The sequence below is a fragment of the Rhopalosiphum maidis genome, chromosome 1 (assembly GCF_003676215.2).
Source record: "Rhopalosiphum maidis isolate BTI-1 chromosome 1, ASM367621v3, whole genome shotgun sequence".
NCBI lineage: Eukaryota > Metazoa > Arthropoda > Insecta > Hemiptera > Aphididae > Rhopalosiphum > Rhopalosiphum maidis.
In genome coordinates this window covers 26,679,522-26,960,210 of record NC_040877.1, presented here as the reverse complement: position 1 = coordinate 26,960,210, position 280,689 = coordinate 26,679,522, and the positions used below count along the sequence as shown (strand labels likewise).

Here is a 280,689-nt window from a genome sequence, read left to right as displayed (position 1 = left end):
ATCTTAATCATTAAATCAACTCATTCTTGCACGTATGAAGTTAATGATGTAGTGATATATATATATAAGACATAGGTATATTATTATTTATCAATAAACATAGAGGTTAGACAATCGTATATAATTTAAAATATACGACATTGGCATTATTACTTCTTACCAATATTAATATACAAAATTGTTTAAAATATTACACCTGGTTCTATTATTTATTAAAATATGTTCTGAATATTTTAAATGGATATACGAAAATGGCATGAATAAGTTAGACGTGCCTATTTACTTTTCATTATTATTTATTGTAGTTTATAATATACCATAAAGCGTAAGAAGTATCCACTAACAAGTCATGTGTCAATCTCAATTTATCAATTTTTCGACATGAAATATACAATTAAATACCTCACTAAATATCAATTTAAATAATATGCATGGTATACGCTAATACTTCATTAATATATATTTAAGTTAATTTAATTTAATTTAATTTATAATAGCTGGTAGATATTTATGACTTGTACAGCATATAATACATTTTTTTTTTAATACCAAATGTTTTTATATTTTTATTTATTTACGGAATTAATTCCATTTACAATAATGTATAATGTTGCAGTATAACATACATATGTTTAACGATAGTTGAGTAGGTAATTAATATATTATTTAGATCATGGATAAAATATAAGAAAAGTTAACAGAATATAATCTAAAATATAATTATAAAATTTAATTGTTTTTTAATAACCTTTATGAATAAATATAATTACAATTTAATTGAATGAACAGTGAACATTAAAATGTTTATAGAAATAAAATAAAATATTATAATTTATTAATACACTTTAAGTAAAGTACCTTTATAAAATAGAAAAGAAAAAAATATTTTATTTTTTTTATAAAATATCAAGTGCATTATTAAACTATTATATATTAAATGCTAATTTAATATCACTTACGAGTTTATATAGAAAAAAATCTAATTTTAATGTATTTACAATGGAGGAAAAATAATAGTGTTTATTATTTAAAATAAATAAATCATTATTTCTTATTAAGTTAATTTTTGCTTTGAAATAAAGATTTCTTAATATTTTTTGGCAATAAATTTTATTATTTTATAATTTAAAGAGAAAAAAAGATATAGATATTTTCTATGGTTCTTTTATGTAACTAAATTTAAAAAATTGGATAGCGTGGATACACCTTCATAACCAAAATGAAGAAGTCGTTTAACATTGCATATAAAAGTTTAAAGGATAAAAAATGTAAAAAAAAAGTTTTGAATCAAATCACAAGTTCAATTTTTAAATTAAGGAACTAAGAGATCATATCAGAGCAGTATATATTAACTAAACATAGTATATACAATAAAAGAATAGACGTTTTTTACAGCGAAATAATTTTTAAAATTTGAACAACTACGTTTTAAGAAAATTTTTTTTATTTTGGTGTCTATGTATAAATACTTTTTGGGTTAAAAAATTGTTTCAATTTTCGAAAATGGAAATGGATTCTATTCATAATTTCAACAAACTTTATAAAATCGCAAAAGGAGCAAATTACTATAGTTAGAAATTCATTAAAAAAAATTGTATACTTAAAACTTGAAATTTAATATAAGGATCTTTATTAGATTTCAAAATATATATGAAAAATGAAATTAATTTTTTATTATCATTTCTTTATTTCTCGTCAAATAATTTTGGATATTTTATTATATTTCAAAAAAATAACAATGAATACTTGAAAATTACACTAAGTTTTTATACTATCATTTTTGTTAAAAATATAGTTAATATTTTAAACTCTTTTTAAATTGTTTAGTATATTTTTTTTTGTGTGTCCTTTTTATATATACCAATAAAATATTATTTTCTGAGTCAAAATTCTTGAAAATCTAATACAAGATCCCACAAAAGTTATTCTTTTATCTGTTTAAAAATATTTTTTTATTTACTTTTGAGGTTAAAAATTGCAAACTATTTTGTAGTTAGAAATTCATAAAAAATTTATTTTTGTATCTTACTTTTGAATATTTAATACGAGATTCTTTATATCCAGTTTATATTAGAACCATAAAATCTAAAAAAATATATTAAACCAATTACATTTTATAGATATTTTTAAATTCAAACTTGGACAACATTACTTATTTAAACAATAAATAACGATGTTAATTATTTTTTTTATAATTTAAAAACATTATTCATGGGAAAAGTAATTGGAATATGATTTTACAAATTTTAAATTAAAATGAAATTTTTTTCTTTTGATTTTATTTGTTTCTATTTATTAATTCTATTCATAAAACCTAAAAATCTTATACTAATTTGCGCGATAGTTTGCTTAGGTATCTTCAAATATTATATTTAGTAGAAGAATAATTTTTAATATCATCGTTAATCAAAATACGAGTATAATTGTCACTTGTTATTTTATATATTTATTCGATAAATGATTTAGTTGGTAATAATAAGTTGATAAATAATAGACAACATGGTGGGTACCTAACGCCATAGATGGTGTATAAAATTTCATCGAGACTTCGTATAATAACCCTCTCGGAATAGCATAATATGTTTATTTTTATAAACTAATAGTGAGATATATACCAAAGAATAAATGAAATTTAATTTATTTTATGTATGCCAGTAAGGCAGTAACATAGTATAATTTTTGAAATTTCCGTTATTATAGATTTAAAAATGTAACATTTCTTCAATTTCGAACTCCTTGCTGACGGCTGACGTATAAAAAAATACTCTCGAGAAAATAAAGAAATGAAAAATGTGCTCGTCACTCTCAAAATACTTCTTCTGTAAACCCTCGTATTTAGATAGTCCTTATCATGGTAAACAATCGCTCGTCCTTGAACATAAAACTTATAAGTATATAACAATAATAATAATAATAAATATATATTTTATACGCGTCGTTTGATCTATATGTATATAAAAATATGTATCTATTGTTTCGAGTTTGTGGCGGGTTAAAAGGAATTGTGACAATGTGATGGTTTATAATTTTTTTTTTTTTCTACTGGAATTTGACGCCGTCAGTTCCGATGGCTCTTCTGTATTTTATGGACGAATATCGCATAAACGTTAGTTGATTAAATATATCTGTTCCCCGGTTGTATAAAATGATAATTAAACCACGTTTTAAGCCAAATTTGGGTGCTATAAGATGGCCGCGATATATGGCCGATATATTAATGAATACGTTGAACAGTATAACTAAATAATTACATAGCTTATTGTGAAATCATTATATATATGTCACCATATAGGTGAACAACAATAACTCATAATATACCTAAACAAAGTTAAATATATGTCATATAGGCATTGCAAATACTAAAATTATACTGGTACGTTTATATATATATATATACTAAGTATTCACTATTTATGTATACATTGTTGTTCACGCTATTATACAGTGCCACATATGTCATTTTTCGAACGGCATAATTACAATATTGCATATTTTTTAATATAAAAAATATTTATTTTCAATCATCAAACCAAAATATTATATATTTAAGCTGAAAATTTTAAAAAACAAGACATATGTACTTATCTATATATATATATATATATATATTATCAAAGATAGACTTCAATTATAAATATTATAAATAATAATCGGGCAATAATCCATTGTAACAGTTTAGCTTTTTCCAATTAATTTGAAAAATAATACATTAAATTAATGTTTAAGTCATATTTATTTGCCATATCTATAACTTACTTTATAGTAATTAAAACTAATTAATTATTATTATTATTTATTTTATTTTTTAGGTACAGATAACCAAATATTCGTAAATATTCCTTGATAATAATTTAGTTGACCCAAACGTGTAATTATTCCTAAACAACTATAACTAGAGCTTATTATAAGAAAGTATATTATACCCACTAAAAGGATGCATTTTTAAAAAAATAATTAATTATTGATAAAAAAAAAATTAGTTTCACATGAAATATACATATGTGTCATGTGTGATATAGGTAGTATAATTTAAAAAACTATAACTGAGTTAAGTTAATATTTTTGCATTATTCAAAGTTATAACTTAATAATGTTTAGAGTTAAATATATTGTTTATTAATTATTAACTTATAAGTTATAGATAATGCTCTCAACATTGACTCAAGTTGATTTTTTTCATATAGTTGATTATACTTATCGTGCTAACAATCACACTGTACGACAAATGTATTAGAATGTACTTAAATAATATATAGTAATTAGTTATATAAAAGTATATAAAATATTTAAATTATATATTTTGATAGTACGATTATAACTGCGGCTGTTGTAACAACAATAATAATAATGTATAGATAAATAATTAATACTGTTTGAAGTTTTTGATAAATAAAACAATTCCAGACATTCAATTAATGTGCGTTATTAATTATTATTCTGTACAGTATAAAAATGTGGTTGTAATTCAGTAATTACATCATGATGATAAATTACTAATTTATACAGACATGATGCGATATAATCTCATCTTATGCATCGTTTCAATATAATTTTATAATAAATAAATAATCTTATAAGCATATTACATATAAAGATAATATTTGAATCTGAATAATCTATACCTATAGTATTCACAAAATTATGTCATACGTATAAGGTATAATATTATACAATGTTTATATTTATATTGAAATTACTTAGATATTGAAAAATGAGAAGAAAGATTGATTGACTAAATTATTATAGTTGTTATATAACTTGATTATAAATTGTTTATAACAAATGTAGGTAGTTTTATGCATAGTTTTTTTTTTTTTTTAATTTCTGGTAAAAATAAACTTATGAGAAATCTTGTACTGCATTTTTAAACCTTAAGTAGTTAACACCTAGGTAGATTAAGATTAAACATTTTTTGAATTTTTAACTAAAATAATTTATATACTTATACAAAATTTTAAAAAATTCTATAAAACAATTAAACTTTAAATGCTTTAAAAAAAAATTGTGACTAATTTTTAATTGGAAAAACCACTTTTGTGAAGAATTTATTGTATAGAATATCAAGATTGTTTACGTTTTTTGTTGATCCAATAATTTTATTTTAACCTCTTAAGGCCAATCCACCCTCAAAGATAAATTATATCTAGTTTTAACTATGTGCAGAAGAATTTGTCGCTAAAACTCAGAAATGACAATAAATAGCACCTATATAATAAACACACTTATTTTATTGGGCCTGGTTCCCCTAAATCAGACACTTTGGCGTCTTTAGTTAGATTAGATATTACTTCCAGACATGTATAATGTACAACTTATTAGTTATTAGTATTATTATTACGCGAACGAAAGTTTCTATAACAGAAAAATTATTCAATAATATAACATATATTTATATATTATATTCGATTAATAATACTATGTAAGTCTGTAAAGTGTAAACCTAATAACTATGTATACAGCTTTGCTGCATTATATCTTATACTTCTTCGTTTACATAATAATTATTTATAGGCTTACAGCGTATTACACATTATTATCTATACTCAGTGGTGCCAAAGTCCAAAATTGTACCTATGAAATTAGACACATTTACATACAATTTTGACACCCACCTAGGTTATTAGATTAATGTAAATTTGTACACTCAATAACGATCGGAGATAAATATATATTTTGGCTCCACTGTCTATACTAAATAATACTTCAATTTTGTTGATACTTCCTATCATTGTGGTATGATAAATATAGATTGGTATTCTAATGAAACGAAAAAATATGAAGTAACTTTCAAAGAAGTAAAACATTGCAATAACAAATTTGTTTTATTGAAAACAGAAACTACATTATAAGCCATAAGAAACCAAAGATAAAAAAATGTGAGTCTTAAAATTAATAAGGGAGGTTGGTAATTGGGCCATATATTATCTATACCTGTTTTGAATATAATACTATTTGCTTATATTTTATTACCAGGGTACTGGGCCACGATTGTATAGCATAAAAATGTAAGAATAAATAACATTTATTATTAATTTTTATACCTTTGTAAAAAAGTCTTTCTTTATAAATATACAATATAAAACTAATAACATAAAATTAGTAAAATAATTATTAATTTATTTTTAAATGAAATACAGATTTCACAAATTCAAATCTGGTTTTTCGCTTTCTTCATATTTTTCAATTTAATTGATAATATAATTATTTTTAATTAAAGTTCGTTTCATGGTTTTTAACGATCTTACACTTCTTTAAAATAGTGTCCTGATTTCCGGGTCTATTTGATATATTAGTTTACATTATATATTTGTTACATTTTAGTTACCCAATTACTTAAATCTGTTTAAAAAACAGTTAATTGTGGCCCGATTCCCGGACGCTCAAAATTAATGTCTGGAAAATGATGTCTAATGTCCATTCGTACTATGTATACATTCCTAAAATTAAACGTTGACAATATATACATCATAGCTCTTTCTATCATTTGTCTGAGATTATTTTTGAATATTGAATATGAATTTTTAACCCATCAATTTTTGTACGATGGGTAGTGTGCGCTCTGTTTTTAAGATAAAAAAAAATCCCACACGAGATGATCTCAGAAACAAAATACTTTTAAAATAACTTTTGGCTAAATTAATTAAATTATTTTCTGCTATATGCAGTTATTAATCAGTTGGTTAATTTATTTTCCTAATAATGTAAGAGCCCTGTAAATTTAAAATACAATTTATTTTATATGAATTATATTTTTTTTTCTTTAGTGTATTCATCACTACGCTCAATATCTAAAATAATAGTAATCGGAAATAGCTTTATTTATATTATTTATATTAATTAAGTATTAATATTATATAATATTCTGTAAATACTACTAAATTTTAGGCTATCGAATTGTTGAATTTATTTAAGAAAAAGTACCAACAAAATAAAAATAACTTAGGCAGGTATATACAAATATCCATATAAAAATACAATCTTACCAAAACATGTTAATTTCAAATCCCCCAACAATCACAGTATCACACTGCTAACTAGGCCAAATTGCGAAGTTTGTATACTTAGTATGTTCTTCAGTTTGTGTTTGCTAGTATATACTTTAATTATTTTTAGGTCTTAACGTTTTGTTTTAAATTAATCGTGTATTTTTTCCGTGTGAGTTTTTCATTGAAAGCAAGTCCTGATAATTTTTTTAGTTACCCAGATATCTGACAAAGATAAATTATCATTATTTGTCTCATTGTATAGTACGAGGCATGTCCAAAATGTAAGAGTACTAGATTTTTCTAATTTCTTATAAGAATAATAAATAAAAAGTACCTGTATTATATACCTTATATACTTTTAACTATAATTTGAATTAAACAATATTTAAATAGTCTACTTAACAATTTTACTTGTTAAATAATTATTTAAAAATATATATTCTTAGATACAATAGGTACCTAACTATTGTATCTCGTATCTAAAGGTGAAAAAATAAGTACCTAGTATATCTTTTTGAAAATTTCGAATATATTTTGTTATCTTGTGTTTTGTATTTAGAGATAAGAACAATGTATTTAATTTCTAAATTATTTTTTCAAGTATCCTGTAGATATGAACAACCAAAGTTCATTGTGCTTATAGTTTTCTCTAATTTTTAATATAGTTATATTATACATTTATACAAGAAAAGTCATTTTAAATTAATCAATTTTTTTGTATATACATATACCGAATTAATTACTTATTCTGCTTGTCGTTCTTATAAGTATTCTAATATTTTATATATAATACAAAGAACGACATTCTAGAGTATTTAAGTACAATATAAATATCGATTTGTGATTGCACCTTAACAAAAAAATAAGTTGTCAGGTATCTACTTCAACTACAGTTAAGAGGATGCCATACCCGCATGTGTTGTCTCTGTCTTACTAACGTACATCATCACAAATTTTCGTTCAGCAGAATACATTTTATGATGTAAGCTTTAATAGTAGAGTAAATTTACCTATTATTAAATTTAAAGGTAAGAATATTACCTAGACAATGACATATGCTTTTATTGATATTATTATTTTAAAATGAGTTATAGCTAAGTAAAATATTACAACTTTAAAATGATAGGTAAATTTACTCTAATATTAAAGCTAACATCACAAAATGTATTCTGCTGAACGAAAATTTGTGATGATGTACGTTAGTAAGACAGAGACAACACATGTGGATATGGCAGCGTCCTCTTAATAATTAATATTATCATAATCGTTTTCACTACTGTTGGATTTTGAAAAATTTTCTGGAAGATTCCCAATAACTATCTACCAATATCTCGCCTTTCTCTCTTCGTATTAATTGAATACACGTATATTCGCAATCATGCACATAAAAATATATAATTCAATGTATCATATTTGTAAAAGTGAATTTATCATGTTTACGTAAGTGAACAACATTTACCCAGCTCTATGTGATGTACTATTATAGCTTATAGATAAATTAACACATAATTTTTAATTTTGCGCAAATTCGCATTTAAAATATTGGCAAATTATTTGCTCAGGCTCTCCTAAATATTCGAAAAACACTTTAAAATAGATATTTTTTTAAGTAATAGTCGTGTACTCACGTAGTCATGTGCCATTAACCTAACACTTAAAATATATTGGTAGTTATAGCTGGTCAGTCCGGTCAGTTTATTGGTATATTACTTTCAATCATGTACTTTTATTAACTATTAAGCTTATATATTATTATGTATTCATCCTGCCATCATGATGTATAGGTACTTAGTACTTATACCTAATACTACATAATGTGTACACATATTATAACCTTGGCACCCCGCTGAGTGCAGATTGGTTGTGATTATATTGTATATTACATTGTGTATTTCATATTTAAACTATTATTGTGGATTGTAATTTTTGATAGGCATGTATAAATTTTACATACCAAACTATGTATTTGAAATTATTAATGCAATATCTAGTTTACTCAGTTGGGGTTATTCAAATACGAAAAATTATTCATTTATCATCCTAAAAGTTAGTTTAAGCTAATTGACTAGACGTATGATGTATATTATATATATAAATATAAGACTATAATCTATAAGAATTATATCTATAAACAATATCTAATAAGTCTCTAAAAATTATCATTAAATGCATTTAAAAAGGACTTAGTATTTACTATTTACTATTTAGTAACTATTATTATGCGCATAAAACTGGGTGGATAAACTCTTAACAGTAAACCCTTGTCTACACGTACAATGTACATACAATAACTTTCTAATTGAAACATTACACCCTACCCCACAAATCGAAAGTATAATTATTATTGTACAATTCATTGGCTATAAGTACAGTTATAGAAAGGTGCTTGGCCCCTTATAAGGGTACACTCGCCATAGCCATAGACTTATTAGATATATAAATAGGAACGATCCTTTTGACTTTTATCGTGCATGAAAATTACAAAAACTTACTAAAGGTCCGCTATGATAAAAGATACATTTTAGCGATTAATCAAATAAATTTAAAGGCGATGATATGTTAAACAATGACTTCTATCAAATATTATCTTGTAAATATAGGTACATCATCAATACTAAATATCAAATTAAAAGTATTCAGTTTAAATCCAGCTGTACACTTTATTAAATTATGTCATTTTCAAGTAGTGTTGAATATATTTAATTTATCAATGATAGGTAATGATATGTTACCTACTACTACTTTTTAGTTTTTACGTATTGTGATTATTTAATTGATTATTTTGATAAATAGTGAGAATTTTTATTTTTAACCTCTAAAGTACAAACTTACAAACTAGATTCAATTTTGTAACAGAAACCACCCTAAAGTTGAAGATCAGAGCATTTTTTCAATTAATTATCTAATCATTTATCGTGTATTTGTATTTGAGTGCCAAAAAAACACACATTGTAAAATCAATACATCCTTCGCTCCGCTCAGAACCCAAAATAAAAGGTTTCTTATACTAAGTAGAAATTAGGAGAACTGTATGAATACAACAAATGATCAATTGATCATTTTTTTTAAACGAGTTCATGTAAAACCGTAAAAATTCTCAAAGAATTAATAAATTTAAATCAATATTTATTATGGAATTACCTTTGTTATATGGTAATATAGGCCATATTGCCATAACACAGGTCGCTAGACCTGCAGATCCGTTCCTCCAGCATTGCCATAAACGAATTTGAATACCATAATGATTCTTATTATTTAATATGTATTTTATTTTGTAAAACTAAAAAAAAAATTTGTCTATGTAGCAGTAACATTGCATTTATCTTTTTATTAAATTAACTATTGAAAGATTGTAATAATCATTACTTTTTCTTATATATTTCAAATAATAAGATATATTATAGACTATAGTAATTTTTTAATAACAAATAAATGTTTTTGTTTATGGTTAAAATAGGTTTATCGGTTGTAAATCGAGGCTCGGGAGATACCGCTACTGATCATGCTCATTGGAAAATTGTATTTTCACGGGTTTACATGAGGGTGTATTCAAATTTTAGCAGCACAAAACAAAGTATATAATACTGAATGACTTGAATTCAAATTAGTTTACATGACAGCTCTGTTTATAATCTGGACATCATGCAGGCATATAAATAAGTGCTTATTATTTTTATTTTTTTGTGGAGGAGAACCATTATCAGAATAATTGAGGCTTAAAAAATTTTTTTTTATTGATTAGGTAATAGTTGCTAAAATACGATCTTTAGGGGGGGTCGCTCCTTCCTAAATTACGTCCCTGTTGGACATGTAGAACTATTGGGCGGTATTAAGTCCGTATTATAATTTAAAAGCAATACAATACCAAATACCACAGTAAACGGTTTGTCCACAACGCACAGATTAACTAGAACTTTTGTTTGTTCTGAGATTTCAGATTTATCTTTAGTATTATCACTAGGTACTGACAGGAGCGGATCCAGATCAAGATAACAGGGGGGGCCATATATTTAAAGGGCACACATTAATTTTGATAAAGTATTTATTTAGGTACATATATATGTTACTTTCCACAGTCTCGTACAATCGTACAGAACAAAAAAAAATATTTTTTTATAGTAGATAATAGTAATAAAAAAATATATCACTATAATTTTGTTACCCTTAAAGTATAATTACGTCAAAAACTAAAATCGGGGACTTTAATTTTTTTTTTTTTTGAGAAAACAGGGAGGGGGGATCGCACCAATCGCCCCCTCTGGATCCGCCACTGAGTACTGATTAAATAAAGAAATCTATCATTATTAGTTAAATTTTATTGCCGATGAATTGCAACGACCATTTTTGAATTAAAACACTAACTATAATATCTATAGGTAATACAATAACAATATTAGATAGTTAACTATCTTAATTCTTAATAAGTCTTAATAGCATCGTTATTGTCATAGTGTAAACTGCAGGGACAGCATGGCAAATTCCAAATGTGATAACTACAGTTAGTTTCGACGCGTTATTACTTTTTTCTGCAATATGATGGTCGTAGTAAGTGTAACCGATAACGGCGACAACCGTACAGATAATAATATTTGTATAATATTTATTTACTCGTGAGTTGTTAAATCTAATATACACAGCAGCAGTAGTACAATTATACACAATCACGAGCGCGCCCTCATACTACGCCCAAGCACTCACCAACAATAATTATTGCAGAACAATGAAAAAAGTAATACGATTCGTGATGATAAAACGTCATTGTTAATTTTTACGATAATGAATGTACAATATTATATTTTATATGGTACATTTTAACGTATTATTACGTATAATTATTTTTATTTGGTTTTTGATTCATGGTCCCTCTCGCTAACCATCAGTCCGTCCAGCGAGTCATTTTTAAGTATGGTTGAGACTGGAGTTATCAATAATTAAGTAGATTGATAATGTCGCGTTAATAACACTTTCAAGGTTATGTTTAAATTGCATGTAAATACTTGGGAAAATGTCAAAATGATAATGATAAAACATGTAAAGTCGGACGGTTTTTTTGAATTATACTTACGCTGGCCTCGGGAACGCTGAACATTTTATACATTATTATTATTATCTTTTTCTGCAAAAACGAACCATGACTGTAAAAAAAAACATGAATTTCAGCTGTCGGATAGTTCTGAACCCGATGAAATGATGACTGATCAGAACTCGGCGGTACTTGAAGTGTCTGTCGAAGAAAAAGGCGTTACTCCAATGCCTCAGACTCTTCTAAATGATACTTCTACGGTAAATGTATTTTATAAGATTTTCAATTAAAATGTATTTTATATTATAAAGGGTTATATTAATTTGAAACTATGGTTTCTAGTTAGTGTCATTTCCAACAAACACTAATGACTTTCAACTCAAATTAGACTTTCGACGTGATATTCAAGTACGGGTTGACAATCCACAAAAAATTGTTGAACCGCTGGAGACTTACATCACATATAGAGTATCTACTAAGGTAAAATTTGCTACTGTCATATTAGATTGAAGTATTTGACCTAGTTTGTTTTAGGCGGATAGAACAGATTATCCACACAAAGAGTATGTTATTCGCCGACGTTATAATGATTTTGTTTGGCTGAGACAAAACATTGCTGTTGAATATCCTGATCGTATAGTGCCTGTATGTTTTTTTTCTCGCAAATGTTGTTTTTTTCGTTTTAATTTTTTTTTTTTCAGCCTTTACCAGCAAAACACACAATTCTTGGTCAGTTGGACAGGTATTCAAAAGAATTTGTCACATGCCGTATGGTATTGTTGGAACGTTTTTTGACACGTTTAGTTTGTCATCCTATTCTCACAGAAGATAAACACCTAAGAGTTTTTTTAACCGCAAACGCTACCGTATGTATACTATATGTTATATGAAAAAATTATCTAAAAATCCATTTTGATGCATTGCTATGAATTTAAATTTAAACTATTAACAAGATTATAGTAAATTTAAAAATAAATATTTTGTAAAAAAACTAATTATTTAATCTTAATTTAGGAGTTCACTACATACAAAAAACGAGGAACAGGACTACTCAGACGTATGTCAAACAGTCTGAATACAATTTCTGTGTCATATAATTCAAGACAGGTAGATTTTGAGTTTGATCCCATAAGAAATCATCTGCATGGCCTATCTGAGAAATTGACCATGTTAGAAAAAGTAGCTCAGAGAATCCACAAAGAAAGAAAAGGTTTGTGATGTTTTATAATTAAAAATTAAAAATATTTTTAAATGATTTTCTTACTTTTAGAATTGTGTGTGGAATCTCACCAACTAGGAGCAGCATTCATTGAATGGTCTTCTAATGAACAATCTATCTCTGTAGCACTATCCCGTATTGGCCATACTATCACAGCCAATAGTTCTGCTTTACGTCATAATTTAATATCAAATTTTATAAGTGACTGGGCACAGGTAATTGAATAAAATGAAAATAATAGTATAAAATATTTTTAATAACTTATTTTGACAGCCGCTGAAGGATTATGTTAGCTATATAGAATGTGTCCGAGAAACGTTAAGTAAAAGAGATGCACTACAAATACAGTATGAACAGTCTCTTATGGATTTAGAGAAGAAGAAGGCTGACAAAGATAGGGTAAACTTTGTCTTATATATTTTAATAAATGATTATAATTCTTGACTATATATTAGGTAACTAACGATGAAAAACCGTTAATGTCATTCTGGTCAAAATCAGAAATAGATAAAGAAGAAAAAATAGAAAAGATGAGTCAAGTTATCCCTAAATTAGTATCAGCTGTCGAAGCTAATCAGGAACGATTGGATGTTTGTAGCGATGTATTTAGGCAAGAGTATGGATTATGGAAGTGCCAAAAAAAAGCTGATTTCAAAAGCATGCTGACTGCCTTAGCCGAAAGTCATATACAGTATTATCAACATGTGAGTATTGACATAACCTAGACATTGTTCTTTTATCATTACTAATTAATTGTGTTACAGTGTGCTGCATCTTGGGATTTAGTCTTCAAACGCATGACATCGGAATAAAATACTGAGCTTAATCTTTTAGTAAACCACAAAAAAAACATAGACAAGGTATTTTTTCTTATTTTGTGATAAAATTGATTAAATATTAACCCCAGAAAAAAAATTATATTATTGGTCCAATGTAAAAATTTCAATGTAACTAGGAAGTAAAATACAATATATTGTTTTGTTGTTTTATTATTACTCATTATATTTTGGAAACATAATCATTCCATGTCTTTTAAGTTATTCACTATACCAAATTATATAATATAAATATATTTTTATTGTTTAATGTCATTTTAAACAGTTTTATGAATTAAAAACGTTTTTCTTAAAATAAAAAAAAAAAGTTGTTTTAATATATAAATTACATTGATTGCATTACAAATAACTAGTGAAAAATATGTTTGGTTCTAACAAGTGATAACATTTCATAGTTATAGTATCACATGAAGAAAAAATACAATTAACAGTAAAAAAATAACAAGTATTTAATTTATGTTTAATACATGACAAATATTTTTTTGTCTTCTATAAAACATAGTAAATCAATTGCCTATAATAGAGCGTTTTTTGTAAACTTGTTTAAAATATAAAAAAAGGACAACAATTTTGTTTTCATTAAATGGATAGTAAAATCATCACAGTTATGTATATCAGTAGAGATAAGATATATTTAGTCATACTAATGATTAATTTAAGTTTGTCCTTCTAATTACAAAAATATAATGTACCAACAGTTAATGTTAAAAAGGGATAAAAAAAAAAATGTATACCATTATTCAGAATCGTCGTTCTGTAGGTGTAGATGCAGTAAACATTATATTTTTGGAACTATGTCCAAATGGTGCCATACTAGACATTTCCTTAATGCTCATAGTCATGGTTTGGTAACCAGTATCTGAGCTACTTTCCATCATCAAACTGCTTTTTTCAGTGCGTCGTCGTTTTGGCATTGACATAGTGGATACCGGAGTCAAAAAAATAAAATCTTTGTCTAAAAAAAAAAAACAAATAAAACTAATTATTATTTAATTTAAAAGAATACACAATGGTTTTATAATATGTAAAATTATTAAAAATGGTCAAACTTTTTAAATCTTAACCAAAACTACACCTCAATGTTACAAAATATAAGCCAGACTAGCTAGTAACAGGTATTGCTAAAAAATTCTAACTTGAAGATATTTATCAAGCAAGACTAAAATAGACCATTATAGTTAGAAGCTTGAATATTTAAATTGAATAGAACCATTATTCATTGGGAAGTTATTTATAAAAATTAAAAATATTAATTTGTTACAAATATTGAGAATTAAAGTATATTTGTTTTTATCAATATTTTTATAGTGGCAAATAAATAAAAAATCTTTTTGAGGTGAACATATAATTTGCAGCTACTGCAGCTGTCCTATTAATAAAAAAATGATCACATTAAATGGGAATTTTTAAAATGTAGTCATATTAGTTTATTAGTCAATAATACATAGATTTAGAAGTAGAAGAAGAAGTCAAAAACATTGCCATTATGGTTTGTTTTTACTGTGTGTTCAATTTTACAGGTAGGTAACGGGAAATATTTCAAACACACGACTTAGAATTGAATTTGGAGTTTTTTTTATTGCATACAAGACATATAAATACATCTGTTTTTGATAAATTCTAAATTTTTAACTATTTTTATCTGCGGATGCAAGATAAAAAAAAATTTCTTAATTATAGATATTATTATAATAATTTATTTTGATTAAAACTACAAGGTATAATTATTATCACATTAAATTTATAAAAAACATATCATTGGAATTTATCAATAATTATTATACCTAAAAATGCGTGATGCATGATTAAGATAGAGCATTAAAAAATGCGATAATTACAAATTCCCTAATTTAAAACTTTCGACTGTCCTAAAAATGACAATTTTGAAGATATCAAAAAAATAGTAAAGATCAAAATTGCTTAGAAAAAATAAAGCAATCCAAATCCAGTACAAAAAATAAAAATTTCTAAAATAAGAAATTTTTATTTTACCGCACATGCGCAGATAAAAATAGTTGAAAATTATAACTAATCAAAAACATATATTTATATATTCTGTAAAAAATCTGAATCAAACTCAGTCATGCGTTCAAAATATTTCCTATTACCTTTAAATTGAACAGACTGTATTTTGTATAAAAAAAGTTGAGTGACTGAAAATGCTTCTAGCTTGGTTCACAAATAAAATTAAAGCTCAATTTAATATTAAAAACTGTATAATATTTTAAGATCGTCAACAAAATATGAAAAAAAGTAAAGAATGATAACTTGTTATGAATTACTTACTTTTATTATTAGGTGGAGTATTTTCTCTATTATTTTTATTTATTATTGGAGATACATCAATAGGAATGTGACAGTCTATAGGTAGTTCTTGTACACCTAAATGATTTCCAAGAACTGGACCTTTTGAATTAATTGTTTTAATAAACGACTTCGTTAATGGGCTAACTGACAGATTTCTGCGTCTGTAAAAATCAATTGAAAATATTAAGCATGAAAATTATTGGCTTTTGTTGAACACATTTTACTCACATTTCTACTGGAGAAATAGGGTCATCATTATCATTCATAAAAAACAATTTGCGGCGTAAATTGGAGTTATCTTTAGTAGGACTTATTTCTTCTTCACAATTTTGAGTCTATTGAAGTTTAGAAAAAATATATTATAAATATTATGTATTAAGAATGTAAACAATGTATAAGTATTTTACTGAATTCAAGAAGTATGGTTTTAGTATTTCTTCAACATGATCAGGTAATATAGAAGGAAAACTTAAATCTGTTTGTGTTGAAACTGAAAATGTTTAAAATGAGATGTTAAATGTTTTGTTTAATTTTAATCAAATAAAATGAAAGTACCTTCACGGCTATATGATACAGATTTCAGACTTTGCTTATTTGATATAGGTGTAGAAGATGAATTTTTATGAGCTTCCCAATCAATAACTTGATTATTCCAAGGGCTAGGAACTTTATGTGTTGAGCAAAAATACCTATAAATTAATGAATAACGAGAGGCATAAATACGCTAAGCTAATAGTAAATGAGTTTTTGATTACTTATCAATAGTCTCTTGTAACTTAGATTCTGTTTCATCATCAACTTGATCCTCGTCGACAATACATTCATCTTCTATGTGCACTGGGTTTAGTTTGGAGACATCATCTATATTCCATCCAAATTCAACTTCTTGCCCTGGGCTTTTTACATTGGCAAAAACTGTAGGACTGATTGTCGTCTCCCCAAGTCGTTGCATTAAGTTGTCATTAAATGGATTATAAACTTTTTTTTTGCGTACATTGTTAGTTTTGTACTGTGAACGCAAAAGTTCTGTAGACATGCACCAGTGACGTGACGGTTTTAGAGGAGTTGGAGTGCGATTAAGATGAAACTTTTTTCCAAAGGATGTTGTTTCATTTTTTTCGGAATTTAACGACACGTCCATGTATTCTACTTCTTCGCAATATGCCATACTTAAACTAGAGACGGGTCATCGACATTTACTATCAACATAAAAACATATACTTCAACACAACACGAAATAGGACATAACTGTGATAAATTGACAGTAACAATAACAACAAAGAAGTGCACAAAAAACAAATCAATAAAAATAAAAATACAATTTTAAATAATATTATGAAAAAAAAAATAAATTATCAAATATCGTTATTCATTAGACATTTGTAAATTTTATTCATTTTAACGGTTGTTCCGATTGTTCGATATCCATACTCCAAGGATCTTGAATCACTTGAAGTAGCATTTCCAAGGTGCTCGTATATTCGGTACATTTTCCGTCTAACGTCCGGTCGCACTGTACAACTCGCCAATATAATCTGGGACCTCCCACCAAAATCCCTTTTTAGGTTAACTTGTCCATTTGCCCGACCAGTTGCAGTGGCTGGTTGTTGTTGTCATTTTTGGATCACGTCCTCGGAAAAATGGTAAGTTGATATTCGTTTTTTCGTTTTCATCCGATTTTATTTTAACGATCCTTTGGTTTGGTCTATCGCCCGTCTCTTTGTCATTCGGTCGTTAGTTCGTCAATTATGATCGTCAGAATTCGAAATCGAGTTAGCAGATTAGTAGCTGATATTGTTGTGTTTTCAGACGAAAGGTACTTCAAGTTTTGGTAAACGTCACAATAAGACGCACACTCTGTGTCGTCGTTGTGGACGATCATCGTATCACATTCAAAAGTCGAAATGCGCCCAGTGTGGATACCCGAGCAAGAAGCTCCGTCATTGTAAGTACAGTAAACCGGCAGAGATCTCGTCACACCGAACTCCACTTATGTTGATTCGTCATTTTTCATCATTATTGTATTAATTTATTTCCAGACAATTGGAGCGTCAAAGCTCAACGTAGGAAGACCACCGGAACTGGCCGTCTCAGACATTTGAAGATTGTTCGCAGGAAATTTAGGTAAGTCTTTTCAAACCACTATTTACTATATACTATTTTTGTACTTCTATTAATATCGGTCTAAGGATTGGAACCTCTTAAGAGGACGCCATACTCGCATGTGTTGTCTCTGTCTTACTAACGTACATAATAACAAATTTTCGTTCAGCAGAGTACATTTTGTGATATTTAATATTAGAGTAAATTTACCTATTATTAAAGATTATAATAATATCTAGACAATGACATACGTTTATTAATATTATAATTTTAAAGTGAGTTATGACCATTTTAAAGTTGTAATATTTTACATAGCTATAACTCACTTTTAAAGCATATGGGTAAATGTAGGTAAAGCCAACTTAACAAAATGGATTCTGGTGAACGAAAATCTATTATGATGTACGTCAGTAAGACGGAGACAACATGCAAGCATGACGTCCTCTTAACAGAAAATCATTACATGCATATGATGAAGAAAAATCAATAATATACGCTATTACGAATATTTTAATATGGGTATTTCTTGCCCTCACTGAGTATTGTAATGAGTGTTGATCTAGGTGTATAATCTGGAAACCATTTAATAAATTATAAAAGTTTTGCAATAAATGTTAATCTTAATTAATATATGCTAATACGACTTGATTTAAAATGGGTAGTACTTGCTCTCTCTGAGTATTACTTTTTATTTACATTATTCCTTTATAATAGTTTATAGTGAGTATATATATACTTTTATAATTAATTGATTCTACTTTTGTATTTTTAAAATTATTTAGCTATTCAGTTATTATAAGTTTTTTCAATGTCTGTTCATTCTTCGATTAAGTATATATTATTATTTTTTTTAAATAAATTCCAAATCTAGAAGATAAGTATTTCATTCAAAATATTTTTCTTCTAAAATTTTTAAATTATTCTTTTTTCTAATTAATTTTTTAATTTGCTATTTTATTAAAATTAAATAATATATCTAAAATTTCTATTTATTTTCGTATTCAATGCTCTTAACTTTTAAATATCTTTATAATAGAACAAACTTTAAAATTAATGAAATAGATTGATGTTTAAGATATTCATACAATATTGCAGATAGTATTTTTTATTAAATCTAAGAATACATCAATTGATTCTAGTTGCTTTTATTTTATACCCTAATTTCTCTATATTTAATTTAAAAAAAAAATCATACCTGGCTATTAGTTACTTTGAATGTGCCTTAAAATTCATTAAGTATATAAAATTCATAACAATGTTATATAAGTTTGTGCTATGATGTTAAATTTTATTAATATACGCTAATACGACTGAATTAAAAATGGGTAGTACTTGCCCTCTCTGAGCACATGCCTTATATTTTTTATGGTAGTTTTAAAACCAATATTTCAATAATTGTTTTTATTTCTCTAAATTGTATAATATATTTTTTAGTTAAATCATACATGCTATTGAAATAATTTAAAAAGTACAATTTTATTATTGTCTTAACATTTAAAATTGGATTGTAGCTGATTTATATTTGATGTATTGATATGTTATATACTGTTGTCAGGCACATACACAGGGGGATTGTTTTGAGTGTTCAAACACCCCCCCCCTACCAAAATACTCTGGTTTTTGTAAGGTTATTTACTTATTAAATTTTAATGTTAATTTTGTTATATCAATGTTTGTATTTCAAAAAAGTATTTTAAGTATACCTTATTTTCATAAAAAAATGTGTATATTTGTTGAAAAAAGTTCCTCTTTACAATAACTGATTTTCAAGAAAAAACCAAAACTTTTTTTATAGTATGTCCCTGACTGTTGAACATCAATTCTCTAGTTTCAGTATTCAACACTAATTATAATGTAACATTCATAATAATGTTGTATAGATCTGTGTGCGATGATGTTAAATTTTATTAATATACGCTAATACGACTGTATTTAAAATGGGTAGTACTTGCCCTCTCTGAGCACCAATTAAATATGAACTATAAATACAATTCAAATTACTTAAGATTGTTTTTAACTTTTTTTTACTTTTTCAGGAATGGTTTCCGTGAAGGAACCCAAGCTAAGCCCAGAACCAGACAGAGTTAATCATGTTTTCTGTTAAATTGAAAGACCATTAAAAAAATATACAAATAACTTTGTAAATATTGTTTTTGTTTTTATTTATTTATCAATTACTTTATTTAACCTAATAATACCATAATCAAGTTGAGATTGATCTTAAATAACTGCTGTACATTTATAATTTTATTTTAAAAATTTATAATTAATGTAAATAAATTATATTCTGTTGTATTAGTGTTATGTATCCAATTAGGTAATAAATTTATGTAACATTTATTAGTTGAAATCAACCTACACTATATTCCGGATTTAAGAATCGTAAATGTGAACGCTAACAAGTTTTAATATATCTAATGTTTATAGTTTTGTACCAAATTTATTATTATTATAAAAAAAAAAAAATAGGACCTAACATTCATAACTAGCACTGATACTTAATGGCAGTGTCCAATGACTCCTGTATGTTTCACTTGCTGTGTTCTGTCTAGTGGTCATATAAATTATGTGTTTATAGTTTAATACAGATGTAATTTAAAGATAATAAACCAAGCATTTCTATTACATGTAAGGAGATACTTATCTACACAATTTTAAAAAAGATTCGAATGCTAACTAATTATTGATAATTTATTTTCATGAGGCTGTTGATATATTTTTATATTTTAAATATATTTTACTTCTAAATTTTAGGAACGCACCATTTTACAAAATATAAGATGTTTTATTGTGTATCCTATACATACATTATATAATATGTTAGGTATGTATATTAAATTAATAATGATTTTTTAATATATTGAAATAATTGGTGCATTACAGAGTACATAATGTTTAAATTATTTATTATGATCACAAATGTATTGGCTATTGGGTTCGTTCATTGACAATTTTTAATATTTTTTAGTAAATGCAATCAAAAACAATATTCAAAAAAGATCATCATCAATCAGTGAGGAAATTCACTAAGTACTTTTGGAACAAATCTAGTTAAGCACCCGCTCGAATTTTTGGTTTTTTTTTTTGGAAACATATATTAAAGATTATGGTGCTAAAAGTTTTTTCCGGAAATTATTAGTTTTGGAGTAATCTAAAAAAATTATGCTTATTTTGTGTTTTTGAAAAAAATCAATAATATTTTCTTTTGAAAACATATACAGTGTACTCTCGATCATTCTCGGAATATAGGGTAGCAGAGTATCAACCATAGACGTAATATATATTATATGTCTATGGTATCAATAATTATCAAAAAGCAATGACTGGACAAGTTAACGATTTTTTTAACTCGTTAATTTAAATAGTTTTATAATATTCATAATTTTTTTCGTTAACTTTGAAAAAAAAAGTAACTTAACTTAGTTTAAAGTTAAAATTTTCTTATTTGCATAATATAAAATTCCAAACACATAGTAATGTTTATTGGTTAGTTTTTTTTTACACCCAAGAATCTTACTGGGGAAATTTAAAATGATACATCAAAGTATTAACTAGCTATCTAAAAGCCTCATTCAAAAATTTGCATTATTCTTTGGACAAAAATTAATTTGATTAAATATGTTTGAATAAAATTAACTTGAAGTTAACACGTTAATCTTAAAAAAAGTAACGAGTTAATTTAACTTAATTTTAACTTTTAATTTGTTAATACCCAGCCTCGCCAAAAAGTATTAAGAGGACGTTATACCCACATGTGTTGTCTCTGTCTTACTAATACATTAGTAATGATCTACAGATCATAGAAAATTTGCGTTCAGGTGGGTCGGATCAACCGGAGTGGCCGACAAGAGGGGTTCTACTGTAGGTAGTTAATATCAATAGATTAGAATATAAGTTTTAAAAAAAAGGAAACAATGGGAAAATGATATAATACTATAGATAATATTGCATCCTTGCTACAATATACATTCAATTAAATAATTATCTCTGATACATATCCAACTTCATTTAAAGAGCGGCTTGTAGAATCCATTTTTAAAATGGGTAATAAGTAATCATTTGAAAATTACAGACCCATTACTTTATGTCTAGCATTATCTAAAACATTTAAAAAAATTACTAAACTTTAGAACCTTAGATTTTTTTAAATAAATATTTATTTTGACAACGTTCGCAGTGCCGTCTAAATGTCAAATAGAAAACAATCCACAAACGTTTATGATAGTTTTCATTACATATCAAATGCAGCACCTAAAATAACGCATAATGTATTACGTAATTTATAATATTTAAAAACAAGACAATTAATATGGTGTTGCTTACTTTCAAAAAAATATCTAATTTTATTAAGCCATCATGATCATAGTCAATTTTAGATAAAACTTGAATAATTTGTTGTATTTTGCGTTCATCAGGTACACCTTGTAATTTTCGTGCGATTGCGATTAGTTCGTCAATCTTGATTGATTTACTAAGAGAAAGATAAATTCAATTAGGTTATGAAAATGACAAATAAAATGATTAAAATGAAATATTTAAGTATTTACCAATCGATAGTAATCGTTGTGTTAACTAATTCTGTTTTCTCCAATTCTTTGAATACCTGATCTATGTCATTTATTTTGTTATTCAGTACTTTAAATAATTGTTTAGCTGCTTTCGATTCCTTAACTTGTTCCGTATCCATACTTTTTGTTACTTCTTGAAGATCGATCATTAATATGCTAAAACAAATCACAACATTTAATGTAGCTGATCAAAGGTAGTATATTTCTTTAGATATTATCTACAACTTGACTGTTACGCTTACTTTTTGATAACAATTAAGTTCAGTCTTCAATTTAGTGATTACGGACTTTTTAACAATAAGTTTATTTTGTTCTGAACACATATTCTCTATAGCACATTTTAACGTTTTTAAATCATTTAATGTTAATTTCTATAAATAATACTTAAGGTGAATATAATAATTCAAACATTAAACGACATGTCTAGACTACTCCAAATCCAATTGTATCTGTTAAAACAGGAGCCTTATCAACTATATTGCAGGTATTATATGAAGCTTTTTTATCGGCATTATCTAGCTGTATTTTGTTCTCTCTCATGCATTCTTCTATTTCTTCTTTTGCTTTACGTTCCTCTTCTTCGATTGCTTTCAATTTCGCCTTGTTATTTATAACTCCACAACGTTCACACAAATCCGTCTCAGTTGATTCGCCAACACAATATGGCAAAGCAGAAATTGCTTTTTTTAATAAATCATTAATTGGAATATTAGGCGTAAGGCTAAATGCTCTAGAGAGAAGAAGTAAAAAGGGGGAACTCTTTCATTGAGTGATAGGCTTAGCCACTCGGTTAGCTGTTGTTTCAAGCGACAGCTTGATTCAGGCATATTATTAATTATTTATAAGAGATATCCATAATAAAGTACGATTAGGTATATTATGGTACTATTGGTACTTATATATAATCTAGTTTTTATAAACTAAATTAAAACATAATAATTTAAAAAATTAAATTCTGTTTTAGAAATTACGTTTAATCTGCTTTAGTATATCTACCTAATTTGTTTGATCTTTGATGGGTTCAATTTATAAAAATTATACATATATTTAAAAGACCGTTAGGTAATATAAAAATAAAAATAAAAAAAAACTCGATTAAACATAAATTAATTATTTTTAGTTAACACCTAAGGTACATTTAATAATTACAAAACATTAAAAATATTTAAATGATAAGTATATTACTACTAACGAAGTGCTATTTAAATTACATTCTTTAGTATTCCTTCTATTGAATAAAAAAAAATTATTTGTTTATTAATATTTAAAATCACTGTATAGGTATACAGCTAGATTATAATATATTATATATCATTAAAGAGGACGCCATACCCGCATGTGTTGTCTCTTTCTTACTAACGTACATCATAAAAAATTTTCGTTCAACAGAATACATTTTGTGATGTTAGCTTTAATATTAGAGTAAATTTACCAATTATCAAGTTTAAAGGTAAGAATATTATCTAGACAATGACGTATGCTTTTATTGATATTAGTGAGTTATAGCTACGTAAAATATTACAACTTTAAAATGTTCATAATTCACTTCAAAATGATAATATCAATAAAAGCATATGTCATTGTTTAGATAATATTCTTACCTTTAAATTTGATAATAGGTAAATTTATTGAGAAATATACGAAATATAGTGAGGATCTAAAAATTTGAAAATTTCGAAAAAAATGTGTTTTTAGATATTACCTATCTCCTCCCAAAAACTCCATACAAATCTGAAGTCACTGGACTTTTAAAAAGAAACACACAGTGTACAATTTTTTAGAATAATAATAAATGTCATATTGTAATTCACATTGACTTATTTCACTGGCTTATAGTAATTTTTTTTTTAGAGTAATAAATATCACATATGAAAATTTAGTTATGTACAAACTATAAATTCTTCGAAAACCAAATACAATATACAAATTAAACTTCATAGAAAATATAAACAAATTAATTTGACATATTTAACTGTGTAATCAAAATAAATTGATTAAATTAAAATTGAATTAATTTTTACAAAATATTAATAATCATACAATTATAAAAAAATACTTACACACAATTTTTTTTTAATATGTATTTACTATAGGTAACTTTAAAATTGGGATAATAAAAACTAATTGATAATAAATTATAAATATTCACACTTAAATGATAATTTATTTCTTAAAAATTTAATTTCCTTCATTAAATAATACATTTTTCTCGTAAATGTCATAAAATAATTTTCTATAAACCAATTAATTGATTAAAAAGATAGAAAATATAATTTAATTCTTTTGTGTATTTAAGAGGCCGTTATGGTAGAGAAAAATCGACCGTAAAAACATGCTTTCGTACTTCCCATATTCCTCAGCTGAGAAGCTCCTCAAGACGACCTCGTGCCATTTTTTCGAATTTTTTTTTCAAATCGGAGATATTTGCATTTAAAATTTTTAAAATTTTTAAAAAGTCATATAAAATATAAAATAAAAAATATCAAAAAAATCGCTCGAAGTTGTCTAGAGGAACTTTTCAAGTTTATTTTGGTGTATAAATCATATTTATACGACTAGCGAGAGCTGAGGAAAATGGGAAGTACGAAAGCATGTTTTTGTAAGAAAAATCATAATTTTACAGTCGTAATGTGCTGCTCTGCTGAGTATAGCGACAGCGTTCGAGAACAATGTTCATACCACCACCCCGCGCGCGACTGCACCAAAGGTCTAAACTGGTTTTCATATCGCAGTTTATAAATAATTATTGTCAACACGATAACAATAATGTTGGTGACCGAATAATATTTTTCTATAAAACCGATATCGAATTTTATATTTCATGTTATTATTCTGCTCGACATATCTCACGTCATCATAAAATTATCATAATTTGTTTAACAAAAGTACGATTTGAATAATTATTTTTTTAAAGTCTAAAGTCTAAAGATGGTACTTTGGAAGGGTCAAAAGTAAAAAATGTTCAGTAGTTTTCAAAAGCGTCAGGAAAAATCTTGAAAAAATAACGGAAAAACGGAAATTTTTACGCATAACCACTTTTCGAATTTTTTGCATATTTTTCAATAATTTTATCGTTTAGTGTACATAATAGGTAATCTATTTTTCAGCAATTACAAAGAATTTTTCTTTAAATTTTTTTTTAAATAGGATTTGATATATTTTAAATACGCATCAATTTCGACTATTGGCGTCTAATAATTGAGATAAATTTATGAATACATAGTACATACATTTATATTATTTTATACATTTTTATTCAACTATAATATGTTTAATTTTTTTTTTTAAATGTACTAGGTAAAAAGTATAAAATTGTCAAATGTTTATACTATTATATTTTATTTTTAATAAACATGAATCGAAAGTAAAATCGTATTATTTATAAAAGGTATTCTTTTTTTTAATTCGATTCGATATCTATATTTATTAAAGACATATTATCTACATGTTTTGGTGATTTTAATGGAATAAATAATAATAATTATTGCATTATAAAATTAAATAGGCAGAGAATGAGAGAACATAAAGTATATATAATTATAATAAAATGTATGTATTATAATTTATTACTTATAATCAAAAGCAATGACTTTATAACAAGTAACAACTCTAATATCTAATAATTTGTTTTCCGAAAGTCGGCAAAACAAAGTCAATGGAGGGGATATAACCCCTAACCTCCCCCCCTGGGTACGCCACTGGTTATTTTCCCTTCTTGTCAGTCCAATGCCTCTCATTTTAATAGCCAATTTAAATGAAATTTTCGTATAAAGTCCCAGAAGTTTAAAACCATAATAATAATGATTCAGTTCATGAATAATTTTCTGTTTGATTGAATTTTTAGGTTTTTTTACATCACAATCACCGCTATTCTTATTTTGACAGTTAAGTTTGGTGATGTTTACAGTTTCTTCGATTTTGGAACATAATTTGTCCGATAATAGTAACGATGTATATGATATTTTACGAATTTGTGAATCTTGTAGCATAGGATATTGGGAGAAATTGCACACAGATGTGAATTCGAACAAATAATTTTAGATTTGTTACTGTTATACATAAACGATTCTGAAATTAAAAAAAAAAAAATAATATGGACAATTTATCTATAAAACATAGAATATAGGTAATTAAAAATTGTAATAATTACAGATTTATTAATTTGATTTGTTTGCACCATTATAACATACAGTTAGTTAGATAATTACTAAGTAGATATCAATTAATATCATAATAATTGTCAGTGGCGTAAATTGGGTCCAATTTCTGGTGGTGCAGTGGCATATACCAATAATCCAACTTTCTAAGTAAAATCCTTTCCTATAAACTATAATATTTTTTCCCATAATATATTTCTTTAAATTATAAATAAATGTTGAATTATTTTAGCAGTAAAACCATTATTATTATTACTATTATAACTTAAAATTATTTTAAGTTGAGACGGCGTCGTCTTTCCACATATCTCGAATCGAATTCATCAATTACTTGGTCCAAAAATTAATATTATTCTTTTTTTTCGAGCTACAAAATAACTAAAAGGTAAACTACTAAGCCTTCCATTTTGTCCAATAGTCGTTTAAAGGTAAGTTTTTAACCTCTTTAGACACTAAAAAGATCTTTCGCAACCTGCTGTATTAGTAGGTATTGTTCGGAATATTTTTAACGTCTCTATAATTAATAGAAACCTTTTTGAATGTCATTTTGTTTTATGTGTTCTATTTTGATTCTAATTTTTCAGGTACTGAATTATTGCCATATCTTTGATTTTACTATTTTAGAATATAAATAGAATAATAATTTAATTGATAATGCCTAATACATACACGAAAAATTACAATTTTGTACCCATTTAAAATATTATTATATATTTCAATGATTTTCTGGTGGTGCAAAAACATACCTTTACACCACCCAATTAACACCACTGATAATTGTAATTAAGATAATATTTAATTATGGCTTAATAACCATTTAGGTTAATTTTAAAAATGTTTATTTTCTTATTACAGTGGTCAAAAAGAATAAAGGTCAATACAATAATAAAATAAATAATTTTAGGTTTGAACTTGTACATATTTAATCCATTACCTATTATAATTTGGAAATATGTACCAGCAACTTCCCTATGAAAGAGTGATCTACAGGACGTTTTTTAAATAAACAGTACGTACCTACTCATTTTTTTTTTTTTTTTTACTGAAAATTGAAATTTAATACTCAAAGTTGTTTGTAATTACATGCGACTTGAAACTTTGACTATTACGAAAGATTACGTCGAGTGAATGGTGTGTATCCTTCTACATGTATTTAAAAACTGAAAACGTCAGATTCCCGCCGGTCACTTATCTATACAATTATATTATATTTGAAGATAAAAACTCATACTACCTACTACTTACTAACTTAACTACTGGTGTTCAAATAAATGTAAGTAAAATAATCTACTTCAACTTTAAGCCGGTATTTTAAATTAATAACTTATTCTGGATATTATACATGTATATATGTAGTATATTGTATATTGTAAAAAATGTACTATATTTGAATATTTGATTGTAATCAAATCTATATTAAAATAAATATTATTAGATGTTAACATTAAAAAAAAATAAATAAATAGTAGCTGTAAGTACAATATTACAGCTTTAATAACTTAAAATTTTCCAAACCTAGTACGTTTCGTGAATATTTTCAAAAACTTTTTAAAAACATTGATTAAATACAAAATATTTTATACACGTTTAATCAATACATTTAGTAATCATAAGTAGGTACATGTTAAATTTTTGCTACTCAAAACCAAAATGGATAATATGTTTGTGAATCATCCAACATATTATTATTCAGTTGGTGTTAAAATAATATTTTTATAATTATATAATTTGTATAATGAACGTTCTTTATAAATGGCACATAAAAGAAATAACAAAATGCATTTTATCGACATAATATAATTCTGTTTAAAAACTACTATTAAATCATTTAAAACATTTAATATTTTTCAAAGTATTTAACATATCCAAAACATTGAACACTAGTTATTTAAACATAAGTAGTTAATTAAGCATTCTGTAATATAGATAATTTACCATTAATTTTTTTTGTTTTCATATTTTTAGACAGAATGTTTAACAAAAAGACCCACTTCTAAAAGTTTTTCAACAGTACTAATTATTAATTTATTTAAAACTGTATGGCTCATAGTAGGAGCACTAAAAAAATAAGCAACAGGCAGCTTCCAGTTAGAGTACAAACCTCTTGCCATGAATACCAATGCTTGAGAAGCTGGTTTATTTATCCTACCTAAATGCCCTAGATCTTCAAACCCTTCAACTAGATCTAACGATTTTGAATATTCTAAACAAGTTTTTATTTTCATTTCATCAAATGCTACTATACAATATTTTTCTCTTTCTGTTAATGTTTCGGTTTTTATTTTAATTTGTTTAAAAAGATTAGAATTATATCCAGGTAAAGATTTTGAATAACCAATCCATCTTTTAATAGTAGAAACTCTTGGGAGAACAACTTGTAATTTGTTTTTTAAGAATGTGTATGTAGTTGGTGATTTATAAAATAAAAATAAAGAGCAAATTTTTTTTCATTTAAAGTCCATTGTTGTCGAGATTTTACCAAGTGTAGAGTTTGCATAGTTACCAAAACACAGGCTGATTGAGACTGGTATTTTAAAAAATTGATCATATTAGCAGTATTTAATTTGTATGATACGGTTTTTAAATTTGAACGTAACTTACATAAAGACAAATGTTTATTTTTTAAAAGCCCTTGTTGTCGTTTTATAATAGATTTTAATTTAATCTTACGTGGTGTATCTTAATTATCTTGATTGTCTTTCTTAGTTGAAAACAATTTTTTTGGGGAAACTGGTGTTAGAATATCCATCAACATATTATGAATCCCTAGAAAAAATAAAATTAATATATAAATAAGTAAAAATATAAAAATCATAAAATTATATTAATTTATTATTATTGACAAATTAATAACTAATAATTAAAACATATTAAATAATATAGAATATTATTTAATAATTTCAAAATCAGTCAATCCAGGTATTTTTATTATTTTTTACAACATTAAAATTTACTTACCGGGTGATACTAGTGGTGTAGGAGGATACAAAGGTTTTGACTTGGAAGGTGTACAAAAAGACAAATTCATTTGTGTTGCATAAACTTTAGTTGGTGTTTGGACATATAATTCTTCATCTCATGAGTCTTCTTTAAATAATTTAGGGACTGCTGTCTTTTTTAATCTTATTTTTCTTTCATCAGTGAAATCAGAATCATCAAAATGATCTTCACAAACCACCTTATTTTTTAAATTTGTCTCAGAAAGCAAATCTATGTTTCCTAAAATACCAATAATCACTTATTTTATTTAATAAACTACAATTAATGTTTTTACTTTTATTGTGAATTTAATTGGAATTTTAAAATAATATATATAAATTAAATAATATAATAAATCACTTAACTGAATTATTCAACCACAATCTTGCACGTCCTGGGTCTGTGGGAAATTTGAACAAATGTAATGAACTATTGGTTCTCTTGTTTTACCACAATTAAAAAAAACACACTTATTTCCTTTTTGCATTTTAAAGAATTTAAAAAATATGATTTAATTTTCAGTAAATGTTATACAAAAAAACAGGTAGGTATTCAAAAAATGTTTACATTTGAAATAAATATAAGTTTTGAACGCATACTACTAACTTTACATCATACAGAAGAGTAAGAGCTAACTACCAATCAAGGAGTACGACTTAAAATCGTTTTATTTTTATTTCAAAATTATAATATAATATACGTATATATATTTATATATATATTTATTTTTAGTCTTTTTCACAACAGTATTTTTTTTATATATCCTTTGTTAAGGGCTATAAATAGCACTGTAATTGTATTGCATATAATATGAAAAACGATTCTGAGCGAAGAAAGTTTTTCAGCTAGGAATGTATAAATCGTTATTTTACTCGTGATTTCGTGATAATCTATTTTTGACAACATTTATTTTTCATACGCTCAAAAAATCGTTTATTGACACTAGAATTTTTTAACAGTTATTTGAAGAAAAAATTATTGAGAACCTTGTATGGGATAAATTAACCTTAGGTTCAAATCACAAAAATGTTATAAATTTTCAACTTCAAAATTCCTTGCAAATTTTCGCGATTTTGACATATTTTGTAAACTTGAATTTTAAATGCTTATGAACAAAAATTGTGACTAACGATTTTTTATTTTTTTTTTATTACGATAAGTACAACTTACAATAAACCTTGTATTAAATTTTAAAGATTTTTTGGTTAGCCAATTTTTTTTTATAGTCATATCAAAAAAAAAAAAAAAAAAACTTAAAAAACTTAAAAATTTCAATTGTCTATAAGTAGCTTAAAAAAAGGTATAAATATTTAACGTAAATAGATAATGCTAATATAAACATTTGGTGAAAATTTCAAGTATTCACAATGATTCGTTTTTGAGTAACAGTAAAATCAAAAAATCGATTTTGTCGAAAAATGTTTATGCGTAATAGTTCTCGTTTTCCGTTACTTTTTTAGGGTTTTTTCTGACGCTTTTGTAAGCTACTGAAAATTTTTTACTTTTGAAGTTTTGACCCTCCCCCCCTCTAAAATACCAATTATATTAATTTTTCTTTTCATAGAGGGCTGAAGTCAAAAATCAAAGCACTATTAATACTCCAAAACGTAATGATAGACACAAAAATAAAAATAAAACGCTTGTCAAGTCAGAGATCGGCATGTAAAGTTTCTTGATTTTCAATTTTTAGAAATGTATTAGTTGTATGCAATATGTATGTATAAAGTAATTTATTTTTATATGCATTTAATGAGATAGATCTCTGGAACCGGATAGCGGATTTTGTTGTTTGGGGTCTTGTTAGATTCACATTGGCTAGGAAAAGTGCAGTGAAGATTTTCAGAACTATATCTTTTATAGTTAATTCACTACAGAGCTTCAAAAAAAAAATTAAAACTCATTTTATTGGGCGTTTTTTATGTTTTTCAGATTTAGAGGTTATAGTTTTGTAGTAAGTTAAGTTAATGATTGTAGTTAAAGTTCTGAAAATCTTCACAGCATTTTTCCTAACCAATGTGAATCTAACAAGACCCATAAAACAAAATCCGTTCTTCAGTTTCGATAATCTATCACGCTAAATAAAAATCTAGCAAAAAATAACTATTTTTTTAACTGAAAAATGTTTAATCTCATATTTTATATCTACTTGATATTCTATTTTTAATGAGCTATCAACCAGATTTTTAATTTAGGAAAAAAGTTAAAAAAAATACAAATTTTGGGACTATTTACGCCGATGTTTTTATGGATTCAAATCTTTGTACTGCTTGGGTGTGATATCGGATCTCTCTCAATAATATTTTATGTTAAAGCTAGCTTAATTATCCACCTACTCATTACAACTTAGTTACATTTTTATCATTTTCCTATTTAACAAAAATTCTTGAAATTTTAAAAATCCAGACTTTTTTTCATTTCAATACCATATTTACTTGATTAACAATCAAGAAAGTAATAAATAAAAACACACATCATTGTAAAATCAATAGATTCTTTACTCCGTTTAGAATCTAAAATACAAGTTTTACTCCCAAAATATGAGAATAATCAAATTTTATCTAATTGAAATTGTATATATTTTTTGGATTTTGAAAAAATGGAAATTACAGTTTGACTATGTAATCAAGTTTTACTTATAAGTGGTTTAAAAAAATTTCAAATAAATTATTCTATAAAAGTATGAGACATTTAGTTGTTGAGAATTTTGATCAAAAACCACACCAGCACGGCGGCACCAGCCGTTAAAAAATACAAAATAATTATTTGGTTAATATAAAGAGCATATTATTGTACAAGTTTATTTTTATAATATTATATTATAATTTACATAATCAATGTTATGTAAAAATATAAATCAGTCGGTCTGCGTTCCGACAGTCATCGATAGTTGACTAAATCATATTTATTACATAACCGGTTTATTATTGTTCATCGACTGTTATTATTATACATCAAAACTGTAAACGCGATCTATGAAATCATAATAACACTAAAACGATGGTTTCCAAAACGTACATTAAAGTGGGCTATCTATTTGTATATAATCAATGGCTACACCAAAATTTCTATAACTATTGACTGTAAACTTGTAAGTGTAACTGCTTTGGCATATAATTTCTTAAATTTCTTTTGAGGTTGAGCGTGATCTTCGGGAACTTCGTCAGACGGAACATTTTGGGAAAGTTTTAGTTTTTTTTTCTGTTGAATATGTTCCTTGTTAATAACAGACGATTTGAGCTGTTTGAGCAACGGACAGTACATAAAATTAGCAGTATGAGTACCGGAATATAAAGCGCATTTAGGCGGTTGTTTGCGTGGCTTAATGCACTAAAGGTGAGATCATCCTGGCCACATTTGTCGCAGCGAACAGTATGTTTTTAATATTATATATATATAGACGTGTGCTCATATAATTGCAGTGCTTACATTGTGTCCTGTGGGTGAAATCGGTTTTGTCAAATTAAAAATGTTCCTATTAAATTTGTCGTTTTCAAGCTTAATTACTGAAATACTGCTTAATAGTGAAAAGATACATCGATAAATTGTTGGCCTTATTAATAATATTTTCAACACTATCAATAGAGAAACGCAGTTCATCAAGGAACTATTCAATCTCTTCCAAGGTGGTGGAATGATGAAGGTAGCGAATGAAAGAACAAACGCTAAAATTAAACGCAAATGACGGAGTGCAAATGTGTGAAAAGGTAATTCAGTATCAGATAATTAAAAATTTGCAAATGATATTTAGAACGTATTTGTAGGAAGATAAGGACGATGAGGTGTACCCATTTGCTCCTATAATACGAATAATTGATAAGGTTACTATTTGGGTATTTTGTATAAAAATAGGTGACTTACGATTATCCACATTTAATGACGGTTTCGTCGACGATATAGAGACATAGAGTCAACCGTGACTTTATCTTGGATAGAAAGCGATTGTGATACCGTAGGTGAGCTGAAAACTTCAGTTAGGCGACATCCCTCCGAGAGCAAAGCATATCCGTTTGGAAAAACGATTTTGATTTTTTTTTCGGCAACTTTGGGAGACGACGGTGAATTTGGGTTTCTTTTTAATAATGTATAGTGTTCTTTCCGAGGTATATTCGGTTTATATATTGATATAGACACACTAGTTTTAATGAGCTATTATCCGAAAGATAAGCATGGCTGTTGCAGTGTTGCGATAACGCTAACGAGCACGATGCATGCATGTGTACGCTGCGACAGTCAACAAAGCACTGAAATCTTGTTTTAAAATTTTAAAAATATTGACCCAGTAAATAGTTTTTACTTTTTATCAACATTCATAAAAATAATTATTAATTTTTTATGCCTAACTCAAAATGAGTTAAAAATTTTATCATGAAATGAAAATGATAATACAAGCAGCATGTAGTGAAAAAGTCAAGTATCTAGTTATTCTTATTTGAAATACAATAAAATATCAAAAATTGTTGAGAAATAATAACTTTAGGTGTAAAAATATTAATTTTAATATTTATATTATCGAATACCGTAAAAATTCTTCGCATCTTCAAATTCTCATAGAAAATTAATTTGTCTTTCAGTGAAATTTTTTTTCATATATCGGTTAAAAAACCTAACCTGGTATTTAAATTTCAAACCTTGGTATAAAAAACAAAATTTTTATGAATTTTTAACAACAAAATAATTTGTTAGTTTTCGCAATTTTTATGGATAGTAATTTGTCAAAATTCTAACTTTAAAAAAAAATATATTAAAGACTTATGAGGGGCAGCTTTGAACTACAATTTTAGTCATTTCTACCAAACGAATAATTTTTAATCATTTGTAACAAAAAAAAAAAAAAACAAAATTTTGTAGAAAATTCCCGTTTTACATAATTTTTTTTTTTTTGTTTTCCTCGATCTCAAACAAAAATACTACGAAATATTAATTTTAACCTTTTAGATATAAACTAGAAACAATTTTCTAAAATATTTTAAATTTAATACATTCATTGCTCCATATGCTCAAATAAATTATGTGTAAATTAAAATTGACATATTATGTAATTCTTTATTTTTTTTTCAATTCATATTTCACATTTAATCGCACATAATAGTCATCTTACAATAGTTGTCTATCTAAATATACATTAAAAAACATTTTTAAGCAACACAATTCAATTTTTACAAATGATAGGTTTACAATACAAATTCACATTTACTTACATATTTTAGATATATCTTATATTGCGTATAGAATAACAGTACCAAGGTGTTTTATCATTAAAATCACTACATTATAAAGTGTAATACATCAATAAAATGGGCGCTAGTGTAGCGTACGATCTACGGCTTACGTGTGCTTTACCTGTGATCTACCCATTACCTATTGGTTGTAGGTCCGATAATTCCGGCCCGATAATATTTTAGGTATAGGTTAGTTGCGGCCCGAGCAATTATCATTACCTTTGTCCTTACCTGTATAATATATACCTATTACCAAGGCTGGACAAGCTAACGATGTTTTCTAACTCAATAAGTTAAATTATTTTAAAATAATAAAGTTAAGTTAAAAGTTAATCATATTTTTTCTTTAACTCGTTAAGTTAAACGTAAACTTTGAAAAAAAAAATAACGAGTTAACTAACTTAATGTTAGGTGGAGATAAGCCACCAGCAAATACGGATGAGGGGGCACAGGTCCAAGACAACTGCAACTATGGTGCCAGGGTTGATGGACCGTGGATTTTCGGTCTCAAGCATGGAAATGACAGTAGGTACTTTTACGTAGAACGCCGTAACAAGGATACTCTTTTACCTATTATTAAAAGGGAATGTGAAGGTGGTTCCGTCATCACTGAGATGAATGGCCCTCATACCGATGTTTAACATCCGAAGGGTTCATTCATGAAACTGTTAATCATCAAGAAAATTATGTTGACCCCTTAACAGGTGCGCACACACAGGGTGTTGAAAGATCATGGTTGGATGCAAAAATATCCATACTGAAGAAAAAGAGAGGCGTACCTATCCATATGCTTCAGCCACATTTGGATCAGTATTGCTGGAAGTTGTGGCGGAAAAGTCAACCAGATTTATTCATTGCATTTTTAGAAGATATGCGGGCGACATACATAATTAACGACGACTAAATTATCTAAAACAACATTTATTTTATGTAGATGATTTTTATATTTTATATTTTTAATTTTATATTTCCAAAAACAAGCTGGTAGATCGCACGCTACACTAGCACCATAAAATATGATGAATATATTTATGTATGTATATGTTACGGTCAAAGTGTATAATTCGGGCATTGTAATACAGTGCCCGGGCATTGTGCACAATGCTCGTCATATTTGGGCAAAGTTGAATCTGCTTTTAATTTGGGTCCATTGCCTAATCATTGTTATACAATAGCCGGGAATTGTGTACAGTGCTTAATTGTTTGTGGAAAATGTAAGGTTATTGCGATTCCGCGTCTGCATGTATAGTGTATACCAATAACATCTTCGATATCATTAAGAGAAGCGGCTAGAAAATTTTCAAATCTTGGCGGTCAAGGATATAACTATAAGTGCATTTTGAGGGGGGCTCAAATTCGTAAGCCCCCCAAAATCAAAGCCCCTCCTCTCAAAAATGGTTTGTATATTCCTATCCACCTTTATATATCTCAGGGAGCATACACACAGTACATACATGCAAATTATAATAGCTTCTCTAAATTTAAAACTCAAATTGTACCTATGGGTGTAACTGTAATTAGCAATGCAAGACAAATAAATGTAAGTGTAAGGCTGTGAGTAAACTATGTACTTCTAAATGTCATTATAGCTTAAGTTGCAAAAATAAATAAAAAAATTTGTTAATATTCATAAAATAAATTATGGTAAATTGTTAGTATAACAAATATTGTTTTATACATTTTTAATTAATTAATTGTAATTGCCCATTATGCTCTGGTCATTCTGTACAATGCCCAGACAAAGTGTATAATTGTCCACATTGTTCAATGAAATTGGGCATTGTATACATTTATACACTTTGACCGTAACATATATATTATATTATAAGTATTATATAGATATACATATAAGTATTTTGAGATTAAGTGAAATTATCGTTTAAGTAATAATGTATACGCATAGTTTTTTCATAAATTTAACTTGACATTCCATATACAAGAAAAATCAAAATTTTTACTATTCAGGGGTCAAAACAAAATATTTACTTCGTTAATGACCTATTTTGACTGTAGATATCTTAAATCTTATATATAGCTAAATTACCCGACTTCGCCTGTGTGTAGTTTTTGCTTTCTAAAAATTAAATTCTTAAATTAACACACATTGTTTTGTTTTAAAGACGAAAAAAATTTATTTTATAATTTATATAATTGAGCATTGAGCTAGTCCGTGACAGGTGTTTTACACCTCTGAACAATTCATATCTACATGCTGATAAGATACAAACACAAAAAAAAGGGTCAGGTTACAGGTAGCTGGAAACCCTCGGGAGGCCTACATTAGTCTACATTTATTTAAATTATTATTTATCAATTAATTATAATGTAAATTGTTACGCAATAATTTTGTAAATTTAAGAAAAAAAAACATACACTTAAATCAATTACTGAATAATTAAAGAGTTGAAAACATGAAAAACTTGCGCAGTTAAGGATATTGGTAATTTAATAATTTCAAGCAATTTCTAGTCATGATACATGACAGTCATTCCAAAAGCATATAACCAACTTTAAAAGAAAATAATCATGCTTTATATAATAATTGGATTTTAATCATTTTTATTTTATATGAGAGAAAACATTTTTAATTTAACTCATATGTTTTTCTAATAAAAACTTGATAATTAAAAATTTATAAAAAATGAAAAACAATAGATCCTTCCAATAAAATAATATAACTTGAGTAAATATACAACTGGAATATCAATGATATTCCAGTGAGTGGCGGTTTTGGGGGTGAGGCAAGTGAGGCGGCGCCTCATCTAAAATTTTGTGGTAAATATAAAATAATTCTCAAAATGTAAACTTCTTGGTTCACTAATAGAACATATTTCGTTAATAATTTTTAACGTATTTATGACTTTGTTTGAGAAAAAACGCTTCTTCGTTTCACTTTAATTTGAATTATTATTTATTATTTTATTGTACCTATCATTTCGTGTATATTATCAAAAATATCGATAAGCCGATAAGAAATGCACGAAACAATTAGTACGTAAACGTCGTAAATGAACGACGGTATTTCAGCGTATTTCAAATGATGTCAGAGAGGCACCGTTTTACGCCGCCTCTGATTTTGTACTTGTGTACACAAATTACACACACAACGCGTATGTACGCGAATGCACGCGACTGGTTAATTTAAGTAGAACTACGCATGCGCAATAATCATAGTGAGGCACGTTTTGTCATCGCCTCTGCGTACTGAAAATAGATTTACTATTATAGTCAGTGTCAACCCGCAGCCACGGCTAATGGTACTGCGGCAGTGCGGCACGTTCAACAAAAAAATAAACAATCAATTGTTATTGTTGTAATACATATGTGTATGTCACTATATATAATTAAAATTATATTATATTATAGCTATTTTTATATTTTTGAATTCCATTCTTACTGTTTAATTTTTGTTATGATAGTGGGGGAGGGGGGGTTATATATAATTCGCCTCACTAAAAAAATACAACCAAAACCGCCATATATCATAGAAATAATAACTAAAATATATAACTTATTTCTGTGCATTATTTTTATAGTATATAGCAGGGATGGGCAACTGAAAGTTAATGCCAGGGTATAGAGAGCAAAAAAAAAAAGGTCATGCAAAATATGCATTTTAATTTAGCATACACGTAGCATAGAGTATAGACGATTGACTTTGAAATTATATGATGTAATTTGAAAATGTAGCACGGACCAGATAAAAAAGGTTCCGCCAGTTGCCCACCCCTGATATATAGTACAATTTAATAACATCAAAGAATCAAAACCTAAATATTGTATCATTTTAGTGGAAATATAACAATACTACACTCAATGATCTACCAGTTATGGATTCAGTTCAGTTATTAAATATGAACAATTAAGAACAATATAATGAATATTTACCATCTCCACTAAAACTCAAATGCGTTCTTGACTTCATACTATCCTTAAAATTATTACCGTTTGATTTACTAATACCATTAGTTTGAAAGTCGTTTGTAAACTTTGGCTTAAAAGTAATAATTATTAATTATTATTACACGCAAAAAACCAAAAATTACTCAAATCATTAAGATTAATAATATAACTTGCCATTTTTCTGTTTTGTTTGAATGTTTATAGTTATTACCATTTAATAACTTACTCCTAAAATGAAAAAATACAATTTAATGAGATAAATTAACTAAAATCAATGGTTAGAATATGAGACTCTGTAAGTAACTTAGCATATCATACCACTAGACTAATAGAGGCTCAGAAATGAGGAGGAAAACATCCAATAGAGTTCAACCACCCTAATTTAAATTTCAACATTAAAAACTATTATGTTATGTATATGTTTTTAAATATACCAAGATTTATCATCGAGAGAATCATTTCTATTTAAACATTTTCCATTTGTTTTGATATCAATTGGTGACTTAGTTCTGTATAAATTATATTATATTATTTACTATTTATTAAAATATGTATGTGGTATATAATTAATCAAAACCACAATATTAAACGAAGTAATAGAAAAACTCTAAAACTATTTAGTTATACAACTAACCCATTATAATTGCTGTTAAATAACTTTTTAAATCACACACAATTAAGTAAAAAAAAAGAACAACGTATATTACTAAATATAACTGACAGTCTCAATGCTACGAGGGCAACGGCAACACACTTGCAATTAATATAACATTACACACCGGACTCACATATAACTGGACGTCACGGCACAAACTGAACTGACTTCAGACTTGACCATTCCCACTTGCCCTGTCCCTTCTATAGTGTGCAGTGCCGCCATCCTCTGCCTTACATATGACTAAAATTAATATTATAACACCCGACCACTCCTGACCCATATTCGTCCTAGAACTCGCCAGTAGTGATCAAGCAACATCACATTAACTAAACTTAATATAACATGACATAATATAACAATTTTTTTTTTTAACTTAGCTAACTAACATAATATCACATGAATTAGTTAAACATAATACTGGCTTAGTGTTAAATTAAATGGTATAGCATAATTGACAACATTTTATAAAATACATAATAAATTTAACAGTCTTACATGAGAATGCACAGCATAGTTAACAAAATTACATAATAAATTTTAACATAATTTTTAACAAAATCTTTCATGAAAATATATAACATAATTCAACAAAATCTTTCATGAATGTGTTATATAATACATTTTTAACATAGTATCACATGAGTTGATATAATATAGTAACATAATTGTTATTAATACATTTGATAGCCCTAGAACCGTTTTGGCATCCTAACCTCCCTTTGGGGCCTTCCCTTGACCTCCATGTCTGCCTTGTTGTCTTCCACTACGTCCTCTCTTCCTTCAGGTGCTATTTTCCAAGACTTCAGCTGGCTTACATGTGTCTTCGCCCTATAGGCATTGGGTGCAACAACCTAGGACGTCTTCTCGTGGTGTCTTCATCATTAGGAATTCAAAGCATATGTGGATGTATTGTCTCACGTGCTGTCGAAATCCTAGGCACCAATAGTCATGCAACACATGGCTCACAGTATTATCCTCAGACTGGTGACCGTTCAAGTCATGTGCATTTACCAATATACTTTTCCTCATGCTCCGTGGCATTCAGAATAACAATTTGTCTTTATAACACCTGTACAGTAAACCATTTCTTATTTCATAGTACTTTGTCTTCTCACTTTTGTACTTGGTTCTTTCCTCTATATGCATGTTCATCATATTCACTATTTCATTAACTTCACTGTCTGGTCGTTGTGCCATCATAACCTTGTCTTCAAATGTCAATAAATTGCACACGTCTAGATCACTACACAGCAGTTCCTCTACTGTGTATTCCGTGTTGAGGTCTGTTTGTGAAGCTCTGGATAGGGCATCGACATGCTGCATCTTGGTTCCTGCACGGTATTTAACCTCGAACACATACTCTAGCAACAAATCATACCAACGCGCTATTTGTGGATTACTTATCTTGTATAAATTTAAATAGGTTAGCGCTTGACAATCAGTATAGATAGTATAAATTGAACTCCTAGCAAATAGGACCTGAAGCGTTTTACCGATCATTGCTATGAGCTCCTACTTGCTAGAATGATAGTGTTGCTTTGCTTCGGTTAACCTTTTGCTGACACAGTGCACTAATCGTAGCTTGTCTTCTGATGCATCCCTCTGAAACAACATACCTGCCAGACCGTATGCGCATGCATCTGTATGTAGTTCAGTCGTTGTGGCATTCGGGTTGAATATCTTCAAGACTGGCTCTTGAGACAGCACTTTCTTCAGTTGCACAAAAGCGTTCTCCTGTCCTTCTCCCCACGTATACGATGCATCCTTCTTCGTTAGTCATGTTAATGGTTCAGCGAGGACAGCATATCCTTTCACAAACCTCCTGAAAAAGCTTGTCAAGCCAAGTAATCGTCGCATTTCGTGAATATTAGTAGGTCTTGGAAATTCAGAAATCGACCTAGCCTTCTCTCTTCCAGGTTTGATTTCACCCTTGGTGATGATAAAGTCCAAAAATTCGATCTCCTTAGTGCCAAGATATACTTACCAGATCTCAACGTTAGTTTGGCCTTTCTAAGGCACAGCAATACCATCTCCAATTTGGTCAGCATGTCCTCCAGTCTTTTGCCTCCAACACCCAGTCATCCAAATAGCTTTTGACCAATGTGCCTCGCAGCTCTCCCAATACCACGTTTATCAACCGTTGAAACTTGCCAGGTGCTCCAGCTAGACCAAACGGTGTTCTTGTGAACTCACCTGTGTCGTCTGGTGTAATAAAGGCGGTCTTTTCTCTGGACTTCTTTGCTATTGACACTTGAAAATAACTATTTGCGAGATCCAATTATACAAACAACTGCCCAGCACCGAGTAATTCAATCTGCTCATCCATGCTTGGTAGCGGAAAGTTCTGCCTCCAAGTTTGTCTGTTTAGGCACCTGTAGTCTACAACCAACCTCGACTTGCCACCCTTTTGTGACACCAACAGTACGGGACTCGTATACGGTGATCGCGTCTCTGTAACAATTCCGCAGGATTTCCACTCAGCAATTATTTCAGCCATAGCCTTACGTTCTGCCAACGACACTTTATAAGGCCTACATGTTACCAGTTTGCTGCCTTCCTCTTCATCTATGCGAAGCTCCGCCATGTCAGTACACCCAAGTTCGTTTAGATTTTTCGCAAATGTGTTTCTGTAACTGTTAAGTAATACCAGCAACTCATCCTTTTCAGCTCTTGTTGCCTCAATGCTTACGTATTTGAAGTCCACCTCAATTAGTGGCTCCATGACCCGCAACTCATCTATTTCCACAGCGTGCACTATTGCATCATTATTATTTGTCGTGTCCACATTACCTTCGGGTGAAATGAGACAATGTCTGTCGATTCTCTTGATGACCAGATCGTTGCTAGTTTTGTAATACGTCACGTAAGGTAAATCCAACCAACCTCTACCTATTATTAGTTCCGTGCTTTGTGCGTCGTCGGGTACCACCAGTAACGTCACCAGTCCAGCTTCAACACCATCAACTTCTATGCTCTTCCAAGCCTTTCCAATAGTTGTTGTGGTCGGCACAGTCACACTACCTATTCCGTACAACGGTTGCTCAGCATACTCTATTGTTAGCGCCACTCGTTTAGCTATGCTGTGTTTGATGAGTGAATAATGTGAACCATTATCTACTAGTAAACTCACCGTCGCACCTAGCACGACACCGTCCTTCAAGTACCGATGTGGTGCATCGACTGCAGTTCTCGTTGTAGTCGCGTTTGTTTCCGCCTTGGTTCCCGGACAGTCCTTCTTCATGTGACCCTTACCGTTGCAGCCGTAGCACATCAGCTTTTTCGTCGTTGGAAGCAGTCGCGCGAGAAAAGACCACTTTTACGGCAAAACCAGCACTCTGCCTGTTCACCACCTGGTGGCATTTGTCGCACCAGCTTTATTCTCCCGTCGATGTGGTGCTATGTATAACGCCGCTTTATCTGTGGAAGTTGTTACAGGTTTATCGATCCTTTTTGGATTGTAGATCTTCTTTACGCTCCTTTTATCGATTGACTCGTCCTTTCGACCCATTCCACTACAAAAATTATTTAATCGTTCCCACTCTAGTAAGTCACCGAGCCGCTCATTCTCGTCTGTATGTTTTATTTCTCAACACGAAAGAGCCAATTTACTCGAGTATACACCTTGAAGTATGTGGTCCTTAATTTCGTCGAATGTCAATTTCAGTTCTCGACACAGTCTTACTTTTTCATGAAAGAAATCCACTATATGTTCACCTTTAAGTTGGACACATTTCTGTATTAGATTCCATCTGTTGGTGGTACGCAATCCTTATCCTCGTACGAATGTGGATTTAAACCTTGTCAAAAAGTCGCTCCAACTGTCAAACTCTCGCCCGAGAAACCAGTTGCGTGCCACTCCAACCAAACACGATCGTACGAACTGCAACCTATAGTTGATCGGCCAATTATTCAATCGCGCCAACGTTTCTACCGACTCGTATTAGTCGTCCGCTTTATATGCAGTTTCGTGACCGCAAAACTCTTTAACTGTTTTATTTAAGTCCGGGACGATTTGAAACTCACCTACAGCACTCGCATCGCTGCTCGAATTAGAGTTGATCGAGGAATCCTCTGTCCGTTGAGCTACGGACAGGGCCTTCACCTGATCGGTTAATTGCTGCAACAACTGTACAACTCGTTATAAGTGGGTGCTACAGGCACCTGCACCATACCGTCTTGACCAGTATTTGACATTTTCTCGTTTTTCGTAAACGTTAACATTATCATTAAATGTAAACAAATAACATAATCACGGCCATAGATAATAAAGAATGGATAGGCCATTCGCCCTTATCATACGTTCTCAAAAAATTTATGAATGTAGGTGCATTTTTTTAATCCATGATATTTTATATTTCTTTCTAACAAAAATTGAGATAATAGGCACCTTTGTGAGACAGAAGATATCTACTCTCTAGGAAAGAGGCACCTAATGTTATAAGCATATAGGCGTAGCCTATCCATTCTTTATTTTCTATGATCAAGGCGCGCGTATTATCACATTATCAGTCAACGATTACGCGTAAATGAATCATAGAAAATCAAATCGCCGTTGAGCACTTGCGGGTATGCTCCGTATATTCGGATATTAGGAAAAAAAGGCTCCAAATAAATATTTGATTTAAATTTTAAAAATTCATTTATTTAAATATATACCCCTCGTAAAATAATGACCGATACATGAAATTAGTTTCAAATTCAGTTTATCTTTTATTTAATTTTCATAGCTCCTATTGCACCTTTATTAGCACTATGACAGTGTTCTTCAAATCGTATGATTTTTGTAATTTCAAAATCAGTAATTAATATTGCTGGAAATTTCATGGACGATTTTTTGGAACATTTCCATCGGATTATACTTTGGCATGTATTTTTTATAGTATAAGTATACCCGTCTAGTGCAATTTTATCATTTCCCTTGTTTGATTTAAGAAGTTCCATGGTTAAACACTTAAACTACACTCGCGTACAACTCGTGTACAAATTATTACGTATGATAGGTATACCTGTAACTTTCAAACTATAGATTTTTTCAATTAATTGTCATGTACTATCTACAGATAAGATTTGTCAACCCAATTTATTGTATAAATAAAATAACAAATATAATGAAAATATCGTTTTATTTATACTGCAACGGGAGACTTTTTTCCGGGGACTTTTTATCCATTTACCGTGTATTCAAATATTAGAATCCCACTTCTGATGTTGTTAAATAACTTTTTAAATCAAAGTAAAAAAAAAGAACAACGTATATTACAAAATATAATTGTTTGACAGTCTCAATGCTTGTGACGAGGGCAACGGCGACACACTTACAATTAATATAACATTACACACCGGAATCACATATAACAACCGGACGTCACGGCACAAACTGAACTATATTCTAATATAACTATAATGTATATTCTATGAACTGAACTGACTTCAGACTTGACCATTCCCACTTACCCTGTCCCTTCTACAAGTGTGTAGTGCCGCCACCCTCTGCTCTACATATAACTAAAATTAATATTATAACAGTGATCAAGACGAGCTTTTTTATTACTGTCCAATTCCAAAATTCCATTTTCACGCTTACGGTTTTTCTTTTCTGAATCTTTAACTCCAGTTGAATGAGATACCTTAATGGTATTTGTTTCAGTATCATCTTTTAGAATTCGAACTAAACATTTTTTGATAGGTTCGGGTTCAGGTTTAACATCTAATGGTTCTTCATCTTTAGGCTTCAATACTAAATATTTTTTTGCCGGCATAATTTCTTTCTCTCGTTCGATAGGAGAATCATCATTAGGTGGTTTTAATATCAAAAATTTTTTAGGTGGTGTGTCTGTATCAACTTCATTAGGATCTTCTTTTGGTCTCATGACTAAAGGATTTTTATCGTGAACTCTTTGGACTACCGAGTGTTTGATTTTTCCTAATATCACGGGAGAAGAAACATTATCTACCCTAGATAATGAACTATTCTCATCATCACTACCATACTCATCGGAATCTAGATAAGGTACTAAACTATTATAATTTAATGATAATTTGATTCCATTAGTTGAAGGTTTTATTGTTTTATTATACACGTTACACGTGTTCTCAGTTAGTGATTTCTCTTTTGTTTGCCCTTGTTTTAACCTAAAATTTAATTGATTATTAGAAAATAAAATTTAGTATCATTATTATTATTATTATTATATTTATTCTATAAAATAAATTAAAATAAATAATTTAGTTACATTTTTATTTTTGAATCCCATTTATCATATATTTGACTTTTTTTGTCTTTGATAATTTTTTTTTTAATATTGTTTAAATCATTCAATGGTTTTGTAATACCATTCAACGGCTTTGTAACTCCATTACTCTTGTCTAAATAGAAAAATATATTATATTATAAAAAAAAAATGATAAACGACTACTAACTTGAAAAATAGCCATTTATAGATGGTTTACAAGATGAAGTAGATGTTACAGTTGATGTTTTACTTTCTATATTTGTATTTGTATTTCCTGATGGTTCCAATTCATAAAATATTATATAGGAATCATTACTTGTTGAATAATTTTTGAAATTTGTTTGATAAACCTGTAAAATAAAATCTAATAATCCTATATCTAGAAATACCTAACAAAATCAATAATCTAAAAATAAATAAATACGCTGAAAATATAATAGTTTATAATACATACATTTGAATCATTAAAATAGTAATATGATCCAGAGGGTGTTAGACCAAGAGCTGTGTAATGTCCACTATTTAAACTTGAACCATAATGAATTACCATCGATACCAGATGATACCTTAATGGCCGAGCATCAGTTTTTAAATTATGATGATCAAATTGATAACTAGATAAATCTAATCGTTCATTTATGTGAATAGCTTTACTGTTTTTATTTCCACTAAATCCTCCCATACCAACACTGTACCTGTAATATAATAGTACATATTTATTATTTTTCTTTTAGTTGCTTCCCCGACAGCACAATAATAAGCTTATATTAAAATACATATAATTAATTTTTATTCAATCAATAATTTACCTTTTCAACTGAATGCATAATACATTTGGTGCTCTTTCAATGGAGAACTTTTTATCGGCAGCAAATTGTCGTCGACATCTTTCACAAACATACGATTCATCTAATGGTTCTTTTTCAAAATAATTGTCTAAAGCGTCATTAACGTTATCAGATTGCTTGATATCAAGTATGAGATCTTGGAAATGTTGAAATGTAGTTGATATGTGTCCACATTTACCACACGTTACTAAATATTTAAAATAAATTTTAAATTAGTATTAAATTCACTAAATGGTTTATTTAAATAAATATACCTTCAGTGCGGATATAACCACCAAAAATTTGGTTAATAGGTGTAGTTTCTTTAGAATAATTGTCTAGACTAAATATAACAATAAAACAACAATATTATATTAATTCTTTTACTAATATGTATATTTAATACATACGATTTAGCAGCATGTCCTAAAGCGGACAAATAGCACCGTTCCATACTTTCAATAAGGTAACGAAGGAACTCATGGGCATCCTCTTGACGATATGTTGACAAATGTTTACATATTACTAACAATTAAATATAAATAATTTTTTTGTTTCAATTTAAATTTAATTTTTGTATTATACATACAAGATAGGCGATTAGTAATGATTGATGCTTTGAAGCTAGAACCAGTGTGTTTTTGAGATAGTGTAAATGTATTACAGACCATACATATGATACAATCTTTTTGAAATCCTAAAAACGTAAAAAAAATGTTCAAACATGTCCATTTTAAACATTACCAGTTTAATATATTATAAAAATAATCAAATAAATAATATAATATTAATAAAAATGTATAATATATAACTATAAATTATAGACGATATATTTTTGTTTTCAAACTTGTCGCTTTTTCGTGACAGGTCCACACATATTTTTATTACAACACCTCCAAAAACATTTTGTAAAATTAAAATTAAATTTGTCAAATACTCAAATATATACAATATTGTGAATTGCACAAAAATTTCACAACCACGATTTGAAAGTAAATAGGAAATTTTATTCGGACGAACAAAACACTTTAAATATTAGTGACAATCTGCTAGATTATAAATCGACCAACAGTTTTATCTCTTATTGACTTGGTAAAAACAGCAAGTTTGAGTATTTTAAACTCTATGCTGAAATAATCTCGAGCAGAAACTGTGTTGATTAGCCTTAGACCTGTTTTTTGAGTATTTACTTTGATTGTATAGATAATATTTTATTTACAGCTTACTTTTTTGTTGACATGTTTTTTGATGTTCATTATTCATTAGCCAATTTGTAAATGCAGGAATATGAAATAGCGCCTAAACATAATTATAAAAATAATAATAAAATAAAATGTATCTACCAGGGACGGAATGGAATTTTAGACCGGCCTGAGAAAATAACTTTTTAGCGGCCCACTTGCAATCATGTTTTTGTAGGGCGCAGTGCACCTATTAAAGGTGGTAATTTTAGACTTTTAAAGGAACAGTAAATATTTATTTACATTTTTTGGTGTATTCATTGTTCTTACAAAAATGATTATATTATAAAGATATAGTGAGGTTTGAATAGACAGATATATGATAGATACCTAGTTGTTATTGGTTGTAATTTTTAGTTAAAACTTAAAAACTATTTGGCTTACTTTAAATATATATGTACTGTTTTAAAAATACTATAATATTACTAATTATATTACTTACATACTAAAACACATATCTTACCAGTATAAACAAACAATATTAATTATACTTATACATATCATTTAGAATTATTTAGTTGGTAAAATAATATATCAATTCGACAGTACTTATTACAATATTATAAATAATTTAAAATAAAAATATTCCTATTATTCAAACTACAGACCTATGCCGACTTGCATTGTTAAAATTCGCCGTCACCCACCGACTACTACCGAAAGCCGACAGGCGACAACCCAAATACGAAATAAAAAATTATTTATAGGCTTTACTGTTCACGGGGGTTGATTTTTTGATTATAATTATTGTTATTAGTTATAATAATATTTATTATTCATGTTAAATATTGACCTATTGCTTCCTAGTTTGTTATTTAAAAAATAGTAATTCTCGCTATGAAAAAAAAATTACAAGTTAAAAAATAAGAAAAAAACATTTATATCTAATTGACGTTACTTATTAGTATGCGATAGGCTACATCTGTAGAATTTGGCGCAGGTACGTAGCAGCCCCATCAACTAATTAGCACGTGGCCCATCGGGAATTTCCGGATTTCCCGATGGCCAATCCGTCCCTGGTATACCTACCTATATACATTAATAACATAATAAAGCTGTTACACATACTTGTAATGTAGAATTGATGTAACATATTACACCAGGATTATCTAATCCAGAACCAACTGACATTTTTTTATCTTGCCAACCTAGTTGTACACGTTCAGGAGGATATAACACTACTTTAGGTTTAGGTAAACGGGATATTTTGTTAGTATCGCCATTCATCCTTTCATTATTTTTAATCATATCTTTTTTACTACAACCATTTTGCAGTAACATAATAGAATTGTTTTTCATCTGAGACAACATTGAAAGTTTATGGTTTAACATTTAAAATTCTATATTTTTATCTAAAATTCTACTTGATGCTATGTATAAATAACTAGAACGGTCGTCTGCCACAGAAGAATAGTGAATCCGTCAATCAGTAATTTTGTTAGAAAGAGACTGAAACAAAACAGAACCTATTTAATTGCTTGCGGTCGGCATTTATTAATTCTAACTCATCATACGGTAAATTGAATTATCTGTAAGACAAAATAAACATACAAATAATTATTTTAGATATCAAATTTTGAAACTTCTTATAGATAATAAGGTAAAGTACTGTTATTATACACTTACATAATAAATTATTAATGAAGAAAATTGTTTATGTATTGAAAAATATGCACAAATTTTATTTTATTCAAGATTAAGGAGTTTTTAATAATAAGACAATCAACAAATAAATATAATTGATCATAACAATCTGTTACAGTAAAATGTCAATAAAATTAACCATGGCAATGGCCAATAATTGAATTATTAAATATACATATCTGTACCAACTGATACAAAATATTATTATTAGGTATATAAATGTTAATTATATACATGTATTTGTCAATGTATTACGAAAATAAAATACTTATGTTAAGTAGGTACCAAAGAATATGTTTTTGTAAATTAAATGACATTAGACAAATAAAGGTACCTACTTAATTTCAAAGAACAGGTATTCAAACTATTTTGTTAAAAATGAACAAATAGGTATAAAAAAATTTGAAATAATCACTTATGACAGCATAGAAAATAAAAAAATAATTTACTATAGGCAACTTTAAAACTGGGATAATAAAAACTAATTGATAATAAATTATAAATATTCACACTTAAATGATAATTGATTTCTTAAAAATTTAATTTCCTTCATTAAATAATACATTTTTTTCGTAAATTTCATAAAACAATTTTCTATAAACCAATTAATTTATTAAAAAGATAGAAAATATAATTTAATTTTTTTGTGTATTTAAGAGGCCGTTATGGTAAAGAAAAATCGACCGTAAAAACATGCTTTCGTACTTCCCATTTTCTTCAGCTCTTGATAATCGTAGAAACATGATTTATACACCAAAATAAACCTGAGAAGTTCCTCTAGACAACCTCGTGTCATTTTTTCGAATTTTTAAAAAGTCATATAAAATAGAAAATAAAAAATATCAAAAAAATCGCTCGAAGTTGTCTAGAGGAACTTTTTAAGTTTATTTTGGTGTATAAATCATATTTATACGACTAGCGAGAGCTGAGGAAAATGGGAAGTACGAAAGCATGTTTTTGTAAGAAAAATCATAATTTTACAGTCGTAATGTGCTGCTCTGCTGAGTATAGCGACAGCGTTCGAGAACAATGTTCATACCACCACCCCGCGCGCGACTGCACCAAAGGTCTAAACTGGTTTTCATATCGCAGTTTATAAATAATTATTGTCAATACGATAACAATAATGTTGGTGACCGAATAATATTTTTCCATAAAAACGATATCGAATTTTATATTTCGTGTGTTATATTCTGCACGACATATCTCACGTCATCATAAAATTATTATTATTTGTTTAATAAAAGTACGATTTGAATAATTATTTTTTTAAACTTGAAAAGAATTTGATGATTTAGTTAATTTTATTAACGCTGAACCACATGAAATTTAAATCGATATAACAAAAAAATACCTTAGGTACCTTCCAATCTGCATGGTTACATATGAATTAATAATAGCCTGTTGAATATAGTGACAAACGTAATCAATATACTTACGATATAACTCGATAACTTATAATAGTCTAAATAATAAGTGATTTAAGTCCCTAATTATATTAATTATTTACATAAATCAGTAAAATACTGTAATTATTTTTAATTAATTAGTACGTCCATTACAGATTTTTTATTTATTAAATTTAATAATAACAAATAAACAAATTGAAGCCAATTCAAAATATGACAAAACTAGTTGACACCAATATACATTTTTCATTTTTTAATTTTTGCTTTTTTTTGGTTTTATATTTTCCAAAATATATTGAGGATCTAAAATTTTGAATATTACCAAAAAATATGTTTTTAGATATTACCTATCTCCTCCCAAAAACTCCATACAAATCTGAAGTCACTGGACTTTTAAAAAGAAACACACTGTGTACAATTTTTTAGAATAATAATAAATGTCGTATTGTAATTCACATTGAATTATTTTATTAGCTTATGGTAATTTATTTTTAGAGTAATAAATAACAATAAGTATGACGTATGAAAATTTAGTTAGGTACAAACTATAAATTCTTCGAAAACCAAATACAATATACAAATTAAACTTCATAGAAAATATAAACAAATTAATTTGACATATTTAACTATGTAATCAATATAAATTGATTAAATTAACATTGAATTAATTTTTACAAAATATTAATAATCATACAATTATAAAAAAATACTTACACACAATTTTTTTTTTAATATGTATTTGAAGTTAAGTTCTATACAGGGCCGTCTTCAGTCTTTTTGAGGCCCTGGTCAGTGATATAATAATTAATAGGGCTCCTAATTTATAAGTAAATATAAATGAGTAAAAATGCTTAAACAATTTAAAACAATGCTCTTTATAAGTTATTTATTTCTCAATTACGAAATAACAAAAAATGTATTTTGATAAAATTCATTAAAATCTCAAAAATGTACAAACTATTTCATTATAAATTCATAAAAATTTGTATTTTTAAACCTAAGATTTGAAAATGTAATATACAAGGACACTAGGTTCTTTTTTAATTTTTTCAGCAATCGAAATAAAAAAATTCTTTCAGAAAACCAAATTAATTTTTTTTATGATTATTTGAAGTTAACAATTTTATAACATTAGATATACATCCATAAAAATAATTATTTCTTCGCAAAAAATGTTGATATTTTGTAATACTCATTTTAGATTCTGAACGGAATGATGAATGCATTGATTCTACAATGATGTGTTTTTTTTATTTTTGTGTCTGTCATCACGATTTGGAGTATTAATAATGCTTTGATTTTTGATTTCAGCCCCTCTTTGAAAAGGAAAATTCATCTAGTTGATACTTTGAAAGGGTCAAAAGTAAAAAATTTCCAGTAGTTTTCAAAAGCGTCAGGAAAAATCTTGAAAAAATAACGGAAAAACGGAAATTTTTACGCGTAACCACTTTTTGAATTTTTTGCATATTTTTCAATAATTTTATCGTTTAGTGTACATAATAGGTAATCTATTTTTCAGCAATTACAAAGAATTTTTCTTTAAATTTTTTTTTAAATAGGATTTGATATATTTTAAATACGCATCAATTTCGACTATTGGCGTCTAATAATTGAGATAAATTTATGAATACATAGTACATACATTTATATTATTTTATACATTTTTATTCAACTATAATATGTTTAATTTTTTTTTTTAAATGTACTAGGTAAAAAGTATAAAATTGTCAAATGTTTATACTATTATATTTTATTTTTAATAAACATGAATCGAAAGTAAAATCGTATTATTTATAAAAGGTATTCTTTTTTTTAATTCGATTCGATATCTATATTTATTAAAGACATATTATCTACATGTTTTGGTGATTTTAATGGAATAAATAATAATAATTATTGCATTATAAAATTAAATAGGCAGAGAATGAGAGAACATTAAGTATATATAATTATAATAAAATGTATGTATTGATAATGCCTAATACATACACGAAAAATTACAATTTTGTACCCGTTTATATATTATTATATATTTCAATGATTTTCTGGTGGTGCAAAAACATACCTTTGCACCACCACATTTTAGATCACACGTTTTGTGCTAGTGTCACAACTACATGTGAGTTCCTACGTGACCATACTATGTAAATCGTTTCCCTCATCAGTGATTAAGGGCGATTATTGGTTTGTATTGACGATTATCTGCGTGCGACAACTTTTCTGTTATTTATTTAATAAAATAATAAAATATACAATTATGATATGTGAGCATATCATTACAATAATATAAGTACCTACAATTCCTGTAATTAAAAAAACATATAAAAATCAGTCATAATATAACTATAAATAAATTGATAAAAGAATAAAATTACTTAAAATAATATTTTTACAAATTAACTTATTGTATTTTTAATTATTAATTAATTAGTTCATTTTAATAGTTATACATTTCTAGAAAATTATTAAAAGTAATTAAAAAAAAGTATAAATTTCAGCGATATTATAATTATAAATAAATGTATATAAGTACACTTAAAGTCAAACAATTGAAGTTAAATGTGGCGCAGATTACATATTCTATTTCGTTTTCTGTCGTGGCGCAAAATGCATGTTATATTTTTATATTTTGGCGCAAATTACATGCGTACTTAAATTTACCTATTGGTGGCGCAAATTACAGATAATAAAATTGGCTCAAAATAACATGTCCCATGTAGTCAGATAATCTAACTACGTTAGATACCTAGGTAGGTTAGGTTCTATTCACTACAGGTTTACTTTTACAGGATATCCCCATGAAAATAAAGCGTTTTGCTAAATTTAATAGGTGATAATAGCCAATAGGTATTATATTTCAATTTAATGTTTAAATAGGTTTATTTCATTATTTGCATGAAAATGTATTATAATGGAAATAGATTAAGGTGTTTAGGTAACTGTAGCTTATATTGAAATAAGAATAACCTATACTTTTATAATATACCCATCGTGTACCCGGCTTCCCGTTTGACAACCACTGATAGTTACTTTTACTCGAGTACTTGAAAATATTGGTAGTAACTAACAAGTACCTTGTACTAAATAATACTATATATTTTTTGTTCGTATCTTATAAAAAATATAACTTATGAATAATATGGTGTACCTAAATAAAGATCTATTTTCTATACTTGTAAATTATAATCATACTTAATTACCAAGGTATTTTTGATTAGATTTTTAAAACTAAATTTTTATTACACATATTATTTAAAAAGTATATCTACATGTCTATATAAATACCTGCCTCTATAACATCATACCTAAATCAAATGTCATCAATTTATCATATAACTATTTAATGTTATATAGGCAGATACTTGTATTACCATACACACCCATTTATAATTGTATGCATAAAAAATATGTTAGTTACTTATAACTTGACATTCATTGGGTACATGGTCATTTGTATAAAACTGGTTTTGATTAGTACCTACTTATAAAAACAACATTTGAACATTAGACCTTAGCAAGACCTATAAGACCTCCCGTAGGTGATAGGTCCATCACACTATTAGTTTAACCGTTCTGCAATACAGTTCACACTAATACAATTAAAATGATTAAAACTCAGACATTATTTTTAAAACTTAGTTTTTTAATATTTTTAAACATTAACTATATAAATGGTAAAAATAGTTTACTTGTCTTATAATATGTATTAATTATTATTAATGTAGTAATATATGTGTATCTATAAAAATAGACAAAATATTAAAATAGTTCAATACCTACTTATAAAGTGTTTAACATATATAATTTAATAAATATTTTTGTTTAAGGTTGTGTCAGTAATAAAAAACTGTATACTGAAATTGGATGTAAACCTATTTACAGCAATGATTCAAATTCTTGTCCAGTGGCATATGATTGTGGTAAATTTCTGTGCAAGATCATAAAGAAGAATATACAATAATAATTATTGTAATACTGAAATCTAACTTTTGTGTAGAAAATGTGTTTACGAGACCAAGTAACAAGTGTTATCTGAATGGAAATGTTTATGAACCAGTTGAAAGTCTTTCTAAAACTGACTCAGCACTAAATCCATGTTTTGCTGCCTGCTTTTGTGATCAGAGGACATATGATAAGTATGATGATGCCATTTATATTATATTATTATGTAGGTACCTAACTATGTTGTTTATTTAATTTTTTTTAAAATGTATAATTTTATCTGCCTTAGATCAAACATATCTACTTTACCATTTTTAAGTAAAAGTTTTCAAATTTTACAATAGGTAGAATAATTTAAACTTTAAATACTATTATTTTTATGTATACTAATTAGTAATAGATACATCTAACACCCATAGAAACTACTATTACTATATTGTCTGTATTAAATCAAAGTTAAAAAAATTAAGGTAAATGAGTATGTAGTAAAGTTTACTGTTTAGTGTATTCTATTATTATATTTATGCTAACATTTTATAAAGTTTTCCTAAATAATATAGGTACCTGAAGTACTTATTCAGTTAATATTGTAAAAAAAAAATATCTTTTTATTTTTGTTATTATATTATACTTATAAAAATATAATTAAATTATAAAATTTATTTTTTACTTTTAAAACATTGATGTATGAATATTAAATCAATTTTTTTCAGTAAGACCACAACTAAATTTACATGTGCCAAGGTTGAATGTCCATCATATTTCACAAGAATAAGAGACCCATGTTATTATCAATATGACAGAGATTCATGTTGTGAGGTTAAAAAATTCTGTCGTAAGTTTACCAAATATTCAGATTCCTAACAAGTAATAATAAATAAGATTGTCACTTAACAGTTGTATAATTCATTCATTTTTCTATTAAAATAATGAATTAAATTAACTATAAATATTATAAAAATGTAAGTATAATAACATTGAAAATTTTTAATTTAATTTTTAGCTGAAGAAAAGGCAGTTGGTCATGAATGTATGTATGACAATCAGGTTTACAAAAATGGTCAACGATTTTATGTTGGTGATTATTTACAATGTGTGTGTTCCCCAGAATTTAATGGTAAATATATATTTTTATAGAGTGCAATACAATTTTAATGAATTAAATATTTTGATATATGTATGAGCGTATACCTACCTATATTTAAATTCAAGTTTGACTTATCAATTGATTTGAATTGAAACATGTATATTTTTTAATTTAAATGATCAAAAACATCAAAATAAATGGCAAGACACTAAAAGAATAATTAATGTTTAATTTACGATATTCTTTATTATTAAATTATTGATCTTAAAAAAAAACATTTACTGCATCACAGCTAGATAGCTTCTCTATTTTAATTTCATTAAGTTCTTTCGTCTACTGTAAGAAGGGTGAAAAGTTCATAAAATATTCCAGGAATGTAGAAACTCAGATCAATTAAGGAACTATTTAGCCCTTGGTAGAATTAAAATACAACTGGCTAAAACAATCGTCATAACTTGAAGACTAAATCACTACCTATAACCTAGTTAAAAAAAATAATATTTTGTCGAGACTTCTTTATTTATAATAGATTAGGTATTTTGGATAAAATGAGTCTTAAAATCAAATTAATTTAAAACACGGACTATTATATCTTAGTCCATGATTTAAAATAAGTTGTTATTGTACTATAAGAAAAATAATAATTTATCTAATCATATTATATAAATAAACTATTAATTAAATAGTAAACGTGTAATATACTAATGTAGATAATTAATGAATATCCTGTATTAATTCCCTTAATAGGTACAATTAATGATCAATCATGTAGAGAAGTTGGCTGCAGTTATGAGATTTTATATATGGAAAATATTGTAACACGAAGTGCTCCTGTTTATTTCGAAAAAGTAGATGGATGTCCCATTGAATGGTTCAATCGTAAGTTACAATATTCTGAATTCTCTATATAATTCATGATTTGTTTATATTTTAAAATATTATGTTTTATTCTATGCTTATATTTTCTAGCTGAATATAATGCTGCAACTGCTGATGAAACCACTTCTACCAGCAACTCTAATAGCTACAAATGCAAGTATGGAGATTTAAGTTTCTCAGTAGGTCAAAATATAACTATTGGCCCACAGTCAGACTCAGATACGTACAAAACATCATGCTCTTGTAATACTCCTCCGTTAGTTACTTGCATTAAAATGAGGAAATAGAACATTTAATAATACAAATATTATAGTACATAACTATGTACAAAGATCGTAAATATAAATAAATATAATAAAGTATACAAACAATTTGTGTAGTTTGATATAATCGTGTGATTAAAAATTCAATAAAACTATTTTTTACAAACATTTGTCTTTTTCTTGCTTCTAACTATATATGGGGTTGCCCATTTTGGTTCTAAACTATCATAGGACTCTGTCACCCAGCTATATACTAAGTTGTTCTGTCAATCAATTTTTCTTCTCCTTTTCTTTCCTTCAAAATTTACTTCCACAACCACATTCACTTTTCTTTGTAACATGACCAAACAATCTCAACCTATTTTCCCATACTTAGTCTACAATTTGTGCCATTTCCACACTGCCTACAATAAATTACTTTATTACCTTATCATCCACTATGAAAGTGTTAGCCACTACGCATTCTCATCTTTGCTATACTCGTCTTTGCTGTTCTATTTTATTATACACAGCCCAACATTATACAATCCGTCAATCCATACAACATTGGTCTTACAACTGCTTTATTAAATATATACCTTTTTGTAACAAATATTTGTTAGTATGTTAAAAATATTAGATAATATATATATAATTAGTAAACATGATCCCAATACAAGGAATATTTATTTGAATTTCTGAGTTATCTAATTATCTTTAATGCCAATAATAAGATTTGTAATTTATTTTATTATTAGTTAATTAAAAAATTTTTTAATCTGTAATAATGTATAAAATAATTATATAACACAAAAATCATGGTATTTAATGTCGACAATTGATAATGGGTGTTTTCTTATGCGAGAAAACCAACCATAAATAATAATATGGTAGATGATAGTTATAATAATTGATTATCCTTTTGTTTATTTATTTTAACTTGGTTAAACCAACATCCAACTTATGTTTTAAATATGTTCTAAGATATTGTACTTGAAATTCACTAATGTATCATTTATAAGACAAATATGCATCTTGATCATGGAATATACAAATATTTTACGTTTATGTATAAGTAATATATCAATGAAATAAAAAAATTAGCTTAACTGAAAAACATTCTGATTGCATCTTGATCTTAAATCATTAGAATAAGTACAATCTCAACAATATTTTAGTAGTATTTGGTATTTTTAACCTAACCCTATGCTAGATGATGGTGTAATCAACAACTCAGATACTAGAAATTTAACCTTTAATTCTATTTCATTTATAAAATTGTATAATTTATTCAGTGCACAGTATCATATTCAGGTAGATGGTGATACACATTGTCTCTAGTGTCCAATTATGATTGTTCTACCAATATTATTATTCAAAAACATTTTCTAGTTTTTATTAATACAACAAATTCACCAATATATATGAGTATAAAATTTTTATCCATGATATTTGTTACTATAAAAATACTTGATTTTATTAAATGATAAAATATTATGTATTAATATGTTAGTAATTGTTCATATTTATGAGGATTTGGGAAACTACAATTTTTTTATAACATTTATCCATAAAATCTTGGATACACCATTAAACTTTCTACTTTATTAAAAAATAATACTTAAATTACCACAGATAAATCTTTATATATGCTTATGTTTGCAAATACACATTATTTAGAGGTCAAATTAAAAAAAAATAACAAGTTACACACTCTTAATTAATTCTTTATTTTATATTTTTATCATAATTAATTAAGTAATGCCGAAATACATATGAACACATATAATAAGATATGAGAAATATATTATGTTTATTGTTGAAGAATGCAATAGCGAATGTTCAGTAAAGCAGTTAAGTGATGCAGTTGTAACTAAATTGATAAGTGTATATTAAAAACTAATAAGGAACCCTACTTGTGAAATATTGCACTAAATAATAAAAATACAAACAAATTTTTACAGAGTGTTGACACATTACAATACTTAAACACACTTGTAAAAAAAGTGCATAAATAAATTGCACATTGTTTCAATAATTTTACTTGAGCCTTTGAGTAACACTGGCTAGTGCAACTGCAAACGCTTGGACGGCTGAAAACGGGTGTTGAAAGTCTAGAGCAAAATTATTGCGGTCAATGCGTCCAAACTGCATAACTTGTATTCCATCATATTCAACTTGAAAATTTTTTGCTGATTCTTGAGTAACACGACCTCCAAAGTCTAATTGATACACTTGAGTTAAATCGTTCCAGATAGGTGCTTTGTTTTGCATTACAAATTGCTGTCTTTTGGTGCACATTTCAATCTAAAATTTAAATAAAAAGAAGTATTATAGATATTTAAATTCTATTTATATTATTTTAATTACTTTATTTTTTATTTGAGATTTTTGAAAAGTTTCTAAATTTTGAAAATCTGGTTCAATTTGAGTTCTAAGAACTTTACGGAAAAATAACGGAGAGTTCATTAATCGTTTTCTAAAAACAAATAAGATCATATACAATTAATTTTAAAATACAATAATCAATAATTACCACACAATTATTTTACCTTATAGGAGATGATAAACCACTTTTCTTTTTAGCTGCAACTGGACTAGATGGTAAACTGTGAGCAAATGTCTCTGAAACCTTAGAGTCTTCGACCACTCTGGATACAGCAATTTTTGGATTTGATGATCCAACACTACAGCTACGTCGCCTTTGAAGTTGTTTTGGTGTTGGAGAATCATCTTCTATGGATTGCCCATCACCAACAATAGAGAGTGTCATTTGACGAGGTTGCAAATGTAAAATAGATGTGCGGTATGATACTCTCCCTAATTTTTGAGTCAAATCATCACACAACCCACGTATATGGAATTCTGTACCCCAAACATTTGCTGTAACTTCTGCCAAACGATAGTCCTGTATAATAATAAAATTAAAATGATTATAACTTTAGAAGATAATGTAACACTTTTAATATTAATGGTTGTATTTAAATACTTCTGGTAACACATCGGTGTAACAATTTAATTGCAATTTTCGATTACAACAGGCTGGTCTTGATCTATGTCTATTTTTCCGATGAAGCTTGGGGCTAGAGCAAGTTTCAGGTTCAGAGTCATCCCAACCAAAATTATTATAAGTTATCTGTGCATTGGCATATGTTGTATCTATATAAACAATAAATATACAACGTTAATATAATATAAATCAATGCTGCTAGTATACTGTTTATAGTATGTCATTTATAATAATAAAGCATATTATTGATTGAATTATTATAAAATATAATTGATTAATTAATTAATAATAAATTTAAATAAATTTAAACAATGTATTTATTTATTTACCATCTACTTGTGGATCAAAGATAACAAATTCAGGTCTTAGCATACTAATTCTTTTGCCTTTAAGTAATGGTACTAGACCGCCAAGGTATTCCATGTATAATACATAACAAACTGGTGGTGTAGTTTCTGGTCCATTGACATGCTGTACGACTGTACAATATAGACGATTTTTTGGTGAACTACTAACAAACTGACGCAATTCTGACAACTTGGGCACTTCGCACTAAACAATATTTTTTTTTTATTTTGATATATATTATAATATTATACAAAGTAAAAGTTATATTAATTTATTGATTAATTAGTTTAACTATAGTAATTATTTTAATATTGATAGATAATTTGCTCACATAAATAGTAGATGATGAAATAGCAGTTAAAATGTCTTGAATACTAATAGGAAGTATGTCATCTGAAGGAAACAAAGATTCATCACACATGCGTAATGCACAAAGTACATACAAAGGAACAACTGAAGCAGATACACAAGCAACATGTATTTCTGGTCCTGTTGCTACAAAAATCCTTCGGTCATTGTGTGCCCATGTTACAGCTGTTACTACAGCCTAGAATTGTAAGACTTATATTATATTAAACTATTTAATACATAAATTATAAAAATAGTATTAAAAATGGGAGCTTGCCGAAGATTGAGGCATGTTAATGGAATAAACTAATTGACCAGTAGCAGAATAAATTTGCACTACATTAGTACTTAGTCTTCCAGGTCTTGAACCAGCAACACAAAGCAACTCTTTCGCATTAGACCATTCCATATGAATAGGACATAAACCTGTACGTATTAATACTGGAGCAGGATCATCAAATCGTCGCATTAATTGAATAGTACCATTTTTACAACAAAGAGCTAAAACGTGTTTAAATAAATCTGAAAATATTACATCCAAACATTAAAAACATAATTACTTTTACTATTTTTCATAATTAATTACACTCACGATCTGATTTTATTTTATTTTCATTCATGCAAAATTTTTCACAAGACCAAGACATAGAAGATATTCCAGAATCATCTGATAAGTTGACTTGAGATACAGGAGCTCCATGAATATCTAAAACTTTCATCTGCCCTCTGCTAGTTCCAAAATATACCTTTTAGTGCAAAATTATATTGTTATTAATATTTAACAAATTTATATTTATTCAGGATTAAAAAAAATTACTTGTTGATCATCCGGGGACCAAGCACCACAAGTAACTGTTCCTTCTGGATGTAACATAGAAGACCAGTATCTGTGACCAGTAACAGAGCCAACCAAAACAAACCCATCCTAAACAACAAATAGTTATACATTGTTATATAACTGAATATAATAAATTATAATCTTAATTAAACTATTATTATTAAATATTAATATAATACTAACTTGATAGCATATTAATGCCAATCGACCATCATGAGACCAACTAAAATAAGTAACTCTAGTATTCCGATCATTGATAAGTTCAACATTCCAACGACAATCAAACTTAGCCCAAACATTTATAACACCAGAACTATCACATGATGCCAATTTTTGGTATGGTTCATTCCATTTCACAAGAACAACCTTTTAATAAAAATATTCATAAAAATTAGTTATCAAAAAGAAACATTAATTTCAAAAATAATAAAAACTTTCATCTTTCTTGATCGATAAAAAAATAAATATTAATAACTTAAGAGGTTAATTCCATATACTAGAAAAAATGAATTTTAAAATTTGGATTAAATAGTACTAAAAAGAAATACTATGTGTTAATATTATTAAGTGACAATAGTTAATTCAAGCTATCAAAAAAAAAAATATATATATAAATACTTCATTGATGTGACCCATAAAACAATATACACACAACTGCTCTTTTTAGATTAGAAGACCTATATGAAATAATATATTTATTTTTAGTTTTTTTAGAGAAATTGAATCTGTAAAACCTGATTCTGTAGGTCCCTTGGTTAAAATTATGAAAGATGTATTGAAATATTTTTTTAACTTTACAAATAATAGGTATATATTATTTTATTCTCGGTGAATATTAATTTTTGAAAATTAGTAAATACTAAAAAATCAAGAAAGTGATAAATTTAAAAGATATATTAAAACTATTTATACTCACCAATAATCAAATGAGAAAACCCAAATCAATAATAATAAAAAAAAGTGCAGTATTCAAACGTAACATAAAATTGCTGTAATACTAAAAATAAAAAAATAAATAAAATAAAAGGTAAAATCAACTAAATTATATATTAAGTGTAAAATAATAAATAAATAATTTAAACAAAATAATAAAAATATTTCATTGCATTTGTAAAAAAAATACATATATGTATAAATGCAAGTAAGGAAAAAGATAAATGTTGTTATACCTTGGCATGATGATTTCTCAAATTATAATTAGTGCGAAGAGGTAATCTTTCACTGTTTGGTCCACTGTTTATTGGTATAGAAGTAAATGTAACACCGACAACCCCTTGAGAATTGCCTGTAGCCAACCATCCTTGTTTATAGTAATTATGTCCATCCAAGTTCCATCCTTCTTCCTAAAATTATAAATAGTCAAAATATTAAATTAAATTAATAATTTTAAAAATAATAATATGATAACATTTTGAAAAATCAATGAACATTTAAATATTACTTCATTCCAAGGAATGAAATTCCAATTTTCAATTTCATAGGAATTTGCTATTGGTTGCTTTGGAAAACATACCAATTGTATGCCAATATTTAATATAGTATTAAGAAAAGTTAATCTGCATACAATTTTTTAAGTTGATATATAATATACCTCTTGTATTTCATCTATATGCACTAATAATTATTTATTTAATGAACTACTTAAACATCTTTAAAGTAATTCACTAATGCCAATATTAAGAGGATGTCATACCCACATATGTTGGCTCTGTCTTACAAGTACATAACATAGCAAATTTACACTCAGCAGATCAAATTTAGCTCTGTTAGTTTAAAAATTAGAGTGAATCGACCCGTTATGAAAAATAAAGGTAAGAACATTATCTGTGTTCATATATTGATTTTTAAGATTCAATTTTTTAGCAAGTTATGTGTATATAATAAAGCATAAATTAAAAATTCTTATACTCACTTAAAAACCAACATATGAACACAGATAATGTTCTTACCATTCAGTTTCATAATAGATCAATTAACTCTAATTTTATGATCTGTTGGTCGTAAATTTGCTATGTTAAGTACTTGTAAGACAGAAAAAACACATGTGGGTATGGCATCCTCGTAACACTTTTATTAAAAGTGTTATAAAATATTTTTGTTTCAATGTTAAATTTGTGTATTGTTTATTACATAACTTTCTTCTTCTCATAAAACATAACTTAATTAAAATTATTTTAATATTTTTGCAACATACTGTAAATTATTCAAGGGTCTTAACTCTTACAAAGATAAATATCCAAATGTATCCGTTTTTCTGAAAATTAGTGCATTACACTTTACTTTCTAATAAAATATACTGCACACAAATTAGTCAAATAGTTAAATATTATGAAATGAAATATACTGTATGTATACTCAATACTAAATATATAAAAAAAATTATTTTACATTTTATTTTATATTATTTGACTATTTAACTAATGTGTGTACAATATATTTTGTGATATTATTACCCTTATTATTACTATTAACATAATTTATGTATTACAATACAATATATTTATATTTTATTAGAAAGTAAAGTGTAATGCACTTATTTTCAGAAAAACGGATATTTTGACCGATCACCTATTTTTGTATATGGATAGAACTAACTTAATATTAACTAATGTTCATATTGTGTAGTATGTACAATTTTTTAATTTAAGAATTTATATCAAGTCCACATATTCGTACACTTCTAAGTTCTAATAGGTACGAGCGGTAAAATAATCGTGTAGTAGGCACAAAACATTTAAACGAAAAATTTCACAAATTTTATATGCAAAAAATAAAGTTTTTAATTTTAAATAAATATACTACTACAAATTTTTAGTCAGTATTAGGTCAGGCCATGACCTGACTCGCCTAACCTGTAGTTTCGCCTATGATGGTACCTAATAAACTTGTGATTGCAATGTATTGGCTGCTATGATATTAATCAATTTTAGATGAATATTAATAATAGATCAAAGCATTGAAAAGGAAGTTATTAAGTAACCATTATATTTATTTACACTAGATTAGTCACTATAATAACAGTTAACTAATAATAAATCGCTCTTACAGATAAGTTCTTTAGATTTTTATTGGTTTTTCTGAATAAAAATTCAAAATTAAAAACAAATATTCATTTTTGCATATAAAATATTTTATTATTATTTAATAAATGAAATGGTGTATTTCAAGATTTTTTTCTAAAGTAACACACATTAACGTCTAAAGTTATCAGGAAATACCACTGCATATATAAATGTATTCAAATGGTAAATTATTAAAAGAATAGAAAAATCATCTCATTTTACATGCACAATAGGTAAAAAATAAATTATATTTTGTTTTAGAAAAATGTACTTCATAAAACATCAATAACTTTTCATGTGTAAATTTTATTTTAGGTTGAAATATATAGTGATTCTTTTACATTAAGCACTCATTATTTTGTCGAATATTGACATTTTTTTCAAAATATTTTGTTTCATGCTTTTCTCAAACTGTATGAAATTTTTATTTTTTTTACCTTTTTATTTAATAGTGAAACCATTATCAACTTTTGATTTTCAAATTTAAAATAGGTGATGAGCTTTGCACCTTAACTACTAATGCCTCACTACTGTAATAATTTGTAAGACAAACACTTAAAAACCTCAAACCACCCAACTTTGAGCAGCAATAACTTACTAATGGTTAAATGAAAAATAATAATTGTAAGGCTACAATTATAAAAAAAATATCCCTCCTATTTTATGACATTTTAAATATAGGTTGCCATTTGAAAATCAAAAGTTAATAGTGAAATCACTATTAAATTTAAGGGTGAAAAAAAAAATGTTATTTAGTTTTAAAAAAGCATAAAACTAAAACTTTTAAAAAAAAGTCAACACTTTTTAAAATAATGAGTGTTTAATGAAAAAATCACTCTGTATACCATTATGTTCATATTTATCTCTATTGTTAAATGTTATTACATTTATTATTTAATAATTACCAAAATTTTAATTTTTTGTTACCCACTGTATACCATTAAATTATTTTTCTATTATGTTGGTACCTATTAATTTACAATTTTAGGCACTGCAATTTTTTATTTATCCTGGATTATGCAAACTTTGAATGCCCTTAATCTATTAATATATTATAAAATAATATAGAAATAATACTAGTAGTACCTAATAGAAATATTTAAATAAACACAATAGAAAAATGTATTTATACTATGTTTTAAATTTGCATAATTTAATAAATTAAAATAAAAAAAAATCAGGAATTATTAGTTAAATTTGGAAGCTTAAGCATCTAAATTTTTAAAATTAGTTTTCTAAATATAAATATAAATATTGCAATGCCGACAAGCAGAAATTAGTAGCAGTATTCACTATACAGCATTAGCATTATTATAAAATAGGTAAACTAAGCATTAAGTAAGAAATGAGGTGGACGAATGAAATATGACAGTATCATAGTAATTTTAAAGTAAATTTCTTCTTTCTCAGTATGTTCCTTTAGGCATAGTCCTTAAAAATCTAAAGATATTTTCTATGCCTTCAGGTTAACTATTTTATCTTATGAGGGCTAAAAAACTGAGCTTTTATTCTAAATTAAACAATAATATACAATTACTTTAAAGATGTGATGTACTAACTTAGCAAATAATAGTTAGATCTACAAATTTTAATCAGCCATAACTTCTAAACAGTCCTACTGATTGCAATTATGAAATACACAACATACATTACACTAATAGTACAAAAAAACTATATTTATTCCATCAATTTGAATCAGATCTTATTTATTTTTTAAACAATTACAATATTAATAATAACATCAGTATTTTGGAAACCAAATTATACTTTTACCAATACCGAAAAAAAAGTAATTGTAAATGTTGATTTAATAATCAATATACAGTATCAAGAACAAAACGTCATAAAAATTAATAATTTAAAACATACTTCTGCATTATCTGGAACTCTTCCCATCCAGGACAATGACAATATGTCACTGTCACATTTTGTGTTGGCTTTCTTTTCAAACCTAATGTGCATTGTAAAGTATAAATTCAGATACTCATTTTAATGAAAGTAGTGTTGACGGTGCTTAAAACAGTCAATTCGTTTAAATAATAACTAAAACGTATGAACTCTATAGATCACACGGTTACTATTAAGTATTTACTACAATAACACCAATTTACCACTGCTCAGAAGTTACTAGAAAGGTAATTCATAAAGTTATTGATTATAGATAACACCATAGTATGTAGTTTGTAAGGTAGGTTTGTGATAATATTATTACTCTATAGCCGTGCTCTGTGGTCTCTTGTTGAGACGTGCAATCTGCGCAGGCTTGTGTATACTCGTCATATATTTATTTCACAGAGTAATAAACATAGAACCATATGTTTTCTGTATAGTATTATTTATTCAAATAACTGCATTCTCCCTGGGAATTCGTGGGTGATAAACTTATGAATCAAATAAATATGTGACGAGTAGAGTAATGAATATAGACCATAGAAAATACAGACCCTACAAGAGATAGGCAAAATTGGGCGACTCTGGCCTTGAACACGGTCTCGGGGCGTAGCATACGTTATCACTTAAATAAATCATATCAATATTATCACAGAATAATAACATATTATACATTTATAAGCGAATCGCTTTACAACCATAACGAGCACAGAATTGTCATTAATAAATCTACAAAATTTGTTACTATTAAAATTTTCTCATCTATAGCCTATGGTTGACTCTAGAAGGGCAGCTTGCTACAGTGGCTATAGGTGGTCAATGGATTGTTTCCGTTTTTATAATATCGTAACAAGTAAGGACACACGTGATGCTAGTAGTAGGTTCCCCCTTCTCCGTAATTTAGAAGCCGGCAACACTGATTACACTGTTTTTTAGGTTACTGACGTTACTGTGTTAATTCAAAGATCATAATATTATTTAATTCTAATTTTTATTACAGTACATTAAACTTGTGTGACACTATAAAGTTGTGCGTTTATGCCCTAAGCCCTATTCTCCTCAGGACTTTAACTCATCAATCTTCATTAATTATTAGCCGAGTAGCCGACACAAATTTAAAACTTCTAAGTGATACTTAATCACAGCATAATACATTTTTTTAATTTTAATTTTAATATTTTCATCTTACACTGAAAAAAAATAATATGTATTATTTACCTATTTCAGAATTTTAATCTCATCAACTGACGAATATCAGATATTTATTTAATACTGTGATAATTATTAGTGTGTAATTCAATTAATTACATTTTTGTAAAATGTTGCGCTGCATTTGTCAAACTGGTTTGAAAAGGTATCCTGTAGTTGATCGTCGATTTGTCCGATATGCTAGTGCGATAATTTCGAACAATGATAGATCAGCATTAGTTCAGAAAAACCATTCGTCTAATCGTCTATGTGTTGTTTCTACTATAAACGTTCCGGTACGTTTTAGAAGGTTTGACAATAAAAAAGATGATGATAATCCAGAAGAAGTAGAAGAATCTCAAACTGTAAGAGCTGTTTATGACGTCAAGTCTAATACAGATACTTCAATTGCAACTATTCAAGTACCAGATGAATTGCCTTTCCTACCGTTAGTCACCATAACAAAACCTCCCTTATATCCTAGATTGTTTAGAATTGTTGAGGTTAGTATTAATATCTGTAGAAAATATTTTAGAGTATGATAAATATTTTGTTTCACAGATAAGTGATCCTAAATTGATTGCATTGATCAAGAGAAAAAAAGCTTTAAATCAACCTTTTATTGGTCTTTTCATGAGAAAAAACATTGATACGTAAGTATTATTGTTGCATATTTTTAATCTATATATACATTATACATATATTAATATATATTTTTTAGAGTTTCCGATAATATTGTTACAAATATTGATGAAGTGTATAGTGTGGGATCACTTGGTAGAATAAATGAAATGCGAGACTTTGGAAATAAATTACATATGCTCATACAATGTTTTAGACGTATTAAGTTAACCAAACCACTTTTTGAAGACCAAGATATTGATAAAAGTAATGTTTATTAATTTAATATTGGTAGAGGTCAACTTGTTGTAAATATTAAAATTACCACTTAATTTAATAATGTTGTATTATAATTATGATAACAGTAAGCCAGGAAAATGTTATTATATTATATGTAATTTGATTTAGTCACTAGATTGGTTTACTGCTAAAACAGAAAACTTTGAATCACTATTTTTTTTTAGTAAATTATCATTAACTATCATTTATTCATTATTATTAAATAATTATTTAATATTGTATTAAATGTTAATAGTCACAAACGATTTGACTAAACGTAATAAAAAACAACTTCGTAATAAGAGTTCTTCAAGCACAACTGAAATAGAGCCAATTCCTGAAACAGAAAAAACTCAAGATCAAGTGCTTATGATTGAAGTAGAAAATCTAAAAGATGAGCCTTATGATAAAACAATGGAAATTAAAGTATGAGTGTAGTATATAATATTTGTATTACGTTTTTATATTGAAACATTTATTAATTTATTTGTTTTAGGCATTATCTCAAGAAATAATTAAAACTATTCAATCAGTTATTAGCATAAATCCCATTTATAAAGAAATATTACATCCAATGTTACAACATGGCAATGTATCAGATGATCCTTCATATTTATCTGACATTGCAGCTGCAATAGCTGATTGTGAGACTCACGAATATCAAGAAATTTTAGAAGAAACTAATGTATGTATATTAATACTTTATATTTGAATATAGCTTATGAAAAATTAATTAAGGGATATTTGCATTAATCTACCAAAAATATTTAACTGAAATGTTGTTATTTATGTTTATCATATAATGTTTAGGTTTATATGTATTTTCATATTTTTATTGAAAGAATTAGTTCATTAGAAGTATAAAATGTTAATAATTTATATACCTGAGAATGCATAGAAAAATGTTTATAGTGTATAATAATGCATATTTTTTTAATGATTGGATATTTGAAGAAATTTACATTTTTTATAAATAACATCCAGTACCTATTATTACTGCCATTTATAGTATCTATTAGACATCTTTTATTTGCATTGCCAATAAAAATTTTTACCATTTTTCTAGTAAAATAGTAGTTCTTATAACTTCTAATTTATAAATTTTGTTTTCATTTTTTGATCATGAAAGCCTTTTGTTGCTTTTACCAAATCTCTCCAAAGTTTCTAAATATCTGCATCTTCAACTTTCGTTGTTTTTAGTACTTCTGATTCTCAGAAATGTTTATGTGTTTGGTTTATTGAAAATATTTTTGATTTCTTGATTTCTTTTTTCTTTCATAGCTTCTTAACTCCAAGTTTAGGAATCATACGTTCCTTAACATTTTTTTTTTAATATTATAAATTACAGTTCATTGCCTTTTGTTGTTGACCCAGTCTTACAGGCAAATATCATTACAGGGAGTAAATTGTAGATAATAGAGTTTATATATATAGAGTTTTTTTTTAATTTCTCTTGACAGCATGCCTCTCATTGTGTAATATCACGCTCTATTTTCCAAACAAATTCTCGGTTTAACTTCACTTTGTACGTAATTTTATTAATTTATATTAACCCCCAAATATTTCAAATCTTAAACTTTTCAAATAAATATTATTCAACTCTGGGACTTAACATAATTGTTGGTTTTCTTGTTTTATTCTTCATTAATTAAAAATTATTTTCTAATAGTTTAAAAGTACTTGTTATTAATTTTGCTTTATAATTTCTTTGATTCTTGGCTTAGTTTTTTTTTACTTTGTTAGATTCCATGTGTTCAAAGTGGTATGGATTCTGTGATTCCTTACTACTCAATAATTGGTTGAAGTAGACTGCCCTATTTACTTACTAGATCTTCTCACTTTGTTATTAAGGTTTCATCTTCATTTCTTAGAAATTTTTCAGTTGGTTTAAAATTATTGCTTAGGGCTCATATCTTCCATCATAAATCTTTTGATTTATGATTTATCTTGTTCAACATTCTTTAGTCTTTACTATACTCAGTTTTTTACTCATTTATTAGTTGACGTTGTAAAACATGACACACTGAGTTAACCAGCTGTAAGCATGTAAAAACTGCGGTTAACAAATTACTTTACAATATCTCGGTTAAGTATTAAAATAGCATACATTTAAAGTAAGACTATTTTTTTTCCATATCTTAAAATTGTAAGAATATATTATTTGGTATATTTTTTAAGTTTTTTGATAAATAAAATGCATATTATATATTACATATTTTTTTAGTGCATACAAATCTGGACTTTAATTTCATTAACTAACTTTTAAATCTAGATTAAATACATTTTTATTTTAATAAGCTAGGTGTAGTAATTTAAAAAACTGGATTGTTAGTAGTAAACATTTTATTGATAATTTATTTATATTTTATTCCTAATAAGTATGATCACTTTCGTGCATGCATACAGAGCCGCCAGGATGTTCGATCATTTAGTGCTCCCCAATGATGATGTTCGGGGGAGGGGATGCGCAGCGGCCACCAGTTTTTTATTGATTGAGTGGTGATACTTATTTGGAATAGACTATAGATAAATAGATATTTGTCTTCAATATACTCTTTTTGTTGAACCCTACAACACTCCAAACAAATTTTTCACTGCTCAAAACAGTGAAATTCACTTCTGTTAACTTGTTGAGAATCATTGTTGTTTTCATAGCTTTCCTACTGTCAAGTCTTGTCCCCTTAAACTCTAATTTGACCTTACAGAATAAAAAAAAAGTGCTATGAGATTAGTATGATTAGTATAGTGGGTGGTCCCACGTGGTAATACCATATTTTACAAAGAACACCTTCAAAGACAAGGTAGAATGGACTGAAGCATTGTCTTGGTGAAGCATCCTGGATTTGTTTTTTATTATTTGGGTCTTTGACTCTAACTCGTACACAAAGAACAATCAGAACCTCAATGTAATAATGTTGATTTACTTGACCTTTGAAGACTCAATTAAGGAAGTTGTATCTGTTTTTGATGTTGAAGGTGATCACAGATTGTATTTGGTCATTTCATGTTCTCCTAAAACCTTTTGAACCACTCAAATACTTGTGTGTGTGATATAAATTCATTATGAGTTTCTGCGACAATTTTTCCCAGTTTTACAAGAAACTTGAAGTTAGCTTGTTGCTCTCTTTTTTTTGATTATACGATAGTATAGAAATTTTATAGACAAATACTATAAAGAATAGCAAGACTGATTGATGTAAAATCGTGCTCATTAAGTTCAGGGTGGAGGTAATATAAGCAGGCACAAGGCACAAATGTGTTGAAACCTACTTTGGTGCACTTGCTTTTTATCATTAGCAGCTCCAATCTGATTATTTAATTATTTTAATTGCTACAACTTGGTTATTATTATTTTATAGTATAATTGTAGTATTGAATATTATTGTAATTGTATTATTGATTGCATTTTTTAAATTAATTTCAGGTTCCTAAACGTCTTTTACTTGCACTTGGTTGTGTGAAAAAACTTTTAGAACTTAGTGAAATTCAAATAAAAATTAGTAAAGAAGTCGACGAAAAAGTTAAACAACAGCATCGTAAATTCATTCTTCAAGAGCAACTGAAAGTAATAAAAAAAGAGCTTGGTCTTGAAAAAGACGATAAAGATTCAATTGTGGAAAAGTTCAGAGACAGAATAAAAGTATGTTCATACTTATTATATTTATTGTGATGTGTTAGTGTATTACTTAGTATAGTATTCAATAATTGTACCAAAATATTTAAAAATATAAAATTAATGTAATTCAATTATACTCAAAATATATATTAAAAATTAACTTAAAATCCTTTAAATTAAAGGACAAACAAGTACCACTTAAAGTTATGGAAGTTATTGAAGAAGAATTGACTAAGCTATCATTTTTGGAACAGCATTCGTCAGAATTTAAGTAAATTATTTTATTTTAAACTAAATTTTTGTAATAAGAATTAAAGACATAATTTTTTTATAGTTTACTAGACATTTAGAAGTTCTATGTTAATAATAATTTTAAAATTATATTTTTTAGTGTTACAAGAAATTATCTGGATTGGTTAACACAATTACCATGGGGCACAACAAGTGATGAAAATTTTGATTTAAAAAGAGCTTCAACCATTTTAGATGAAGATCATTATGGAATGGAAGAAGTAAAAAAACGAATTCTAGAATTTATTGCAGTAAGCAAATTAAAAGGTTCAACTCATGGTAAAATTCTTTGTTTCCATGGACCACCCGGTGTTGGAAAAACAAGTATAGCAAAATCGATTGCAAGAGCATTAAATCGAGAAGTAATTAAATTATCATTATAATTGTTATTAATTTATAATCCAAAATTAAATAATATATATTTTATTATATAGTACTTCAGATTTAGTGTTGGTGGCATGACTGATGTGGCTGAAATAAAAGGTCATCGTAGAACATATGTCGGTGCCATGCCAGGTAAAATGATTCAATGTCTGAAAAAAACTTTAACTGAAAATCCATTAGTATTAATTGACGAAGTTGATAAAATTGGAAGGTAATAAAGCTACAAACCCATTATAATAGTTATAAAATTTAATTTTAATTATTTTATTAGAGGACATCAAGGTGATCCCTCAGTCTGCGCTTTTAGAAATGCTTGATCCTGAACAAAATGCTAATTTCTTGGATCATTATTTGGATGTGTCAGTAGATTTATCAAAAGTACTTTTTATTTGTACTGCTAATGTAATCAACACAATTCCAGAACCTCTCCGTGATCGTATGGAACTTATAGATGTGTCTGGATATGTAGCAGAAGAAAAAATGGCCATTGCAAAACAATACTTAATTCCTCAAGGACTTAAATCCACTGGCCTGAAAAAAGAACAAGTAAACTATATTTATAAAAAAAAATATTAATTAATGTATTCTAATATGTAATTAATAATATTTTTTTATAGATAGAAATCGCAGACGAAAGTCTTACTACTCTTATTAAATCATATTGTCGTGAAAGTGGTGTACGTAACCTTCAAAAACATGTTGAAAAGGTACTTATAATATAAGTTTCAAATAAATGTTATTTCTTTTAAAGAAAATAGATCTTCCAAATGTTTTAATATCTTTATATATTTAATAGATGTTACGAAAAGTTGCATTAAAAGTAGTTGAAGGTGAATCAGAAAAAATAATTATTAGCAGTGATAAATTATATGATTTTGTTGGAAACCCAGTATTTAACAAAAATCGAATGTATGAAGATCCAATACCTGGAGTCGTTATGGGATTGGCTTGGACTGCCATGGGTTAGTTAGATAGATTTGTTGCTTAGTTTTTTAGTACAATAATTTATTTTTTTCAGGTGGCGCTTTAATGTATATTGAAACTGAGTGGACTAAAGACCCAGGAACAATTACAGATAAGGATAAAGCTGTTGGCAATATTATGTTAACTGGTCGCTTAGGGGAAACTATGCAAGAATCTGCAAAAATTGCATATACTGTGGCAAAACAAATTTTACATGAACTTGATCCAAAAAATCAATCACTGTTGACTGGAAATGTACATCTACATGTTCCTGAAGTAAATATAAAATGTGCCTACTATATACTATTAGAACTACACTAATTGTTAGTTGTTCTACAATATATTTTTAATGTAACTTTTAAAAAATCTACTCACTACTATTGGGTTACCATTCTATATTAATTTAATTTCTGTGAATTGTATTTATCCATCTCTTATTAACTTTTATAATTATCTTAAATAGTTATTTTTTTTAACTTTTTTCATGATTTATATTAATGTAGGGTGCTACACCTAAAGATGGACCCAGTGCTGGATGTACAATAGTTACTGCCTTGTTATCATTGGCTTTAAATATTCCTATACGTAACAATGTTGCTATGACTGGAGAAATATCTCTCAAAGGAAAAGTTATGCCAGTAGGAGGAATTAAAGAAAAAACTATTGCTGTAAGTTATTAATTATTCGATACTCCATAAATAAAATGTGAAATAATTTTTTTTTTTTAGGCTAAAAGAGAAAATGTTAACTGTTTGATACTGCCTGACGAAAATAAAAAAGACTTTAATGAACTTCCAAAGTTTATAACCGACGGGATTGAAGTACATTTTGTTTCATATTATAAAGATATATTTAAAATAGTCTTTGAAAACAAATAATATTATTCCTTTTCTTTAAGTTTGTTTATTTCAAATTAATTGTTTAATAATTGTTATTTCATATTTGTACAAAGAATATACTTAGATGTTAGTATTTTTTTAAATAAAATGTTGTAAGACTGTTATTTTATCATTTGACTTTTAAGTCATAATTTAATTAAAATAACTACTTATCAGAAAGTATTGACTATTGACTTAACTATTGACTTTTATTGTATAGCCTAGAACTGAGTAGTTATGTATATTATTTCATATTCTTGGATGTAACCATTAAACAGAAAATATGGCTATTGCCTTTCTTCCTATATGTGATCTACCAATGAGCCACTATAATGATAATATTAACATTATTGTTTGAGGTCTAGTACACAAAATATTATATTAAATTCAGTGATTTAATAGGAAATAAATTAAAATAGTGAATAATAAAATAAATACATTTTATATAATAAGTAATTGTTACTAAATAACTGGATTCTTCAGTAAAAAATGAACTATTATAACCATTAATGAGAATTTTAAAATGTTGATTATTAGTCAATTGAATCAACATTCAAGAGAGGTTTTAGTGGATCCAAACCACCTGACTAAAATTTCAGGAAAATTATTATTATTTTTTATAAAATAAAAGTTATTTCAGTAAATTAATTTCACTTTATAAATATAAAATTAATATACAACCTTAACTCCACAAATATTTTTTCTATACTCAACTGAATCCAATGTTATAGTTTTGAGTAATTTGGTATAATTTTTTTACTATTTACCAGCTAAAATAGCTAAATTATTGTTACTTGTATCGGTTATAACAACACTGGGATATACAATATAGGATAAAATTACTTAAAATAATATTCCACAATAATTACAATGTTTGAGTTATAATAGACTACATATTGGGATATTTTATTTTATTTTTTATTTATGCTAACGGCAATTACAAGATAAATGTTATGTACATAAATTGGGTGAGTGATAACAGAACAATTAAATTAATAATTATAACAGCTTAGACTAAATAATTACAAAGAAAACGCATGAAAGGGTGATTAGGTATTGGTTAATGGTTATTAGTGTTATGAGTTTATGATCATAGGAGGTAGAGTGTGTGGGGATAAGAAAGGGTGCATAATGTCTTGAAGGGTAAATTGGAACACGGAAATTAATAGAGGAAAAAGGATCTGTGGCATCAATTGATCCATCGAGTAGATCTTGAATAAAACGGAAATCAGAATCAATACGACGAGAAGAAAGCGTACGGATGTTTAGTTTTAAAAGCACGGATGAGTAGAGTCATGCTGCGGATGCTCGAGCTTAACTCGCTTAAGTAAAAAAGAGATATATGATATATAAACCTATTCTGGGCTCTTTCCATATTGTAAAAAATGTAAAGATTTAAGTAGATAACATATATTAATAAATATATAAACTTAGGTAAACGTTTATTATAGGTACTAATAATGTACATATATTAACAATGTATATGCATATAATAAAATTACCCTTATTTTAAACGTAAATATACGTATTATGTTTACTGGGATATATGATATAATTATCTATAAAAAATATTTTTTTTTCGCTATTTACACCCTACTCAAAAACTATGAATAATTCCTTTAAAAAAACAGGTCCCATACTCCATGACTTATTATGATAAAATATAAACATTCCTCGCTTATCATTTAATTATTAATTAAATAACAAATTATGAGGGTGTGCTACTTCACCTATCCTTCATTCATGTTACTTATGTCAATTATATTCATATTATTTATCATATTCACTTATTTATGTATTGTATAAGTATAGATTATAAATTTCCTTTTAATAACAAAAAACTAATAAATAAGGACTAGAAGTATTTAAACAATTATATTATACTTTCAAATATCTATATAAATAAATGAAAAAGTTAAAATATTTTGAAAATGATTACAAAAACTGTTTGTGTAAACTTTAAGTATCCAAAGGTTATTTTTTAACTTTCACACCAAAAAATACAGTCATTGTTGTTGGAAAACTAAATTTGCGTGAACATTTTTTTTTAATTTAAATTCTTTTTTTTTGGGGGGGGGGGGAATGAGAGGTTTTAAAAAATGTTGAATAATTATAAATTTAACCTGTCAAAAGTTCTAACCAGATCCAATGTATTCTTTGAAAACATCATCAGGAGCATTTTTTCGACTACCAATAGTATAAAAACACAAAAAATCAAAGTTGGCACGAAAAGTCCGGGTTATTTTTTTGGGTTAAACCCACTTGATATTTTAAAAGACTCATAATATAACTCGGGCTGCTCATTATAGCTGCTTAAGCCAACTCATTATTTTTAAAAAAAAACCCATAAAAGCCCGGGCTACTTTTCTGGATAAAATAGAAATTCACTAACTTTTTTTTATCTTATTTTTCAGAAAAATTTTAATAATTTTTTTTTAATTAGGTAAGTATAATTAAAAGTATAAAATAGAAAAAATTACACATTAACGATCAATAAAAATGTTAACAATCTTTTATTTTTAATAAGGTATTAGCAATTTATATTTACTTTTCTTGTAAATATTTCATGAATAATCTAAACGGCAAACAAACATTAACAATTATCTAACTATCTAAATTTAAAAAAAATCTGTTTTTTTCGGATGAGTTTTTTACTTGTACAATAAAATCCACCGGGTTTTTGGGTTTTTTGGGACTTTATTCGAAAAAAATCTGAAAAACCCCAATCGGATTTCCATAAAACCCGGGTTTTTGCCAACTTTGAAAAAAACACTTCCATACATAATGTGTAGGTATTAAATAAAAATAGCTTCCCGCTCAAAATTCAAAATGACGTGTACAATTTATCAAGAACAGCTGGGTTACGGTAATTATCACTTGATTAAAATATATCTTATTGTGTTGATAAAATATTGCCGCCAAAATATCAAGGTCATTATGGATTAGAGATGTCTGTTCTCTAATCTCTTGGTTTTAATGTAATGCTTTACAAGTTACCTTTGTAAAAATTGGTACCAAATAATAAATAGTGAACTTTTTGTTAAAATAGATTTAGTTGTGTCGTTTGTATTTGTGACTAAAAGATTTCTTAATTTTATGATTTAATTTATTTTCATTAATTTAACTCCACATCAACGATTATGAAATTGGTGATCCCAGAGATTTCTTGGCACAATCGTGACCCGGTGCTTAGCGTTCATTTTCAACCCGTTGCCGATGATGGATTCTATCGACTGGCTACTGGTGGATCGGATTCTCATGTTTTTGTAAATAATAATATTGTTTTTAATTGCAGGTTAATTTTTACTGATTACCATTTGTATGTGTATAATATTTCAGATATGGAGAATCAAAGTAGATGGTTCTAATGTGACTGTTGAATTCGCTGCTGATCTGACAAAGCATCAAAAAGCTGTAAATACTGTACGTTTTTCACCCAATGGACAATGGTTAGCTACTGGTGATGATGGTAAATTAGTTGTTAATTATTTTTTTTTATTTGTAAAACAACTTTTAAACTTGTAAGTTTGTATTTTTCTTCAGAATCTGTTATTGTCTTATGGAAATTCAAATCAGAAAATGGTCCTGATCAGAGACCTGATTTGTTGGAAGACGATGAATCCAAAAATCTTGAAAAATGGGCTTGTCATAGCGTATTAAGAGGCCATCTAGAAGACGTTTATGATTTATCTTGGTCTCCAGATTCTAAACGACTTATATCTGGTGGTGTTGATAATAAAGCAATTATTTGGGATGTTGACAATGGTAATTACATTTAAATTTTAAAATTAGTTGAACTTAAATCAATGTTTTTAGATTTTTATCTAATTAATAGGACGCTATAAAGCAATACTTGATGATCATAAAGGTTTTGTACAAGGAGTGGCTTGGGATCCTTTGAATGAGTATGCGGCTACACTTAGTAGTGACAGGTAAATAAATAATATAAATTATTACAATATTCTATTCTAATTTGTTGTTTATTATAATTTATAGGACTCTAAGAGTATTTAATACAAAAAATTGTAAATTATTCAGTAAATGTGATAAGTGTGTTCCTTTGGGGAAAAAAGGAAATGGCGAAGAAATAAAAACTAGACTTTTCCACTGATGATACACTAAAGTCTTTTTTTCGACGTATTTCATTTTCCCCTGATGGTCAAATTTTAGTTACCTCATCCGGTATCATGGAGACAATTAATGAAGAAAACAAAAATAAATGTTCCACTAATGTCAGCTATGTATTTGCCAGAAAATCATTTACTAAGCCTGTGCTATATGTACCATCTCTTGACCAATATTCAGTTGCTGTCCAGTTTTCACCAGTTTTGTATGAACTTAAAGAAGAAACAAAATCAGTGTTTGATTTACCATACCGTATGATATATGCCATAGCAACAAATACAAGTATTTTATTGATGGATACCCAACATGCCGCTCCATTTGCTTATATTGGCGATATACATTATACTCGTTTGACAGACCTATCATGGTAAGAATTTAAGTTTAAAAAGTACCCAAATATTTAGAACATAAATTTAATAACTTTATAATTAATATTTTACATTATACAATTTTATGTGTATCAGGTCTCCTGATGGACAGTTACTTATGGTGTCTTCATCAGATGGATTTTGTTCAATTATAAGCTTTACAAAAGAAGAATTAGGAGTAATATACAAGGATAATACATATATAGAGCCAATGGAAATAGTTGAATCAGTCATTCAAGAAGATACTGAAGTTAAAGAACTTCCAAGTATAATCATTCCATTACAAATAGAACAAAAAGAAGAAAAACAAATAACTGATCGTTCTGAAGTGCCTACAAAGAAAAGAGTGCAATTGGTCACACTTTCTAGTCCTAAAAACAATAAATATATAAACAAGTAACAGTGTGGTTATTTATTTTGTATTTTGTATTTATTTTTTATTATTTATGTGAGATTAAACATTTTTTTTTTACAAACATTAGTCTTCATCATCAAATGTTATTTTCTTTCCTTCAAATTTGGCTAATGATTTTTGTTTACGTTTTGCTTCCCATGATGGATGTAATGCTGTATCAATAGATTCCTCAACTTGTTGCTGCCTTCTTTCCCTTCGATTGCCCATGTTGTTTTGTTTGCCAATGACCACCCTTTTACCTTTACTAAAAATTTCTTTAATTGGTTTTTGATATTCTACTTTTGTACATTCTTCGTCATTTTTTTTAGTTAGAGGTGGTGGTTTGTAAACAGACATGTAATCTTTATTGTCAGCAGTCATAAAAAATGAATCAACAGTTTCACAAACTGGTTTAATTTCATTTATTGTGTTTCTTTGCTTTTTAAAGTTAGTTTTACTTGAAAGATTGTTTTCAGCTTTTCTTTTTGATAAATTTTTATCAATATTTACATCAGTGTTATCAAGAGTTTCGTTAGTAGACAAATGTAAGTTTTTCTTTGGTAATTGAGTGTTTAATACATTTATTTTGACTTGTGAATGATGTACATTTTTGTCTGATATTCTTAAGCATTCTTCTGTATCTCTGATAGTTTTTTTATTCTTAGAGATTAAAACCTTTGAACCTATAGACATATTTTTTTTATCTTCAACAATATTTGTATTATTTTCATCAGGCAAAATTTTTTGCACTAGTGAATTTTTACTTTCTGTAGCATTTTCAGACTCAGACTGAGAATCTTCCGATTCAGATTGAGTATCTTTTAACACTGACACATCATTTTCAGACTCAGACTGAGCACCTTCTGATTCGGACTGAGTATCTTCTAACACTGATGCAGCATCTTCAGGCTCAGACTGAGTGTATTCAAGATTTTCTATGTTTTTAATTATTTTATTTTTTTTATCAAGAATTTTAGTTTTTATCTCTGTTTTAACATTATTAAGTTGAACTGTTTTCTTTTTATTGGGTTTGTTTTTTGCTTTATATTTAGCACCTAACTCATTTAATAAATCTGTTATACACAATTTCCAATCTGGATATTTATTTCTAAAATCTTGAATTTTATCAATTATAAATTTATGTCCAGCTAACCTCGCTAATGCCCTGGTTTCCAATGTTATGTCTATATTATTTAATATTGTAGCAGAAGGTACTTCATTTTGTAAGGCATATTTTGTAACATCGTCATCATTTAATTTCTATGAACAAAATTATACATTAGATATTTAGTTAAAAATGTACAGCATTAATAATTAATATTATAATACAACTTTTTATACCTTTATCACCATCAATTCATTGATAAAACGTTCAGCTTTTTTTTTATTTTTTGCAATTTGTTCTTCACTTCCTTTTTTTTCTTTTAATTTTTTTGCTTCCCGTGTTAATTTGTGGATTGTATGCACTTTTGATTTACGCACAATATGACGCATGGAAACAATCTAAAATAATATTAAGGATTAATGTATGTCGAATATATTTTTCATGGAAATAATGATGATACAAAAAATTTAAAATTGGGTTTCTTTGCACTAAACACGTCATTTAGATGAAAAATAAATATAAGTGAATTACAAAATGGTTTAATTAAACTAAATATAAAATCTAAATTAATAATTTAAAGTTTGTACAAATCACCTGATTATTAAGAGAAATTTTCGATAAAGGCTCCATTGTAAATATATTTGATATTATAATATGATTTTGCAAAAATAAATATTGAAATAATTAACTAAAGAATAAGGATTATTTAAAAAACTTAAGATAATATTAACACGTTTTCTACTATCTGTTTACTAACATTGAATTATAGAATAAACCGTGAAGATAAGAGATATCTCTAATCTTCATGGAATAGACTATTCAATTGTGATTCTATAATCATTGTTGGTAACCACAGCTCACGGATAATAGATATATCATATATATTATCTGTGACCACAGCTATATTATTCATAGACGTATTATACGTCTATGATCTTACTATATTTATCTGTAAGTTAACGTAAGTTGCCTAATTTTTAAATATGGTTTTGGTCATGACTTAAATGTATATGTATTTAAGATTCAAGCCATGGTTTTAGTAGTCACGAACTAAATATTTTGTTCAGTAGCTAATATATTATATTAATCTTTTTACATATCTTAATACTTAGATTGAAATTCAAATAACAGAACCTCAAGTATTATGATCTTAGACACAGTGACACGGTCTTAGACCGTCTTTTGTGTTATGGGAACTGGGAACCTAAATGTTGCCATTAGCGCATATAGTGATTATTTTTTTAGTTGATAATGTGGTATGTAATTCAGGGATGGGCAACTGGCGGCCTGCGAACCTTTTTTATCTGGCCCGCGCTACATTTTCTAATTACATCATACAATTTCAAAGTCAATCGTCTATACTCTATGCTAAATTAAAATGCATATTATTTTGAATGACCTTTTTTTTGGCTCTCTATACTCTGGCCCGCTAAATTTTAATTTTCTAAAAATTGGCCCTCTTTAAACTTTCAATTGCCCATCCCTAGAATATATAAATAGTTTATATGGTCGAAGTATCACAGAATAGTTAAAATATGGCAGTATATTGTAGGTATATTTGAATTTTAAAATTTTTCAACTATTTGTTAGGTAAACTAGGGACTAGTTGAATCAAAATTATTGATATTTTATTATTTTATTCAAATTTTTACATACAAAGCACGATTAAAGAGATATCTTTAATTGTGATACAGTCATAAATTGAAATATTTTTTTACAATTTTTCTTACACATATACCTAGTGAACAAATCAAAAAATTTCCTTTTCAATTAATTTCACTAAAATAAATATTAATATTAAGTTCATTGATTAACCACAAAATATTTATTTTAAAAAGTTTTCAACCCAGAAATCAGACTGCAACTGTTATTTATTTTTGTTGCTAGATTGAACTGTTATACTTACACAATATTTTTTAAAAATACTTTAATATTCTAATTTATATATCTAGACTAGTTATTGTTATAATCTGAACACAATTATTAATTTCAAAGGACGTAGTTTTATTGGATAAAACACTTAGGTTTATGGTAAAAATCACAATAATTTTTATATGATAGAATAGTAGAATACAATAAATCTAACATTTTATATTTTAATAATGTTTTATTTAAAAAAAAAAAAAATGATATAACATACATTTTAATTTATGTCATTATAGGACCATCAAGAATAGGTTTGTCAATAAATTTTATGGATAAATCTTGAGGTGCACCTTCAAGTTCTAACATCACAAGGGTATTGACATAGGGTGATGGTTTTAGAAAAGGAGCTGGTACATAAAGTGTAACTTGAGGTCCGCCGAGTGGCCAATATCGACCAAGGTTTACATTATTTAAAAATGCTACACCCTATAAAATATATGAAATATTATTTATAAATAATGTTTATAAATTGCAAAAATATGGTTAAAAATTGACCTAACAGATTTAATTTGTTAAAACACACCTTAGTCCAGCCTGAAGTATCCAAATAAGTATCTAAACATTTTGTATAGTTTTTTGGTAATGTAAACTGCGTTTTATAAAATGCTGGCAATTGAATACTAATGGCATTGTTAACTGTTTTAATTGAAGAAATCCATGATGTTTCGTTCAAAGGATATGCAGTCATTTTCCACGGGCTCAATGTTTTGTTTCCGAGAAACACTCGGTCAAAAATACCCTACAAAGTTAATATTGTTTTACATTTAATATTTTAATTAAATAATTATACTAGTTGATAGTTTAAATAAGTATATAATCTGATTTATTAATCTAAATACTACACTTTTTAATGCTAAAAATACTTACTAGCTGAACTTTATATAATTTATCATAATGTCATATATTAAATTTTATAACAAGCATTATACTGTAATATATATTATACTATTTCAGTCTCAAGATAACAATTAAAATAATTATTACCTTTCTGTCTTCAATAAAGTCACCATAATTGATCCTTCCTTGGTTTTCAATTAAAATGCTTAAGTTCTGAATAGAACGGTCAATATTCAAACTTAGTGTAGTATTACCTTTTAACCGATTCATAGTGCCCACCTGTACCTGAAAAAATATAATTAACACTTATGTTTCTATAATATTAATTGCAATGTAACTCTACTTTATCCAGGTAAATAATTGCGCGATCTCTAACGATGTTCACAGTTAAGTTTACTGGATTATAGACATTTTTCTGATCATCTGTTAATGTTGTTTCATACATTACAAAACCTGTACTAATATCTAAGTCCTCAAATGGTAATGGAACATTACTAATCACCGGTTTAATACGTTGAGCAACCTTTTCAAATATGCTAACCAAAGGTTTTAAATAGAATTTACCATAGGCACCTTTAGGTGCAGGATTTGGTGATATCTCATTTGTGACAGCATATTTCTTAAAAACAAAAAATTAATTTACTGTATAATAGATAGTTAACTATTATACAAACTCACGGCTTCTTCAAGTGTTTGTTTAATTTGGAAATACTTTTCGGTAGGATCTCCAGCTTCATCCAATGGAGCATTATAGTCATATGAAGTTAACTGCGGCAAGTATCCAATACTTTCTTTAGTGTCATTTGTATTTGCTCCAGATGTAAATCCGAAATTTGTACCTCCGTGAAACATATAGAAACTGAATGATGCATTCATTGCCAACATTACTTTCATTTGTTTTACAACGTCAATAGATTTTACTGTAGATTCTGATTCTTGCCAATGAGTTAACCAACCAGGATAGAACTCTGAGTTTACTAGTGGACCTCCTTTTTGAACCTTTCTCATGAAGTCGAAACATTGAGAAGCTAGAACAAAAATATAGGATAGAACTAAAATGAAAATCTGAAATAAAATTTGTTTTAATAGTAATATGCAAGACTGATTTTTTCTCAGTCTTAATAACATTCTTCATACATCAAATCATTTACTTAAATTTTATGTCAATATTAACCATTTGCTGAAACTCCAAAATCTACAGTTGCGTATACTTCTGGAATAACACCACAGTCAAAGTATGATTGACCACATCCATCAATTGTAAAAAGAACAGCTTTGTTTTCCACATAACTTCTAAATAAATCTCGTATCCATAGTTTATACTCAGAATCGCAGGCATAATAACTTCCATACTCGTTTTCTACCTAATGAAATACATTATAAATTAAATTAGTAATAAATATCTCAAAATTGAACATATAGAATGCTTAAAAAAAATTTTGCTTTTCACCTGGACCAAAATTATATTTCCTCCATTTCCATACAAATAAGGTTTAATTATTGGCATAAGCACATCAAACCATTTTGAAACATATTTTTTATAACCTGAAATTTAAATACTCACTTGTTAGGTACCTATGACAAAATATAAAGAAAACAATTTGATGTTTGTAAATGGTTATAAGTAACAAGTAGATAAGTTAATATTGATCAAAATATAAATTATTGTTGTATTATTTCTGGTCATAAATTAACCACAAATAATGAAAAATCCGTTATAGTCAATTAAGAAATGAGACCATATTTTTTGTTACATAAAAAGTACTAATTTCGATTTATTCCCTTTTACATGTAAACCATCAAATTATTCCTTTTTATTTTTTGGGCTGTATTGGTTAACTTGATTAATAGATAATAAATAATAATACATATTTCATTGATATTTTAAATACGTACTTATGATTTTTTTATGAATTTAATATAATTAAAAATTTTTTTAACCCACCAGAAGGATTTTACAACAATAAATTTATCTTTTTGACTTAAAAAAAGTATAAAAATGATTTTATTATTATTACTGTTACTTGAAAATATTAACAAAAAATAAAAATGTTTTTAAATAAAGTATTATTATAAGAATAAGATAATCTATCCAAATCTTTAATTAAATACTTAAATTATATGAATATTGAACAAATAAAACAAGAACTGACTAAAAAAAATAAGTTTGTCTCATTAAATGGAATACATGCACAGATCGAAGCCATGACCCCTCTCGTAGACTCTCCCGTACATTTAAATTTTAGGATGTCTGTTTTTGACAGCCGATAAAATACGATATACACATAGTATTGGCCCCCTTCATAAATTTAGTCTGGATCCGCACCAGATGAAATATGTTATATAGATCAGTAATACCAGATGGTTCTAACATTTCTTAAATTGTAGTTAATATGATTTTTTTAATATTATAATATGCTTTCTTCGTACTTGAATTGTTAGTTCTTAAACTTTTTTTAGGTGTCACGTTCAATAACCAATAGGGAAATCCACCCTAAAAATAATAAAAATCAATTTGCCTTTATAAATCTTATCTTAAACATCAAATATTAAAAAAATGAAAAAAAAATATTTTTTCAAATATACATATAGGTACTTACAAAATCTCGTTCAGCACAAATATATGGTCCTGGTCTCAAAATTAAATACATGTTTTCATTTTTGATTAATTTAATAAAATACTCCAAATCAGCGATCCCTTCAAAATCATATACCCCGGGAAATGGTTCATGTAAACTCCATTCTACATAACTACATAATATCAATATTAAACAAATATTAAAAGTACAATTTGAAATAGTTATTGCATATACATTATATACCAGTATAACACATAGCATATTTTGTCCATTTGTACATGAAAATAATTTAACATGTCTTGTAAAATGTGAAGATAAAAAATAGAATTTGAAGAACAAACAGAAAAAAATATATATATTTTTTTTATTTATTAAATCATCATAAATTACATAGAATACAAATAATTTCAGATATTTTACATGATTATTTATCTATTTTAAGCTATTAGCTTGTGTTGGAGATAAAGAGTAATATTAATAATTGAAAACATAATTTATATTATATAATTAGCAAACTAAAGTAATGAATACATTAGAAATTAAAATAATATTAACAATAGAAAATTTTTAAAAATGAGATAATTTTACATATTAAATATAACGAAACATATTATGAAGGTCTTAGATTAATTGAGAAAATAACCAATGATATACAATTTTTTTGAATATTAAATTTGGAACAGTGAATATTTTTTTTATATTGGCATGGTATACAGTTAAAATATACAAACCCTAGATAATTTACAAAAGATTTATAAGAATATCTAACAGGTATATTGTACTTTATATTTTCTCTTTTACAATTCAACAATTTGTAATCTTTATCTTGACTGAACCTTTTAAAAGTGAACAAAATAGCAATTTTTTTATAAAGATATCTAGTCGGTAAAACTCCCAACTCCTTGAAATTTTGATTTGTAGAACCTTGCAAGGAGTACTTCTTTAAGCAAATTCTTAATATGTTATTCTGATTTATTTGCAATTTGTTTAAAACAGTATTGCCCAATCCCCCCTCCATACTAACATTCCATATATTAACATAATTAACCTTTAAATTCTGGGTTAACATTTTTAGTTTTTTTTTTTTTTATTAGCCATTAGCATAAAACTATTATGGCTCGACCATTTTTAGTTTGTAAGTTTTTTTAATATAATTTTTTTTTTTTTTTATTAAACGTAGTCAACTATGTTAACTATATTTGTAACTATATAAGCATAATTTATTCATTTTGTCAGTTTCATTTAAACTAAAAAAAAAGTAAATATTTAACACTAGAAAAATGTATGACATTAATTTAAAAAAATATATAAACGATCTAAGTGATTTAATTGATGTTTAATAAATAATAATTCTAATTTCTAGTAGGACAATAGAGTAATGATTTCTATAATGAATGAATGAAAAATAAATTAGTTGCTTGTATACTTAATTACACATCGACATTGTCGAGTTTCAATTATATATTTATCAAATAGTAATAAGTAGTAAGTAATAGTAATAATTTATGGAATAGATATGGGATAGGTACTTACGTTGTTATAGTATTCAATCCGGCAGCCTTCATTTTTTTAATTCTATCTTCCCAATAAACTTGAGGAATTCGGAAATAGTGCAACGAACCAGAAACATATCGGAATACTTTGCCATCTTTGAGAAATTCATTATTCTCATAGTCAATAGTAAAAGTCTAAAAAATAAAATAAATTACAATAGATACTACCTAAAATTGCTTATATTTTAAATAAAAAATATAAATAGATAAACTCATCAAAACATATATATTAATAATAATTGTATTATATATTATTATAATAGTAATAAAATAATTTTCACAGTTTTTGCAAAAATTCTAAATTAAATTTATTGTACAATCATAATATGGATAAAAAAAAAATTATACTAAAAAAGATTAAAATTTTAAATATTAATTATTATTAGAAGTGAACTAAGTCAAAATTTAGAAAAAATGTCAACTCTTTTTTAAGATTTAAATATTTAGGTATAACTTTTTTGTTGTTTTACCTTTCTTGGACAAAATTTTCATAAGTTATGTTTAAATCAAGGGTATTAGATATATACAAAATTTAAGTATCTACTAATACGATATTTTATATAATCTTAAAACTTACTGGTTCTAAAGTTTCCAAAAAAACAGGGTTGATTAATGAGCAAATAAAACACACAATTATCCAGCTCATGTTTTACAGTTGAATGAAAAAATTAGTTTTATTATTTGACATTTGATGAGAAAGTTTCTATGTGAAATATAAATATATAAGTTATAGCAAATTTTTTTTCTTATAAATAAATTAGGTACCAAAGAATATCGTTTCTTTAAACAATATGAATAAGTTTAGTTATTATTTAATAGTATTATTTGGATGTTGGACTGTTTTTATCTCTTTTCGACGTCGGTATACCGGCGGACTAAAAATATACCTATCTACTTAATAGTAAATAGTAGGAATTAATTGTTATCGGTTTTTTATAGTCATTATTTGATATAGAAAACGTTATTATTTATTAATTACATATTTAAAAAATGAAAAGTATAATATATTAGGTACATACGTAACATTATTCAATGATATTATGATTGCGATTATAATAATAATAAACAATACTGATAAAAAGTCAGTTAAAACTTGTAAATTTGTAATCTGTGAACCTTTTTTTATTTCATACAACTCAGATGAATAGTATATACAATCGTAGGCGTGTTTCATTTATTCATTATTTATTAATATTTCGGACTTGAGAAGTAGGGCGAGTAGACATATACTTGTACACACACATATATGTATTATGTATTGTTAGGAACAGCACATAACAAGACAAGTACGAGCTGATCAAATGTAATATACCTAATACAATACAAGTATTTAGATGAATAGTGAGTTGATACCTTTATAATATATCAAAAGTTATATAGCTATATAGAAAAAAAATAAGACTGCAAGAGGTGGTATCCAATTGTGAGTTATTATGATACATTTTAACGAACTCTAATAGGTATATTATGTCTTTACCAGGCATCTTATAATACCTGCTTCCTGCTTCAGATAAAATATGGGGGTATCTATTTTTGAGTTAAATAGATTTATAATTTTAGGCGTTATTTATGTTTAAAATGTATAGGTCTTGGGCCTTGGAACAACATAAAAATATTAAATTATTTTATTTTACTGTATTCATTATCTTTATATTTATCTTTGTACTGTAATTTTGGTTTTATAGGTATATATAGTTCACGGTACATAGGGTCATAACTCATGCGTTCATATGTACAAAAATACCTATAATGTAAATAATTTAATTTACAATATACACATTATTATTATTGTTTAGTAAAAGTAGGTATTCCGTGTATTTACTTATTGTTAAGATTAATTACTTACAAAAATAATTTTAATTTACCTACTCCATTGTTTATTATAAATTTAATAAAATTAACTTAATAAACTATACACCGTATGTTATTGAAATCACGAATTAAGATATACCTTAATTCGTGCTACAGATACATATACCTATTGTATATATGCGTGGTCTACACGAATCGCCCTATTTTAAAAATACTAAACAATTTTGAAATTTCAAATTTGTTAGTGTGCGTGGTAAGTTACATTATAATTTATATTTTGTGCCAAACTTACGTAAGTACATTTTTTTTTTTTTATCACAATTTTTCAAAAAATATGCAATTCTTAAAATTTTTAAATCCATCATATAATATACATTGACCGTAATGTGCCAAGTTTGCAATTGTCTATTGGATAGTGGATTTATTTATAATTAAATTATGTGTCATATATTCATATGACATATACGATATACATGATAAACTGTAGTTAGTTAATCATGACTATGATAATTTATAAGCAAAATTTATTTTCTATTGTTAGAGCGATAAATGAAAAAATCACAACTATAACCATACAAAAATAGCTTAAAATAAAAGGTGGGTCAAGAGGGTTAGATTATCCGCAGCGGCGCATAAGCCTACCGGGACAGCGGGATTTTCCCGGTGGGCCGCCATAAACGGAACCTGGAAAGTTGGAAGATTTGTAGAAACTCATGTGGGTGGCAAACATTTATGATAGTTCATAAACCCATGGGGGGTGTTTTCCCCCACCACCTAATATTTAATTGCTGCTAATACAAAAGTAATAAAATAAATCTTTATGTATAACTATATTCTGTATTTCAATTAGTATAATATAAAACTGTAAATATATCTAGTGACGAATTAGCTTACTTTATTATTTAATTATTATTGTAAAATAAATAATTTTCATAATTTAATTTTATGAAATTTATTTTTAAGTATGAGTAGGTTGTATGACAATTAATTGAGTAATCAATTCATGTTAAAAAAAAAAGGTAGGGGCAAGTGGGTATCGCTCTGCAGCTCTGCTGTATAGTAGAGACTAGAGATGAAGAGTAGGTTACTATTATAGTGACCTACTCTTCATCCATTATGGATGTGTTAAATTCGAATGCAATGACAGGTATCATTGTATACGAAAAACGATTCTGAACGGAGTTGATTTGACGGATAATTAGTAGGATTTATTATATTATTACCTATATTTAAATTGTAATATATCGTTATTTTACTCGATTTTGTAAAAAAATAAATTTCATACGCTCATACAATTTTTTCTGTATTGACACTGAAGTTTTTTTTTACAGTTATTCGAAGAAAAAGTTATGGAGAACCTTGTGTTGGGTTTTTTAACCTTAGGAGTTAGGATGTATAAATTACAAAAATTTTACGAATTTTCAACTTCAAAATGGCTTGCAAATTTTCCCGATTTTGACATATTTAGTAAACATTTGAACTTTTAATGCTTATATATAAAAATTGTGACTAACGATTTTTGATTTTTTGGAAAGCCAAATTTTTGTTATAGGTATTTCAAGTAAAAAAATTTAAACAAAATCAAATAGTTTAAAAAAATTCTAAATATTTTGAAAATTTAATCGTAAATAGGTAATGTTAATATAAACATTTTGTGAACATTTCAAGTATTCCCTTTTTTCCGTTACTTTTTAGGGTTTTTCCTGAACTACTGGGAATTTTTTACTTCAGACCCCCAAAGTACCAACTAGATAAATTTTCCTTTTCGGGGGCTTAAGTCAAAAATCAAAGCATTATTTTTACTCTAAAATGTGATGCCAGACACAAAAAATAAATAAATAAAAATTAAACATATAGCATTGTAAAATCAATATATTCCTCATTTCGTTCAAGATCTAAAATAAAATACCGAAATATTTAAATAGGTACCAAGGAATAGTTATTTTATTTATATTTTATTATAATTGTTATAAACTTGCGTATAACTACATCAGATTATTTTATGACTACAGCATTTGAGTTTTTATTTAGTTCTCTTTTCTATGAGTTAGTTGGATATGTTTGTTTTTAAATTTACTTATTATAACTTTCTTAATTTAAAATACTAAGCACAAGTGCATATTTTAAATTTTGTTGTTGCATATTTTGGAATTTTTTATCATTTTTTATTGCATATAAAATTCTAGTCCTACTAATGAGTAATAACCAGTAACTTACCTTACAATTGTTAGCAAACAATAACTAATTTGCTAAAGTTATTTTTAGTTTAAGACGTTTAAGTGGGTAATTGAAAACAAATTTTCTATTTTAATTAATCGCTTCTCAAGAGATTTATTCTGGATAGTAAAATGCTTTTTTTATACATCAGAATTCAAGATCATTTCAAATTAGTATTGATAAATGATAATCTTATTATATACATTAATTAATAAATTATATATTTTAGTTAATACAGCTATCATAAGTTACATAAAAACTAGATAATATGATATTGATATTGAATTAATGTACATTTACAAATATATTAAATGTTATGTATCTGTGTACAGTGTACCCTCTAAGTAACACATTTAAAACAATTTAATGAATCTATCTTTCCACCCACTTATTTCTTTTAGTATAGTAAGCAAAACACTTAATGCAACTATTATGTTTTATACTCATGATTGATAATACTTAATATAATAATAATACATACTTAAGTATCATACAATTCTTAATAAGATTTTGATTATAAAAAATAAAAATACATGCAAATTTATATTTTAATTAATGCTTGTAATTTGTTTTAGATTCATTGAGTGTTTTAATACCTTTTTTTTTTATCTTAGTCTAAAATTTGAACATTATTTGTATAACCAATAGAAACTGACATACATTTTAATGATTAGAATACATTTATTATCCATGTATCCACATTTAAGGAAAAATACATATTACAGTTTCCAAGGTAAATTAATGCAGTAGAATAAAAAAATGAAATACTTGAATAATATGGTAAAATAAATTTTATTTAATTAAAAGAAAAATTCAAGTCCATAACAACATTTTAACCAAGAATTCCATTAATTTTCATGTAGTTAATATCATAAACTTTTAAGTAATGTAAACAGACAATTGCAGAACCCTGCTCTGCCCATCTTTTATTTTTTTCCCTGAAAAATACAAATCAGAAAATAAATATTATAAAATTTATCTTTATTCATAAATTAATAATTACCAAAAAGATGATGAATATTTTTGATTATCAAATGTTACTGTACTCTTGAAAAGTTTTTCAAATTGTTCTGTATGATATTTTGGTAATGGTTTATTGTGTAATTTTGCCCAATTTAAAAGTTTGGTTTTTGGCAAGTCTTCAGGTCTAGGGTATAATGATCGTATATACATACACTTTAAACTATTAACATCATTTTTTGTTTCTTCTTCGTCAACAGAATTCGGTTTGATTCGTTTTTGGTCATTACACGCTACATCTCTTTCTTCAAAACGAAGATAGTTCATTTTCTTTTGTTTTTGACGACAGTAATCACCTAATTCCCAAAGGTCACTAAAAAGTCAAAATTATAAAATATTAGGCAAATTAAAAGTATAAATTAATTTTAATTTCTAAGGATCGGTTCACATTAGTACAGGATTGTGTAGGCAACTAAGTCAAAATAAAGCAAAATCTAAAAACTGAAGATTAAGAATACAATAAAACAATATACTTAATAAACAAGTGAAACAGGTAATAAGTTGGATCAGTAGCGCAACTAAGGGGTGCAAAAGTCTTTAGCACCCCTTGCTTTTTTTACCTAACTATTATTATTTTAGTGAAATACCATCAATTGGTAAATTGTCAACAGTTTTAGCACCCAATGTTTTAGACATCTAGTTGTGTCTTTAAGTAGCATATAATTATGTAATAGTCATATAGATTAAGTGCAAATCTAAAATACATTATAACAGTATATTTGCAATAAATTTAAACACAACTGACTATAGACTACAAACTGTACTAATGGGAACCTGCCTTTAAACAAACCAAATTTGTTGTAAGGATGTAGACTCCAAAAAATGTCTTCCTTGCTCTGTTTCTTGAATATTTTGTAGCATATTTTGAATACAGTATTTTGTATTAGGAGCAACATTATCATAATCAACAGCATGACGTAGGTAATCTCTTATTACAGTACATAATTCTAATTTCCCATCTCTTTTAAATATAGAACAATTTTTTTCAGCTGTACGTGCTATCATAACACTTGAACAACCAGTTATGTTTTTGAATTTTATAATATCCTCAAATACTTTAATTTCTTTTGATCCACCACTACAAAATATATCAAAATACATCAAAAATATAATTTTTTAAAGTTATAAATGTATAATAATATATAGGTGTCTAGGTGTCTCATGTTTTAATCTTATGAAGTGTTTACAACCCCTTTCGATCATTATATACAGAGGTGTCCCGTAAGGATTTACTATTGTGATATCTCCTGAAATAATGGAGATATCATAATATTATGGATTTTTAATAAGATTTACAGGGACAAGATCTACAAATATTTCATGGTTTAATTTATTTTAATGTTTTGGTAAAATAATTAAAAAATTAATTTTTTTATTTTAATTTTCAAAAAAAAATGAAGATGGCTATTTTGTAGTTCATTTTTCTGAAAATATTGATATTTCAACATTTTAATTTTATTAATCTCTTGATTTTTTATTTATCAAACATGTGGTCTGTGTGCTCATATGACTGTCGAATTTGGTAATTCACAGTTTTTCTCAAAACTAGAAAAAATGGTACAAAATTTTTTTTGAAAATAATTAAATAAAAAAATATGTTAAAACATGAAATATTTTTAGTTATTGTCCCCATGCATCTTATTAAAAAACCAGAATTATGATATCTTCATTATTTCAGGAAATATTGCATTGCGTAAATCCTTACAGAACACTGTATACTTCTATATCCATTATCTTAAAATAACTATTTATCCGATTAAACAATACATTATTTGAGCTAATAACACTTATGATTAAAGCAAAGACTTGTATAGTTATATCATTTAATGATTTATTACATTTGACCAATATCATTTTTATTGCCAAAATGCATACATCTTAACATTTAATATTTAACTAACGGCATTTTTATTTTAAGTTCACAATTCAGTATATTATTTTTTTAATATTTAGTTCATTTTTAGATACTTTGTTGTACTTTGCTAAATATTATCCATGAGTTAAGTCAAAATAGTCAAATATTATTTTTATTAATTAAAGTGAGATCAAATCTTTATGATCAATAAATAAACTACCATGTATTATATATCTAATTAAAGTAATTTTATGTAATAAGTGACCACTATAGATTGTTATATACTATAATTGTAATAAATGCTAAAATAATTTAATTTTTGTATTCTATATTTGAGAATTTGAATTATATTAAATTATATTACATCTTCATTATGTTAATCGCACAGATTATTTAATCAATTATTTAAATAATAGATCATTTTTAACGAATGATACATAATCAGTTAATCGATTGAAAAAATGCAACTCTAGGTGGGACAGTTATGTAAAATTGATATGTCAGAGATATCATCTATACACCAAATCAGAAAACTAAAAATAGTTTTTATCCTTACGCTAAATGTTAGCATTGTTAGCATTATAGGCAACCAAACTTAACATAGGTGCATTTTGTATGGGCAACAAAGTGCAGTAGTAAGGACTGCTAGTATTACATATTACATATATTGTTAATATTTTATGTATTTATATTACTAACTTAGCAATAACTGGGATATTTAATGCTTCAGATATAGTTTTAATGAAATGGTCTCTATTTGGATGCATTGGCCTCTCTTTAATGGTACGACCGTGTATACCAATTGCAGCGATTCCAGTAGCAGCTAATTTCTTACACAACGCTACTGTATCATCAATATTTTGTAACACGCGAATCTTGCATGTCACTGGTATTTTAACAGCTGAAACCACTGCAGAAAGAATTGCACAAGCCTTATTAGGATTAAATAAAAGAGCAGCTCCCATTCCTCCTTTGAGTGAGAAGTCTTTCGGGCAACCCATGTTTATGTCAATTCCTGCTACATCTTGTTCTCTAATGGTAATAATCACAAAAGTAATAACATTTAGCATTTATGGTTATTAAAATTGTACCCACACTACTTGTGCAGCTTTAGCTGCTCGTTCAGGATCACTAGTTCCAATTTGTAGAACAACATATGGCTTTTCACGTGAGCAAGTGCGGAATACTACAGTAGCATCGCTTTTATCAATATAATCAACACTTTGTAATGTCTCTAAAACAATTATATTGGTTGTCTATCATGTAAATAAGAATTTTTTTTTTCAAATTACCATTTACTTTTCGATAACATCTAATCAGCCTATGATCAATCAATTCTTCGGTGTATACTATATCCGCTCCATAATCCAATGCTAATAAACGCATTGGTAGAGTATTTATCCTGACCATGGGTGCCAGTATAATTTTGTTTTCGTAACATAGTTGTTTAATGTTTTCCATACAGACCATAAATACACCACTTAATAAAAATAACAATATTTTGTAATGAAAATAATTATTTCTCTTGGTTAATTAAAAAACTTAAATTAATAATACGATTAACTTTGGTTGAATAATTTATATTTTATCACAAAAAATATCTTATTTGTATTTTAGATTTATTTTATAGTATCATACTATCAAATTACTATGAAAAAAAATACCAAAAATCAAAATAATAACTTTTCACTTTTTCTGTTTTCATCATTCAATAGGTAATAAATTTAAAATTTAAAAGTGTGTGATTGTGCAATCATAATATTTATAATCGTATCATAAATTCTGTATATCCACCTTGCCGTGGCTTGTGGTTAATATATAATACTGATAATAGTTAACTACCGTGATAGTACTTTAAATTTCAGATAGCTGATGTGATTTGTTTGCAACGGTAATTCAAAATATTAGATTAATCAATACATTATTTTCATTTGAAGAACTTAATTAGGTAATTGCAGCTTCTTGTAAACAAATAAAAATTATAATGAACAGTTGTTACCAACAGTCACTTTAAACGAGTTGAATTAAGTTATAAATTTGACGTTTGTTTTCTAGAATTAAAAAAAAAGTCTCCAAGTCTAACAATCATGATTAACTAACTTAGTTAATCATGCTAACAATAATACACACATTATACTTATTATAAACATTACTTATAGTTTTACATTATGATAGTTGGCTTATAGGTTTGATGCTATAATAAAACTAGTAGTAATTTATAAACTGTGTCTACATTATTTATAAGATATTTAAAATAATTTGTTTGTGATATTTAGATTAGAGTTAAAGATAGGGTTTAGGTTTTATAATATTCATTACAATGTGGTAAATTTTAATTTTACGTAGTTTAACCTCACTTTTTGAAACGTTAATTGACATTGACACAACACACAATAGTGATAAAAGTGGGCAACAGCCTCTTAAATCAATATGGATATCATTTACTTTTTTGATGCAGTTTAAAAGTTACAATGTTCAGATAAAATGTATGTTTTATAACAACATGGAAAACTCAACAAGAATTCACCAAGTAGTAATAAATAATATTGTATTATGTTTTTGTACTTTCGCAATTCTTCATTTATTTGCTCTAATAAAAAGTTTGATATTTTTTTCGGAAATCACTTTTTTAATACTTTGAGGATATATTTTTTTAATTGCTCTTTAAAAAAGCATGATTTAATCATAAGACATGGACAGTCCAAATTTTTAATATTTTTCTAACATGAAGGGTAAAATACTGTTCAAGTCTTGATAACCTTTAATTTTTAATAACTGGAAATACACATTTTAGGCATATCAATAAAAAGTGCTGTGAAAGTATTGTAATTTACACATCAAATAGGAAGATGATCATGTTAGATCAAGTATAAGTTATATTAGGGTGGTAAGCTCCAGTTGGTCCAAGAAAAAAGGGAAACGAAAACCGTCCAAAAGTGAACTATAAGGAAGGCAAGATGGGGAATGTCCGATTTAACATTTAAGTTTTTTTATTATGTTTTCTTAATTATTTTATATTATGTCTTCTTGATTATTAAAGATATTATTATAAAAAAAGACTTATTGAAAACTCTTTTGGTAATTGTATATTTAACCTCACTCTTAACCGTATAGAACAATACCATGGTTTAATAGACATATATACTGATATAGTTGATTTTGTGAGGATTTATTTAAATTATCATTGCTTCACACTAAGGTCTTAACTTGGAAAAATTGGGGGAGGGGTTTGGAGTCCAGGCCTCCTTAGCTAAGGTATTACCTCTCCTGCCAAGAAGACTTGCGTACGTTTATGATAATAAATCATAATCAAAATAATTTTAATAATTAAACTATTTAAGGGAAAATATCAATAGCAATTTACAAATGTAATGCAGAAGATTTGTATGAAATAAAATAAATTTTTATATTTTTCTAAGACAATCATTCTACACAATGATATAAAGCTATTTAAAAGATCATTCAAATTATTGTACAAATTCGTGGAAAAAACCCTTTTTAAATTATACAAAATCTTGAATGACTTGTAGTACACCAAGACTATGATAGCATTCGACACTGTACCTGTTAAATATTGGCACATGAATCACAATTACCAAAGTATGACCATATACAGTGGCGCTAAACTCATATGCCATGTGAAGCGATCGCTTCATATCTTGAATAGTTGGGTAGGTGTGTACTACAGGTGAGTTCTTGGGGTTAATGAGTTAATAAAGTTAAATAAGGTGTTATATATATATAATTGATACCTGATAGCGTATAACATAGATATTAAAAGTCAAATAGACAATTATTTTAGATTTCACTTCACAAAAAAAGTCTGAGTTCGGCGCTACTGACCATATAAGTACTAGAACCACCACTAAGTTACTTCACTACAAATCTGTATAGTATACTACTATTCAGAGCAATGTTAAATTGTTAAATGAATAAATAACATAATTAAACAGTTGTATGTAAGCAGACATCACTTTGTAATGTTTAACATTTAATCAATCAAGATAAAAAAAAAATAAAATATTTATACATATTTACATATGGACATAATAACTACAAATATTAGATTATTAATAATTATGTATATTAAATGTTAGATTTTTTATAATACTTTTGGTTCTTTTGTATTTATTTTGTTGGAATTACTATTTTCTTGTTGAGGTTTACCAGCTTGTCGAAATCTCTCAAGTATCATTGCTTCATAATCCAAAAATGCCTAGGAAAATTATAATTTTTTTTTGTAAATATTAGATTAATTAAAATGGATAAAAAAAATTACTTGTGCAGATGATGTAGTTTTTGAAGTATTCTCAGTATGATTGACATTTTGATTTTGATAAGCTGAAAAGATATTACTAGGATTTTGAGCAGAAGTATGAGTAGAGCTCTTTTTATTCTCTTGTCCATAATCTCCGAGAAAACTCACAATTAGGGGACAATTTGGATAACCAACTTCCAAATTTTTGGCATTTATCTAGCAAAATGAGGTATTTGTATGAACATAGAAAAGTATTTGTACAACGTTTAATTTAATTTAAAATTACTTACAGCAGAAGTCTTAGATTTGTACTCAACAAGAGCAACACATTTCTTGTTTTCTAGAACCACAACAGTCATTACATCGCCATGCTATAATATGTAGTATATTAGAAATTAATATTCAAAATACAGTTTTTATAAATAAAAACCTACTTTAGAAAACAATGATGTTAAATTGTCTTTGTTATATACTCCATTTTCCTTCCATTTTACTTTTAGCTTGAACGAACCAATCTTTTCTTTTTCAGATTCTTGTTGCTTAAGGAGCTCATTAACTCGAGCTCTTTCTTTTGCAAGTAGAGATGAACTTTCTTTTCTTAAACGCTCCAGTTCTTTCTATAATATATAAATATAAATATATGTATATATGAAAAGAAAAAAATGAATAAAATAAAAAGTTACCTCAAAGTTACGTTCCACTGTATCTTTTTGTTTTCCTAATGCTGCATTTTCTCTTTTAACAAGATCATCTATAAGTTTCTTTCTTTTTGAATCATATTCTTTTTCCCGCAATTTTGCAGCAATTTTAGCATTTATTAATTTGTCATAAGCTAACTAAGATTAAAAAAGATACATAAAAAAACAAAACCATTTACATTATAAATGCAACAAATCTTACTCGTGCTGCAGTGTCTGTAAGAATAGTTAATATTTTAGATAACTGCAAGAACAATTGAGCTGCTTTAGGATTATCGGGATTTTTATCTGGATGGCATTGTAGAGCTTTTTTCCGATATGCTGTTTTAATCTAATTGAAATAACCAATATTAATAAGTAGTACATGAATAATTAAAAATTTACATACCTCTTTTTCAGTAGCGGACTGTTGAATCTCAAGTATTCCATAAAGATCTAAATCTTTTAAATCTGAATCCATCTTAAAAAAGATACTTGATAATAATAATTCTATAACAACAGTCACTATACACACTATAAAAACCGTCTTACAAGTTACAACTTAATCAAAGTAGTTACATGTTTATAAATACCTTTGATATTATGAAAAGTTTTAAAATGGGTAAAATATAGTTTGTTATCAGTTGATACCTTAACCGGGCTCACGATTATATCTTTAATCGTGACCGGGCTTAACGGATAGCACAACCACTGATTAATAAATAATATTGTTCTGTGGTACGTCATACCTTGTCTGTTTATAGTTATAGATATAGTTATGTTTATCAATTCAACTGTTTCTGTTATTATTATTCGTAGATGGTAAATTAGTATTTTGTAATCACTATTTATTTTTTGTAATCTTGTCTCTTCGACGGCCGACAACAATTTAAATTTTTTATGAGATGTTTTTCTTTTAAATATTTATGTTTATTAAATTTAATTTTTCCATTATAATACATCATAATGAATCCTGGTATCCCAATTTTTCCAACTATGATCCCAAATATCGTCAATCCGTTATGGTTTAGTGTTGATGAGCCTAAAAACGAAGATACAGAGCTTATACGAATAGAGAGTATCCACCAAAATTGGGTAAAATGAAGAGTATTTACTAAAATATTTTATAAACGGATTTAATAATAATAATCTATTCATTTTTTAGTTACTTACATTAACAAATAAAATCAATGATAAAGACTTTCCAGTACCAATTGGCAAAACGGCGACTGAAGTAATACACTTTTTAAAATATTTTTATCATGATTTATAATTTTCTTGACTTATTTATACTGCACAGTTTGTCTTTACTAGTGGTAGTTTAACTGTATGTTATAATATTATTTTTAGTAATATTTGAAGTAGTTGTATTGAAGTATATTTTTTAAATTCTAAAAAAAGGTACAAAGGTATTTATAAAGTATTTATTATAAAATTGTAAAATTGTAAAACAAATATAACAGTCACAATAATTTTAAAACAAATATTTATCTAAAATATTCATGTTTAGATACAACATAATATAATTATTCTATTCTAGACAGTGTTTAGCAGTAATGGTTATGCTATCATTATAATATTATTTTTAGAGATAGAATATTGATGACCTAAAAATGTATTAAAAATGCATTAATGTCCTAAAAAATATAAAAAATGACCAAAAAATTATTAAAAATGTTCGTACACAAAATTTAATGTACATTTATATTTTATGTTTAATTTACAATTAAAAAAAATATATGAAATCATTAAAAAGTAAAATATGAATAAAAAAAAACTTAGTTTTCATTTGATTAATAAGTAATAAGTTAATAACTAATTACACTTGTTTCAATAAAAACCCACCAACAATAAAAAAAAATTGTTTTTGAGCAAATTGTTTTTAAAATCTAAAATTTGAGAAAAATGCCTCATATTGTACAATCAACTACTAAAAATGCAAAAAATTGCAAAATAAAATTAGTATATTTTGAATTGAGGGAGCATGAAACAAATTTTTTGCAAATGTAGCAATTTATAGGATCAAAGAAAAAAAATGCAAGTCTTCAACATCTTATCTCTAGTTTATTATTATAAATACCAATGTATATTGTATGCTTCATTAATTTTTTATTAATTTATTTAATTAATTTTCTTCTTTATTTAGGTGCAAGATGAAGAGGATGAAGAGGATGAGGAGGAAGAAGTTAATGCTTCAGATGATAGTGAAACCCATGATGAGGAAGATGATGATGTTGAAATGGATGTTACCAATACATATGATCGAGATTCGCCCATTTCTGTTTCTACTAGATAAAAATAAATAATAATAATTATGGTTTTAAATCATTGATAATGATGGGAAAAATTGTATACTCATTTAAATATTTCATCATGTAATACATCTAAATAAGTGTTAAATACATCTTTAAATTATTTTCATTCATCATATATTTTACAATTTTAGAATAATTTATTTATTGAACAAAATAAAAAAAATTAACAAGTGTTCAAAATATACATAATCATGGGCAGATGGCCATTTTTGTCCAACCGGTAAATTTTAAAAAGGGACCCCCACATAAAAAAGAAAGTCTAAAAAGTGCCCCATCACTGAAATACGAAGTGGGGCCCACTGGGAAATGTCCAGTTTCCCAGTAAGCCTATCCGCCCAAGTATATAATTTATTATTATTATTATTATTTTCTTTTTAATAAATCAGTGTTAATATAGGGCAGTTCTTAGTAATTAATCATTACCTCAAAAGATATTTATAAGTTGTACATGATCAAATTTGTTATTTAAATAGTGAAATGAATTTATTTTTTATAAAAAAAATGTAATTTTTTCAAAAATTTATTTTCTGGTCTTTTAAAATGCACAATTTAACATGCGGCCATAAACGTGTTAAATTGTTGAAAATATTTTTTTCCATCAATGTGAAATGTGAAATGTTTTTTTGAATAACCACAAATTTTAATTTAATATTTTTTACTACAATTTTTTTTTGAAAATTTTTAATTTTTATATTATAATTTCAAAATAAAATAAAATGTATTACTGTTCAGTGCTTTGCAAAATGTATCTCCACTTATTTAATAGTTTTAAATTAACTATTTAAATTTTTTCAATTTAATTATACATCTGTACTTAATATTTATTATTTATATTTTATTATTTATGTAATTGTAATAGGCAATAGCGTGTAATACACCAATATACAGTGTAGTGTAGTACTGTAAGGCATTATTTAATACAAATTACGAGATAGTGGTTATATAGTTAGTATAAAATAATAACATTGATTATATACAGCATTTATAATCAATTATGATAATAATATTTAGGGATGTGTAGCTCGCGAGCTACTCGACTCGATGAGTCGATTAATATTAATGTAATCAGTAATCACCATCTGTTGAATATAATTATTAATAAATTATGAGTGATAAAAATTCGTTCAAAGTATGTTATCACTAAGTGTTCAAGGTCATAAATTATGCACACTTCGAGTGAATTTAAATTGATCCAAATTTTTTATTAATGATTTATATTTTCTATTATCTAGAAAACGTTTCGGTTAATAGTTATTCCTTCAATTTCTATGATATTATTCATTACAAATTTTGGCTGATTAGTCAATAGTTATGCAATACAATATTGTTGGCTTAAGTTTAAAATGCTAATAGAAAAGTAAAATTAAGCTCAGTGTATGGTGAGGTATGTTAGTTAAAATGTTGAGTAGAACAATTGGATTAGGTATTCTGAGTGGTACAGTAGCAACTGCTTACTCTTATTATGAAAATGATTTTAATATCGATTCAGTCGGTATTGTTCGATTTAGTCGAGCTGCCACTACTGTAAGTTTTAGTTTTATTCTCAGAGTAAATGTAATGTATTAATCATATTTTATTGCCAAAAATATTTTGGTTAGGGAATACATGTGATGTATCATTACAAGACTACTCTGTATGCACCATCAGTTAACAAATCTTTACCAAATTATCAAGAAATAAGATCAAAAGTATGTTAAGTTTTGTATATTATTTTTTATTTTTTAAAATTTCATATCAGTCTTTATAAATATTTACTAATTTTGTTTAGTCTCACGAGAAAGCTGCTGAATTGTTGCTAGAACTGTGTCGCACTAATAAAGGTGTTTATATTAAGATTGGACAACACATTGGAGCATTAGAAAATCTTTTTCCAAAAGAATATACAGACACATTGAAGGTTTTGCACAGTCAAGCTCCCATTACACCATTAAAAGAAATTTACAAAGTAATCAAAGAGGACCTTAAACAAGATGTAAGTATAATATTCTTAAGCATATTAAATAATATATGTGTATTCACACATTTTATAATACAATATAATATATACAATACAATATAGCACTGTTTCTTTACCTTTAATTACATAATAATTTTTTTTTTCTTTAAAATAACCAATTATTATAGAAATTAACACATTTTAACAATAAAAATATGTGTATATATGGTTGATCAACCTCTTATAAGCAATAAGGCTTGTGTTGGAGGTTAAGAGTTATAATAGTGAATAGTATATGTGGATAAATTTATATTGTATAATATAATTCCTATTACAGCAATTAAATACTAATTAAATGAAAAACTTATAAATACATAAAACATTTTTGGTAATTAATACAACATAAGAAAGATACATGAACATAAGATAATTTAGTTATTATATAAAGTGAACAAGAATACTAAAATGCATAAATATACATATAAAATACAAAATATAAATATAAATAGGTAGATCATTTCTCACATAATAGTATTTTATTAAAATATATATTTACATTTTTTGTATAATTAGTTCTCAGATATTTTTTGTCCTTAAAATTTAGTGAATTGAATGCTTTAGGTCCTAAATGATCCATAAATTTATGGCCTGTAATTTTTTGTTGAATAATTTGTATTAATATTGTAGGCAATAGTTTCTCGTTTATTAGTAATATTTTCATTGGTGCAAGTTTTTTTAAGATAAAAGAAATAATTAGTTTCTTGTATAGCTGACATACAGATTGAACACCAAGTTCTAGGTAGTTTTTGATTGTAGATCCAATTTTATTTAGGTAGATACGAATGGCTTTATTCTGCTGTGTGATTAATGATCTTAGTATATTCTCAGTAGCTTCCCCATATTATTATTTCACATTGGCAAATCGATTGATATAGAGACTTGTATATTATTCTTATGGTATCATTAGAGAAGAAATTTTGTATATCATAAAGTTTTAATGTGATTGTTCTTAACCTCATTGTAATCTTTAGTATATGTATATGCCATCTCATATTATAATCGAAAGTCAGACCTAAATATCTTTAGTGCAGGGATGTCTAATCTATGGCACGCGAAAAATTAAAATATTTTTATTATATATATTATTTAATAAGTGAAAATATTTTGAGCAAACGGCTTTTATTGGTCAATAACGATTATTCAATTTTATCTGCTGATTAACTTGATCTAACGCTCAAAAAAAAAGTTAAATTTTGACACGTAGTGTTCAAAAGGTTTGCCTTGCCACCCCTGCATTAATGTCTCTATTTATTTTGGAGTATGTTGAGTTATCTGTGTTATTATCGTTATTACACATTATTAATTCTTGAAAAGTGAAGTTTTAGCAATTGTATATAGAGAAGGTACACTACAAACTGTTTTTTGATGGTTTATCGTTATTTTTATAGACTTAAGTTTCTTGATTAAATGGTTTGTTTCCTTAATGATTTATTATGGACTATATAGATTCCATGAATTATCAAAATAAACTAAATATGTATCGTCCGCACACGTAGTTATAGACCCATCAATTTGCGTGTTGTATATACTATTTATGTGCATTAATGCATTATACATTTATACATAATAATGATATATATTATATTATAATATGATAGAAGTAATTAATTGTATCCACATATTTTTACACAAATTAAGGGATTATAATGTGAGGAGTTGGTCTTATGTCAATATACGTTTGACTAAATTCTATTAAAAATAATTTTCAAATTTTGTATTTATATTACACATTTTTATAAAAACTGTAATTTTAGTTATTTGAAATTTGAATACATGTTTATTATTTTATCATAGATAACATGGTTAAAACATTTTTCACTTTTTTTAAAACTAGTTATTAAAAAATATTAAAACTTGATACTATTACTTTAAGATTTGGTTTATGAAAAATAAAAATAATATAAATAATATAAATATTGATACTAAAAATAATTTTCTTAGGAATAATAATTTTTTTCTCTATTCATAAATCTTCAGAACAAAATTGTTCTAAAATGAAAAATTGGAATTGGAATTATTCAACGACCTATCCAAAATTATTTTCAACCTTGAATGGATCCCCAAGGTTGAAACATTGCAATATAGTATGTAGTATATATTTATTGCTTGAATAAAATATATTATGTTAATAAGTTGATATTATTTATAATTAAAGGCCGATCAATTATTTAGCGAAATAGATCCAAAACCACTGGGTGCAGCTTCTTTAGCTCAAGTACACAAGGCAAAATTACGATCAACAGGAGAAAATGTTGCTATTAAAGTGCAGCATTCATATGTTCGGGGAGATGCCAAAATAGATATTGCTATAATTGAGGTAACCTAACATACAATACAAATCAGTGCAAACTTTTTTGGGCATGCTTTAGAATAAATACATAATTACAAAAATTCTATTATCATCAATTATTAGTTATTAATTATTTTATGACAATAATAATATATGACAGAAATTTGGTTAAATTTATATTTATTCAATTTAATTTAATTAATAATCTTTTACTGAAAAAATATCTGATAACGAGTATTAGCTATATGACACTTGTTATTGCAGGGAAATACTAGACTGTGCCAAGAATCTTTCTGCTAGCAGCTTCAATTCTAACTATCCAGAGTATGCTCATTTAGTTATACTTTGGGCTGGCGCAGATTATTTGTTTTATTAATATTAAATTTTACCAAATAAGTTGTAACCAAAAAATGAGCATTTCTATGTTTTGTAGCCTTGATTTGTCACTGATAAGAATATTATATTAATATCATCATATACTACATATTTGTAATAATAATGCTTATTATATTGTTTTAGACTTTAGTGAACATTGGTTCCTATATTTTTCCTGATTTTAAATTTCAATGGCTTGTGAAACAAACAAAACAGAATATACCAAAAGAATTAGATTTTACAATTGAAGCACAAAATACTGAAACTCTTAGATCAATGTTCAAACATTTTAAGTGGTTAAAGGTATTTTTATTTTAAGATAGTATAATCAAATACATTTTTTATGTAACTTATATTACAGTAATTTAACTTGTATAAAATATGTTTAAAATAACCCACTCAAAATTAATTAAAGTATATTTTTTTATTATTAATTTCTAGGTACCAAAGATATATGATGAGTTTAGTTCTTCTAGAGTCTTAACATTAGAATTCTTTGAAGGTGGACAAATCAATGATCTTGATTACATCAATCGAAATAAGTAAGCATAAATATAAATGCAATTTGTAATAATTAACAACCACATATACCTTGTATTTAATAACCGTGTTAAGAACTGATGATAATAATATATCAGTGTCTTAATATTTAATACATATTTATTGTATATAATGTTCCATTACATATTATGTTGTTCATTTATATTAAATTGTGGTGTGAATAAAAATAATCAAAGTACATATATTTAGGTTGAAAGTGGATGAAATATCTGACAAATTGGGAAGTTTATACAGTGAAATGATATTCAAAAATGGATTTGTACACAGTGATCCTCATCCTGGTAATTTGTTGGTGAACAAAGACAAGAATGGTCAATTAAATTTAATACTTTTGGATCATGGACTTTATGCTGTAAGCTTTGAATTTAAATGTTTATCTGTTTTATTTTTCAATTAACTATTTGTTTCAGACATTAACTGATAGCTTTCGACGTACATATGCTAAATTATGGATGAGTATATTGGATAATAATCATGATAGAATGAAAAAATACTGCACCAAACTGGGAGTAGCTGAAATGTATGGTCTACTTGTGTGTATGGTAGCTGGACGCACTTGGGATTCAGTTCAAGATGGCATTGCTACTAAGAAATTAACTGATGCCGAAGTAATCAAAAATATTAAAAGTATAAAAAAAAATTAATTATTTTTAGTTATTATTTCATTTTATTTTATAGAAAGAAAAATTTCAAAGTGGAATTCCATTAGTGTTGACGGAAACTTTGTATATTCTGCAAACTGTAAATCCTCAAATTTTGTTATTACTTAAAACTAATGACTTAATACGTGGTATTGATACAACTTTGGGAACATTGTCAAAGTAAAGTATTTTATTTATTTATTAATAAATTTAAAATATAATATGTTGTTATATATTTATATAGGTTAACATCTTTACGTCCAATGACTGTAAGCTGCATAAACACTATATATGATAAACCGTTAATCAAAAGTACATTTTGGACCAGCCTAAGTATTCAATTCAGAAAACAATGGTCACTTTTAAAAGCTAAACTATTTTTTTTCTGGCTCAGCATTATTGATACTGCTTAATTTTAAAAATTATCTGTAATCACAAGTTAATTAATTAAAGTATTTTTTCATGAATATTGTAAGTTATATTTTTATTATTTAATTTCTCAAAAATTGATTTTACATCATATTATGAATGGATTTGATTTTATTGGCTATTGTGTAATACATTAACGCTGGTTGGGTGCCAACCTAATGACTACTGTTTCATAGATATATTTATAAGACTAAATCACTCCATCATTGTATTTAATAATAATTTATATATTTTTGATAGATTTATGACATATCTAATGGTATCACCAGTCATGTCCATGATTAAATATGGTATCACAAATTTAATCCATGATATTATATTTTCAGTATTAAAAGTTTATAGTTTTTTACTGTTTATACACAATTTAAGATTTCTGAAATATTGGTTTATAGTATTTATATAATATAAATTAAATCTTTATGATCTAAAGATTAGGAAGTCTGCATGTCCTTTTTTTCTCCCATTTTTCATTAGTGATACCAGTATTTTGTATTCATTTAAACTGTACTGTTATTGTAATTTAATTTTGAACCTTAGTGAAGCATCAAGCCTGCATGTACATAAAAAAATTATACAATAAAAAAAATATGCAGTATCAAGTTTCTCAAGAGATGAGTACCATGTATAGTATACAGGGCACTGGGCCTCACGCATTTTGCTTAAATTTAAGGCCTCATAATTGAAAAAAGCAGTAACATTAGTTTTAAAAATTGTTTAATTTTTGTAGCATTTAAATTGTATGTTTTATATAATTAGTAAATATCAAAATAACGATGTTGGTTCAATAAAAAGGTGTACAAGTATTTTTTGCCCTGGGTCTTGCAAATTCTAGGGACGGCCCTGATAGTCTACATTGTTTTTAATTTCTCAATAAATGATAGTTCATGGATGGAAGTAATTTTAACGCAGTCCTCCTTTCACCATGTTAGTGGTTCACAATAAAATAAAAAAAAGGATCCATATGATTTGAAGATTTTATTTCAACTCATCTAACATTTTATATTAGATATCAACATTTTTAAAAATATGTTTATATAATATATCACCATAGATTAAATTATTAATTTTTATTTTGTATAATCTGTGATATAATTAACTATATAACTCAATGACTCCACCGCAGTACTGCATACCTTGCAAACCTCCTGGCACTACCTATGATTTATAATATTTACTTATTTAATTATTAAACACTAAACTGCAATATTTTGCTTTACAAAACAATTAAGGTAATTAAGTAAACATAAGTAATCTAGTCAATCTAGGTAAAATAAATAGCTACACAAACATTTTCGTAAGATAAGATTATTAAAATATCAACAATAATTCAAAATTATACATAATATTTAGCTAACAAATAAATTAGTTAAAAGTAGTAGAGTGGCCAAGGATTAAATATTGTTTACAGCTCGTAGCATATGATGCAGAGGATGGTTGTGCCCATAAGATGTTTAGTGTGTAGATAGTTGAGATTGGTTTCTAGAAGAATGAGAGGGCACTTTAAATGGAATAAAAGGTATAGTGGAAAGAGTTCAGGAATGTCTAGACGTTCTCTATAGAACCATTTAGAAATTTATAATTGAGTATAGGAAATATAAATTTGCTATACCAAGATGAGAAGCAAGTATATGAAATACGAATATTTAGAGTGTGTCTTGAATAATATAATAATAATATAATATTATGTTTGAATAATCATGAGGTTCGTGATATCGTGATAAATATTCATTCTTAGAAGCAATGAAGTTTTAACATTTATTTTGGTAACTTACTGGTCTTTAACTAAATACCGGTTACTATACTACTAATCCATATTCAAGAAGAGGGCGAACAAGTGTATAATTTAAAGTTCAAAGGCATTTACAGATTTAAATAATTTAGTGTTATGTATTAAGATGAATTCAAAGACTGAAAGACTATGAGTGTTATATTTACTATCGTTCTACGTGAGAACTAAAACAAAGATTGGTTAAGTCGGTAGTAAAAAATAAGATTTTTAATGTAAGAAACGCGTTTTAAACCTTTACTATTAAATGATTATGAGGTTAAGATGGAAGATGATTTGGAGGAGTGGCGTATAAATAAATTAATTTCGGGGGAGGATAGGTCCAAATGAGATACTGTAAAAATGTCTAATTCACTCTGAAGTAGAACATAATCAGTTAATGATCTAATTGTATGAAATATTTTTAAATAATTTGTACATAATATAAATTTTATATCTTATATGAGTAAATCTCGAGTAAATAATGGAGTTCACTAAGAGAGAAAAAAGTAATGTGTTAAGATGGCCATCATGTGGAACGCCAGAGGTTGTTTCAAACATTTCAGAAGAGGAACTCTAGATAGATACAAATTGTTTCCCTTTAGTTACATACAATTTAAGCTATTATAATAGTGGATTAGGTACCCACGACCACGCGCTCCAGTTTGCTTATTAAAATGTGACTAACACTGCTGACAGTACCAAAAGCTTTTCTAAAATCTGTACATTGTAATGATGGTATCGATCTGATTATCTGCTTCGAGACTTTTGGCAATGCATGTTGTAAAAATAACACACCAGTGACTGGATTTTTTAGAGCAGAATCTGTGTTGTTGATCAATTAATATGAATGATTTAAAAATAATTTTTAATCACCATTCATCAATTTCAATATTCAATTCAACTATTTAAGGTAGGACAGGTAGGTCGTAGGTAGTTATAACTATTGTCTATTAAAGTATTAACTACTTTCAGTACCTTGATTAAAAACATGTTTAAAATTAATAAAGATCACGCGAATTAGGATATAACTTAATTCGTGATTAAAATCAAAAAATTAAATAACCTGTTTTTTGAATATTAATGAATAATGGCACTCCATGTTTCTGATACAATAAAATAAATGTTATGTATATAATTTCATGTGGTTTGATTGGTAACAATGTAATGCTATAGTTTTATGGTTGACCACGACTAAGTAAATTTACGTCATGGTTAAAACCATGGTCCGATACGTAGATTAATTGATAGGTATTGCGATCATATTATCAAAACAATTTGTTTATTTCTAATTTTGAGTCTGGACTGTGAATATACCGAATATTCATGTTTATGGTTTGAGTTTTTAACACGTTTGTAGATAGCTGTGGTTTTGTATTATAATTATTAATGTATACTATTATTCTACTAATTCGTAACATTTAACAGTACTAACTTTTTTCAATTATTTAAGTCATTACTAAGTCTGAAAACATGTCTCTTACAATAGCTCAAATCCGCCAACATCTCAGTCATTTGGCTAATGCACAGACATCTCATAAAGATCAAGTCGATAAGTGAGATAAATTTGTTGGATATTTTGAAAACCAATGTTGTTAATTATTAATATTAAATTGTTACAGATATAGAAGCTTATTGAACAATGTTTTATCAAACACTGGCGACAATATCATCGAGGCTTTAAAAGTATTTGTTGAAGCCAGTAAGTATCTGTTGTTTGTTATATTTTTATGCGTTGTTCTATTAGTTTATTATAACATGTCAAATTATAATAAATCATTAATCTACATCATATTTTATTATTAGTTGTTAATGAAAATGTCAGTTTAGTAATATCTCGCCAAATATTATCTGATGTCAGTACACAACTCTTACCTGATTTACCCGATGCGCAGTCTAAATTATTGGCTCATTTTACACTGGAAAAAGTAAGAATCTATACAGCATGTAGTTTTAATCAATAATTAATTTGATTTTTAATAGATTCAACCAAGAGTAATTTCTTTCGAAGAGCAGGTTGCTAATGTTCGTCAACATTTAGCATCTATTTATGAAAGAGAAAACAATTGGAAAGAAGCAGCATCAGTACTAGTTGGTATACCGCTTGAAACAGGACAAAAGTATTTATTGAATGCAATTCTTTTTTCAATTCTTTTGATATTAAAACTTAATTTATAGGAAATATACTGTCGATTATAAATTAGAAACTTATATGAAAATTGCACGTCTATATTTAGAAGACGACGATCCAATGTTAGCTGAGTCTTACATTAATAGGGCTTCATTATTACAAGTAATATTTATAAAGTTATCTAAAGGTACTGTTATATTAAATAATATTTTTCATTTTTTTTTAGACTGAATCTAAAAATGAGAAACTACAAATATGTTATAAAGTGTGTTACGCAAGAGTATTGGATTATCGTCGTAAGTTTATTGAAGCAGCTCAAAGGTACAATGAATTGTCATATAGGTCAATTATATCAGAAGAAGAGCGTATGGCTGCTTTAAAAAATGCTCTCATCTGCACTGTATTAGCATCTGCTGGTAAGTCTATGTAAATTGCATATCGTAAAGTTTGGCCATTCCATCCAGTCTCTTAACAAAGCATAAATGAGTTTAAGATAAGGAAGTTTATTTAGTAATTATTAATTTTAGGGGTAAATTAAGATTTAGAGTAGTAAAAATATGCGTTTTAATTTTTCATAATTTATAGAAAATTGTTGTGAACTTATCTTTGTTATGCTCGTCATAAAAGATTTTTTTAATTAGTTAAATGTAATTATTTTTTTTTATAGGTCAACAACGCAGTCGAATGCTAGCAACATTGTTTAAAGATGAAAGATGTCAAAGTCTACCAGAATTTTCGATTCTTGAAAAAATGTATTTAGATCGTATAATTCGACCTAATGAAATTGCCCAGTTAGATGCTATGTTACAACCACACCAAAAGGCTAAAACAGTAGATGGTAATTATGTTCAACAACCCTTTAAAATCAATTTTCAATTTTTTATATCATAGGTTCAACCATATTGAATCGAGCCATCATTGAACACAACTTGTTATCAGCAAGTAAACTTTATAAAAACATGAAGATTGTGGAACTTGGCCGATTGTTGGGCATTGAACCAATCAAGGCAGAGAAAATTGCAGGACAAATGATATCTGAAGGACGTATGGAAGGTTCAATTGATCAAGTTGACTCTTATGTTCACTTTAAAAGTGAGTGAATTATTTATACAGATCCATGTTCTTTAGTTCATATTATATGTACATGAATTCTTTTTACAGCTCAAAAATTATTGCCGACCTGGGATAAGAAAATTGAAGCTCTGTGTTATCACGTCAATCATATTATTGAACTTATGTCTGTAGATACAAAAGTACGTGAATGGATGAATAAACATTTAGATGATCAAATGACATTATAACGAGAGCAACTGATATAAATTATATTTTTCCTAATTAATTTTAAACAAATACACTGAATTTTAATATAGTAAAAATACTCTTATGATTATGTTTAATAATCCTACGTTTACTGACAATACATTTTGTCTACATAACGTACAATAAGTTTGGCATGTATATGTCGCTTACAAAGCAAGTTCCAAGCCAATACCAAATTTATGACCGCCCTGGTTGAATTGACGACATTCGAATAAGCTGGCCAATGTCAACGTAACACCTAAAATAAAATTTTATTGTTATATATAATTTTATTATTGATGTAATAACAAATTAGGGTAACATACCATCTTTGACTTTAATGCCAGAACCTATGCACAATTGACTCTTGTTATTGATCTTGGCACGAAGCTTGACATCTTGGTTCAGTTGATATTGAGAACCAACAGCAAGTGAAGAATCATTGCTTTCAGATGACCAAGAAACTTGCAATCCCAAATCTAATTTATCAGATAATTTTTGGAAAACTGAGCCGCCAAATAGCTTATTATCATTTCTGTAAAACAAGAAACAATTAATAAAAAAAAAAATAGTTTAATTTATGGTTATTTTACTTACACAGTGGTGGTAAACACAAATTGTTTAGCTACATAGCTGAGAGCAAGATTGTTAGACTGCAATTCATAATCGCCAGTATTATATTTAACATTGAAACCTCCCAACCATCCTATAGAAATAATAATCATTTAATATTTGTAAATACACAAAATTAAATTTATGTACCATTGTAAGCAACTACAGCAGAGGCATTAATGACAGGTTTCATTGCTTTGAATTCAGTGTCCAAGTTGAGTGAGACATAATCATTTTTGTATTCAGACTTCACTCTCACAGCCTTAGATCTTAGGAAATTTAAAATGATATATAGTATTATATATTAAATTTGATTATTTTAACTTACTGTTTCTTGCGGTCAAATGTACCATCGGTTGTAAGCTTGACACCAGGTAACAAGCCACTTATAGAAGCTTCGGTGGTCATAACATCATTAGTGTTCCATTTTTCAACCAATGTAAATACTTAAAAAATAAAAATGTATTAAAAATTGAATACAAATTTAGCAAGTAAGAAAATTAGTAACTAGAATGAATGAGCAAATAATTTTTTAATTGTGTAGATCAATAAAACTGGCATATTAATCTAAACCAATTTAAATTGTTTGACTAACAAGATAAGGGGAAGTATGAAAATGCTTAATGACCTTTCATTGGGAATGACTTACAGTATTTAGATTTGTTAATCACGTATTTGGTTTCCAAATTAGCGTTAACAGCGCCCGACGCCAAATGCTGAGTACCACCAGCCTTGATTTCCACGTTTTGGTTGGTTTTTAGGTCTAACTTGAGTACGTCAAACACATAACCGGAATTGAATACGTCGCGTGCGGCTTTGCCGAGATCACTGTATGAAGGAGGAGCCATCTTTATTGATAACTTTAGCGGAGTTCTGAAGAAAACGGAATGAAAAATAAAATGTATATTATTTGTACGATGAAAAAAGTTAATTAGGTTTCCCAAGCCCCATTAACGCGGTTGTCAAACGAACAGTGGCGGGAGTGTGCGGGGGAATGTCATTTCGTTGACACCAATCGCACAAACCATAGAGCCCATAGAAGGACCATAGAGGGTAAGATATCAGTTGCGATTCGAAATTTTGTTTTCGAGGCGGGCCGTGGGTACAACTTACCTTTAAATATTCAAAAGAGTCCAAAATTGGTTCGAACACCAAAAACCGTAAGTCTAGAGTTCAGGTGGTGTGCACGAGCAGTGGGAAAATGAAGGGAGTCGGAGATGAAGTTTCGGTGATGGTGATACGAGCTACAGCAGTGCAGGCGTCACCGGGTCACGTGATAAGAATGGCGAAAAGAAAAAAAAATGTATATCTAAAACGGATAAAATATTTCTACTCACGTTCAGAACCGAAAGTGTTGAAAATGTTTGCAGAAATAAATATGAAACGACAGTATTTCTTGACAATTTGAGTTTGTCAAACAAATTTTGATTAAAATTAAAATTGTGATGGAATATTGACATTTTTTGATTCATGGAAGAAAAAGATTCGGTATTGGCCTGGCGTGGGGACTGGACAATAGTGGACATGGACCTATAAACTTTAATGTGTTCATAGTACCGGACGGCGGACATAGACAAGTATACTAACCGGTTACATCTAAAACCATGTTGACAACTTTACTACATACGCTCTACACCATAAAATGGGCAATCGCAATGGGTTAAATTTATTAAATGCTACAGTAATTATTGATTGAATTCAAGATTTAATGATTCATAAAAATTTCGGGTCTCAAATTGGCTTCACTGATAAATCGCGTTAACATGATTTTGTATCAAGCTATCAAAGCGAAAATTGTTATTACTTATTTAAAAGACAAAAGTTTTGAAGTTCTTTTCCAAATATTAAATAACTTTAATTCAACAATACCTTTCCAAAAGTAAATATTGTTCAACAATGTGGGTTTTGTGAAATTCAAGTGGGGCGTATACATTTTTTTCCGTTTAAACATTGTATTTTTAAGAGCGGGAAAAATATTTTATAATGGGACAATAACATACCACTAGATAGCGGTATATATTTCAGTTAGTTGATAAAATAATAATATTGAGTATAATAATATTATGATTATATTATATTATATTATTATATATATATACATAAATTATTTATTATTTTGATTATGTTACTGTACTATTGCAGCATCGGCATAGGTATAATATTTTGTGCTGTTGTGTCTTATATTATATTACTTGTACGATCTCAATTGCAATTATAACTTACAATTACGGCATCTTCACACTGCATCGTCGTGGGGTATGCGATGGACATTTAAATACGTATTATACTTAAATAGCAGATAACGAGTTACAAAGGTTTTGCAGACTTGGGTAAGATACATTTAAAAATTCCTATTTGCTATTTGCAATAAGTACTCGAATGTTCATGGAAAAAAGTATTCCGAACAAAATATTTAAAATACCATAAGTAGGTATATTTTAAAAATATTTTTTGTTTTAGATACATACACACACTTGTTTTCAGAATTAAAATTGCGATGGAATATTGACATTTTTTGATTCATGGAAGAAAAATATTCGGTATTGGCCTGGCGTGGGGACTGGACAATAGTGGACATGGACCTATAAACTTTAATGTGTTCATATTGTTTTCAGGATAATTTGAAATTATAATTTATAATCACCGTTCAAATAAAGTGAACTTATATGTATACAGACATTCAGTAGGTATACATAATACATAACTGTATTCGTAACTGTTGTAATTTATGATTTATAAAACAGCGATAAATATTAAATTATGTTAAGTATTAAAATAAAAAATGTATTATTATGAAACTACCTAATACAGAATACAACATTAAATACTGCTTTTAAAGTATTTATTCCAAATGTTGCCAGTCTGATATTTTGTTACCAACGTACCGGGTAGGTATTTTATAAGTGGTATACAAGGTGATTTACCGAATATGTTCACCTTTTTTTTCAATAATGCAGTTATTGAATATCTGATTTTTGGAATATTTAAATAAACTTAAAGACTATATTTTTAAATTCTTGAAATTGTTTGTGCTACGTAAGAAATTCCTTCGAAGAAAGAAGCCTTTTTATTCAAATGAGAATCCGAATTTTTTACTGCAAATTACTTAGCGAATATTTTTTTTTTGATTTTAACGTATATAATTATATAAATTAAATTCGAACGAGTAATAATGAGTTATTTGAGTTATTTAAATTTGCGTATTATATATAATAGGTCCTTCAAAATGGGTCTGGAAGATATTGGAGGTATGGTAATTTGATATTTTACTATTTAACATTAATGTATTGATATTTATAATTTGGAAAAATGGTCAATGTATAATAGGTTAATACTAGAATTAATATCAGATGTATTCAACATTTTTCTAAAACCATTATTAAGGATAATTATTTTTAGTATAAATATTTTACAATTGACACGACATTAACCAAGCACGTATTCAGAATCAATTTTTTTTTGTGGGGGGGGGAGTATAAATATTTTTAATACATGAACTAAAAAGTGTGTAGTTAGTTTTTGTTATATTATAAATATATACCTACTTTAAAAATGTCGGGGTGGTTTGAACCATTCATCCTCCATGAAAAATGGTACAAGGAATGGAGTATTGGAGTGTTAAAATACACTAGTCCAAATTCATCGATATTTTCAATATTCGTTAGGAAAAATATCCATTTCAAACTAGTTGTATCATCAATTATTCAATGTGTCCGTATTTAGGTATTAGCTAGTAGCTACTATTCATTATAATCAATGGTTTTACTATTAGGAACAGTATTACCTATATTGTAAATACTTAGACCAACGTCTAACCTGGTCTTCCTTCTGTCTTTAAGTGGCATAAATGATTGCTTCCACCTCCACTCATCACTAATTTCCAATCCAACCACATACAATTAACAACTAAACTAATAATCTATAAACTTTCATCAAATCGATTTTGACATACGATATCCAATTACGGGATTGTAAAAATCTCAAACTTCAATTGTACCTATTTAATGTTTTAAATTGGTCGATCCATAACTCTTCGATCAGTTCAAGCTTCTAACTACAGCGGTAGTAATGTCCCTCCATATACATTGATTATTCCACCTTTTCAGTCATTTGGGTATTCATTGTTATATTTTTATAATACATTAAATAAAATATACTAACGTTAGGCTTAATAACGTTTAGCAAGTGATGGGGGGCATTCTTTTTTAAAAGTAAACAGAGTCCCCCTACTTTAATTTTGCCAAGTCGAGCACTGAATATGAATGTTGTGGATTGGTGCTGAATTTGTTACTAACACTTTATTCACAAGCCCAAGTTTTTTCCTCGATAGGTAACTCCCTAGTGGGTAGCGTTGGTTCATACAATACTTATATAAAAAGTTCAGCTCAAAAAAATATTACAATGTAGATTATTATTAAATAACTAAATACTAAATCATATTCTTTTCTTAAAAAGTTATTTCAGATTTTTTAAACATTGAAAATGATGACATAGTCATTTTTACTTAAACATTTTAACATTTCGAATTTCTTAGAATAACAAATGTATTTTATTTTTATAAATTATTTTGTGATATATATCATGAAATATTTGGATACGTTTTAATATAATTTAAGAAAGTTTTTACTAAAATGTATACACTTTTTAAAGTATAGATTTGTAGGATATTAATTACTATGTATTATACTATAATACAATATTAAATACATATACGTTTTTAAATATTATAAATTAATAACAGTATTGGTACTTTTATTGACTATATGTTGATGGATATATTTCGAATCTAATATGCATTCATTCATGACAATAATGTATTAATGTTTTTTATATAAATAAAATAGGTATGGATTTTGGCTCATAAGATTTAACTAGGAAATCAATAATTTAAAATGAATAATGTTTTATTTTATTCTATTATATATACTCGTAAATTATGTAGAGAAAATTTAAATTTATTTGCTGCTCGTGTATTTACATAAATCATATTTAAGATTTGAGCTAATTATTTCTTCAACGATAATATTGATAATTTTATTTATGTACAATAAAGACTATAATATACACTTTATATAAATATAGGTTAGAGAAATTACATCACGTTTCCCGTAGATTGGATTGGCAAAATATCGCCTTTATCCTGTCGTTCTCTATAAGCTGTTTGTGAGTAATGTTGAAACAGGCAACGTTCTTATAATGTTCACCAAAACTTAGCTAACACTTTCCCATTTATAATAGAAATATTCAATTGTATCAGTTGTAAGCAGAAAATGGTAATTGATAAATGTAAAAATATTTTTTTTTTTTTGTGAAATATAATGTTTAATATATATTGATTCTAAATTTCTGAGTATATTAATTAATATACGAAGATTTAAATAATAATATTGAGTATGAATAAAAAAAATAATCACTAAGATAATTATTTATGTCTGGTATGAAATATTTAAAAACAAAAATGTAAAAACCAAGTTAAATTACAGCCAAACAAAAACAAAAATAAGTATACTGTTATTTTTGAAACGGACTGTTAAAATTAAACGTATAAATGCTGGAAACTGAATTTTAGTTGAAATATTTTAATTAAGTTATAACAATTAGTTAAGAATATAATATGTATTAATTTGTCTACAACAGTAAATAGTTTGGTTAACATTTTGGAAAAGATTTCAGCATTAATAGGTATCAAGACATGGATAATTATTTACTTATTAAATATAATAGAATTTCATGCATATTTCTAGAAATTAATTATGATGTAATTATTAGTGAAAATAAAATACATTTTAGTTTTCAAAACTTAATGAAATTAATATAAAATATAATTATGAATTAATACACGATTTAACTATTTGAATTATTATGTTAAGAAATGTGGTAATTGATATGGTAATGCTATATATTAGGTTCATGGATAAACATGAGGATTGAAAATTATGTATTTTGCTTTTATAATTAAAATATAATTTCTTTGAACAGGCAATACAAGTATAATATGTCTGTAGTTTTTATAGTTGTAGTTGCGCAATGTTTGCTCAGGGAAGAAACCATGGAAAGTCTGGAGGTTGTTATATTTCTTTTATCCATTAATAAGTATTACTGGTTTTAGCTCTTAGAGTGGTATAAACGTCCGAAATAGGCTGTAGTTATATGCGAACGTGCTGCGGATGGGTTCAAAGCCAAGCGCGCACCTCACTCACCCTTTTCTCCATTGCACGTTGGGGCTTGAGGCGCCCATAATTCAATTTTGGATCCAAACGAACAAATTTAATTTAGGATGTTTTGGGAACAATTCGGCAGTAAACTAATATGGAAGCCCTGAAGGCCGAATAAGCTAACCTTTAAAAACCGAACAATTCCCAGACATATCTGATTAATGTTTTCTCTCGCTCTTTCCTCATCCTGACACTATTTTCTTGAGAATCGTAAATACGTTCACTTCGTATTAACTGAATTATACTGTGCCTTTATTTACCACTATGTTTATGATTCGAAACGTGTATTATGTCATACAATTAGAGGGTCTTTACTTATGGTAAAAACGTGATCAGAAATTAGTTGTATCACTGTTTAAGGTATTATTAAATGATAAGATAAGTATCAGTAGAATAAACCATAGTATACTATACATATAAAAGTATTGGTAAATATTTTCTCATGAGATAATTGTTGACAAAAACACATCATATTAAATTATTTTCGACATTTGGGGTTTGTTTTGGAAGAAAAAAGGTCCATGATTTTGAAAAAGATTAAAAAAAAGAAAAGAAAACTAAAATAAATAAAAAACGGTTATAGACCTCTTGGGATTTAAGAGGCTCGTCCAAAGGAGAATATATACTTTGGGAACTTTAAGGCTGTTTATTAAAGGTAAATGAACAGCCGTTTATTTTATGGTTTCTGGGTGACATTAGCATAATGATTCCCGCGATAGTGCGAAACAAAATAAAAAAAAAAACAGGCAACGTAGAAAGTAACAAAAAAGTGTTTAAATCCCAGGAATATGCTAAGAAATTCTGCAGGAAAAAACAGTACTTAGAAAATGCGCTAGGGAGTACTTCAGAACAATGAGGATAATTCTTGAATTAAAAAAAAATGTATAATTTATTTTGACAAATATAAAGTTTTCTCATTAAATTCTAAAAGATAGATGTCATAGGCAAATATTTAAAAATTAAAATCACTAATGGGTTATTATAATATCTGGTTCATTATATTCCTAATAAGCCAGTAGTTAATAAATATTTGTAGCTGCAGTGATATTTAAAAATATAACAGTATAGGTATACATTGAATATATACATTTACAACATGTATTTTAAGTTTATTCTAAAATTCTAATCATTATTATAATATTATGATTTATGATACTTTTTAAATACAATATAGCTAATACTTTTATGTATATTTTTAATTTAGGAAAGCATTTAATTAAACATTTTATTTTTATATTTTCTTAAGTATTGTTAAATTTTGTTTTTTTTTTTGGTTTTTCTTACTTTCACTACAAAATAGCTTATATTATATTAATTTATGAATTGCGTTTTTGTATTTTGTTACATTATTATTATAGTTAGTAGTTATATAGTATTATTTATTATATACACTACGAAATTACACAATTTTTATTAATATGGCTTATTCATTTTAAACTATTATTCTTAAATTCTTAATTAATAATTATTTCGTTAAAAATGTTATTTTTAAAAACCACCGATTAAATATGATACCAAAACCTAATTCGCGAGTTATTAAATCTAAAAAGACAAATAAATACCTACTTATAAATAATAGATTTTCTTATTAACATCATTCGTTTAACAAAAGTCCCACCAGGGAAAACGGGAGATGTGGAAATCGATTAATCTATAACGAAATGTATTTAATAAACAGTGATTTGGAAAATTTGGTTATTTTTTAATTCAATGAGCGGATGTATTTATATCTATCAGATGGAGCAGTCGGCAAAGTGAAATAAATTTTCCAATGAATCAAAACAGTAGCTAAAGAAGCGCCTAAAACTCGAAACCAGATGAAATATTATGACAAGGTTTAGAAAATGTTTATAACAAAGAAGTTCTTGTTAAATTATTAAATATAAATGCAATCAAACGAATGACAAACTTACAGCAAAATAAAACAAGATCTACTACTATATCACTGAATTTATTTGATGTCAAAATTCATCTTTACGATGTTACGACATATACTCGTATTATGAATATGTGATGAGCTATTTCTCATGTATGATAATGAGAATATTGACTTCGACAGATTAATAACATTTTTAACAGTAGAAAAAAATTGATTATTGGTTTGCAAGTAACATTTTTTTCTCCGGCGGAACTTTTTAAACTGTACAAAACAGTTCATGCAGTTATATACTATTAACAGAATTTACATGAATAATGTATTTTCTCCAATTTTATATTGACTGCTGATAAAAACGAACAAACTTATAGTATAATTTGTCAAGAACTTGAAAATTCTGCCGAATGGTATTATTTGACATTAAATTCCAATTTGTATTAGGTATGCGCTTTTGAGATAGCAAACATACATTTGTTTAGAACAATATAATGAGCCCTTTATACAGGTTGCCTTTTTCATTATAATAGATAATTTATATGATGTTAATTGGTGAGCTGTTGTTAAGAGAGGAGTATTTAAACTATAATCAATCAACTGAGCTAACGTATTTACCATTCATACCATTAGAGGATTTGCAAGGAATTTTTGATAACGTAATTGATACTATTGATACCAAAAATACTATTATACAGATAAAGGGTGATCATACATGTGTTAAATCACTATAGTCCTAAAATGTATTACTAATTAGGAACGAGTTGAAAATATTATGCTCATTATAAAGAACAAAACGAAATCACTGTACATATTAAAGCATTGGTTTACCACTTAAAACTATACAGAGACCCAAATGCTGATTTAATTAACTAAATTTACAATAAAGATGATGTGGTTTTTATTAATTTGGTTTTTCCAAATATATAAGTACATTGGATAAAATGTATTCTGGACATAACTGATAGTTGGACTAAACAAAAATTGTACGTTAAGTATAGGACCAATATTTTTGTAACCAAATAAATGCATAATTTTATGACTAAATTTAAAACTATTGACGAGAAAAGAAAACGTGATGATTTAATTAGATATTCGTATCTTATAGCTTAATATATGACTATTAAGTGTTGGATTTTTCATCCTCTATTCTCGTTAAAGTTCTCATGGTAGCAGCTTTGTAGCATATCATCCGCGTGCGTGTTTAATATCGCAACTCTTATCTCGTAAATTCCATCACCGTCACCGCTGTCTCCCCAACAAGTTTGCGAACACACTTAATTAAAATTATCTACACACAAACACTGCATTCCGCTGATTAATATCATTATTTCCATAAACAACCGCATTATATTACTATATAATGTACAAGCGCAGATCGCAGTTGTATAATACGTAAATACGAGAATAATATACATTTATACGTAATAATATTGTAGCCAATAAGTATTATATTTTTTTTCGTCTGTTTTGGAGGAAACCGGTGAAATTTTTCTTAACTTCCGGATAACGCAACGGGTATTATAATTATTATTGTTATTATTATATGCTCGCTAATTATTATTGTGCACACGGTTTTGTGGTAAGCGGGAAGAGAAGGGATTTTTACCGGGATAATTCATTGTCGTTTGATTAAACATCGCGGCCGCCACAAAGGATATTCACCAGGTCTTTATCGGGTCCCCCTTCTTTCACGTCCCGGCATGCGTTGGCTGGTCCCGAGTCTCAATTTTAACGACCCTGGTGGCAAAGGTGTGGAAAGGCTGGTTAGCGGTGATGTCCGGGTGTGATTAAATAAACCGGTAATTGGTCGGAAAAACGTGAGGGACGCGCGTCGTATTTGGCCCCACCCCTCGCCACTACCCTTGGACGAGACCCAGCTGGGGTGAGAGTAACTTTATATACGTTTTTCCCATTTTTCGCGCGAGACCGGAAAATACGGTTTTTTCGTACCATCACCGTGTGCGGCGCCGCGTCGGCAAAGAGGCGCGTGCCGAACATCATCGCCCAGTACCGAAATCTCCGCGCCGGCTGCTAGTGTGCTAACGGACACCCTACGGGAAACATCGTCACCGTCGCCAATCTCGTACGCGTGTGGCATTACCGACGTGCATATTTACGCGATCGACGACGAAAATTCATCCTGTAATATCAATGTACTCCACGGTGCTGCAATGATGACACATTATATTTGTGTTTTTTTCTTCGAATGTTTTTGTCTGGTTGACTTTCCTTAAAACACGACTTTATTTTTACAGGTAGGTACCGATGTATTATAATACAATATCTCACCACTATCTCTTATTTACCAGGTGCTTTTAATTATAGTTCGGAAAAATATGTATAAGTGTGTGTGTGTGAGTTCTAGAACATTTAAATAGAATAAAACTTATTCTTTACAACGTCTTTCGAATTCAATTCTCCATTTTAATACTTATTATTATATACATGTACGTAATACATTATGTATTTTGTGCATTTGCATTATTATATAATATATTTCACACGGATCAAAAATTAAATAATTTTCAATTATTATTATAATTTAATGTATATCTTTGTATATATTTTCTCGTAGAAATAGATATGTTTTTATATTAAATATAAATTTTATTAATTTCTTATAATGACTATTGATTTGAATTTTGAATAAATTAAACTTTCGTAAAGTTTACACTATGTTATAATTCAGACATTATAAAGGGTTGATAAATATTAAAAAAAATTATCCATTATTGAGAATTAGGTCCGTAATATCACGTGTTTTACGCTAAAACAACATGTTTTCAGTAGATTTCTCACACATTTTTAGAAAATTATTGAAATATCTGACCAATTCAGACTAATGAATATTTTTAATTAATCACGGTGGTTTAAGGATTTTATAGATATATTTTTATATTTATGTTAGTACTCAGTAAAGAGGGATTATTTTATATTATGTTCATTCTGTAGTCATCTAAAATTCTGAGTTATCATTAACCTAATAGTGTATAATATACATTTAAATTTACATTAGATTTATTAAATATTCTACTATAGGTATATTGTATAGTAGCTACCTACCAACTTCCATTAATCATGTATAAATTTATAACTTATAATTATTTACCATTTTAGTAATGTCAGTTTAGACATAATTTATTAATTAATTATTGTTTTAGACATCTTGAAAGAAAATTATGTGTATAATTATGATTACAGTAGAAAAAACTGATATTATGAATAAAAATTAAATGTTTCTTGATAATTTTAAGCTTCTTTTATAATACAATTTATTTAGAGGGTGCAAAAAATGGTTTTGAAGGATGAATCCTATTAGATTTTTTTGACAAAATAGAATTTGAACTATTAAAAATGATTTCCTAAATTATTACCGATAAAAGATGATAGTATTATTTTTATACTTATGTATTCACTGAAGTTTGACTAAAATCATTATTTTGTATACATAATAGTAGTTATATGATGGATTCCTTTTTTTTAGCATAGAATTTTGTTATTTTGTTCTATTTCTAAAATTATATATTCATTAGATATTATATTTATATTTTTCAGTAGTATCAGTTTTTTCTCAATGCAATCGTTGATAATTTACTGGAAATGGAAACGCTGCAGGTCAATATTACAGTCTGGAACCTGATGGTTTGTTTTTGTCTCCTTATCACAAGTAAGTGTATCAAATTAAAATTGTTAATAATATAAATTTAGTTATGCATATTATGTATTTTCCAAAAACATAATATTACATTGTGTATACTTTTAGTTGTTAGTTGGAATACTAACTGAATACTCGTATAATCCTATTTAAAATACAAGAAAAATATTAAAATATAACTGACAGACAATATGTTGCTTTATTTAAAAGTTTGATTTGATTTGGTTCATAAGTGGAAATTGAATTGCTACAAATTTAAGCTATTTCAGAATTACTCGTTAAAGCTTTGCAAAAATGATAAATAGTTAAATTCTCAGTGTGCTTTTATAATATCAGAGCTGATTTTAGTGTTGTACCACGTTTACCTGACAAGCATAGGTGTGTCCAGACCTCCATGGCTGGGGAGGCAAATTGTAAAATTTTAGTTTTTACATACTATATAGGTTAGGTATTGGTTAGGTACTTTATACTGGTAAAAGTAAAACCCTCCAATAAGTCGCTGGGGAGGCAGCTGCCTCCCTCGTATAATGCCTGTGCTGACAAGTAGAATGTTCTAGGAATTTTACTTTTATCCTAATAATTAATAAATAATATTTATTTATATATTAAAAATAAATAAAATAAATGTATTAATTATATGATGATAGTTACTTACCTAAAATATGTGTACATTTTTTTAAAGTGAATTTCCTTATAATTCTCTGTATTATATTATATGCGTTTACATTTTTATACACTGTACCTTAAACAAGTTATACATTACCTTATACATTATGTGGCTTATAGATTGCTGTGTTTTTTTGACACGTTATTACAAGAATCAAACTTTAAAGTATTTAAATTTTAGTCCAGTGTTTTCTAACCTTTTTCTAATGGTGACCTATAAATTTGCTGTTTGTTGGATACGCAACTCGTAGGCTGAGAAATACTGTTTTAGTCACGTGGTTGTCGATCTTTTTTAATGAATGTACATACATGGCAACTATAATACCTTGATAACATCTGATTGTAATGAAACACTATGGTTATACAATTAGTACAAGAAGTTTAATTTAAGTGTCTACACATATTATTTTAAAAATTTCATATTTAAATTAATGAACTAGACCTTAAATTTTTTGATTGATAAAAAAAAAGTTATTAACACTTTTTAATGCATTAAAATGCAAAATTATTAATACCAACAATTAAAATAGTTTAACAGAAATATATTTTTATCATACAAAACTTTTGATGCATAGCATTCACTTCTTAATCGATGATGGTAACGGAAAAACAAGAATATATTATTAATTCATTATGTAAAATCTTAAATTTAATGATAGATATAGATGTTGAATTCGGCACATATTACATATAATTTTAAAAATTAAAGATTTGTTTGAGCTTGTGAATATTCTGTTTTTTGATTCACTATTCACATGACCAGATTAATATTAATAAAATATTTATGAAATATAGACTTTATTTATTCCACTTCATATATTTGATGCACGATAATGATATTTTTTCCAAATTAACATAAATTATCAGATTTATAGAACGTGAAAAAGAAAAGAAAAAAACAATGGTAATAAAAATAAAAGGCCACTTAATTTTCTTTTTTTTCAAACAACTTTTATAAGACCAAAGTACACTGGAAAGAACCGTTAGTATAAAATGGTTTCTATATTATATAGGTACTAAAGCTTTATATAATATTTAGTTATGTGTTTTTGTAATGGCTATTTATTTGTGTACCACTTGTCGTATTTATAAAATACACAAAATGAATAAAATTTTGAACAATTATGACGACAATAGTGTATAATATATTGTAATATGTAATTGTTATTCTATAATACATTGTACACTAATGAAAAAACAATTACAATTAATTGCGATATAATACTTTTATAGAGTTTGATGAGTACCTACTACCTACATTCATTTTACGGTAGCCAGTTGGTTTATACTATCGAGTTTTTTTATATGTATAATATTAATGTGTTATAAAAGTTTTTACTTGTCCTACCATTTAATATACTTAAGAAACCATATCATATTCTTTCATATTTGTTTGTACTATGAATTAATATGTTATTATATTATTATATTTTGAAATAGTAGTATTTATAAAATATAAGTTCATAATTGTATGCTATATTTTTAGTATAAAATAATTATATTTAATGTTATTAAACAAAAGTTTATTTTAGTTAAATTTCCTGCAAATTGTTTGGTACCTATAATAAATTAACATAAAACTATATTTATATATTATATATATGAGTTTATGTAAGTTAAAAGATATAACCTAGTTAGACTATTGTATGAAGTATAAACATTATTTTAATTCATTTGAACGGATGATAATGTTTTGTATAAAATATTGGATTTTTTTTTAAATCTAAAATCTAAATAATACATATTATCTACGAAATAATGTATATGAAATTCTTATATTAGATAATTTATTGTTAATATTAAGAAATAAATATAAAATAAATCTAAATAAAAATTTACATATTATTATGTATACATAATATAATATATAATATACATATTAAAATAAATTTTAAACTATTATATATTTATATTTATAAAGATTTTTGGTTTTAGTATTATTTATAAAATGTTTACTTTTGTGCTTAATTTGTTATATAATGTATGTATATTAAAATTTTAAATGATATATTGTCATGAGTTAGATTAATTTTAGATCACACTAGAAAATGTATTATTTTGATTAGTAAAAAATGTATGTCTTACTTGAAAAGTTATCAAATAGCCACTGGTTTTTCCTTTTATATTTTAAGACCACACAATATTTTTGTACTATACAGTGTTTTTTATAGTGGTTGTCGTTTTTCCAATACTATATCAAAATATTTAAGTGGATGTGGTACCACATTGTTTCCATAGAAAGGGTTAAAGTTGTATTAACATTGTGTACTGACAGGTGAAAACCACTAGTTGCATCTTTAAAGTTTAAATGATATTATAACATGCAAAGAAAATTTATGAAGTGTAAAACAAGTACTTTGTTTTATTAATAAGAGCAAAATGTTAATATCATTGATACTATTTTAGATTGAATTTAAAATGAATAAATATATTGATGAGATTTTGGAATAATGTAAAAATTTAAAAATCATTTTTAAATTAATCTTTAAGAAAAATATTTTTTGATTTTATTTTGATTATAATTACTTGGCGACCTTATCACAAAATATATACTTTTTTTTAAATACATTAACAAAATTATCAACGATTTTTCTTTTATAAAAGTTATTACCCTAAAGTCACTATGAAATTTTTGTCAAAAACTTAGTCGTCTGCCCTTAAATTAATCGTTATCAATTTTCTAGCATAATTTAAAATTGGTTGCGATTGTTTTTTTTTTAAAAAATAATTATTGTAAAGTATTGTTTAAATCTATCACATTTTACAATTAAAAAAAATTATTTTAAATGCAATTTGGGAACTGTAATTTTTTTTGTTGGTTTAATTCGTTTGAGAATAATATTTTTGAAGGGTAATTTGTGCATAAAACACTGTATACATAGTATCGTTTTAAATGCAGTAAGTTGGCAAACAAACGAGGGAAAGGAGAAATCGTTTTGAAATCCTATGTTTGCATGACCTCACTTGGATTCTCGTGATGGCAACCAATCATATTAAACCTTGTCACTATTAATTCACTTATGTTCAGATATGGTGTGCCTACTTTTGATGGAAAAGGGAGAAATAATAAAATGAATAAGGTTAAAAAATCATACACGTCTATTACAATAAAACGTACACACACATACATAATATTGTATGACCTTTCTGCGATATCGCCAAAATACCTCGTCTATTTGTTTAAATTGTTACCGTGACATAACACATATATGCATTTTTTTTGGCAGGATTTTCATATTTGAATAATACATAAACAAATAAAAACGCCAGAAGACAGTTTTAAAAAGGGAGAATAAATGTACAATAAATAAGGCAATAAAATGAATGATTTAGAAATTTCACAGTTATATTTTTTCTTTTTATTTTATAATATTTCTTTGTAATTTGTACTTATTTCATCCTAGGAAACACAATACAATTGATTGTATTTTGTATCTATTATACAAATAATAACAAATGCATTGTTTAAAAAGACTTGTTTATATATATATATAAAAATTAATAACATTTTCATTGTCAATTTAAATTTTAAAATATCAAATATTAATATAATATCGTGTTATAATGTTTATAATTGATGTAGAATGTTATTTTCAATTGTTTAAAGAAACTTTTTTTTAAAAGCGCACTAATCTAGGTATTTGCATAACTGATAAACAAAATGAACATTAAAAACAATGTATACCTATATTAATAAATGATATTTATTTGTTTAAATATTGAAAACTTTAAAATATAATAAAAACACACGTATTATTATCGTTATATCGATTTCACAATTTTTTGTCATATTATGAACTGTTTTTAAGTCTTAGTAACGCAAATTTAATAAATAACATTTCAAATAAATATCATAAAAATGAATGCCAAGAATAATAAGTTAAATTTCATCCGTTTAGGCAGGATTTTAGAGTTATCATTATATCCGTCTTTGGTTCGCGTGCTTAGCGAGGCACACAAGGCAGACGCTATAAGTTATAATCATAAGTTTCGCAAAATTTTCATGAATAGACTAGCTGAAGATCTATGGTATAATAATCCATTATATCCAGAACGCGAAAGGACATTGGTTTGTAGCATGCCATTTACTGCGGTTAGTAATGAGTTGTTACGAACACCATCTATATTTTCTTGGGGTGTATCACGAGATCAAGCAGCTACTATTATACAAGTAAACCTATATTCAGTATTCAGATTATAAGTTTTAAATTAAAATATCTGTTATTACTTAAGTAAATAACAATAATAAAATGAAAATTAAATACAAATTAATATACAATTAGTATTATTATATTAATACCTACATATTAATATAATCTATAAGAAATTCGAAGTTTGTATAAAACTAATACAGAAATATCTAAATTTAGATTTATTTATGTGTATAAATTATCGATGCATTTTTTTTTGAGTAAAAGAATATAAATAAATAATAATTAGGTTAATATTTCATTAATTTTAACTTAAAATATTGTTAGAAAATACTAATAAAATAAAATTTTTAGACATATATTTAATATAGTATATATTATAATAATAATATAATATAAAACGCTAAATACAAAAATGTTTGTATAATAGCCAATAGGAGCCAGAAGGTATAATAAATTATAGTAACTAAACAAAACTATGCAGTAGTTATATCAGAGAAAATTTCGTTTGTTTCGAACTAAATAATATTGTTTTGGAATATTTATACTTGTACGTTTGCCAGATGAGAATCATTACAAAAGGAAAAATAATAAACAAATTTATAAACAATACGCCAATAGCGCTTAATAATTGTATTTTATTTTTGTTTGGCGTACAATGATCAATAGTCGAATTCATTTTTCACTTCTCCTCTAAAGTCAAATTTATCAAAAGAATGATAAACTGTTTTTTCAGTCAGCGTATCGTGCTCACATAGTCCGGATACAGCCTGACGTGGCGGAAATGAGGGCTTTTTGGCGAGCATTGACGACCAAAGGCCGCAAGTAGACGTGTTGAAGTGTTGAAGTAGTTGCTTTTGTCAACTACTCCAATCAAAAGAATGAATTTAACTGTAAATTTATTTTTTTTTTAGCTATTATAATGTTTTGTACACATAACGCATCAATGTTCTCGAATTTTCGAATCATTACTGTCGACATGCAAATAAAATATCTCCCCTTGCTATACTACGAAAAATATTATTATTTTTTTTTGTCTAAAGTTCTTGCTGATTTCCCCTTTCGACTAAAGATATAGTTTTCTATTCCCCTTTAGATATTATGTTGACCTTTTAGTTTCATTCACTAAACTACCAATAAGTCTTACAATAATAAAGGCCGCTCGGGACCCCTAAGGTGTATTATTGCACAAGGACATTGTGAATGATTCGTTATATTATGTTCATTGTCCATAGAGTGTAATAATAAAGCATAATATTATATAACATAACATAAAAATATAATTTTATATTAAAAACGTTAAATAATAATACGTATAATAACAATAGTAAAACCATAAATAAAAATTGTAAAATAACATTATTTATAACAAAATAAGATTCGTAGTATTATAATTTAGTAATTTAATAATGATTTATTGATTATTTATTATTTTGCATCAAGTATTTAAATATAGCTAAATTACAGGAAAACTTTAATTTTATCATCCTACTGGCTACTTACACTTACATATAATTTTATTATTGTATAAATTATAATTTTTAATTTTACTTTGTAAGCGTTCGCCCAAAAAATAAAAACTATACTATTACTTTAACTATTGTAATATTTATTTTTAATTTACTTAAAATTTAAAACTTTTAACTGAAACCATAAGTCGAATGAATTTTATTTTGTTTACAAGCTGAATTTTAGTATACTTTTAAGTTACTGTGAGAAAATCACCTAAAAAAATAATTGGACAATTGCTCAGTTAAAACATGACTGACGTTTATAAGTAATCAAATTATATTATCTATTATAGCTGCGTGTTTTAATTTTAGAAACCTTTTATATAAAATATTATGGAGTATGAATATATTTCTAAAAAATTATACTAACTGTAAATAAACATACAAAAGCACAATGATGATACATTTTTATTATTATTTTCAATTACACATCACTCTACAAAATTAATATGAATTTATTTTAAATACTTCGTTCACAAATCAATCAATGTTATGGTATCATCCAGTTTTGAAAATTTAATCAAAAGTGTATTTAATAAGTAATAACTATAAATTTTAATGTTATGTTCGAATTCAAATATAGTTTGTTGAGAAACCTATATATAATATTACATTTTTACTTAGTTCTGAATATTTAATAGCAACACATTGAAATCATTCCTTTTATTATTTTAATTTGTTTTAGGTTTATGAATTATATAATTATATTTCACGATTATACGATATTAAGTTATTGAAATAAATAATAAATAGAATAAAGTGATATTGAATTACAGTTAATCAGTGAGTCATGTTCAATGTTACTTAACAAAAAATATAATTTTTTAACCACTATAATATGCCGATAATATTGATTATATAACCAAATATATGTTCATACAAAACTAAAAACACTTTTTATGTAGTTTAATTCATATTATATACACTAAACAGTTATTAATTATAACATAAAATTACTATAAGTTGAACGCGTTAAATTAGTAGCGCGTATATATAAGTATATTTATAGAAGTTGTATATATCGTATACTTATACATTTTTCACGTTCACGTTAACTACAACTACTGCAATGGATGGTGGTAAATGTTATATTAATAGCGAGTCACGTGTATGTATGTATCGGCATATCGCATACGATAGATAGGTATTAAGTTATGTGTATTAACTCACGTTATGGATTAACATTAAAATAATATAATAATGAACATTTTAAATCAATATATAAATCCACGGTTTCTATAATATTATAATTTATAAAAAAAAATTGCGGAAATGTTTGTACTTTCAATTGTTGGTAAATGCAAGAATGTAATGATATCGACGGATATTACGGGAACTTATACAAATATATTATAATGTTAGACGATTATATATGCGAGCCGCGAGTATCGCGGATTTCGGGCAAACAACAAAACGTCAAACGGCGTGCGTGAGAGTGTAATCAGCGGTCGTCGTCGGGGGGGAGGGGAGGGGTGAGAGGGCATAACGCCGTCACGCGACATCGGTGTAATAATTTGGCGGAAGGGGCGGCTTAGCCTTTTGTGGCAATTAACCCTAAATCGCATTATACACCCACCCGCCCAACCTCGTTGCCACGTCCGACATAGTATATATATCTATATTGTATTTACATGTCAGCTCGAATGCTACTGTAACAAATCATCGCGTACACCGTACCAATTCCTTCTATTACTTGGCTGTAAACGAGTTGTGTCCCAAATACGAATTGTGTTTCTCTAGGTTTTTTCAGATTGCATGAGTTGTGTCCGGTGGATTTTTCGGAATTACACAAGTTTTGTTTGGTGGATTTTCCGGAGTTATACGAGTTGTATCCAGTAAATGTTTTTTGGATACACGAGTTGCGTTCCGATGAAAAAATGTACATGTACAAATCTAGAAATTTGTCCATTCTCCATTAAAATATTATAACTATACATTTAACTAAAAATAATAATTTAAATAAAACATTTTGTTTCGTCATAAATTCATAATATTAATAATATAATATTATTAATAACACTAATAATAATAAAGTATGTATTTGTAATTTTGCAAATAATAATATTCAATAATAATACATGTTATGGATATATACAAAAATAAATATAAAATAAAAAATTGAAATGTAACATCATATTGTAGTCATATACTCATATTAAAAGTTAATAATACCTAGTTAAAAGTATAAATAATAATGTATTGAGTAAAAATTTAAACAAAACAATTTTTAAAAATTCAATTCTAGAAAATTTTCCAGTTACATTTAAATTTTGATTTAGAAATAAATGTTATTCATGCGTCTTCTTCGATAATTTATCAGTATTTCTAATTTTAATGTAAATATCACATTGCAAATTCTCTATGATTTTAAAATAGATTGATAAATATTGGAATGGCTTGAATACAGAAAAGGGCATTGAATTAAATTTGAAGTGATATGCTTTTTGTGATGTATAATATTGAACTGGATAATTCTGCTCATATATATCTTAATTATCAAGAAAGATGGGTACAATCGTTGTAGTTCTGCTACGTGCACCTTAATATCTCCTTATGATAATAAAATATTATAGAGATAGCAAAATCTATATCTATGTACATTGCCTACATTGCATTATAAGTTTTAAGGGCATAGAACTTGTGTACCTGAAAATTTTTTTCTGTCGTTACTCAACTTGTTTATTCCTCTTTTTTCGTTAAGACACAATTCGTGTACTAGTAATTTTGTGTTGGACACATCTCGTTAACTGCGCTTAACTCGACACGCTCGAGTCAATTCTTTTATGCGTCTATTTTGTCGTCTGACCTGTGAAACACGAATATGTTTAAATATAATGTCAGACATATGATGTAAGAACTGTTTTTAAAAAAGATCTTATTTTAAATTAATTCGTGTTACACGTGAATTGACGAAAGCTTGTAATTATAAATGATGGTAATGATGGTGTCCATGAAATACAAATACCAGAATATAAATATGGTTTTCAAATTAAAATTTATTATACCTACCATAATTTTGGAGAATTATTATGTACCGCGTGGGTATAGGATTTATTGCGTAAATATGTTAATTTTTTAATCACCGAGAATTTGTGGAAATAATTGTGTTCCGACGTAATTAAACGACTGTTAACTTTAAAATTGTTTAACAAAAAAACCATTTACATTTAATTTAACTAATTGTCGGTGATATTATCACAACTTTTTTGATGAATGCGTAATAAGTTACAACATATAATATTTTATTGTTAGCAATATTAAATTCAGATTTTAATCTTGCTTCACATTTATTGTTATATTTACATCATTTTTTCTATTTTCCTAAATTTTATTAATAGTATTATGTGATTTTTGAACATTAAAAATATCTATAGTAATAATAAATTATAGGTAATCCAATGAGATTTTTGCTCTGAATGTCTGGATAGAGTAAGACGGCGAGTTCATATTTTGGCACGATTTTTATTACATCTTTGTTTATATCGATTAGACGTAGGTGACGCAATGCCAACAATTTAAAACTGCAATTTTGAAATTTTTATTTCTAGGGTAAGAATTTATGAAAAAGTTATTATTGTTAAAAATATTTATGTTATCATTTTAATTAAATTTTTTATTAATCATTTTTATTTTAAATACTTTAAAATATATATGATTGTATTGATTTTCTTTATGAAATTGTTAATTTTATCTTGTGGTAATTCAGAAAGTAGTATTCACATGTGTAGTGGATAATTTTAGTAAAACCGTTCACTACACCGTTACCTTTATTAAACTTAATTATCCATTCTATGCAGACTCATTTACATTTTTCGAAAAATAATTACATTTTAAGTTGAAATGAATCAGATAATTCTCGACAAATTCGTATGAAGTTATAAAAATTCTGTTACATAATTTTCATATTATTTCATATATTCATATTTATCTTAATATATTAATTTTATTGATTCGAAATTTTAACAAAAAAAGCCATATATTTATTTAAAATTATTCACGTTTAGCGTTTCCTGCTTGCAAGTAATAATATGTTTATTATGTGTACTTATTGAATATTAGATCGTAACATCTACCATATTTATCGAATCATTGAAATGAAAAAAAACTTCCTGTTACCGACTGCCAATCAACGAACCATATGATTTATAATGGATTTTTTTTAATTCTTCAGTAATGTTATAAATCCGTCCAATACGTCAATACGCATAATTCGTTATATCAAACAAAATATTTTCGTCAAACGTATATAGACTTTAAAAAAGGTGTAGGTAATTAAATGATAATTATTATGCATTGATCGATGCGGAGACCAGCCAGTTTATGGACGTAGCACAAATTAGTGTCCAGGACGGGGTTTAGAGACAAATAAAAGCAAAACGTCCTGGAGGTACGTTACCGGTGCTCGGAAATTCGTTTTCACGGTTGGCTGACATTTTTTAATCGAATTATGCTCGTTGCCTTTTTTCAGCGGGTCGCGTATATAATAGTCGCTGGCGGCGGCGTTGTGTACGGCGAGAGTGGTTGGTCTTCTTCCACTTTGGAGTTGTGTGAAATTTCTCGCCCGACAACACTCCGACAGTGTTTTCAGTGGCGGCGGTGGTAGTGGTTTTTGGCAAATAATATTTTTGTTCCGGCGGCGTGACAGGGACGTGGCGGCGGCGACGGCGGTGCCAAAGCGGTTCGGTAGGGGTCGTATAAAGTTATATAGGGTGGAAAACTACACAGACAGACGCCAAGACGAACATTAAAAACGACATCCCCTCGCCGGCTCCACCAACAAGAATGATTCGCCAACGCGCGTACATCGCCGCCACCACTATATGTATACCGATGCTACGTTTCGCCGTGCAGGGATGAATCACGACTGAAAAATATAAAAATATTCGTGGATATTTCGTAAGAGACAAATTCGTATATATTGTTATTACAATTTATTATTGTCACGCCCTCGTAAAGTATATTATATTATTATTATAATAATAATCATGAGTCAACCAAACAATTTTAATTTTATATTGAACATAACTGTTAAAACATTGAAAAATTATGTTAATTTCTATTATTCATATTTATTAATAAATAGAATTAATACCTGTAACATTCTACCTACACATTCAAACCAAAATATTAGACAATTGGTTTGGTTTGAATATTTATGATTGTAAGTTTCCAAACCAAAGTAAACATTCCATGCCGGGTTGGTTTTATAAGCGAACAGTGTTCGTAATATCACGGTATAGTGTATAATATAGTATAATATAATATTATGTCTTATTTGGTTGAATTGATATTGATCCTATATTTTTGTTACATAATGTTTTTAGTGTTCATGGGAATAAACTATTATGATTCATTCGCACGTTATCCAATATAATATTATATAGTATGACTTCATGTGCTGTGTATTGTATTTGACGGGTTTAAAACGGTCGACGATAACGTGTTCACCGCTGACAGTTCTTTGATCACAGAGTCGTGTGTATATATATATTTGTGTGTATTTGTTTTTGGTACGTGCCATGTTTTGGGCAATGTTCGATTATGTGTTTTATACTGCAGCGATGCGTTATTGCTGTTACTCGTTTTGTGTAACTTCGTACACACGAACACACGAGTCTTTGTTTATTTGAAACAATTGTTGGAGGAAGACGCGTGTGCACTGTGTGTCGTTTCTATATATAATATTTGTTGTGCATTTAGTTTGCTGGTAACATTAAGAAGAGATTACTGTTTCCCGATCGAAATTTTTCAGCTATGCGTTGTTGTATATTTTTAAGGAAACATCAAAATTATTGAAAAAATATAGTGTATCAAAAATGATTTTAATTTTTAGTTTTAATAGGTTTAACAGTGGTGTGCCTTTATTTATGTCTAAAGACGTTTTATTAAATAAAAAAAAAATGCTTTGATTTTAAATTTTGAGTTGATAGAAAATTAGATATAGTTTTTATTGTAAAATTTTTAGTATTTTTCGAAATAACATACGAATATATTCGTTAACATTTTATGTTATTTTTAAATTATTAACTGTTTGATAACCTTGGTTACCAAAAAGTCACATCATCTTCGTTTTAAAACAATTTATTATCCTAACAACAATTTTAATTTAATACATTCACTATACTATAGTGACTTACTAAATTATGTGGATATACTAGATACCTATATTATACTTTAGAGTGGTTATCTACTTGACGTCTTTTTTAAGTACAATATTATTAGTTATTTATACTTACCACTTTTTTTTTTAATTTTGAAAAATTGATTTTTTTGTGCTAAAATTATTTTTACTCGGGTTTAAATACTTGTTGGCCTTAACCTGTTGAAATTTGGCACACATTCGGGATAAGTTATATGTAATGTTTATTTATTACGGTTTGTAGTTAAATAACTTATTTATTATACATTTCATGTATATGCTCGTAATTATTGTATAACTTTACAAAACTATACAAATATGATTCTGTGTTAACTGTATTTAATAACCAATTTATTTTTTACATTTTATACTATTGAAATTTAACATTTCATTTTCAATGACTTTTGATAATGGAATTAAAATGAAAGGAATTATTGAGTATTCTAAATATTTTAATCATCTATCAATTGTATTAACATTTAATTTATACTTATAATAACGGTATTTGGGCTTAAATAATTTTAGTATTTACTTAAACAACTATTATCATATTGTTATGGTTTGAATGTAAAACATTACGAAATTTAATTAAGCTCTAAAGTCTAGAAAATCCCGTAAATTGAACTTTTACTTGCTCGAGAAATGTAACGACGTATTACCTGTAGGGTACCAAAATTATCCGAGATACGGTTCATTGGATAATTATCTAATGATCCACAAAATCGTTGCTTTTTACAAATAGGGCGATTCATCGAAAGATACTTTTTTCTTTAGGAAAATGAACAACTTTTTTTTGACATCACATGAATACTTCTACTTTAATGGATACATGGTGTTTGTTTTTATATTGATTACTATAAGGTTGGGCTTAATAATTTTTTTTTTAACTTTTGAAATTAATTTTAGATAAAAATAAATAATATTATTTATAATACATAACAATTGTTTCTCACAAAGCCTAATTTGAATTGTTAATTATCATTTATGTTTAATGCATTTATAATTTAAAAAAAATATACTATATTTTAATTTAAGGTAGATTAAGTAAATTAAGTTTAAACGATGTTGGAAAATAAATTGATATAACTATAGGGAAGAAGTACGAATATAAGGTATGCTATAATAGTTTTTATGTGTACAATTTTATTGTACGAGTTAGAATTTATAAAAAAAATTACAAAACTCTAGTAGATATGTGTAATATTTTATATAAAATGGATTTTACGAGTAATTGTACTTGTGTATAGGATATTAGGGATTATTATTGTCGGGTACTCGGGTTAATCTAATAGATAATAAATATAGCAAAATGGTTAAACTTATTGAGCATTTGATTTACGGCGTGAAATAAAGTACCTGCAGATATGTAAGAATTGTAAAACTATTTTTCTTACTGTTACCTAGCATAGTTTTTATAAGTTGATTATTTTATTTGCTTGTACATGCTATATATGGATAGAACTCTTTTTTGAAGAATTCATAGGTTTGTTGTATTTACAATCTTGTACTATTTTTTTTCTCTTACTATCAATTGTATAGTTATTTATATATATTAATCAATGACCATAGACCATTTAACAAAATATTACATATTTATTTACACATAGAAACTAATATTAGATATAGTGATGATAATACAAACAATATTATGTAATATGTCTCATATAAATTTAAAATATTTGGGCCAATTATTATTTAATATTATAGGTATGTTAATTAATATCATCGTTAACATTATGCTTCTTTTTTTATATTATGTACGTATATCGTATAGTTATATGTTTTTGTAGGAATAAATTAATTGCCGTCATTTGTGTCTGTAATATACTTGAAGACGGACTAGGTTAGAAACCTACTTATAAAGACGATTTTATCACCACAATGAATATTAATTTCGTAGACAAGACAGTTTTTATAGTGATGGAATTAATTGTGTGTAAACTGTAGCAATCTTTGTATAGGTAGCGCCTTACGACGATACTAGACTCATGTGTATGGTTAACAACAAGGTCGTGTCTCAAATACACTGCACAACGCATGCATAGAATATTATGTACATGCGGAATACACACGCAGTATTCATAAGCAGGGAGGGTATGTATGACGTATATATGGTTTAATCAAAATTAAAAATAAAACCTTCAACCCCCTTGTATATTGTATACAGCGCTATGACGGGTTTTCGAGAATACTGTAAACACGCGGGGAAAATATATAAGACAGTGTTTGTATATACTCCGAAGCGACGTCTAAAATAACTAGGGGAAGCGAAAACGGTTATATAGCGCGCGTGCACCACGATGACAGCTATGGCCGTAGTCCGTCGATGCACATTAGTTTTACACGAGGAACCGATCATTCCTCCTGCACTTAACCCTCCGCTTCATCTTTTTCAAACACACGCACACACACGCGCCCGCGCCCGCATGCATGTATGTTTATATATATATATATATATATTATACACACGTATATGTTTTCATGCAAGTCAGATTAAATGACTATAGTGAAACGACCGGCGGCGGCAACGACTATGGACAATAAAGCTGCGCTTGTTTAGTTTAACTCATTAGTTTCGTTCGAATGTACATGGATAGGGAGACGTAGTATAACTTTTATATATATATTTATACGATATAGATGTATAGTATTGATTTTGGCTATGACGGCGGCGGGTACGGAGACTGTGAGGATCTGGTCTACGTATCGAACTGTAGTTATAGCGGACGACGATGAGCGATCGTCGATTGTCGTCACATTGTCGTACAGTTGTTTTTCAAACGATTTCTTTCTCCCCCTCGTATCGAAGGATAAAAGTTAATTGTGTACCACTAGAAATTTGTCTACCGAGGGGTCGCTGTTCCTGAGATCGACGCACATAAATCACTGTCGATATACAGTGTGCTTAACGAAGTAAGGAAAAAGAAAAAACGTGTCACTCACTTTAAAGTGCGGGGTTATATTATTATCATAATATGATTATGCGTAGTGATTTGTTATGGCGCCTTTAGCCAAATGCCCAAATGTCATAACTTAGTAATAAATATATATTATTATTTATTCATGTTCTTCAAAAAAATGGAATATGAATTGATCGAAAAAACTTAAGTCGTGGTAATACTCTCAAAAAGTATAAATTATTTGAATAAACGTTCTCGAGAAGATTGCAGATTCACAATGACAATAACACATCTCATCCGTTAAAACTACAAATAAATAATAACGTTGCAATAATTAATAGTCCATGCTAATATTAATTTACATACAACCTATTATTATGGTTGATTTAAATCTAACCATCATAATATGCACTCGAAACATTTTAAACATTAAATTATTATTTATTTTAAGTTTTGATGAATGCGTAAATAAAATGGCGTATCAATTTTGATAGAAGTATTATGGAATTTCGTTACAAAAACAGTTTTGTATTTCGACTATAAACAGTGCAACGAAGTGTTATTAAGTTGTCTGAAAAATAATATTATTTACGGGCTGCGCCTGCTCCTCTTATTTATTTGTTTGCCTTTTGAAAATGTTTGTAACTATTTACCAACATTTTTAAACAAAGACATAACATTTTATTTTAAGATTATTAAAATTAAATTTTGTTATTATTATTGATATATTATCTAACTTACACTTAGTTTAACAAGTTTTAACTTATTTTTGTAATGTAATAAAATAAATTTCTTGGAATATTGCTAGGATTCTGAGTGGAGGTTTTCATTATGATGTGTTTTATTTTTGTGTCAAAATCGATTGTAAGACCGTGTAGACTCTTGACATTTTTACTAAATATTATAATATTTTGACTCTTGTTAACTGTTGAGTTATTTTTAAATATTTAATTTTTTTTCTCTATAAATACTTTTAAAAATAATGTACAAACTTAGTTATTAACATTTATTCCCTATTGGCTATTAATAATAATATAATAATAATAATAGTTATTATATATAATAATATATGCATTGTTTTTGGCAGTTTAACCCGTACTGTAATATAGATATAAATAAGTTATAAAATATCCTTAGAAATGGAAACTGATAATTTGTGTCCGTTTAAAATCGTTTTTTTTTACATTGATCAATCATTGTTTAATATTTAACATATCCGTTAAAGTAATCTACATACACATAAAATGTATTATACAAAGAGCTATAATCAATTTAAATTATATAAAAAAAAAACAATAGTAATAAGTTTAGTAGAATAACTTTTGATTCTAGTCGAATATGTGTATAAAATATTAACATAATTTTATTAAAATGAAATATTTTATGTTTTATTTTTTATTTGAAAGTATAATTTTTTAGTTTTCAACAATGTTTTATTTTTCAAAACTGTTATGTTAAATGGGAGAGAGGTGTTCATTTCCATATTTTATCCATTGATTCAGAATCAATAAAAATAAATAAATGTTCCTGAGAACATACATGCATCATATTACCATATACTGGAAATTGGGCGAATCACCTAGTATGCTTATCCTATTTTTTATTAATTATATGTATCTATGCATTTATTTAAATTCATAATTTAGGATTTTTATACCTAAAAATCTTATTTTCAATTAATTCAAAATATTTTATCATTTAAATTTTAAAGTACCTAGTGTCTTATGGCAATAATGCAATACAAACTTATTTTTTCAAATGAAAAATATAAATTATTAAGTATATAATATTATATATTTTTTTTAAATTTATTTATAAATCCAGTACTTACAAATGTGTCTTTAAAGTTTTAAATTTACTTTATAATAATTCGAATTTGAATTAATATATTATTACAATCATTACAGGACAAGTTAATGTTGAGCATGCATGGTGAATCAATTAGTATATTAAAATATAAAATATATGACCACTAATATAATGAATTTTTTAGACTTGGTTAATTTTTTTATGTAAATGTAAGAATACATATGATATACAGAGTGAAACTCGTCTATTTGACAAATGCAATAATATCAAATAGACGAGTTACACCCTGTATATTAATAAAGTTTATTAATATCACAATATATTTTATTGAAATAAATTGAAAATACACTATTCAAAAGCTTTAATGGCTCTTAAGAGATCGATATTTAGAAATATTGATTTATTATAATTACAATTAAAAAAAAAAATGGTAATTAATAATAATAATAATAATAATAATAATGAATAAATTTATAATATTTTTTAATTAATGTATTATTCATATATATATATATAATATACATATTTATTTTTATAAATTAGATGTATTAATAATTTTATGAGAAAGAAATATTTACAATTATCCAAAGAAACGTGTATAATGTTAATGTATATATTAATAAAACCAATTTTTGTGTTATATAAATAAAATAAAATTTGATTAAGCTAGCAAGTTATAATTATTTGTAAGCAGTGTTCTAATGACAGTTAATTTGTAGTTCCTGCTTAAATTTTTTTTATTTAAATAGAAATGTATTTTGTATAAACAATTTCAAAAATGTTGACTAAAATTTTTTATTTGTTATGGTTAAAAATATATATAGAACGATAATTAACATTTCAAAATATGAAATAAAAGGAATATATATTTATTTATATACATAATGTTTATTTGGATACATTAGTGTGAATGTCAATATCGTAGATATAAGTTAGAAACCACTTAACTTAGTACTTATTTAGGGATAGGTAACAATAATAAAGTTTCAATGAATAAAAAATTTTAAAACTTGATGAATAATAATTTATTTTATACTATAGCTTTTTTTAGAATAATTTTAGCAGCTTTGGATTACCTTATAAAATATACCATAATAGCAAGGAAATAAGACAACAATACATTTATTAATAATAACTAGTCTTCAATAATATCTAATAAATATATTAATTGTTTAACTAACATTCATTATTATTATATAAAAGTTTAATTTCAAATATAGTAACAAAATTATTTTTTGGTATTTTAAGCAAGTAAAATAATTTTACAGCAAGAATAATTTATTATTTTCATTGGATATTAAATAAAATCGAATAAAAAACATTTTAGGTAGGTAGGAACGTAATTTAGTTGTTTGAATTTAAAATGTTATACTTTAATTGCTTAGTGCGGTATTTCTTATAATTTATTTGTGCCACAACACATGGCCATGATTTGTGGTTGTGAATGAAAAAAAAAAACAATTATTACCCTTGTTGTTTGGCACAGTTAAATACCAAGAAAAGCGAAATTGAATTTTAAATATTGAGGTTCTTTTTATAGAGTGTGACAACATAAAGCTCTTGAAGCCAAACACTCCATAGTTCGCCGAATAAAACATCTAGAAAATAAAAAATAAACACCGTCGAATTGTGTGCATATCCATCAAATCGGTCACCCATATTTTCATTTGAATCTTTTGAAAAGTTTAACTAAAAAGAAAAAAAATACGAAACCTTTGTAATGTATATAATATGTATATATATATTTTTTTCCTTCGAATTACACGTCATACATGCACACTTGAATACTCTTACAGGATCCAATTTAGGCGTCGCATTTAAAGAAATGGAAATGATTGCATTTAAAAAAAAAAAAACCGTAGTGTTTTCTTTACAGTGTAATTTGTCCGCCAGCGAAAAACGAATATACGTGTATTGCTAGTGAGTGTGTATGGTGCGGCTGCAACAATTTGTTTACGTTTGCCGCGCGGGTCTATCGTTAGCCGCCGCCACCGCGTATATAAGAACAGGGTAGTTGTCGACGGCGTGGTGGAGGAGAGTCATGTAATCTTTTCCAAGAGGTTTCCTTATTACATATCTCTCCATTCCCCCCTGTTACATCTCATCCGACCCTTCGCACACCCACCACCAGTGAACTATTTTTTTCCACGACATCCCTCGACAAAGCCATTGTTTTTATTATGACGATAAAACATCGCTACAATATCCAATGCGGGAAGTGGTGGCGGTGGTCGGGCTATAGCTAGGCCAAGCGAAAAGAACCCAGTCATTCGGATTATGCATTATACAGGATAAACTATCGTAATTTTTTTCTTTCCAAACATCCCTCACCCCTCGCTCACACAAGCGCGTAGGTACCTCGTTTTCATCGTCGTCGAGTAGTAAGTCGTGTGTCATCGTTTTCGTTTTTCGCCTTTTTACCACATATACGCGCGCACATATGTATATATTACTATGCATGTTATAACGGCGTTTTTGTCAGACATTGTCTATACAATATTTTTTTACAGGACGCAATATTACATCATTTCTCGCTAACGTGCGCCAAGCAAAAACTAATATGTTTGCAAAACGTTTGGCTTCAATATACATATACATACATGTACATATAAAATATATTAAGAAATAATGTTTTCCGGTTCGATCGTCGTAATAAAACAATCACAACAATCATACATGCGATATTATGCATATTGCATTTGATTTGATGCTGAATGTAGGACAACTTATAAATTATATTGGTTAGATTGTACGTCTCGTCGTCTTGTATAATACGATTCATAAATAATGAAATGTTCATGCGTAGCATAAAAATAATTGTGTATGATGTCTCGATACTTTGATAATATTAACATTATGTTAGTAATTGTACAACGTTCATATTCCCTGAGTATTGTTATAAATATTTCTTAAACTTTTGGATTAAATTTATAGATGTTTCTAATATCTAATAAATTTTTTATAAACTAGTTGTAATGTTTTTTAAGCCAGTATATTGTCAATGTCTTAAATTGAGTTGTTGCGTTTATTAATGTATTGTAAGACAATCAGTTTCTTGAAGTATAAATATAAATTGCTTGTTTGCACAATGTATGATATAATTATTTTAAATATTATTAAGTTATGAAGTATGTATGTATGTATGTAGGCTTAAATTTCAGATGGCTAAAATAAAATAATTTTATATAATTTTAAAATGAAAAATTTACATAATAAAATATTATGTAAATATACGATTTTAAATATAACTCATTTTATAGTTATTAGGATATTGAGTATGGAAATTAGTGATTAGTGTACTTATCCATTAGTATATTTACGTAACAAACACATACCAAATATAATGTTTAAGCAATATACATACTATTGTACTGTTTATATATTATATATATATATCCTTATAGGCAGGTATTCTTAAAAAAATATTGAAGTTTTTCAAATAATAATATAATCTAAATTATAGTATCGCGAAGTAGATATATAGTGTCTAAAAAGTATGCGCGTCTCTCAAGTTGTTTTTTGACTCTTAATTAAAAAGAATCTTGTATACTATAAAAGTACTTCAATATAGCCAACATCCACATAATTTGAATTCATATTTATTTACATTCGTCTGCTGTGCAAATAAGTGTACATCATAACTAAATTAAAATTTAAAATTTGATTTTTATTTTTACGTAAATCTAGACGTGATTTATGCTTTCAGTTTTAAAATTGTATTGAAATTCTTTAAAATATGAAATAATATTTTCTAAAAAAAAAAATAGATCCACTTAGTCTAATGTGGTTCAATGTTAAGTATTTTAGTATTGGTGATTAAGTGGAACAGACAAGTTACTCCTGCGTAACATAAATTTGAACCAATGATAAAAACCCATTTATTTCTATAAACACATTATAAATATACATTCACTTTTTCTTAAGTCGCAAACAATATGTTAAACAAATTGCATTTGTAATCCAAAAAAATTAATAATACATTTTTAAATTATTATTATTCAATTTATAATATTTCAAGTAAATGCCAAGGGTTTGCACTAGTATTTTTAAACGTGCATAATATCTTATTATTGTTAAAATAAGAAGAACTATATATATTTTTAAGCAAAAAGTTTAGGTATAAGTTAAGCGATTTTTGAAGATATGTTTACATAAATCATCAATTGGAAACAAATTAATTTCTGTGGAATTTGTTATATATATATCGTTTAAATTATGAATTAAACAATTATTGGATGTGTAATATCAAGTATAAAGAATATTGAACACGATTTATACTTATGGTAACCATATTTTCGCATACGCATAATATTTTCTCCAAATTTCCAATAGAGATGTTACATTAGTGAAAAGTAATCAAAACTTATCGGACGAAATAGTTAAACTCAATTGCATTTTTCTTTCAAGTTGTGTGATATTTTCTATAAACTATGTACATATTGATGAAATTGTAGGAAGTTTTTGTGTACGATAAACATATTACGGTGAATAATACACATTGCCCACGAGACTGCAGCAATATAAATTATGGGCTACGGTTGTCGACCTTTCGAGTGTTCTGAGTGTTAAGATTCGTAGGTAATCGTATTATCATTAATTACAAACGAATTCCTATGTGTAGTACAAATGTATAGTAGAATAGTAAAATTATCACCCGATCCGATTAAAAAGTATCAATCGATTTTAGCGAAACAAAAGAAAATAACGTTGTAAAGCGCATTTTATAACAAAATATTATCATATAGCTATATTATAATATTTACGGGTCATACAATATAGTTAACATATAGCAGTTACCGTATACATCATTATTATAAATTGTTATAACAATATAAAGGATTGGAAATTTTCGATGTGAGGTTCGACCTCGCGACCTATTTTCAGTCGCGTCGAGATAAAAGACTTCTAGACAATAGTAATAATACAATCTCGGCATTTTATCCGGTCCGCGGTAGTCTATCGTGTTTCATTTTGTACGTGTTTGACGTATTGCTATAGAAATGTGCACCGGTATTCGCGATGGAGGTAAAAATTAAACACGCCGCCGTTTCTCTACAAGCTTATTATCATATTTTATCATACACAAGTACTACATATTATTATTATTATTATATACGTAAATATACACTACTACGGAGCGCTATAGTATTTATTCACTTCGACGAAGTGCACTCTAGTTAAGTACGTTACTGAAAAGAAGAGAACAGATTTTTTCCTTCCCCTCTCGTCGTGGTCTACATATATATTGTATAAATATATTACATATTTTTTAGAACACCACATATTTCCGGTCACGTTGACGTCCGTTTGCTTTTACTCCTCTTTCCCCCTCGCCCCTACACACATACATAACCATTAACACCTCAACACCCCCACATCGCGGCCGAGCCGTTTGACGAATGATGTTTCGCGGCGGATACGCGGTTTTTTCGTTATTCCTTCATCATCCCTTTTCTCAACTCTATCAGGGCCACTTTGGGCGATATGTTCCATTAGGCGACTATCGTGTATACATAATGTATGTATTATGCAGTACGCACAGCTAGTCTAGGCGCGTGTGTGTATTATACTCTGCTGGATATGCACCACTTTAACGCATCAATCCGGGCGGCGAACGACGAGCGATTTCACCCCCATCCACCACTCTCACCAAAAATATTATATTCTTTCAATTTGCCTCCGTAGATGTTCGTGTGGTACGTTAAAATACCCGAGTGTACAGCATACCTACATGGTTAGGTACTGTATAATATATACATGTATATATCGGTAATATAATATATGCGGAGTACGTATATAGCGATCACTTTGTACATAAACATATTATACGCCATACGCGTGAGGTGTGTAGGATTACTATGGTCTATGGTATAGTGTTTTTTTCCGAACAAGACTAGTGTACGGAAATATTTTTATCTCAAAAACTTGGCAACAAAAACATTTTGGGCTCGGCGGGCGCGATACGAAAACGCTTTTTTCCCTCTCTTACGAGACTATCTCTATATTATATTATGTTAAACGTTTTAGTTCGGTTGCGTATCCCGACGACGGTTGTACAGTACGAAATAATAATAATAATATGACGGACTTGATATGATAATTTGTCGTTTAACAGCCACGTTTGCCAATGTGAATCCAATATCCTTCCCAGATTACCCGTTAAAGTATTTATTATTTTTTTAAAAATATTTTCAATAAATTATTTTAATATTTCTTAGAATTTTCAAATTTTATTCTTATGGTATAATAACTTAAAAATTATGATTATTTTTTCTTATATTATTGTTATTTAATGATATAATTGTTATAAAAAAGGACTCCTGTATTCATCCTAACCGTTTATAGATCAATTTATAATATTATTTAATTTAATGATGCCTATGATTTCGTGTGTGTAAAGATCGTTTAAAAGAACGCTGTCTTACATCAAAGCCGTAGTTGAAAAACAATTTCGGGAGCGAGAGGGGGTCCAGACTCGCGAAACCCCTAGTACGGTCTCGACTGTCCTGGTAAGAGGACTTACGAATGTTTATGTAGTTATGTATATAAATATAATGTTACCGAAAACCAAATCATTTTATCCATAGCATCAAGGTCGTTTAAATTGATGGTCACAAAATCGTTACAAGGCCGCAGGGATCTCATACGACTATACAATATGCACAAAGTTTTGATAACATTTTTTCTTCCATTTTTGAATCACAACATGAAAATAGACCGCGTGAGCATTAGGTACTTCCTTTGAAGTTTAGATAATTTGTAGAGTGTAGACAGTATAGTCTAGACGTATCAAACCGAACAAAATGTGGTGTCAGTCATTTATAGTTTTCAATTTCTTTAAATATTTACATTGCCCGACAAATTTCAATTGCCTGCGTATTTGTATTACGAGATCGGCGTGTGCTTATATTATTTGCCCACTGTCTAGCTGTCGTAATTAATGTAATGCATTTTATGTCATAAGGGCACACTACATACGCGTTAATGATCTACAATAATTATTTACGATCAAATCGACAGGTGCGCCCGACCGCATCAAACGATCTTATATAGCTGGCTGTATTCTCTGACTTCGCTAGGATTAAAATTGATCTATCTTTATTCTTTAAATCGTTTTCCATTTCGCTAGAAATGTTTAATACAAACAAAATAAAAATGATTAATATTATGGTTTACGACTTTTAATTTTAAATATATTTTTATGTAAGCACAAAAAATTAGAGCTAGATTTAACTAATGTTTAAAAGTTAACGTAAATTCATTATCGTTAAGATTGGTATTAGTATGATTATATCAAAATGTTTGCTTTTAAATGTATTTGACAATCATTTTGTATTTCATATTTGTACTAAAGTATAATGATAGTAATATAATCTGTAACCAAGGGCAGTCATTTAAATAAAAATAAATAATATTAAATTTACGTTAACTGAAACTAATTCATGTATGAAGTGTGAGTAACCGTAAGACAACCTATAAAGGTTGAAAAAATACTACAAACACTCTCCTAGTCTCAAGGAATCTATTGATATAAATTTTATTAAAAATAGTTCAGTAGTTTTTTGAGTCTGCAAAGGAAAAATAAAGAAACATTTATTTATATATATAAAAGAAGATATCTCGGTTAAAATTAGGCTTGCAGCTTGTATAGATTTTGGATAAAAAACACGAATGGATTTGTATACTTATCAACAGCAAAAATAATATGTTAATATATTTTCAGTAGGTAAGTCATGTTATAACTATAATATATGTAAATTGTGTATAGATATAAATTATAATAGTACTGAAATAATAAATCTGATCGTTGCTTTTAGTCTTAAGATTCCCCGCGGAGCGTAGAATTGGTTTTATATCGATGTATATTTTAAAATTTTTTTTTATTTTTTTATTTTTTGTGTCTGCCATAGTTCTTTGTTTAAATCTTCAAATTCGATGATGATTTCTGACAACCTATTGGTTGTTTAGTTGGTACTCGGAGAAGGGCTCGAACTAAATTTCCCCTTCCTTTCTTAATAATTGTAAAAACCTAAAAAATAAATATAGAAAAACGAGAATATATACGCAATACTAATCTAAAAAAAGGTTTCATATTTTTTTTTCTAATCCAAAAATCCGTAAAAACCAAAAAGGTACTAATTTTTATAAAATATTTATATACAATTTGAGTGTACAATTCTTGATTGATTTTTCACTTATAGCATTTATAATATTTTTAAAATTTATAAATAAAAGTTTTTTTTTATAGAGAATTGAGAAGTTATAATTTTTACAAAATTGAATATTTAAATAAAAAATAATTTTTTTTATTAAAATTATATTTAGTTTGAATTATTTAATATTAAACTATAGTATAAACTCCGTCAAAAGCCATAATAATCATGAAAATTAATGTCAAAACTAGGATTTGGTCAAAGTTTAAATAAATAAGTTTGTATTTAGTGATTAATAATACACATTGAAATCGAATATATATATATATATATATCACAAATGTGCTATTAAAAAATAAATTATTAAAAACTTTTAGAGCTTGGTTGATATCAGATACTAATAAAATCATTTCTTTGGTCTTAAAATTAAGTTTATTGTTTTTAATTAAACGTAGACAATTTGACAAGTATTATTTGATTATATTTGGTTTACTGTTCACTATAGGTGTATTAAATTGTTATTGATTACCATTGTATGTTAAAGAAATGAAAAGTTTTGTAATCTCATTTATTATTACAGTTTGATATTCATATTTAATTCTTATTTTTGTTAAATACTTATATTATCCGTATTAATATTCAATTAGTTAATGACGTCTAGCAGTATTTATTAATTCTATTAATTTATTTATGTAAATTATAATTTATAAATCATTCGAAATTGGTTTTCAAATTACATAGTATAAAAGTATTTATTTTTATTTTTAAATATTCTATATTATAAAAATAAAAATAATATTACTTAGTTTTAATCGACACGAGTATTGGATATAAAATAGAACAAATAATTCTTACTTAAAGATTATGACAATAGAGTTAAGTTAATTAATTAAAGTATATTCTGGAGCAATATTAATCAATAAGTATATTAAAAGTACCTATATCAAGTAATAATACTAGATTTCAAGGAACAAGTAAATACAAATTTCAAAAGCGCGTACAACTTTTGTATATTGAGTTGTATTTCCGTGAAATTATAATAACACTACACTTGTGATAAATAACGTGCATAATTGAACATAAAATCGTATACCACAGACTACAAGTATATTCAGTTTTTCTTAATTAAAAATGGCTTTAGGAATTTTAGCGACATATAAGTGACAATAATAAAAAGGATAATTTTCTTTCTTTTTACTTAGTAAATACACATCCTGAAACATTTTTAAAAGTATTTGTTTTTTCATAATTTGAAGTCATTATAAAACAATAACTTTTACTTTTTTAAATTTTATATTTTTGAAAGTCAACATAAAATTTTAATTTTATATTCTTAAGCTGTATATTTTGTTGAGAATTTAAATGTATAAAAATCAAGTAGGGTTCAGAATTGTTGAGATAATATAAAATATGTTGAATGTTAAAAAAGGACCTCAAAATATTCGAAAAACAACAAAAAAGCATTTTAAATGTAAAAAAAAACAATTGAAATGTATCAAGTTTCCAATTAAAATTCAAGTAGGTGAAACAACTATGTCTGAAAATGTTTATCAATTCATTGTGTTTCTACTCATAAGTTTTTGTGTTAAAAAAAAAAAAACCTGTTATAATATAATATTTTGATTAACAACAAAGGTCTTTTAACAAGTATTTTATCGTCTATCGTTGATGATAATGTACATGTGTGGATACGTACTTCTTAGCTTTTAGATATTATTTGTTATTTTAAATTTAAATTCACCAATACTACGTAGTTTTTTCAAACTTATATTGATTTATACCGTGAATAATGACTACGTACATAATTATTGTTATGAATTGATAAAATAACTAAGAATTTAAATTAAAAGAAGAAAAAATAAGAACAGCCTTTGTTTAGGCTATTTTATCTTTAGTATACGATGTTTGATATACGCTAGATAGACATTTGAAGACTGACGAGTAATCTTCTCTGCTCTTGAAGCAGCGGAAAGCGTGATTAAAGTAATTTGAGGTGTGCTTATAAACTTGGTAGTTATGATGCTGCGGTGGACCACTTTTGGTTTTATAAAGTATTTTATTTTTAATCATGGTGTATATTAGTAATGATAAATTGCGAATATCCTTATTATTGTTATCAGATTCGAGGTTATTGAAAAACAGAAGAAGCAGATGTCCGTTTCTTTTAACGTTCGTAACACGTTGCTCCCATCGTTTAACTCATCTGCACCAAAATAAAAAAAGTATTTTTTTCGACCGTCTATTCGCGCTAAATTTACTTATGTACGTAGTAAAATTATTTTACATGATAATAATAATCAATTAATTATATTTTTATTTTTAATATTTTAATAGTTATAATACAAATTTAATCAATATCCCTAATAAATATGAATCCTTTCGCACTTTCTTCAAAAAACAATTTTATAAATAGCATCATAATAATTTTACATACTTAGAGATTTTAACCAAATTACTTCATATCATATTAAAATCATTAGAAGTTAGAATTAACAATATCCATATAATATCAGTATACCTATCCGTTTGCAAAATTTACAAGTTGAAATAAGGTTAAAAAAAATTTTAATGTAATAGATAATTATGAAATCAAAAATTAACACATTATGATTATATAAAAATAGTTGTATTTAACCATAATAAAGATTAGATTGTTTTGAAAAAAAGTAAAAAGCGTGATTGATTATTATTTGAAATTAAATGTGTTCTTATTATTGAAAATTATTTTTATAAATTTATATTATTGGCTATTATTTAAAAATAATATACATATATTATTGACAATAATTGAATTATTTTTTAAAAAATGTGTTCTATATCAACTATTATTATAGTCTATTATTTGAAAAAAAAATGTAATTGATTATTATCATAAATGAAAAATTATTTATATTTATAATAAAAACCTCGGAACTTTGATTACGTTATTGCTTTGATTAGGTTCCTTGACGGAGATTCCGAGTATTTATCGATACGCGGTATAGCCGGCCATTATTAGTTTTTGTTTTTTACTCCGATTATTTAAATAATTAAAAAAATTTCTTTGTAATAACAGTTTGTTCTTCTCCAGTAATTTGTTTACGTCATCTCAGGTAAGTACCTCATCCAATTTGGGAGTTACTATGTCAATCTCAGAAATATCAGACATGAGGGGTTGGATACTTAAACGATGCAAGTTCTTAATAATTATTTTTTGAGGCTGTAACGATAATTGATGGAGTAGAGATCAAAAATCAAGAATAGAATTATAATTTAGACATTCATGTGAATGTATAATCAGAAATGATGACGTGTATCAGTAGTACTGGTGAGTTGTGTTTTTGAATATAGAGTGGTTATTACTTATTAATGTTTTATTTTGTTAATATAGATGTATGGATCCAGAAGGGTTGGTAATTTGCTTATTTGTAATAGTTAAATAGTTTGAGTAAGATTGTTGGATTCTATACATGATTGGTAAGGTATCGACCTCGACCGCATTGTCACGCACATGTTCACGTGAGCTACCAAAGAGGTGAATCGGTTTGTTAAGCAGAAGGATTTTGTTTTTTTCATTTTGCGAATTTGGTGGTGACGGAAGTTTTTGTTTAGATTATTTGATTTTATGAGAATGAGGAGGCCATCTATTTGTGTAAAAATTAGAGAACGCACTTTATGATATACAATTCATAAAAAGAATTGCGTAAACGACAAACAGCGATAATGAACAAACATATCGTATATGACTGTGAAGCGGGTAAACACCGTACTGCATTAAATACTTACAACTTATTTACTACTTGTTCTAAATTCTACACATTAAAATTCTGGGGAAAATGTTGTGCTCCAGAATATAAAATGTAAAATGTATATTGTCTTCCAAAACTTTAAAAATTGAGAAAATATAATTTTTTCTAAAATAATGTTTTATAATGACTTAAAATTAGGTAAAAAAAAAATAATTATAATAAGTGGTGTACCTATAAGAAACGCTCATATCACATATTATTTTCTTTGGACATACTAATGTCAGATTTAAGGAACTATAATAACCGGTACACTACATTTTATAACGCATGGCTCTAAATAAAATTGTATTTTTGCTTTTTAAGTAATTTCTTTTTCATATTTTATATTGTTATATATGATGTACGTGGATATTTATGACTTATTACATGTGCAGATAAAGTTTTTTTACATGTTTTTAATTTAAACGTATAATAGTATAATAAATAATAATTCTTCTGTAACATTACACCTTTTTTAAATTTTTAATTGTTGTAACTATACAAAAGTCGTGTTAAAAAAGTTTTCGAATACGTATACACTCAAAACGAAATGGACAATTCTACAATAAATTTAATTTTGATTTTTTCTCGTCTTTTACGTTGAATGATTCACGTTTTAATCTGGTAAACGATAACCAGACTGCAGTGATATGGAGTATAAAAGTCAATATTTAATCATACAAAAAAAGTAGATGTATTTTCATCGCTATGATATATCGTTATTATATTCTATATGTTAGTTAATTTTCGATCCGTATATTATACAATATTATTATAACAATATGTCGGACATATTATTTTTGACTAGAGATAAATGGTTTGAATTTTTAATATTTACATGCCTGAAAATTTTTGTTTAATCAATATGTCAAAGATGTTAAATTTTATAATTCGTTTATTAGACATATGTACATAATATTATGTACCTATATATTATTTGGTAATGATCAAAATTATCCCGCTGATGTCTATTATTATTGTTATTATTTTGAATTGTTCCTTAGGATATATTATAGTATAGCTATACGGTTTTAAATGATGACATTATGCGTATAGATTATAGGCAGGATACATAAGCGAATCGTCCCCTAAACGATAATAATTTCGGACTTTGTGGATACCCTCCCCCCAGGGCCTTAGTCTGTGGTTGCTGCAGCACAGGCGGTATTGTTGTGTAAGCGCGCGCAGTCGTCGATAAGAAGCTTTGTCCTAGTCTACGTGGGAGACGAGGCGGATAAAATATATATAAAGAAGGGCTAGGCAGGAACCGTATCGATACACACATACACGCACGCTAGTGTTATCATCTGAAGATTTACGACGTTATATTATTCCATATGTATTTCCATAAAACGACCGTTTTCACAGCGTTCTCGCTGGACTACGAGTGACTGCTGCTGATGTTTACGCGCTCACAAATACACGTGCGATTGGTGGAAACCGTTTACCACGCTTGTGGTAGACGAAGAGAGAGAGTGAGTCATATATACAGAGAGAGAGAGAGAGAGAGAGAGATCGCGACTATAATATTATTGTATATATATCATAAGAATTTTGTATTTTTTTTTCCTTTTAGTTTCTTTTTTATTTTCAATAATTTCCCATCGCGAATTTCATTCTTCCCGATCACACATGAGCTGCAACTTTTGTCCCTGCCACTGCCACCACGTGTTTGGCTATTCGGATTTATCCTCCATAATAATATAATAACGTTCGGCAATATAAAGTCCCTGCGGGGTCGGTCGCGCCGCCGTGCATCATCATCAGCCAACAGATGTGACGTCGGCCGTATATAGTAGACGTTGTTCTCTATATATTTCTATTATATCATCTGCGGGTCATATAATAATATAATAGTTGCCGCACGCACATTATTTGAGAGTTCGCATTCGGATTTATTGATTTGTCCTATTGGTCGAGAACGCGTCTCGAAAAGAAATTCGACTTTTGGTATTATTTTGTATTGTATTTTATTGTTTTTTTTTTTTATCAGGAAGTCGATTTCATTTTTTATTTCCACGAAAACGTTATCGGCTTTTTAATATCATATATATTATAAATTGTTGGTAAACTACACACAGTGATTCCTATCTGATATACACTTTAATATAATATATACTGCTGCAATAGTCGGTCGTAAATTATAAACGTATTATAATATATTATTTTCAAAAATATTTTTACAACGCAAACCCCTTTTTTTCATACAAGTGGTGTTGTGATAATTGACAATAGTATACCTATTCTTTTTTTGTGTGTTTTTCGACGACGATGAAAGCGAAATAACTATAATTATATCCACGTAAAAATAAATTACAATTACAAAAATGCATTCTAACTGCGTATGTGTATAATATTAAACATAATCATAATATTATGTATGTATACTGAATATCCTGCCAACAACCATGCTATAGTAATTGCGTTTGTCGTATATTAAGCTTCGTCGATGCGTGTGATCTTTGTTTATCGATTTTATTGAACCATAAATAAAACATGCACACGCGTTTGGAACATATTTTAATTAAAAGCCTTGTACAAGCTAATAATTTTAGATATATTATTTTTTCATGTTTGTTATCGATTGATTGACGTTATTTATAACTGTTGTAAAATGCTTGACAGATTATGATTGTGTATACTATTTATGTATCTATAAATCATATATTTTTATACTAATATTTTATACCAAAAAGATCGATTAAAATCATCGCTTACAAAAGATGTAGGTGCCCGACCCCGTATACTCCAAACCTGGATTTGCGTATTGTACGTGTTTTAACTTGTGCCGTAGCATATAGGATTTGTAGCCCAACTGAAACCGACGACAGTCAAATAAATTCTCGGAATATATTAATAATTATGTATACCATAAATGCTTTAGACTTATATATTATAATATAAACAAAAATAATATACGCAGTGGCAAAAACGTTTAATTGTTTTGGGGAAGGATAGGCGAGGATATTTTAGCTATTGTTATTGTTTGTAATCATCCGCTAGTATTAATATAGTATAACTTAGAAAAAGTCAGTAAAAATATATTAAGTATAAAATATTTCTGTTTAAAATTTTTATATCGTAAGGTTGATTAGAGTTTCAGTATTATTTGCTTATAACTTTACGTACTAACGTGTTATCATTAAATTTAGAAATGTATTAGTATGTGTGCAAATGAGAATTCATTATAAAAATGTTATTGTTTAAATAAATGCATAAATCGTTATTTTCAACCGATGAACGAAAGTGTTATACCTTGTATATATTATAGTATAATAAATTCTTAACTTATAAATCACTTTAATTTAATGTAAAAACTATAAAAAAAGAAGCTTACCTAACAGTTTCTATTATGTATAATATGTTTGTTTATTGTATTGCATTATTATGTATGAAGTTGTTCATAAGAGAAAATCAAAATCTTAACAAGAATTTGTAGATACTTGTAAAATGTTTCCTTATGAAGTATAATAATATTTTGTTCTCAAATAAAAATCGTATAAAGTGCGATTCGTTCAGATATCACACACAACAATACATAAAAAAAAAATAATAAACGACTTAAAGAAAAAGAAAAATAACTTCGGTAGATGAAAAAAAAAACAATTTTTCAAACAGCAGCAGCTTATTGAAACAGCACCGTATGACCCTTATTGAATAGTTAAAGGTTTACGGTCTTTTAAACTCGTCCACCTTTCATTGAGTTTTTTTTATTAACTTATGAATTTTTAAAAACGATATTTTGTTATAAAAATGATATTCTTATTTACAAGAAAATAATATCTTCATCATATGTATTGGTATAATATTGATAGTACATATAATATCTTTTTATGTTATAAGTAAATTAAGTTAAACATGTATTAACAATTTATTTTTAAGTTTAATTTAGTGTTTAATGTTTTTAGTCAAAAAAATATGCTTATATGTACAATTATAATATATATATATATATAAGCAGTAAAATTAAGTTAATTATAATCGCCGTTATCGTAATTGGTTCTAATAATGACGATACATTGAGAATATCCACAAGTTGGTAATAAATCATCGATATTAATGATGGAGCTTTTAAACACACTTCCATTTTTAGTATTTTTAATGTTAAGTAATTATATTTAATTTTAGAAAGAGTAAATTTATTAGCGTGCAGACAAAATACACCAAATCGTTTTTCTTAGCTTAAACTTTTCGGAAATGTATATGTTTTCTAGAAATTTGAGTAAAATAATACTATATAGTGTTCTTATATATATTTTTAATATAATGTTTTTAAGTTTTAAAGTGTTTAAAGTTATAATAATTATTACTATTTCTAAAAAATAATATTTATTAGAGAATATAGATACTTATTTAGATACTATCCAAACATACCAAACTGGTGATATTTTATTTTTGATATTGATAGTTGCTATTTGTTTACTACCAGTTATACAATATTCTCGATGAATCTAGAACGGTCTTCCCAACCGGGGAAAATTTAATATTTTTTAAGACCTTGAGAGGAAGGGAGGAGTTTACAAATATAATAAAAAAAAGATTCTGGTTCTACAAATTGTTTTAAATCAGAGTTCCTAACCTTTTTGTAGTTGTGGATTACCATAATACAGCTTATATATTTTTAGGACTACAAATCATTTATACTTGTATGTGGCTTACTGGTTTAAACACTAGTAAATTTCACATTTTTCGACTAAAACATAGACCGGTACTCTTTGTATTTAGGACACTTATTATGACGTATACATTATTATCAGTAATTACTTTGGAACTGTATTTTCGGTTAGGTTAACAATGGTAACAAATTACTGAATCACAGTAAGTATACTGGTATTTTCAAACATTAAAATTGCTGAATACTATAGTAAATAAATAATACCAGTGTCCGATAATAATTACTGGCGTACCAAAAAATACCACCAGCTGTATTTAAAACCCGACCTAAAAATATAATATACATTACGACAATTTATAGTAATGAATATGAAATTTAATTATTGTATGATTAAAAATTTTAATGTACATACTTGCATTTATTTTAGCTGATTGTAATTGGATTTATCTAGAATAGTTTTATTTCATCATTTTATGTTAGTATACAGACCATAGAGTTCAAATTATTAAATTGTGGTTATTATTTTAATTTTGTATTTTGCAAAAAATCAAAATAAAAAATCATTAGCCAGTACCATATTGTGTCAACCATACGTGTTTGGTACTTAACGTGTGCAATAATACGTTAAAATATCACGAAATATAATATTATTTATTACAAACGTATTTTCGTATTTTTTTTTTAGGCGTTTTCATAGTCGGCGGTAAGCCACAGCAGACGGGCAAAGAAGTCGATCCGAACGCAAATTCGGTGAATCAATTCAGTCATGGTAAGTGCGAATAAGCAATACAACATAAAATACATCATAATAATATTATACTAAACGGCACACGCCGCGTATTACATAGAAATGTTAATTAAGTTCTAAAGCCGACTGGAATAATAAATAACACGGTGGGTGAGTGTGGGTGTATGGGTCCTGCGCTTTTACCGTTACCGGACAACAGACGGTGTGTGGATCGGCGTGCGTTCGTAAACGTATTTGTGCGGCAATTTCATGGTCAACCGCGCTAAGGTACGGTTTTTTTTTACCACATCCCATCGCGGAAACGTAACAAATTGTGGTGTATTATATAGTAGACGGCGCATGCACCGTCTACTGTATAACCATATGAACTTTTGTAATGTCGCGCTCACTGTTTTGCGTCGTTTGGGTGTACACGAATCTATGTAGAAAATATATCTCGTATAAAAAAAGTACACAGACGCATAATATTTTTAGGTACATTATAATAGTATTATAATAATATAATACCATAATATCTTGTCTTTTGAAGTCGACTGAAAAGAAGAGAGGAGGCGTGTTGTGAACAAAATACACACACACACATTCATTTTTAACGTTAGATACTTCAATCAATAAATGTTATTGAAAATATATTATTGTAGTTACAAAATAACTTTTTGTAAAAAATAATTAAGTTTTTATTTTTATCGTTTTTTAATTTTTTTTAAGTTTTGACTTCTTTGAACTAAAACATTTTTAAATGTATATCCCGTATCAGTGTTACTCGTATCAGAGTATTTCAATATATAAAATTCAAATTTCAAACTAGTAGTTAATTAGTTTATTTTAAGTTTAATTAAGTGGAATTTAGTTCATCAATATTTTGTGAGGTGCTTCTTTACTGTTCCACGACGTTCATCTAAATGCTAAATATTTATAATTATTCATAGACAATCCGCCCAAAATTCGATGAATACATCAAAATGTTCAAGAAAATCATCTACTTTATAATTTACAATAAAAAGATTAGTAAAGTTATCATTGAAAAAAATAAGTTTATATCACCACAGAAAACTCTTAAAATGGTTTAAACAGTCGAAGTATTTGAAAATATTTTGCTTATGTATATTTAAAATTTTCAAAAACCATAAATTCACTATAAAATGAAAAAAATGGGGATGCATGCTTGGAAAATCATTCTGTATAATATATATGTGTACGTTTATTAAGCGTATGTGAGTGTTGATGACGATGTCACAATAAGGAAGAACACTGACATGGATAGAGACACAGAGAAATAGAGATGGACTGTGTAAGGTAGAACGAGGGCGAGTAGAAGAACCGAACTTAAAACACGATAAATCTAGTGGCGCGTTGGACACGGGTTGCGCCGCCGCCGCCGTTGTCGTCGTCGTCGTCGGTACGAAAAGGGGTAGCGGGGACTCGTATTTTATACCTGTGCGCCGCGGGTGGGGGTGCGCGAGTCCCTCAAGACTTAAGTCGATCCTTCCGTTTCCGACCCTCGAGCCCAATGAATATCTTCGCGTTCGGCCACTATAACTACCTCTCAGAGATAACGGTTTAATTAAGTAATAATTTAACACGTAGTGCGGCCCGCCAACCAACCGAGTGTTGTGTACACGTATTATATATAAACACACACACACACACATACATACATTCCGCCCGAGAAAGCGCAACATTTATACGGTCTGTGCACAATGGTTTCTGATGCCGCTGATGCTGTGTTCTGGGGTTCCCGACGTTGTACCGGCAGTGGTGGCGGCGTCACGTACCCAATGGCGTAGATTACGACGAGCGATTCCACCACGCGAGCATATTGAGTGGCGGTTGCAGTACTTGTAGGGATAGTCGCATCCCCACCAGGGGGATAGTTGTTACGGTGGTACGCATATTATAGGCATTGCATGTAATTGTAGGTACGCTGCTGTACGACCCGGAAGAGAATGTCGTGAAAATAATATAATATACTTATTCATATTATAGCATATACATACTGTATGGACTATTAATATGTGGATCACTCATTTTTTTTAAATAATCGATTTTAAGCGATACCCGTTCGGAAATATAATTTTTCGTGTTAGAATAACGGCAAAATGTTTCAATATTTTTAGCTATTCATCACAATTATGGAATATTAAAAAAAAAATAAATAAATAACCCTCAAATTTATTCAAAATCAAATCCTATTTCAATATCGTTCTGCAGGTATTAACAAATTGCAAGTCTCGATCAATAATATTTTTAAAATTATCGCAAACACCAAAAAATACCAGTTTTTCAGGGTTATTTCTAATATGAAAACTACTGTAAGTCTAAAAATAACATTTCACCCAAATAAACGATCATAGGTATAAAATAAACCATATCATTGTTTGATAAGTCAACGTATTTTTCGTTTTGGCCAAGATATCAAACAATTGATTTCTGTTACTTTTTTGCGGTTTTTCTGGTATATTTATTGTACCTATATTTCAACATTTATAATTATTTTTCATAGAAGTGCAGATTGTATCTGTACAATGTTCATTGACCTCAAAAACACGTCTGTTCCAATAGTTCCCTTTACTCTTGAAAACTTATGACAGATGACGCAAAACAAAAAAAAACGAGTAATGGAAAATATGGGATTTTTCGTGGTTAATAAACCTATATTATTGAGGTTTAGTCAGTCTCTCTTGATAAATTGAGCGAAATATAGCTATACTTATCCAAAGCACGCCGCATACAAGCTCGTTAAAATACGCGTATGAAACACGTTTAAAAGCGGTTTTCAACTTCACTCGACAACTGGGGTTCATTAAAAAGTTTAGTTGCAGTTTAAAAATAAACCACCCTGTATAGACAGTAAGCACTGATATTTGTAAGTGCTTGCGAGACGATAAAGATCTACAAGATTGCGTGTTATTGCACTTATTTTACTTGAACTTTTTGCGTGGCGGTCGACCTTTGATGGTATGTATCTACGACTCTACGAGTGAATTATAATTGTATTGGTGTCACTGGTGTTAGTATAGATACATGTGAGTTATTAACAGCTGTTACCATGTAAAATTATATAATCGAAATTTTATTTCTAATTTTTTTTTGTTTCCGTGTGGCGTACGCATTAATAATATAATATGGTCATTAAGATATCGTTTATCCTTTTGTACTCATCACATGTGACCATATTACTTTACTGTTTTTTACCAATTATTAAAAAGTTAAGATTTACATCCCGTAGAGTTTTATTTTTTAAATCATATTTTTAAGATGCATAAATGTAATAAATACAATAATTAACTATTTTTAAACATATTATAGCTTATAACTATTATTCATAGTTATAAATTATATAGGTTGGATTAATGGATAATATATATTATATATAATATCGTTTAAACTAAGTACTTATTGAAATTGTGTTTTTTAAATGTTCAATATTTTTAGTGACCCGTCTATTTTATAAAAGACATGTTAATATTAATAAGCTATTTGTGTTATGAATTTATGACGTATTAAGCCGAATTCATTCATAAATAATTCAGGTTGATATAAATGTTAAGCAGGCACTAAAGTTAAATTGACACAACACATAATCATTGTTCATTGTGATTCCACATTTGATTCATGATTGTACACAAATACATAATTATATTACACTGTCAAATTACCGTACACTCTATATAATATATATACGTATAATAAAAGTGTAAGTTACTTTTAAATATAGACAGATAGATGTTAAAGCAAATTTACGAATACGAACTGGAACTTATTTTTTCGATGATTATGAACCGTGAGTTCTTTTTAAATTTTTTTTCAAAGGATTCCAATTTTAATATGATGTATAATAAACATGTAATATTAATTTTATATTCAATGAATCCTATTAGGTACAAGATTGATTGCTAAGTCTAAACTAAGCTAAATAAAAATAAATTATGCATATATCTCAAATTTAAATTTAATTATTTTTTTTAAAATCAAAATCAATTGTTATATTTACTAAATAAATTTAAGTTTTTACTACATAATTATTAAATATTAATAGATTTTTTTATTATGTTTTGATAAATACAATTAGTAGATACTCGTATATTTTTAACAAGTAACAACTGGTAATTAAAATTACAGAATTAGGTCATGTAATTATTTATTACTTTCATTAAAGTATGAAAAACATTATTTTTGAAATGTTATTCATAACACTATTATTTATAGTTCTCGAATTATTTAATACTTTTAAAACTGAGTCAAGTTAAAATCAAATAAGTAATTGTGAATAAAAGATAATTTATTTAATTAGATTATATATTTATAATTAAGTTGAGAAATATTTTATAATGTATCAGTATTCAGTAATGTAATTTTATAAACTACTTAACTTATGATTCATTATAGTCAAAAAAGTTGGCCTTATTCTATGTACTCGTACATACTATATACCATGTAGTTTATACTATAGATATGAAATCTATAAATTATGACAATAAACCCTTGAAGATCGTTTAGAACAAATTATTTCGATGGACATATTCAATTTAAAATTAATCATAATAATTAATAAGTGTAATGTATATTATAGTTTACTATTTTTATTAGATATAGATAAACTTATAAATTTAAAGTTTTACAATAATTTTAAAATAAGCTACACATACACTTTGTACAAGTTTGACTTGATATAGAATAGATTACAAGATGTTACAAGTGGTGACACTTTTTAAAATATGATGGTTAATTACCAGACGTAATTGATACTTATTATTAATTTAAAAAGTTATTGCACCTACGTAGATTTCCATGGCGAATGTTGTTTTCAGTGGCGTAATTACGGAGGGGATTTGGTTTTCGTAATTTTCGTATTCTCACATGATCTTTTTTTTCTTTAAAGACGGGTTTACTACATTTTTTTTTTACTGATTTAACAATAAATATTATTGAATATTTTGAAATTATTTGTTTCCATATGGCCCGTCATAATATACGTAGGTATATATTTTATCCCCCTCCACGTGACTAAATTATGCCACTGGTTGTTTTAGAAGTGATTTTACATGCTACGATTTGAGTTTAAAATATGGTTGGAGACGTTGTGAGGTGAATGTGTACATATATTATATAAATGTAACGCTGTTAATTGGAATAATCGTATACATAATAATTCTATAAAAATAGTTATTTAAAAATAAATGTAATTTTCAATATATTTTTGTATTTTTACTGAAGATAATTCTATGTTGATATATAAAATTGAATTTTGATATTTTGAATTAATTATGATAAACTCGAGTTCTCGAAATAGATGGATTAACTGTCAATAACCTATAAATTAAATTATCAACATAAAGCCATAAAATTTGCAGTCAATATTATTGTTTATTCGATTGTAATAACTTTATATACAAATTTATCCATCCATTTATGTTTGATCATTATATTTTCATAATTAATGCGTTTAATCTAGAAATTACAATGTAATTAACTTTGATTCTATAAAATATCAATCATAAACTTGCTTTGATTCCATAACCATAAATGTATGTTTTGAATAAAATAGGTTGTTGAATATTGATCAATGATAATTTATTAGGTACGATTACGAATTGTTCAAATTCTAAACCTAAAGTATAACACAATTCAAAACGCGTGTACTATATTGACATTCATGCATAAAACATAAAAACCAACATAATTCAGTAAAAAATTTAATGTTATAATTTAATTTAACACTCAAAAAAAAAAAAAAAATTTAAAATTAAAGTTAACATTAAAATATTATTATATACATTTGGGTTGAGTATTTGGATTAAATACATTTAAAGTTTTATTTATTTCTTAATTTTACAAGATTATTTGTTAATAGCAATTGAGTATAAATAGTTAAATGTCTCAAAAATATTAATTTTAATTTATTTAGTTAGTTTATATTACTATTTAGGGTAGAACGTTTTATGATTATATTAATTTTTTGAATAATGCACATGATTATTTGATGTTATCATTTTAAAGATTTGATGTAATATTATACCTATAATATGAATAATAGTTAAGTTGTTTTATTACTTTTTAATGTGTCTTAAGGGTTTTGATGTACATTGTACACATTACAAATAAATGTACTACTTAAGTTTATTTATAAGTTTTAAATAAATTATACATCACAATGTAAATTTATTCCATAATGGCGTTTACAATAGTCTATTAAATTATTCAATTACTCGCGTCACGTGGTTTTTATTTTGTATTTAAAGAATGATTGGGCAACTATAAAAAACTTCGTACGTGCATTACATAGTTATGATGTGTATATATTTACAATACGAAACAAATGTATTATTTCACACAATTTTAAACATAATATACATATATAAAGCTCGATCTGAGATTCCAAATACTTGAAATGTTATAGATCCATTACATTTGTTTTACGACCCATTCCCGAAAATGCAATAGAGGAGGTATCTGTAATAACTTTATTTTATCTATCATTCTAAAATACATAACGCGCAGAAGATATTTATTATGCAACATACTATAGAGCCAATAATTTATTAGTTATAAAATTATAGTTTTTAAGTATGTAGAAATATTGCGTGAACACTGTAGAGTTTTACATTATTTATGAATAATAATTTGTATAATGAGAACTTATATGTATAATTCAACTATCCATTTAAACGACTTTTAAATGACGACCATTTAAAGAGAATTAATTTGTTATTGTTTTATTTGTTTTAATTAATTTACCTATGACTTTATTTAATCCTATAAAAACTGGAATATCTATTACAGATCCCGTCATATCAAACATGTCTTAAATATTTATTAACTTAATGATTAAATTCCTATTTAACCTTTTGAATGTTATAGACTCACATATGCATCCACTCTTCCAGTGCCATGGATGCATATAATATGCGTCTTTACCACAGATCTATAAAACAAAAATACTATAATATGTGTATATATTATTCAAGGCTAAAATATTATTCATTAAAATATTTAAAATCGTTAATTATCGAATTCATAAAAAATTAAGAACCATTGGCCGTATAATTCTAACTGTAAAATAACTTTGTAAATATTGGCCCAACAAATTTTTTTTTGTCTATACCTAATATGCAGTAAATAATAATAATAAAATAAAAAATAATTTGGTGCTACTGGAAAAATTAATTTGCCACTCAAATGGATGATTTTCAAATATATTAAGTAAAAATATGTATATTAGAATGTTGTTTATACTTTTTTTAGGATTAATTGAATAAGTTATATATATATATATAAAATATATACCTATTATGAGATACACAAAACGTTTCCTGAATTTTCTGATAAATCTGTTTCTATAGTATTGAATTTCGAATTTTGTTAACACTTTATAGGTTATAAATTATAATATTATTATACCGATAAATAAATGAGTGCATTTACAGTAATATATTTATTAAAATATTTTGTTTTGATTATTTAATATCTGCATAATCCCTCTGTCTTTCATTATGTACATAGATGTATTTATATTATAATATAATATAAAGATAGAAGATTAATATTATACGCAATATGATCAATAGGTAACAAAGACGTATTTGTAAGGTTATTATTTCCACGAATTTATTTGATTAAAGAAACTCATCATCAAATGCAGTACTTCGATAGAACGTTTAATAAATAGTATTACCTACCTAATGATTTAAACATATTTAAAACTACATTACGTGTATTACCAACAATTTTTAATATTTCAATTTATCGTTTAAAACGAATATCAATATTTTATTAGTGTACGTACGCATTAAAAGGTATTTATCTATAATTATATGTTTTATTAGCAATATAGTGTTTTGACTTACTTTAAAATTAAAATAATATTTGCACTTTTGGGTGTACTTGCCCGTATTGCCGTTATAAATTATAATGATAGCCTATTGCCTTATTGGTTACCATAAGCCTAGCCTACCAAAACCTAAAGTAGTGTTCGCAAAATTAACAGTGAAATAAATTTTTAATGTAGGTATTCAAACGGTACCGAAGTTTCGCGATGTTATTGACGTATATTCACTATTCAGATGTTTATAATTTTGGCATCACCGTTAAAAGGTTATCGACAATATTATGATGATCCAATCACAGAAACGATAGCGTAGTTCAGGTTTGTCTAATAGGTCGACGTTTGCTCTAGTGGACGCTAGCATCTATATGCATGACTCACATATGTTTATCAATCCGTGAATGTATAACATATACCCACCTACGTAGTACATGTATATGTGTATACGAATCGTAAATACGTTTCGCAGTGCGTAATTTATGCACAAGTTTTGTTAGGGGTAGTTAAAGAGTGGCTAGTGATAAATCAGTGTCTGGCGGAGGTTAGTGCGAGAGAACGCGAGAGGGAGAAACCCTGTATTCTCGTTTGACGTCTAAAACTGTCTGTTCGGGCTTTTAATACCGCTAACTGTGTTCGCGGATTACGGCAAGTTTACACTTGTCCTAATATATATGTATATACTCGTATAAAGAGAGATATACACGCAATTCACCCAATCCGTCTGACGGAATTGCATGTCCTCTCTACAACGTCGTGCTAAATTTTCGTATTACCACAGTACGAACCTCAAGAAAGTGAAATTTCTACTATCTAATTTAGCACAACTTGGTTATAGGTATTTATAGAGGGATTCATCAAGCATACTCGCCTGATTTTTTCTCCAATAATGCAATGCTAATTGTATTCAGTATCTGAGTTTTGAAATTTTTAAATATACCTACGTATAAAGATCATTTTTTAAAATTCTTGAGTTATTTTGTATTACTTTAAGAATACTTAGATATATAATATTATATTTAACGGATAATTTTTCTAAATATTTTGATATATTAAAAACAAATTATCAATGAGTGATTTTTTAGTTATTTAATTTTGTGTACTTCGGATAATAAATCTATGATAGCAGTCTTACAAGAGATAGGGGCTGTGGTGATGTATAATCAAGTATAAATAGTATAATAAATAATAGATTCAATAATAAATCTATTTTATATCTACAATTATTTTTACAATAAATATTTTAATAATTGAGAAACTATTCGTTTGAGCTTTAAATTAAGTGAATCAAAATTTTCAAAAAAATCATGAATCTAAATATTAATGCCAGTAAAAGAGATTGGTTCTCATTTGAAAAATACAATATCTTGTATTTTTATAAGTTAGGACAGTCAAGTTAAAATGGATGATTAGTTATTAGGTATAAAAATATAATTCTTATGTATGAAATAAAATTTAAAAAAAAAATCAGAATAAATTCATTGTTTAAGAAAAATAATGTGGTAGTGATAGTAAATCATTTTGTATATGCATTTTTTAAAATATTATTTCTTGTCGATCCGTAGTTATGTAGTGCGTATTTTACATTTGTTTTCCATACAGTAGATACATTATAATATTTTACATAAAAAAATATTATTATATTTTGTTTAATTAATGTATCGTGATAATACACTATAACTAATATTCCCATGTGTGATCAATCATTCTCCATTCTATCATGATACATGATAATATATGGTAATATAAATTATTAATATTAACGGAATATAGTTTTTTATAAAAGTATATTATTATTTCATGAGTATATTTTTACATATCACAAATTACGTAATGTTAAATGCGTAAATATTTAATTAACTTTTTTTTTTGCTTAATTTTTTAAATTTTTATACTTTTGTTTTCTATTAAACAGCCGTTAAAGCCATTACATTTTTTTTTTAATTTAATAAAATACTTATTATAGTTTATGGAAAATAATTAAATGTCGTCAGATGTCTTTAATCAAAAGAATAAATAAAAAAAAAAAAATAATAATTCTTAAAATTAATTGTCATACTTGTATGCCATTGTTTGTGAATTGATTTTACTTGATAATTTTTCATGTATTTTGTGAAATTTTATTTCAAAATGTTTTTTTAAATCCATTTACTTCTAAGTAAGTACTAACAAATTTTTCTTTTGTAATTTATGATGATTATATAAAATAAGAACTTAAAAGCGTTTATGCATGATTGTTTTAGTTCGGAATAAATACTAATTGTTAATATTAACTTCATTATCGTACAGACTATAAATGAATCATCGAAACCTTTTGTACAGTATCGTTATAGTTTTTGCTAAAAAAATAAACATTTGTCAAATAAAAATATTTTTTTTTTTTTTAATTTAATTTAACACAATACGCATCTTTTTCATTAATTTTTTTAACATCATATAAAACTGGATGCTTATGTAAAATTACTATAGTAAGTACTTAGTAGTTGAATATTACACCTTTTTTCTATTATTTAAAATGATTTTTGATAATTTTTTATTTTATGTTTACTTTTTATCTATCATTGTTACAAACATACGCGTAAATATAAATAAAAAAATTGTTTTATTTATATTTTTTGTTATGGTCAATGCTCAGCCCAGTTTAAACCTGAATAACTTAAAACAATGTAATTATCTTCACACATAATATTTCTTGTAGGTATTTAATTTATTTTAAGTATACATTACTAACTTGTCAAATAGTCATAAAAATTGTAAAATTGTAGCTTATTAGTAATAATCATAATATAATAACATTAAATAAATAAAATGGGATTATAAAAAAATTTTAGACTTATTTTACTTAAAAAATTAGATACTCACATACATTTATAATGAATGAATAGAAATCAAGTATAGTTAAAATAAAGTAAGTAGTTTTATAATTTTATTTTTAGAAGTTCACAAAAATTCCCTATTAGATTTAAGAATTAATTTGATATATCCAATTATTCCTTAAACTTTGTTTCTAATAATAAAAGTAGAATTTTGTGCATAATAATTTCTCATAGATTTATGTAAAATGGATACAATTTTTAATATAAGACTATAAAAGTACAAATGAACGATACAATTTATATAGGTATATTATATATATATATATATTATTTTAAACATTTATTAAGTAAAACATATATTTATATTTTACTGCTTATTGGTTATATTTAACATGTTTTAACGGATCTCTTTTATTTTAAAGTATCACAGTATCAACTTAATAAATATTGAATATTGATTAAATATAATATAAACAGTAACACCGATGATTGATTATCGGTAGAAAAAAATGGAATGTTCTTAACGTAGGTATATTGGATATATTATATATAGTGTTAAAATAGTATATTTATACAGACTTTTGGCATCCGGAATAGCGGAGTAATAATAATCAAAACAGGGGGAAAATAATAAAAAGTGTTTCATTAATTTAAATTGTTAAGCAGATTAAAAAAAAAAAAAAAACAATACTACCTGTAAAAAAAGCAAGGCAATAAAATTAGTGGGAACAAATTAAAACGGAAGTTGTTCGATGTAAGACTTACAAAATCCTCGGGTTTTCATAACGGTATCAAATGAGCCGTCGAAATTGAGTTTGTAATGTAGTTGTTTTTGTAATCCCTTTTGTTTCTCCGCGCGTCGTCTCGGCAGTAAACTTGTGCAGTGGTTTTTTTCCACCCCTGATAATTTTGTCGTACCCGCCACGTCCGTTGTACGTTATTCAATAATTTAGACGGAATAGAGAGATAGATGGATAGACGGAGAGACGGAGAGAGAAAAAGAGACCGACCTACACAAAGTTTTCGTCGTTTGAAATGTTATATATTATATTTATATATATATATATAGAGTGAAAAAAAAATGTCACTTTTTGGGATCATGTTCTATAAATATTTTCGTATCCGTTTCTCATCCACCTGGCGCGTCGATATATTACTTTTTCAAATTTTGACACGGTGGTGGCAGAAGATAAAACTATGAGACCGCGATGGATGATTAATGGCCACCGACGCCTGTCGTATGTAGTAACTACGGCAAGCTCCCGGCCTCCATCATTCCGTCCCATGCATTTGGTTATCAGGATTATATGCCGTTGACGTATTGCGTCGCCTGTGATTGATAAATTATTTAATACCTTATATATATATATATTATGTGGACAGAGATTTAAATTTTTTTTTTTTGTTTCTGGTCGGTAAATGAAAAACAACAGTTTTTTTTTTTGTTTCGGCTAAATAATAATTGGCAAACGGTCGTTTGTGTTTACTGTCACGTTTTTATACTGTTCCTATAATTGGCGTGTCATCCTGCCACTTACGAGTCCTGTTCAATTGCATTACAATACGGGAAATCGTTCACTACAATCTACGGCATCCTCCTCTACTAACTCTTAAACAAATCGCTTACGCTGTATGTGGTGCGCGTCAATTGATTTTAATAATAGCAATTGAATGTTGTCTATGTAATAACAACCTTTATTATTTTTTTGTTTGAATGAATAAATAAATTACAACTCTAGAAAATGGTAATTCATTTTTAGCAGTTATAAATAATGTGTGTAAATAACTGTAGTTGTACAAACAATAAATACAAATCAATTTGAATCTTGAATAGATTTCAATAATATTAAGCCTTTAATTTGATGATAATATTTTTTGTCAAGAATTATTATTTGAAGTTGTATAAGCATTGTAAAAATACATTATATTATTTATCTATTCGTATTTGTGCAGGTACAATAAATTACCAAAAACAATTTATTAAGTTGGTTTAATTTTTTTTCTTTACTTAAATTTAAATTTTGAAATTAATATGGTTTTGAATCTTATATATATATAATTTTTTAAATATGCATTATTTGTATCAAACTACTATATTTTCAATCAATAAATTAGATTATCTTTATTGAATTTTCTGTGAATTAAATTTAATTAGTTGACTACACTAGAAAAATGCGCTTTGAGCACTCATCTATTTTAGTATTATTTTAATTACTTAATTATTATACCAAGTAAAAGCTTTTATTGTTGAAAATAATAAAAAAAACTCTGTTTTTTATTATATTTTTACTCAATATTTTAATTAAATTTCATTGGAAAATTCTTTATGACTCCAATAATATATGAACATTTAGTTTACTTTAAAGGTATATGTATGCTATATTTCACTATTATTATTTAATAAATATGTATTTTCAACAAACATTTTATATTATATGTTTATTTTTAAACATTATTCATTATAAGTACTCGATAAAAGGTTATATATCTTAAAAATTAATAAAATTGTTATAGTAAAATTTAAAAAATGAATTAAATCGTCAAATTGAAAATTATTAAGAAAACGTTTGATTTCGATAGTTGGGTAAATATCGGTGTTAATTTATTTACATTTCCTTGGGAATTTGGTGTTTTTTCTATCCAATTAAATGTGTTTTACATAAGTAAATACGTGTGTATCTATAGTTTGTATGCGTTCTAAATAAATAATTGGCTAAACAGGTCATGAAATGTTATATAGAACGTGGCGGACAAATGTGCACGTGCGTGCGAAATAAATTAAATTACATAAAATTTGGGAGAACTACAAAAGTATACGAGAAACGTAGGTATTGTAGATATGCAACCTTACATCCAACAGTACTGTACAATATACGTAATATAATAATCTACGAAACGATATATATTATCATTATAATACACAAATTATATAGTATGACTATCTATCATAGTCATCTCTTCGTATTTAATTTGAACGTTGAATTGTATTTTCGTTTGTAATAAATTGATTGTGCGCGTCGATTAGGTAAAAAAAGCTTATGCAAAACAGTTTAAATATATATATATATATATATGTTTATATACAATAATATTTGAATAGGAAATTCGGCTACAACCCTGTTTATATACATATAGCACCAGCTATACTATATCGACACGAACCTTACGTACGCGGGTGGATTTATTTCGGTATCAATTTATCCGATGCTCCGCGGGTAACGTGATTTGTTTACACGTCGACCAGATGGATGCACTTGATATACTTGATATATATATATATACATGTATGCGTGTGTATGGCGTGTGTATTATGTTGGTGTAGATTAATGCACATCAAACATACTTTACCGAACGCAAAATAAAATTGTACCGCGTAACTAAAGATTATTAGGTTTACTATGGCTGCTTTATTATAAATATTTTTTTCCCACGCGCATTTATTTGCTTAGGTCAACTATTTTCATTCAAATCATTTCTTAAACGTATTTTATTGTACAGCTTTCCGTGTGTAAATGATTGCTTACGTTATTATACATCTTATTTATGTCATCCCATGTCAGCGCGAAATATAATTTTGTCAATGATGACTTGCTTAACTTGACTTTATGTTATAGCGATTTTTATTTTCTAAAATTAAATACTACAGATAACTAAAAATAAATTGTTTTATCGTTGTACCTATACTGGTTATACTCAAATAAATATAATCTATTGTGATTAATGATAATATTATAACTCTTATGTACTTTATGTGTTTTAAAATGCATACAACATAACCATAAAATCGTTTTTAACTTAAATGTTTTGACGTTATTATAAATCATTATTATAAATTTGTATTTTACGTCATGAATACCTAATAATAAGAATGAATATATACTTGTTTTTTAAACTAAAATATAAATTGATAAATTAAGAATATTTTTTGTTGGTTGTTTATAATTGTAAACTATATTTTACATCGTACAATGAATATTGTTACTAATAATAGTATAATGTAATATATAAATTTGATTAAAAATATAACTTGTTAAGTAATTTATAACATATTATGGAGCTTTTCCCCTTATTTATTAGGTTTGTTAATCATTATTTTTATTATTGCTTGTTTATTATAATTTTTTTTTTTTGTTACCATAACAATTATATAATAGAACGAAATATGTATATTCTGGAATATATGAATAACCACATCGCATCGGTATTTACATATTTTATCATTTGTTTCTTGTTATTAAGTATTAAAAAAACAAAATTATAATACAATTAGAATTTCAATCAAAAATTATAATTTTACAAACGTGTTTTGCTAGGTTATTGAAATCAAAAATTTCTTCAATTTTATATTATAGGTATTCTATAATTATTTTTAATAACTATCGATATTTATTTAAACAAAAGAATATTTTTTCATATAATATTTTATTTGTGATTAATTAATATCGGTAACAATATACTTGTCGTAATAATTTTGTGAACCTAATAATAATAATTATGTTATTATATCTACTCATGCTAATTGAATTTCTACGTTATTTCTCGTTGTTAATATCCATTACCAACTGGTGTTTTGAATAAAACATCCATTGTCATTTGGTTAGACATTTTTTATTTATATTGTCGTTTTGCTGTTAGATATTCTTGGCGTATCTGAGTCCATTTGGCATGAATACTTCTCCAGACAGACAACCCTTTCCCGTATAACCCCTAGACGATAAACCCGACTACACAGTAATTCGCCAGAATGTTCTGAAAGATAATCGGTCTAGTTTTCGTATCTACCATTCGTTTTATTATACATAATAATAATCAATGAATAATGTGGCTATTTCAAACCGTACATTATATGTAACAATCTATGGTTTTATTTTATTACATATAAATACTTATTGTTTTTTATACTCGTTTTTGAAAATGTATATAATTTATGAATGTACTTATATTATAATAATTAAAATAAAATACATACGTATTATTATAATAATTATTTTTTTATAGATACTATCTCGACAACTATGGCTATTGGCAGAATCAAGTATTATTGTTAATGTGTTATAATAGTTTTTAAAATTATTTTGTTGTAAGCAGAAATGCATCTAAGAATAGAAAAAGAATAGGCTAGATAAAAATTTAATTTTATTCACTTGTGTATTGTGCCGCATAAATAGTGTCAGATTTAGACGTAAAAAATTGTACTAGTTTGTGACTTACAAAAACAATTTAGGGATAATTTTATGGATATGTTTCTTCTGTTCCTTAGAATGCTCTAATAATTTTACATTTGCTCATTTCGTTCATAAACTCCTTCGGATATATTGTTTAAGATCCTTATGCATATAAATTTCAATTTTCAGTAAATTATATTGTCGGAAAAGCGTTATCTATAGTTGCTTAATAACTACTTTCAAAAAAAATAATATTAAAAATTGTTTTCTATTAAATAATTTGTATCAAAGGACTTCTTATTTAACTAAATTTAGTCTTGAATATAATTTATTTAAAATGAAACCGTAACTTTAAAAATGATAAATCATTAACATATGAAGTAATTTTATTATCGTTAGACAATAAAGTATATTAAATGTTTTTGTAAGTTAAGTATTAACTGATATAACCTAGAAAGAATCTCTGAAATAGTATCTAAGTAGGGTTTCTGCTTTCATAGCTCGACTGTAGTCTATAGATATATTTATATTTAATATGAATTCCATATTGTAAAAATTATAAATACTATATAATTGTCTTCCATAATTTTTAAGACAATATCATAAAATAGTAAACAAAATCTCGCACAGTTAATTTACATAAATTAATTCGAAACGATTAAATTTAAAAAGAATGAAAGTTAAACATAAAAATTATTAAAAATATTTTCTGATGTCTCAACAGTTTTGACAATGATATATTTTTTTATTCATTCGTTCAAATATAACATAACAGTCACATAGATTCCTGAATAGGCTATTTCAAAACGAAAACTTCTAGGGTAAACTGTGTTTACCTGTTGATATTTTTTCATATTTTGTCTTGGTAATTTTTTTTAATAATTAAATAATATTTATGATTAAAAAAATGATTTAAATAGTGATAGGTGTACAATTATTATTTAACTGTATTGCATTTTTGACACATGTTTTTCTTTGAAGCTTTTAAAGTTCGAACAATTGAGTTCTGTTTATTAGGCATAACCTGTTACATGTTCATACAAAAAAAAACTGATCTAGTAATTTGAATTTAGCATTGGAATTTAGATTTTTTCATCAATACTAGTGTTTCTTTTTATGCAATTTAATTTTCTAGATGAGTATTGAATCTAAAGGACAAATTACCTATAAGTTTTATCTATTAACTATGACTTAATCTAACTTTACTTTATAATTTCATTTATAATCGTGAAAAATCAATCACCAAAATAATGATTCCTTTTATAGTTTTTAATTTTTAAATTATAACGAATTAGTATATATTTTTATTTAATAAATCGCAAAAAATTTTAAATTTATTAATATTTTATACATACTTTTATATATTTAAGGTTTAGCAATATTTTAAATATAACTTAAAATTAATAACAAAAAGAAATGTGTGGTATAATATGTACTATATACTATGCAATTGAATAAATTATTTTGTATTAAACAATATTATTACTATTATTAAGATAAACAAATATTTGCGAGAGTTATTGATGTAGATTTCTAATAAACTGCAGCGATTAAAGATAATGAAAATTTAATGTATGTACATACACTGCGCGATAAGATTTTGGCAACTGTTTCTGATTAAACAGTTCGATTAGGTAAATATCTAGACGTAGATATAGCTTAAAATATTTCCACAAGCCTAAGTATAAGACTTACGTTTACTCTTAAAAGCTAATTTGTTAAATTACATTAAATATTTATAAATCTAAAACCATTAATAAACGAAGAGAATATGTTTTAACGATTTTAATTTTTAAACACCATTTTAAATTGATAATTATAACATTGTATAATTAATTATTATTACAACATTTTAAAATCTATTAAATATATTTTAATAGGTAATTGAAGTTATTATAAAAGCATATAGGTATAAAATTATTAAATCATTGATATTTTTGAATTTGCAAAAATATAATACTATTAAACATAATATTTAATTTAAAATTCATGCGAAAAGGTTGTTATAATTAATTTTTATAATTAAATAATAATAATAAAAAAAAAAATCATATTATCATCGGTATATAAAAGTTAAACAAAACAGGATTTACATTTGTCACAAGAGGTATCTGTTGTTTATGTACACGAAAATTTTTATAAAAAGATAACGTAATCTTTGAATACGAAGAGCAATGTTCGTAGTAAAATGTCTATAAGAGAATTGTTTACGCTTTATTTTTTAATCTGGTTGAAATTATAAATACATATACCTAAATATAACATAGCCATTAGCCATGTTACATTATAATATTCTGTTATAAACACAATTTTTTCATCTGAAGTATATGCAATAATATTTTCAGATGAGTGAAAATTTAAAATACATGTAGGTATAATATTCAAATATCTTTGGTTGTTTGGTCAATTGTCTTTCGTAATATTCATATTGTAATGTCCACATAACTTCAATATTATCGTATTTATAAATTTGTATAATGTGAGATAATATATAATATTTAGTGAATATGCGTATCAGAGATATGTTGTTTCAATTTTTTCATTGCTAATGTATTGCTTCAAAATATTCATTAATATTTAAAAAGGGATTGAACGAAAGAATATTATAAAGTGCACAAAAAACTTTTCTGAATCTTGCAGTTTTCTTTGTTTGCATATTTAATGCTGAGTGAAGTGGTACAAATACTGTAATACATATTTAATGTTGTTATAAAAGTTAATATTTAAAAAACGTTTGAATTATAAAAATCACAATTAACAAAGTGGATAAGAGAGAATTGTTGGTACTAACATTTAAAAATAAGTTACAAAGCATCATCTTATTTAGGTAATGAAACATTATAAGACGTGTATTGCAATGTTTTTGTGAATAAATTACGTTTATATCGTCAAATAATTATACTAGATTTGACATCGAAAATTTGTTACGTATACAATTATATCATTATTATAAGTAACAAATAATGGGAAACTTAAATCCGACTTAATAGTCAAATTACATTTTTTACATTACCAATCCCACCACTATGATGGATTAAACTGTTCTTTTTTTACTTCAACTCATGTTTTCAGTAACGATTCATTTTATGGAATTTACTAGTAGAAATTTAATGAAAAAAGTTAAGAAATGGGGGGACGAAATGATAAGCAAAAACAAAAAAGGGGAGAGAAGGAAAACATTATATGGAAATAAAGCAAATAAATTATATAAGAAATTAATCATAAAAAAGGCACAAACAATGCTTTTATTTTCGACACCCTCTTATTGTTAGTACTTTTTTTCTTGCTCTTTTTGTTTTCCCTTCGTATATTTTTGTATTTAATAGTTATTTATTTTGAAAATGGTTTAATTTTCCTCGTACGATTTGAATTATTTTATTACTTTGAATAATATTTTTTATCATTTTGTTTTATTGAGAAAGCAGCGAATAGGTTGTTAGTAGTTTTTTATTGATCTATGGTAAATATTTAAATATTAACTTGTAGTTATACAAAATAAACTTTATCTGTCTGGTTGGATAAAAATGTAAATAATTTCTAAAATGATATTTAAGCGATAAATTTATAATAACAATTTCACAATTGTTAATAAGTTAAAAAAAAAATGTATTTTCTAATAGAACAACGAGAGTTTGTCTGATAAGTGTACACTTTTATAATGGTTTGTAGCGTCTTTTAATTAAATCGTTACAATTCATATTATTACCTATATAATATATTATATAAAGTTTTAGTGAATAATTACGATAATTTTATTTTCCATATACAGAATGTAATATATTGTTAGTTAATTATAAATTATGAGCAAGGTAAATTTGTTATATTGATCACAATTTTGGATATTATGTTATAATCATTAATTCATGATAAAATGTTTTAAAATTTAATGTAGCAATCATAAGAAAAATGTTTTTTTATTTTAGTTATCTTATATTTGAAAAATAGAACACTAACTCTTAGTAAAACCGTACTATGTAGCCTATAACATGTCAATATACAATAATTGAGTTGATATTTTGCCCATTGTATGAAATTGAAAGGCGAAAATATTGTCTATTGAAATGTGGCGTCGAGTTTTTTCTTAAGATTAATTGCACTTATACATAATATATTTACAGTATTTAATATAATATGTATTGTGTACATATTAAATTTATTATTTGATTTTATATATGTATAGTAATGAAGGTCTCAGTGTGGGTTTAGAGAAAATTAAATTTATTTCGTGGCGAGTATGATAAAGGTAGAGAATAATATTGCTTAATTCTTTTAAGTCACGAGATATTCACTACGAGTATTAGAAAACTTGTACTGTCTTGAACACAGTTCATTATTCAATAAATATATTACGTATTATACATTACACGGCAATAAACTGCCGATTGTTTAATATATAAGTGCCAACATAAGATACCACGCGTTAGTTTAATAAATATATTATTTACATATACTTAAAAGAGCACATTTCGTCGGTTTGTCATAATCATTATGAGTAGTAACATAAACGAAAAAATAAAAGTCCAGTTAATACGTCGTATATTTATTTATTTTTTAAACGTTATTTCAGTCATCCTTATACAGCTTATATTATGTTGTTTGTATATATAATATATATGTACATGTACGATTTTGTATGGTTTATTTTTATTATAACGTTGATGACGACAAATTTATATCGCACATAAAAAATTCTGTACAATAATATATTGCGGTAATGTAACGGCGGCTACGGTTGTAGTGTGGGGGTGTAACGGGGTGGAATACGAGAGATGGAAAAAATGTGTTTAATTTAAAACAATAAAACGGGTCACTCAATTCGCAGGACTCCAGACCCTCTCCTACCCAGTCATTTCCAACGTACGTGATGTGTCTGGAACACTTGGCAATATTATCTAAACTATGCATATACGTATATATATATATAATATAATGACCATGGTTTAATGACTCACTCGACACTATATTTAGTACATATTATATATATATACCCACACATACACGTCATGGTGAATATTGTTTCGGTCTACAAAACGAATTCGCACCCCCACCCCCACCGCCACCACCACCGGAACCCACACCAAACCTCAATCGCTACCCCTCTTCCGTATATTATCACCAACTTTTCATGGCGGGCTGGTGTACTCGGCCTAAAGTTTTAACGTTGTCGTTATACAACTTCCGTCGAGCGTATACACCCACAATTTCTCGCGTTTCCAATAAACCGCATCACAAGTCCATATATTATAATATATATATACGCACACACATTCATGTGCATACTCAAACGTACACACGTGTACATGCTTGTAAATCGTCACAATATTGCTATAATAACGAAAAACTTTTACCAACCACCAGAACTTAAAACGGAAACGCTGTCAAATAAACGTCGACAATTACATATATATTTTAACTATGCCTTAAAAATTACCAAAATATAACTATAAAATATGCTTTATATGAAAAAATCCCATTTTAGTATAGCGATAGTTTTTTATTTAAAAACATAAGTTTTATGTGGAACGATACTTTTTAAATAGGATTATATCTACACTATCCGTTAAAAATTTAATTTTTAAAATAATTAAAACCGAGAAAGTCGCTCTTTAGTGGAGTAGATTTCGAGTAACTATACCTCATCGTCATTGAAAAGGTCACTATAATATAATATGTTAAAATATGAATTTAATGAATGATAAGTCATTGCTTATTTTTATAATATTTTATGATTAATTTGTATCACTATTGTCGATTAAGTATTAATTCATTTTTTCATTAGTAATACAGATGTTTAACTATTTTTATTTATAAGAACGAATCGTTTAAGTATAATATAAATTATATAGGTATACCTATACCTATTATATTATTCAATGGTATAATCTTTAAAAGTTTTTATATTTTCAGAAATGTAAATGTCTATAAATAACACAAATATTTTGAAAATTAAAAGACGTTTAGTTAATGGTAATATGTGTTTGATGAGAATTTCATATCTCTTAGGTTATTCGTTTTTGAATTATTACTACTACTATTACTACTACAACTACTACAAAAAAAAAAAGAAATTAATTTTGCTGAAAATTGATAAATATTCCAGTTTGCAAATAATTATTTTTATAATTTTTCTTAATTGCAATGAAAATTATAGAGAATTATCGGTTTTGAATTCCTTAAGTATCAAATAGACCTAATTTACCATTTGGAGCTTCTCTCAAAGATGAAGATATTTAGTGTTTCTAAAAGTAATGGAGGGCACATACAAAACATTTACAATGTTTAGTAAAATCAATACACTTATCGTTTCACACAAAAAATAGTTGAGACAATTATTATAAATGTCTAATAATTTAATGTTAAAAATGTTTCTTTTAATATTTTTAATCTTCTTTGATTTAACAATGGAGCACGTTGTTTGATGTGCTCTTTTAGTAGGTAACTTAGTTTCAAAATAATTTATATCTCTTTCAATTGTCGTTTTTTAACTCACACGACCGCTCAATCTTATTTTTCTAGATCTCCAGTCTCCGATTTACAATTCACTCAATATAAAACTTTTTAAAATCATTTTTCGACTTCAGTCATCGCATTACATAAGATAAGTTTTATCATTGCAACCGTTACTTTCTCCCGATAACGTACAATTGTAAATAATCTTTGAATAATCAATGACTAAGCTATGATATTCGGCAATATATGTACCACTGTAGCAGCTACCACTATTGCGATTCGTGTGATAATCGGATTAAAAATAATGTCTTTTTTTATGTTTTATTTTATATAGAAACGTCAATGCCAAGATTTGCCGAGCCTATACCAAACGTTACGGTCAGCATTGGCAGAGACGCATTATTGGCGTGTGTGGTGGACAACCTACGTGGATTTAAGGTGAGAAAACCGAAACGCTATAGTTTCGTTAATACGCAATTAATTTAAGAGATATAATAATATTCTCCAGGGGAGTCTTGTCCCGGGCCATAGAAGTATCTGTAAACATGTTTCTCTTTTCTAAATAACAAATAATATAATTCTTACTAACGGTACATTACGGTCACTTGTCACTTAAATAACCACAAAACAGGTGACTTCAGGCCATTAAATAACCTCGGTCAACAAAGGAAAACTTTTAATTGGGTTTTAAAATAAAAGTCTGAAATAATTTCATCTATTTGCTATAATTTTCTGGGAAATGGCTGGCTTTTAAATGGGAAAAAAAGTTAAATAATGAAAATTTAGTATTTTACTGATCACTAATTAATACAAGCGGACATTTTGATATTATATGTTATTTATACTTACCTTGTTATTTTTATTATTATAATATCATAAATAATCATTTACTATAAAAAATGAAGTATTGTTGTTTATAAATAACATGTTATTATAAGAATAAAGTTTGAAAATATGATTACCTATAAGGTAAATATAAAAAATCGATTCTTTGCACTTAACGTAAAGTTAAGTTTAATAATTTTAAAATTGAAATGATTCGTGTTTTAATCAAAAAGTTCTGTTAGGTCTAATAGGGATTATGATAATTACTAAACTAAAAATAACTATTACCACACTAACTGTAGATACTGTAGAAAATAATACAGTTAAAATTAATTCAATTGTATAATATCTATTAAGTATCTATAGTACCTAATAGGTATCTCTGGCATGATAGCATTTTCTAGTATGATAAAAAAATTTTACCTTTAATTAATGGTTTTTTTATCATACGTAATTATATTAGTTAAACTGTAATTATTATAGGTAGGTAAGTTATAGTTATATATATATTTTAATATATCTAATCTTACTTTATAATGCATTTTTTTTATAATTTAGTACAAAACAAAGTATTTTTTAAAATAAAAATCATAATACAAGTACTTCAATAAATAATCATAAAACATATAGGCACTCTACACATTTTGAATATTTAAACCCGATATGCTCTATATTAATAATAATAAAAAATAAAAAATTACCCCACACATAGGTAGTATTAATATCCCATAATGTATTATAAAATACGATCGACCGTAAATTAATAACGTTTACACATTAAACACCAAAGTTACATTTTTTATTGTAGTTTGAAACCAACTTCATAATATATAATATATTATAACATTCCATAGTCGTTTGTGAGTATGATTCCTATCATTAAACAATGTATTTTATACTACATAATGATTGTTAGCCTGTGATTTCTTGTTGTAAACATCGTGTTAGTCAAGTCTAATCAAATATTATGTTCCTACGGTTCAACGTACAAAGGCTTACAAATTGACAAGAGTTACACGGTGGTCGATCACGAGCGCGTCTAATCAACAACAGTGGGTTTATAATATACATATTACCTATTATTACAAAGAAACGGTTGGGCTAACTGGCCAATCAAGCTACCGCACATCCGTATATTATGATCATAGACACGTATATCTATTATGTATCTATGATTATTATATACTGTGATTATTATCAGCTATTTATAATTATAAGCCAAAACGCAGTAGGCCGTTGATTCATGTGATGTTGAGTGTGGTTGTAGTGCAGTTTGATCTCGACGATCTACACGCATAGCACAACATTAATATATAATAATATATTAGTTCGTAATTATCGCTCATTCGGAGAATGTCGTAATAAATCAATGTTACAATAATGTATTGCACATAAACGAGTGTCATGAAAAATAACATAAGATAGCAGAGCGGTGGTTCTAATTTTAACCCTTGGGTTGGACAGCATCAAATATCCTTATCAAATCTAATGAATTGTTGATATCCTATGACGGCGTTATATATAAGTCCTAGAAAAACTCGATAAAATAAATTGTATTCGTATAATATGTAAAAAGATACTTTAGATCTAAAACGACTAAAACTGAATAATTTTTTTTATACTGTTTTTACAGTGGTATTTTTTATTATAACTATTTGTTTCGATAAAAGAAGTAATCCAAAAATGTAGTATATAAATAATCTATATAGATATGAGATAGGACCTATTATTTATATTGATAGTACTTCATAGTAGTCATTTTTGAATTCCGACTGCAATTTTCTAAAAAGTTGAAAAAAAAAATACTGAAAACTTGCGGGCATATATGAAGGGAAAACGGTTAGTATTAAAGATGAAAACTTAATGCATTAAATTATAATTTTTTAATGATCTTTGCTATCTTATCAATTATTTATTTTGTTAAATATTAATAGTTTTTAAGAGTTGATATTTTAGAAAAGAAATGTGATATCTTCATGTTGAAACTATTATTATACAATCCTTAAAATGTTTTTTATGATTAACCGTATAGCTGAATTGAAAACATTCTGCATACATACAATGCAACTAGAAAGTCGAGCTTCACTAAGAATTGATTTTTGAACGCAATTTTGTTTTATTATTTTTAAATGTATAAAATACAGCAAACTCGTACCCAATCATCCAGGTGAGTGAGATTAGTTGAGTGTCCAAACATATAAAGTATTCATATATTCTTTAAGTATAGAAATAACTTTGCTGTCAGTTGTTCGTAAGAATTTAATGAATGAAATAATTTGAAGAACATTCAAGAAGCTTTGTATAAATTGTTTGTACTTATTTGAAATATATTTTTGTAAGCGAAACTCATAAAATTGAATTTATTTAATACTAATAATAATTGTATTATAATAAATATTAAATACGTTTATATCTGTATAATATATCTCCCTATCATATTATATTATACATAATTTTATTTTAGTATCATATACATAAGACATTATTAGTATATCTTTTGTACTTATTATTTACTTTTGAGTTAGTATATGGTTCAATAATCATTGCGATCCCTGGGATTGGAACATACTTGAATTTATAATATGCACGTGCAGTCCTATAATACTTTAGTATTGTATTCTATTGAAAATTCCAAACATTTTATCTTTAATCTGGTATTTTTTTTATTATTTTTTTGCAGGTCGCATGGGTCAGGGTAGATACTCAGACAATTTTGTCCATTCATCACAATGTTATTACCCAAAATCCTAGGGTAACGCTTTCTTACAACGATCACCGATCGTGGTATCTGCACATTAGAGACGTGCATGAAGAAGATCGGGGATGGTACATGTGCCAAGTGAACACGGACCCGATGAGAAGTCGACAAGGGTACTTGCAAGTGGTCGGTAAGTATACCACTTATTTCTATCCTCGTTCTTATCTATATTGTGTTTCGATTTGATAACTGTGTTTTATTATAAAGCACAAAAAACGTAAGTGACGAAGTAAAACAGTTTCCATCCCTCGCTGTTAATTAATGCTAATTTTAAAATTTTTTTTTGTTTTAACTTGAAAGTTTACAATTCACTTGAATTAATTGAGTTTATTAACTTTGGGAAATTGTTCAAGGACCTAAGAAATAATATCAAAAGTAGACAATTAGTTCAAAATATAATACCATAAAACTGACTAGCGTGAAATCACCTTAATGTTATACAAAATGATCCAACAACCATGTTCAGTCCTATTTTTCTTTTAAAATTAATTAATTTAAATTCTAATTTTTTATTTTTTTTTAAATTATATATTTTAATTTCTTAAACTATTTACGTTATTAAAATTTTTGTTTGAAAAAAATAAAGTTTGTATCGCCAAAGAAAACTTTTTAAATAGTTAATATAAGTGTCGATTGTATCACTATTAAGGTGTATACAATTATAATGAATCTTGTATTCAATTTTCAAATCTTAGATAAAAATAGAAAATTATTTATATATTTTTAAAATAACTTATATTTTTTGAGATTTTCACAAATTTTATTAAAATTCTAAATTTAAATACTTTTAAAAAAATATCGTGACAACAAATTTTTGACATAAACGACTTATTAGAAACCTTGAATCAAATTTTCAAGCATTTTTACTCATTCATACGTTTATTGGCATTTCACATCAACTAGATTAAATTTCCTATTTAAAACCATCCTCAAATTTAAAATCAAAGTATCTTATCGACAACTTATCGTATACTTATACACGAAAAAAACACACATCGTTGTAAAATCAATACATCCATCGTTTTGCTCAGAATCTAAAATGGGAATGAACATTCTTGGTGAATCACTTTGCATATTCCCAATGTTAATAATAGTGAGTTCAAATACACATATACAGGATATTTATTAAATGTCGAAAAATATTCAGTTTTTTTGTATTATTTTTGTTGAAATTTTCTAACGATGCACTAGCACTATATCTACTTTTGTTTTATAATGATTATAATAATACCTTTGTTAAACCTTCTTTAAAATTATTATAATTGATTTTCAAAGAACAGACTACTTAAGTACATTTAATTTTTAATCAGCATAATATATGTTATTTTCAGGAAATTGTACTATATGTTACATGTGTACAATAAATGTATAATATTATTATGTAGTTGGAGAATGTGGATATTTATAATAAATGTTGAGGTATTTTACAAAATTATAAAAATCCCAAATTAAGTGTAATAATATATGTTAGTAACAATATTATACGTATAATAAGATTTCTCATATAAATTATAAACAAGTTTGAAAGTAAACTAAATAATGTATAATAATAATTATTATAATGTAGTAGTAATAATATTTTGATATTTCGATAATGATATTATAAAACATATTTAAGAGATAAATAAATGTCACCTTACATAAAACTATAATATACTATGGCCGGAACTGGCAGATTGGATTGAGGTTTAAATTCAGACTTGGTAATTAGAATTCGTTCAGGTTATTTTTCTGATATAATAAAATTTAAAGGGAGGGAGTTAATATCGAATAGATTTAGTAGCCAACTAATAATGATAAATGCTTTCTAAAAAATAAAGCTTTTTTTCTATTTATTCGGAAAAACTATGAAATATTAATTTAATTAAAATAAATTATACATTTATGTATCATTATTTTTTATTTATTTTATTTATTATAATTTTAATTTTTTAAACACTTTATAAACAACATTAAATAGACTTTGCAACGTGTAAAAATACATATACGTGATTTATCACACTTAGGTTTTTTCAAAAAAGTCGATAATGTGCCCCAGTTTTTTTGGTATGGAAACCATCATAATGTGCTCCAAATTGTTCAACGTAGCAAAGTAGTCGGTTTCAAACATGTACGAATGTACGATATGAAGTATCGCTCATTACGTGGGTTACATTAGATAAGATTAGCTCGATTAAAGTTCACGATTAAGATAATTGTCATTCGTAATCGTTTTCCATATACACGTGATATTATTGTAAAGTATATTTATATTTTATATTTCTGATCACAATAACCAAAAACCTGAACACTGTAAGCGACGAAAAATGCATTTAAAACGGCTGTTTGTTCCGTTCCTGGCATTTTTGATCACTATAAGTGGTTGATTCTTATAACCAGTGAACACTATAAACGGCGACCACTGTATTTGTTGTCATTCAAAAGAGTAAAATCTTTAAAATACGACAACCATGTGTGAACAGATAGTCTTACATTTAATGGATTATCTCGTATAATACTGATTACTGAGAAGTATTAAATCCCTGATATATTATTATTATACGTAAAATATACAAATTTAACTATTGTCAGTTATATTATATTATTAACTATACCAAATTATTATAGTTTAAAGTTGAGACGTCATATTGTATTATTACAGTTTCGCGAAAAGCCTAAAAGCATTTTAATGTGAATACCCGAATAAAATTAACGACAAAAATCGAATCGAAATTTGATGAAAAATCAAAATACACGTAAAACGATGATAATAATAAAATTGCCTACTAATAAGTAGAAAATAAAAGTTTATTTTTTTAAATTTTTTGTTTTCAAGTACCCCCGAGCATCATAGACAAGGAGACGAGCACAGACATGGTGGTGCGCGAAGCGAGTAATGCTACTTTAATATGCAAAGCTGCCGGATACCCAGAACCGTATGTAATGTGGCGGAGGGAGGATGGCGACGATATTAATTACAACGGAGACACAGGTAGGCATGCGATACCGTATAATAATAATATGACGATACCGATGTAGTTATGATAACGAGGGTGTATCGTTTATATACAGAGAATATAATATATTGTAGCGGGAAATAATAAGAAGGGTTGGTGAGGGCGGGAGGTACTGGGCCGGTCGAGTAGAAATAATTACTGAACCACTTAATGTTCCGATACGACGAATTCACCGCGACGGACAGCCGTACTGTAAATATATATTAAACGTCCACGATTGAAACTATTATACCTTTGTCGTGCAAACATTATAATATTTATATCATCATATACAGGTGATTCTTTTATCGAATGGCACTTGCCATTTTAATAACTATTAACGTATTTGAAAATATTTGACTTACGCTGATTTTAGGTAATATATTATTAAAAATAAATTATATTTATCATTTTTAAAATTGATAGCATGTATTTTTTATTTTTTATTGCAAAGCAAACTATTATTTAGAGGACTTGGATGAATAAAAATTGAATTTTGGACGAGTGGGGTCAATAAGTTCTAAAATAATATTTAAAGTTAAATCTGAAATTTTTAAAAAGTTAAAAGTTTTTAAAACAATAATGAGTGTTTTCTGATAAAAAATACACTCAGTATATAATAGTATAATAGTATGCACATAACACCCACAATATATAAACTGGCAACGTGAATGTATATTTTAATGTAACAATCTAATATTATTATATTATTATATGTGTTATCACCTACCTCGTAATCGCATGTGATTGCCGGCCCAGTTATGGTGAAATTAACCGACTTGGATTTATCTTTCATTTTGACCGATCTTCACTGTATAATATAAAACGCCGATTAAAACTACCGTAATGAGTTACGCTGTAATAGAATAATAATAGTACTATAAATTATATTATTCGACTGTTGGAAAGGTTTTGAACGCGATTATATTGTGGTTTAAAAGTTACCTATACGCGCTCATTCGCTACGTTCGTTTATGATCGAGTTGAACTCGTTTTTTGTGATGTTATGTATGTGTGTGTGTGCGATGAAATTCAAGGTTTCAAAAAATATACATTGTACCTGGTGAAATATACATATACGTACGTCCTAACCACTATTATACGAGCTAGCGACCGAGGTAGGGATAATAATCGCGTTCACTCTACTTTCTTTCGTTATTTGATTACAATAATTTGTTCGTATATATTTTTCTTCGTAACGCGATTGAAGCCAAACATATTAATATAATTACTATGATTTTTTTACAGCGTGTGCTATCTAATGCGTATACGGTATAATAAGCTGAACTACACGATATGACTATAGCCGTTTTATTATGTACCTATTTTCAATTATTTATTTCAACCGATTGTTCTCTGCAGACCCGAACTTATAATAATATTAGGTAATATTGTAAACAGTATGTAATACGCAAAAGTCGTCCTGGGCTTAGCACCAATAAAATAATAATAAACTTTTTTCGTTTTGCTTGTGTGCTCCGGTATTGTTTTGCTACTGAATTACAATAAAAGTAAAATATATATACCCATGTATTGTGTCGGTGCGTGTAATCGCGTGCATGAGATACCTCTTATAAAAAGTTATAATCCTACTATATGCATTAGTATAATATACAAAGGTTACAGAAGTGGTTTGTAAGTTTCGATGTAACCTATAATATGTGCGCACATTAAAAATATTTAAATTTATGTACGAAATTTAGTGGATTACACTTTCAAGGGTTAAAACTTTTGTTATTATACGTTGTTGTTGGTGATGATGGTGTTGGTGGTGTCGGCGGCTGTAGTCTTAGTAGAGGTGGCGGTGGCGGTGATAGCTAACGATGTCGAAAATTTAATTTACCACTGTGCTATCATTTTTTTTCAAATTAAGATTTAATATTATAATGTTGTTGTTATTGTTGTTGTTGTTGATAATTTTAATCTTGAAGAAAAATGATAACAACACATTGACTGACAACGAATTTTAAGTGTTATATACTTATATATATATATTATTATATTATAATATATTTCTCTGGTGGATTTTTTTGCAATAAGTATGTATATAACAAATTTTGGTAAACTTTAATCACACATTCTGGAGATAACGATGATAATACTATCATTGTTTTATGAATTATATATCAATCCTATTATGATTGTTTTTTTTTTTTATGATATTAATTTATATTGATAGATGGTTGAATTGTGAGGTATGGTATTTTATTATTTCAAAAATGTTATTTAGCAACTTTTCAAGTTAAGATTTAATATATAAAATAATTATTTCAAAACCTTGACTGACAAAAAATTTTGAAGTAATATATATACAAAGTGACCCTCCCCAAAAAAACTTTTTTTTTTTTTTAAATTGGTTGCCATTTTTTGTTTTATTTTTACAACATTGATCTCATCATTTTTTTTAATCTACTATAATTCCAGTTTGTCGTTGTGTAATCAGTTTTTGTCAGGTGTCACCATGGACCGAATGTCAATTGAAATACGTGTGTTGGTTGTCAAGACCGTTTACCAATCTAACGAAAGTGGTACGGAGATTATACGACTTTGTATCTTGTTCGAATGGGATGCTGCTCCTAATGTGTCATCAAATTCAAAAAAAACTGGGTCCCGGTTAAGTTAAGGCATCCTCTTGAAATCCACCAGAGAGAACTGAGAAGTAGTTATTGTAAATTTTCTCGATCGCATTTCGGACTGACAAATCACAAACGAATGATATTATTTTTCATACGTAAACCAGATGTTATACTGAAACTGTAAATATCCTTTTTTGTATTTGTTTGAAAACTATTGTGCTTGTTAGCTAATTTAAAAAAAAAACGTTCTTTTTGAGACACTCTGTATAGTGTATATATATATATTATAATAAAATATTCTACTACTCTGGTGGAATTTTTACAATAGGTGTATTATATACATTTAGCGCCAAATTTTTTGTCAACATTAATCACACATTCTGGCGATGACGATAGTTTTATATTCTTTTTCATAAATTATACAGCAACCTGTGTTAAGATTTTTTTTGTTTTTATAATGTGTACTAATTGATTTTAAAACTTGAATTGCGGTGGGTGAAGTGGTGACTTGTTTTCTGAGTAATAAAATCGTGTTGTTTTAATTTCATACTGCTATATCACTAAAATTATTACGTTATTTATTTTATCGATTTTTTATAGTTTATTCTTTGAAGGAAAAAGTATGTTTGGAAAATTGAATTATGTTGGCAATGAATTGTGTAAGAAAACTTTTAGGAAATAATCTTTGTACGAAATTAAAAAAAAAAAGTATTTAGAATCCAATTGTTGCCAAAAAGAAAGTTGTTTTGATTTATTAAGTACTTGCATTTGGTATAAAAAAAAAAAAAAAATTAATTTAACTACATTAATCTAAACTTAAAAATAATTTATTATTTATAAATTATAACTAAAGAAATATTTTTAAACTATACTTTGATTTAATATAATTATATTTAATATTTAGTGTATTTTGAATCATAAGTGAATAAATTCTTAAGTTACATTTATTTTGAACATAGTAAATAATTATGAACACTTTGTCACTTTTAGATATATGAGATGTTTTGTATAATATATATTTTTTCAACAATAATTATTGTGTTATAATAGACGAAACATATTTATTACATTTTGTCCATATACAACTGTGGTTAAACATAAAGTAACTGTCGTAAAATGTATTAATTTAATATTATGGTTAGCAATTAATTAATATTAAAACACCGAAGTCAAAATACTTAGTCGTCTTATCATAATATATATAATATGATTAATATGAAATAGTTTTAATTTATATCGTATATTTGTACTTATATTATCTAATGCTTATTTCCCAGGCAGCAATTATTTATTTCAGCTAAGTTAAAAAATGTTCCGATGATAAAACTTTGCAGTCTATTTCGCAGCTTGTTTAATTGAATTCATACTTAAACTGCAAGAATGAGTTTAATGCAAACTCTAAATAAAGACGTTACGAATTATTCGTTATACTATGTTGGAATGTGTACCCTACACCATGACCCATTATTTTCATGTCAACCGTATTTTCATGTTTGTGTTAACTGTTAAACGAGTATAATGTATTGTTGTAACTTCTTCACGAGTTTGTAGATTTTGGGAATTTTCCCTGCCAATTTCGTCTATTCGAAAAAGATTCACTTAGTCTATTTAGTATTATATTAAAATCAGATTTAGTATTTGGTTATTCAATTTCGAACAGGACTAACGGACAAGCATTATAATAAAACTATGTCAAAATAAACCTTATTAAAAAAAATATTGTAATAATAAAAATTATATAGTATAATATTTAAAACATTGCAGTTTGGGTATAATCTTCTTCAATATGGGTGAGTTGAACAAAATCCTGAATTAAATTTTCAAACGATTCACAAAAATATGTAGTTTGTTTTGAAGTAGATGAAAACTCTGCCCATATTTTTGGTGGAAAATCACAATCATCAGATATTAATCATATTACCAACTTGTATGTATTGGAACCAATTCGAACAATTGTATAAATGATAAGTAATTTTTATCGGGAACTAATTCGTATACTTTACTTTGACCGAGGAACCGATTTTCTAGTAAATGCTTAAAACGTTTTGCCGCTCATCATTTCGTTACAGTATTTATTGTTATCAATCGATCGGAAATTATTTTCGGTTAAACATTGGTTTTTAAAATTTGTGATATTCCGTTTTATCAGGAAAAGAAGAAATATGATATTACGATTCGAGCATAAATATCGTGCAATCATATTTTTCAGTGCTCTCGTTTGAAACTAAAATAATAATGGTCATAAAAGTATAAAAGTTTGAAGATTTATTTTATTACTTTTAAGTGACATTAAATGGCGTATGAATAAATTCGATTTAGTTTGTGTCTGTTCAAAACTTCTAAATTTTATCTATAAAATCGACAATTTCCAAAGCTTGTCACTCGAGATTTCCATCGTTAGTAAATGGAAGATAATATTTTTATACAAATCGAAAACAACACTGTGATCGTAAATACGATATGAAACGTTTTTCGGCTGTAATCATTTATGATTCACTGTTTTTTTTAGTAAAAAACTGCCACCGTTGTCTTTAATATCTACTCATGTGCTGTTGTTGTTTGGCCACGATGGATTTTATTAGTTTTGTGCACTATACCGTCATGTGTATTGGTGGGCAATGTATTATGTCAAACGTTAAATTTAACGGTTATTGTTTATCGAATTAAAATCGGGACCGTTGAAAACATGAAGATGGAAATATTTCAAAAACTCAGAGTATGCGGACGACCAGCGATTGTTTTTGTCGTTTCGCAAGACGCCAGCCTGAGCTCGTGGGCAGGGGGGAGGTAGTAACCAGTTAAAAATTAATTTTTTTTCTAAATTTTTTAACATAATTAGTTAAGTTGATTTTTAATTTACTCAAGCACTTAGCTATTTTAAATTTACTGTTGAAATAACTTAGCTTTTATCAATCAATTTAAATAATACATTAAGTTAAAATAATTTTGAAAAAAAATTAATGATTTTATACACAAACATTAGTATAAATATGATTTAAAACAATACAAATTTAATACTATTATAATTGTAATTATTATACTAAAATTTCTGTTATGTTTCATAATAAAATAATAATAGGTATGTATTGTTATTATGTAAAACAGACACAAAATACTCAGTATGCGATAAACAGGCGATAAAGTCACATACTAAATAAAAAAAGTAGATTGACTTTTTTAAACTGAGTTAGGTTAATATTTTTTTCATATCAATTTAAAATTTTTCGAGTTAAATTAATTATATAATAAATATTAAATTCAGACTTAACGATTATGAGTTAACTTAATTTAACTTGAGTTCATTATTTTCATTAAATTGTCCACCTCTGCTTAAAATATTATCATAGGCACCTATATTATTGAACAGAGTTGTGTTTGGTAATGATTATACCGTCGAGGACTTCTAAACAAAATATGGTTATATAAAACGTTTGCTTGTAGTTAAAAGTAATGCTAAGGCTAAATATTTTTGTTAGTCGAACAAGATTTTGGCAAGTTTATTTTTCGCGTCATGGAAAATCTCAAACTGTAAATTCACTGGTTCAAATTTTGAAATAGAAACATGAACATTTTTAAAAATGTGTTGGTTAAGTAGATAAATTAATAATTTACAGTTAATAACTTCCCCCCCCGCTCTTATTTGAAAAATAGAAGTTTGTATCATCACAGAACACTTCTTAAGTAGTAAAATATTATTAAAAATTTGAAAATGAGAACTATATATTACTTAAGAATTCCATTAATTAGAATTTGAATAAATTATTTATTAAAAAAAATTAGGGGGTGAGCATTTTTGGTAAATTGTCCTGTACACATAATTGTGCATAGGTTCTTCATATGTTAGTTATTTAAATTAAATTATGTCAAATAAATATTAATGCATTGTGTAACAATTTAATTTAATAACAAAATAAACTTTTTCAATTTTTTTTTATTCGAAGTAAAAATGTAGATTTGTGGCCACATGATAGGGAAGACCGTTGAATTTTCGTTTGGCCCGAGTTCACTTTTAGAAGTCTGATGCCACTTTTTTGGTCCAAAACAAAAATATTACGGGCGTAGGAAACCGTCACGAAGACTACATAATGTCTTCATCGCCCTTAGCACCCGCTACCTACCAACGCTACCACCACCCATTATTAATTACAGCGCTATAACTTCCGGCACTTATGTACGACACTGATACAACAGGTATACCATAATAATATAACGAATGTCCGTATCCGATGGGACCGATTTGCTGGCAAGATATAATGAGTTGCTCGTATATACACATATATTTTTATACGAGCTGTATGTAACGTTATAATGAGGGAGTAGTGTCGTACACGGTTATTTTATTTACTTTTTTTAAATTTTAATTATATTTCACGAGGTGGTTTTTCCTGCGACGATTCGATGCGAATCATAGTTTGCGTGTAATTATTGACAACTGTTGGACTAGCATGTGGCAAAGGTCAACAACAATTATTAAATGTATCTATTTACTTATTCATGTAATTTAGCTTGTTTGTCTAGTAATTCGTTTTCAGCTATTTAAGCCCAGATATGTACGGCCATCATGGTTAGGTAAACCACTGAGACGACTTTAGAATAATATAATTATACAATTTATATACAATTATTAAATTGTAATTTCAAACATATTTATAAATTATAACATAATTAATAATTACATATGAAAGAAATAAACAAACTTAAAAAATAATAGTTTCAAATAAAATGTTTTATGTTTTAACTGTTAATTTAATACTGATTCATTATAATAATAATAGCCTAGTTTTTAAATAAGAGTCTAGATGATAATATACTATACGTAGTATAATAGTGCATAAGAATATAGCCATATTGATATATCTTCTGAAAATTTACCATAGTTAATTATTTATGTTTTTAGAAAAAATAAAATTATAAGAAAATTTAATATATTATACAATATACATTGTGTAATATAAATTGTTATTAATTAAAAACAAAAAAAAAAGGTGATATGGGAGATTTACCCCCTTCATCATCACTATTTGACCGCCACTAACCAGGGCCGTATTTAAATGATAGTGTATGGAGGAGGAGGAGGAGTAATAATAATAGGCTGATTTTATTTAAAGAATCTCATTGTTTGAATCTTCTCATAGCTTTATCTCTTATTTCCTATAATTAATATATATTTTATTATGCAATATGTTATACCATAATTAGCATTATAGCATAACTTAACCGTCGTATTAAATATTGAAAATTATGTATTTTCCATTTTAAACCATGATAGTATAATTTAATAATTTAATCTTGGAAAGAAACACAAATATTGTTAACCTTCGTTTTTTTTAAATATATATATTTTTTATCGCTCCTGGGCAACAAATTCCTAAATATTACTGCCCTGTTTACAACTACTGCACCACAGTCGTAGTATTATATCCACAGGACTAACCTGGACATCTCGCGTACGTCATTTATACTAAAAATATCTTTATGTACACGTATAATACACATGTATTACGTATCACCATGTATGTGTATATGTATGTAGTACACCAACGCTACACATCTCCGAATATTCCCGTGCACTGCACTTCCTCCACGACCCCGTACTTCCACGCTTCACCGTCAGTGCCTTTGGGGAAAACCGTACCGAAAAGCCGGTGTGCCCCGAGCAATTTATATATTGCGTCCGAGCGGCAGCGGCGGCCGCTCGGGAAAACATAACGAACCTCCACTCACATACACACTCGTCCGTTTGCGTTCCACCGCTCTCCGCGGCCGTTCTTTTTCCGCCGGTCAGTATATCTTTTTGATGGTCGCGGGGACTCGAACGTACATATACATATATACACACATATATTTATATATATATATATATATATATACTCTGGGCGTCGCGTGTACGTATGTACCGCTTGTACATATATATATATTATATATACACAACCCCCCGAGGTAGATATTCGGCTAGACAGATTTGCTAAAACCCCAGTCACCGGCGGCGGCGTCAACGTCCACCCCAACTCCACCTATATACACCTGCACCGCCACTGCACTCGTATACCCTCCGGGAAATCGGTCCTTGTGCAGTGTATCTTTTTCCCATATTCCATATATATATATATATATATATATATATATATATATAGGTATATGTGCATATTTTTGTAAGTGTGTGTGTGTGTGTGTGAGTGTTATGTCCTTGCCCCGACTTATTTCCACCGTTGTACTACGTTATTTTTTTCCATCTCTTCGATATTTTTTTCTTATAAATATAACGTAACAAATATGGTCACCACCACTACCGCTGCCGCCATCATTGTTGGTCAGAGATTTTGCCCCAACGGAAATAAGCATCGTACCGAATCCCAATATAATAATACGCGGTACACGTCCGATTCTCGTATCGGCAATAATTTAATTTATATATGACGCGTGTACGAGAAAATAACGTGCGATTTGTGCGCGTTCGAAATCGATAAACGGAGTAAAGTGAATTGAACAAAATATAATAACAATATTATTGTAATCGGTATTCTGGCGTGTGCGCACATATTTTTATTATCATTACTTATTACCTATGGCGTAGTAAAAATCACGACGTAATATATGATCGTCAACTGATGATTTTTGGTTCTATGGCTGATACATTTTTCGTTTTTATTTGTTTATTTCGCGTAAGTATTATATTATTATCAGTAACGAATGTAGCGTTATATTTTTTGTCGTGGCCGCAGAGCTTGCAGTACACCACGAGTGAAAGCATTAACCGACAAGTTATAATTCAATATGTATTTAGTGTTCACATATACGATAACTAGATAGTATTCATTGTTCGGGGTAATACTATCGTATATTCATTTTTCAAATAACACAAAATAAATTAAAAAGTACTTTATATTTTATCCGCTTCACGGAAAAATATTGAATCATGTAAATGTATTATGATTTTGGCGGTCGCAGTTCTAATGTAACAAATATTTAGCGTAAAAATAAATTCTAATATGTCAAAAAATACGATTTATCACGTAACGCAAAATTGGTTAACGAAGTATTATACATTTATTTGTTAATATTTAATTGCCATTGCAACTAAAATTGTTATGCTGGATTCATATAGCTACATCGATTGTCGTGCTGTGTTTAAAATCTAAATTCGTCCCAACTCACGGTAGATTATGGTTTGTGAATGATATCATGACTACAACGGTCAATCAGAATACGATGAAAAAACATGAAACGATAGACGATGTAGCTGTGTAAAAAACGTTGTATCCAACTTAAAAACAAACACATATACTCATTGCACATATACAATATAATACAATTATAACAATAATTAGCTTGAAACAGCTAGCACGAAGCTAGAAATAGCTTAGTGCAAAACGATAATTTATTTTATGAATTCAATATCGTTTTACTAACTAAAATACTATTCTATAGCGGTTGTTTTTAGAATTAAAAATAATTGAACATAAACGATCGATAAATCTCATGCTTCACACAATAAATAAAATCAATAATATTATCATCTATAGAGCACATTATCTTCATACTTATTCGTAGAATCATTAACATTTAATACACTTCCCTCGGAAGAGTGTCATGTTGAGATACAAACTTCCGTTTTTAAACGAGAACCCCTCTTCTTCTATAAATTAATTAATGGATAATTTTTCTGAAAATCTTGATGTATCAAAATTCAGACGATTATTTTTCGAGTAATTTAACTTTGTGCACTTAGTTCTAAGTTTTGGAAGATATGGTTATTTGAAAACTTTATTAATTGGTATTATCTATTAAAATTTATAATTTGTAAAATTGGTCTAATATTACATATATTTAATATTTTTGAAAACTATTTTTTCACGAATACTATTCTTAATAGTTTAACAATTTTAATAACCGAGAAACTACATGATCAAATTAGGGACATAAAAATGTATCTATTAATTATACAGTAAAAAAGGCTGTTTTTTTTTTAAATTTGTTATTACCACAAAAAATTCCTAAATAAAATGAAAAATGTCTAGACTTTTCAAATAATGTAAAATTTAAGTATATCCAAAAATTCAAAAAATCAATGTTCGAATAAATTAGTTATTATATAAAAAAATAGGTTTAAACATGCTTGATGAATCACTCTGTATACTATTATATTATAATATATGAAACCGCAAACTTTGAATGATTATGGTATAATACAGTGCATGTTATTAATAATTCGTTCTTGGCATCGGCAATGAGCGCTAACAAGCGATAAGTTCACACGCGGCTTTAAAGGTTCAACAAAGACGAAAGTATTATTTTGTATTTACACCTTAGCTGATAATATTCTACTTATTACGCTACAGAGAGACTGGAGCGCCATGGAGACCAATAGAACTGTGATTATTTTACAAAATACCTATAAATGTCGTATTATATTCGAGAAAACAAAATTCCATATTTTTGGAACTATATATGTAGTTTAATTTATGTTTATTTTCTCACGTCACATTATACCAGTTTGTATTTATACATATTCTATGTCCTATAGCGTATGTAGTGTAAATTGTAGTCTTACACGTTTTTCGTAGGCGTATTATTAATATATATTAATAAATTTATGTATACATAATACATATTATAGATAATAAAGGGTAAGTACGGCACATGCACTCGTACAACATAATATATTTCACATCATCAAATATCATTTAAGTTCAAGTAGTCTTAAAATGTATTGTATAATATAATATTTCATTCAAATCATAGAAAATTTAATGTACTTTATGAGCTTTATGTTTAGAGGTACAGTCGAGGTTCTGTGGTTTCAAACGTTTAAAATACGATATTATACGTTCCATCAATATATCTTAAGTTTGTAACACAACACTTAAGATGAAGTATTATGTTGTGTGAATAAAACATACTGTGCTTGTGTGCAAGGCACGTTTCATCTACTCTTAAATGTAATATTACAAACAGAATTAAATAGGTACTCACGTGGTAGTACTACTATCGACATGCGTCGTTTTCTGTGCCCTCCCCCTACCCCCCGTGGTTCTGTAATTAGCCATAAGAAGTTACTAGTACAAATATTTTTTATTAGCAATGAGACTCGATCGACGATTCATGAGCAATGTATTTGATCGAATAACGTTTGTACAAGTTTGATATTATTCAATACGTTAGGCGACCAAATACTTTCCACACTTCATTAACTTTTCATGAACTTGGTCGTTGTCAAAGTAAACCAAGAACCCCGCATCACGTTTACAAGATATAAAATATAAATCTCACATAAGCAATAAGAAATAAAACTTTGATAGTTTCCTTAATGGTTTTTGTTTTAATAACACCTCGTATTAACTTTTATCTCAATATGTGCAAAATATATTTTAAATTGCATCATAATATGTATATTTTTAATACTGAAGTTTTTTCAATCATTTATTGTATTTTAATGTTTTTCATTTTGATCGATAAAAATATATATTTGTGATATCGTGATATAATGTTGATTTTCGTATTATAAAAAAAAGTAATAATTTTTATGTATGTATTATGTAACTATAATATAAATTTTAAATCAATTTCTTTTTCGGAATCAAATTACAGAATCTTTTAATTTTTAGTGGTAAATTTTTTAAAACTGTACAAAGGATATATATAGATTTTGTGATGGTTATTTTTTTACAAGCATGTAATCGCTATTTAATGTTTGAAAATTCTATAAATTTTTGTATAAAATTCTCATCTTGACGGTAATTTTTTTTTTTGTTAATATTTTTAATAGTCACTCAAAATGTTAAGAAAAACTACAAGAATAAATCATGAATAAAATGACATAAAATGGTTTATTTTGTTGCTTTATTAAAATAATCATATTTAAAAATATTTAATAAATATTAAAGATTAGTGTAAATTTCGAATACTTAAGCCAAATTATAATACTTCAATAAATAGTATTCTGCGCTGAGGGATTTTTAAACATAATTTGTTACACGGCTTAATGGATAGGCAATATAGGTACATAACTATGTAAAGGAACATTTTGAAATGCTATCATTTATTACTCCATCATACTATAATATATTATTATCATAGTTTAAACTTAAAAGTTTTGTGAATAACTTTGATACAAATTATTTATCTGGATACGTGTTATATTACATATGGCTTATCAATCATAGTTAAAATTATATACTTTAATTATAATGGTATATCATTTTCTAACACCGTCACCATGAAAACTGAGTACTGGTTGTAGAACAATGTGACGAAACTTCCAAACTTTGTAAGATAAATTATAACAAATATGTATTTATAATAATTTATTAAAATCTTATTCGCAGTCAATTTTATGTGGAATATATTTTGATGTTTAATTAATCAAACTATATTGTTTATTACTATTTATATACTCTACTGTAAAGGGGAAAGTATAACTACTCAAAATCATAGCATAATAACTATTATTAAAATATTTATTCTTAAAAAGTTTTTTAATTTTATAAAATATTGTTTTACTAGTCCCATTTATGTTGGTCGCTTTTCTGTTACATTACATGACTCAGCTACTCGAATAATAGTAAAGGTTCGTAACAAAAACTACAAATTATTTAATATTTTGTGTACTTTTCTAAAGGTATGTGTCTCACTTGCGACACTGTTTATTTGCAATATTGTAAAACATCGAGTTATTTAATATTATAATATTCTCCGAAATGTAAGTTATCATTAATTAGGGCGTAAATGAAATAATATTATAGGCCATAATAAAACTCGCGAAGCAGTGTCTTCACAGCCAAGAGGAAAGTAATGGGTCGAGAGAAACAATGCATTTCGAGTTTAAAGATTTTTTTTTTTATTTGAGAAAATTACAAATTATTACCATATATAATAGGATTTGTGATTATAATATGTATTTATTTATTTAATAAGGCAACATTTACTTGAGAAGAAAACTCATCTTGGAGGTATTAAAAATTTAATTTTTTTTATAGGTCTTGAATTAAATCTCTAAACTATGTCCTTTTAAAAAAGTTAGGAGGATGTTTTTGAAGCGAGAAAGAGAAGTTCTAGGATGTCGAAAAGAATAAAAACTCTCTAATCATATAAATATGAATAAAAATATAATTCAATTTCTTTACTATTAAGTTACATAATTAGAGTATATTTTATCGTTTGAGTACGAAATTATAATTAATTTGTTTTAGCGACAATAACAAATAGGTACTTAACTATCGAATATATTCGTAGTATAATATTAATGTTGAATATTGACGATCGTATCGTATCGTCCTACCATCAATTGTAAGCATATTTTATTACTCTCGTATATTAAACTATTTTTATACTACTCGTATACACGGGAAATAAAGATAAATAATTATTTATTTTCAAATAAACATTTTTAAATTTTTAATAGTTGTGTTGTTTCTTATATTTTATATTGATTAGAAAATTGAAAATTATAGTTATTAGTTATTTTTTAAGTATTTTTATGATATAATAATATAACTATGATACAAATAGAAATTAAAAAGATATAAATTTCAAGAATATTTTTTTGAAATTTTTTTTTGCCTTCCTTTTGCGTTTCTTCGAATCCACGCTCTATATCGTACTATCATAATATTATAATGTGTATAAATTATACCTTATAATATTGCGTAATATAATATATAGGTTTTAATAACAATAATAATAATATAAAATATAGTATACGCTCACACCAAAGATAAACGGCCGTGAACGTTATTTTGCGTTTCCATTTCCAGTGGAGAAAAAAAACAAATAAACAAACAAAAAAAAAAACAGGATATTATATATTTACGTCCAAAACGTCTGTTCGCTTGAACGCCAGTCCATACGTGCTGTTGCCATACGTTCGGGTGAGGGCGACGGCGATAAAAATTCGCCACGTCGTGCGCGCGACGAGTGTTCGATATTGTCTCCTTCCGACTTCCGCATATAGTCTCGAACAGAAAAACGAGCGTAACTATTATATAATGTACAGACTACTGCAGGTACAGGGGGCCTGTACGTGTATAACACACGATTATATTTGATATATTGTATTTAGTAATTTTAATTTTTACAAAGTAAAGCGAGACGATACTTCATTAAGCGACATTCTAAGAGGTATTTACTCATTTCCTGGAGTAAATTTATTATAGCAAAAATCATACATTAAGCCAATCTAGACACGATCGTAATCTTAACACGTTTGGGGTGGTCACGATTTCCATATTATTAAGACAAGAACTGATAAACATTGTTAATCGTGATAATATGATTACATAATTTACACGCAATGATTTAGTCATCAGTTATTCTTAGTTGAATAATTTTAAAATCGTTCGATACATTATAACGAGTTTTAAATATATCAATTATTTCAATAGAAATGAAAAGTTAACATTTTTTTTAGTATGTCAAAATAAAACGTATACATTTTTTTCAAACGATGACGTATGCCCACGACGTGATGATAAAATTTCTGAGTCGTGTCCTTATTGTTTTAAGAATAAATATACTACAACGATTTCTTCTACACAAGCAGAATCTGTACGTTGAAACTGATTTAGGAGTAGTAGCATAGCTTTTAGTTCTTCTTTATAACTGTATACATATTTTTAATACCTAAATATCGAATACAATTGTCTGGCAATATAATAAAAATTAAAAATAGTATTAACCACATGTAGCTGATTTGACCCATCCGACCTAAGTAAAATCAGGGGTTTTAGCCTCTCAGAAACCCCTTTACCGCAACACTGAGTATAGGTACCGTAAACTATCAAATGTGTGATAATGCGCGTCTTTAATTTTACGACAACAATACAAATCTCTAATAGACATGAACTTTTAATGTCGGTTAACCGCTGCCTTCGTTCCTTAGTGAAATTTAACCAGACTTGATTTTTTTCATTTACACGTGTATATTTAATATCGTAGTACATTTCGCATATCTCAGAGCTGTATAATTTCTTAGAATATCATTGTTAGCTTGTGATATCGTCTTTTTTGTGTTTCATCTTATACTTTGCTTTCATTTGCCTCCGAATGTGATGTTGATGTATATTATTTATAACAGTTTAACGCACATATATATATGTGTGTGTGGTTTACCAGACATTATAATAGCTTGCCAACTTCTTTACGGTTTCTTAGGATTTCATTTGTGACAATCACTAACAACTTCGTCTCAAATACAATGGAGGACAGTATAATATATTCTTCAGTGTACATACATTATGGCGAGTATAGAGGCAGAAATGTTAAAAAAAAAAACAACAACAATAATTAATATCTCAAGAATCTCTTGATCAAGTCACAGGATTTGTTTTTAATTAAGCGTGTTCGCTTGTTAATTATTATGAACTTTATTGCTCCCGAAACTAAAATATATTATGTGTCATACATAAATTATAAGTGGATTTCTCGTTGTGAGTTATGATGACGTTAATACATGGATATTAACGAAAATTCAATTAACTACTTTATTTTCAATGGCAATAAAATCACAACAATTTTTTGATTCTTAAAAATCGCCTGAATCTAATGAGTCATTACTAGAAAATATTATTGCGCAACGTTTTATTACTTAGGTATTGGTATTTTGTAAAAATTAAAAAAAAACGATTTGAATATCGATATTATAGTATTTGACGACAACTTGTATGTAAATATCATAAATAATATTGTTTGATATTAAACTGTAAGAAAATAGTCGAAAGATAATAATATATATAAAAGAATCAAACTGAAAATGTATTATAAATATTAAATAGTTGGTTTTGTTTTTATTATTAAACGGCATTCTAACAGTTATAATAATAATAATGCATTATAAAAACAATATCATGTAGAATAGATAGAACTACCATATTATAGTTTACATTTCAGTACTATAAATTATTCAAAATTGGTTTTTTTTTATTATTATTATTACTATAAAAACATAATATCATTTGTCGTATAACAAAAAATTTTAACCGATACACGAGGTTTTAATAATATCAATACTCAAAATATTTTGATATTATTGTCAAAGACGTACAAAACTCGGGTACACGGGTTAAAAGTGGATTAATATTTCCTTTTTGCGATTTGTGTATCGAAGTAGTTGCGTTATAACATTATGGATTAATATGCGTAAATCATTAAAACGTTTAATTAATATTTGACATTTATTGTGGAATATTTTAATGATTTTGGCGGTAATCTTAGATATTTATACGTGTATAACATACGCATCATGAATTCTCAAAAATTACCTCACGAATAAGATTACAATAAAAAGTATAAATAAAGCTTATAATATCTGTACTCTGCAGTGTTTATAATTAAGTAATCCTGCAGTAAAAATAATATGATTGTATAATAATAGTATAGCGTGTTGTAAAAGATCGCGAAATGGAGTATTAACGGTATTAAAGAATTTTTTATAAATACATTTTTTATTGTTTTTTTTTTCAAGTATATTTTTATAAACATTTCGAAGTTGTTTTCAAGTTTTTAATGCTAAAAAGCGATTATATTTAGTTATGATATTATTAAACGGTTATATCAATAAAACAAAAACAAAACTTTTTTAAAATAATTATATAAAAATATACAAGTACAATAATAAATCAATTCAAATTTACCGTAATTACACGCAAGTCGTTTTCATTCAATTATTAACAATTTAATTAATAATTATAAAGAACGAATTGTAAAATAATGATGCTTTTATGTATTGGCTTGTAAAACTAATATAATTTATCTAAACAAGCTTAATTATTTGCCTGGTTATTAATTTTATTTATTTCTAGGAGAATAAATAGCATTATACAATACTCCACGTACCTACTCTTAACACAATCAATAAACTATTTTCGTCAGATAATGATTGAATCAAAATCTATATTTTAATTGTTTCATCGTGCATTAAGTGAATTTATGTTTGTAGATTAATCGGATGAGATTGGTATATATTATAGATTAGTTAAATTAGGGTCAATCGCACGATAAGCCCGAAGCGGAAAAAAAATACCAAACTCACTACAGCAGCGGTTAATTTAATATTTTTAAGTTACCTGTGTAATCGAAATATAATTTTTGGTATACATCAGTATATTACGTCTGTGTCTGTAGTTTGTACTACCTAAATCATCATAATAATTGTTTTTAAAACCTCTCGGTACCGTATAGTATTTAAATGTATAGGCTGGTACATACAAAGGTGAAAAGGTGGAAAATTCCAAGAAACGGGAATATTATTTCTTGGTAATTCCCAGAATTGCCAGCCTTAGAAGTAGGGTAAGTGCTCGATCGACTGTGGATTACGTGAAGATGCGCTACTGTTCTCTCGCGAGAAAGTGTATAATAATAATATTATAGTAATATATAGTCGTCTGTTGTGTAAACTGGCAACGACTATAGTGATTCTATAGTGATACTAGTGATTCTTCAATGATTCAAGGAGTTTAATAGTTTAACGAATTTCATTGACAAATTCGAACACTGATTCCAAGAACTCATTAAGAACAGTGAACTTTTTGCTGTTATGGAACACCATTTTCGGCTGATATTTTTGATGTGAAAATCAAATTGCAAACGGAATTTATCGAGTAAAAACCAGATTAAACATTGATATTCAACTCATAGAAACATTTAATCGGTGCTCTTTATTCGATTTTTAAAATTATATCTATCCAAGGAAACATATTATACTGTCCTTCACAATCACGCATTATCAATGCCCTCAGGAACAAATGCTTCCAAGCATAAAAAAAAAACCGAAAATAAAAATCGGTCCACTATTTCGAACAAGCACATCGATAGTTTTTGATGATTAATACAAATTCAATCGATATTGGTTTATTTTATTTACACGACAAAGTACAAATAAATAATGAATTAAAAAATGTTTACAGTCTACGAAAACTTCTACTCATTATTAATGTGACCCAGTCTTTCTCAAAGATTGGACACTCGTGCTCTAAATAGTCTAAATTATATCTGTATTGTGTATTGTGAACAATTCTGTTGTTGCAACTATATACCGGTGTGCCTGCTTAATTAAGAAAAACCTATAGAATCAAACAGTTTTTTTCTATTATTGCTGTACACAAATTTTGTTTTAAATAAAATCATTAAATTTACTGGCGCATTTGAAACGACTCGACGATCCTGGTTAAATAAAAACGCGTATAATTCGAAAGTTTTCGTGATTTTTCTTATTATACGCGCACTTCGATCGTTTACGATTTGAATAGATCGACTGGCTTTATTATTCTTGACAAAAAAACGAGTAAAACGAAGGTATTGCTGAATTAAAGCAATACTATATAAACGACGATGATTCTTTTTTTTGCATTCGTTATATTTTCTTCGGTCATGATTAAGAGGCGGCGCAATAAGTATAAAAACGCAATCTACATATATATTTATTACATTAAATTGCACAGCTCCTCCGCACCATTTTACAATGAATATTCATAAGTTGTCTCTCTTGCCGCGACATCATCCTCCGGTCCACCCTCATCGTACATATACTATCGCCTAAAGTGAGCCGTATGGAAACTTTTCGACCAAGAATAATATTTACATATTTTATTACATTTTAAACGCTCGTTTGTAATACTTATATAATAATAATAATAATAATAATAATATACACCGTCTCCCGCGTCTGGCGGGGTTGCTATACGAAGGGTACTTATTGCTCGCGAGTGGCGGCAGAGGTCCACTCCGGGCGGCGGTGGCCATGCCGAAAGCGCAGCGAAACTTCCCGAATCGTATCGTCGTTGACTCGTAGTAGTATTATATAGTTATATTCATATCGATAACGACGATTGCCGCCGATGTTTAATAAATGTAAATGTCTCGGTGGATTTATTATACTTATTGTTGTAGTGTAATGTATTATTATTGCGTGTACCGCATTTCGCCTTATCGGATAAATATAATATATCCTACGACTGCAAAACAAATAACGATCGCTGCCATTTCCAACGTAATCTTCGAGCGATAAAAGTATATAGTAATATCCACGATAATAATATATACACAGTGTGTAATTTTTATTTTTTATCTCAAATTTATCAGACGAATTTTTAGGAAAAATAATTCACTGGACATCCCATTTTGTTAGTTATTGTGTAAAACTGCGTTTTTTACCGATGAACATTTGTCAGTAATGTACCAGTTATTCCAGTAACTTAAATTCATTTATGTAGTTAGCTACTACATTTTACTGTTCCACATCATAATTGTTACAATAACACAAATAGGAATTAAGTTGTGTACAAATCAGTAGGTACACCAAACGAACCAAACGTTGTTTATATTATATTCCCAGACTCATTTTGTTGCATTTTTTTAATGTTTTTTAAATTAAAATTTGAAATATGTATTATTATTAGCAATTTCATAACACTCTTGACTTAAATTTCTAGCCATTTATAACTGCTATTTGCATATTATTAGAAAGCATTGGTGCTATCGGGAAAACCAATTGGTTGTATACTTTCCATTTAGAATGCGTTTAAAGTTTTTTTTTTTACAAATAACTTTGAAATTGTATAGTTTACCCATACTATATAGGTGTATAAGTATAATGTTATAATATGGTATAATACGTCTTGTTTCAATTTTTTTAATATATATATATACATATATATGTTTATCACACGTGGATTATCTCAGAGTACAAACGACTCAAAAACATTACCATTGGGTAATAACAATATTATAATAACCGTTATTGAAAACTGTACAAGTTGCATAATATACAAATGTATTTTACGAATGTTATTATTTCGGTCGATTGAATTTTTAATGCCAACAGTTGATAAAAAAAAAAACAAACAACTTTGTAATCTTTTTTACAATATATAATATATATATAATATATATATTATATACATATGTATAGTATGGCTCAGTTTTTAACTTTCAAACTTCACAAACATACATACACATAAACGTATATAAGTATACCATGTTGTTAACTTTTAAACTTTCTCTATTTCGCACGCAATTACGGTGCGATATTTTAGCACGCGAAAAACGTTACGCGAAACGCTGTCACTTTATCCGCTATAATTTTAATGCGCGTGGTCTTCTGAAAGTCACCACAGCATAACGTAGGTACATTTTATGATATTATTATTTTTATCTGGGAATGAAAATCGTATGCGGGTGTATATCACATTTGTATAAACTTTACGATATGTAATTTTCCCATACCTACACAATATTATACTCTACTTGGTACGTTTTGTGTCGTATTTGTACACATTTAAACACGTTAATAATTATTTTTAAAAAGTTTAAAAATATATTGTGAATAAAAATGGCAGTAATCAGAAAAGTTTTATCCGACTACTTGACATATTTTCCTATATAGGTGCAATGAATAATTGCACGATAAAACGTGTATCATATGTCAATATTATGCAATTTAACAATTGATAACTTTGGTTTTCATGTACCTATACCTATAATATGATATACTTGTTAACTGTATAAAATCTATTTTACCTCATCACACTCCATGAACCCTTCATTTCGATCGTATATCAATTTTTATTTTTTTCTGTTTTCTCATATTGTATCATCTATATTTAGTACACAGGATAATTTACCAAGTATGGTCCCCCTTTTTTAAATTTAATAATTCATTTATTCAAATTCTGCAGATTTTTTAAATTTTAAAATAAATTGAATGGTTATATTTTTAAATACTTAAATATTGTTTATACCATTTCAAGTGCCCTATAGCTATATAAGCTTCTGCTTTCCAATAAAAACGTTCTTTTTTACGATGAATTGTTAATTAGATGATTTTTTCAAGAATGTCGATGTAGCTAAAAAACGGAATTTGAATAAGATGTTTTCAAGTTATTAAAATGTTTATATGTATTAATAATAGTCTATAAAAATGTTTTTAAAAAATTTAAAATACACTCTGTAAAATTTAATCTAGTACTTACAATACTTAAACACTTTTTACCGACCGTAATAAGTTAATATAATAGTATTCGTATATTAGTATTAATCATTATAGCTCCTATATATTTAAACACAGTATCAAACAGCATTATTATCCCTAGTATATTATTTGTAATAATTGAAAAACTATTCGTTTAAGTTAAAATTTAAAATTACAAAATATTTCCATAAACCCATCTACAGAATAATTTATTATAAATAGAGTGATTCTTTAATGAAAAATTTGTACCACTATTGGATACTATAAAATAAAAATCTAAATAATATGATATTTTAGTATACTCATAAATTTCAAAAACCAGAATTTTAATAATTGTATTATTTAAGAAAAAATGGGATGTACATGCTTTTCTAATATACATGTATTTTAATACATACTTTCAATTTATTTAATAGTATCGTCTAATATTTTATCAATTGAAGTCTCTTGATTTTATACTCTTATATATCACATATTTTGTATTTCAATATAATATATATATATATATATATATTATACATATTTGCTCGTATATTAAATTGTTCATCGTACAATTTTTTCGCTCATTTTTGCGTGTTAGATAAAAAATACGAAGCGAAAAAATTATTTGGTTAAAAGAAATAAAAAATGTATTAACCGTTATATTAATTGTATTTATTTTTCAACCATATATTTTATTATGATTTTATTTTTTTAGTTAATTTCATCGACGGCGAAGTTTTACACATAACGAGAGTGAGTAGGCTCCACATGGGTGCTTATTTGTGCATAGCCTCGAACGGTGTTCCTCCTTCCATCAGCAAAAGAGTCACACTCAAAGTCCAATGTAAGTTTATATTTATATTATTCAAGTTACCAATGATACATTTTACTTAAGCGGAATTTGATTACTCGCATGAAGTAAAATATACTGTTGGAAATATACCACCTACGGCACTCAATAAACCATTACTGTAAAATATTTATATTATATATAGGTAGCTACCACAACTGTCATTATTATTCATTTTATATTTTGAACATTTAATATGGGTAGATGACTTTATTACCTTATATTGTAATTTTTTTCATTATAGTTTCGATTGGCTTAAGTAATTTTAAAGAACACCTAAATATCCATCCATGTATAAATTATACAATAAATATATAAATACATAAGTATTTAATTGCACTGAATTGACCGGATTCGTCGTGTAGAATAATATAGGATATTTAGCCAAAACAATTATCTTAACGGTAATTGTTACAAATCAAGATCATGTTTATTCCAAGTGTAATTTTATTGACCGGACAAACTATAAATAGTAATGTAAAACGATATTTGGTTATAGCGTTCGTATTTAATTAAATAGGCTATTTAACAACAACCTGCGTAATATTATATACAATATACATAAATAAATCCAATGGATGATTGCACATTCTCACATATTATAGGTATGACGTTTATATTTCGTATTTCTGAGCTTTAATAAAAACACTCCGAGGCATTTCGTTTCTTGGAAAATGTAACGGTGAATATTATATACTCAATAGTAAATAAAAAAAACTAAACAAACACTAGTTTATTCTGTAGCGCATGCCTAGCTCTTTTTAGATTAAAATTAATACGAGTATAATCGTAAATACCTTCAGTAGAAAATTGAACTTTTTTATGAAATAAAATGTACTACAATTTTTCATATGATATGCAGTAAAAATCGTGAAAATATGCAACAAATTTGTTAAAATTATTCAGAAAATAGAGTAGTGACAAAAAAAAAAATAATGTACAATATGTACAATAAAACTGTTTATTTGATAATTATCATTATATTTTCAACAAAATTAAATCAACATCCGTAGTATTAATATTAAAAAAAATTACTTTTTCATTAAAAAACATAATATCGTGATATAAATTTAGTGATAAAAATTGACAATCCTTTTACAGAATCATTTTTTTATACAGTAATATATTATTGAATTCAAATTTAACAAATAAATTATAATAATCTACTCAACATCTACTGTACAACAGAGTGGTTTCCACTTGTCTACCTTTTTTCATTCAATTTTGGATTATTTTTTATAATCAAATAATTTTAAATATATTTAATGACTTAGAATAAAATTTTTCATTTATATTTCTTAGATGTAGGATTTTTGTAAAATAATAATTAATCCTTCATTGTTTGACTAAGAAACTCTAATTGTTATCCAACGAAGTAATAAATATGATAATCTTTCGATACTATATAAAGTATGGTCAGCTCATCTTAATGACGAGATTATTAGTTTCTCAAAATTCAAATAATAAACATTAAAACATACAGCTGTAGATATACTGTAGCGCGTTCCATACAAGTCTAATAGAACCTAATAAATTTAGATTTTTATTGAGGTTTTTTTTGAATTCGTCTCGTGTTTGCGATTATTGTCACGATAACTGATATTAACTACTTTATATTTGACAATTGTGTTACAGTTCCTCCAATGTTAACTATTTCGAATCAACTGGTGGGTGGCTATATTGGCCAGGACATCAAGTTAGAGTGTCACACCGAAGCGTTTCCAACGTCCATAAATTTTTGGACGACCGAAAAGGGTGACATGATCGTTTCGGGTAAGCAACGAAGTGACTGAATTGTGTAAAAAATGAACAAAAGTAGATATGACGGTTTCAGGCGAAAAATATGAGGCCATATCCACGGACAGCGGGTATAACAAGTACATGATCCTGAAAATTAGAAAATTGTCGCCACAAGATTTTGGATCATACAAATGTGTGGCAAAGAATTCACTGGGTGAAACCGATGGATTTATCAAACTAGATCGTGAGTGTATTTTATGTACCATATATTTTATTTTCATTATCTATCTGTTTGAATCTTTTTCGTTTTCTCATTACGAAAATATCATGATTATTTAATTAGATTATCGTATCGTAAATAGCGATCGGCTACAGCACCATATTATTTATTATTACTTTTAAAGTAAATATTGTCATGCGATCTGAAGACTATTCGCAAAAGTGCTTCGATAAAGAGAGTGTAGTTATAGAGCGTTTCTCTTATAATTGGTTATTATGATTGTCCGTCATTAATAGGCTAATATTTCTTGATAACTGGTATTATATGAGTATAATGTATAAACTGTAAATTGTGACTTAAAAAAATGAATAAATTTTACATATTTTAATATTTTTTCATCTTTATAATGTGTAAGATGTGATAAAGATTTTTTCTAGTGTCTACACGTCTACATCTATGTATAAGTACTTATATAATGTTTCCCTCTAATAATTATATTTATTAATTGTTTCAACTTAACATATATGTTACATCACTAGTATATTTTTTATCAATTATGTTTTTCTCTTGTTGATTAATATTATTATAGTATTGTAACAATGCCAGTACATGTTGTTATTAGATGCTCAAGCTCTTGTAGAAAAGAGTTTCTTATGAAATAATAATCTATCAACTAGCGATTAGAAGATTTTTTTAATTTTTAAAAGTATATTCTCATAATATCATTTCAAACATAATACAATATTATTGGAATACTCAAACATCGCAAAACTCGCCCTATCTTTCACCTGTTTCATTGCCTCCCTCCCCCCGGCCCTTTTCCACTTAAAACCATAATACGCCCGCACTGCAGAGTGTGTATCAAGTATAGTTTATCCGAAGAATTCGGATACACAATTATTGCAAGAACACGATTTTATTCACGGTAACTTTTCAATAACTAAAAATACTCACACATCACGTATTTCACCGACGAGATTCGCGTTAAAAACGTTTGATCGAAACGTATACGATATAAGTTGAGAGTTTGAGATATAACAGCGAGCAAACTTGTACAAACCTAAAATTGAACCTTGTACCAACACACACTTTAAATACATTCGACCATCGGTTAAGTAATTTTATAAGAAGAACTCGCAACTGCATTTTTTTTTTTTACAAATGTGCACAGAACGATATAAAAGGGAGCAGAATCGAGTAAACAATCCAGCCGTTTAACACACAATACATGTTTATTCAATAAGCAAGTTCACTTTCCTTTTTTTCAATAATGCAGTTATTTAATGTCCTTGTTATTTGAATAAGAATAACCTTTTTAAATATAAACTATTAATTAGATGATTTTTATGTATTTTAAACAAATTCATAGTTCTTTAATATGGTTTCACACAACTATAATATACATGTATCATAAGATAATAATATACTATTCATTGTATTCAGAAAATTTCTTAAATTTACAAAATTTAGTTGACACATATTAGTAATTATAAATTTTATATCATATGAAAGAGAGCCACTATATATATTCCAAATTTATTATAATTGACATAATATTATCATGATTAATACACAATGTTTAATTACTCAAAAATTATTAAATAAATTTTTTTTATTTAGTAGTATAAAAATTTTCAACAGTCTTCTAATTAATAATTTATGGTAAAAAGGTGATTTTCCTCAGAATATTTCTTAAATAGTGTATTAAAATCTACGGATTTTAATTTTAAAAATGCTATCCTTACTTGTGTTACATTACTATAAAATACTATTGGTTGTTAGTACCTATAATTATTACAAATTTAAATAGCAAAATGGTTATGCACGGAAAAAGACCATTCGAGTTACTCATATAATATTAAGAAACTTAAAAAACTAAATATATATATGACCGAAATATAATTTTTTGAATATAGTAATATTTTATTTTTTTATTTTATTATAAAAAAAAATACATACTTTTATTTTAAAGCATAAAATAACTGATTTTAAAACAATTGTATCTGTATTTATATTAATAACGATATAAAAAAATTTATAACGCTTCGATATCGTAAAATATATAGTCTCATGTATTGTCTATAAATTTAGTTTAATAACTATGAACGTATGGTATTTTCGATAAATTGGCAACATTTTTAGAAAAAACTATTCTACTTCTGATGATGAAATTATAATAATAATATAACTCTTAAATAAATAATAGAATTTTTATTCATAAGAATGTAACAATACTTCATTCCATGTATAGAAACGATTTTTTCAAAAACGGAAAATTGACTCAAATATCACTATAGTATAATACAATAATACATATATAACAATAGTTGTAAGGGTGGTTCACTATGTGTATATAGGTGTAGCTGCGCGAAGTGAAGCGTATTGTTTTGCCAATATACGTTTTTGGTTGAAAAAAAACGAAACGAAACTTGTCGTGGCGCGTATGATACACATCTAAAATAACACGACTGTGACTTTGGTTTTCGTTTGCCCGAGAGATTTTCAAACATCAATCACTCCCGTTATCGCTACATATAGATATCGCTGGAAAATAACCTGCAGCCGCTATATTATTATTATATTCTTTTGCCGTTAGCTGTTCCATAATATTACACGACGTAATACCGCATTATATTATACGATATACTGCCGGGAATATGTTACATTATTGCAACATTCATTCCACTCGTAATTAAGTCCCGGCGTGAAAAAAGTGTCATATCATTATTATCACGGGCCGTGGGATAGCGGTTTTTTTTTTTTTTGGCAAGTGCAACAATTCTGTAATAAAAGTTTAAAACGAAAATTGTACGTGCTAATTTGATATGTTTATATTTATAAACAATTTTTTCAGGTTGTTTGGGTAGATAGTATAGGGTAAGATTTTTTGATATAATGTATCAACATAATGAAGTAAACTTTTTTTTATTAAATCTGTTTTAATTTCATTCACTGATCTTTCGCGCTTATCTTATTTAATTTTTTTTAATGATAATTGCAGTTACTGTTTATCATTAGGTAATTTTTAGGTACGTATTTTGTGATGTTTAATAAAATATATTTTTTTTTTTTTTAATGCCTTGGGGCTTTTTAAAAAATGTTTATGGTTTTCACACTAAATTTAAATAACATTAACATTTAAAGTTGATACAGTGCATTTCCAATAAAGTGGCTACTGTCCTTAATCTAAATTATCCATACTCCAAGTCTTATGGGTTTAGACGCTTATAAAATGTTGAATGTCCTTATAGAGTTCTCATTAATCGGATGACCAACCTGCAAATGGTCCATTGGCAATGGATTGACATGGTGATCTAGCCTTGTCTCGTGTCAGCGAACAAACTTATAGATTTCATCTATTGTAATGGGCAGCATTATAAAACGGTGAACTTCATTGTTTCTTTCAAACTGGTAGGTTGTAGTAATAGTCCAAAGAGCGATGTTCTAACAGCGTTGTATTACATTAATGTTAGACTTACCTATCACAAGCCCACAGTTTAATTTCATAATTTATATATTAGCTATGTACAGTAAACGTTTGTCTCGGAACGACATTTCGGAGTGTGGTCCGACTAACCAGTAAAGTTTTCACGTCTTTCTTCTAATTTGTATTTTTTTTATGACGGACTTGGTGTTTCCGGTTTAGACGAGAGTTAAAGTACATTCCAAAATATTTTGCTGAATATTTTTGTCGGATTAGTAAAATGAAACATGTTAAAGTGAATAAAATTCTCTCATTTTGATCTAATCTGATTCAATACTGAGAATACATTTTGTTAATGAATATATTGAAAGCATAAACCATTTTTTAGAACTAAACGATACGTCTGTAAGCGAGTTTCAAATGTGTATAATTGGTAATTATATTATTTGATTATTTTTAACAATTATTTATAAAATACAAAATTTAAAATTAAATAAAAATATCTTTCGTACGATATGCCATAGGTGATTCCGGGATATGTAAATATTTTAAAAAGATTACCCTCTCACTATCATCATTCAAATAAAAACAAATAATTTGTACAAGATATGAACTTGAATAAAATATTATTACAATATTTCACATTTCACAATCATTAAAATATTACAGAAAACAATTATGAAATAATACCTAATTATTATTATTTTATAAAATGTTGATCATATTCAAAAGTTTGTCTTATCTATAAATAAGCCGTAGGTTCACAAGTATATCGTCTGTCGTACCGTGTGCCTTTTATCGTATTTTAATTGGTCATTATAATCATGGTGTATAATTCACTAAACGTGATCTAACAACGAATTTCTAGAGTTGGGTCGAGTTTAACTTTTGAACACGACACAATATACGTTGTAACTGTGAACCCGGCCTAACGCTGTTTATTAAACGGGGTTTACATTAAGACGTAGTTATTATACGGATAAATAGTTTATATAATTTTCTGTTACACGTTACTCACTTATTAATTTAAATACGGTATAGTAATATGATTTGTAGATCACCGCCAGGGAGTAAGTTATAACCATTTCTATGTATTATTTTCTTCGCGCTTGGCGTCACTCGGCATTTGTCAGGGCGTCGTTGTTAGGGTTGATTCGTCGCGAGATGAGAATCAACGCGTTTGTTGTTGCGTGCCGACGAGACAATTTCCGGATTTGTCGGCGATAGCCGTTTCGATGATAAACCGCAAAATGCATAAACACGCTACAGATGAATGTTGCAAGCGAATATATCATACGTCAAGTAGTATAGGCCGATTCAACATGCAAGCATGGTCACTCCCATTTTCACATTAAAAAACTGTTTTATTTAGATTCCGATTTTTGGATTTCTTTTGGATAATGAAGGTGGGAATTTACAAAAAAACATAGCTTCTTAATAAAACTTAAGGAATATTATATCATATACTCGCGCGGTAATAAAATAATTTTATTTTTAAATGGTTAAGAAAATTATTTTTTTATTTTTTAAATTTAATGTAAGTAGTTAAATAAATATTATCAATTTAGTAGTTTTTGAGTTATTGTATTAAACTATAAGTACTTACTAAGGATAATATTTTATGATAATACGTTTAGAAGATATGGGGGGGGGTGGGTATAATTATTTGGAAATTATAGTAATTAATATTAATCTATTAATATTTTATAGTTTTTTTTTTTTAAATTGATATAATGGAGTAAATACTAGATCAAAATATTAAATTGCTTCAATTTTAAATTTCTATAAAACTATTTATAGATTTTAATTCTTACAATAAATTAAGTTTAATAGCTGAGACACTTACGTAAAATTTTGAATTAGATTTATTAACATTTTCAAAAAACTAAATAATATACAGTTAAAAAAAGGCATTTGTTTTTTCGTATTTTCTTTTCGGTATTTTATTGTAATATAATATAAATCCTACACATTTTAAACAATTATGGTACAACACAATACAGTGCGTTATTAATATTTTTTTCTCGACATTGACAATGAGTACTAATAAGTGATAAGTTCATACGTGACTCTTTATATAATATATACAAGTTAATGAGTGTGTTTTAAAAAAAGAAATAAAATGTTAAAACCACTACGGTATATTCCTTATACATAAATTTACGAAAATATAAAAATATAAAATATATGATATTAAGTAATCTTAATGATAAAAAAATCATAGTAAATTGAATAAAATATGCATTATTACAGGAGAAAAGTGAGGAAAGGGGATGGTGAGCATGTTTTGTGAATATTATTACTTAGGCTATATTATACCTATTCTAATTGAAAGAAAACGAAATGCACATTTTATTCTAACAGCTCGGAATGATATTGCTAATATGTTAATATTATACCTACATATTATGGGGTTTAAGTTATAAAAGTGTCGTATATCTCCATGACGCTGACCGTGTGTGTATACTGATCTTCTAATAAATAAAACAATAATATTAAAAATTTACTTTTCAGCTATTAGACGTTTCACCTGTGTACCTGATATACTAATTTTTTTGCTGATTATAATATTTTTTTAATATTATCAAATATTATGTACCTATATCAATAATGTAACTTATTACGATTATAAGTGTTTTCCGAATTTAGATTATGAATTCGATTCATCCAATATATACTACATAACTACTATTTTGCTTAAATATATATTATATATTTTACTATTTTAGAATGAAATTATAAATTTCTTTTAAGTAGTCGAATAGTGTTAAGTCATAAAATTATAGAATATACAGTGACGAGAGGGATGGAATAGTATAATATTATACATATTGTAATATACGCAATGATAGGCTGCGAAAATGTATCTATACGACGATAAAACCGTTGGGGTTAGGTAGCCTAGCGTAAATCCGATAAATAGCTTCAGTTTTCGTGTTCATTCAGTTAGAACATTTGACTCGTTGTTTGATAGTAAATATGTTTCTAGAATTCGAATAGCGCATATGTCTTATTAATAAATGACTTTGTAGGTATGATATGAATCGGCACAGTAAATGCTCCACGGAAATCTCTACATAATAATAACACGTGTTTACTATATTCTACGATTGATGGCAGAATACCGATGATATTCGTACCTTTTTGCGGAATACGTGAGGTAGGGATAGACAATAAAAAAAAATGGTTTATTAGCAAATTCTTAAAACACAATATTAATATAGTTCGATAAAATATACAAACCCGATTTTAAAAATGATGCTGCCCACATATTATTATTATTATATAATATGGATACCAACCAAAAAGAAGTCTGCGTATTTATAAATGATGGTTTAATAAAATCCTCAGATTTGTTTCATGTACATCAGTGAAACTGCTATATCGACTATTGATTATATTCGTGTTTTGATAATATTAACCATTAGAATTATTTTGATTTTGCACTAAATTATTATTGATTAATAATATGTAAACATTATATGGAAAATACAACTACCTATATATAATGTGGAATAAAACGTTTTAATAATTACTGTGTACACATATTATTATATAATATTCGTATTAAAGTGATAAACACTCTGAACAAATAACATATTATTCAAAAATCAACATAATATGGTCTTATTTCGCTCATAATCACAAATAAACGATTAAATATTAATATAATGCGCATGTCACAGTAACTTTTTGTTAAGCATCTGCGCATGCAGGTGTTTCATTGGTTTCGCTTAAATATACTTTGGTACAAACTTTTATTCATTTACATTAACGGCCGCGTCTTATAAAACAATTTCTCGACAAGAAGCTATATTTTTTGTTAATACTGTAATAACAAAAACAGTTTATATATGCATACACCTATTATATTATATTAAGATACATCAATATCGTCGTATATACCAATTTCTCTTCACCTCTGCCGCCGTGTTCTGGAAACATAAGATATATGTATAATAAAATAAAATTATATAGACATTGTGTGTACTTAGTAATAATAAGTAAAATATTAAGTTTCGATCGATGTAATAGTGAATTGTTCAAAACTCGAATTTATTACGTTTCCTGAAACCCTGTAAAATGTCAATTAATATTTGAACTGTGAAATGTTTTTTAAAATTCACTCCATAAAAATAAAAAGGAATATTATTAACTTTTAAAGTGTTTGTTATAATAATACATCGAAAATAAAAACATTATTCCAACTATATTATTATTATACTTTGTCCGTAAAAACCGTAATAAATTTTCCTTTAGTTATTATTAAACAATATTTCCATAGTTTTAATACTTTATTATCTTAATTAGGTTCATGTTCGTAATCTACTGTTTTTTTTTTTTTTTATGGAAATATTCTCGGATTAATCACAATTATTAACGACTGCATTTTTCTATAATCTATTACGCCTTTGCTACAATTATTAAACGAAAACAATATCGTACAAAAATATTTTTGACGAATCAGTTAATCTTCAAAATCCGTAATTATACGATTGTACGAGTTTTCACAACTGCAGTAGTTTTAATCTTCATTACTTATTATTATTATATGGATAACTAGTGGTTTCGTTATCTACAAAACGTAACTGATTGATTTGTAGGAAACAAATGTATTGGTTGAGTACAATATATACTTAGTATGTCCACGTCCGTTAAGATGAGAAGAGAGCGCACAGCGAGTTGGCAAAGGAGAGATTATATACGACAGAGGGAAATTTAAGTGGGAACGGGGCGGAAAGAGAAATAGATTAATCGTTACAAATGAACGTCGCTTATATTGCATCTTTAAATGTATAGTTAAGGTTCGACGGTCCGTAGTGTAAACCGAAAGGGACGTATAATCAACTGACTGTTGGATTTTGTTCGCAGAAATTGCAGTGCCGTCAAGACCTATGGTGATTACCGAAGAACCAGACGACGATCGAAAAGGTGAGTGACACGCGCATAAATTATTTTTACTCGATTTTTGCTGAATAGTTTATAACAAACCACTCGAAAGAGTTGCGGCGTTGTTTTATGCGTTAAAACCTAGCCTGCAGGGGAGTGTTTAACGACGGAGTTTCATGTTATAGTAAAAGTTGTAAGGTATTGAATATAGTAAACAAGTATTGTGACTCGTTTACATTTTATTTAGAAACTAAAACATATTTATTTTTTAGAGACATTTTTATATTTTAAAATTGAGAATACAATTGAATTTTTCGTTTTTTTCATACCTATATACATTTTCATATTATAGGATCTAGTGATCCGAAAAATCACTTGCATACTGTGTCAACAAAATTGACATTAACTAGCAAAATAATCATTTGAAATTCCATGATGATAATATTATTTTTAGAAAAAATAATAAATCAATTAGATACAATGTATATATTGCTATATTGGTTGAATCTATTAAACCCATTGTCATTAATTTTAGTTTAGTCATAACTGTCTTATAGTTTTCATTATATTTTTATTTTTTCGTACCCTTTTATTGATTTTTTTTTTACATGCTCTTGTGACTTTATAACACAGCTTACCTGCGCTTTCGCACACATCTTAAGGGGATTACAAATGGTTATTTGCTGTCCCTGTTCATCATATGCGTAATATAGACATTTTTCGTTAAGTTTATACCTAAAATTAACTTACTAACATATCCGACTTTATCTATATATACTCGTATATACAAATCACACCAAAAGAAATTGAAAATATGTCATCGTGTTCAACATTTTTTGCATTCATCTTTTTAATAAACTCGAGAGAAAGAAATCGACATTTTGGGAAAGTCAATATTAGATAGATTTCGTGACAAATTTGAATCTATTTTCAGAGTCATTATCACTAGATAGGGATTGATTTGAGGTCAAAACGACGTTAGGAATAAAAAAAAAACATAAGTTTTATGTAACTTACAAAATATTTGAAGATATGAATATGAAAATTTTTTTATAAGCATAGTGATTATAGGTGACTTCTTTTTCATATTAGTAATATTACGATCTGTTGCGATTTCGTATTCACAGATTATGACGACGGTGATATCGACGGTGGTAACGGCGGCCCACCAGAAACCATCTTCAATTCGTTGCCGACAGACAACAGTTCGCTCAACTCGGACGCGGTCCGGTGGTCGCACGATGGTGTCTTCTGTTGGATTGCATCGGCCGGATGCTGTTGGATGGCGTCCGCTTTGGCATTTGGAAGGTGATCGTTACCGGTCGTGAATTTCCCATAACGTTCGATGCGGAAACGTTATCGTGCATGTTATATTGTCGCACGATCTAAATGTAGTGCGGTGGCGCGTCATCGTTTCACCCCCGAAACAGGAACGGACTGTAGTAATTTTTTTATGCCCTTAAATTTTCGTGTTTTTGGTTTTTTGTTTAGTATAAGTGCGTTATTTTCCTCCTGCATTTTGTAAGATAAAAAAATAAAAACTCAGCGGATGTTGTGCCGACGATTATGTTATACGATTAAATTCGTCGCTTTGGTTTGTAATATATTATAATATACCTAACTGCAGTTATCATTATATTATATTTATTATAATATTATGCAAATCAAATAATATTATAATTATTATATATTGTGTTGTATTATTCAGTTAATTGGAATTTTTTTTATAGCATAATAATATATTTTATAAATTATATAATATTTCGTCCTATTCAGCACTGTGTAATAATAACAATACAACAATATTTTACAATGTTGTGATGTATATGCGTGCGTAGTCTCCGCTGAAACCGTTGTATATATTACTATAGTTATAATACTTACTTTGATCGTTTACAATAAATAAATAAAAACACGCACGCGTACATACGTATTTATGATAGTATAATTCAATACCTTCAAAATAATAACAATATTGTACGCATAGATACGCGTATATCTGTATTTATATACAATAATACAATATTACATATAATCTGTGCATATTTTATTATCGTGAAAGAAGCGCAATACGATTCCGATAGAAGTCTGCATCCTTATATTATACACAATCGACCTAGTGTTTTTATTTGGAAGAGGTAGGGGTAAAATTAAATCGATGTTTTAAGGAATAATTGCAAAACGAAATTTCGAGGTAACTTTGTGCGCGCGCATGCGTATATAGATGATTTGGTATACATAGTATCGTTCAAGCCCAAAAGACTTAGAAAACAATGGGTTTTCGTGATTAATGTTCAAGCACCAATAATCGTCGAGTTAGTTAATTTGCAGTGATCTTTGTACAAAGTAATTCAACTAGCATGCTGACCACTTTTTTCTACGACAATACAATCTTGTTTTTGGAATTTTTAAATACGAGATTAAAAAATCCATATTTTCAAATAAAAGTCTCCTTTTTCAATTATAAATTATTTAGCGAATAATGTTTTTGAAAATTTTTACTCATCAAAATAAAAATTTTAACGAGTAGTTCTTAAGTGAGTTAGTTTTTGTATACTAAAAAAATGATTTGAAAAAAATGAGGGCTATGATGGCTTGAAAATTTTAGTAATTAATATTAATTTATCAACATTTATAATTGCGAAAATTGTCTAAGTTAAAAACTAGATCCAATATTACATATGTTTTATATTTATGTAAAACAATTTTTAAATAATTCTACTATCCCTAATATAAATAATTAAATAACTGATACATATAGGTTGTCTATGAATAGTTATTCAACAAGAACAGGATTCGGTCCTAGGATTCAGTAAGTACATATTAATATTATTATATACAGCATACGAGTGTGATAACAATATCCTTAATCGTACGTTATAATTATATTGAGGTGTTGATTTTAATTTCTAATAAGAAAAATACTTTAAAAATTATTTTTAACATAATATTAATACAAGTGAATTAAATATGAATCTATTTATAATATTTAAATTAACGTAATTTGGTGTTATTATGATTGTTGCAAATAGAAAAAAAAATATTTATCTACTCACTGTATACATAATACTGTATTATTATCTGCCTGCACGTGACGAAAATTAATTTATTATGTTAGTCCGTCATGTAGCTGCCGTCGCTTTTATTTGGTATATTAGAAAAACATACAAAATAAAAATCATACGACGAAGCAAAATAAGTAACACCTATTTAATTGTTTTTTTTTTCATCGTTGTACTTTAAGGTACATGATCGATTTGTATCCATTCTTATACAAATTATACGAAGAATGTACTCGTAGTTTAAAAATTACAAAATAAAAGTTTCGTTTTTAAGTTCTTCGGTGTAGGTATGAAACGAATTTATCGTTTGTTTTCGAGAAGTTAAACGGTAGTTCACCGATTACCATATCATGTCACTGCCACGTTCACCTGCAGATTTGAACAAATACCAATATGATTTTTTTCATATTTCCATCCCATAGCTTAAGTGTACCAATATCGTACTCAAACTTTGAAAGACACCGAGAGGGTAATGATGCAGGAAATGTTGTTGTCATCCTTTCCGAAATGACCGAACAGACAACTCTTAAGAAAGGGTCCATCTGCAGTGAATTGAATATGAGGGAGAAGGTTACCAAAGCGATATAATTTTTAAAATAATCAATATAAAATAGTGTTATTGTTATGTACGGTGATTTTGTTTTTATTAGTCTCACAAATCAAGTAGTTTTTTTGTGATACTCTATAAATACACACACACACACACACACACACAGAGTCAAAAACTCAAAACGAAACACGAATCAGAAGTTCACGATTGCGTCGCCGGGAAGGGCGAAGAGGTACTGTTTTCGCGTACACTATTATATACTAGACCATATTATTATAAGTACCTGTATGGCTATAACTATGTAATATGTGCGCTACCTTTATCGTCGGTAAACACAGCACAGGTAACCCGGGCGATGCGAATACTTCGTGCATATCGTTTATATATATATTATTATACGTGACTGTACACGTACATCTTTCCACGGACTGTGCGTGTGTATACAATAATACACGCGTGTGCCCGAGCCAGTGCAGGCGAGGCGTGACTCGCGGGTTTTCTTTGCAAATTTATCGGTGCTGCCACGCGGCCGATTGCCGGACCGTATATCTTGCGGGCCCGCGGCCGGCTGACTATATATTATATATATATATACTATTATACACATATGTACGCCCGCGAGTTTTGTAGACCGACGACGGACGAAAAGCGTACTCCCCGTCCCCTTACCAACCCTTCAACTAACGTAAACCACCCCTACCGATCCTCTCATCCATCCTTTTTCCAGTCAGAATCTATGTACATATATATATATATTTATAAATATAGACGGAGTATTCCCCAGGAGAGATATGTTTTATCTGCGCAAATACGGTCCGAGTATCAATGTACCTATATGTATTATTATTATTATTATTATTACATCGGCGCGTGTATGTGCGTGTGTGTGAGCCTAATGTGCAGTAAATGCATGTAATGCGTATATTTAGGTACAATGATATATATTGGAACGGATTGGCCGACCAATTTGCGAATACAATAGACAGCGGCAGGGAATCGTGTGTGTAATTAGGGATTTCCGGTGGAAAAATAAAAATAAAAATCACGCTGTCGGTTCGACCGGACGTCCGGTGATTTTTATACAACGCGGCGCGTCGCAGTCCGGTCGAAAAATCATCTATTTACCAGAGACTCACCATATTTCTCTCTCTCCCTCTCAAAAAAAAAAAAAATATATATATATATATTTATATGCACATTTGTCAGCAGACTGGGGTGCGTTATATATATCGCAACGGGGCATACATTTTCCCATCCGGATCAGAGTGAATACATTTCGTTTATATTTTGTGTGGCCCGACGCGCTCTATTTGCGATCATTATATTTAGCCCATACTGACGTTTAATATCACTCCTCGGCCGGTTTATGTAAGTATTATGTGATTCGGTATCTGTAAACTCATGTGGTATTTTCTATATTACAGCAAGGTGTACTAACACAAAAATTATGGGGTGTCTAAAGTGCTCCATAAGTTTTCCTTAAATGTAATCCGACATGAACTTTGTCATCCCGCCAATGAATAAGCGAATTGTCTATTTACTAATAAAAAATATTTTTTTTTTCTCTAGCTTCATTTTTCTTGTATTATTTACCTACAAGTGTCATAATGTCGTAAGTGTTTTAAATTTTCCTTAGTGAATTTCTAATTCAGATGTATTATTTATAAAATGTCATTAATAAAGTAACTACTATAGGTACATAATATCATTTTAACTTTGACTGAATAGGACCTGTAATTATAGTTATACGCAATGAAATAGGTCAATATATAGCTGACAATAAAATATAAATGCACTTTATACAACATTAAACAAATAGCAATTACAAAATGTCTTATGAATCTATATCGTTTGTCTTGGGCGTTGAATATGTGCTTGTCACGTGCAGCATTTTATTGTGCAATATCCATTAATGTTTTATTTTTATTCATTTTGAATTGATATTAAATGAGTTCAAAGATTAATCTACATTGAGGGGGCTAAATTTAAGAACCCCACCCCCTATTTGTGCTTATATGCATGCAACAAAAATGTATGCTGACGACCTTTTAAATATTTGATTATTTTTATTGACACATGATGATACTAATCGATCAAGGTTTGTATTTCTTTTAAAAGTAATGTCGATCATTGGTAATTACATTTCGCTTCACTTATAAATTATTTACCGGACGGGAATTTATTGGAAGTATATTTTGTCGCAAGGTAGTTCACCTCAATAAAAATGTATCAAAATAATATGTATCGCGATTTATAACAGTATCTATTGTGGCTATTTTAATGTTGATGCGTACAAAATGTGCAATTAATGAAAACATTAAGAATGACTTACTACGTTCAAATATAATAATAATAATAATTATACAAAATTGCACACGTAGTAATAATAATGTGTACTGAAAATTCAGACACCAACTTACAGTTGTATATAAATTGCATAATATTTATTATTTTTTTTAAAATTAAGACTAAAGATTAATATTAATAGACCAAAGTTCTTTGTAATACCGATAATGTCTCATATCAGTGTACCTTTATCGTATTATAAAAATAGTTTTTATTTATGTATATTATAGTAAGTTATCTACACAAAACATAAAAGACAGCAACTGATTCAGATAAGATATTATAATAGTAGATGATTTACGATAAATCGGTCATTGTGATCAGTCGTCGTTCAGTAAAATGTTTTCAATAATTGGTCGTTATGCATACTTTCGATTAATTGACGTATATTCCATTTAAACACCAAACATAGGGAATCTGTGGAAATAGGTATAATACGTTTATAATAAAAATTCAAATACAGAAAAAATGTAATTTATCAAAAAACCTTTAACTTATACCGGGTTACACACCATGATGTAGGATTCTATTTCTCGATATCGAGATGACAACTGTCAACAAAATACCTCCTATAGTATAATAATAAACACCGAGTGCAAAGGACATTTATAAAGGCATTTTTCGAACATTTGAACGGTTTAATAATCATTATTATAAAATGTTGTATTATTATGCTCAAAAGCTGATTGCCAGTTAATAGTTTACCTACAAGCTGACTTTGATAGCTTCTTTATGTGGTTTAGTATACATGGGTTTATCACTAAATTGTTCCAAGTGTAAAGTTAATACATTTTCTAAAATCAAATCCCTGGTGGTCTTTTTTTAATAACGTTAATAATATTCTGTGAATATTCGATTACTGTTATGAAACTTAGCTTTATGTATTGAGCTATAACCTTGATCCTAGTTTACACATAAAATTAATGTGTTCATACGAACACTTGGTTTTGTTACGGCAAAATAATTTCAACAAAGTATGTCTATTAAAGTTGTATATTGTGCATTTTTTTTGGTCGCGCGATACTGTAGAATGGTTATATTGTGCTGGATCCTCATAGCAAAAACGATTCAGGGCAACTTGACAGAATCCTGAGTAATTTTTGTGTATTGCCGCCAGTTATGTACCATAGATTCTCTCTCCGCCACATGATTAAGCTCAAGTATAGCAAATATACTCAACCTATTTTCTTTGACCGAACGATGGACTATTACACGATCGGATACAAAACTCCTTTTAGAACTACCTATATTCATTTAATTTGTTTAATGATGGCTTGTAAATTTATAGAAATACGTTTAACTGGATTAATTTTACTAACAGTTTCTGTTAGTGTTATGAAGCAATATCTGCATGGACACGATGGTGAAGTGAATACAACTATAAATTGTCCAAATCTATAAATAGCTAGCATACAAAAATGTATTTTATTTTCCCTTGTAGATACTTCTCAAAGTGTTTTGCATCATACAGAATTTTAAGTTTTATCGATGATCATCCTAGCATAAGCGCAAAACATTAAATTATAAATTACAAGGTTTTGGTTTGAATGGGCAAACATTCCATATAAATATTATACGCTCAACCGTGGTAATTAGGCGTAAAACTCCAAATATGAAATTAGATTTTAATTTTCCAACTTAAATTTTTATTTTTGGTTATATATTATGATAATTCATATTTTGTTACATGTTTGCCTTCGTTAATTTAAAGATATAATAATAAATTAATAATATATTAAAACAATAATAATACAATATGGTTTATTGCAGTGGCGTATTTGAATAGCCGGTACAGGATGATTAAAACATTCATTTTGTTTTAACAGTACTATAATTCATTTCTATATTATTTAATACTGATCAAACGATTGTAATGATTGTATTATATTATTATAAATTCAGAAAAAAAGATAAGCTCCAGTACCTACTTCAGAAGATTACACGATCCATCTATTGTCATATGATCACAAAACCCACTGCATGGTTATCGATATTCTAAATAACAAATATACGATATTGTCAAAAAACATAAGCACAAAAATAATGGGATACAAATAATTAAATCGTATCGTTCTAAAATTACTAAATTCCTGATACCAGTGTGCTTCATTTTAGATATGTATTAAATTTAGAGTAATATGAATCGTCCAAAAATGCCTAATGTATAATAATTTTAATTAATTAATGTATTATTTTATTACGATAGAGCGTTAGAATTATTGTGTTACAATAATAATATTTTATTGTTAGTTCCTACTTAGTAAGCATTTACGTAGGTTATACGATAGTGAAAATTAATTTTACGGACCATTACGAAAAAAGGCGTTATATGCATTACATTTAATTAACAAAAATATAGATTTTTGTAATTATATATTATGGATATGCATAACTAATGATTTTGAATATTTTAAAATAAAATATTAATATTATTGATGTAAATTATTTTTATGATTTAAATCTTTAGTATTAGCGCTGTTTAACTAATTTTGGCGCAAATAATATGGATGAACAATTTGCATTTTATCTTTGGCAAATCCTACAATATATTATCAATACATCATTGTTGTCTATCGATGGCTTACACCCCGGTCCTTTTAAAACGTAACATAATACTAATTATTTCAGAAAGCGCTAAGATTTATGAAAATATTTCTTTTAAATTGATTTAAGTAGGTAACAAAACAAAACTTTTGTATAAAAATTATATTTTTAACTATTTTTACCGAGAGATTTGTTTTAAGTTTTTTTATTCTTTGAATAACATCATATATTTTTAATTTCATATTTCTAATCAACATTTTATTCAGAGTATTCCAATCAATAAAAATCAAAATTCAAGTTGTTTATTAGTTATAATTTATAACCTATAAGAATACTATCATTTTAGATGAGCGTAGAGTTGTGAAACTATATTTTGCTATATTTTGAGGAGTACTTCTAAACTCTAGTTGTACCACTTCATTTCGCTTGTATTAACTTACGATTATTAAAACTCATTAACTATTTGTCAAAAATTCGAGTTTGTAGTCTGAAAAAGTACTCTGAAAAAATTTTGCTTTAGAATAAATAATTAAAAACTTATGTTTTCATTAAAAAAGTAAAAAATAAAAATCGATAATGATCAAATAATAGTAAAAAATGTAATTTTTTAGAAGTAATTTGCTTTTTAATGACTTAAAATTATGTGAAAAAATATATTTTCTAAAACGTCAATAGTTTTGAAATAATGAGTATCTTACATCAAATTTGATATATCTGTACCTGTTCAGGTATACATAGTATTAAGTGCGACCACAGTGCCGTGGCGGCATTTGCTTGCTCACGGCGTTTGTCTAATCAAGGAAATAAGCTAGCTCTAGGAAACAGAATAGCTCTAAGTACTCTCCAAATGCTAATGTAAACATAAGTTACGAGTACATAGTTGCGGGAATTGTACTAGCAAGTATCCACTGGGAATTAGTGGCAGAGATGTGATTTAAGAGGTTCTAGGTCACTTTGTACGGTCGAGCATCAAAAGTGCGAAACGCGGACATTTTGTACGGTTGGGTAAAAAAGTATATTTCAGAACGCAGACACTTTGTACTATTTACTATTATACACATATGTATATATTATTAAATATAATTTTATTGAAATTGTTATTAAGTTTAAATATTATTTGGTAAATCTAAGTATCTTATACATTCTCCGAGTTTTTGGACAGTTCTGCGGGCAATACAATTGGACGAATGTGTCAATATAGGCTGCATAAGAAGCAAAAATCTAATTCTGGTGATAATAATAAGCTATTAGCTTTATGTAATCAGCACTAAAACAAAGAAATAATTTTGAATTTTTAAATTCCATATAATATTATACTTATACATGTTGATCTTAACATTATTTCTCGTTTTTGACAGAATTTTGTTTCGATATTATTTTTTATTTATATCTATATTGTACGAATTTTTAATTAGTGTAAACTGATTATTTTGACTAATAGTAATATACTATATTTTATAACGTTTTTAATAAATTTATTTTTTTATATTTAATTTAAATATAATTTAGGTATATTACTATATACATTAATATGTACTTTATGTATATAATAGTACAAAGTGTCCGCGTTCTGTGATCTAAAATTTTACATGACCGTACAAAGTGACCGTATACCGATTTAAGAATGATTTATTATTATAATATTATAATATTATTTGAAATCTATTTATATATATATATATATAAAATATAATTATACATACGCATGTCACGCATGAGCTCAATATAAGTTTATAAGTATTATAATCGTGTATATTTGAATTTATAATAGTAAGTTAGGTTAGTAGTGGTGGTCGTAAGAAACAGTTCCCACGCGAAACGTATTATAGCCTTATAACAGAAAGAAACGGAAAATTAACTATAACTAATGAAATAAAAAATTGTATAATCGATATTTAAAAAATTGTTTTTTTTTCAGTAAAACATAATTAATAATCATTAATAATTAGGTACGTACATTTCTTTTTAAACATTATCATATTATTAATCATTATTAAGGTTCTACAATTTTATCAAAGTCCTATAAAAAGTATAATTTCTATTAACGAGCACGGTCGGCAATAACTAGACCGTGAATCTGTTGTTACACGTGCCGTTTTAAAACATTAAGAGTAAAGCGGAAAAATGTTATGCTTAGGAGTAAGAAGAACATATTATTATAAAAAATGCTGCTCGGTGTTAAAAATCTCACTAAAACAAGATTAAGCTTGAATGAAAAACGTCCGATTAAAATATAGTTTTGCTATTCGAGCTTTTAAGTTATTTTTAATTTAAGGAAAAACAAAAAGCAATAATAACCATTTATACAGATGAGCATATTGTTATTATAATAAAATATACGAACAAAATTATGTTATAATTTAATTGAAGCACATAATATTGTTATTATTATTTTTATTATTATTATTATTATACCTAAGTGTTTTTGTAAGTTTTAAACGGTTTTAAGATTTATTACAACAAATTGTTGTTTATATATTATTATTTTTTTATCTCTAATAAGATTTCTTCGTTTAAACCTAAGTCGTTTGTCTCTCCGTATACCATAAACTTGGTTTCTATCATTTCTATTGTTACCAAATATCATATAATATATTTAAATTCATTTTTAATATTTGGTATAGACAATTTTAAAAATTAAAATCAATAAATTTAATTGGAGAATTGTTTAATGATGCACATTTATTACATAAATTTAATATATTACATTCCAAACAATTAGTTATACGGTTAATTATTTTACCGCTATTTAGGCTGTAACAGACGAATAATATATAATTTATGATATCTTAAACTGACACATATATAACTTTAAACAGAATAAAATAATATTTAATCGATACAATATAGTTGATTATTAGGTTTTTCTTTAACGAATTATATAGTTATTAACCTAACAAATTTTTACAAAATAAATAATACAGGGTGTTTAAACGCGAGCGAGCTCACCCCCAGTTTTACTTTAATAGTACTTTTATTCAAATTCTGATGCTTGGCGAATCATTCTGTATAATTTTAATGTTTATATTGTGAAATTAATCGTTAATTCCGAAGATTTAAAGTTAAAAAAAAAATCACTTTTTTAAGCAAATAATTTTTTGTACTTTTAAACTTATTATGAAACTACGTATATTTACTGTAGTTGGAATTATGTAAAAAAAACAACTGGAAAAGGAAGTATAAAATGAAAATTATCGTTCAAGTAAATTGCATGCGTAATATATTATGCATTTATTACTCGAGCGATTAATCATCAAAAACTATACTGGATTAAACTCATAAAAATATCAGTTTAATTCAGTATAGTTTTTGATATGTATATATACTTAAAAAGTTTTACATGTTTGTTAGTTAAACCTCTACCTATTTAAGTTTATTGAAAAATCATTATTTGATTACAGAGCGTTTGAGCCCATACATTATTATCGTATTCTTACATATTTTGTTTTCTAACAAAATAATATATTTCGTATTTCATGTACGGATATCGTACGTATATGTAAATTGCAAAAGAAATCAAAAAACAAATATTCCATCGGTATTCATTAATTTACAATGGAATACTCGAATACAATTAACATAATTTCTAACTAATGATACAAAAAGAAATATATTGATAAAAAATAAAATTTTTAATTTGCATTTTAATGCAACACCCATGAAACTTGCAACTTTGTACAAATTAAAACTTTATTCAAATATAATTTACTTGATGAAGAATTTTATCTTATTTCTATAGGTTTTGGAGCCTGAAATCAAAATTTAAAATTTCAGAGAATCCGGTTTTAAATTATAATTATCATACCGTAATTTCAGCTCACCGCATATTATATTTATGCAAACGCGTATCTTATCAAGTCTATTATTAACCGGATTCAAAATAAGGTAAAGAGGTTTACAACCCTTATTACTTGCATTATAATTAGTACTATTATCATAATATATTAGGGTTCGGATGTTATATATGAGAGCTGAAATAGAAAAACTATACACAAAAAGAAACCTCTAAAACATGCAGACAATTTTTTATTTTAAATTCTACGTATGAAAAATTTCTAACGTAAAAATGTATAAATTATTATTTACTAACATTGCTGTATTTTTGGTATACTCGACTATATTGAAAATAATTTAATTAAGTAGATTTAAAACGAAATATTTAATGTGTGGATAACTACTATGGATACGGGTTGGAGAGGTTAACTATTGAACTGAAAATATATCATCAGTACTTAATAAAGGTATTAATAACAACAATATATTTTTAATTTAATTCCTTAATTTTGCGTAGTTATATAACGAACGGAATTTTAGCAGCTATTTCCAAAATGTGTTTTCGTTAAAATATATCGTACATGATGTATATACGAATCGCCAACAATACGTTGGCACGGGTATGATATAGGTATGTGCGGTTACGATACACGGATATATATTATATTATAGGAATTAGGAAATACGACGGAACCAACACTGCTCTCTTCTTACACCGATTTCGGAATTAGGATTTATAACTGTGGTTTTCCCGATGCTCACGCGTGATGACTAATGTCTTTATATTATATCGTACAACAACGAAACGTAATAACAATAATAATAACAATAATACAATTATTCCGGGCGCACAGGCTATTTAGAGTTTAAATCGACAAAGGGATGTGAGAGTATGCGATTCACCTTGAGGTATTTTAAAATTTCATCGCAACAAGAATCGCTAATTTTTATACCATTTTTTTCCAGTGAAATATACTGCGTTAATAAAATATCAATTTTATTATGTTAATTTTCCTAAAACATATTGAAAATATGATATTATTTTTAAGTGCAAATACAATTGTACTAAATTTAAAAAAAAAATGCATAGAAATCGACCGAATAAACAATAATGTACTTCACGTTAAAATAAACCACCTGTATATACACATATATTACCGCAACTTGGCTCTTTGGATCCCTAGGGTGAAATTAAACTGTATTCCCTTATAACTATTAGGTAGGTACATATACAATTCAGTTTTGCTGAAAAAGTCAAAGATATGATTATTATATTATATTTCATGTTATTAGAAATTACTCATGTTTTTCTTTATTATTAATGTATTAGACAATTTGTAAAATAAATGTTTACAATTAGCGAAAGTGATGCGTGGATAGGAGGTTATTTAGTTTTGTGCGCAAAATATATCTATTGATGCAACTTAATGGCGAGTTACTGAAATAGGAGATGACCGTTACCGATTCAGTCGTCTTCCATAATATAGACATTTACATAATACATTAAGTAGTATAAAAATAATAATTTTAATTTTATACGATGTCATTTTTTGTAATATGTTGGGCTTTTAGTTATTTTGGTCGTGTCGTCGGTATCCACTGACAACGGACGGCGATGATAACAATATTATAAAATTATAATATAGTACCTATGTATTGTGCTCTATTATTTATTATCTATTATTTATTAATCTGAATTTGTCGGTGCATCAGCCCGTCATACGCTTCTTTTTTTTTTTTGTAATAAACGTCATTATTTTTTGAATCAATTTTATTTTTTTTTGCCTTTCCTGTTGAAAATCCCTACAGTAAAATAAAAACCTTAGATTAATTATAAAAAATAAAACAAAATAAAGGGCTTTTAAAATCATAAATTAACTTGTCTAATTTTATGAAATTTACATTTATAGCAGAGGCATTTTGGAATCAAAAATGTTACTACATAAATCTAGAAAGGACACATCAGTAAAAAGTAATACAATCATATTATTAATAGGTATACAGAAAGGGCGTAATAGTTTTTACTTTATTTACTATTTTAGTTATACTAATAACATAGGTACGTACTTGTATAAATTAAAATACTGTATAACTACTACCAACTAAAATGTATTCAATTGTTTACTTAATAAGTTGAAATTAAATTTAAAATATTTGTAAAAATTAAAATAATATATATTTTATGATTAATAAAATGCCATTCGTTTAAACTTAAAATTTAAAAAAAGTGTTATAATTTTTTCTACATAGAAAATTGTAGTTTCTATATCATTTTTTTTTTTACAAGAACTATTAAAAACTATTAGTCCATTTAATGTTTTCTGGATGTTAACGTCTTACTGCTTTACACGCTTTAGAATGCCATGTAAAAGACGCATTACTCGTTTTAATAAACCAATCACAACACAATCGTCAAAATATTCGAAAAATTATATTTCTTTATCGATTGAAAAAGCCATATGTTTATCATCTGTCTTATTTGTTATTTTACATCTCCGATATTATATCTTTCCTTTAATGCTAATGTATAAGATTTAAAATTCGTTTTTTCATTACTTGTTGTCTTACTAATTTAAATTCACAACCAAATTACGGGTACATAAATAATATAGTAGGCCTCGTTTCAGGGTATTGTTGTCAAATTCTTTGCCAGTAAGAAATTTCTCAATAAATCATATTAGAACCACATAAAAAATATAGTTTGAAACACCGGAGAATTGGTTTATATATGTATACGTCATTTCATGATCACTCTATACTTGACCGAACCCTTCGGGTCCAGGTCGTTAGGCTAATAGAACTTACATTTACGTCTCTAGAGATACATATGATGACTTTACTTGTGTTAGTGTATATGTACAGTCAAGCGGTAAACAAGCTTACACAGATAGTGATCAAAATAATATTTGTCACTTTAGGTAAAACTGAAATATAATAATTTCTGTATATTGGACCAACAACTCTAAAACGAACCACCGTAGATATTTGAAATTTTCAATAAATTTATATTAATATTTATTTCTAGATTTAATATAATTTTCAAAATATTTCAACTCTTTTTGAGCTATTTATCGACATTAAATTTTTTTTTTCAATATAGGTAAATAAAAAATAACTGTTTGTCGGAGTAACTATGTTAAATACGTTTTTAATATATGTTAAAGTACATGATGAGTTTAAACATTAATGTTAATTGTTAATTGAATACAAGGTTCTTCGTACATTTTTTATTCACCGATTAAAAAGTATAGAAAATGTATAATCACAATATTTTTTTATGATATAAGCGTTTCAATTTAGAATTTCGATTAAATTAAAGATAAAATATCGAAAATATTTAAAAAAAAATTTGTAATTATAAATTTATAAAAAATTTCTTTTTAAATCTAAGATTTTAAAATGTATAAGAGTCTAAAAAACATCTTACTAGAAAGTCAATTTAGTTTTTATGAGCGTTTGAAGTTCAAAATGTTCAAATTTTTACGACATTGCAGTGTCGTATTCATCCATAAAATAACTATTTTTCTTCAAAGAATTTTTGATATTTTATTGTAATTTTATGATAAACAATCTTAGATACTCAAAATGTTCAACAAAGTTTAATGATCATTTTATTTACATGATAAAACTAGTTCACACTTGATCAAAATTCATCAAAATCACGAACATTTGCGAATTATTAGCAGTTGAAAATTTTTTAAAAAGTTCTTCATAAGTATTTCATACAAAATAATATTTTAGTTGAGTATTTCTTAATTCTCATAATATGAAACATAGTTATAAACTATAATCAAAATGAGTAATGATTATTAGAGAGAACTTAATTTTTTTTAGATTTTGACTGTATATTTTATCATAATAAATTACTTGACAATTATTAGATGCTCATTTCTTTATATTATTTATCTAGATGAGGTATAAATGAAATAGTTTTATATAAATTTTTACATTTATACTGTCTGATATTAGAAAAAAGCTATGACGAAGGAATGATAATTTATTCGTAAGATTCCACTAAAACGAAAATAAAACGTAATTTACTAGCGATTAGTTAGAATAGTTAGATAAACATTTCGAGTTTTTAAGTTATTATATTCTAACCATAACAAAATAGCCAAAACAGAGGACAGTAAATAAAACAGTTATTTTTGGAGATTTTCGACATTTTTCGGATTCAATTGGGAAATTCCGAAAGTGGCCTTTTTTAACACACCTACCACGTCATATTTTCAATCTATCTAGAGAGGCTATACTATACAAAACTTTTGGAGCAGTCTCCTATATTATATACTGTACTAGAAAAGTCTTCGATAAAATACACGGGTACATAAGTCATTGTAAAACCAATTTTTTCCTGCTCACGAGTCAACCAAAAAAATAAAAAGTATTTGATACAATATATTACAAAGTGGATTATTTTTATACATTTTGTCTTTCGTAACTGCCATAATAACACATTCATAAAGTATTTTGTTGTATACGTACACGAATAGAGAACGCCATAATAATAAATACGGTTATTATTATTGTAAAAAAAAAAACAATTATTATAAATACAATAATATCAACTCGAAATTAAAACAATACCTCGTCGTAATTGATTGAATTTATTAATACAACGAGTAGAATGTTTTATTTATAGTTTATTTTTTAATTTAAAATAATACGATATTAGATACGTCCAAGGTGTCATCGTCCCACTGTTCTGTCGCTTAATTTGTAATTTTGTACTCTTCTATCAGTTTTTTAATTGTATGTAGAAGTTATTGCACCAACGGTGCAACTTGATAATAAGATACTCATGTTAAAATTCTTAGACCTGAGCTAAAATTAAACCTTTTTAATATCCCTATTATTACTGTTATATAGACGTGTAGTAGTTACAGGAACTGTACACCTTATAAGACCCAATAAATTCTCGTAAAACTGTATTTTTAACTTGCTATACATAGCACTAGAAATAAAGATTGTGTGATTGTGGTGGTCTGGTGGCTTTTTGTTTCACACGAAAAACAGTTTACAATAAACACTTTATAATGTTGTATATTATGTACATAGTAGTGTTTTAGTCGTGTTTCACGATCCACTGCACTTGAAGGAGTTATACGATAAATGGTAAATGTAAATTTTCAGGAATTTATCAATCTATCAATTACTATCAGCCAACCCTACGGTATTACGTAAATTTATACACAGCGTTCATGGCTTATCGTATTTAATAATATAGGTAATTACATAACTATTGCGTATTGAAATAATTAAAACGCCAATATTAATATTAGAATATGCAAATGGAGTAATTGTTTCTAATATATTGTTATGATATACCTAATATACAGGTAATTCACCATTCATTCTCACCTCCTCTTTTCTTCTTATATTATGCATTAAATTCAAATTCTATTTAAATATACTTGAAGGCAGTATTGTGATATTCTAGAGATTTTTGTATTCCTTACTTAAAGAATTTCTTATGAAGATATATTCTTCTATTTTTCAAATGAGAACTTTGGTCCTTTGCAACTATAAATTATTTAGTGGATAATTTTTTTGAAAAATTCACTGTTTCAAATTAACAATTTAACGAGGTTAATTATTTAATTTTGTGTAAGAATAATTTATTACCTTATTATATGTTCGTGGATTTTGGATATATATATATATATAAGGACTACTATAATAGTAGTGATTTGACAAAATATATATTATATTATATGTATTATCAACATTTTTTTATAATTTATAAAAACAATCCTAGTACAATAAACAATAAAAACTAGATCTAATATATTTTATATTTTTAAAAACCTTTTTAAAAATTGTTATCATTATGATAAATATTTTAATAACAAAAAAACCTAAAACGTTTGAATTTTGAATTAGAAATATACAATTTAAAATAAAAACATATTCTCTAAGTAACTTAATATCTAGTAGAAAAATGGGTGAAGAGTGATAATTTGTAAAACAAAATCAGTATAACTGTAAACCACTCGTTAGTTAAGTAGTATAAATATATCAAGAGTTAGTTTAGTAATATGGTCTGTACGTATTTAGAAATCACAAAAACCAATTGAATTAGTTATAAATTAAATTAAAGAGGGCGAGCATGCTCTGTATATATTTGCAGACATATTTCATAATATTAATATTGAATTTTTGTGTTTGTAGATGTACACACCTTAGTCGTTTATAAGAAAACAACTATTTTTCAAATAACAATCGGATTTCAAAATATAAATTTACGCTTGTTGCAGTACCAATGATTTGCAAAGCGCTGGAGATGAAAGATTACTAACAGTAGATGGAAACATAAATAAAACATGGTTATGGTAAGTTAGAATTTCACGAACGAATCATGACATTTAGCTATAGGGCGCATCTCATATGTGGCTCTTTGTCTTCGCAAAGCGCTTTTAATGAAAGTTCATATTATATTGACAATATATACATAGAGTAGGTATAATATAGAATTCAATCGTATTTGTTTATCGTGTCGAAGAATAGTATACTCAACGGATGTTAAAGAAATTATACCGTAGTTGCAGAAAATGCTGCAAGAATGGGACTAAAATTAATCTGAAATTTAAAGAGAAAAACGAATAAAACGATGCTGTATTTTGTAAGTTGATTGTATAGGTATAGTACATAATATTATATCAATGCAAATCAAAACGATATTTTTCCTATAAAAGTGGGAGATTTGTTATTCACGACAAAAATATATTGTTTAATTATTTTACTCACTATTACAGAGTTGTGATAACTAATTAATATATCAATAAATTTAAAGGAAGATATAAATAATATAATTGAAAATTGTCAAGCTACTTATAATGAACAATATGTTGTTATTTTTAGTACATGTTGAGTGTTGACACTTATCTGCATTACCTATTATAATTATTTCTTGCTCGTCTATCATCAATCACTGCAATAACTGCTGTCGCGCCGAATATAAATATTTAGGTAAACGGCAGTATCGTGATAGAAGGGCTCTAAAAGCTTGCTCAAAAAATAAAAATAGAATATGTTATATTTTTAGCTATATTTTATAGTATATAGACAATCAGGTTTTATACAAATAAATACGAATACAAATAAACTGAAAATTATGTATGTTTATTTTATAAAAAAAAATCGTCTGTAAGCTTGAGGATCCCGTGAATATTATCTATCGTGACCGTCCTGATATTATGTACATTAAATTATATAAAGTTGCATTTTATTATTTTAAGCCACGCATAAAACAATTACAGTTGATATTCAACGAGTAAACGCATTATTATTGTTGTTATTAAATTGCAGGGAAATAAATATCAACAGATCTATCACATAACCGAAATAGTAAATAACTTACCAATAGTTCTTCTGATCCCAGTATATATGCTGGGTTCGTCGAAATGTTTAGAATTCAATTTTGACGCGAACACAAATTGAATGATTTCAAGTCTTTTTACGTTTATTTAAAATATCCTCAAAGCGAATATTTTTATATGATTGACTGTACCACGTTAAACGCGGGAGGTATGACCTATTTTTTATGTTTTCACATCGGTTTCATAAAAATAATTTTAAAATGTGTCTCTGTAAAACTACAGTACATTATTGTTTTCACGTCTATCGGATTGTATATTGACACATAATATAGGTACTTATTATAGCAGTATACAGTTGTATAGGTATGTACTCGTACGAGTGTTCGCCAGAAAGGTTAGCTTTGATATTTTATAAATTAAAATATTCACTGATGCTGGATTTAATGAATTTTCATTTGTTTGTAATACTACGAGTATTTCAATAGATGGTGATGGTGCAAAACAACGTCCACCGCGTGATTTGCCTACTTCACACTGTAGGCCATTTTAAAATACATACCTACCTTGAACACACAAAATAATATCACGTTTCTCGGTCCACCGCTGTTTACGCAGCATTAGAATTTATTTCGAAATAATACTATTTTTGATCTTCCCCGCGACAGACTTCGTTCCCACCCGTCGTCATGTCGGCTGTACACAGAGCCTTGCGTTTTACAAACGCGGTTTCTGATTACGTTCGCGATTTGAAAAAAAAAACGCATTCAAAGAGCCAACGAAATACAATGGTGTAAAAAAAGTTTTTCTCTCAGATTGCTTGCAGTAATTAAATAATTCGGCATTTTAAATATTTTAAGTATTTTCAACGTACCCATTATGCATGATATTATTTATTGTACTATGGAGCGCTCGTAGGGTCATGTATACAATACGATCAGGAATACGATAGGGTTGTGAGTTCGAATCCTATCAACTGAATTTATTTTTAAATATATTTAATTTTTACACTGATGCATATCAGCACGGTACATAACATGCGTTTAACTACCACCAGACATCTAGAAGCGCTATTTACGGGTTAGATTTTTCATCTTTGGCACCTTATTTTTTCACGTCTTAAATCTTGCTATAGCATTTACTAACGTATCGATGATGGCCGATGCATAAAAATTAAAATACAATATGAGAACAAACTATAATGCAAAAAGTTTAATTCATAAGTAGTTATTTAATATATATTTATTTTATATAAATGGATATTGTATTGGTTTGTATCCTGAAAGTTATATTTAACTTTTCAATTTTCAAAATCAATTTAAATGACAGCATATATTATGTTTTAAATTTAATATTCCTAAGAAAAACATTATTCGCAGTATTTGTAGTACATACAAATTTAATTTCAAATGAGTAGTTAATTAGTTATAAGTATTTATTTATAGTTTGAGGAGCGAAGTAGTAAACCAACATTTGAAGGGTACCTTCATGTCACTCTACTCTGCTCATCTAAACACGCAGTAGCATGCTGAAGAAATTTCAGACCTGTTGCAAAACTATCATCTGACCACCCTTTTACTTATAATGCTTTTAATCTACATTTTTTTTTTTTTTTTTTTTATTAATAAATATTATTATTAACACAATGTAATTGCACTAAACCCGTTACCAGGTGCTTTCTACCCAGTATAACCTACCCACCCACCCATTTTGATCTTGAGACAATTGCCTCAAAAAAGCTGAATTCGGCACGTCACTGTAAACATGAAATACATAATTATAAATTTATAACTCATGTATATCATTCTTCTAGAACTATTCGATTTTTATACATATAAGGTATTCGCATAATATTTTGTATGAAAATAAAGAATTTAAAATATACGTAGAAGCTATTAACATAGTTTTTCTATAAAAATTTATTTTTAAGGACTTAGACTTATTTTAAAAAGCTCATCAACGACTTAATGCTATTAAATACTATTAATAAATATTAACGAATAGCAGACAATACCTATGGTTAAAATATATGGTTATTGATTATTAATTCCGTTCAAATAATACGAGGACATAATATTATACGAGTATACCTTTGATCCTATTATAAACGAGAAATATAATTTTTACGGAGTGTCTGTACATTTTGATTTAAAAAAAAATAAATCGGGCTTTTGAATTTGTTATTGAAAATTCATATTTAATGGAACATTGATATGTTAATCAAAGAACATATAATTAACAATTGTATGTATATACGTATCGGTACGAATATATTTATTTTTTAATTTTTGATCTAAAATTGCTCCACTTTAGCTTATAAAATATGCACAGATATATTATGTATGTGTGTGTGTACAAATAATGTACAGATGGATGGATGGGATCGAATATAAATGCGTCAATTATAGATTATATTAGCAAAAACGTGCGTATATAATAGGTACACGTTAATATATTATCAGACGACCAATGTTTGGGAATACAACTTAGTTGTCGGAATAATGCGGGAGTCGGCGTCACTGCCGTGACTGTATTTCGTAAAAATAATTTGTTAAAATGTAATATGTTAAATTGCAGGCGACACTGCACGGTTTGACATTTTAATAATTTGTCCGTGCAGTTGCATTTACGGTTATCAGGTTATTACCATCAAGAGTTTTGCCGTTTTAACGACTTGATAAAAATCAGTGGACATGCTGTTATCACGTGGTAGATAATAACAAATTCAATAGCTGCGATTGAATGAACGGTTACGAGTACGGAGTTTTGTCGGAAGAAAATCACAGTAATAAGAAAACTTCGAAAACACTTAGAATTAATACATATATATATTTGAATCCCGTACTTGCTTCAATCGAAAAAATACGAATTCAATTTCGATTTGATTAAATGTATAATATTATGCGTGGAAGCCATTTTTCAGCTTGCCTCCTACGACATCCGTCCACGCGAGTATTGTCGTCATTATATCCCCGCATAATTGAACCCCATATCAATATACGACTTCATTTATGTATTATTTATTTAATCCACCGCGCGCACACGTATGTACAATATACATGATATTATATAATAACAATACTCGAAAAATTAATTAACTTTTTTCAGTTTTTTCAATGCAACGACATTTTATTATTCAGCGCACATACTCGCATAATACAATATAATGTCATAATATAATAGGCACAATTATATTTTATAAACGAAAATGCATGCGTGGTATGCGGCGCTATGGCTTACCGTCGATCCGATCCGATGTGCCACGTACGTGGTTATATTATAATAGAAGCTGCTTTAATGGTATACTCGTATGTATAGTGATTCGAAGTCATCGAACTCGAAATACGCGATAACGGCTAGTCAAATACCAATATTTTATTTATAGCTATCTGCAATTTTACGTGTACATTATTTGCACTGATATACATGTAGCTATATAAAATATAGCTGTTGTATGTTATACTTTTTATGGGTCTTGTGTGTGGGTATGTGTGAATGCAGAAGATCATCAAATGACGTATTTGTTTTATTTACATTTTTTTGTTTTTACTACCTACAATTGTTTGCATATAACAATTATACAAATTGTATAATATAATACTAAACTTTACCACCCTCGCTCACATAGTAAATGGTTTTGTCTAGTTTGGCATTATTTTTATTATCACTTTTTTTTTTTTAATTAGATTTCTTTGTCACGAAGTTATGCCACTGAATGACTTCTTTACTCATGGTCCTCGGCCTTTATTATTTATTTATATACATATAATATAGGTAGCTAATTAATTTAATTAATTTAATCTCATTTTATATTAAATTACAAACACAATTTGTGATCATTGTAAAATATATTTACAAAAATTTGAAAACAAAAAAAAATTAAATCTTATGATTGATTAGATGTAAGATATTTGCTGTATTTTGTATGATTCTTAAGTATTCAATGTTTTCGATGAAACTGTTTGATTTATACTCAAACATATCATTTAGTATTCATGTATGGAAGTATGCAAAATAATATAATATTAACCGTGTGGAAAACATGAATTCACTAAACTCAATTCACATATTTACAACGGTTGACCAATTGATATGTATAATATTGTTATTGCAAATGCTAATTTAATCGCGGAAATCGTAAACTTTTTAAATTGGGATGGCATATCTGCAGTTAGGATCATGGGGATGCTTGAATCTAGTAGTTTTTGACTCTATAAGCTACAACCATACATACGTTATACATTATTTATATAATATCTTTATTATTAATTAGAATTAGAAATGTCCCAGAATCCTCCATCAAAAACAACATGTGATTAGCAATTAACAAGTCCTGAAATTTTTAAAATAATTTAACTTGGATAATGCATTGTTTTGTATGTGTTGTTGATATATTTTCAAATTAATTATAATTATTATTATTGCATTGGGTCACCAATAATATTATTCTTCGATTTATATATCATACGTACATAATATGTTAATAAAACTGTCAGCCAATGGCACAGACAGCAAGGCTTGTTTAAATAATAAAAAATTTTTGTTTGATCGCAAAAAATAAAACAATAGATTTTTTTAAAGACGAATGCATAAAATTAATAACTAATTAATCTTACACATTGTTAATCGTGATAAATTAAATGTCCGTGGATTTAAACCTTTTTAACTTCGTTAAATGTGAACTGCATAGAGTTTACACATATTTATTTGAATTGTTTTGGCCAAATATGAAATAAAGGTCTAAAATTATATATAATCATAATAATTATTTTATTTTCTATGATTAATGGCAACGATAAGACAATTAAATATTATAATCTTTCATGAGACAAATATAATATTTAACATTTATATATTTAAATGTAAAAAGTATAAAATCAAAACTATTCTATGACACTACTGATCTTGCTAAATATTTTTTTCAGAATCTATTGAAAATAATTTTATGGAAATCAGTTTAAAACTGAGAATTTGCGATATTTGCATAAGAGACATCCCTTTGTAGTCCTTTAATGTTATATCTTGGATGTATTTATTAATAATATAGTTGATCTTGTACGGCGTTGCTCGTGACAAATTAAATAATAACAGCGGATTTACCTTGTCTTAAACTCTGTTAAATGCAAACTACATTCATTTTTAACAAAGTAAGTAACAAAATATATTTAAACCTATAATTTACAATGAAATTATTATATTAATGTGATAAAAACATATGTGTTTTTTTTAAATTGTGTACAATGTACATCATAAATGTACTGTGCAATATTGACATGTTATTTAAAAATTATAATGTAAATTGTTCACAGATGAATGTATTGACTATTGAGAATAAGAATCAATTTTTGATTAATTTTTTTTTTTTAGATTTTTAGAACAATCGTTAAAACGAAATCGGAAGAGCACATGAGACATACATATATTATGTTATAAACAGTTAGGTTTAGAGTTTAAACATGTCGATATTTGCGTATAAAAATACATTATCGAAACGGTTTCGATGTATTTCAGGTATTCGTCTTTTATTACTCGATATTACGTAGGTTCCTGTATGATACAATATTATATGTATACCAAGTGATCTATTTAACGGGAGATACTATTTCAAAAACTATTAACAGAAAAATATGTTTTTCACATAATTTAAAGTCGTTAAAAATAATACATTTTTACTATTGTTTTTATCACTATTGGTTTTTTAAATATTTTTAATTAAAACATATATTTTTAATTTCTTATTCCAAATCGTGTATTATTTTTGAAGTATTTCGATGCATAAAAATCGATTTTAGGACAGGTATTTTATGAGTTATAACTTATAAGATTCGACGACCTGAGTGGATAACATGAAATAAATTGAAAAATAATAATGAAAAAATAGTAACAACTTAAAGTTATTTGAAAGAAATATTTTCAAAAACGTGAATAGTGTCTTACGTCAAATTGATCACTCCGTATATCTACCACCTTGTCGGGTACTCGGGTAATATTTTGTTCCTGAAAGGGATATTTTTACGGAAAAACAACTCTTACAATGGTTTCGTTGAGCTTTCTACGTCTATAATGTCTATATAATATACAATATTTACGGTACACAATTAAGCGTATAGTATGTAGAAGAGACAACAATTATATATAAATTATACACACTGTGCTTGTATAGAAATTGACGCGATCGGGTGATAAATAGTTTTCTTTATTCGACGCCTAAGTGATCGCATGTATTATAATATGATGTTTATGTATGTACATTTCATCATGTCGATGATTTTCGTAAAAAATATTGTGCGATGCTTTAGACAGCCAAGGCTTCGACCGTGCTCATAGATAGTATGGCTCAATTTGATTTTTCAAAAAACAAAAATCAGAGTCATCACTTACTTATAGATACTCCACGCGTTTGTACTAATTTATACCGTTAAGTTCGTTGTTATTTGTACCAAACGCTATAAAAAGTTACCAAAGCTTTAATTAAACTACGATAGCAAATAGTCCTACATAACGTGTTAATACTATAACCCTACTATGGTCTATATTCCTTACAGAAGAGATAACAAAAACAATTTTGTAATGTCTTAATAAAATATTTATTGCAAAGGAAGACATTTATGTGGGGGGGGGGCGATCACCCCTATTGTCCCTCTCAAATACGCCACGATATACGCACACTCCCGTTAGAAAATTATGGTCGAATTTTAATCATGATACTTGATACCTTGTAATAAGAACTCGAACTAAACGTAAAAGAACCGGTTCTTAACCTAAAAAATAATATCAACCGAAATCAAAAATATTTATTAAATTGAATCATTACATTTTGTGTGTCGTGTTTGTGTGTGTGTGTATGATTGGCAGTAAACGACTTGTTTGTTTTTACTATATGACGTTCCATCGAATCTCATCCCCCCGACTATGTGTTATAAATGCTTATAATAAATTATACTATACAATATGTTAATATGTGTTCTTAATGTAACTGCTGCAGACGTATAATATAATGGACTATGCGTGGATCACGGCTGACTGGATTTATCTGTCCGTTAAGGTTTCGCTATGCCGATTGATTCTGTAATAATAATACATTTTACGCACAACGCTTATCCGCCATAATATCCAAATCGTGTTATCGCGTATCTTTTATTTATCGATGTATTCAGCAATTCGAGTTTTTCAATCTTTTATAGTCCAACCGGTCTAATTTAAATTGCTTTTCCGTTTTCCCGACATAGTAATATAAAATCACTTACTAAAAGAGGACGTGATGTAATTTCATTATTTTATAAATTTGAACAAATTTTAGATTGCCATACATACTTATAATCTGTATAAAACTATAATTATATACAATATTATATGATACATTTTCAGTAGATTATATCGTATACGTATCATTTAATTTATTTCATTTCAACTACTGTGTAATATAATTTGTATTCCCACGTGCTACTGCTCTTACTTGCCAACTAAAATAGTAAGTAATATATTTTCTTGAAAACAAAAGTTGATACATAGTTCTTTGCAATTATTATTTTGCAAGTGAGTAGTTTATGTTTTTAGAACAAAAAAAGATGTTACATAATATAACAATATAATATAGTGTAACATTAAAAATATTAGCAACATAATAATATTCAGATAAGTATTTTAAATTCATCTTAGTTTCAAGTTGTTTTATTAAATTTCGATTCAATAAAATTATGACTAAACATCATTAGACGTAACTTTAAACTTATAAATTCACTCAATTAACTTCTTATTCGTGTACATATTTATAACACGATATTAGTATATTTAATTTTAAAAGAGTTTCGATGATGCACTTTTCGGCTGTCAACTTTTGTCAGTTCTTCATATTTAAACGCTTAACATGTAATTAAGTCACACACATTGGGCTGAGGTGAATTGGATGTAATTCTTTGCGTATATTTCTATTATATTTTGTGCATATAAAATGTATACAATTTTTAGTTTTTAATTTTTTAGTCCTGTTGGTTTGTAGTGTTTAAAGTTGTACCTATTTTGCTTATATAAAACGCCACGTGTTCAAAATCGTATTATTGAAATATATTAAAGCCAGGATTTTGTTACAGTCAGTTACCACCGTCCACCGCTTCAATTATTAAGTAATTAAAAAGGTAATACGGAATCGGTTCCCGATTCAAATAAAATGTACGAATTGGTTCCCGAAAAAATTACTTTCCAGTATAGGTACAACTCAACTGTTACAAAATAGCTAGGTATATAATAATCTTATAATATTTTATTAAGTTTTACGATGTCTGGGAAAGTTTATAAATATAATTTTATATTTAGCTGTATTTAGTACCTAGTAATTGTTTAATTTCACTTAATTATTATTATTGATGCAAGGAAAAATATTATTACCTGTAGACAACCCGAAAACCATCAATTTGACAATTGGGAACCAACTCGTAATCGCCCAATAATTAAAATGTTGACTAGAAAATTGTTTGGTATAATGTATCATAGTGATCGATATGACGTCAGTACGAAATAAGGGAGAATTATCGTCAAAACCGTACACCGAACATACCTAAGTCGGTATCGTCACGTAGATTATATTTCTCATGCTCGGGGCCTGACCGGGTATTCGAAATACCAGAGATATTTCATGCGATTTTAAAATTAAATTGAACAAAAATCAATTAAAACAATTACACACAGGACATAGCTCCTAAAACAAATCAACAATACCTATGCTGCCCAGAATTCCAATTCAGCGTACACACGAAATTCGCTTCTATTCGTTTGGGTTCCGATAGGCCGAGGTTTCGCGATTGTATGCGTGACAAGCTGAATATTTCTAACATCAGTATAACCATATAATATTGAACAATAAATAACTTCACCATATACTATATATATTACAATGTTTCTTGATCTCGCCCATCGAACATCACATTTTAACCAAATTAAATTAAATTTCATAATTTTCAGCCAACTGTGTGCATTTTCAATAAGTGAAAAATCAATAACTGCACAGTATAATACAATTGCTTAATTATTTTATTTTTAAAACAATCAATTTGGCGAATCTTATTGTTACACAAACACGAACTAAAACAATTACTAGTACATGTAATGCCACTGAACAAACAACAATAAACTCAATTATTATCAAGTTTTAATTTAATAATATGGTCTTTGGTATACTAGCTAAAGTCAAGTCATCATCACGAAAGTACAAACCTTTATGATCATCAATAATAATAATAACTACACGAGTCATGACTGTAATAAATTATATATTATAGCCTGTAGTTTATGGTTAAATATAATACAAATAATTGGAAAAATATTATAAATTATAGTAAAACAACGTTAAGCATAACTTTAATTTTGAATTATTCGCCAAATATCATGGACATTTTAAAATGATAGTATTTCATATCCATACTCGAATATAATATTATAGTTTACTCTCTATTCCGATTTATTTATCATAAAGCTGATATTTATTTGTCTTTTACAAATCAAACAATTAATGATCCTGATGTACATCACTTTTCTCAGATCTACTCTGTTTCAAATATTATACACGGACAAGTCGCGGATCAAATACAAATGCGTCTAATGGCTCATCGGTGGAAAAAATGTGATGTTAGTGCACCCTGCTCAACATAATGAATGTGCAGTTGACTTAGATTTTAAGACCAACTGTGAAAATTCACACACATATTTTAAACGTTTTTCTGACTCATGTCGTGAGATTAAATAACGCCTAACGAATACGTCTTGTTTACATTAAAAAGCATACTTATTTGTAGCTGATATAATGTACGTAACAATAATGTCGAAACAACAAAAGAATCGCACACGAATTGTGTAAGTACTCACTTAAAGCTCACTAGCGAAAATATTAATTTACAAGTGGGAACACCATGACAATAACAATTTTTACTTAATTTATTTTATTATTATTATAATAATACGTGTGCAGTGTAGTGGTAGAGAGAAATTTGCAATATCCAATAACGTAGCAATATAAAATGTCTTTGTGTATTATATACATAATTAAATTCGTTTGAAACCTTTTTTTATTTATAAGCATGTATATTTTTTTTTTTTTTTTTTTGGTGGAGCATGTGATTTCTTGTATGTGTTTTTATTCTTCGGAGAAATCTTTTTTCGTATGGTAGTGAAAGTGATAATTCAAATAAGTTTCGTTACTTGAAAGTAAAAAACGTCGAGGCTAGTGCTGTGGAACGGTGGAAATTTAACACATCTCTTAGTAAGGCTAGGTAACAAACATTAATAAATTACATACATTTCGATGAATTACGAATACGCCTGCCTTGGACAGAGCCGCAACCGTTTTTTGATAAACCTAATACCTAATATGGGTGACACACGATTCTGCACTGATATATCTCTTATATCTCTTTGTTTGTCCGATTCCGCACATTTTCGTAGTATAAAAGATTTTTTTATCTGACCAAAATGTAACACGATTCAGCATAAAAAAATAAACAATTATAATAATAATTTGTATTAAATTTTATTATAATAAAATAAACGGATAATTTAAAATAAAGTATATAAAAAATGTAATAAGAAGTTGATTTCAATTTTTTTAATCCACGATGAAGTTCAAAAAGGTATATAATATAGTAGTAATGATTATTGGTTTTCAAATACCAAAATAAAATAAAACTAATATATCAAGAAAACAGTAAAAATTGGTAAAAATGTATTAAAATAAATAATTAAATTAAAGTTCATTACAAATTTTTTCCCTTAATATCTAGGACCTACTTCTAATAAAAATATCGTAGACTATTCAGATAAGATCGAATTTGGAATAAAATCTTTCGATGTCTAAAATTATTTCTAAAATATAATCGGCAACGTCGCAAATTAATTTTGTACGGAATCGTGAGTGTAGTCCCGTTTTAACATATTTTTTTTTAAACAGTTTAAATTATTATCATCTTTCTCGAGATTATTCACCGAACTTTCTGGTGACGATGATGAAGCTAGACGAACACTCTTCAACACTTGGACAGTATGTACAAAATCGATGATGACCTTATGGTGTGTAAAAAGTATTTTAAATTTTAAACTAATCTAATATAGTTATTGATTTTATTATGATGTGTATGGATGTGTTATTTTTGTGTCTGTCATCATCTTTTGGAATACCAACAATTTTCGACTTTGAGCGTGATTTCTACTACGAAATTGTATCTAGTTAGTATTTTTTTTTTTTTTTTAATAAAGGTAAAAATTCCTCTTATTTTTCAAAATGATAAAAAAAAATTTAACTAAACGGAAATATTTACAAAAAAAACCAGTTTTAATTAATAACGGAGTTCACTGGACGTTACTATATAGGAGAGTGATTTACTCTGTTTTTTGTAATTTTTATGTTACACAATTTTTTATAATATTTGTTCTTATTTTGTTGTCCATTTGTATATATATATATATATATATATATATATATATATGTATATACGAAACGTTAAATAATTCAAACATTAATAATAATAAATTACGCAGTAATCCACACCGAAAATGTGACGTCATACTTTATAAATCGTAAAAATTGTATAAGCCTTTCAGACCAAAATCGTTCAGATTTTTCCTTCATAAAATCTACCAGATCAATTATTTAGACGTCTTTGCAAAAATTCAACGAATCAGCACCGCAGCTTTTCCATTAGGGTGAACAAATTCACATGAATAGAATCCCTTTTATTTATTTGTTTGTTATTGTTTATTTTTTTTTTATGATTCAGCATGTACTATTTTCACTTGTCTGAAACCTCGGGATGTTTATTGGTTGTATTTTATAATAACTTACTCGAAATATTTTCATCGAATTTTTAGTTTTCTTAAAAGCGTATTTGACCGATAATATTTCTGTTTTAAAAATAATATCGAATCACAACTATTATATAGTACCACTCCTTATGGTTCTTAGATTTTTTTCATAATAGGTATGTTATTAGAATCAAAAAAATTGTTTATCTACAAATAAAATGACATTCGGATTTACGAAAAACTATATGTATGACCTGTAATATTGAAATACTAAGAATATGTTTTACGCACAAAAAAATAACCTTATTTTTCCTTCAGTTTTGGTTGTTTCTCCGGCAGCAATACCGAGATGATAAAAAAAAAAAAAAACTTTTGCTTAACAAAATAACATATTTTAACATTCGCGTTGTTTTCTTCATACTGAAACAAAGTTCGAACACGATATAACTGTTCAGGCTTGAGTCAGTTATAAATAATGGGTTTTCGGAAAAAAAAGTAAAAAAAAATTGAAAAAATATATAAGTCAACATTGATAAACTATATAAATAAATGTTTCTTTTTCGGAAAAGTACGATGCTTAGGACCATTATTCGTTCTATTTCTGTTAACTGTTTTAGATCACTACTATATATTATGCTATCCAGTAGACCACTGAAACGGCATTTTTATATAACACGACTCGTCGGGCTCTAATGCCGTATGTTAAACTTCGTTAGATAATAAGTATAAAGTGGACAGTAGGCAACCGCTCTGCTGCACAGTGAGTGTACCTTATTATGGCTCATGTATTTATCATTGAGTAAATTACTATAATGTATATTTTAAATTTGAATTGTGATGAATTATTGCATAAAAAATACGATTATAAATAAACCTATATACTGCTAGGTATGTATAATTTATAACATGCTTATATTTATAGGCGTAAATTTGCATGTTAGAAGGGGGGCTAAAATTATAAATATAGAACAGGGCCGTAGAGGGTTGCGCCCCCACACTCCCTACATATAAATTTTATAATTTTATTATGATTTCTCTAATAAATAACCTTAAATTTCTTGAACAAATTAAAAAAATGTAGTGGGCTGAGCCCCCTTAAGCCCTCCCCCAATTTACGCCTATGCTTATATTATTATTCAAGCAATTTATTTTACTATCCATGATACGGTATAGGTCACATTAATTTATGCCGAAACATTCGATTTATAATATTACTAATATTTAATTATTATAACAGTATCTATTGTGTAGTTATATAGTTTATTATTTTTATTAACTTTTGAATGTTAACACCCCTTCCTCCTTTTTTGTGTACGGACTTGAATTGCTTTTTTTTTCTAAAAGTAGCTAGTTAAATTTTTTTTCAATGGAAAATAAGATAAAGTGATTTAAAATTACATAATGGAACTTTGTTTACAAAAAAAAAAAATAATAATATCTATATGTGATAAAAATAAAATAAAATAAAAATAATACGAATAACAATAATAAAATTGCAATAATTGAAATTTTGCTTAATTTGTATTGAATATTAATTAATAAAATGTTTAACTAACTCTTAATCACGTCGTTTTAATGATTAAAAAAAAACTTAAAACAATAATGCGATTAAAATTTTAACTCAAAAGATGCGGTGGGATGGTTAATTTAAAAAAATGTTTTACATGCGCTTCAAGAAAAGGTTTAAAATGTTAAAATTCTAAAATATATATATAGTTATAATACAGACGAGTATTATTATATCTTCTTCGTAATTAAAACTCTGTCCTACGCTTAAAACCCGCCTAAATAACGTTTGCCTAAATTAAAGTTTATTGTATATTATATAATTATATTGTGTAAATATGCAATTATATAATATGTCATGTATAATATTTGAAGGTGTAATAAGTATGTACATACATTTTAGTGTTTCTAGAAGATCTGCAAAGGTCCATCAGTGTAGATCTTAAGGCGGTGAATACGCCTGACTACCAAGTGAATCCGTTTCATGCGGATCTCGTGTGGTTGTCTGACATCAACCAACATAGGTAATAATATGACGTATGTATATTATTATAACTTACAATGTCAGCAGTTGCATGACCCGCGTGACTCAAACATAGGAGTAATTCTAGTTAAAGTTTCTGGATGCTTTTTTATGTGTTTTAAAGTGGCTTATAGGAGGCTTTTCTCCTTACACTCCCTTCCAATTCGTTCTCTTTTATCACACTAACTAATTTATAATCATTTTTAATATTTATTATTTATTTCACGTCATATACATGTTAAAATTATTCATAATTTTATCTTTATCTATTTCAATGCTTAAATCGACTTATCGTCTTATGTGATCTTCATTGGTTGTTTATATTATAAATGTTTTTAGTATAACCAATTACCCACCCATGGTATTCCGACATACAGATAATGTTTATGAAAAACATCAATATTTTATAAGTATCCAAATACCTATGACATAATGTGATGGGGTGCATATAAGCAGTTTGGTATCTTACAGCGAATATGTATCTTGTAACATTGTATGCGTACGTTTTTGTTATTATGGAACAATAATAAATAACATGAAATTAAAAAAAGATATTTTTCTTTATTAAACGTACCTACATTATATCTATGGCCATTTAAAATGTATAAGCACATAGTTGATAGTTGCACTCAGTGGCATAAATTGTACCTTAATTTCTGGTGGCGCAGAGAAATATTCTAATTTTTAACCTACAAATACTCCAACTTCCTTTGTATAACTGCTTTTGCTTTACGAATAATTTTTCCTCTCCAAAAATGTTATTTTATAGAAATCATAAATAAATATTGAATTATTTTTTTAATTTTATTTTGAATAAATATCAAATTATTATTAATGGATCTGTTATAAGCAAATCTTTAATTGTATTTTATTTTTATAGTTTATTCATCTCTAAAAAAAAAAAAAAAACTGACGAGTTAACAATTATAATCTGAAAGTTAGGTTAGATTAAGTGTAGCTTAAAATACTTAACATTAAACAACCGTAAATTGGAGTACGATGACAAAACCTAAACTAATTTTGATTGAATAATATGTTTTTAGCAATTCAATCATATGTATATTATTCATCACGGTTTAAGTTATTATAACTTATTATTAACTTCTCGACTTATTAACGTCATTGAGACGTTATCAATAACTATTGATATTTATTCACCTTGTTAACTACGTTTTAAGCATTTATCTTATCTATCTCAATAGTTTAAAATTTAAAATTAATGATATCTACATGTGTGATCTTTAATTTTCCTAGTGGTTTTTATTATATTATCTTGATACTAAACTTGTACATATTACGTCTTTTGTTTATGCCTTGTGGCTTACACTTATTGTTTTATTGTTGTAACTTTTAAGTTTTAAATCAAATAGTTAAAATATCAAAACTAACTATTCAGAGAATAGCTCTGTGGATATATAAAAAAATGGTGAAAATCGTAAGTATATGTATTTAAAAAAATAAAATTACTAAATATAATAAGTATGTATATCGACTGAATAGTACCTATAGGTGACTAATAAATAAAAAATATTGATTATATTATATAGCATAAAATTTCTTTAAATCTAGGTATTAAATACTTTACCCCCTCCCTTATCCCCAAAAATGGTTCACAGCTACACTACTTGTAGAAGTTTGATAAAATTTATTATACAAATAAAAGAAACTATAGAATTATAATATTGGTAATAATGACGTAGGGACGTAATTATTAATATAAAATAAACAACATGTATTCTGTATAACAACTAATTGTTTAATGAGCAAACTTTACTTTTGAAAATAAAAATTTATAGGTACATATATAAAGACTTTCTGGTAGTGCTAAAATATAAACTTATACCGCCACCCAATTTACGCCACTAGTTACATCAACGACAAGATCAACTTTTTTTTTATTGGTAATAATTATGTATTTTTTAATTTATTTAGGCACTATTTGAAATAGAAATTGATATATTTCTAAAAATATTCACTATCTACTTTATTAGCTACAACCTTTTAAAGTCGAGTAATATTAATATTCAATAAAAATTTTAATTTTAATAATTAGACTAAATTTAACTTATTGATGCTAAAATGTATTAAGATATGTCCACTATAAAGAAGGTTATTATTCAATTTATATCCATGTCTTATACTGGGATTTTAAACTATTCGAACTATTCAAAGAATGTATGCTATTAGTGGTCACCTTCAAAGTAAGTGTAAAATGTGTCAGTTACGGCCGTTACAGGCTTACAAGTTCATATTATTATGTAGATAATATTTAATTTTTATATGTTAAATTTAAAAATAATATCTCATGTTTGTCATTATTGTGTTGACATTCCAAAATTCCCAAAATTTAAAGAAATTTTATTTTTTTTGTTTAAAAAATATATCTAAAATCATTAATACTTTTAGAGAAAATTAGCGTTTACCTTATAAAGAATCATCCTATACAAATAAATACCACATAAAAACCATTATTTATGTTGTTAAATTTGTGTTTACTCCAATGTTTAATTACATTTATCATTTATTCATCGTTATTTATTACAAATAAAAGTTTATCGTTAGTTATAAACATTGTAATTTGTAATTTGTATTTACATTTTAAAACAAGTACCCATGACTATCATAGATTAAATTATTAAAATCGTTTTGTATAATATATAGACATATAGTTATTGTGGTATATAATAGTTACATTTCTTTAAATTCGATATTAAATTTAATATGAACTTTGAACTTTCCAAAGTTCAATGTCATTTATTTTTGTCTTGTGACAGGTTTCACGGTTAATTGATAAAAATGTAAGTACAAACATATAATGTGTAATAGTTTGTATGATTATATGAAATTTGCATAAACAAAATACTTTGCTATGCGATTTTAAGAAACGAGAAATCTTTTAATGATGTTTATTGTCACTGTTAATTTTTGAAATTTGCATTTTGATGGGTTTTTTTTTTAAGTGGATTATAAAAAGAAAGAAATGTCACTAATAGTATTTTCAATATCATTCAGGTAACATATACTAGTTCTTTTTATCGATAAATGAATTAATTATATCAGATAAAAAGTTCATATTTTTTTTTTAAATGCATGTTAAATATTTTTTAGGAAAACTATTTTTGAAACGATTAATTGTCTTACATAAAAATTTTAAAATATCTATTTAATACGATAATGAAATATAATTGGATAAAATATAGGCATGTTTATATATACACATAATATATAAACAAGTACGTACATCGTATCTCACTATATTATATTATTATAACTGTCCAAAATATTATACTAATAAAATTGAAAAAAAAGTGCTTTTTGGTATTGGTGCATAATGATAAAATACGTTTACACACTTAAAAGCAGCTTATACAGAGAGTACCTTTATATTGTATTATTATAATAAGTGAAAAAAATAGTGACTTTTTTGTGAAACCTGACAGAGGTTACATCAATTACAACGTGATGGTTATACATAATAATTCATAATAATATAATAAACAGTATATTATGCACAATACACATTACATGTATATTGTATATCTAATGCCATTGAGTAATACACTATACTCAGTGATAATGCTCATCGGAGTGGTTTCGTTTGCGTCCCTCTTCCACTCTTTCTCCAGTACCTCCCTCTCTCGTTCACTTCGTTTATTATGCGTAATATATTATATGCCTATGTACTGGATTAATATATATATAATACACACATGTTACACGCACTTGCACTGCGATAATTCATTTAACAGGATGCACTTAAAAAAAATGTTTATGCTCAGTTTGAAGTATAATAATTACATTTTCGCAAAATCAAAATGATCAAAAATAAAATTTTTAACTAGTTTTCGCCATATTATTTGTATAGGAAGTGGTTTTTACGAACTGATTGTTTTAATTGTTGATGAGTGCATCAGTATTACAATTTTTTCAGGTATGGAGCAACGAATACGCCATGCTGTCATTTTACTTCTTTTATTTAAAATGTATAATTAATATTATTAGTTAATGAAAAAAATTGAAAAGTATTTTATATTGTATATTTTTATATGAAAATTGATATCATATCATCAAAACAAAATAAACGTAAAAGGGTAAAGATAAAATTTTTTCAAAAACACAAATATTGACCATGAAATTTAGTGAAGAAATTTAAACGTATTATTCCGGTTTATAAATATATAAAAAAAAAAACCTAGATATATAAAAATGTATTTTATATGAGGAGGGTCGACCGGCCAATGCGGTGTATGATTATTATTGTTATTATTGATACTATAATATTATATTTTATAACAAGGTACCGTCGATATAAGCTGGACTACGGGCAAGTAAAAACCGAAATTCGATCGAGTTACGGGTGGATAGCGGAAAAATGAAAAGATGGCAAAAAAAAAATTATATAAAAAAAAAAAGTAAAACAATTTTCCCGGCTGGTAAATCGGTTTTGCCGGACGGGATCTATTAAAACACGCGAACCGTTTAATCCGCCACCATGCCCCTACCTTCAGCTTCTTCAAATATAATGTATAATATACTCACTCTGGCACTCGTATATATAGATATACATACGCTCGCTCGCATTACACATTTATATAACAATATTATTATATTCTCTCTCGTCCGGATTGTTGTTGTCGTAATAATACCTATCCCATATAATACTCGTCGTCGCGTGCTAGTCCACCACCGTGTGCCGATGGACCGCGGTTACCATCATACTGTTACCACCCTAGCCACCACCTAACCACACTATATACTTATACACAAACGCACACACACACACACACACACACACACACACACACACACACACACACACACACACGTGGCGTATACACTTCCGTTCATACCTCAACCACCGGCACACATATTATATCGACAGCGTTATGCGGTCGGCCGGGTCTAGGGGAGGCTGTGTCAGCGATTGTTCCGGTGGCTTGAACGTAAAATTAATAATAAAGTTGGTTTTATCGCCTCCCTCCCCCCAACATGCATATTATCGTACACTGCTGCAACAATAACTACCCCAATGCATATTATATCTATACAATACATATAAACGCTTCGTCATATTATTACACAGACCCTAGACCGTCATCGTCGTCGATCCTCTTCTCAAATGAATCGTATACTAATATTGTAAATGGGTAAGCTCGAAAAAAAATATTATTCTATATAAAGACCCTAATTGTTACAATGAGTTGTCATTATAAATTATTGTTATTTTTTAAAAAAAATTAACACACGAAAACATATCAACGATGGCGATTGACGTTTCAGTTTCTATAAGTGTTAGACAATATTCTACGCAGTCGGACATGCATATTGAAACTCTAATAAATTAAAAATAATTTTCAAAATCAATCAGTTATCAATCTTAATGGCTTAATTTTATTAAACAACACACCTTAAATAAACAAAACATATTTTTTTCTATTAAAGATTTTAAGTAGACATCAACTTTTTCCGAAGTTGTAGGTAATATGTATTGTTAATAATGCTAATCGCATTAACTACAATAAATAAATTTAAAACAAAACTTGGTTTATATGTACATATAAGTCATAAGAGTATGAACATATATTTTACACTATTATACAATATTTACTCTAAGTTATTATTAACTCAATAGTTAATATTAATAATATAATATGGTATAAATATTTATTATTATGATATTAACTAAATTATAAAAAAATATAATATATTTTTGGAAAAAATCAAACCAGCCTACCATAATACTAATAGTTAAATAAATAACTTTAATAAAAAATATAAAAAAAAAAAACATATTATTAAATGTACATCCATTGCATTGACCCATTCAACAGCTGCTGAAGGTACAGTAAAGCGGTACGCACTTGCCCACCTTTCTTCTTATTATTTTTTATAGTAGTAAAAATACTCTAAACTTCGATTGCACTTACTTATATTATAGAAAATTAGAAATAATTGGTAATTTTAAAAGATCAAAGTATAAAATTATGATTACTTTTTAAAACAATTTGGAAAACCTAACAAACAAATTCAAGCATTTGTTAAAATTGTAATATTATTATTATTAAAGTAATTGTTTAGTAACCCTGATTAGGATTAAACTGTCTTCACTCATACTCGTTATATACGTATCGTAAACAAAGATTTTAATTATATAGTATCTAATTTTTCCCTTTTGGGTTTTTAAACACAAGAACCGTCTATATCTCTGTTGGGTCTGTTACTATTACATAGTTACAATTGTTGATATTAAGAAGATATTTATTTATTGTTCCTAGTTACTGTACATAGTTACGATTGTTTGTATTAAAATTGTATAACAGTTTTATTCAAAGTAAATTCATACTCACAAATATTTAAAAATATCAAAACATGAGTGTTTAATTATAAATCTGTATTAGCCAATAACTATTAAAAAAAAAATAGAAACCAAAATATAAAGGTTACCAAATTATTTTTAAATTTATTGTATATGGAACTATATAGTTTATTAAGCTGTATTAAAATATGTTTAGAAACCACGAATTTAGCATACTATATCGTGATTTGAGCCTTCCTAACTTTTTATTAGCCTATAGTTATCTTAAAATTATTGTAAAAACTATTCCAGGACATATTAAAGTCATTGCAATATATTAATTTATACGGTACAAGACTTGTCTACTGTTTTTAATAACTGTCAAGACACTTTGCTCAAACTTCAGGTATGTATTAAACTAAGTCTGTACTCTTCATCATACCCCTATGTCTTATAGATACACATTATGTGCATTACAGTAGGATGGAAATAAAAACCGTATAATCGGGATCTATATCTGCCGTACGATATCCACGATATGAATTATGTGCGGCTAGGGGCGGGTGTGCAATATAATAATATGTATACCTGCACATATATTATCTAACCATCAATGGCCTTTATACCATATAAAATGATATGAAAACGTGCGTGCCGCATATAATAAACTGTATATTATACAAGGACGCGCAATAGACGATTTCGTGCGCGCGCACTCGCCCCTTATCGAAACAGCGTTTTTCGAAGAGACGTCATCGCACGTACCTATATATGACTATATAGACCCTATAGTGTACGAAATGAAGAACGAGAATAAGTGTGTGTGTGTGTGTGTGCGTGTGTGTGAGAAAGAGACTTAAATTATATAATAATAATAGTACAACGACACTATATATCATATTATATATCGTAATATAATCGTATGGCATATACGGAGAAAAAAATAAAATAAAAATAATAATAGTACCTAAACAAAAAAAAATAAATAAATAAATAAAAAAACGGCCACGGGTCGTTTGGCGCACCCGGCGGTGAGTCTGTAATATATACGTCCATAGATATATGTGCGTGCGAAGTTGAGTCGGAGCGCTGAACCGAACATACATAGAACGCGTACGGTGCGTATCATATAATATATATATATGTATAAGTATGATATTATTATAGTTTGAGCTAAATCGTTCTCCGGGTGTATATATAAGTGTGTGTGTGTGTGTGTGTGTGAAGTGTCATTTCGATTTATAAATATGTGAATATTTCCGTGGTATGTTATATCGTATGCACTTGCTGTAATATAACTAATGTAATTATCAAATATTAAATTTAATTATAGAATTGATAAATAATTGCCATTTCTAAAAGAACACGTCTCTTAAGTCGGTTACATATTTACTATCAGTGCCAGATTTAGGGAGGAGGGCTAATGCTGTAACAGAGGCGTACTCAGGATTTTTTTATAGGGGGGGGGGGTTGGCTAAATACTGTTAACTTCAGTTATTAAAAATCGAAAACAACAACAAAACAAAAATACTGATAACATATTAACGTTGATTTTCTGTTAACGTATTAACTATTTTATATAACTAAAATTTTTAAGACAATTTCCATACTTAAATTTAAATATTTCAAAATAAAATTAAATATACGGCCAATGAGGGGGGAGGCTATAGCCTCTTTAGCCCCCTCCCCCCTCCCTTGTCTATGCCACTGTGCTGTAATGAGTAATAACTAATAAGTATTTACTAATAATTTACTAATACCTGGTTTTCTCGGCCCGTTTTACAATGGCGCTTTAACGATGCATGTGGAACGTGCAAACAACAAGCGATTTCTCGTTGGCAGAAATCTAAATTAAAATCATATTAAAATATCATTTCGATTTCAAACCTAAAACATAAAACCACCACAGTTTTGGGCCAAGTTAGCCCTAGGTTATATCTGGGTTTTCGCGTGCCCTGTGATGATGACAGTTGGTTAGGAAATCATGAGCGCATATATAATAATATGATTACGATACGAGGAGCAGCTGAACGCGTGTGTCGCGCTCGTGCTCGGATGATATATAATACATAATATAATGTGATGACAGCCACCGCTTCACGTGGTGTATAATAATAATAATAACAGTATCGTAGTCTGTTGTGGGAAACGCTACAGTGAGTGTGCACTTCACGTCAACATTATATTTCCGAACGGAAAGCGCCGAAAACGATCGCGGTCGGACGCCCCCGAAAAACTCATATATAGAATTAAATCACGTTGAACGCTTTGGCGGTTCCGTGGCGTGCGAATTTATGATTTTATATTTGACAAACCGTATTATGATGCACAGTCCCGCAACACGTGGTGCAGTTGATTACGTCGTCGAGTATATTTGAACAAAAATAAAAACGTGGTGATTTATTGTAATAATGATCATTTGAAAAAACACAAGAGACGCGCCAAAATATTAACTACTTAAGTACTATGCTTTGCTGGGAAAAAATTAATTGTTAATTATAAATCATGTACCTATCGTCAATGAATAGGTTAATGTCGAATTAAAGCTCAAAAAATAATAATATTTGAATTGCGTCCATTCCGATCACAAGACATAAAATCTATATCAGTAACAGACTGAAAAATAACTTTTAATAACCAACTATGTATAAATAACCCGAATTTTCCCGTGAAAAAAATATACTTATTTAAATTTTTAATTTAATTAATATTCAAATACTTATCAGTAAATTATTATATTGCTGTACCTAATAATAGTATCGCGAATCATTTAAACAATAATACATAGTTATATGAATAACTTTGTAGTTAGTACTTAATTTTTGTTATCAATTAATTACAATATAGTTTGACTATTGTAATATGGAACAAATAAAAATTTATAAATATTTAAATAATAAAATTAATGCGCTTCCGTCAAATTGATGTTCGCCAAAACGTCTTTTCGCCTAAATGCCATTCGTTGAAACGACCAGCTACCCTATAGACAGTATAGACTGCATAGACTATAGAGTATAGTACGTATATAGTTACCTTGTTCGCGCCGCACGGCACTTATTATCATTATTACCATCTTTTCGTGAATATTATATGTTTATGCGTTACCCCCACCCACATTTAACTCAATGCAGAAGGAATGCTTCAGTACTTGCGAAGATTATAATTATATTTATTATTATTATCAATAATAATTTATATTCCAATTGTCACTATATGGTATATACCAACGCAAGCATTTACACAACGTTCATTATTGGTTATTATTATTAATTACTTGGGTTGTAAATTCAATGTATTTAAAAACCTTAAAAAATACAATTAAAATCTCAACACACTTTGTATAAAACGCACTATAAGTATACTAAAAAATTATATTTTAAAAATTATAAAAAATTGTAAAATATTTTAAACTATTTGTATTACATGGTATTTCCCGAGGATAACTAAAAACCGTGATGAGTATTTCACATGTCTGGATATAATAAAGCTACTTTTATTTTGTGGAAACTATTGCTGTAACTCTTGGTTTATATTTTAATACTTTTACGACCCGTCTGGGATCCCAAATAATTGTTTTTACAAATTTGTGTCCAATTGGTCAAGTTGCGAATTTTAATATCCGTAATTATGACACAATTTGTCAAGCAATATTTGTATTATCCGGCTAACAGTTTTAATCTATTTATTTAATGTTTCCTTTTTGCTTCAATTGAAATATTCTCAATTATTAGTTGTCAAAATCGACCAAGTATATTTTAGAGTATAAACCTCAACCATATACTTTATCTATTCATAATAACTATTTTATTATGTGTAACCAATGACAACCTTATGTATAAATAAAAATATATTCAATTTTCGTGACCCTATAGGTTAGGTTAGGTTGAAAAATGAAGCTAAAAATCTTATCTGAATCATAAAAAATCCATTGGTATAACTTATATTAAAAACGTTCCAGTGATTTTTGTCTTCTGAGTCTATATAAGATTAAAAAAGAAAGAAAGAAACGTTTTTAAATAATATAAATAGATTAAAGGTATTGTTAATTAGGTAGAATGGTATATAGCCTGATATAGAACATATAAACTATATATGAGATTTATAAGATGGAAATAAAAATAAAAAAGTGAGAAATTAGGTAACCATTCTATTTTACAGTTTTAATAAGACCAAACAATTATTTTAATAATAATATCAAAATATTATCTAATTAGGATTTTTTTTTCGATTTTAATAACTAATTAAAAAATTATTGAGAATTCTTAGCAAGAAAACTAGTATTTTTATATCCTAAAAATTCCGATTATATCCAATTTCCTACTAGTGACACCCATCGAATTGGATCATCAGAGCACTATTTCTACTATAAAAAGAGTCACCACAAAAGTAAAAATACATATCATTTTTAAATGAATATATTCATCGCTTCGATTAGAATTTAAAATAATTTATATAATATGTGTATAAACAACTTTTTAATAATTGACGAAAACTTTAAAAATATTGAAAAAAGCAATAAAAAAAAATTAAAAAATAAAAATTTCTAAATTTAATTTCTTTTTATCTATAATTTGATCGTTGTATAAAAGAACTTAGGTTTGATTATTCTAAAAATAAGGTATTTAAAAAAAAATCCATAACTTCAACTATTACAATTGACTATACTTAAATTATAAATAAAATTATACATTAGCTGGAACAACATGAAGTATTGTTTTCATAACGCACGGCTTACTTATTAGTTACTATACAATATTATTATGTTTTCTATCCACTTGAATAGTAGTATAAATAATTGTGTATATGCAAATCGTCAAATTCGTTTTGCTTTCACTTGTTTTATGTACTACTATGGCAACAAATTTACTGCAATCCACGTTCGTTAATTGCAATGTTATAAATTACCAGCCGTTTGGTAATAAATTATCGTTCAATAGCTATATTTTATCATCTTTGGTTAATATTTACCCCCCCCCCTTTTAGGTCGGTCAAGTCATAACTACCAACGTATTTGTGAATAATTTTTATGTCTTTCGTTCATTGTGTACAGCGACCTATCGTTTTTAAGTGAACATTTTTAGTTGATAATCTGTATTCGTACAACATTTTTTATACGTAGGAAAGATCGACTCAGTTTGAATCTAAAAATGTTTCAAGGAGAAGGGGTCAATGTCTTATTGGTTCAATATTTAAATTATCTCTTAACTAAAATACATAATCAGCGCCAAAAAAACATTAAACTTGTACTCGTCGCAGGAGTAACTACAAACTATTATAATACACATTTTTTTATTACCTATTATAATTACGTTATCGGCAATATGTTTAATATAAATATTTGATATAAATCTTAAACAATCTATACAATTCTTAAAATGTCTATAATAATAATATTTTAAGTATATAGTATGGAATTTTTATTTGTGTTCAATAAGAATATGTATATTATTCTATATTAATTAATTTATTTATTACAGCATACGGTTGATGCATAATATCATTTTTAGCTCTGTACTATATCATTATATATCTTTTCTCGCACAGGCCACACACATCTTTTGGTTTGACATTTTGAATTGCATGTGCATTTGACAAAACCTTATCCAATTTTCGTACACTCTTGAGTTTCTATTGTATACGTAAAGCAAATATATTTCCTATCGGGATTTTGTTGTCTATCGTTATTAAAATTCGTTTGGCATATTGTGAACCAAGACTTACAGGCTTAAGAATAAATACTTTAAAAGCCCTTACCTCTATAACAACACCTAAAACATTTAAAGCGTCTCCGTGACCTCTGTTTACATTCAGTACTAGAACTCGAGCACGAACTTTAGATGGTTTAAGTATTTTTCTGACCATGTTTATAATGTATAATTGTATATAAATTGTGTACACTTACTACTTGAAACTCAGATTTTTTTAGATATACCTATTATAGTCATTATATATACATTTAATACTCTTCCTGCTCATGTTTATCATTCTAATTTAGAAGGTCTAAATGTTTTATTAAATATGCCAAGTTTAATACTTTGTTGGTAACATATAATATACAAACCATGCGAGTAAAACCAATTTGTATGACATAATTAGCCATAACATTACAAAAAATGCACTTACATAATTTACGCCACTATACCAACACTATAGTACCTACACGCACAAACAAAGATATCGACGTGTAGTGGCTTGCAACATGAATTTTGGTAACCATATACCGTACTACCTAGGTAGCTATATACCTAATAGCTATTATACGGCTACTTAATCAACGTACCTATACTAATTATCAAAAATGGGCATTAACCAGATAATAAATTAATTTTAATTTTAATTTTTAACCAAACTACATATATTTTAAATAATAATTTGGAACTTTAAATTGTTTTCCATGATTCTCCGTAACTTATGAGTTTATTAATTTTACTGTCACGTTAAGTTAATTTGTTTTTTAATATAAACTTCATAGATTTAAAATATATTAAATTCAATTATTATTTTTGTTTAAAAAAAAAATAATCGAAAGTATAAAATATTGTTTAAAAATGATAAAATTATATGTATTCTAAATTATACTGAAAAAGTATTTATATAATATACCAAATAATAGTATTATTATATTATGCTCATTGCTCGTAGTCCATTGCAAACCAATATAGTTTTGCAATAAATAATGTACGATATATGTGTAAGCGTATTATATAAGTATTAATTTTACTATATAAATTATTATTACCTAACCCCCCGTTGAAATATAATTTTAGATGGTTCAAACATACCACTTTATGTACTCGACGCTACTGATTATACGTATAATATAATTTTATATTTTGGACCAATATGCATAATATTTTATATTTTTTTTTTTTGCTGTTACTGACTATATATAAATTAACGATATCTAAAAATATGTGTTTTTGTTTTAGAAATTCTGAAATCTGAATAGGACTGTTAGTTTTCCAGCGATGTTTGCTTTATTTTATTTGTGTTTATCTAAACGATTTTTGGGACAGAGAAAAAGGTCAAAAACTTTTACACATAACCCCTATCATCTATATAATATGGTCTATAGTCCTACCTAACCTATGCATGTAGATTGGAAATTGGACATATGTTGTAATTTACAGAGGTCGGTTTTGTGGAATTCCCCAAAGTGGTCGGTTTTAGTGAAAATCATGAAAAACGATGAAACCTATAAAATAATTAAGCAAAAATGCATCATTTTATAAACCAACTGTTTATCAGTGTATTCAAGTTGGAAGACGCTCGCTTTCCGGTTACAGTATTTAACTTTTATTGTATATAATATTGTGCGTACGCGTATACTTATAATACCTGCATAAATCAGCGGAGAAATATATGAAGGTTGGGAGGATTACAGACATTAAGTATCCTAAACGTCTTTATTGTATATATTATATAATAATAATATGCAGCGTGTCTCTATCCTGTTTAATATATATTCAGATGACAGATTTAGTACCGGATACAAGCTGTATAAGCTCCTATTCTGTTTCATTACTTACCCAACAGAAATCAGTGGCTGGGTATATAATACACACAATTAACTCGGACCTACAGCGTATAGATCACTCGAGAGTAGTCGGGACGATTGGTGCTCATTATTATAGGATTTCGTTGGTCGAGAGTCAGGGCAGTTTGGGGCTTGTAAACTCTAAACTCTTCAGTGGATACTATACGTCACTAAAAAAAAACTAAGTATTCTAGCGATGAATATAGACTTCAAAGTATGAGCATAATTATTTATAAATTATTATATTATATTTCTATCGGTATTTAATATAGCTCTCGTTACCTCGAAAAAAAAACTATTCTGTGAAATATTAAAACCGACACATTTATTTCAGTGTGTATTTTGGGCTGATATGCAGTTATATGAAAGAAAATATGTTTTATATCTTATTATCACTATTACTAGTTTGCTTAATTTTTGACTCCCGACCATATTGGATCAGCCAACTTTCGTCTCATACTTTGATCCATCATATTAAAGAGCTCTATTTCCCTCTTCGTATTCTTTACACACACCAACTATTTTTGTGTGTCACTCTCTATTCTGCCTGTCTGTTACCTTCTTGGTCTCTGTCTCTCTCTCTTTCTTTTCTTTTACATTTATTTCCATAACTGCCTTCACTGCTTCCGAGTAACCTCATAACTGACTAGTAACTCATTTATAAAATCTGCCTTTCAATCTTGACGGTACTTTTTTGTTACCTGACGCTCCTCTTCACTTCATCCATTCACACATAGTTAATATTATTTCCGACATCGTCTTTGAAACCACCATTATTTTTTGCCACCGATCCTAAGTACTTGACAAAAATTAATTATTCAACCCCCCCCCCCCGTATATTAAAAAAGTGAAAATCTTAGTAACAATGCGTAAACACAAAAATATTACAATTTTTTCTCGTAAATGAGACCTGTAGTGTTCGCGAGTTTTCTTTAATATAATATTTTGGAATAATAGGAAGAGTCAACAAGAGTGGGCCAAATAATGAGAAGGACATATTATTATTATTGTGCATAAAGTGCCGTGGAGTAGCACCATTTGATTACTAAAAGGGAGAAATGATGCACCCTGGAGTGTCATTAAAAGCTCGGTGCTTACGAGATTAGGAAGGAATATCGTTGCTGGTTTCTCGAGTCCATACGCCTCAGATGGGAATTGAAAACAATAGGACGCCGGTCTTACGCTACTGTCTTTCGTGGATCACGGACGAACTACGATGTATAAATATAGAATATTATAAACATACAAAATTAAATCATTACAGAAGCGTTCTCGAACACGGATATGGTAGATTCTATGCAAAACTGTACTCTATGAAAAACCACAGTAAATAAATATAATATATATATATATATATACTACAAAACTGGCACTTCACAAGGTAGTATATTATTTATTACAAATCGTAAAGTTTGATCAAAATGAATTCGCCGTCATAAACGATGGTTTCCCAATATATTACAAATCCCCTAAAAATTCTATAGTGTTGGAACAAAGTGGACGATATAATATGTATAAAAATAAAATCGTATCTTGACGACGGGTTAACGAGGGTCGCGCTCTCGATCGTCAGTTACTTTCGCCAGTACAACCCCCTTCCGCGCACCAAATTAGATACGCTGAAATTAATAAGAGCAATTATTATATTATAATTTTGAGTTGCCTGAATATTTTGAGCAACTGGTAAAACGATTGTAATATACTAATATTAAATAAAACATACTACATATATATACTACAAAGAGTATTAACACTGAGACACACGGTATGTTAGTTTTTAAGAAAACATTTGAGTCAGAAATCGTATGACTAGGCAATGGAAAGAACGTTTTTGTGTTTTCGAAGAAAACGTAAAAAATGACCGCAAAAGAGTAGCTTACAATTAAAAGTTTAAAAAAAATTGTATTATGTTTAATTAAATTGAAATTACTTTTTTCTGATACAAAACATCACCGTTTAAGAAAACTAGTGTACGGTAGAGCAAATAAAATAATGTTTTTAGGTTGTCAATGTTTATAGAATCTTACTTTAATCACTGAGTATTTCATAGGCGGACGCGTACGAAAAGTCGTCACGAATAAATAATTGATCAGCGACATCCGATGAGGTTCTAAAGCTCTGCGGTTTGACCACGGTAAGCACAGCTAAGTAGACCATCAAAGGATGTTTGGGTATGATATTTGTAAATTATGTGAATTGCCTAATGAATAATAATCTTACTTGTATATACAATATAAAGAATACTTAAGTGTTAGGTTCAACTTATACATTAACAAATGTTTTTAAACCATAAAAATGCCACACAACAATTCAAATAAACAGATAAACAATAATTATTACGATTTTCAGGCACAACTGCGATAACGTGGGAATAGAAGTAATAATAATTAACTGTGATATACCAATAATATAATTAAATTAGTGATTATACAATTGTGTATTCATTGTGTACCTAATCGTGTTAATAATCTTTAAAACCAAACCTATAATATAATAATATAAAAAAAATATAGAATATTTTTTATATTTTTGAAAATTAATAAAATTTTGTATAATATATACCATATAGGTATCTAAATAATACGTTCGATTATTATTATTAATTATTCAATAAAAATGTAAGAAAAATATTTTCCATAAGAACAATGTAATTTGTTTAAATGTTTCAGTGTAGATGTATAACATAATATTAATATAATTTTTATTTGAGTATTTCTGTCATTCCAATTGGGTTTATTCTGTGGTGGTGTGGTCTAATCCATTTAACCATTATTCCACCACCGAGACACGGCCGTGCGGATGAACTAGAAAAAATAAACTGACAGTTTTTTAACTGATCGACTCTAATTCCAAGTTCAGGCATCGCCGATTATTATTATTGTCAGACTTACCCCAAACGAGAGTGGAGGCCGTTTTTGAAAAATTTGTGACCAATTTTCAAAATTGTTTTATACATTTTTTATTGACTAGGTACATAAATTACGACCACGCAGTGTTATCGTTAATGTTTCTGGTTAAACCCGCGACTACGTTTAAGATCGCATCAATAATTTTAATTCGTCATTTTATTAACAACACCCGATGGTCTGATATACTATTAAATTAATTTATAGAAATATTAAAAATAAATTGAAATTAATACAGCATTTCTATTCAATCGTATCTTATCAAAGACTTCTGAGGACAATATCAGAAAATTCAAAATAGGTTAATTTGATTTCTTGGAAATAATGACATGTACAAATTAACCAACAACCCGTTAATTATGTAATTTTTAAAAATAAAAAAATGATATTAACATTTTAAATTTATAACATTGTTAAAAATAATATTGCAAAATGTCAACAAAAAAAAATTGCGGGAAATGATGAATACCTCTCTGCTGTACAGTAGATTTTGAGGGGTTCACAGTAATGGATGTGTTATATCTGAATTCAATGATGAATCATTGTACATTGTATACACGAACAACTATTCTGAAAGAAGACGGTCTGACAAATTAAATCACTAAATATATTTTATGATATTTCTATTAAAGTAGTTTATTACACATGTTATGATAGTATGATTTAATTTTTTTCGAAAACATAGCATTTATTAATATTTAATTATTACAATAATATGTATTTACGAATTTCTTATTATGATATAGTTTGCTTTTTGCGATTTTTACCAATGGTGTCGAAATTCTAACCCCAAATGCATACAAAAAAAATTATGGATATGCATTTTTAATATTTTTACACAAATATAAGAAAAAAATATATGGGATCTTATAATACATTTTCATGATATTTGACCTACCCAATAATTTTTTACTACTACTTATCTTGTATACACAAAACAAAAACACATAACAATAATTGTAATATAAATATATACATTTATCGCTCCACTCAAAATCTAAAATGAAAATTCCAATAACAAATTTTTTGGATTTATCTAGTTCGCTTCCTTATGGTACACACAGGGCAATAGTTAATTCAGAATGGAATACAAGGGTATACATGGGCTACGCAATATAAAAATAATTTCCAATTTGGACACATACAGATCATACCTTTTTTATGTATACACTCGGGACATTATCCAATAATTATTTTGGAACGCATAGAGAAGACCCCAAAAATCACAGGATACAAGTGAATAATTCCTTAAGTATTTTAAATAATATTTAAAAATAATGTCTTTAAGTATATTTTCTAAAAATTATAGTTTGAATAAATTCATTATTTACGAAAAATAGAGGTCGAGCATTTTTAGCGAATCAATCTGTAGGTAAATCATATTATATTCCATAATTCTTTCATAAATTGACAATATGATTATTTAAAATATCTATAAATTTGAAGTTCCATTGTAGAATTCAGGTTTTTACCTTTTTATTTGCCATATCGAAGAAACGTTTTTGTTTATCAAAAATATAAAATCATTACACATCAATAACCAACGCAATAATGCAAAATGAAGACGTATTTCAATTATAATAAAGGTTTTTAAAGTTTTGACAAATGAAGCGTTCTGAATATCTTTTTAATTAGTAATTTAATATTTGTTCCTTTATTTAGTTTTTAATTGGTTAAAAGTTAAGATTATATCTAATCACTAATAAGCAATGATATTTAATATCCAGCATTCGCTTCAGAGTTATCGATGATTTCTCGTATTTACAGTTTGTTCAAAACATTCTTTATTTCTTCATATCTATCTTTTTTTTTTAATAGGAACCATTAAATCACTAATTGTTTATATATCACAGTTATTTTTTTATTAGTCATACGGTTTAGATATTTCAAATGTATACCTAATACATTTTAATGCAAAATCACGTAAATAAAGCGTGAATAAAATATATCAAAAATATTAATTAGTAAAATTTATGTCAACTATGGACAAAATTGCATAGGTTATAATTTGACCTAGATTACGTACTAGCAAAAAGTTATAATCACATCATTATCCGTAATTGGCATAACCAAACGTACGAATATTACTGCTCACTCTCATACACTTTTGAACAATAATAATAATAATAATAATAATACTATAATATAGCAATAATACCAATTTATTGAAATTTATAAATAGATATTTGAAATTATACCATTCATTGTAGAAATATTATAAATTGATTTTTGGTATTTTGTTTATCATAATTTTTTTTTTTTTTTAATAATAATAAACGGGAAACGAACTAATTTTTTTTTTTTGTTTAAATGCATTGAAAAAAAAAATGAAATTTGAATGCGTTGCCTTCGGGCATCCTTGAATTTTAGTATTTTACTGACTTATATTCTAAGTGAAAATAATAATCACCTGAGTGAAACTCGCATAATTATAATAATCTAATAGTGATATATTCACCGATATAATAGTATACCGACGCACGTTTAAATAGGTTGTTTAAAAATGAAAAATAATTTATACATACACGGAATAACAAATTATTGTATAGAATTTTCAACAATTGTTTATTTACTCGATAGATATGGATAATTAATAAATTTTAATGCATTTCTACTAACGCGCATGAATACGAACTAATCAAATTAACGTGCAACGTTAAACACGGATATTATAATGTTATAATACTATATGGATAGTGCGCTGTGTATAATATTGTTATGACGGTGACACGATATTGACTAGTTGTTATGAATACTACTGTAACAGCTGTGCCCTGTGAATAAACCGCATCTGAACAATAATATTATGACCGTTCGACTAAACTCGACGGGTGAATTTAAATTTTAGTAAATAATGATATTTTATCATGTGTATCTGTTGATCGTTAAATCGGCACAGCCACAAAGATGCTTTCCGCGATTTTGCGCGTAGTTTCGCGTATTGCCGAGACACGCGAGATCGGGTTACGGATGACAATTTTTATCAGACAATAGTAAATAAATGAAAAAAATAGTTTTGTGATAGACGTTAAAACAAAAACAAAAAACAATGATCGTATACAATAACGTATGCTGGTATATACCTACCAGTTATATTTCGGTGTGCCGCGTTGAATTGACTGTTAATTTTTTATTTTCATTCTGAAAGTTACGAAAACATTAAATCACTATAGTGTCTGACTTTGAGCGTGTATTGTAGCGCGTCGTGATTTCAAAAACCTTTGTGAAATAATAACTACGATGCGCGTAATTGGATCATCTACTGAATATTCTATTTATAGTTGATGTAAACGTACGCACAGTATTCACTCTTATTGTAAACAGCTTATTGGCATTGCAGTCGATAACAAATTATTACGTTAGGAACCGTATAATATACTCTATTATTATTTCTGTAGCTCAACTGAACGTTTCGTGCCGACGCTGTGACAATGATTTTGTGAAAAATAAAATGAGCTGGCTTTTCAAAAAATTTTATAATCTGTCTATAATATAAACAATATACCCGAGAATCGTTTTATTCTTTAATATATACATAATGTACATTTGTACATGCCGATATACTATACGCGACCATCTGCACAGCCCATGTAAAGGTTCGTCAACCTGACACCCCAAACTCAAAATTTCAAACTCAGACTATGTATGATAACAGTATAACCTGTTATTAAAGTATCAAAAAGACGCGGGAAGACCAGTTAGCATATTTTTTCATTATTGTAATAATATATCTTAATAAAGTACTCATAATTAATAAATAATTAATATAAGGTGTTCTTTCAATTATAAATGTGTAAAATAAAACAACCTAACGGTCTTAACGAAACAGAAAATACACTAAAAAGTTAGTAAACAATTCGTAATAATTTGTAACCGCAAAATCAGAATTTGTAACCTATGTCTTAACTCCCAATTTTTTGTTTCGTTTTTTAGGGAAATTATTACGAATTGGTTACTAATTTTTTTAAGTTCGAAATTTTGAATTCTTGATGCCAGACTGACTGATCTTTCATATACTGTGTTAGGTACAATATGAGCAATGCTCGATCTTAGAAGTTAAGATATATAGGAGAATACATATTTATTACGTTTTCCAAGTATTTAACTAAATCTCTAAAATGAGTCAAAATTACTAGCATTAGCATATTTTTATATATGTATAATATTTAATTTATATATACATGAATGAGTAAGTGAAAAAGTTAATTTGGAAAACCAAATAGCGAAATTTCAAACATGAACTTTACATATCTATTCCGTTTTTTGAATTTTTGCATTTCATATTTTAGTTAAAATCAATTTTTCATAGATTTTTATACTTTGAAAACAATGAGAAAGTAATTTTTTTTTTTGATTAACTTATTTCAATAAGGATAGTTGATCTTTTTTTCTTTAATTTATACTTTTCCAGTATCACGTTTTGTAGCAACAAATAAACATAATGAAAATAAAATATATCTAATTGGTTTTTGTATAATTGTTACTTTTCAAACGTGAAACTGCTATTAATATATACATATATACATTTTTACCTAATTATATCATTTCTGTCAAACTATAAGATACGAACAGATTTCGCAAAAGATAAAAATAAACGAAAATATTTTTTATCTATCTACCAATTTTATTATTTGCATGATTCCATATTATTTGTTCATAGAACAAATATTTTTCAATTAAAAATTACAAGAGATTGATCGCGTAACTCGTTGCACACAAGGAATGCTTAGCTATCGCATACCTATCATTTAGTACTTTCTGACTTTAAATTGGGCAAAAGTTTAAGTTTTGCACCAATATTTTTAAAATTAAGATATATTTTTGGTGCATTATGATCTGATCGTCAATCATTTAAAAATAATTATATTCACAAAACTAAATTATTAAATTTAAAGACGGTTATAATGTTTTGAACATTATAATATCATTATATGCAGTAGCTACCCTACGTTAAAATGCAACGTCTTTATGGGGTGACGTAGTATATATTTTTTTAATGTTGCCTAAGTAGTAGTAACATTGGCATGCCTTAAATTTGGCACACTTTAAAAATAAATTGAAATAGCGGATTGACATCTACACTGTGAAGTGGTCGGTGCTTATAATGCCAGTAACATTTATAGACTATGTTTTGTATGGTTTATTTTTTTAAACGTATAATTGAATGTTTTAAATTTTAATTTGGTTTACTTTATATATTTGAGTACAAAAATATTTCAATCGGTATGGCGTTCTTTTAAGTTTTAAGCACAGCATTTTAAATATTTATTTTTGTTTCGTAAATTAATTTTCAACTTATAGATTACTATAGGTACATCCTATTTTAGTCAAACAAAAACACTTCATTTATTTACTTATAAACTTGTTCGATTTCATTCAAACATTTTTCAAATGTAAATTATTCACGTTCTACAGTCAGACCCCCAGTACCTTTTTTATTACTCAACTTCATTTTATATATAACTCATACATCAAACGTTATTTACATATTAAAAATATATAAACATACTCCACAAGTGATTATACTAATATCAATTTAAATGTTCTTACTATAATATACTCTTATACAAAGGTAAATAAATGAAAAAAAAAACAGGCATTTATTTTATGTATGTTTGTTTAAGAATAAAATATTATAAATATAATATTTTGATGATACAAATAAAAACGAAACTATAAAAAAGGGAAATGTAGGTACCTCTCTGCTGTACAGTAGGATTCGAGTGTACTTCGTCATTGAGTGTGAACTGTAATAGACGTGTTAAATTTTTAACTCAATGATAAATCATTTTTTACGATGAAAAACGATTCTGGGCGAAGACAATTAAACTTTTTACGATTATACTAATAATAAGATAACATTTTAACCTTTTGCGTATTATTATTCAGTTTTTCCGATTAATTTTAAAAGAACTGATATTTTCAATCCTGACTCTTAACAAGTACCAACACTTCTTACAAGAAACCTCCATTAATATTGAGAACCAAAACGTTTTTTTACTAAAAAATAAAAAAACTGAAAAGTAAAATTAATAGTATATTCATCACTACGTTAATAATCTAAAATTTCATAAATGTAAACAAAAAACTCAATTTTATATTTAAATAACAAATAGTACAACTTATTATTTGATAGTAATGGACTGATTTCACTTACAAGTAGTCTTTATTGTTGATTGTGACAACATATTATCGGTTCAGAACTCTAAATTGCTAAATAATGATTTTTTTTAATAGATTTTCTTGGAGATAAATTTAAATTTTCCCATTTTTACACAACAGTAAGCAATAATAGAGTAGCCTATAATTTATATTATACTAATTTTTATATACAATAAATAGTCGTTCTTGTATTTCAAAAATTCTTATAAGATGCAAACCTATAAAATACGGTTATAGGTATAACTTATATTGCAACAACTATAATATAGAATTGAAGCAATCAGTATTGAACAATTTATGATTTCTTTTAAACACTTAAAAATATTTTTCTAATAATTTAAGATTCTGAGTGAAACAATGAAATATGTATAATAATTTTACAGTTATGTGAATTTTTTTTTCAAAAATAGGGGAGTCTTGTATATAAAAATGGATCTAATTTGTGCTTTAAAGAGGTCAAACTTAAAAATGTCCAGTGTTATATAATCAAGAAAAACAAACAAAAAATTAAGGAAAACAATTCTAACATACATCTAATTTTGGACATTACGCAGGAACTTGAAATTTTCACCAATCTTTTTTATAATAGTTTTCTATTCGTGATAAAATTTTCTAAATATTTTGACTATTTTTGAGCTATTTATTAGGCATAAGAAATTTTAAATTATTTTTAGTTTTTTATGTTTAAATATTGATAAAAAATTATTCACCTGGTCAAAATTCTTGTAAATCTAATACAAGATCCCAAAAAGTTATTCTTATTAAATTCAAAATTGTATATTATATAAATTGATATAATATAGTATAAATATATTTTCGAAAAAAATAATATTGACCTACTATAATACTAAATGTAAAATCAATGACTTTAATAGATATATAAAAAAAAAAAAAACATATCACTTGGTAATATAGGCTGATAGACCGTTTCCGCTCAGTATCGTTTTTCGTATACAATGATAAATCATTGAATTAAAATTAAACACACCTATTATAATAGTGACCCACTTGACACCTAATATACAGCAAAGCAGTATCTACTTACCACCCTTTTATATATTTGATTACGAAACACTGGTTTATTTCAACGTTATCCATATCATCGGTCCGGCTCGGGTGACGGAGCCTAATGTTATGATATCCAAATAAATTCGCGTAAACTCCATAATCTGATAATATAGGTGTGCAGGGAAATATGACTTTATATAAGAAGCGATCGCGGTCAGTACGAAGTACACTTTATAATATAGGTTATATCGACCTCCTGTAGTAGCGATTTATTCACAATATACATAAATAAATGATGTGATTATTGTAGTCACTATACATAATGTATACATATTTATGTATATATAACGCTAACACGTCGTACGATATCCGCAAATCAATATTACATAATATGGAAACAAAAGTCAAAATCGAATGGCTTATGTGGACTTATAAACGCGGATTTTACCCACATACATAGTGTAATATATACAGAGTGATTCACCAATCATGAATACCCTTTTTTTTTTCAATAACGCAGTTAATTAAAATCTGATTTTTGGATTTTTTATACGTATTTAAAAATAAAAGTTTAAAATTCTTGAAGTTTTTGTACTAATTAATTAGCGAATAATTTTTATGAAAATCTTAACGTATCAAATTTCAAAATACTAACGAGTAGCTTTTTAGTTATTTAATTATGTATACCAGTGGTCCCAAAACTGTGTACCGTAGCGCTCGTGCCTTTAGGGTGTATTTATAAACATTACATATACATTTTATGAAACCATTTTTAAGGACTATTATCTTCAGTATAAACATCTTAATATAACTGAGACACTATACTGGTTTGAGTTTTGAATTAGGTATATCGACATTTTCAAAACAACGTATCGTTATTTTCAGTAATAAAAATAAGTTAGGTTATTTGAACTGAAGTTCGCATCGTCACTAGACGCAAATTTTTAAATGTCACGAACAATAAATTTTAAGAGTGAAAATGTGGTCTTACATTAGAAATTCCCAAAATCATAATTTGAATAAATGTATTTTTAAAGAAAAAAAATAGGCATAATAGTGAGCGTTTTTTTCTGTGAATCATCCTGTATACAATATAATATATGCGTGCACGCAAAAAGCTTTCGACTGTTTCAGATTTTTATTTCGTTTTTTCTCCCTGCCCTCGCCGACTAGGCAATAATATATACCTATATAATATATTACTATAGGCTATACCGTTACGCGCGGGGGGGAGTGGTTCACACGATGCCGTGTATATCGTTGTCCTGAGGTACCGCCGTTTGGGGGTGAGGGTATTGTGAGAGGGTGGGGGATGAGAGAGAGCGCTCAATAAAATGTCAACCAGTTTATCTTGAGTTATCGTCCTCACTTTTGTATATACGTCCGCGGGATTTACCGT

At 27.1% G+C, this 280,689-nt stretch overlaps 18 protein-coding genes and 1 pseudogene across 22 annotated transcripts; 10 read left to right on the top strand and 9 right to left on the bottom strand.

Moving 5' to 3' along the window:
- Nucleotides 1-11,933: 11,933 nt before the first annotated feature.
- On the top strand, nucleotides 11,934-14,249 carry LOC113548294 (sorting nexin-30-like). Its single transcript, XM_026949096.1, has 9 exons — nucleotides 11,934-12,269; nucleotides 12,352-12,489; nucleotides 12,544-12,654; nucleotides 12,711-12,875; nucleotides 13,024-13,219; nucleotides 13,280-13,443; nucleotides 13,502-13,627; nucleotides 13,684-13,932; nucleotides 13,993-14,249. The coding sequence occupies exons 1-9, from the start codon at nucleotides 12,174-12,176 to the stop codon at nucleotides 14,038-14,040; spliced, it is 1,293 nt and encodes a 430-aa protein (XP_026804897.1). The 5' UTR covers nucleotides 11,934-12,173; the 3' UTR covers nucleotides 14,041-14,249.
- A 231-nt stretch (nucleotides 14,250-14,480) lies between these two features.
- Nucleotides 14,481-17,736, bottom strand: LOC113548735. The gene is made up of 6 exons (XM_026949775.1): nucleotides 17,127-17,736; nucleotides 16,927-17,060; nucleotides 16,779-16,861; nucleotides 16,600-16,706; nucleotides 16,351-16,532; nucleotides 14,481-15,019 (listed from the first exon to the last, which is right to left on the bottom strand). Exons 1-6 carry the CDS (start codon nucleotides 17,537-17,539, stop codon nucleotides 14,805-14,807), a joined length of 1,134 nt encoding a protein of 377 aa, XP_026805576.1. The 5' UTR covers nucleotides 17,540-17,736; the 3' UTR covers nucleotides 14,481-14,804.
- A 118-nt stretch (nucleotides 17,737-17,854) lies between these two features.
- LOC113554509 (probable 60S ribosomal protein L37-A) lies at nucleotides 17,855-20,621 on the top strand. Its single transcript, XM_026958395.1, has 4 exons — nucleotides 17,855-18,014; nucleotides 18,181-18,316; nucleotides 18,411-18,495; nucleotides 20,511-20,621. The coding sequence occupies exons 1-4, from the start codon at nucleotides 18,012-18,014 to the stop codon at nucleotides 20,560-20,562; spliced, it is 276 nt and encodes a 91-aa protein (XP_026814196.1). The 5' UTR covers nucleotides 17,855-18,011; the 3' UTR covers nucleotides 20,563-20,621.
- A 1,765-nt stretch (nucleotides 20,622-22,386) lies between these two features.
- Nucleotides 22,387-23,869, bottom strand: LOC113560551 (annotated as a pseudogene).
- Nucleotides 23,870-45,255: 21,386 nt separating this feature from the next.
- LOC113548429 (ubiquitin carboxyl-terminal hydrolase 36-like) lies at nucleotides 45,256-50,339 on the bottom strand. 2 transcript variants are annotated; one of them, XM_026949304.1, is made up of 12 exons: nucleotides 50,242-50,339; nucleotides 49,624-49,708; nucleotides 49,328-49,558; nucleotides 48,245-48,317; nucleotides 47,608-47,715; nucleotides 47,429-47,543; nucleotides 47,294-47,361; nucleotides 47,001-47,226; nucleotides 46,646-46,886; nucleotides 46,379-46,541; nucleotides 46,192-46,324; nucleotides 45,256-46,090 (listed from the first exon to the last, which is right to left on the bottom strand). In XM_026949304.1, exons 3-12 carry the CDS (start codon nucleotides 49,556-49,558, stop codon nucleotides 45,454-45,456), a joined length of 1,995 nt encoding a protein of 664 aa, XP_026805105.1. In that variant the 5' UTR covers nucleotides 49,624-49,708; nucleotides 50,242-50,339; the 3' UTR covers nucleotides 45,256-45,453. The 2 variants fall into 2 exon arrangements, with proteins under 2 accessions (XP_026805105.1, XP_026805104.1); XM_026949303.1 differs by having other exon boundaries at nucleotides 49,328-49,708.
- Nucleotides 50,340-54,826: 4,487 nt separating this feature from the next.
- LOC113548430 lies at nucleotides 54,827-57,643 on the top strand. The gene is made up of 7 exons (XM_026949305.2): nucleotides 54,827-54,986; nucleotides 55,140-55,232; nucleotides 55,310-55,448; nucleotides 55,968-56,089; nucleotides 56,258-56,371; nucleotides 57,089-57,220; nucleotides 57,311-57,643. The coding sequence occupies exons 1-7, from the start codon at nucleotides 54,917-54,919 to the stop codon at nucleotides 57,505-57,507; spliced, it is 867 nt and encodes a 288-aa protein (XP_026805106.1). The 5' UTR covers nucleotides 54,827-54,916; the 3' UTR covers nucleotides 57,508-57,643.
- A 1,535-nt stretch (nucleotides 57,644-59,178) lies between these two features.
- LOC113550442 (tubby-related protein 4) lies at nucleotides 59,179-67,213 on the bottom strand. Its single transcript, XM_026952271.1, has 12 exons — nucleotides 66,938-67,213; nucleotides 63,176-63,349; nucleotides 62,190-62,372; nucleotides 61,986-62,093; nucleotides 61,761-61,914; nucleotides 61,446-61,690; nucleotides 61,152-61,367; nucleotides 60,802-61,024; nucleotides 60,452-60,621; nucleotides 60,015-60,370; nucleotides 59,833-59,941; nucleotides 59,179-59,769 (listed from the first exon to the last, which is right to left on the bottom strand). Exons 1-12 carry the CDS (start codon nucleotides 67,028-67,030, stop codon nucleotides 59,503-59,505), a joined length of 2,298 nt encoding a protein of 765 aa, XP_026808072.1. The 5' UTR covers nucleotides 67,031-67,213; the 3' UTR covers nucleotides 59,179-59,502.
- A 675-nt stretch (nucleotides 67,214-67,888) lies between these two features.
- On the top strand, nucleotides 67,889-75,287 carry LOC113550433 (lon protease homolog, mitochondrial-like). Its single transcript, XM_026952258.1, is given in 16 exon segments — nucleotides 67,889-68,649; nucleotides 68,708-68,799; nucleotides 68,868-69,034; nucleotides 69,303-69,472; nucleotides 69,543-69,731; nucleotides 72,471-72,686; nucleotides 72,845-72,933; nucleotides 73,054-73,315; nucleotides 73,388-73,548; nucleotides 73,609-73,630; nucleotides 73,632-73,883; nucleotides 73,955-74,044; nucleotides 74,134-74,299; nucleotides 74,356-74,576; nucleotides 74,804-74,968; nucleotides 75,029-75,287. Coding segments are annotated over 16 exon segments (2,784 nt in total). The 5' UTR covers nucleotides 67,889-68,277; the 3' UTR covers nucleotides 75,179-75,287.
- Nucleotides 75,288-78,143: 2,856 nt separating this feature from the next.
- LOC113549473 (chromatin assembly factor 1 subunit B) lies at nucleotides 78,144-80,149 on the top strand. The gene is given in 7 exon segments (XM_026950793.1): nucleotides 78,144-78,444; nucleotides 78,518-78,647; nucleotides 78,722-78,943; nucleotides 79,014-79,110; nucleotides 79,175-79,286; nucleotides 79,288-79,670; nucleotides 79,768-80,149. Coding segments are annotated over 7 exon segments (1,374 nt in total). The 5' UTR covers nucleotides 78,144-78,318; the 3' UTR covers nucleotides 80,072-80,149.
- LOC113549474 (serum response factor-binding protein 1-like) lies at nucleotides 80,080-81,907 on the bottom strand. The gene is made up of 3 exons (XM_026950794.1): nucleotides 81,765-81,907; nucleotides 81,407-81,568; nucleotides 80,080-81,325 (listed from the first exon to the last, which is right to left on the bottom strand). Exons 1-3 carry the CDS (start codon nucleotides 81,798-81,800, stop codon nucleotides 80,150-80,152), a joined length of 1,374 nt encoding a protein of 457 aa, XP_026806595.1. The 5' UTR covers nucleotides 81,801-81,907; the 3' UTR covers nucleotides 80,080-80,149.
- A 1,350-nt stretch (nucleotides 81,908-83,257) lies between these two features.
- Nucleotides 83,258-88,859, bottom strand: LOC113560757 (beta-galactosidase-like). Its single transcript, XM_026966812.1, has 11 exons — nucleotides 88,643-88,859; nucleotides 88,046-88,200; nucleotides 86,534-86,684; nucleotides 86,364-86,427; nucleotides 85,384-85,478; nucleotides 85,108-85,297; nucleotides 84,612-84,961; nucleotides 84,277-84,552; nucleotides 84,081-84,218; nucleotides 83,620-83,835; nucleotides 83,258-83,522 (listed from the first exon to the last, which is right to left on the bottom strand). The coding sequence occupies exons 1-11, from the start codon at nucleotides 88,709-88,711 to the stop codon at nucleotides 83,319-83,321; spliced, it is 1,908 nt and encodes a 635-aa protein (XP_026822613.1). The 5' UTR covers nucleotides 88,712-88,859; the 3' UTR covers nucleotides 83,258-83,318.
- Nucleotides 88,860-92,867: 4,008 nt separating this feature from the next.
- Nucleotides 92,868-96,546, bottom strand: LOC113561359 (tRNA-dihydrouridine(20) synthase [NAD(P)+]-like). 2 transcript variants are annotated; one of them, XM_026967720.1, is made up of 6 exons: nucleotides 96,262-96,546; nucleotides 96,065-96,203; nucleotides 95,669-96,001; nucleotides 93,905-94,192; nucleotides 93,098-93,427; nucleotides 92,868-93,032 (listed from the first exon to the last, which is right to left on the bottom strand). In XM_026967720.1, exons 1-6 carry the CDS (start codon nucleotides 96,437-96,439, stop codon nucleotides 92,927-92,929), a joined length of 1,374 nt encoding a protein of 457 aa, XP_026823521.1. In that variant the 5' UTR covers nucleotides 96,440-96,546; the 3' UTR covers nucleotides 92,868-92,926. The 2 variants fall into 2 exon arrangements, with proteins under 2 accessions (XP_026823521.1, XP_026823522.1); XM_026967721.1 differs by having other exon boundaries at nucleotides 96,269-96,419.
- A 2,383-nt stretch (nucleotides 96,547-98,929) lies between these two features.
- Nucleotides 98,930-100,546, bottom strand: LOC113561261 (dnaJ homolog subfamily C member 17). The gene is made up of 7 exons (XM_026967578.1): nucleotides 100,314-100,546; nucleotides 100,128-100,256; nucleotides 99,911-100,063; nucleotides 99,662-99,844; nucleotides 99,518-99,598; nucleotides 99,249-99,443; nucleotides 98,930-99,185 (listed from the first exon to the last, which is right to left on the bottom strand). The coding sequence occupies exons 1-7, from the start codon at nucleotides 100,383-100,385 to the stop codon at nucleotides 99,072-99,074; spliced, it is 927 nt and encodes a 308-aa protein (XP_026823379.1). The 5' UTR covers nucleotides 100,386-100,546; the 3' UTR covers nucleotides 98,930-99,071.
- A 187-nt stretch (nucleotides 100,547-100,733) lies between these two features.
- Nucleotides 100,734-102,334, top strand: LOC113561262 (anaphase-promoting complex subunit 15). The gene is made up of 3 exons (XM_026967579.1): nucleotides 100,734-100,999; nucleotides 101,070-101,138; nucleotides 102,051-102,334. Exons 1-3 carry the CDS (start codon nucleotides 100,871-100,873, stop codon nucleotides 102,198-102,200), a joined length of 348 nt encoding a protein of 115 aa, XP_026823380.1. The 5' UTR covers nucleotides 100,734-100,870; the 3' UTR covers nucleotides 102,201-102,334.
- Nucleotides 102,335-103,365: 1,031 nt separating this feature from the next.
- On the top strand, nucleotides 103,366-108,551 carry LOC113561260 (uncharacterized aarF domain-containing protein kinase 1). Its single transcript, XM_026967577.1, has 10 exons — nucleotides 103,366-103,743; nucleotides 103,818-103,907; nucleotides 103,988-104,191; nucleotides 106,371-106,532; nucleotides 107,025-107,183; nucleotides 107,322-107,422; nucleotides 107,631-107,793; nucleotides 107,852-108,049; nucleotides 108,120-108,262; nucleotides 108,327-108,551. Exons 1-10 carry the CDS (start codon nucleotides 103,606-103,608, stop codon nucleotides 108,493-108,495), a joined length of 1,527 nt encoding a protein of 508 aa, XP_026823378.1. The 5' UTR covers nucleotides 103,366-103,605; the 3' UTR covers nucleotides 108,496-108,551.
- Nucleotides 108,552-111,556: 3,005 nt separating this feature from the next.
- LOC113561344 (COP9 signalosome complex subunit 4) lies at nucleotides 111,557-113,785 on the top strand. Its single transcript, XM_026967692.1, has 9 exons — nucleotides 111,557-111,832; nucleotides 111,899-111,978; nucleotides 112,083-112,204; nucleotides 112,260-112,396; nucleotides 112,455-112,569; nucleotides 112,634-112,823; nucleotides 113,075-113,245; nucleotides 113,299-113,499; nucleotides 113,569-113,785. The coding sequence occupies exons 1-9, from the start codon at nucleotides 111,750-111,752 to the stop codon at nucleotides 113,706-113,708; spliced, it is 1,239 nt and encodes a 412-aa protein (XP_026823493.1). The 5' UTR covers nucleotides 111,557-111,749; the 3' UTR covers nucleotides 113,709-113,785.
- On the bottom strand, nucleotides 113,706-115,593 carry LOC113561345 (voltage-dependent anion-selective channel-like). The gene is made up of 7 exons (XM_026967693.1): nucleotides 115,432-115,593; nucleotides 114,968-115,191; nucleotides 114,647-114,764; nucleotides 114,469-114,587; nucleotides 114,304-114,412; nucleotides 114,033-114,241; nucleotides 113,706-113,965 (listed from the first exon to the last, which is right to left on the bottom strand). The coding sequence occupies exons 2-7, from the start codon at nucleotides 115,164-115,166 to the stop codon at nucleotides 113,874-113,876; spliced, it is 846 nt and encodes a 281-aa protein (XP_026823494.1). The 5' UTR covers nucleotides 115,167-115,191; nucleotides 115,432-115,593; the 3' UTR covers nucleotides 113,706-113,873.
- Nucleotides 115,594-124,428: 8,835 nt separating this feature from the next.
- Nucleotides 124,429-223,889, top strand: LOC113559053 (lachesin-like). Of its 3 annotated transcripts, none has more exons than XM_026964662.1 (11): nucleotides 124,429-124,661; nucleotides 125,965-126,073; nucleotides 160,458-160,541; nucleotides 183,108-183,211; nucleotides 186,279-186,486; nucleotides 189,172-189,327; nucleotides 211,566-211,694; nucleotides 213,336-213,473; nucleotides 213,520-213,684; nucleotides 221,957-222,016; nucleotides 223,102-223,889. In XM_026964662.1, exons 2-11 carry the CDS (start codon nucleotides 126,007-126,009, stop codon nucleotides 223,284-223,286), a joined length of 1,296 nt encoding a protein of 431 aa, XP_026820463.1. In that variant the 5' UTR covers nucleotides 124,429-124,661; nucleotides 125,965-126,006; the 3' UTR covers nucleotides 223,287-223,889. The 3 variants fall into 3 exon arrangements, with proteins under 3 accessions (XP_026820463.1, XP_026820457.1, XP_026820469.1); XM_026964656.1 differs by having other exon boundaries at nucleotides 125,962-126,073; XM_026964668.1 differs by having other exon boundaries at nucleotides 124,430-124,661; nucleotides 125,962-126,073; nucleotides 213,535-213,684.
- LOC113559076 lies at nucleotides 130,581-132,036 on the top strand. The gene is made up of 2 exons (XM_026964672.1): nucleotides 130,581-130,898; nucleotides 131,615-132,036. Exons 1-2 carry the CDS (start codon nucleotides 130,587-130,589, stop codon nucleotides 131,705-131,707), a joined length of 405 nt encoding a protein of 134 aa, XP_026820473.1. The 5' UTR covers nucleotides 130,581-130,586; the 3' UTR covers nucleotides 131,708-132,036.
- Nucleotides 223,890-280,689: the final 56,800 nt, after the last annotated feature.

Bases quoted from the DNA above. Each gene is read 5' to 3' on its own strand.
- LOC113548294 (XM_026949096.1), top strand. From the start codon at position 12,174: ATGATGACTGATCAGAACTCGGCGGTACTTGAAGTGTCTGTCGAAGAA. The intron at 12,655-12,710 runs GTATGTTTTTTT...TTTTTTTTTCAG, and splicing joins ATCCTGATCGTATAGTGCCT to CCTTTACCAGCAAAACACAC. The intron at 13,444-13,501 runs GTAATTGAATAA...TTATTTTGACAG, and splicing joins TTATAAGTGACTGGGCACAG to CCGCTGAAGGATTATGTTAG.
- LOC113548735 (XM_026949775.1), bottom strand. From the start codon at position 17,539: ATGGCATATTGCGAAGAAGTAGAATACATGGACGTGTCGTTAAATTCC. The intron at 17,061-17,126 runs GTAATCAAAAAC...ATTAATTTATAG, and splicing joins TTACAAGAGACTATTGATAA to GTATTTTTGCTCAACACATA. The intron at 16,862-16,926 runs GTACTTTCATTT...AAACATTTTCAG, and splicing joins TGTATCATATAGCCGTGAAG to TTTCAACACAAACAGATTTA.
- LOC113554509 (XM_026958395.1), top strand. The intron at 18,317-18,410 runs GTAAGTACAGTA...ATTTATTTCCAG, and splicing joins GAGCAAGAAGCTCCGTCATT to ACAATTGGAGCGTCAAAGCT. The intron at 18,496-20,510 runs GTAAGTCTTTTC...TTACTTTTTCAG, and splicing joins ATTGTTCGCAGGAAATTTAG to GAATGGTTTCCGTGAAGGAA.
- LOC113548429 (XM_026949303.1), bottom strand. From the start codon at position 49,591: ATGTTAAACCATAAACTTTCAATGTTGTCTCAGATGAAAAACAATTCT. The intron at 47,716-48,244 runs GTAAGCTGTAAA...TTACGTTTTTAG, and splicing joins AAAAACATGTCAACAAAAAA to GATTTCAAAAAGATTGTATC. The intron at 46,325-46,378 runs GTTAGTAGTCGT...TTTTCTATTTAG, and splicing joins TATAAATGGCTATTTTTCAA to ACAAGAGTAATGGAGTTACA.
- LOC113548430 (XM_026949305.2), top strand. From the start codon at position 54,917: ATGATTAAAACTCAGACATTATTTTTAAAACTTAGTTTTTTAATATTT. The intron at 55,233-55,309 runs GTAAATTTCTGT...ACTTTTGTGTAG, and splicing joins TCCAGTGGCATATGATTGTG to AAAATGTGTTTACGAGACCA. The intron at 56,090-56,257 runs GTAAGTTTACCA...TTTAATTTTTAG, and splicing joins TGAGGTTAAAAAATTCTGTC to CTGAAGAAAAGGCAGTTGGT.
- LOC113550442 (XM_026952271.1), bottom strand. From the start codon at position 67,030: ATGCACATTAGGTTTGAAAAGAAAGCCAACACAAAATGTGACAGTGAC. The intron at 61,915-61,985 runs GTAATTTTTTTT...TTGCACTAAAAG, and splicing joins GGTCCCCGGATGATCAACAA to GTATATTTTGGAACTAGCAG. The intron at 61,025-61,151 runs GTGAGCAAATTA...AATATTGTTTAG, and splicing joins TTTCATCATCTACTATTTAT to TGCGAAGTGCCCAAGTTGTC.
- LOC113549474 (XM_026950794.1), bottom strand. From the start codon at position 81,800: ATGGAGCCTTTATCGAAAATTTCTCTTAATAATCAG. The intron at 81,569-81,764 runs GTGATTTGTACA...ATATTATTTTAG, and splicing joins AAATTTCTCTTAATAATCAG to ATTGTTTCCATGCGTCATAT. The intron at 81,326-81,406 runs GTATAAAAAGTT...TTTTGTTCATAG, and splicing joins ATGAATTGATGGTGATAAAG to AAATTAAATGATGACGATGT.
- LOC113560757 (XM_026966812.1), bottom strand. From the start codon at position 88,711: ATGAGCTGGATAATTGTGTGTTTTATTTGCTCATTAATCAACCCTGTT. The intron at 85,479-86,363 runs GTACGAAGAAAG...TTTAAATTTCAG, and splicing joins TTTAAGAACTAACAATTCAA to GTTATAAAAAATATGTTTCA. The intron at 84,553-84,611 runs GTGAGTTTGTAT...TTTGTTTTTAAG, and splicing joins AACAAACACTTGAAGAAGCC to AAATATGCTGTCACAAATGA.
- LOC113561359 (XM_026967720.1), bottom strand. From the start codon at position 96,439: ATGGTCTGTATGGAAAACATTAAACAACTATGTTACGAAAACAAAATT. The intron at 96,204-96,261 runs GTAATTTGAAAA...TAATTGTTTTAG, and splicing joins ATGTTATCGAAAAGTAAATG to AGACATTACAAAGTGTTGAT. The intron at 94,193-95,668 runs GTTAGTAATATA...TATATTTTGTAG, and splicing joins AATATCCCAGTTATTGCTAA to TGGTGGATCAAAAGAAATTA.
- LOC113561261 (XM_026967578.1), bottom strand. From the start codon at position 100,385: ATGGATTCAGATTTAAAAGATTTAGATCTTTATGGAATACTTGAGATT. The intron at 99,845-99,910 runs GTAACTTTTTAT...TATATATTATAG, and splicing joins CAGTGGAACGTAACTTTGAG to AAAGAACTGGAGCGTTTAAG. The intron at 99,599-99,661 runs GTAGGTTTTTAT...TACATATTATAG, and splicing joins TAACATCATTGTTTTCTAAA to CATGGCGATGTAATGACTGT.
- LOC113561262 (XM_026967579.1), top strand. From the start codon at position 100,871: ATGAATCCTGGTATCCCAATTTTTCCAACTATGATCCCAAATATCGTC. The intron at 101,000-101,069 runs GTAAAATGAAGA...TTCATTTTTTAG, and splicing joins AGAGTATCCACCAAAATTGG to TTACTTACATTAACAAATAA. The intron at 101,139-102,050 runs GTAATACACTTT...TTCTTTATTTAG, and splicing joins TTGGCAAAACGGCGACTGAA to GTGCAAGATGAAGAGGATGA.
- LOC113561260 (XM_026967577.1), top strand. From the start codon at position 103,606: ATGTTAGTTAAAATGTTGAGTAGAACAATTGGATTAGGTATTCTGAGT. The intron at 107,423-107,630 runs GTAAGCATAAAT...ACATATATTTAG, and splicing joins GATTACATCAATCGAAATAA to GTTGAAAGTGGATGAAATAT. The intron at 108,263-108,326 runs GTAAAGTATTTT...ATATTTATATAG, and splicing joins ACTTTGGGAACATTGTCAAA to GTTAACATCTTTACGTCCAA.
- LOC113561344 (XM_026967692.1), top strand. From the start codon at position 111,750: ATGTCTCTTACAATAGCTCAAATCCGCCAACATCTCAGTCATTTGGCT. The intron at 112,824-113,074 runs GTAAGTCTATGT...TTTTTTTTATAG, and splicing joins CACTGTATTAGCATCTGCTG to GTCAACAACGCAGTCGAATG. The intron at 113,500-113,568 runs GTGAGTGAATTA...TTCTTTTTACAG, and splicing joins CTCTTATGTTCACTTTAAAA to CTCAAAAATTATTGCCGACC.
- LOC113561345 (XM_026967693.1), bottom strand. From the start codon at position 115,166: ATGGCTCCTCCTTCATACAGTGATCTCGGCAAAGCCGCACGCGACGTA. The intron at 114,765-114,967 runs GTAAGTCATTCC...TTATTTTTTAAG, and splicing joins GATTAACAAATCTAAATACT to TATTTACATTGGTTGAAAAA. The intron at 114,588-114,646 runs GTAAGTTAAAAT...AAATTTCCTAAG, and splicing joins ACATTTGACCGCAAGAAACA to ATCTAAGGCTGTGAGAGTGA.
- LOC113559053 (XM_026964662.1), top strand. From the start codon at position 126,007: ATGGAAACGCTGCAGGTCAATATTACAGTCTGGAACCTGATGGTTTGT. The intron at 189,328-211,565 runs GTAGGCATGCGA...TTATTTTTTTAG, and splicing joins TAATTACAACGGAGACACAG to TTAATTTCATCGACGGCGAA. The intron at 213,685-221,956 runs GTGAGTGTATTT...TTTTGTTCGCAG, and splicing joins TGGATTTATCAAACTAGATC to AAATTGCAGTGCCGTCAAGA.
- LOC113559076 (XM_026964672.1), top strand. From the start codon at position 130,587: ATGAATGCCAAGAATAATAAGTTAAATTTCATCCGTTTAGGCAGGATT. The intron at 130,899-131,614 runs GTAAACCTATAT...CTGTTTTTTCAG, and splicing joins AAGCAGCTACTATTATACAA to TCAGCGTATCGTGCTCACAT.